The sequence below is a fragment of the Apiospora phragmitis genome (assembly GCF_038363925.1).
Source record: "Apiospora phragmitis strain CBS 135458 chromosome Unknown utg000016l:1.0-887042.0:1.0-888152.0, whole genome shotgun sequence".
NCBI lineage: Eukaryota > Fungi > Ascomycota > Sordariomycetes > Amphisphaeriales > Apiosporaceae > Apiospora > Apiospora phragmitis.
In genome coordinates this window covers 535,182-741,802 of record NW_027117416.1, presented here as the reverse complement: position 1 = coordinate 741,802, position 206,621 = coordinate 535,182, and the positions used below count along the sequence as shown (strand labels likewise).

The following is a 206,621-nucleotide window of genomic DNA, read 5'->3' as shown; positions in this document are numbered from 1 at the left end:
CTGCTTGCCAGTCACCGACACAATCACAATTATCCGGGTATCTTCCACTTAAAGGATCTGTTAGCTGAGAGCTTCTTCTTAACGACATTCTCCAGTTTCGCCGCAGGCTGGATTCCCAAAGTTCCTGCGGCGAAAGTGTGACATTTTGCTCCGTATCTTCGGCTTTACTTCTACGACTAAGAATAACCTTCCATTCGACGTTATATCGGATATAATTGGATCCGCTTCGTTAAGTAGATATATTTCTTATCCCATCGTTAGACGGCGCAAATCTAAGGGTTCCTTGCTAAGAAAGCGTCGCACTCCGCGTTAATCGGTCGCTAGTTTAGGTCTGGATCACGCTGGGTAAATCGGGTAATAGGCTTTAGGTGTCAAAAAAGTCTTACACTTGCGAATCGGCTAATTGTGATGATAACCAGTCGTCATTTTGGCCATCAGAAGTGCTCTATAAGTCTACGGGAAGCATGGTTAATCGACAGCCTGCTTCGACCGTAGAGGTGTTAAGGAAGGAAGGAAGGGAAAGAAGCAAAGGAACTCAAGGAGTCATTTTGTCGAGGAATCTATGTATCTTTGAAAGAGCCCTGTAGCAGCCACTTGTGGCCGACCAGTCAAGGGGCCTTAGCGCTGCTTGGCACCTCCGCTTGGCACCTCTCCTTTAAATCCGACAGAGGTCGGCAGCCTGCTAGCTTAGAAATGAAGAGCCCTATATTATAGACGCTATCCACCGTTGCAGTGACTGGATCGGCCTCGACGGATCGCACCGAGCCAAGTATATTCAAGTCGTTCACATTATAATGCTTTCAATGGAGCATTCAGTAAGGGTTTAAAGGCAATGCCAAAAGACAGCAGTCGTCAAACATGCCGCAGTAGCCTCGCTCAACTAGATCCAGGCCATGCTAAAGAGGCGTAAGAACTCCAGTCTGGGCAGAGAATAACTGCTGTGTGCACCTCGTTTGCGCTACAGTAATAGGAGTGACCTGTACGGGATGATCGGTCGTATTCTGCATCTTGTCGCTGGTGAGTATGGTCCAGAGGAAAAACCCATGAGATCGAACGAATGGAAGGTGAGAGTGATTTCGATAAGGGACCTCGCTCCTATTGTAACAACAGGGAGTGAAATGCGCGCCGAAGACGACGCTGACCGGATTCGTATCCAACGCTCTGTTTGCGGACGCTAACAAGGACGCATTGTCAAGGAGAATATAAAATGTCAGTAGCTTCTGGCTCTTAGCTTCGTTATGCATAAAGTAATACAAGGGTACTGTCATCGAGTTATGTATACATAAGGGCAGGATAAGCAAAGCCAGAAATAGCTCTGTACATGTGAGAATGAACAGGTACATGGTGTCAGCAACTACCCCTGCAAAGTGGAGCCAGAATGGCAACTATCAAAGAGTGTAGAGAGGACGCTGGTTTCGCTAGCGACTGTAGTGGCAGCAAAAGATTGATGTGAAGTAAAGAAGGGCAGAGAAAAGAGAGAAGCGGAACGAGGGGAAGTGGGAGGAGAGGGAACGAGATAGGGAACGAGAGAGGGAACGAGAGAGGGCGAGGGAAGAGAGAGGGCGGTGGAATGGGCGAGAGGGGGACGGGAGCGAGAAAGGGAGCGAGAGCGAAGCAAGGGAGCGAGAGGGAAGTAAGGAGGAAGTAAGGGAGGAAGTGAAGGTAACGAAAGGTGTGAAAGAGGGAAGAGAGGGACAAACATGGCCCAGGAAGGCGAAGAAGAGGCATAGATGCAGGAATAGATCCTGGACCGGAAGCAGGCGAAAGGGCAGCTTTGGCTACCCACGCCCAAATGCGGTCAAGGGAGGCGAGAAAGATCCCAACGGCCGCCCGCGCTGAAACGGTCGAACCTGATCACCCGGATAACCAGGAGGGCACCGTTTGCGCCGTATGGCGGCTGGGCTTCCCTGGACCCCCCGGCCCCCCGACAAGCAGCACCAGAATCGGTCCAAAGCCAGCGCATGGATAGTAGCTCGTGACGGACAGGGCCACCGACCCGTGGGTCTTGGCGGCGCGCTGCGGGTATATAAGGGTGACCTGCCTCCCACCATTGTCAGTAGTTTTCTCTTCCTTCTTCGCGCCTCCGCCCGGAGCGCCGGCCACCCTTGCAGCTTGAACAGACTCCTCTTGGCGCCCTGCGGCTTGAACAGACTCCTGCTTGCAGCTTGTCTGACTCCCGCCTGTGTTGTCCAAGAGCTTGAACTGACTCCCGCTCGTGTCGATCAGGAGCTTGAACTGACTCCCGCTCGTGTCGATCAGGGGCTTGAACTGACTCCTGCTTGTGTTGTCCAGAAGCTTGAACTGACTCCTGTCGGGCTGGTTGATGGTCTTTTTGCTCGGTCTCCCTCATGCGGTCGAGTTATCTCCTGCAGAGGGGCATCGGGCTTGGCTCTGGCGTCCGCAGTTCGAGTCATCTCCTGCCGCCTTTGCCACCCGGGTTTTCCTCCTACATTCGAGCATCTCATGTACCGAGGTTTTCCCTGCACCTGCTAGTGGCAGTGCGGCCAGCGAAGCCGGCCTCTGCGCCTGTACGTGGTGCTGGCTACGAACCTGTTCGCGCGGATCGGGCAGTCCCGACCCCGCGAGCAGAGGATGTGCTCGAGAAGTTGGCACGACAAGACAGCGCAGAAAGGGCATCGCTGATAGCCGTGTGCCTCCATGCGGTGTAAGTCGAAAGCACTGGTGGCCAAGACGGCATCACAGTCCGGGCATCGCTGAGGGTTGTGGTTTTCCCTGGACGTGGAGGTCCAGTCGTTGATTATTCTGCTCTAAGTAGTCGCAATAGCCACAGAGCACCCAGTCGTGCCTGTCGATGCGGTGCTGGTTATAGCTGCTGGGCGTTTGGAGCTCATGGCAGACTGAACACGGTACCTTTGTAAGACATTCGCTGGTATGCTCTCGGAGGTACCCAAGGGAACCCCATACGCCACAGAACGGGCACTTTCCGTAGCTGTGCTCCGTCTCATAATGCCGAGCCAGATCCAATGTTGCCTCCTCGCATTCCGGGCACTCTTCGAGATGGTGCTCCCAAACCAAGTGTTCCATCAGCAACGTTTGCGTGCTTCCAACATAGGTGCAAGAATCGCATTTCTTCCATTGGTGTATCCGAACAAGATGGTTGTCAAGACCTCTGCTCTCGAGTATGCGCTCGCAGTGATCTTCTTTGCATGCTTCCCATGAGTGCTGGGCCGCGAGATGCTCGACGTCGCCAGTGCAGATTCCGTCACATCGTTGCAGCTCATGGAGGTCCCATACGTGCTGCCATAAATACGCTGGATCCAGAAGGAGCTTGCAAGCAGGACATTTGCAATACTGATGTTGTGCCTCAAGATGTCCGTCAAGGTCCGTGCACCAAATGTTACAGATCGGGCACTGACCACGCCGAGTGGAGCATTCAAGATGATGGACATAGACGTGGCATCCAATCTTTTCTCTACCGCAGTCCTCACAAGGACTTAGCCCGTGGTCCAGTTCCAAGTGGTGCCACACATCGGGGATTGGATCGGTCGAGTCTTCAGGGCAAATGGGGCAGGTATGGGTGATTCCATGATGGGACAGTTCATTTGCTGATGTTCGCTTTCCACAGCAATTGCAACGGATCAGATGGTGTCTTTCCAAGTAATGGTCTTCTCGGTTCTCCGTAGTCAATGCGCAATCGCATTCGGAACATTTGTCGTGCTCGTCGAAATGAGCATCTACGTTGGTGCTCCGTAGAACCATATGACACTCGCGGCATACCGAGAAAAGACCCGGCAGTGGATTCGGAACCTGCCACGGATAAGTGGACTGGTTGGAGTCATGCCCCTGGAAGCTGACTGGGAAATGCCGGAAGTATCGTGCGGCTTGTGCAAGACCCTCACACGTCTCATCTTCTAAAAGACCAACAAGAAAGTCTCTAGATACGTTCAAGTGCGTCTGCCTAGGCCACCGAAAATCCGTCTTTGCGACTTTATCCGGATGGCGGACGAGACCGAGCTGCCTCCAGTTTCTGGTGATAGTAGCCCTCTGCATAAAAGAAGGGTCGTGGAGGGATATTCCTAATGCATCAAATGGGCTGTACGAAAATTGCTTATAACTGTTCAGGAGTGACATTTCGGATGTAATATAAAACGACTAGAGAAAGGCGAGAATGGACGAGGGGGAAGTGGAGGAATGTGGGGAGTCTAGATAGAGAGTGGATAAACGATAAATAAATAGATGCCATAAGGATTAGTTTAATCCTTAAGGTCCGTGCGCGATTAGCGGGAACATTTGGATTAGCATTAATCCGTATAGGGTGGGACTTATCGGCCAATGGGCATTAAGAATCATGATGCGATGCGAATGCCACCCATGGAAAGGTGCGAGTACATCGGAGGTTTTGAATAAGGATATCCGGGCCAGCCCCTCAAGTGGGGATTTGTACCACGTCGAACACGGTGGAGCATAGCCCTGTAAATTGAATAATACATCCAGTCCTACGTCGAACAATTACAAGCATAACTTGATAGCTGTGAACATTCGGTCAGCATAGTAGGTCCTAAAGGGCGGGTGTTCAAAGCCTTGGTTTTCAGTAGCCGGCGTTCAGCGCTCGCCGCGTTATCCACCCATAAAGTTCGGGCCTGAACCCTCTATGCCTTCTAGTGGTGTTTTACGAATAGCCCCGGTCACGACGAGTTCGCTTGAAATGATCCAAATCCAAATCCAACTCCACGTAGCCCTCATCCCCCGGAGCGAGGCTCTCGCGGCTGTCCGGGGTGCGCTTTCTCTTTTCTCCTACCGTGGCCGCTGGACGATTTTCTTCCCGAGAAGCCAGCGTCGCGACAATCACGGTCAAGCCCAGATAAACCTTTGCACCCGTCTCCCCTTCCTCCTCCATGCCCGGTCCCATCTCCACCATCACCCGCTGCCATGCGAACACGTAATGGCCGAGACCGAGAACGCATACGCGCTTACGCCCATGAACAGACATGAGCTAGACCCTAATGGCGATCGTCTCCGTGGGGATGGTCGTGCGCACATGCGATGGTTGAGGAGGCTACTGAGAGGCTTTCGGCCAGGGTCTTCTTTTCGTTCATGGAGGATTCTCTTGAGGTCTGCCAGTCCCCCCTCTCTATCTGGATTCTCAACCGAAGTGGCCTTATACACCCAGAGCCGAGTCGAATTCCGACCACGCGGGTGACGACATATGCGACCCGCCAGGCAGGCATCCTGGCTCCAGTCTTGCCTAATAGTCTGTTTTCTGGCGTCTTCTTGTCGTGAACTTGACCACAACGAAAAGTAAGTCTACCTTCGCCCTCGTACGGCATAGCTCTCCTACTCACGCACGCCCACATCTTGCCAGATTCACGACTTTGTAGGTCTCCACCGGCGTCGCAACGAGGTATACGTCTGACCACAGGTGCCCGAACAGCACACAGAAAGTCGAACAGCTGCAAGTCACCGTGTGTTCAGTCCGGCGCAGACCATCAACTGACATCGAGTACAGGTTCCTGCAACAGACTCAGCGGGTCACGGGTTGGTTGTCGCAGGTGAAAGCCCTGTTTGAGCGATTCGTCTCCGTGGCCGACGCCAATACCTTGGGCGACACCTTTTTCGATCAGGTATAAGGCTTGAGACAGGGAGTGTTGGGGCGAATTGGGCCATTCGCAAACACGATGACACCTTGGCGCGGAACCGTGTTGCCTCCTGGCATTGTGTGCCGACTGCTGGTGCTCCACTCCTCTGCCAATGCGCTGGCCTTTTGTTGTCTCGTTGGCTCGGGTCTCTATGAATCACGTAGTGGTGCTCGGCTGTCGGGTGGCACTCGTCGGTGGAATGCGTCTATCGCGCGATGCATGCAGGTCGGTCGTGGCAATGTCTATCACGCTGGTCTCGTGGGCACTGGGTAGCCCCGTTGGCCTCAAGGAGTCACTCTGTGCCGGCGTGCTTCGGGCTCGATGGTCATTCGAAACAGTGAATAAGAACCGTGGCCGCTATGCTATCGTCTCTTAATTGTCGTCATGCTGCCTTGCTCAAGTCGCGAGCTTGTCCCCGCTCCTGTTGTGCTCGCCGCCATGCTGTGTCGGATTTCGACTCATGTTGTCGGTCGTCGGTCGTCGGCGTACACTATGCGGCGCGTTGCCAGCGCGATAGAAGAATTGTCTTTTTCTTGCGTCCTAAAAGTTGAGTATGGCATTTATTGCTGTTTCGAGCATTGACTGCAATTGAACCGGAAGCCCGCCCCACGTAGCATAGCCACTTCTCCCGTGGCTGACACCAGCCACCCCCTTAACCCGCTTCTTCTATCGCCCAATATTCATGCTCTTTTGGCACATGAGCCGAATAGCTTCCATGCAATGGTCACAATCGCAACAATCCTTCAATCCAGTAGTCAACTTTCATTTTCGATCTTCTACCAATAATTCTACGGCAGGTCCTAAGGTTTCTTCCCATACTATGTAGGGCGTCTCCGCACTAGGCTAGCACTGCTAGCTTGTCGATATCTCCTTGCTGCAGTGGTCATGCATATCTCTGCCGTTTGTCCTCTCCATACAAAGCCTGGCTTGCCTCTCGCTTGCCATGAATTCCCTCACGGCTTTCCATCGCGGCCGACTCCGCCAACACCATCAGCGGACTGATCCGGGGAACAACGGGAATCGACTGCTGTGCGTGCACCGACGAGCATCTGTGGGCTGAATTGGTACCGTCGTAGGGTGGCAATTCATATGTTACCGGCAGTGGTGCAACCCGGCCTGCAACAGTCGTCTGCTTCCCGAGAGCGCTAATGCGCTCTTGTTGTGTGTGTAGCACCTGGGACTGTAGTGCATACATCGTCTGCATGTTGGTAAGGCGCACCGAAAGCTCTGCCACAATGGCACGAAGCATACGGATCTCTTCGCTCAACTCCATGGCGCATGCACAGAACTGACGTCGCGTCTTTGCATCGTGTGCCGAAGTTATGGAGACACCGAAAGGGGCAGTAGAAAGAAGGGAGAGGGCGTGGTCATCCATCATTGTGGCAAATATTGTTTCGCGGCTTTGAAGGTAGAACGGAGATCAGGCGGTAAGAGTCTGTGAATGACTACTGCGAGCTGGAAAAGGATGGATGATGGGTTTGGATGGAAAGATCTTTAATAGATGACTCACCTGCGTCACGTGTCTGTCACGCACCAGTTGTACGGCTGCTATCACACGGTCGCATTCTGCGGCGACCGCATTACCGACAGCCAGTTGTGAAGCGGCCCCATAAGCACGGAAGCGGTCGATCTCGTCCTTTTGCTTCGGTTGTGCAGGCATAGACTATGCCGCAGAAGCCGTACATTCAGCGTCAACTTTGTACCTCTCGGTGGGAGTCCAAGGAGGTGGGCGACTACTGTAAAGTAAAACAGTACCGGCGCCTGATGGTGTCTCTGGCTGGAAATCCGCCGCTGTTCGCTAGCTTTCGTTAATTTTGAGCGACGGTTCAGCAACTCTGCCTCCTGAGATCCACATCTACCTTACCGTAGCCTGTGCATCTGACAATTCTGTGTGCCAGCCAGTGGCACTCGTAAAGTGGACGTAGTAGGATCAAGATGCTTTTGAATCAGCTACAGAGAAGCACTTCCTATCTGCAGAAAGTATTAGCGTCACAGAATGGCCTTACATAGTTGGCAGCAACGAGTACCACGCCGATATTTGCTTAATGAATGTATCTTGAGGTACAAAGAAAATCGAGTCAGAGTAGCTTCAGGTAGCACGGTCAGAAATGGACCCAAAAAGTGTAGTTCATTGCATAGAGAGACGGGTTGGTACGAACCAGAAGAGCAAGATTGGATGTAAAGAGCTGGACTTCTGCTCTGTGAGTAGCTAAGAATTTCGGCGTTATTCCCCGTCCAGGTCTGGATTTTTACTGCCAGTGACTCTGATTCAGTCACATCGGCGACAAGCCTCATTCAGCTGCTCCGTGGCGCGAGATGGTGAATGGCCTCTGCATCAATGCTGGGTTCATGTCAGTCAGTACGTCATCTTACTGTAGCCCAGTTCAGAAGCCTTCAGATTCGGATCCGTAACCCTGTGGTTTAAGGCCCGGAACCGGAGTCTTCAAGTTCGTGAAGGATGGAACAAAGGGTCAATATTGTCACTGGATTCTTCGAGTCCACATCAGTATCTAGGCAACTCACAGTGAGACAACGTACATCACATCAGGCGAATATTATTCTCTATCGGCTATTGCGCTCCAAGAAGGCGCATGTACTGCTTCTGGGCCAACCTTGGGCGACTTGAGGAGGGAGCACTCACTCATCGTCTCGACGAAATAAAGGTATTGGATGAAGCCAGCGGCGCCCCTATAACTATATCATCAATTTGTTCAACCTTCCTCAAACGAAGGACATGAGTTCATCCCTTGTGTAAGGCCCTGAGGGAGATGACTGGAACTCGAGCGGCGCTGGGCAACCCTGATCCAACGCAGTCAACTTAGCAACCGCCGAATCGTTTTTGTTGGCTTGCTGAACGGCATACTGATCAAAGCCGACGGCGTTCTTGTGCTTCTTCCGCGAGCTCCTCGAACGCGCTCTCCCGCTGCCTGTAAAATCCGCCATCCAGTGTATCGACTCCCAGTTCAAGTCGATTACCCAGAGCCATGGCAGAGTTGGACACCATCACGGGTTCCACACCCATGAGCTATGATGTGTTTTGTTCAGAAAAGCTCAATGGATACTTTCCTGTTGATGTGGAATCTAGATATTCTTCTCCGATGGTTTGCGATAAAGATTTCGACTTCACCCATGGGCTTGGAGGCCCTGTACACCTGCTCTCCGCCCATCTCGAACCTAGAGGCCCCGATAATTTGCAACAATACCTATTGCCTGGTCCCGTGGTCCAGTTATCGCCTATTTCAACACTATCACCTACCGTGGTAACCCACGGCTATGAGAAACTTTCACTGTGGCCGGAAATGGCCGAGAATGAGCCATCGGTCGTGCATGTCCATAGGGAAATGAGGGCGGATTCACCGGCGTCGGTCATACAAAGCAATATGGAGGAGGTAGCGTACATGGATGACGCTCAAATCTCTGTGGCCAAAATCCCGAAATCAGTCCATGTGTGTAGCTTTCCGGGATGCAATAATAAGACGGGTTTTAAGAGACGCGAGCACCTTCGGAGGCACCAGAACACGTACGTCCTTGTCCAGCTTTCTCTCGTCCCCTTGAAAATGCCCATCGCTGAAAGTCTACTGCAGGAAACACGGCCTTGGATCAGAGGTGGGATGTGACTTCTGCGATAAGAAGTTCAGTCGGAAAGACAATTGGAGGCAGCACCTGAGGCTCCACACGGAGCCTAACCGCCCATGGCGCGGACGGACTTCCATTTTGGGGCGGTCTTGAAGTACAACGAAGAGAGGGGCAAAATCAAGCCCCGGAGACGTCCATTGAAATAGCAACAGTCGTGAATGGCATAGTTCAATAGCGACAAAGAGCCCAGAAGGGGGTATAAGAATCAATACGGTATTTACAACGGTCAGGAGTTTCGGAGGAAAAACGGGTACTGGAGCAGGGGACCATGCCTAATCTACCGCGGCCATGATTCTTTATAAATTGTATCTGGAAGCTTTCCCTAGGGCCAATGGGAATACGGGCGATGGCCATTGCGAGTGCCAGTCTTTATATGAAGTGTCACTTGGATTAATATACTTAGAACGGCTATAGATAGTATGCGACACCATCAATGCATCTCCAGCCTTTGACCCCAACAATATATATATGACAACATCATTACAATGAGGGCTTGATCACGCGCTCCAAAGATAGCGCTGTTTACATTGGCGCACTGAGAGTAGTAGGTAATAGTGCTGACGAGCGACAGGCGCAACCCCTTCGACTCGGCCTACATGCCCGGCCGGTCTCTCCATCTCTCCATCTCTCCATCTCTCTATCTCTCCATCTCCCTATCTCTCCATCTCTCTATCTCTCTATCTCATCTAGTCATCTAGTCATCCAGTCATTCGGCCTACATGCTCGGCCGGTCTCTAGCCGATAGGATAACAGCTCCTGCGGGACGCTCGCGCTCGTTGTCGCCCAACCGCTACTCGAACAGGGATCGCGACGTCGACCGTTATGTGCCTGCTGGACGATCCGGCGGCCGATCGCGAAGCCCCATGCGCCGCAACCGCCGCGAAGGAGAAGGCCGTGGTGGTGCCGACAGGGGAAGACGCCCCGGTGCGCGTCGTGAAGCCCGAGAGAAGGAAGACCGGGATGGCGGCGAGCGCAAGGCTCGCGGAGGCCGGCTTAAGAAGACGGCTGAGGAGTTGGACGCCGAGATGGCCGACTACTTTGGCCCTGGCGAGGCACCACACGCAACGAGCGCCCCGGCTGATGTTGCACCTGCCCACGACGCGCCGGCTCTGGACGACATCGACATGATCGAGGAAAGACGAATGTTGATGTGCTATATTGTGGATAAGATTGTACGAACAGTTCGTCATAACGAAATAGGGCGTGTTGTTTCACGGCATCATTTGCGGTCTCAGCGTCCATATTGGAATGGTAGTGAAATGAACATGGCAGTTATCACCTCCTCTTGCTCAAGTATAGCCATTGTCGTGTCCTGTTTCGCCTAGATGTAGTTGTATGTTTTAACACGTATCAGCAAGCGATGGATGAATTCAGCGTCGAGGCCTGGAAACGAACCCGTTAAACGTAAATTGTATGACTTTATACTAATAACTATAAGTGGTATCTCAATACACGGCTAACAAATGTGTCGTGGCAGAAGGAAGTTTTTTTCTCGTCCAAAGTAGTATAGGATGAAGTGTGTTTGTGTTCATTTATATAATCATGGCGATTCGATGATCATACCCGGTCGTTTCGTTGGTCGCCTTCCTTCTCTCGTAGCGGAGAGACGAAAGAAATTACTATCTTCTGCCTTCTCCCCCTTGGTCGCTCGCTCGCTCGCTTCTCATTCTATCAACAGCAACGACGAGGATAACAATAAAGCAGGCGAATAATGCCAAGGAGGTCTTCCTTCTTCATTCCCGCCTTCCTCCATACATAGAGCGTCCCGTCCATTTCCGATCTTGACGGGGCACATCTGTCCCTTGCTAATTGCTGCATCATAATAACCTCATCACTTGCTCGTCTCGAATCATTACTTCTCCGTGTCAGAATCAACATCCATCTTGTCTCCCCCGGCGCTGCTAGCCGTCGCGGTCGTTCTCCCCTGTTCTGTAGGATCTAGAGCAAGACTGACCTTGTCGCCATCCCCATGGGGGCTTCGCTCGTCCGAATCATCAGTAGCCACACGGATCGTCTTCTCGTCCGACTTTCCAGGCGTCGAGGCGTCGACGCTTTCTTTGGGAGGCGGGTTTGGCGTGGTGGGTACGATTACATTCAAGACACAGTCGTCAAGATGTTCGTAGAACTCTTGTGCCGTGGCGAAGCGCGTCTGGCAAATCGAGCACTTGGCGTCTCCGCCGCCCCGAGAACTGTTGCCCGTGATGATCATCTTGCGGCTATTGGGCGGGGTCTGTTTGACGTTGTGGACGGCAGTGAGATGGCGTTTGAAGACATCGCCCTGTTGAAGGCCTTCTCATACGGCGTGCCGGGGCCTGGGCAAAACGGGCATACCATGGTTCCCTTATGATGCGTCAGGGCATGCCGATTCTTGTCGTACTTCCTGGCGAACCCCTTGATATGGTACTCGCACGTTTCGATGGGGCATTTCTCTGGCCGTTCCTCCTGATGCGTCAACATGTGTGCCGTCAGATCCTTGAATACGCGGCCGCAGTCGGGATGCGGGCACTGGTTCCTGTTGTCCTCAATCTTGGGTGCTATAGGGCTACTGCTGTGTATCGCACCGTCGAGCGTAGGCGCTATCGACGGTGCAAGCAGAGGCCCCTGAGGGGGCGGAGGGGCCGGGGCAAGCCGCGGCGCTTCCAAGTACGACGGTTGCCCCGGAAGTGCGAATGTCTCTTCGACCATCCTCGCATCGCTTTCCTCGTCTCCGCTGTCGCTGTCGTTTTCGTTGCTCACATCGATGGATTGCCGTACTTCTCGCATCCAGTCCTTCAAGATGGTCATGTGAGGCCAGTCGCCGCTTGCCTTGCCACCCCGATGCGGATTGAAATGCGCCCGTCGCAAGTGGGCGGCGGCATTGTAGTATGCGCCATACCGTTTTTGCGTGAGACATGCTTTGCATTTGGCAAGCGGTATGACAGGCTGAGGCGAGCTCGGACTATGACTCTGTGGCTCAGTGCATACCCATCTTTTGACAAGGGCAGCGTGCTTTGCATCTGTATGCCTCCTCAACTCGTGCTCCCCACGAAACCCTTCCGGATACTCGTTGCATTTGGAGCAGTATACGCGGCGTGAGGGTGGCCGGTGATAGGGTGTTCGGAGTTTACTGGGAGTGACCAGACCTCTAGCTATGGCCCTCGTGAACGCTGGGCTTTCTCCGACCGTGTGTCTCCGGGCAGGCTCTAAGCCGAACGAGGGTCCGCCGCCTCCTCCCTCTGCTTCCGCCCTTTGCCCCCAGGCCTCGATCGGTCGCCACTCCGGCAAGGGCTTCCGCGGCTCGTTAACATGTGTGGCCACGCTCGGGGTTTGGTACGATACGGTCCGGTAGATCGGCGTACGTTGCCTGAAAAAGCCATTGAAGCCCATATTGTCGGCCAGGTACCCGCTGCCCAGGACAAGCAAGAAGTCCTTCGATGAGCGTATTCCCCACTGAGACCATTCGTCTTTGCGGATGGCGCCTGATGTGGCCGCAAACAAGAACTTGTCGCTGTCATCCATTTCCACCCCTGCATCGTCCAGTACCATGGGAGTCGACCATGCAAAGACACTGACGAGAGTCTTGTAGACGCTGTGCATCGCGGTGGCGCCCGTGGGCATAGGCATCGCCGACGGAGCATGCGCAGAATCCCCACGTGAGGGGGTAGAGATCAGGTCCGCCAGAATCGTTCGCACGATACTGAAGATGCACAAAGACAGGAACACCGCCAGCCAACTCTTAGGCTCTGTAAGCACCCTGCGTATCGTGCTGCTTTCGAAAGACTGCAGAAACTGCGTCATGCAGTTATATATCAGTCGGTTCCGTCCCGTGGTAGTCGATATCCTCAGGAAGAAGCTGCGCGTTGGCCATGTTGACATCTGTTCTGATGGAAGGTTCGGTCTGTTGCAAATCGTAGAACAGGACCTCTCGGAGCAGCAATTTTGCCCGATAGAGAACGGGGTAAATCTGCTTTTCTAGCTCTCGGTTGGGCGATAGATACCCGCTCAGCTTGAACAGCTCCCAGAATCGAGATGGTATGCCTTCGGCGTTCCAGCTCACAGCGAGAACTTTGAGGAACGGGGAAGCCCGGTCGATGGGGTCCTTTGAGTAGGCTGCGGTGGTAGGATTCGCTATCGGCAAAGCCAAGTCCTCCGTCCACCAAAATCCATCATCAAAGTCGAGATGCGACTTGACCAAGTCCGACATGGCAGGGCTAACAATGTAAGTTCTTTCCAGATACTCGTTCATATTGCGTCGTCGCGCCATGGGAGAAGTGACTGGGGTTTGAACTTGTCTTGGTGACAGAATCTCTATAGCATAAATCAGCAATCTGCTTTTTGCTCGGGTGCGCAAATCAAGCTTACCTGGCAGCATGTAGTCGGCCAGGGCAATCAGGGGCCCCCGTTGACAGCCCAATACGCTCCAAAACTCATCGCCGGCGGATGATGGAGGCTCTGCGCAGAATGCACAATCATCCTGCGAATCGCACTACCCAGATGTTAGTGAATACCCCTGAGCAGCATAGCAGAACGTATCAATATAAGTCATACCGGCTTGGCTTGGACCTTGCATCGCAGACATGGTCCAGCATCTCGGGGCAGTCGTAGCTCGCCAATATATTCCAGTCGCCCGTGGCTGACTCTGCTTCGTTTGAGTGGCGGTAGATCAATCTCGGAATCTATCGAGCCTCGGTGTTGTAATGGCATGTCATTACCAAAGGTGTACGTGACTGAGAGTCTCGTCTCTTTCTGCCCTGAGAGACGGGGGCCAAAGGGGCCAGGTTCGAAGGAACTGAAAGCCGCGGTAAGGGGACCATGGAATTCGCCTTGAGCCGGTCTGCACTGAAAAGCCGGGCCGTGGCCTGTTCTGGAAAGACGACATGTGGCACACTGTTCACCGAGAGCCGGAGTCCCTCTTGGAAGAAAGTGCATGTTCTCGCATATGTTGGTCGCGGTCCTCGAAGTTGGCGAAGCCATATATGTAATAGAGGCATCGTTCGTCCCAGCACTTGAAAGGGGCCTGGCTCCTGGAGACCACGGGTAGGGCCTCCCTCATCCTCCAGCTGCGGAAAATGGGGTCATAGAAGGACACATTCTTCTCAAGCCAGGTACTATACTCGGGCGGAGCATCGCTCTGGGCAGGATGCCTCAGTGTCTCGAGGAAATTAGGGTCTAGTAAATCCAGACCTGTTCGCGCCAATAAACGTTTTAGATGATGATATCTCACAGAGGCGGTGTTCCAATATAGAACTGCCGAGGTAAGCAGTTCCAGTGCGAGAGCTCCCCCGACTAATCTAGAGAAGTACCAGTCAGCATACAAGACACGAATGACTTGCATCTGTAATAACAACTTACGGGCGATGTCATCGTCGATGACGTCAATCGTGCATGTTTCATCAAATGGGCTTTCCGCCGCTGGAGAAGTCGCAGTCGCAGTCTCTGGGATGATGAAGGCCGTTCGGGCTCTTCGGGGCTTGCCCATCCCGTCCAATTCTCGGATGCGCGCTTGAAGCTCTCCGTCTTTAGAGACAGGGACGGCATGTGGTGCTGGAGAATGGCTTTCATGTACATGGAGCGCTCCACCGGCGACTTCAACCAGTCGGCCTGTGCGGCGCTCGCCCGGTCGGGAACGGCCGTGGTGCTGTACTCGAAATGCCGGCGCAGGTCTCTGCATCGTCGACAGGGCATGCTGTCTTCACACTTCTCCTTCAACCGTCGACACTCTGCGCGGGCTCGGACGGCCCGTTGCCTTTCGAGCGGGCCTACATCGCGTCTTTTGGTGATTCTTGATGTGCGATCGGCTATGGTCATGCCGTCGGGCTGGGGACATTACTTGAAAGTGCGATGCACGAGGGCTTTTGGGGGCGTATTTCTATCCAGCTGGATTGCGGGAGAGTGGATCGATCGCAATGCTCCAATGCTCCCCAGATTTGGAAGTGGAGGGGTCATGCCATGTGGATAGGTCGTCATGCCCGACACGGCAATTACGAAAGACAAAGTAACAGTCCATGTAATAGTATTCTTGTATATAGCTCGCATAAAAAAGACAATCCTTCCAAAACGCGCCAACCTCACGCTGCATAGCAGCCGCCTATCAAGCAGCAAACTAAGCGTCAACCCTCCAGTCTAGTCCAGCAGAGGTACGTAGAACCATACTACAGCACTTAGAGATCTTTACAAGTTAGCACGGAGACTCCAAAATCGCATGACGTAAGGAAGGTTCTCGTCTCCTCTACCATGGCTCGTGGAATCTGTCGACTCAGGCCACGGCCACGGCCGCTATCAGCTGATGGCGTCAGGGCTATCGGTACCGGAATCTAAGCGATTGCTCTCGCGTAGTCTGGCTCTGATAGGGGCTATGCCTTGAGGTCGCCGATCATCGAGATCGCGGACTATTCGAAAGGCTGACAGGGGCAGGCACGAACTCGACAGGGATAAATTAATATAAATAGAGCTTCCCACCCTTTCTTGCCTCACTGACTTTTCTCTTCATCAATACACCTCAGTCGAACTCTTCTGCTCCACCTATCCTGCTTCTGTGCTCTCTTCAGTGGCTACACTTGTAACCCCTACTCGATAGCTAGTAGTCGAGTAAAATATATCTTCCGTCTCTTGTCACTATCAACTGATCTAGCTTTGCCCTCATCAGCCAGTATATATTGCTCCTTTACGGACAACTCACACCGTCGAGCAACAGGTTTCCATATCCCAATCTGCAGTCGAAGACCCACAAAGCCCCCCACATCGTCAAGACAGCTGGCCCTGAGATGGAGACTACGGCGAGCTATACCCCTGAGCCCGTCAGGCCGCGGCACTCTTCCAACAATCAAACTACAGCCAAGCTTCCTATCTTTTGTGGTGACGAACTGGTTACGAGACATGCGAAGGATATGCTCATGAACAACTTCGGCAACAACCATGCGACTCATGCAATCCCCAGGCCCGGTAGAGCAACTCTGCGCGATCTTCAATCCTCTGTCAACCCCGGTCTATCGGTGATTGACACCTCAAGCTCAGCCTCTTTCATGGAAACGCCCCCCGCCGAGGCATGTCCTTTCTCAAAACGTTCTGGAGATTGGAACAATATGCCTGAGAAGCCAGCACAGATCACATCCGGTGATCCCCAGGACAACGAAGCAGGTGGTCATGACCGCCAGGTTCTTGACTTCCAGCAACATCCCAACAGACTACCATTTGTCAATGACAAGACTGGGAAGGCAGTGGACTCTGCCAGAGGCCCAAATATCAAGCCTTGTGGTACCCTAATTATCTGTCCGAAGCGCAAAGCCTGACTGCAAGAGGATCCACCTGCGCCCAACAGTTATCATGCAGTAGCTGAGGCGAGTCTCAAAAATGAGGCTGCCAAGGATGAAGGGGCCCTTCCCTCCGCCCAAGCGCCAAAGACGGAATGCCTCCCCTCAGTGCCATACGGTGGTGGCCCAGGACAGCCCCACAGCCGGAAGCCTGTCGCCTCCGCTAGAAGCTTCCACGCTCACTGTGATTTCGGAGGTTGAGTCCTACGAGGTAATGCGTATCCCCAACGCTACCTCGCACTTTACAGGAGGAGAGCTGAGCTTCCACGATGCCGGATTGTCCTGCGTGCTTCCGCGGGACTTCCCCTACCTGCTCGCCGAGATTAACAAGCCGGTCGAGAAAGAAGGTATGCTCAAGTTCGAGGTTACATGGAAACCAGTCTTGGTCTCTTTCGCTCAAATCAGAGGCAAGAGAGCGGTAATTGAGAATCTAGCCGGCAATATCCCCACCTTTGCAGCACCCAAGTCATGCTCCGATACATGTAGGGATACTATTGTTTCCAAGGCAGCCACAACTTTTGGCATCGAAACATTCAAACGTTGGGAGATGGTACTGCACAACGGTGAAAGAACCCTGCTTCTTGAAGTTTACTTTCCCAATTCTCAGGTAGAATTCAAGGACCTAAACGGTGCGGGGACCATGAACAAAGCAAGGGAGCTTGTGATGGAAACATTCGGCAGGACCGAGGGGAAACGGCTCTTGAGAATCCAGCCGAGTCGTTAGCGCACTGCACTCGGGGGCTCAGGGGCTTGGCTGTAGTTATATATGTGTTTCTTTATCGCCTTTGGCATCCAAACCTTCGTTTCTTCAGTCACTTCTAGCTACTATGGGAAATATATAATTCAGCCCTACGCGGCTTCACCGTCTCGTGGCTGCTTGGCTCCCCGCCATATTGTGCCAAGAGTGACACATCTTCCACAGCCATGTCGCACAAGGTAGGCTCTGTCATGCACGCCGTAGTTGACGGGTTAGACTCGAGCATCGGCGATAGTGTTTGGGGCTGATAGGCCGTAGGTGACTGAAGAAGCGGGCTAAGACGGCGCCGTTCACTCTCTAAAGCACTGATGAGATCCGTTTGGGTTTCCATCAACTGCTCCTGAAGATTGCGAGACGCCTGCATCTCAGCTCTTTGCTTCAAAAGCTCCGCTAACTTGATCTGCAGCTGAACATTCTCCGCGGCTAGCCTTTGGGCCTGAGCCTGGCCATTATGGAGGTGGACTGCGAACTCGTGCATGGCTCCATTGAAAACTCCCAACGGCGCCCATGGCGTCGCTTCTCGAGGGGTCTGACTTGATGCCATCATTATATCTTTTAAATCTTGGTTCTCGACTTATCGATGAGCTAGGTTACATAATGTATAAAAATATATATGGGCATGACGAAGGCCAATTCCCGCCGTTAGTATTGTACTAGCTAGATCCAATTATCCTTCATTGTAATAGCATTAATGACGTAAGCATAACCCAAAACCATGAATGCTCTAAGACAACAATACGATTGTACATACCATAGGATGTATCGTGATCCCCCACGTCCGTGGTTTCTATTAATTTCGTTGCCAGTGGCACTCATGTTTCGTTATGGCCATCTCCAGAGTCACATGCAGGTCGTGGTCCATTTCAGACCGAGACTCATCTGTCCGCTCGCAAAGAAATACATTTGGGTTCCTTCCCCATGTCTATTCTGGTTAGCATGCCCATAAGAGCCCAAAATTCTCAAACGGCCGATTCACATCGGAACCAGGGATATTCAGTATTATTTCTCTGCTGCATCCGATAAGAGCTCGCAGATTCTCAGGGCTCGCTTCGGCCCTGGTTCTCCGTTAAGAGTCCCGCACCTGAAGCTTGTCCCATACGTATCGCACGAATTTTAGGTGCACGATCACATCACACTCTCACGACTGAGCAAAGTTAGATGCGAAACTGGCAACAACATTAGATGAAGGAGCGCCTCAGGTGAAGCGCAAAGAATTGTGAGACCTAGTCCGAAGCTGGTTGAATCTGGCCCGAGTCAGAATGTCTGTGGCTACCACAGGAGTACTTTCTTTCCCCGTGGTCCACTGGATTGGTCCTGTAATGGTCCTATGGTGTGCCATCTCACGCGAATACCTACCTAGAGCGGTTAATGGCGTAATAGTAAAAGACCCTTAAATGTTACCCTGTTGTTTGTTTATATACAGTACAGTAGGACAGTAAGTAACGCTAATTGAGTTGGACCATCCATGGACTTTCGGGATCTATACTACGCGGGATCAAAACAGCTAGTGGATGAAGCCTCATTGTTTTCGGGTCAAAGCTACTACCAGTGGCACTGTGTTCCGTTAGAGCTCTTCAGAGCCGCTTCGCCTCCATATAGATCCTGACTCGTGCTGTTCCATCGCCAGGGCCCGAGGCAACATCGGTCCGCTATCGTCCAGCGTGAAAACCATTATGCGCACAAAATTGCGCTAGGTCACAGTATATATACCAGAACCAATGGTTTGTAAGATGATATGGCAGCTTTCGCTGTTGCCGGCTTCGGTTCCGTCTCGTTGACCGTGAGTCGGGGGACATAGCAATCACCAAATCCATAAAAGAAATGAGAACAAAGGCTTACAGTTTAGTATGAAACCGAATTCTTTACTGTTAATATGATTTTGTTTTTGGCATTCCCTTCCCCATAAGCACAGCTCCTACCAACGGTAAATGGTTTGCTCAGGAACGAATGGAAAACGTCTCAAGAAAGAACCCAGGCCCTGTGCTGCCCACGCGTAAAAGAAGGGATAGAAGCAACGAAAACATAGCGAAAAACTGGAAGACATGGGTGAAAAGCAGTCGAAGGCTTCAGCGTCGATACGGAGCAGAGGTTTACATCTATATCAAAGTGCCCCGTAGGCGCAAACAGTATCTCTTCGTATCTCACAGGGGTATGTCACCGTTAACACTAAACGACGTTGTGAGCACCCCTCCCCCCCCCCGCGCGACTCACGTGGCCACCGAATAGGTTGACTTCCACTAAACACTAAATAAATAACCTAGGAAAAGCAGTATCCGCCACCTACTGTAGTTGTTGGGAGCGAGGTAGATGGGCCGGACCAAGGCAAAGACGCAGCACCGGAAACTGTTGATCGCGTGTTTTAGACTAAGAAGGCAGGAGTTCAAGGTATGTCCCAATGGGGCAGCCCGAACCAAGCATCTTACGGAACAGCAAATGCAGATGGAAACGATTGGATTCCCTGAGTAGACAAGGTACAACGTCTTCGTAAAGAATTCAATGGATATTTTATAGCCTGCCATGGCTACTGTCACCGTCCAATCCTACACTTGCCCACAAGCCTGGGAGTATATGATCCTTATAGCTCCAACCAGGAGGATGGTCGAATTTCATGCCATCCAAATCGAAGTCTGCGGGGGAAGCCCCCCACGTTATTGATTCGAACTTGGGTTTCGGCATCAAGTATAACATTTGAGCTAATGTATAACGCTTGAGCGTTTGAAGTAGGCGCTCGAGTGGCTCCTGCCGCGAACATGTGTAGCGGTATTTCAGAACTTGGGAGGTGAGGGGCCTCACACTGATAAAATACATCAAACTCTCCCCCAGCTGATACCATGTCGTCTCAAGCGAGGCCGTCGGCTGTTGGATTCCAAAACTGGAATATTCAAGAACCGCAGTTGGTATTCCGGGCTGGGTCACGCGTAGTGTGTCCAGGTCCATTTTCCAGGTCCTGGAGTCTCCAATTCGTCGATGAGTCCGGCTTAGTTCCTGGTGCGGGCTTGCATTCACCCTTAAACACCAGCCAAATTCACCACACCTTGCGATTTCGGCTCGGACATCCTTGTCCGCCCCTTTCAAAGGAAGCACCTCGTGGTCGAGAAAGGTCGTCTTGGGAAACACCGAGTAAGCCTTTGTTCCAGGCGATGAAGTTCATCGCCTGCGTGGTCGGCGTGCGACTGAGAATAGCTTGGATGGGTATGAGTCGTGTTTTCCTCAATATGATGAACAACTCGCCACGTCGTAACCGTGTAACCGACCCTAACCGGACCCGTTCTTCCCCAACCAGTAGGTATCCTTGCGTTTGAAGGTACGCCTGGACCGGATCCGCCTTAGCAGCCTTTGCCATAATTGCCAATGTTTTCGACGTCGTGCGAGAGAAGAACTCGGTAGCAAAGTCGCCATAGATCAAGGCCTCGCTTGCACCGAGGATACTGCGGAAGGCCTGAGGGTCGTGAACGAAGGGCATCAGTTTAGTGTTGATGTTCCATACACAGGATTGCACTTGGGATCGCAGCCCCCTGCAAGTTTGGCATAAAGATACGAGTGACTTGGTGTCGAGCGCACCCATCAGGCTCTTCAAAACGGGGTAATAAATGGAGAGAATTACTACAATGGATAGACGTGGTCGGTGTGGTAGACGCCTTCCAGCGTGACCACGCTGAACTGCCACAGTTACCGTCATTGAAGAGATGATGTCGATGACTGGGAGCGTACGTAGTGTTAGGTGTTTATTTATGTTGTAAACAAAAAGAGTTGAGCTGCATCTAGCGGAGAAGCCATTCATTTATATAGTTGAGCTCGCGTCTGGCTTACTGTAGGTGTCATTGGCACTGTTGACTGATGCCTACTCTCTCGCCACTGTGTACAATTACCCCTATCTGAGCTACACTAGGCATTCAACTCCAGCCCAACGACGTCACCTATGATTATACCGCAAGCAACCCCCATCCAGCCTTCCGCAGCTAAACATGCCCTCGAGATACTTCACTACCAGGACCGCATCTCTCCACACAGATCAGGCAGTCTGGTGGGCCTTTGCGTGCAGAATTGTAGTCCCATCATTGTCCAATGAGTCTAGCAGTGATGTTGCATTCCCTCTTCCACCTCCGGCACCTCTCTTGACTGATACACCTCTGCGAAGACCGTGCCTGTCTCCTTCGTACCGAATACACTCCAACCTTACTAGTGCTTCGCGCGCAGCTGTGCGAACAACACCCTGCAAGCAAGCAGAAGACTTTGACTTGTGGAAGAAGGGATGCTTTGAGACGTCAGTCGGCGACGTTCACATGGCATGCTGTGGTCTCTTACAATCATCGGCGGCAGCTGTCCGGAGTATAGCATGTCCAGGAAATCCGCAGCGTCGTAGGACCAGTAAAACCCCTTGCGGACTAAGCCCGTCATGATCTGTTCCACATACGAGACCATAAACCGATGCATTTCTCCTCGGCGACTGAGGTCTGTCGATAGTCTTCCACTCAGGTCGAGGGCTATTGTTCCATCGTTAGATCAACTCATCGATGTGGGTATACTAGTCTGTTACTTAGTTTCACCGTCCCATTAGACGCAATACGTACATCCGCTGCGCGGACGTCCGTAGGCAGAGACAGAAGATACATGGTGGCAGATACGATCTGTTGCCACCGGGTCAGTATCTAGACGTCTCGCTCAACCCCAGCACACATACCTGCATCATAACAGTCGCAACCTCTACCTCGGATTGCAGTGGTGCGATGGCAAAGAGGTCCAAATCTAAGTGTTCATGGACCACCGATGTGGTACGACCGCTGCAGTAAATCCCTAGGAGCTGTGCAATACTGGGATGGCTGATCTCGGAGAGGACCCCCAGCTCCGAGACCATGAACTGGGGGGTCTGTCGGACTTGAACGACGTGCCCGCTACCCGACCGGTGCATTCCAAGCCAACCGCTGCCGTTGGTGCCTAGGTGGCGATAATGGGTATGCGCAGTTTGGTCGATATAGAGCGGGGGCCTTGCCCGGACCGTCACGAGGTTGCGATCACGGCAGAAGTCTGGCATGCGCTTGAGAGACATGATTGCCGTCAGGCACCATTTCTTTGGGCTTTACACTATGGAGCTTATATACATTGCTCAGATGGGTGCTGGGACTAAGTGCCATTTGGATACAGCTGGCGCCGCAAATGTCGCCTGAGGTAAAGGCAACATGCGACGCGAACCGTTCTGTGAAGTCTGGAAACATCGTAGTGGTGTTTTGAGACGAAATAGTACAATACGGTACTCCAGCCTGTCAATAACGAGTTGGCTTTTGCGAAGCTAGCGGAAAGTGCTTCTTCGTAGCCCGGTCAAACAAATCTTGCTGTGAGTAGGCCTTTCTGGCACGGGAAGGTACGATACATAAGCTACGGTAGGATAGATGTGGTCCTAGGGATAGAGAGAGTTGCTGACGCCGCCGCCACTCAACAGGGTGAAAGTCAGCGAACAGCAGCAGACTCGGAAAGTATGGACACTATAGAGGCGCTGGTGCTTTCACGTGGCAAGTCACTCGTTCCCGTGAGTTTCGTCACGCTACGTACTATATCATAGAAACCAGAAGCGTTCGTAGTCCCTCACATCAGCCCCAAATGCTTCGCTTCCGCTCCTTGTATCTTCTTTCGCACCCTACTTCATCTACCTCCTCAGTCCCAGTAGGCTACATATCCTCATTCTATCCTCTTCGAAGTGCACAGAGCGGGCATTGCGTCAGTCACCACAGGTTCGACACTCAACAAGCCAGGTTCCCACTTCCACTCACCCCTACGCCAGGTATCCATCAACATACCGAGGCTCAGAGCTCGACTCCAATGATTAACGGTGCGATTGCTGTGGTCGATCTCACAGTCGACGTACTTAACTGTCGCCAATGTCGCAACGTTATCTCGAGCCATGCTGAGACGGCCGAGTTCTGCTATGTTTTGGAGCATTGCCGATGTGTACGTCTTGTTTCTCCCACATTGAACTGCGCTGACGAGCGACAGGTGTTTGCTCCGCGTGTCAAGTGTACCATTGTCCGCAGGCCTCCCATGATCAGTTCTATGGGCCACAAGCCCTCCTTAAGACTTTCCGCCTCGGGACATGTGAGATATGTTGGCAGTGGATGAAGGTTCCGGATAGGTTGCCATGTGGTAAGTGAAATGGTCTCATGTTGGACTGGGCTAACTTTCGGAAGGGCACACGTTTTGCTCCAGATGCGTGAGACTGCATCGTATTTGCTCAGTTGCGTGCCCAACATGCCGGACGGAGTGGCGCGATCTGCAACTTCGACGGTCTGATCGCACTTGTCGCATGTGGAATATCGGAATGGAGACAACGGCGGAACAAAAGGTCAGGACTAGAGAAAAGCCGACAAACCGCTAGGGTTTATACCTAGGAGGCCACTCTCGTTCGGACGGCAACGAAGGCTCAATAACAACATGGCTGGTGTCGTGGTTGGGGTCGGCGGCCGTGAATAGGTCGTACGCGATGTCGGCGCGCACGTTGTTGCCCGTGTACGTCCACGATGCCGCCGTCTGGATCGACCCTAGCGAGCTCACGATGGGCTTGCTGCTCAGGGTGCGCCCGACGTCTGGGAAGGCCTTGACGTTGTTCTCGCCGCCCGCCCACTCCCAGTCCGCGTGGAACACGACGTGCGAGTCGTCGGTCCAGTCCACGTAGGTGCAGATGTAGCCCGTGCCCGCGTCCTTGCCCCATGCGTTGTTATTGAAGTAATAACCGTGGGAAGCGAAGTAGCCGTACTGATTGCAGAGCTGCGTCGACGCGGCGATGGCCACGGACACCAGAGCGCCGCCGAGTACAAGTATCGATTTCATGATAAAGGGGTTGCGAAGCAATAGATCAACCTAAAAAATGGCGCTTTGGAAGCTGTGATGTGTACGGTTCTGCTGGGCGCCAAGGTCGACTTATATAGATATCCCGTGCCGTTGCTCGTCATGCCCTTGTTTTGATTCGATACATTGAAGCTGAACTACGTCCTATCGGGCCGTAAGTCCGCGGAAACTTAGTACACCCAGCTTACTGTTCAGATGGATCCGCGATGTCAGCCCTCATGCATCCTATCTTCAGCAGAACCTGGTGGACGGTCCGTAAACCCTTCCTGTCCTCTATCCTTGATTGCATTCCGCCCATCACGGAAGATAGTCCGTTCCCGGTGGTGATAAACTCAGAGGAAAGCAGGTTGAGCAAATGTCTCCATCGTATCCTGGGCTAGTGTTGTTTCGTTGTCCTTGCTGTCGGCCCCACTCCGCACACTGCGATGATTTACAGGCGCATCGCAGCGAGCTCGGCTGGGTTGTAGTTTTTAGCTTGACGCTTTGCGGGGAACACTGGGGCCAAGTGCTACACGTGGTACCCCCTACAGAACTGTCATGCAATACCAAATGGACGGTGTAATGCATATAATTTCCGCGAATCACATATCGGCAGCCTAGCTCAAGTTGGTTCTTACTACAGTCATCCCCGAATGATCCCTTCGCAATGAAGCCTCCGAGGTGTATTCTGCACCTCACCCTCTAGCGACATGGCATTTAGTGCCGGACAAAACTAATGTCTAGGTACTTAACCATCGGCTTAGATTTGACCACGAATGAAGTCAACTTCCGGTCCGTCGGTCCTTCCACGGGGGTTCGAGTTCACGACATCGAACGGGTCCTACATTTCCCCTTAGGTGTGAGGCGACCTACGGAAAGAGCCCACAGAGCCTGGCATTGCACGAAGTATCCGGAGAATGACGGAAATCCAGCCACTGGATTAGCCTCTGGTGAGAGACGGCTGTGCCACCGAGAAAGCCGGAACGGCGATGATGGACTCATATGTTCTCTGTCATATGCGCATGATCTCTCGTTAGCACCGTTGCCGGCCTGTCCCGCGCCGGCCACGCCATGCTGAGCTCGCGCCTCCTCCGTCTGGCCGTGATTCGCCGCTGGGTCAGTCACAGCGCCAAGACGTCGAGCCTGCGGAACGGCGTCGGGCGACCTGGGAGATTTACTGCGCCCCCAGCAGCCATGGCGGTGTGCCCGTTGTCGAAGTCTGCACCAAGAACGGCGCACTTAGGGTGGTTCGGTCTTTATCGACAGCATTGCAGATGAGTTCAGATACGTCATGGAGAATTCGGCACCCTACCGCGTCCGTAGCCAACGAGTTTCAACACCTGCCAACGTGTACCCCTCCGCGGGCCAGTAACCTGCTCACTTCCTATCCCGAAACCATCACCCCGACGTTTGGGTCCTCCAACATCCTAGCCATCTCACCACAAGTTACACGCACCCATTTTCGATTCATGGCATTATACCCGCTGAACCTTTGCGCCTTCCTCGTCCCAAACAAGCGGCACGGGGAACCCATAGCCGCCCGGCCGCACAACCAACGACAGGAAAGGCAGACCTGCCAACACATAGGGCGAAAGGTCCTCACTGCTCCATGATTATTGCCCAAGGACATCGTCCCACAATGCACATCGTCGCTTCCAACAGTAGTGTTGGGCCACTGGCGTAATCCTGGAGACGACCTCGACGAGGCGCCAGGTAGAGCCAGCCGGACGGCCTCTTGAACGCTTGCATGGCCTTGATTCATCTGCTTGCCTTGCCTTCCGTTTCCGGCAAGGGGTACCTAAAAATTCCGCCTCAGCTACCTGTGAGATGTCCTCTTCCATCGACATTGATATAGCAGGATCTGGGTGGGACCATGCGTAGTGCTCTAGCGGAAGCGATGCTGCTGGGGGGATTGAATCCTCCAGGTCGTCCTGCACGAGGACCGAACGATTCACCTGGCCGACTCCGCCGAAGGATTGGCTGGCAAAGGGCGCAGTGGAAATCCCAATCTGATGGAAACTCGGCAACACAAATAGACGTGCGAGCTTAGACTCCGTATGAGACGAAGATATCGGGACAGCTACAGTATAGTGCCAAAAGCTTCCAGCCTGGGCTATGTATTATGGCTGGGGAGATTGATAGTGAACTCGCCTCCTAGATGCGCTGGTCCGTCATATCTACTCTTCTGACTCTGCACCGTTACTGTACATACAATGAGTGCTTGGTGCGTTCTCCTTCATTTTATGGGGCTGCGACTGCCTGTATTGCTGTTCATACAGCATAGTATGCAGCAAGCTGGTGGCTTGCGGGTGAAGCTCGAGCTGGGCGAACGTCGCTAGGGATGCTGCTAGACCGGCTCCTAAATCTTTGTTGGCAGGATGGATTTCGGGCCCTGCTTCTCTTCGGCCTGTCTTGACGACGATACATACTGTAACTTCTTGCGCCCAAAGGGACATTGGGCAGGTTGCCCTAATGGCACAGGGTCGCGAACCGGCTCGCTAACAATGGGACCTGGCCCGCTAGTACATTCCTACTCTTCCGACTCTGCACCCCGACAGTAGGGCCAACAGCTGCGCGGGTAACTATGGAGGCCAGGACCGAAAACAGCCCATGAGAGTCTTGGAGCTCTCGATGTATGCAGGAAAAAAAGAATAGGCGTTCAGGCTCCGAGGTGACCGGGCCTCTAGGCCGGAACAGTACAAGCGGAGCGGTGGGAACATTAGGCTCTGGTATCGGCTGCATCATAGGATGTATGTCCGGCATCCAATCCCGTCTCTCGGTGCCACTTGAGCGGCGGTTCAGATTATGCATCATAATAAGGGCCAGCAGAACTCAGGGCCAAAAACAGCCCGTGAGACTCTTCGAGCTTAAGCAGCAAAAAGACAGTACTGCATGTTACTGGATGATTCTGGCTCCCTTCGGAATCGGCGCACTTCGAAAAGGTACAATGAGAGACTCCGGTCGTGCCGACCAGAATGGTTATTTGACCTCTCGGTACAGTATGTATACAGCAGGTAACGAAATCGGCTTCCTTGATAGTGGGCCGAGAATCTCTTTCCGCTCGGACCACTTTCCCTTTTGGGACAGGTGCACAGTGACGCTTACTCGCTGACCAGGTGCCTGAATTTGTACTCTTCCAAGGCTTGGCATGTACCTGTAATCCCATATAGGCTCTTAGGTAATCAATCACGAGGACAGTTAACCCTAATGGCGCGGGGTCGCGAACTAGCTCCACGCTGCTTTCTACATAACCACATCAAGGCATTACCTTAAAAGCATACGTACATAACACCTTTTCGAGGAATGTTCCAGTATCCCAAATTGAGCACCATGAAGAAGCCGGCATGGCTCTTTTCAATTCTATCGATTGATTAAGGGCTGGCGCCACTAAATAGATTTAGCATATACCCCTCCTGCTTTACGGTGGCAACAAATATTACTCATTTCGGACCTGTGTCTAGAATCTTCCTGGTCCCCAACGAAGGCGAAGCGGTCTATAAATTGACGGCGCTCCCTGGAACCCTCCATTTTCAAAGGTAGTAGAAAAAAGAAGACAAAGAGTAGAAGCCCTGAAATAGAAATTGCACAAGAATCACTGCTTCCCAACCACTTCCATGTCGCATTCTATGAAAACCACCCTCCCCGAAGCACAGCCGATCGTAATCAAAGAACCGGCAACAGCGGAAGATACTGGCCGGAAATCAGGCGGTAACCATAACAGATAATTTCCATACCAAGTTATCCAGCTGCGATCCTCGCTGATACCATAGCAGAGGCGTGCAATCTTGCGCGGTGGAGGTGATGGCTTGCTAGGTTGGCTACCAACGGGAATAGCACCAACATCGGTAAGAATAGATGAAGAGTCCGGGCTAAATAATAATGTAAAGGAAGTAGTGCCTATGTGGGTGGTCTGCTTCTCTTGGCCCGTCTGCGCGTCCCAGACCTTGACCGTCTGGTTCAAGACGCCGACGCCACCAGCTTGCTGTCGGGCGAGAACGCCACCGAGGTGACCGTAGAACTGTGGCCCGCGAGCGTCTGCTCTCTTTGGCCCGTCTGCGCGTCCCAGACCTTGACCGTCTGGTCGCGCGACGCCGACGCCACCAGCTTGCTGTCGGGCGAGAACGCCACCGAGGTGACCGTAGAACTGTGGCCCGCGAGCGTCTGCTCTCTTTTGCCCGTCTGCGCGTCCCAGACCTTGACCGTCTGGTCGTGCGACGCCGACGCCACCAGCTTGCTGTCGGGCGAGAACGCCACCGAGGTGACCGGACCGCTGTGGCCCTCGAGCGTCTGGCGGCAATTATTCCACTTGTCGTCTACTACTGGCTGGCGCAAGATCCATTGTGGGATAAGATCTTGAAATGTAGCGCGGACTACGCTCTGTTTCGGGGCGAAGAGGAGGCCAGATGAATAGACTTGAAGAGGGGCAACTTGGATAGTAGAAACGTTGGCCAGAATAAAGCGGTTCGCGTCGTCGAAGAAAGCGTCGAGTTGTTTAGTAGGACTTGACTTCAACGGATATTAGCTACCTAACGAAACGAATTGATTCATAACTTACAGTGAGGCCTTTTATCGTAGCTAGAATTTCTAAGCTTTCCGAAACTCTGTTCATTAAGCTGAGCGCTTCTAGCCAGTGGAGGAAGTGACGGGTTAAGAATTTGTATACCTCGTCACTATCGGAGAGCTGTGTGCCTGAATGTTCTAGGTGGTAAACCCAGTAGCGGCAGGCATACTGTATCTCTGGCCGCAGGTGCTCCCTGATTCGCTGGGGGTCGATATCGGAGAGTGTCGTCCCTGGTGCTTGTACTTGGCAGATATCCGTCCGCAGCGAGCTATTCATAACTCGCAGACATTCCGTGGCTAGCCGACGATGGACCTCTTTCTCGTCAATCCAGAACTGGTTGCTCTCTCGCTTCTCCGGGTCGAGAAGGAAGTCGCGGAAGGATAGATGCAGTAATCGGATCGGTTGTTCAGATGAATCGGGGATACTGAGAACGGAGTGAAGTAGGTCCAAAGTGTTGGCAATCGTCGCCGGAGGTGTACCTAGTAGCCGTGCCAGGGAAGCTAGGGCAAGGGGTTCAGCGAGAATAATAATTGGCCCAACAATTGATCGAAACCGTTTAACGATGTGCTTTCTCTGCTTGCCTAACGTATCGCTGAGGAGCCTATTCAATACAGGCATATATGTTGCCTCGAGCTGAGAGTCTTGAGCCGTCGCCCGGTAGCTTATAATCTCTTGTAATTGGTCTGCAGGGTCCCCGAGTCTTCGGTCAGCGACAAACCGACAGACGGTAGTGGCAAAGATGAACAGCGGTACCGCCATCTTAACCAAGATCCGCATGTCGTCTTCGCTTGGCCATATGGCGGATGATATATGTCGGTCTTCTGCTACGGAAGCGTTATAGTCATTCTTTACTCGCGTGAGCTCACTGTTGAAGAAGGCCTGGATGTCGTGCTCAATTACGGATGTAGCGACCTCGTGAAGGATAAGGTCTTGGTATGCTCCTTCGATCGCGGTAAAACCGAGACGGATAGGAAGCTCGGGTCTGCTTGTAAGAAAGATCTTAAGTCGTGGCGATTGTATCGTTTTCGAGCTCGAAAACAGGTCGATTAAGAGTTTAATATCCTTTTCGTCTTCACATTCATCCAAGGCATCGACGACAATTAAAAGAGTGCGGTCTTTGTGTGTATTTCCTGAAATCTTCAATAGCGGTTGAAATAAAAGCTTCTCGATTTGTTCTCGCATCGCTTTTCCGAAGATAGCAGAGTCAGAATCGATGGCTGCCTGGATTTGCGGTATGACAGCCGGTTCCTGTGAGCATAGTTGCGCCGCTAGGGTAGAGAAGAACTTGGACACGCCGCCGCGATCTCCTTCACCCCGTTTGAAGAAGAAGCTAGCGCCGAGGAACCGGCCTTTGAACGCAATCTTCGCTAGGGTACGCGAGATAGTCGACTTGCCCGTTCCTGCCATGCCGTTAAGCCAGAATATCGCTTTGGCGTTCGGGTCTTGAATCCATTCGTCGATTTCGCGCAAGAGATCGACTCGAGTGTCTGGAAGGCAGGTCGGATTGTGTTCTTCGGCGTGGGAGTCGAAGGCAGCTCCTTGTGCGATAGGGAGTTTTTCGAGGATTGCTTTTCGATTGTGCTGTCTGACGTCTTGTTGGATCTCGATGGCCCTGTCGTGTGTTTCGAGTACGAACCCTCTAAGAAAACATTATAATCAGCGTTATATTATAGAAAATAAAACATCCTACTCACATCTGATCAACCTGCAAAGCCAAAGAAACTGTTTGCGAGCATCTTTGGAAAACATCGATTTTCTTCTGAACATCTTCACTCCGAAATGGCCATTTCAGAGCGCGAATGCCGATTCGTCTCATCGCTTTCCTGCCCTTCCCGGGAGTAAGGTCCTCTTGCAGCCTCTGAAGTTCTCTTTGCCCATCTTGTAATGCGGTGTATAGATTCCGGGATGTGCGGAGCTTTGCCTCTTGAGGGCCGCCTAGGAGTTGGCGGATGCTCTCGGTGACAGTCTTCAGATTCGTCACTTCCGTACTGATTCGTCCGATATCGTCTCTCGCGTTCGAAACATCTTTCCCGTACTGCACACAGAGCTTGGTGACCTTTGCTGCCAACTCGATGACGGCGAGAGCGCTGGCCGCGGTGCCGAATACTTCAGCCATCGGATCTCGACTGGCGCTTCGTATGGCATCGACTGGGATGGAGGATTCGTCGGGAGGATGCGAAATTGGCGAGGCCACGTAGGCTGGGCCGTCCCTGCTGAACAGGAGTCCAGCACAAGGCACGCATTGCGGCCATGGTCGGGGTTGTCACCATGAGGCTGATTCAGTCACGGGATCTGCACGTCGTGCCAATCATATTTTGGAGTCGTAAGGAAAACGCCCGTCGGATGGTGATGCATGTTGATGGTAGCACATTGCGGGCGGGCTACGAAAAGGTCGTCTTCCTGCCTGACCTACGGGCGCCTCCCAGAGCGGGGTTGTAGGCTACAGTTGGCCCAAGCGGGTTGTCCACCACTATCCGCAAGAATGGACCATTCAATAGCTGCATACGTTATGCGATTACAACGTGCTTCAAAAATGGTGTTTGCTTGCTCGATACGTACTCTTGATGATCCGATGTAGCGCACTTATCTCACAAAGTACCTGTCAGCGCCAAGACAAGGGTGGGTCCGACTTAAATAAATAATTCAACTTCAGAAAGCGGAAACCGATTTCGAATTCGACTGTACTCTAGGTTCATCAAAACTACGTACACAACCCATCGCAACTGGCTGACGGAAAGCAACCCGTGGAAACCCAGCCCTAGAAACTGATTGTCTATATATCATGTAGTGCGATGCAGGCCGTACGGCTAACAGGAACTCATACTTAATGATCACAATATACAGTATTATACTCGCGTCAACATGCATGATTTCGACGGCCTTTCACCAATCGCAAGATGGAATAGGGAGAATAACAGGATGGAGATCACTGCTTCTTCATCAAATTTTCATGATCTTCACAGCTCTTCACAACCGAAAGACCAGACAGGCCCAGATACGGTAACTATCAATACACACAAGGAGAGAGATGACGCATCTAGCGTGTCAACCTTCTACTTGGATCCAAACCTGATCAGATTTGAGGAACTTCTTAAGCGGTTAGAGAAGTTGGTTGACTGTTGGGAGGAGCAACTGAATGGATAGTACGGCATCGTAGAGATCGAGTACTTGTATGTGTTAGAAGTATGTTCTCAAGTTATTTTATTAATAGTATTGTATCTTCTGCCTACAGAGGGGTAAGATTCCATTCGTCACAGCCTGTGAGCCGGAACGAAGACAGTGGGTGACTATCGAGCTATCGGGCACAAAGTCTTACACCGAGCCTTCTTTAAAGGCTGTGGAGGTCCCACGTTCAAAGTTATTATTATATCGTTAGAAACCGTACTATTGGCCACAGTTAGTGTGGACTCGTTGCCCTGAAAACTTCAGTCGATTATAGGCCACCCAAACCACGACAACTGAGAAATACTGAAATCCACCTGATCTATATTGTAAAGCCATCTTAGCATTGTACTATATGAGATTATGGGGATAATGACCTATATCGACCCAGACTTGTCCAAATGACACCGCGAAGTCGGGTTTCAGGCCGCCCGCCCCTGTTGCAGCAATCTGGACGGATGAAGCGAATCGACAGATCATCTCATCGACCGCAAATGGCTCTGGTGGGGAGGCCTATCAGAAGTGAATATCTCATGGTAGCTACTGTAGATATATGCATTGAGGGATCAATCCACAGATCGGTGCGCATGTCTGCTTCTCAGTCCCTGATTCACCGTCATTGTCCAACACCAACCTTCAGTTTTCTCTGGCAGGCTCGAGGTTACCCCCGACAACACTTCCATTCCATCAGGGGCAGAAGTCTTCCCTCTCCACCAGGGACTCTGAAAGACCTAGATGGCTCCGTTGACCTGCAGCGCGGCATTGTCAGTTGGGGTGAGGGTATGAACCTTCTTTTCCATCTCTTTCAGGCGCTTGGTGAAGGCCTTTAGAACCGTCGATTTTCCGCATCCAGCAGATCCCGTGTAAAAGACATTACGTCCAGCGCAGACAAGGTCCACCAAAGCGGCCTGCTCAGGACAAAGGATCGATTCCGTAGCGGCTTAATAGTGATAGGGATAATGAGATCTCTGCAATGCCACACACCAGGACTTCAGACTTCATGCAGCCTTTGACTTCTTACCTAAGCTTCTTTCTTTCTAACCTCCATCCCTTCCTTTCTCTTCTCCACATCCATTTCCCAACCACACCTACTACATCTTTATCTTTCATCGTCTCGACCCGCCATTCCCCCCACCCCCGGCCCTTTACAGAAGACAAAAGTGAGGGTTTTTCGCCTGTCGCAAATGCTCCTGTTGCTTCTGCCCCGTCTCCGTCTCTGGATTCCTGGCGTAGGTGCTCCGGCTCTATAATGTTGCCGGTGTAGGATTGGGAGTACGCTGGAACTCGTCTCGACGTCGCTGGAGGGTTCGCCCTCCTCAGTCACGGACAGAATTGTCACCCACGTACCCAGTCATTCTACTACCCCTGCGCAGCTTGCGATACAGCACCTTCGCTCCGAGTACTAGAGACGGAACGAGAAGGGACGAGATCGGCATTGCATTTGAATCATCATTATCGCACGTATGCATCCCCCTCCCTTTTGGAAACGACTGACCACTAGCCCTGGCGAAACGCAGAGCGGAGACAAGAGACGAGAATGCCGGCCAACGGCGACGATGGCCCAGACCTAGACCCAGGGTCCTAGGCGACGACGACACGCTTCACACACCTAGTCGTCGCTGTCTGCGAAGATATGCACGGCACAGCCATCGCCACCAAAAACACCCTCGAGATTGGATGCTCGGTCAGTTCCACGCCGAATACCTGCCACCCGCGGCCCTCGCGACAGATACTCCCATAGCGGCCAAGTCCATACAGACGGTGTGCCGAATATCGAATCCACCAAGTCCCGCTTCCTAGCCAGCGCCCTATATTTCCGGAACAGCGTGCGGAGGCTGGGCAACGACCCCAAGTACAGCACACCAACCCATGGACTCAGTTCCATGTAGACCGACCTGTTCCTGGGGCTCTTCGGGTCAGATCCGGGCCGCCCTACCGATTGGCCGCCTGCATGGAGTTGTGCTGGACAGAGATGAGAGTAATGCGGAGTCGAGTACGTTTCTGGGTCCACGACTAATTGGAGTTTTGTGCACTTTCATCGAAACGGACGGCATCTTTATCGGCTAGGGTACGCAGCGGTATTTGCTCGGCTGGATCACTTTCCTCCTGGTCACGGGGTTTGGACACGTGCATGACGGAGCTACACGCAGCTGCGATCGTTTGGGGAGACGCGAAACCGGAGAATGTGCTTGTCGACAAGAATGAAAATATCTGGATGATTGGCTTCGGAGGAAGCTACACCCCTGGTTGGGTCGACAAAGAGGAGTGCGAAACAGAGGGGGACTTGCAGGGACTGGAGAGAATCAAGAGATTCATGGTTAAGAAGTCGGCTCCTGTTTAGGTGAAGGTGAATAGCGCATAATTGGCAAGTTTCTTCCAGGCAGGCCGTAATCGCGAACAAGGTAGGCTCGGACCTAGTGCTCGTGACCTTTAATTCGACTTGAACAGTTGGAGAGCAAGATGGATCTGTAGGTGGCGTAGATTGATCGTGTCGTCTAGTATCCAACAAGAGTGCATCAGCGGGTTCTACTGCCGTGTCGCCTGTGGATCCATCAGATGTGTAGCTGTTTTGTGGCTTCAGACTGTCATCGTTCTTACAGTAATAATAGAGCTGCCGCAGCTCTGAACATAGCTTGAGTGGAAGTACGATGTAGGTAGCGGCGCAGTTAGACCATTCGAGATGCCACCTAGCGTATTTAAATTGGCGGGGTGTAACAGAATCTGTTTACATCCGCCCAAGGTGCTGTAGGCACGTAGCTCTGAGATATTATTCGGAACTTTGCTTTAATGATGGCCCCATCTATAGAATGGATTAATGATCGGGTTACTGTAAAACGCCAGCTATTACGGTGATGATGATGATGGTCAATTTTTCGTCCGACCCGAGGCCTGAGCTTCATGCAGACGTTGTGGCTATGCTAGCTACTATAGTGCACTGTTGCGGCGCTTCAGCGCCCCCGTTCAGTGCTCGTCGCGGCGGCACCCACTAAAGCACGGCCTCATCCTTCTACCCGCCCCCACCGCCCTGAAATTGCCGCATATAGGCCCTGTACCTGCCAACGCACCTCCGTCAAGCCTGGTATCTGTCAACTACCTGGCTATGTACGCTACGGACGTCCAGTTTCCATGACAAAAAAAAAACGGAGGGGGAAGGTAAGTCGAGGGTGTGTGTGGTGGTATAGGGTGATGGGACCCTATTAATTGCCAATAATATTCCCCTTCTTTACCTTCCGTAAAGGTCTTCTTAACTCGCACACGGTTTTCTGGTCTATAAGCGAGAGGAGCGACGTGACGACGTCGGTTGGGCGACACTGCCTCGATAGGATGGATCCTCTTTTTTGTTGTCGTCCTCCCTGTTGTCTTCCTTATCGTCGCCGTCGTTGCTTTGATCAGAGCCAGGTGTTGATCGGCTGGTCTCGTTGATGCTACGGGCAAGCCTGGCTTTCGAAAAGCGCTGTAATGTCTCGGGCTTGTTGCGGCGAAGGTGGTACTCGATGGCCTCGTCGACCGCTTGAACGATTTGACCATACCGCAACTCGATAGGCTCTCGTGGAAGGTCCTCATGCAGATCCGATAAGAAGAACTCGATCGTATCGGCCGGGTTCTGTTGGCGGATATCCTTGCAGGAAAAGTCATGTACCGTCTGCCATGTATCTTCTGTTTCCACGATGCGCATGATTTCGAGACCGATGGCATTGGCGGTTGACGGAACAGGGTTCTGGCTGTCATATTTGAGATTGATGTGAAATGCAATTGCCGGTCGGCCCCGTCGTTCGTCCATAGCAGCGATGGTCTTCTCAATGGGAGTCGGGCTAGACCATCCAACTTCTAACTAAAAAGCTGGGATGACCTCGCCGGGCTTATCGAATACAATTTCGCCATCGGGAAGTTTGTACGATTTGGTTCTGATACCGTCTTGTTTGACGAGAATTTCACTCGTACCGAACCCCAATTCAAGCCGGGCGTTAGCAAGAGAGGCGGGGAATGTTGATTGTTGGAGAGCATTAGTTGAAGCCGAGTGTATTAGTTGCATAAGGTTATGAACTGCTTTATCGTGTACGGGTCGGGGTGGTGTCATGATAAGAGTGAACCGATAAAGCAGAGGGATGTAATCGTAGCTGTGAGCTTTCGTATTTAGCAATTGTTGGCAGAAGTCATTGGCTTCTAGGATGTTGAATTCGGCCGGGTGGAGGGTAAAGACCTTGGATTCCTCTAGGCTAGAGTGCGCATTGAAGTGGAAGAGGAAATTGGCAATGAGTTGGGCGTTTGGTGGGAGATCCTGATACGCAAGGTGCAATTCGGGAGAGGTGGTAGAATTTTCAGCATCATGAAGCCCGACAACCTTGGACTGGCCTTTGGGCTGCTGGTGTTGCGGCTCGACCTGCGGCTCGTGGTGGTGGGGGTGGTGCGGCTGATGAGGTTCGTGAAGTACTTCATTGTGACACACGTTTGGCAGTTGGCCTTGAGGCTGGAGAGGTCCTGTCGGCGCCATGCTGTGATTAACCTTGTTGGTGGTGCGCCGAACGGGCGACGGCGAGTTTTGTGAGTCTCGGCGATGATGAAATCACAGGGTCGGCGATTTGGCTGCTAAGAATAATAATTTTAGCCATGGTACAAGCGGGGTCGGCGAGTCGGGTAATCTAGCGCCTGCCTGCTTAGTTGGGATATTCCCTGTGCTATTGTTCACACTGTCTAGGTACCCCGCTCTCCCCACGGCGCAAAGTTTTGGTATTATAGGACAGTCGCTAAACCTGGATTTTACTGTACCGTTTGTATCGCTTATACATACTGATGAGATTTCACAATACATCCAGTATATATGTTGTTGGAGGTATTCCACAGCGCATGTGGCTAGTGGTGTAGCTTGACCCCACATAGGCCTTGTTCAATTAGTTAGGGTGCTTCCCGCCAACACATCAACATCACCATAGATCATGAATGGATACATGTGATCTCCCAAGGTCATCCAGGCCAACGGTATCCATAGTGCATTCCGAGAAGAAAGATACGCCTCTTGTCAGCATCAAGCTATACAGCTAGTTACTGATGCCGAGTTGATTGGGCGTTCGTACATGGTACAGTAGTGCCGAGACGTTTCCCTGTCTGGCCCCCTCGTGGTATCGAGGTGGGATTCGAAGATTGCCTGTATCGCTTATCAGGCGACTGGTCAATATTGTGACTTGCTATAAAGCTTGTTGCAAAGCTTGTGGATATATAGATACATCGCCGTCATAGGCTGCGACTGTTACTTGGCTCAAACCAGCTGCGCATTCTCACAGTCCACGAATTCATTTAGACTGGCCAAATCTTCATGCTCCGCATGAGGGATGTTCTCATCTTCTTGAGCCTAGGCATCCACCACACGGGCACCAGCTCTGGTATTGGCTTCTTGGATTAGTCCGTCTATATTAGCATGGCCTGAACTCTCTCTAGGTCCCATTGGCCATATTCTGCTTCACCTCCGGGTTGTGGAACACCTTCAGAGACGTGTGGCTACAAGCCGAAGGTTTTCAAGTGCCGTTTGATTTGCAATTTCCATATTTTACGATTATTCTCCCCTTTCAGCGTAACAACTGGCGCCAGGGTGAATCTCTTCGTGTTGTCGGCCATGATCTCGTCAGAATCAAGGTGAAGTCAAGGTGAAATTGAATGAAATTAAGGTAGTACGTAACTGTAGAGCACCGCCAAAATCGCGTTTCAACGCCCTAAATCAGCAGGGAACGAGAAAACGAATTGGTTCAAATTTGATAAAAGAACATTGAATATATCGTAATATGCAATAGAAGCTTGCCGCAGGCGAGCAATGAGGGCTCATAACCTGTTTGGACCAAAGGCCCGACAATGCATTGTTGCTTTTCTATCTCTGCTTTGCTAGCTAATCTCATGGGGCGGCAACAGCCTCAGGTGGCTAGCTGGTGAGCTGGAGCCACAATACATACTTTATTAGTAAGGTATTGGATAAATGTCAGAGGTTACCGCTATAGAACTGAACCCAGTTACGTATTGGGGCGACATCTGCAGCAGAGCACGGCTAGCAAACAGATAAGCTTCCCAGCTGTGATCGATCATACTCTATGTATGTAAATGCAAACCCTCGGCTCTTGGAGCCCCGGCTGTTCTTGGTAAGTAGCCTAATCGGATACGGTTAGTCTAGATCAGTACACGAATTACAAACCTATCCGACTTAGTACGTAGTGACCTTTGTACTCCGTACTTGGATTTACTATGTATCTTCCGCCCTGCCATCCCCTTTTTTTGCGGATGAATTTTAGAGCCGTACCTGGGCTCCGTCAGGAGGCCCCAACCACTTTAATTCATCCCTTTGCGAACGCGGCGCTATTTCCCTGACTCTTCTATCATTATCTCAACACCATCCTAAACACGATGCCTGTTGCGTATAGACTCGACGACTCGGTGGATTCTTTTTTCGAATCTAAAACGGATGCCACGAGGCAACAATGCGACAACATGGCTGTCTCTCATATGGGGGAGGTGAAGCTATCCCTGTTCCAATCCAAGGCATGTTCAGCTACACGATAACAGCGGGTCTGGCGGATCCCAAGAAGCTGTTCCAATTCCGATGCGAAGACTCTACCCTAGACATGGAGATGATTGGCCTTGCAACAACTGCCCACCCGGGCTTCGCGCCTCCTGTCAAGATCACGGAACAATCGGCCAATCTCGACCTGTCCACGTTTACGAGATGAACAACCTTGACGGGAAGCCTTACATACTTGCGCGCGACACCTCTTCTGTACTGCTACCGGATGCCGTGGCCCATCAAAAAACCACAATTAAGGACCTGGCAAGGTACAACATATTCCATTGCGCTGTAAACCGTGGAAGCACTAACAATCAGTAGGTTCTTCGCTCAATCATGGAACCACGGTCAAAGTCTAAGTCCAGAGGTTGTGAGCGCCCTTAAGGTCGAATTCAGCTCAAAATTTGACAGTCTGGCCCATGACCTGCCCTACCGGTTTACATCGAATGTGAACCTAGTTCGTGATGACCTGCCGACTCTATTCTCAGGTCTATTGCCATTTGTCATCAGCCATGGGGACCTCTGCGAAATGAATATACTCGTCAACCATACAACCGGCAACATCACGGGAATTCTCGATTGGGCCGAGGCCAGAGTCCTTCCTTTTGGATTCGCACTTTAGGGCCTAAAGAACTTCCTTGGCTGGATGGACTCTGGCGGGTGGCACTATTACGACTGCCAGCATGAGTTGGAAGAGCTCTTCTGGAAAACCTTTCAAGAGGAAGCTCGTGGTCTCACCGGCACGATGCTGGAGTTGGTCAAAAAGGCAAGGATAGCCGGGCTGCTCTGCCGATACGGTTTTGCCGAGGGTAAAGAAGGCCTTGAGGTTGTGGAAATATCCGATGCTCCATTACAATCTTACTTGGATGCTTTTTGTTGCACCGAGTATAGTGTCTAGTTAGGACGTTGCTAGTTACCGATAGACAACGTGGAGTGTTAATACAAAATTAAGAAGGAAAGATTGCCTAATAGATGGAAGTAGTGGTTGGGCGTAGGTGCCGTCTGGGCTCAGTAAAAATGATCTAGGGATCTAGAATAGCTATATTCAGCTTGATAATGACAGTTCTAATGAAATATTAACCATGAGCACTGTACAAATCAAATCACTGAACAATCAGTCCTGCCTTTGTCCCATCCATCCATCCATCCATCCATCCATCCATCCATCCATCCATCCAGCATCTCCCGTTCATTCTGTTCTAGTTTATCGCTGGTAAAATGTCTTCGGTCCGAAGTAAGTCCATGAGGCACTCCTCTCTTCCAATCTTGTCGTTGGTGAAAACTTGATGTGTTCCCCTTACCGTTTTTGCGTGGGTTTCACCCTCCCTCGGTTGGGTAGCACCTTGCTGATTGGACATGAAGCCAGTGACGCGATGTGGAGTCCAGTTTTTCAATCCCTTCGAGTCCAACATGACCGTGCCATTATTCTGAATAATGAATTCGCACATCGATCTGCATTAGCTTGCTTCCCCCACCCATTGATAACCCAGTCCTTGGGCTTGCGAGTTACTATCGTTCCTAAAGATGGTGTTTCGTACCAAGAAGGTTGTCGCCAAAATCACCCCAATACCGGACTTTATACCACGTGTAAGTAGGTTGACTTAGATATAACTGGTGATCGCGAATCTAATAAAGTAGAAACTCGCTATCGACTAGCGAGACTGGCGAATCGCAGCCTACTCTTGCAGGGTCGGATTCCGGTTCGGCTTGATGCGTTATTGACCTGACCGGAGACGATGCAGTACAGCCAGGTGAAGAGCAGCAGCATGAACAGGAAGAGATTGAGGATGAAGACGTCCACACTATGCACGCCGCGATGGACCAGGTCGACCAGAGCTCCTGGAGGCGCTGCCGTCGTCTCTTCGGGCACGATACCGGAAACACTAGCATTACTGAAGAACACAGATAACACTTCCGTAGTACCAGATTATCACTGCATCCCTACCGGCTATACGCGGTGTATTGGATTCCAACGCAGCCGTTGCGACAGGTAGCCGGTGCCATCCTGGCAGATGAGATGGGCTTGGGCAAGTCCTTCGTGGCCATTGGGCTAATCGTGACGCGATCTCGGCTGCTTGATGCCATAGAAGATGTTAAGACTCATCCGAAGCGTCACGCGAGCCAGGACGGTAGACGGCCATGCTCGCATCCTTACGCCTATGGATCAGGTGCCCGTGTGAGAGAGGGGGAAGACTAGACGACTGGCCCTTGACTACGTCACCGTGGGCCCACAGGTCATTTCACCCCCAAGTCTATCGTCCAAGACTGGGTTGACAAGCTGGAACAGACCCTAGGAGATCTGACCGGAGAGGGCGAGTTTCGGCTCCACGTGACTCCCGCAATCCAAATCTTCGGCAAAGCTCGAGACCTACCGTCTAACTCAGACCAGAATAACCATCCTACAGGCAGGCATAGAAGGGCACCAACCCAAAAACCAACTACAACGTACAGTATAGGGGCGGAGGAAATGGACCGCTCCAGACCTGCGCATCTCGCCTTGCAAGGGGCGCGAAGCAGGGGTGCAGCCACCATGGCTGCGAAGCATCCGTTCCGAAGTGCATCCCTTGCTGAGAACCATACGAGTCGTTTAGCCGACACTGCCCGAAGCTGTACTCATAAACTTGACTCAGCTGCGCCGCCTTATCGACTGTGGAAGGTGTACATGTTTAATCCAAGCACAATGATCAAGACGGCCCCAGGAGACGGTCGGATAGCAACGTAACGTAATCAAGGCAACGCTTCTCATTGTTATTGATAGCTAAGACCATTTATGAAGGGAGGCAGGAGCATTTCGAAAGCCCCGCGGCCGCTTGGTCATGGAGTCCATTCCACCCGCAAATGGATCAACGGTGCGGGAATTGGCAGCTGAGTGAGGCACCGGGTACAGCGGGACGACAGGCAGGCAGGCTTTGCTATGACTGGCAAAAACCGGAAGCTACAGTGCTTAGGGCCTGGGTTTGGGCAGTCGTTCCGCCAAGCAGACCCAGGCAGACACTAGGAGCCGTAGGCAACCAATCATTTTCTCCTAGCGTTGTCACTGTTTGAATGCATGTCATTCAACCCCATTGGTAGGTCGGGTAGGGCTAGTAGTACACGGAAGCACGGAGCTGAGGTGTACAACTCCATCCGTGTGCTCTCGTACTTCTTTGGTGCTTTCTTTACTCAACTAACTGTACGGAGTACTAGGAAAAAAGGGATCCCCCACCGGTGGTCGTCGTGGGAGACGAGATGGAGCTGGGGCGGTAAATGCGGGGTTATTATGGTTGGCAGTGGGTTCGAGCACTCCAGCATTGCGTAGAGTCAGGCTTAGCTAAGGACTGGGGAGATAACCCCACCTACTCACCTACCTACCTCTAGATCAATCAACTCATCGCTGCGATGGACGCCAACGACAACGTGACATATCTGGGCACCATGGCCAGAACGCCAATGGCCAGAACGTGTCAAGAGGCACTGGCACCCTCGCCCTCTCCCTAGAAGCAGACGGCAACGGGAGTCTCGACTTCATCCCAAGCCGCGGCCAGCCCCATCCAAGCCACCCCGACGAGCCCGGAGCGGCAACCAACACGGACACACACAAGGACTCGTACCTGCTGAAGCGACATCTAAATTGGTAGAGGTCGGGCATTTCAAGGACTCCACCGGCATTCGGCAAAAATTGTACGCCTACATCAGTCGACGCAGTCGATTCTGCCACCAAATCGGCCGACTTCTTGGGGACTGCGTGCTGCATGTACAGTATAGTACATACCACGTAGCCAGCCGTTATTTTGCTGGGTCATACGGTAATACATTTAATAACACAGCTTCGCAGAAGAAAATGGTCCATGGAGTTCATTGTCGAGAGGCTGTCCCGGGATGGACCACTTTCAGGCCACTACTGCCTGCGCGGCTAAGATATTTAACAGGCAATATTAAACTGAAGTGGGTAGACCCGCATTGAGCAAATAGCTAACACCTAGACTACGTAACCTTTCCGAATCTTCGAATTCGATAATCACGAGCTGGGCAGAACTTGCACGGCGCCATCTAGACAGGGGACCTCGACGGTGCACCACGGCAAGCGCCCCGACACCTCAAATACAGTATTTGCCAGTCTGGGGCTACGGTGACAGGATTGTGTCCAGGTTGGTGCAACCGGTTTTTGGACGGGTTGTCATGTTCTGTAGAAGCTGTTGGCAATTAGCTCGTATATATACAGTGCCAACCCTGTCTTATATGTATGTACTGTATATCAATATTAACTATCTGTCGTTCCCTCCTGATCCTTCCGAGCCTGCCGAAGGACTTCTTTCATCGAGTCATACAGACCCTCGTTCTCTTTCTTCCATCTCCCACCTGCTGGAAATACCACCTTCCGCAGCCGACCGACCCAGGGGATCATCGGCTTGTAGTATTCGGTAAAAAAGTCCACTGTGGTCCTCCGGAAGATGTCCTCGTCAGACACTGTGCCCAGTTTCAACTTCGCTAATTCCTCCATGTCGACGAAGTTCCAGGTGTCAAAAGCTGTAATAACTCTCGCGCGCGTTGGCCCGTCGTAGTGGATGCATACCCATAGTAAGACCCAGAAGAATGATTCGAGGTCGTGCATGAAAGAGTGCTGTTCGCCCAGGAGCGCCCCGATTGCCATGAACGCCCGCGTACCTGTCTTGCCCCTTGCCCCCGAGGCAACAACCCGTTGCTTTTTGATGGCTAGATCCAGGTCAATCACGAAGGCAGGCCATGAGGAGTCGTCATTAGCCTCGTTAATCATCAGGTTGTTGATCGAAATGTCCCGGTGGAGGATGCCCGCCTTATGTAAGGACTCGTGGCCATCAATACATCCTTCCAAGGCGCCAAGCAGGGCGGCTGGAGAGCTCGCTTCATAGATAGGCTTCCCATAGTCACTAACAATGAGCCGCCGATGTATACGATTTGGTAAGGCATTCCTATCAATCTTGATTGGGGAGGTAGAGCATGACCGTTTGCTCGGAGGGAGCGAAGACCCGGTCTGGCTGGACGACCGCTTCACGCCTGCTGTGATGCTCCGGCCTTCTCTGGAGATAACTGTCCCGCTCATGTGCACTGGTGCTGAACGTCGCTGTCCGTAGTTTTCCGCCTTCGTAATGTCCAAATCCTTGCGGACATTGCGTCGAATATCGTCGTCCATACCAAGCACTTGGACAGTTTCGTGATGGTAGTACCGGGCCACATTGACAACACCCTTCACAGTCGCCTCGCAGACCAGTTCACCTTCTTCCGGGCGCTCCGTGTATTGCCATGAATCTTTGATCACAAGGGGCTTCTGCGGATTACCCTCGCAGTGCGCCTTCCAGCAGGTAGTCGCCCGGCCAGCTATACATCGAGCTCGCTGCATCACTCCGTCGATGATGATGCGCTCCGTGAAGCCGTCTCGTTCGATCTCGATAAACCGCTGGCCATCTACTGTCTTAATTGAGGGATCGAATCCAAGTTGCTCCTCATCCATCCACAAGAAACAAAGTAACGTGGATACAAACTGTTGGCCATCCTTGTTAATGTCAAAATGTTCTGATGCGATCCCGCCGAGTCGGTCGAATACCCAAACCCTCATAAGTGATCCGCAGATGGTAAAGCCTAGAACAAACCGACGAGTGTCCTGAGCCGCAAGAACTTCCCTCGCATATCTTCCAAGATCAAGCCATGCGTCCGATGGCTTGTCTGCTGCCGGGTTGCTCTTAAGTTCCCCAGGCACCAGTATCTGGGACCAGTGACATCTCGAGTCTTGCGTCGCATTCGGGTCGCTCACATAACCGACGTCCAGCTTGCGCTTCCCCACAGACCCGTCAATCGGTTGGTTCGGTATGGCTAAGGGTCTTCGCTGCTTTCGTTGATCGGGGCGGTACTCCCCCCGCAAACTCCGCCAGCTTGTCGCTCACTCCTGCAAACCAGTGCAGTACGTCTTTCTCGTTGGCGTCCGCTGGCCAGCCCTGCCATCCTTTATCGAAAAGTGGAGTTTCACCGTTCATGCATGTTTTAAAGATTGCCTCGGACGCAGTGTCCAGGTCTGCGATACCTCGGAAGAATACAGTCTGAAGGTCCCGGATCCCAACATACAGAGGGCCCAGCTCTTCTTTCAGCACGCCATCGACGTATTTCCTGTGTTCTGAGGAGTTCACAAAGCTGCTAGTATTCCGGAGCCATGGGGTCTGTTGGAGAGACGAGGCTATTGGTTGTGGAGGTGGAGTGGATGCCGTGAGGGTCTTGTAGATTTGATTCCATATGAGAAAATCATCTGGGTCGTCGGTAAGTACTAATTGTAAGAGGGGTCGGACGCTATCGAAGTCGAAGTCGTCGGAGGCGGCGGCAGAGACAAGTCGGAGGAGATCGCTTCGGAGGGTGCCACGATTTGACTTCGAATGCAATAGGCGTGTTATTGGGAGGATTTGCAGCGATGATAGTAGACTAGAAACAAGATCCTGGATATCTGGAAGGGTTTTAGAGAGCAGCCTGAGTGAAGAAAGGTTATGTAGTTTTACCTTCTCGATCAAGATTAACCAGCGCGTCGGGTGAGCAAGTGATATTCTTGCTTTCACAAATGAGGTTGAAAGAGGCGCGGAAGGCAACAAGTCCTTTTCCGATAGGATATTCCTCTATGATTGATCGAAACTGTTCTGCCATGGCGATGAGCTCAGGTCCCAAGTCGTAGTCTTACGAGACTGATTTGCATAATCAGAAAGCGCGCTGTACTAGCAACGCGTCGGTCCTTACAGTGTCCGGTCGCTGCCGGATTTACCTCGGCACTATTCTACGCTCCCCTGATTGGTTTACGTCTACTGCTGCCTGCTGAGAACTCACTAGCCTTTGGACTAGTCTGACCAGCCGCATGTTCGCCAGTTTTCTCGTCTCTTATCCAGGCCCCACGTCCAGTTCCCTCTCCTTCTATCGAATCGCCTCTTACCCACACATCACGAGACGTTATCTGTCGTTTAAGCGACTTTTTAATATCTGTGACGACACGTTTTTGGCTCTTGTCTGTTACGTGCTAAGAGAAGGCTTCCCGGAGGGGATAGGGCGGGGTGAAAAAGTGGCTCGTCGCTTGCCTTGGTCAACGGCAAATGCGCAAAGACGTGAAGGCACTCAGGGTGATACCTATGTACGTACAGTACATCTAGTATGCTCGCGACAGATATATATTTTCTGTCGAATTATAGCTTGCGTACCACAGTATGGCGGGGATAGATGTATTTTTACAACCATAGGCAGGTGCTTCTATTGACGAAAATAAGGAAGATGGAGAGGAAAGAAAAGGATTTAGTCTACGGCTTCGAAGCGAGCAGTCTTGTAGTACGTTCAGGGACCACTAGCCCGTGGTCCCCTGGTTATCCGGTGTAAGAACCATGATCCTTGCTAGGTAATAGATCTGGCCGTCACACCTCACCCCTACAAACGCCTTTAGAATAACATCGTTGAACTCGTAATTCCTTACCTCCTTAACTCTTATATAGCGGGCACGCCCATTGCTTCAGAACTCGACGCATAGGAAACTTGTCGATAGATGACGGCGCGGGGATGGAAAGGCGCCACTTTTTCTAATAAACGTGAAAATCGGTCTTTTGGGTCGGAGGTGACCACATGTTGTTGACCCTGATGGTTGAAATCCCGCACGGTCGTCTAGATCGGCAAGAAGAGGCTTGCGTTCTTTTGGACGAATTGGAATGGTTTGATCTTGAAGTCCGGTCTGCCACACGAACCTAGATAAAATCTCCTGTAGCAGCTTGCGTCGACTTCGCAGCTGACAATGCTCCTTCTGGCGAAGTTTTCTGGAGTTCATTACATCGTGCGAAGGTGATCCGCTCTTCAGGCCTATATAACGAGCGGGGCGTGTGGACCTTGGTAATGGGCGGCACGAAGGCAAGTCTGAACGCTTACGCCGGGCGCTTCGAGGTGTGGGATAATGAGGCTCCCAATCCATTGCGTCCATAGTGAGCTGCCTCTACTGTATAAAGGCTCTTGCGAATAGAAGCGCCGGTTTAGGTAGCCAGGCGATAGTATATAAATATCAATTGCAATCGAGGCTCCTCTCCTTAAGCTGCGCAACTGAATCTGAATTAAGCGGCAATCCTGAAAATAAACAGACTCACCACTAGCTTTTAGTTTTTGACATTTAGCATACAAGTTCCGGAATCCGGGAAACGGGGGCCTCCTGAGACCGGGATTTAACCCCGTGGTTTTTATTTAGCTACGTCAAAATATGCGTCACGGCTATATAGTTCAAACATAAGCCGGAACAGCGGACTTCTTCCACATTATTATATCTCCGTTTTAACCAGTATATAGGGGCGCGGTACGAGATAGAACGGCCTATGCAGACCAAGGAAAGAGCCCCAAAACTCCCAGGCTCCCATGAAGCACTATTGAAAACACACAATCCGTACTGCTACAGACTGCGGTCGGCACTCGCAGGGCCAGCCACTTCTTGGGCTGCCTGCACGCGGCCTTCTTTCTAGGGGGGAAACTTCCACCGGTTCATGCGAGGACTGCGAGGGAGTGGTAATACAAGATCACTAGACGAGGAGACTTTACATGCTAGTTGAGAGGGCGAATAAGCCTTTTGCAGTGGTCCTCCGGAAGCAGGTCGGCAGTTCCGAGAGAAGAAAGGCAGAAAGCTAGGGCTGCTTCTGGTAGATCTTGGAGGGGTAGAAAACAGCGAGAGCGAGTGTACATATTGGCTGCCAATCCGTGGGCATGTATTTTTGCTTTCAGATGCCATAGATGCTCTTCTCAACCGTGTGTGCAGAGCGAGGAATGTGCCAGCGATGAGCTCCCAATATGGAAAGTACAACAAGAACCCGATACCAACGCCTAATACTTACTTGTATTTTCGAAGGTGTTAATAAACACCTGAATATAAAACAGATCCTTAGTATAAATCGGTAAAGATTCGTCGCGCAAGGTCATTTCCTGTTGCGATTGTGAGAAACCGGATCGTATGGTCGGCGTTAGTTGGTTTAAAGATCATTAAATCGAGGTTCCGACACCATAAACAAGGACCAGAGTTAACAATACGGTGGGGCGTGGGGCCTGGAGCTTAGGGAGCACACGCCTTCCCCCCCTGTTCCGCCCCCAAGCCCCTTCCCCCAGATACTACGGTACTTAAACCTGAACAGCTTCTCCACTACTCTAGCTTCCAGACCACGGGATTCATGACTATTAAATATGGACCAGCGCTAAATCCACTAATCGCCGTAATCAGGATGCCTTGTCTCTGCTATAGACTTCTGAACAGGCAGTTCCACAACATCACCCAGGACGAAGTAAGTTGTCGCTCTGGTTTTACGAGCAGAAGTGAAGTGAGACTTATACAACTTCATATCCGGCGTTTGGAAGAGGTTTGGGCAGAAGCAAAACAACATTTTCCTCAGACCCAACGGCCAACACCTCGGAACAAGAGGCCCGCCCCCAAGCCGTTACCTCCACGACCTCTACGACCGAGCCCACAGTTGCCGACAAGCTCGCCAAGCAGCCTAGTCCCTGCTTTCCCCACAGAACAGTCGTCGCAGTCTAGTCCGACACTACCCGGCTCTCACGTTATCAATCTCGCAAAGACATACTCGGCTGGGGGGATTGTTAGAATCGACTGCTGTCTCGATATATATCCGAGTGGCTCCAAAGCTGCGTCTCTCTTTCTCGCTATCGAGCGAAGCGACCGAAACATCCAGACACAAAAGTTATTTCGGAGAATCTGTTGCTACACATTCGCGCAGCTACACGAAAAGCATACCTCTATTTCTTCGATAGCCCAGGAGATCCAGAAGGAATGCCCAGATGATAAGGTTACGACTACGAAAATTGAGCAAATTCTCCGTATCGGGAGAAAATGGGTGGAGATTGTTCAGAGTTTTAGGTCCATTGCCAAGCGCAACGCACAGGAGCTTACGGGGCTCCTTTATCTGCTGGAGTCTGCCTCGAAGTAAGCCCAGCCTGTGACTAAGTCCGCTTGCTTCTTTACCCACTAGTCTTCAGCTGGGAGAGCCAGAAGTGAGGACTGTCAATCTGCCCTCACCTATCTCTTCACGACTACATACATCTTCCAGAGAACCCTAGATTTTACCCATATTGTGGACAAAGCACTAAAACAGCTACTGGTAGAACACTCCTTCGTCGACGAGACACACAGGCTTCTACCGTTCTCTAATAGTAATCTTGTCCCAATGCCAAAGACTCAATCCAACCGAAGCAGCCGTGGGTTAGGCAGCGTATCCGCACCTCGAGCTTGGCATACAGTTGCTAGCACTGAACCTACCTAGAAAGCCTCCTTGGTAGCTGTGTCTTCAGCTATCCTCGGGACAAGCAAGACCTATTCAGAGGATGCTAGCATTCTACTGGTACTCCTAACATTCTTCTCGGCGTCCGCCAACATCCCATTTGATCTTCTGCTTCGTGGAGCTTCGCCGCGAAAACGGTGGGATCATAGAGGCGAAATCCAAGAGGTGGATAGCGGATTAGCCTTAAGATCCGGCGTTTTCCATTCTAGCAACACAAGATTAAGCCATGCTTTTCACGAACTGACATCGTTGTCGGCTGTATCGAAAGGTTTCGATGGGACCTACACCTTGACCGGAGATATTGCAAAGCGCGTACATGAAAGCCTTCCTGCAGAAAATATTGCTTTCTGGAAATCTCAAGCCCTTATTATTGCTTATAGGGCAATCCCATGGAAGGACTTGGAAGCTACGTAGTTGAGCTTCAATTTTTTTTATATCCGTACTGACTCGCAGGTAGCGGTTGTGAGTCGCGAGAGGACTACTGCCCAGCAGCCGTCCCAAGTGCTCCGCCAGCCCCAGCATTGGGAATGCCGCAGCTTTCTAGTGTTTAATGGTAAACCCGATATTACGTGGATCACGGTATAGTCTAGATCACGGAACATAGCTGGGAGCGCCTAAGACACTGTCGCCGTGTAGACGGAGAGTGTGTCTCGCCAGTGGCACTCGTTCTCTTGCGTGTAGGTCGCAACCGCCCGTATCTCCGTCTCCGCCTCCTTTACTCCGGCCTATTGCGCCAGCGCGATCATCACGACCAAAATGTAGGGATCCTCGTCGGCATTCTGGAGGTATGAGGGGTGGGGACGAGGCAGCTGTATCGCCGCTTATTTATTTCGCGAACGGGTTCACTGGCTGGTGCTCCGTGCACCTGGAGCGAATTGGCCCTCTGGTAGTCGATGTGCTTCAAGTTGACAAAGGGCAAGAGGTATAGCTGCGGTGGCCGAGTTCCGGGGCAGAAACGTCTGGCACGCAACACGTTTATACGGTTGGGTACCGACATGGAGCTTGCGTGTCTCGGTCTTCGTGAAAGGGAACAAGCTAGCAACAAGACGCTGCGCGGCGCAAGCGATCTGCGTTTGGGTCGAGACGCTGTCAAACAACGTATTGAGGTCAGCGAAGTTCGGCTGCTCGTCCGGCGTCGGGGTCGTGGGCAGATTCGCGGAGGCCTTAGTTGCGGAGACTTGCGTCGACATACATTTTGCAAAGCGGCAATGCAGAGACCGTAGATGTTGCTTGGTCTAGAAGGAAGGTCGAACGAATAGCCATGTGTCTCGCCGTAGAATAGTCTGGAGGGATGCGGCTGCTGGTTCTGCGGCAGTCTTTGTGGGCATGACTAGTGCGCTCGTCTAGACAGGCATCTGCATTGGCCGCTCGGCAGCATTTCCGAAGCGCGCAACAGGCAGCTAGGACGAGACAACCGGTCTTCGAACCGCAGGCCCGAAGAAACAGAGCGTGCACTTGTGCTCGATGAGTTCCAAGAGGGGATGGTGCAGGTGGGTAACCAGTTGATGCGTCGGCGACTTGGCAGGATGGAGTGCGCATCGAGACGCGCATCGTGAGACGCGCGCACGTGCTGTCGACTCCACCTAGCCGCGCTTCCGACCACGAAGACACCCAGCCAGCGCCCGCGACAGACACCGAGGCGACGCGACGCGAGGAAGGACGTGCCTCCGCTGCGCAGACGACGCTACCCCGATCACGAGCCACCGACTTCTCCCCCGACCCTCCGCTTTGTGCACGCCTCGTCGGCCGATTTCTTGAAACCTAAAACCGCTTGCACCTACGGGTTCTATATGCTAGCCTACCCGACGATGGGCCGATGCCTTGACGAGTCGGATCCTACCAGATCGTCGACCTGCTCGGAGTGTATGCCCCCCAAACGATCTTGAACTATGGCCGTCTTCGGACCCGGAGGGTGACTTGCCCGATCCACCCGCGTGGACGACGCCGCACTTCTCCGTCCGAGCCTCGGCGATCGGCTGCCCGCGCTGCGCGACTTCGAGGTTGCGCCATCCCGCCGTTCTAGAGCCTCGGCTGGTCTACAACCAACGAGACTTCCTACGGCCTCCTGTCAGGTCGCCCCTCGAACCACCTAGCGCCCGTCGCCCACACTGCCCTCCCCCGTGCGCTGGGCTTCGTCCTCGCCGGGCACCAGCGCGGCATGGCCGTCATGGCCTAGACCGGCTCCATGGTATACCCTCACCTCGTCGAGACCCTTGGGCACGTCGACGTACGCGCCGAGGTGACCGCGTCTTCCGCCAGCCGTGGCGGCGCCGTGCTGCTCGTCAACGTCAGCCAGGGCATCCCGCCCCGCCAGCCGCCAACTTCTATGCGCCTTCGCTGAGCGCTTCGAGATCCTGCCCGTCATCCACGAGATCGACCTGGGCGTCGCCGATGTCCTATGTGTCCTCGACCGGCTCGAGGCTATTTCCGAGCCCGGTTCTGCCACCGCCATCGGCGTGGGCCCCAAGACGGGCCTCAACGTCCAGTCGCTCGTGCCCCTCGTCGAGAACGTGCCCGCGCTCGAGGGCGACCACATGAAACCCCTGCGCATGCTGCTGGTGGACTCGTGGTGTGACGAACTCCGCGGCGTCATCTGTCTAGTGCGCGTCTTCGACGGCACCGTCTGCGCAGTCGGTCTTGCGGCAGCGCAGGTCGGCTACATCTCCCACCGGGCATAATGAAGACTCAGACCGCCAAGATCGGCCACGCCTTCACCACCGTGGGCTCCGAGAACATGGTGGCCCCCTTCCCCGGCTTGGAGGAGCTCAAACTCATGGTCTTCGCCACTGCCTTTCCCACCGACAGCGACGACTACCACACCGCTTGGCTGGCTTGGCTGGCTTGTGCTCGCCGACAGGTGCGTGATTCTACCCAAGAATACTCGGAAGCTCGGGGGCCGGCTGGCGGCTAGGCTTCCTCGGTAGTCTGCTCCAGCATATTCCCGGACCGCCTGTGTCAAGAGCACGGGGCCAGTATCATCACCGAGCCCGTCATCTAGACGAAGGTGGTCTGGAGGGACGGTACCGCGTAAGTCATGCAGATCCGGCCGAGTTCCCGGCAAGAACCACCGCACGCAGGCGCCGTGCTTTACAAGCCGTACGTGGTCGCGACGGTGACGGTGCCGAGGAGTACCTGGGCCGGGTTACCGAACGCTGCGAGGCGAACCGCGATGAGCAGGAGAGCATCAAGTGCTTCCCCGGGATGTCCGGTCATCAAGTACCGGCTGCCGACGGCGCAGCTGGTCGACTTGTTCGGTAAGCTCAAGGGCGCGGCCAGGGAACGCGATGCTCGACGACGAGGCCGCTGGGCGGAAGCGGTCGGGCCTGGTCAAGTTGCCGCTGCTTGCCAACAAGGAGCCCGTCAACGCCATCCGCCGCGTCGTGTACAAGTCGCAGGCCGAGCGGCTGGGGCGGCAGGAGACAGTCAGCTGAGGAGAGAACCTTGGGCCGATACACTCGCGGCCCCGGAGGGCTTCGACGATCGCATCCTCGACGTTCGTCGCAGGAGTCGAAGACCCACCGTACGCTGAGGTTCTGGCAGCAGTCCTGGTTGCGCGTGCCGGCCGTGGCGGCGAGCTGGATGTCGCAGCTGCCGACGCTGGGGCGGCCGCCCCCGACGAGAAAGACCTTCTTGCCGTCCTTGTCCTTGTTCTGGGCTGCAGACGGGGCAGTGGGCAGGAGCAGCGCCATGGCGTGCGTCTGGAACATGGCGATGGCGACGGTGCTGAGTCCCAGCGGCAAGACGGCCGCCTGGGCGAAGGACAGAGGGTCGAGGGTCTTGGCGAGGAGGCCAGCGTCGGCCCTGGTGGAGAGTTCAAAGGCGCCGCTATGACAGCTTCTAAGCATCGAGGTCGCGGCTGGTAGCGCTCCCTTCACGTGAGTGCCATCCGCGGTTGGGAGTTAAACGCGCCGCTATCTTCTGATGCGAGACATTGCGCCTGTCACCGTGGGCATCGTATCGAGTCGGCCGCCTCCAGACTCTCAAGTCCCATTATACCAGCATATTTTGTTTACGTTATATAGTTATATGATCCTGTCTATAAAAGCTTACCATAGTAGATGTGTATAGTGGTGTATAAGTCTGATCGTGACCGCAGTAATGGTCCGGATAACGGGAACGAGAAGGCAAACGGTATCGGGGTGATAGCAGCGCCAGAGGCTAAAGAGCTTAACGAGCTTACTAACGGCGAACATCCAGATAAGCTCACGATGTCTACGTTTTAGGCTGCCTATAGACAAGGAGGATAGAGCGCAAGCCTTGAAGAGAAATAATATAACCAAGCCCTGGCCTTTTCATTACTCTAATAAGCCGTCCTAGCCATTTTCCCAGAAACGAAGAAAGAAGGGTAAGCACCAGCTTTCAACTAATCGAGTATTATCACTCCGATTCTGTACATCCTTGGACTAGTGAAATGAAAGAGATCTTGATCCTGAGTCTGATTGTAAATCATGAAGTCGTTGTATGACCCAGCCCGGTCGCTTCCAAGAGGGATCAACTAATCATTCATGAGTCCTGGGCGTTTATAGAACGGCTGACGCCGACCGGGCATACGACCAGCACCATATCAACGTCCATTGAGCCGCCTCAGCACCGACTAATGGTGACCAGGTTGAGGCGCCATGCGCAGGTTGTCGTGGGCGTCACCATCAGGTCGGCTGCCCCACGACGTCTAGTTGATCGTGTTAGTGCATCTGGCTGCGGTACCTAACGGTAGACCGTAATGAAACTTACTACATGGAGAGTAAACAAGGCATAAATCTTAATCAAACCATGGAAATAGCCAAAGATGACGGAAACGAAGTAGAATGGGAGGTCCCAGGATGGCGACGCCAGAGACCAACAAGCTTGATTGTCTTGGTGAAGAAGAACATCCAGGCGACCTCGGCCAACAGGATGTGCCAGCGGGTCTCGGGATCCCAACCGGCCGTGCCCCACCACAGGGACAGCAGAATTAGGGGGTCTCCAGTAAAAGCCAGGGAGGTGAAGGTTGCCAGGTGAAGAGCGTAAGTACACCAAGGCTGCTGACTACAATTCCAAAAACAACAAATATTAGTCTCACTAATCAAGGAAATCAATTCCGGTCTTGAGAAAGCTCGGCGTACTCACGTCCACACCTTTCTCTCCTTGACCAAGCTCGTCCAATTGCTGCGCCAGTTGCTGCGTGCCCATCGGGAGCATTGGTAGAGAAACTTCATGCCGTACTCGAGCGTCGTCTCGATCTCGCACTCCTTGTCGTACTGGATCCACGTCTTCCACTGGTGGTTGACGAGCCAGCGGGTGACGAAGTTGTCGTCGTCGGCCTTGAGGATACGCTTGCCCCACCGCTCGCGCTGGAAGCCGTCGAGAAAGTCGTCGCTCGACAGGATCTCGGATCGGTAGGCGCCTGTGCGGCCCGACATGCAAGAAGTGCCGCCGTCCATGTTGTGCGTCGCCGAGGTCTCGAAATTGCGCCGCTCGATGTAGGCCGCGCCCAGCCAGTTCCAGATGTTGTCACACCACGAGGCGGTGCGTTCTCGGCGTACTCGTTGGCAAGTGCCGACTCCTCCGATCTTGGGGTCCTCGAACGGGGCCAGGATCCAGGGCAGCAGTTTCTCTGGCCACCGGACGTCGTCATCGGCCAAGATGGTGATCTTGGTGGTGACTTTGGGCAGGGCCTTGCAGACCTGGATGCGCTTGTTGGCGATGTCGGTGCAGAGGACGTGGATGTTGGAAGACGACCGCAGTGTCGAGACAAACTTCCGCAGGGCCTCGTACTTGTCGCTAGTGGTGACCATGATCATCTCGTAAGGTTTACAGCCTAGGATGCTCTGCAGCTGGGTACGCAGCGCCTCGGGCGCATTGTGGATGGTGGGGATCACTACGGTCACGTCCAAGGGGGTGTATTTGGGCTTCTGCGGGATCGGCTTCGATTTGTACGTCCAATGACTAACTGTATGAACAATGGTACGAGTGTAGCGCCATAGCCTGTATAGATCAGTTACCTATCGTATATGAAAAAGGGATATGTATTAACGTAAAACTAAATCGTAATGCACCGTGGCTTACCAAAGACCACTGTGGAATCTGAGCCACGAGGGTGTCAAGAGGAACACCCAGAGCGCTCCGAAGGAATCTAACTCGAACATGATGCTCAGATCAGGTGTCGAGCCCCTGTGTGCCGAGCGTGAAACGTTGTGGAAAGTGACTCAACGGCTCCAAGAGCTCAAACAGGTTGAGATTGGGACTCGGGCTGGTCGAATGCCTCCTAGCTATAGTTAGGGACGGAATTTAGAGGAATTCAAGGAAGCGAGGAGCAAGGAGCCTGGGTTTCCCTCGAGGACAGATGAGGTTTGAGGAAAAGTATCCTTGAGCTCTCATAAGTGAGTGAGCGTAAGCATGTATAAAGAGGTACTATATAATGTACACTACGACCTACACACCTCAATGATGCAAGAACCTCAGGGGGAGCCCATGGATCTGCATCAAGGGGAAATGGCTGTCCTCGCCTTCCATCTATCGAGTTCTCCTCTGGTTTCTGGATTGGATGATCTGACCTGAACACATGCGGGCTCTACGCCTGCAAGCCGGGGCCATTATCACAACAGACACTGAGGAGTCGCTATACTTGCCCGACGTGGCAATCCCTGCTTGCCTCTCAAGTCATGCAAGCACTACGTAGATGCATCGTCTAGGCGTGGGATGTCTGGCTGCCGGAATCACACAGCAGCCATTGGCTCAACCAGTCACAGCAAGCTTGAGAGGAACCCAGTTGCTTGTAACATCTAACGGCGAGCGATAGCAAGGGCTTGAGAGACTCTAAATTCCAATATCTGGTAGAACAAAGAAACAGTTTACTTGGCCATATGGGCTTGACTGGCTTGCTGACCAGGACAAAGCCAGCTTATAGGCGACTACTTTGACCAGTTGTGTATGACCACAGCACTACTCCAGATGTACTCCCACACCCCAAGGGGCGTAGTCCAGGGACCGAGAGGAGACTACTTGCAGACCATGCTTGCCATGTTTGAGGTATATGGTCGGTCAATATGCAGCCACAGTTGCCCCCTGGCCGACAGGACTAGCTTCGGCCCAGTCACTCATTGAACATCGCGTACCGCCACGGCATGCGCTGCAACTATGCAGAGTGCTCGTTCTGGTACCGATTTATGCATGTCTCGTCATGCCTGCCCACAATGCACCCCGGTACGCATGCATTGAAGTATGCTATCACTGGCCTGTGTCCGCCACCTCTCCCACCTCATAATAGCACCATGCCCATCTCGGCCCCTGCACACTGGCCGGGGCAGTGGTTTGTCATGGTGTCGACTCGGTTTTTTGCTCGCCGGGGGATCATGTCAATACTTCTGTACATTATCCTTACGTTGGTTCAGGGTTATCAACCGGCGGGATGCCATGCAAGCCATCGTACCACCATTTGGCCGGCAGTGCCAAGAGTCCTGCGTCTGCTTGATGCATATCCCCTGAATGCTGGAAAGTCAAGATAACACAATGGGTCTGGCAGGCCCGTTGCTCTTCCTGGCACGAAAAGGTCGAGGCGGGTCATCGCTTTCACTCGATCCTTAGCGTACTGGACCACCCAATGCCCAGCGGGTGGTGGCCTTGCCGTGCAGATGTGACGTCCGATTAGGCCTGTTGGTCTTGGCGAGCAACAACGGCATGTTTGATCAAGCATCAAAGTGAGAACTGGGCAGGTTAGGTGGAGCATTCGATATTCAGATCTCAACTAGTGTTAGCCCATATCCTAAGGGCCTATGCAGTTAGGGACTGGCTGCCCGGGGCTACCATAGCCAGTGAAAGCAGTACACCTTAGCAGGCGATCAATCAATATGTTGTCCTGGGCCAGCGCCCTCGATGCCCATGCATATACCCAATCAATAACAATGTCTCCACAGCTAGTTGCTTGTCGTCGACCATTCGAGCCAAGGGTTGCAGTTGCCCGAGGGTCATCGTGCCCATGGCAACGTCTGCCTGCGCAGTCGAGCGCTGCCCTAGTCCTCGTGGCACTCTCATCGATGTCTTCGCGGCCGCATCCGTGTTCGTGGGCCCGAAGACCATGAGCTAGGTCGGTCTTGCCCAATATACGTGCCCATCGCGCCCATGTCTAACACAGCACAATACCGCATCCGCCTGTGACTCGCAAGTCAACCACGGGCTTGGCAGCGTCGCCCGCGGCGAGCATGTGCAGGCAGATATATAATAACGAGCCCGCTCTCCTACCCAGACATTTATGTGAATACCGCAAAGCCGTACTTTCACATTTGTCCTCTTTTTGCTCCTCCCTATCAAGTGTTGCGCCGGCCGATCCTCATAACCATTTTATGTACGAGTCCTGGCTAGTATTTTGGGGTCGCCCGTTTGGGTCGCAGCTTTTGGTCGGTAAACTGATGGCTAGGCGGGCAGCACGTTGGAAGCCAACCAGCTCCTCCAGGGCTTGATACGCCGCTGATGGAATGCCAATGTATTTGGGATGCGGTGGATTCCCGAATAACGTGCGCCGTCCGCCTGATTATGAGTGATCGCCAGAACGGAGCTTAAGTGTCGGTCGGCTCGAGGAGCTTGAAACAAAGGTAGCCGGGGCCACCGCCACAAGGAGCAGCTGGGCTCACGTGGACGTCCCTCGATCGGGTGCAGTAGTAGTGTTCGCTACGCCTCCGCGCACATGCTGGGGCATGACGGGACAAGAGACGAGGTTCCAGAGAGCCAATAGACAAGAGGGTCTTTTAGTACGAAGGATTGGGCTCCGTAGAAACGGGTATTGTACGTGGTGGTGGCGGGAGGTGGTTCAAGTCGTTGGCGGCAATGTCCATCCAGTGTGAAGTTGGCGTACGTCGACAAGACAGAAAAGCGACGAGGCGCTGGTGATGGTGTCTCGAGTTGGTCTGTGCGGCAGGGTACCCAAGTTCTGCCACACCCCACTATGGGGATTATTCTGGGACCAAAATTAAGGATAGTACACCAAAAGCTACTAACAACTATACCGTAGTTCATCATATACTCGGCTTCATCAAATTAGCAGCAGACGCGTAAAGGAGGAGCTTCCTGCTCGACCGACCTGGCTTGCTCGTTATTCATGCCAGACTATTGAAACTGCATGAATTGCTGGAGATAAGCAGCAAGGTACAGTTGGATTCCACTTCCATGGCGATACACTTGTAGTAATCGCACTTGCACGCCGAATGGGACTGTGCTTAAAGACGAAGGAATCTACTTTATTCGAACAGATGCTTGACACAATATACTTGAATATATTCTATTCTGGTAAAAGTATGACTTGGTGGACGGTTGATGGCGGCCTAGAAGCGTGCGCGTCGTTACGCTCCACCGCATTGCTCTGCCATTTGCTGTTCCAAACTATATGCCATTGCGCCGACCTCCTATAGTGTTATCGCTACTCAGTGCCTCGGCCGCTTGTCATTCTCGGCTGTTTTGCGTTGTTTGGAGCATGGCAGGCGATAGCGTGCAGGGTAGATAGGGAAAGTTTGAATTGCTCTAGTAGACGGCAAGTGGCATTGTAACCGCATTAATTTGCTGACAGTGCTGCAATATCGCAGACTCCCCGGAGCGTTCTCGTCACTCATACTGTGCCTCCAGTCTCTCGATCCCTTTGTAAACACCAGTTGCCCACTGCATGTAAGCTTTCAAAATAAAGCCGTCCGGATTAGTGCATTGCCCGCGGATATGGCTACCCTCGGATGAACTGATCCTGCTGGCAGACCTGCATGGTGGTGTGTCCAAAGGTGTATACACTATATTGGACGCATTCCGCTCTGAATATCGAGTTATTCGACCGCGGTTTGCGTCAATTGCCGCAACACCTACACCTGCAGACCTTAAGCACCTCCAACAGATCGGAAAAGCTGCATGGGCATAATACTAATGCGTGCGATAACCCGCTTATACTGCCCGCTAGTCCGGAGTTGTCAAAGTGACTTGACGGTAGTATGAAATGTCTTAAGCACTTGAAGCAAACAATAGTCTCTTGTTTAACCGTGATGCTAAAGCATTGCCAAGCCGTTTTGCGTAACTTGAATCATACTTACCAGACCACAGGGTCTAGCTTATACCCAACATGGTGGTGTTAGACCATTATACTCAGTAGGCACTTATTGTGATGCGCAGCTTGATATGAGAGGTGAATCTAGGCGTTGTTCAGTAGTCCTAGGTGCGCATTGGTGAAAAGTACGTGTGCAAGACAAGAAGACGTCCAACACGCTAGATAGGCGCGCGGGCGCACATGATTTAGAGAACGAAGGCACAAGTATGTATAGGTGGTACAGTAATGGAAGTGTGGACAAGGTGGTCAAGAACCCAGGCTTGCATTTCTATCTGTAGATTAAAAAAAACCTTGTCTGAAGTTCTGGCCAATCAGGGAGTGGGTGCGTCCCGCTTGGCTAAGCTTTGGCTGAATGTGAGAGCCCCACCCAGTTTCGAGTCTTGATTCGCTTCAGATGTGCCGTGACATGGTAAACACTCGCTGAAAAAGGCCATCTCTAAAAAGGTTCCTCCATAGAAAGGTTCCTCCACCCACGCAACTTCCCCCCAAAAGCCGAACCTAGCACAGCCAACGGGCACTGTAGCTCAGTGAGCCATTAATCTGGGGGCTTTGGAAGGCAACTATCCTCTCCAACAAAGGGCCATCACTAGGAAGCAAATGCTAGAAATCACGCATGCCACTTCCGACTCACAGTCAATTGTCAAAAGCTAGCGTCCAGTCAATCTCCATAGCTCTTTTTATTGTATGCAACTCACAGCCTAAATCTTCTGCGGATTTCCATCGTTGGACTTCGTATGGATGCCCAACTTACCCTTGCGCAATTTTTTATCGAAGCGCTTGCGACCATCTGGATTCGAACCCATCTACCAAAATCAACCATCTCCCATCTCCCATCTAAGAAACGCAAATCGCCAAACGAAACATAAGATTCATTTGTGCTCTCGAAACTTCGATCGCGCTCTTTCCAGGTAGCTATATTCTGATGGTAAGTGCTTTGACTTCGCACACCTTACAACGACGTTCTGACAGGCGACCTAGACGATCACCGTCGAAGAACTCGACAAGCCGGAAACGTTTTTCAATGACGCCCGAACTCGCGAAACAATTATCGAAGGGAAGGATCAAACACTGCGGTGGCTTAATGCTCATATTGACGAATATGATGCAACGAAAGACCCGCCCAGCCTAGTCGGACGAATCAAAGAGACGGAGGGAAAAGCGTTGGTTTCCAAAGGCACCAATCTACTGATCAAATCCGGCGGCCGATACAAAGAAGAGCAATAAATAACAATCTTCTAGACTGTTGGTATCTATTCTTCGAAGAAGTTACTATGGAGAGACACAGCTTCGTACTCGCGTAGCAATAAGCTGAGCTTGATATTGGCCCTTGGCGATACCGTTACCCATAAACAGCGTGAAACCGACCGAGACTCTGCCTCCTCCTCTTTATACAACGGATGCGCGTAAGCAGTCCTGTAAAGGACTCCAAGTAGTTCTGGCATGGCTTTCCGGTTGGCATTGCGAATTACAGTATTCGGGCCCGGGACACATTCGGAGTAGAGTGTAGGGAAATACATGGATCGTACTCCATCCTTAAGAACAACCTGGAAGCCAAACAGTTGCGATGTGTAGTGCGATGCCATTTCATCTGAAATGTCAAGTTCCATGTACCACGTTAGGTTTTCTGCTTTTGGAGCAAAGATACCGATGCTTGGCACTTTGATGTTCGGGTTCGTTGGATGATTTCGGTATACGATCGCATGGCGTAGCATCTCGGAAAAAAATCGCGTAATACTCATCATTGGAGTACCTGCTTTTTTCGTATATTCAGAGTCAGGACTAAGCGCCAAAATCTCCAGTTTTGGTGCAGTCTGGTTGGGAGTAACCTGCCGCGGGGTAGATTCTGGGTTCGGAGGAATTGTAGCTCGGGGATCATCGTCGTTGCCGTCGTTGACGAAACCACGATTCGCGCCATTTTCGTCAGCGTCATCGCTGTTGCTACCGTCGTCAACAACGTCATCTTCATCTTCGGTGCCGTTTTCATCGTTATCTGTCCTGCCTTTCTATAACATTAGAAAAATCATCCATATGAACACATACACTTACGACGCTTCCTACGGCTCTGCCACGTTTCCACCAATCCCTTGGCTTCGGGGTCCATCAAAGCGGCAACATTTTGTGCAAGTTGCACTTTGTCTTCTGGCGAAAATGCTGCCAGTCTTGGATAGAGTTCTTTCCAGTCCGCTTTACCTCTGAAATGCTTTCCCTTGGATGACTTGTGCTGAAGAACATGTAACGTGCACCATGCAGCAAATCCTTCGTTAGCAAATACTTTCTCTAAGCTGTCGGAATTGTTGGCATGTTTGATTTTGTCCCAACTGCTGCTAAGACCGTGCGGTTTCTGAAGGAGTCCGCTAAAGATCTCGAGAACAACTTTCGCCGGAGGTAATGGACTGCGAGACATCTAAATGAGGAATATGGAAAATCTGAATGTCGACGTGAAGACAGATACGTTGAGGCGAAGGACCTTTTCTTTTTTGGGGCGAAGGACCTTTTTCTTTTTGGGGCGAAGGACCTTTTTCTTTTCGGGGCGAAGGACCTTTTTCTTTTGGGGCGAAGGACCTTTTTCTTTTGGGGCGAAGGACCTTTTTCTTTTGGGGCGAAGGACCTTTTTCTTTTTGGGGCGAAGGACCTTTTCCTTTTTGGGGCGAAGGACCTTTTTCTTTTGGGGCGAAGGACCTTTTTCTTTTTGGGGCGAAGGACCTTTTCCTTTTTGGGGCGAAGGACCTTTTTCTTTTTGGGGCGAAGGACCTTTTCCTTTTTGGGGCGAAGGACCTTTTTCTTTTGGGGCGAAGGACCAGTAGGCGAGAAGCAATTAACAGAGCAGATAAAATTCTCGGACACGCTCTAACCCATATTCTTGATTAGGTTCTTTTTCGGCCATTGTGATTGCGGGAGGAATGCTGGGGTTACGATTCCGGATCCGTACATCACGCTCCCCGAGGATCCCCGGGTGTATTAGGTTCCAGCTAGCAGCTCACGAAGGCCGAATGTAGGAAACAGTACAATTCTCTCCGTAACATGCTGTCGAGCTGCTTGTTGGGTTCCCGGCTGATACACAGACCTGCCGACTGGACCTGACCGTGAAACTGACCCTATCTCCTATCCTGGCCTGTCTCTGCCAGCTTCGGCTGGGTGACGGCATGTAACAACCGTCAGTGGGCGACCATGTTTAGCGAAGCCATCCACCCAGCCAAATTCTTCGAGCCGCACTCAAGCCGTCCAGCATGACCCCTGATTGTAGCGGTGCCCCTTCACACGTCTGCATGCTATCATGGTATCGTTAGCCTGCGTCGACAGTGACCCCTGATCCAAAGACACCGTCAGATCGTCACTGCGTGCTGGACCGGTTTAAGACACAAGTATCATGGGTCGTGTAGTGTTGTGTGCCAATGGCCGACCTTGGAGCCAACCGCAAGATATGAGTATGTATCCACAAGTCACTCAAGTCTTGCCTATCTGACCAATCCTGCAGGAGGTCGTTCCCAGAACAGACCGGACAAGGTACTCTGGCAAGCTCCCCGGTCAAGATGTCTCCGGCCAGGTTGTAATGTGAATACCCCCTTTACCATGCTGTTGTCTTGCGGAGAAAGCAAAAAGACACCCGGGTTCTGGCAGCCTTTGGCTTGCATAACCACCCAATGGGAACCCTAACCTATCCCCTCATCTGGGGAAGTCGTCGAGGCCCCTGACCATGACGGGCCCCTTTGTGTGGCCTCTTCTCGAGGCATCCATCGTAGGGGTACTTGCTCCGGGCTATAAAGCGACCCGGTCGTTTTTGGGCACCGTGCTGGCGGCTCCTGCAAGACTGGCCAGTAAACTGGCCTTCATCGTGTCGTTGCTCCCACCTCGCTTACTGCCATCCCAGTGATATCCAGCCAAGGTATATTCACTTCATGTATATGCAAACTATCGTGCCATAATTAGCCGTCACCGATAGTGACCCTTTATCCAGAGCATCATGAGATCGATACTGCTTGGATGCAACGAAGCACACACGTACCTTGGTCGTGTAGGGTATTGCAAGTCGATGGCCCGCTCAGCCGTCCTTGAAAGCAACTGCAGGAATATGCGTATGCATACGCAAGTCACTGCTTATCCCAATGTATCATAGGTATCCTCCGTCAGGTAAATCACCTTCTTGATCTGGGCAGCCCCGAACCAGTCTCCAGTGAAGACAACGCGGCGAGAACGCCATTGTAAGATATGAATCCCTATTGCAACAAATAAGACACTCGAAATGCTGGCAACTCTCGGCTTGCATGAGCACCCAATTGTAATCCAAACCTGTCCCGCCTTCTAGGTACATGTGGATACCCCTGGCCACGACGGAGCCCTTGGTGTGACCTATGCCGAAGGCCAGGTCAGGACTGTGCTCTCAAGGGCATGTTAATAGTTGTCGATTATGGCCCTGGCCGTGATGCTGTCCCTTTACGTCTCCCAACCGTTAGTAGCTATGATAGCTGCGACCTGATCGGTCGGCCCTCGTATCGTGGCTGCTGAGGGGCCATGCAAGCCATCGCATCATACTTACACGGCATATAGACGGTGCCCATCTTTGAAGTTAAAATGATCAGTCGGTTGTATAGCACAGCACGACATTGTAGGCTAGGATTGCTGCTCCGAGCTTCCTTTGTCCCTGGTCTATGCGATGCAAGACGTATCGCTATGTGTACTTGGACTGATAGACGCCGTGAGCTCGCTTATTTTGGGAGACATATGACTTGATCTTGTAATATATAAGTTCGGGATCATAGGCTGAGATTCACAACCCAGATGCGATCATTCGTCTAATGCGAACTGTCAACTGAGATCAAGCCTTACCAATCCGTTTAACACCCAATCCACCTACCGCTATGTAAAACTGCCCCCCCGGCCCCCCCTTTGAAAGGCGAGGAACAGCCCGGATAATGCTGACCATTATCTTGTACAGAAAACCCAACGATCATGGACGGTTGCGAGGTTTCCCAAAGCTTGCTTGTTGGACCAAGCGCCTCGGAAGCCGAAGAAGATACAGGATGTGCTGCTGGAGAAAGCACGAAGGGAGGGCCATCAGGCACATCTAAAAGGCAGCTTTCTAGGATGAGTTGAAGTTACAAAAACATTGCCAGACTCATGATCGAGTTGTATGTAGTGGTTTCGACAAAGAATCTAGGCTATCGTTTTCTCAATGAAAACATGTCCACCGAAGCAAAGCTGTGTGTATTTTACAGGTTGTTTAGGTGTTTGATTTGCCATTGATTGTGCAGACTTTACCCTTCCGTTTCAAGCGGGAAGAACGATACCATATAGAAGATTAGACTATTCTCTGTCTTCCTCATCCGAGCGCCTTGAGGGAGAATAATTAAAGTGGGTCGGTGTTGAGATGCGAATTCTGTCCCCTTCTCCCACATATCACACTGAATACGTTGGTTCTCACCCGATCCGCCCCAACCTATGATAACAATCCAGATGCAAAGCGCCTTAATCGGTGGTGCTATTGCTCCGGACTGATGTTCGACAAGCATTCCAGTCCAGCATGACGGCTCTGGATATAACTTCTTTGTTTGGGGAATCTTCTGATGTCAGCTCTACTACCCAGTGCTAGAAGAACTGGAGACGTACTAGTTCTTTCTTCATAGCTTCATCAAATTTCTGAGAGAGGTGCTGCGGAAATTCCAGCTCCTTGGCTTTGAAGCTTGATTTGGGGTGTTCCCTGAGACTTAGTTCTTTACCTCCTCTGATTATAGCATCGAGAGCCAGCGGCGCTCGAGACAGTTTGGCAAAGTCGAGGTTCTTTGTCTCAGCAACCAGGTTCTCGATGTATTCAGCAATACGAGGGAAGTGATGGCGATGATCCGAGCGAATGTAATCTGGATCCCACTCGACTAGATCAGAGTAGTTATCGTCACCATGGCCATCGTTGCTTGCTCGTAGGTGTGTTGTTGCAGTCATCGTACTGAGAATTGCAGGGTCTTTGGCAAGACTGCCACCGTCGGCCGCATGTTTGGGTGTAGTCTCCAGCCATTTGGTACGCCAAGTATCCCAAGTTGAAGAATCGTCCAGCCCAATGGTAGGTTCGCGTCCATTCCTCCTGCGCTTCCTCTTCCGGTCGCATGGAATAGTGACAGGCTCGAGTTGAATAAAGACATGCTCGAATGCGTACTTTTTCACTTCAACATAGAGGAATCTCAGTAGAACCTTGGCAACGTCAGTGAAGCTCTCGGCTGCGTCACGAATGCCTCGTTTTTCTAAGGCTTCGACGACCTCTACTGGTGTGTCCAGTAGCGGCCAGGATTTCCACCTACGAGCCGATTAGGTACAAAGTGCGGGCCGAATGGAAAGAAAATACTTGCTTGGCTATTGGCAAATCTTGGTAGGACACTCCCAGCACTACGCCAAGGGTTTTGAGGTCGGCTATGACGCGGCAGCAACGTTTACCGTAGGTAGCAAACTTCTTGTAATCAAATTCGTCGGGGAAAATTGAGGCCATTTTCGGATCATCGTAGTTGCATATGGAGTGGAACATCCATACGCCTATCATTTGGAACCTTTTCTGTATTGAAGCGATTTCTTTTTGTTGCTCTGGCAGTTCAGGCGCCTTTTCTTGATCTCCCAAGAGGAAGGAGGGCACCGAGAAGGAATGTGAAGTTGGCGGATTCGGCACTGGACGAAAGAACTGTGCTGGATCTGCACACCATACTGGGATAAGCTCCGAAATGTGAGCGGGTTCGATAGAAGATGTTTTTGTCACAAGGACGTTTAGTTCCTTGGGGATACGCGTGGTGCCAGGCTGGATGGCAGGCTGGGTGTCACACAGCGTGATTCGATCGGTAAGCTTGTTATGCTCACGGATAGGCCGAGTGGCCTGTGTGGACTCTTCAAGGTTGGTCAGCACGTTCTGTAGACAGCTACTCAAGGTTTGGAGAATTTCAATCCAATCCTGCAAATTCATTAATTTCTGTAGACAGCCTTAGAATGCAATGGCTCACCTCCCGGCGCAATAATTCGCTTTTCTCACTGCAAGCATCGTAAACAATACACGATTGAGCTAGCAGATCGCGAAGCTTACGAAGCGTTACTGTTGACATTTCGCATTTGTTCGTTGTATTGTCGACTCTCAATGATGTCGAATTTGGAACACGCGTTTATCCAATAATAAGTATATTCCAAGTGGAGCATATCTCTCTGCACAGCCACAGGATCTGACAAACTCTTGTATATGTGGCACCGGTCCTTTCAATCTATTTACAAGTTTTGAACTTCAATCTTTGAGAACATCCTCAACACCTTACCACGCAAACATAAGATAGCTGGTGCGCCATTTACCAATCTAGTTCAAGTAGCCCAATTACGTTCTTTCGGAATTTCTCTATTAAACTTCCACTAGCAACACTCCCCACTCGCAGCTTCAAGCCAGCTGCTCTACCAGCTCTCATCGTCGAAGTTGCCCCGTTTCCAATTTACCCATTGCTAGGTGCGTCGACCTCTCAACTCTGTCACCCGCTCAAAGCGTCGGGATCTGGTCGGTCCCCGGAAATCGACTTACGTGGAAGCTTATTCTTGGGATTCAGAACTATAGGATACTCATTCGGAGCTTACTTAATCCCTGAGGAAGTGGGGTAGACTAAGACCGCTATACCTGTTTGGGCGATTATCCTCAGATTCTTGGTCAAATCTGAGGATAACCACCCAAAGGGCGTGAGGGGCCGCTAAGGCAAGATCCCTTGGTTCCAGCCAATAAACACTTGTTTCAATGCATTCAAACATGACATCTTAGGATAAGACTTGTACCCGTGTCAGCGGAAATTTGGCAGTGTTGACTGGATCAGGTTGCCATAGAGCATTGCAAGGCGCTGTCATGATCACACAATGATTTCTCCAATGGTGTCTCTAATAGCTAATCAGTAGGACCTTATCCGTCTGATGAGATATTACCGGCTCACCCACCCATTCACTCATGCAACTCTTCCCCTTGACCAAACCCTCATCAACAACTAACATCATTCGCAAGTGGAGACAAGCTCGGGAGAATAGCTCAAATGGGAAAGGGAGAGCATAATGGCGGTCGGATAATCATTCGGGACCCCTGTACATGGGACATGAACTTGGAACACCCTCAGGACGACAGTGGCAAACCCTCTCCTTGTGATATCTGGGTACTTTCGTGTTGCGCCAACTTTGGCTTGCAGGGTTAGGAACGAACCATGCCGCCGCCTGTCTTCGCGTCTGCCTCTATCACACTCGACTAGTGATATCTGTAGGGGTGGTTTTATCTCCACACTTCCTCCTTCCCCCCTGGTACTTCTGACCATGCATGCTGTCCTCGTCCCGGATGGCCCGCGGTGGTCTGGTGCCACTATGGCGAGGGGCAGACATGATCTTCTATTGCTCTTGTTCATATATTACATCCGCAGGTCTCTTCTGGTTGCCTCGTTCGCCCGTGCAATGTGACAGTCTCCTCTGTTTGTCTTACAATGGCGTCCACTGATGAGTGGGAAGTGTCGCTACTTGTATCCGAGATTGTCATGGCTTTCACCCTTCTTTCTGCTGTCTTCACTTTTCTGTCCGTTGCCTGTGCTTTCCTTGTCACGGAAGTGGCGGTCCCTCGAGGGATGGCAGTCTTTGCTGCATATCCCAAAACCTTCAATTCCTTATGTTTTATCGAAGCACTGGCTACTTGTGTAGCCAGCATTGTTCTGTTTATCTTTGGGCTCAACCGACAAGCCTACTGGCTGGTGTTTTTGCCGACGATATGGCAAAGTCTCGCTTTTGCGGTGCGTTGCCTAGTACCTATAACAACGGATGCTTGCTAACTTTTGTAGCGGAGTATATGTCTCCGTATGATGCACGCTCCCTTGGGTTGGCTTCTTATACCCGCCGCTTGTGTCATTGACATGGCTACTGCGGGCTTCTTCGTTGGAGCTGTCGTGTGTGCATATCAATCCTCCGAAACCAGTGCTAAGGTCTTGACTCTAATACCCTCAATCCTGAGTGGGATATGCGTCGCTATATGGACCAGCTACTACATTCTCCAAATTAACAAGATGCCACCAGAGACCAAATCAAAGAGCAGGGGATTACGAAACTTGTTTATTGTGATCACTGTCCAGCAAGCCTGCTCGGTCTTGTCATTTGCATCCTTTCGGGTGAGCTGGCAACCGCTCCTTGGAGTAAGATGACATTCCCCCGTGGTCTAGATCAAGTCTAATCTTCCAGATCATCGTCTTGCCGCATCTCCCCCTCGCGGTTTTACAAGTGCTGGCGTTCCCCCACAGGGTGAAGCTGTGGGTGCGGAAATCGTGTACTGAGATGCGGGCGCGACTACGAGATCCTGATTTAGCAAATGGCGCAGGCCTCCAACACATCTCGAGTGACACTAGTGGGCGGTATTTCCCCCGAAGGAGCCGACGGTTCGGAGAGAACAGCATTTGGCAACGATGTTCCTGAAACAACCGCCAAGGATATCCATATTGGCATCATAGATTGTCATAAACTGCGAGAGTTCTTTCCGAAGCAGGTAAGTTGCTCACTCGCGTTAGTTCGACATAAACATATCTAACAATTCACAGCCACACATCGCCGCGCTGGGCTACAAATTCATGATCACATTTGTCGACCAAGTGGAGGCTAAAGGACAGGATATCCTCGTTCGTTGGAAAGACGGTGGCCCCGTAGCATCCTTAAACAAGGAAACGGGGAGTTCACAAATCACTGTGGGTGGCCAGGTCCAGAATACTGTGGATTATGTTCAGAGTGTCTTATGTTCAGTGTGCCTTATGTAAGCGTGTTGCAATCGCCAAAAGACCAAAAGGCACTTTCTTGTATATAGATTTCTGTTCTCATAGCACGGTTGTAATCGGGGAAGCTGTCTCGCGAATTAAGTCCCACGATCGGGAGTTGTATTGCATAGACGACCCACCCAAAATCGAGACCCCTGGCGACCCACCGTTCCCCGGTCGTGCATGCCCCCACACAGTTCCCTCACGGATCTGGCAGGTACCTGACCACTTAGGGGCCGAGTGTGTCGATGCACCCCACGCTACGTCCCGAGTGTGTGTGGGGTGCCACTAGCGCCGATTTTCAACGTCCTTCCTTGGCGCACCAACCCAGGGGACGATCGCGATGTCCGGCCGCTCCCAGGAGAGCTGAGCCGTGCCCCTTGGTTCCGTTCTCCTTGCTGCGTGGCTACTTATACGGGCCGATCGCCTTTCAGGTAACCACAGCCTCTTCCCATGCAGCACCCTTTGGCTGCCTGACTCTCACATCTCGCGTATCAGATCGATCTCGTCCCTGCCCGTCATGTGCGACTACACCCAGGTAGGACGGAAGCCTTGCTAGGTGATCTGGACCTGATCGTTTCCAGGTCGAGTACTCATGCGGCCATTTCCGCTTTCGCGTGCAACGTTGGTGCGCCCATTACGAGCGCACTCACCGCGTGTGCCCACCCAACATCACCACCGGAGAGCTGAGGTGAGTGGCTGACTTGCGCTACTACAGTGCGACGCTGACCACGACACAGGGGTGATGAGCTGTGCACAGACTGTCGGCCTCACAAGCCAGCGCCTTGGGAGCATATGATTCGGCGAACGGTGCGCGCGGGACAGTACGTCTAGTGGAGGCCTTATACGTAGTGTCACATACTATTGCCGTTGTGGGCTGTCTACAGCTTGCCTGAATTGATTGTCCCTCCACGCTACTTCCCATGGTACCTCCCGGCTGATCCCTATTTGACCCGTACTGAGTCGAGACGTGATGCGAGAACGCTAAGGAGGATCTAGCCGACCTGGCGTTGGACCTAAATGGAGCTACTTTCCGCTTCCTGCCCTCGAAACCTCCCTGTACATAGATTTGCGAGTAATATCTAGAGGGTCCGCTTCCTGGAAAGGAAGCTCATCACGAACCCCAGCGCCGCACCGCTAACCCCTTCCCATTTCTTTCAAACCGTACTATTCAATGTTGGCATCCTCGAACCACTCGTCTTCTGAGCCAGTCTCTTGTCTCCGACACGAGCTTACCGTTACAAGAGCTGCGTAACATGGATGTTCATCTAAAACCAGCATCCCCTCGCCCTCGTCGCCGCTCGGCCCGGCCCCACAGCCATCAGCCGGTATCCTAGACGAATCCAGTCGCTTCAGTGAGCTTCTAAATGCTGAGCTCGAATCTACAGAACGTTCGCTTGCTATATGCTACAGGCTGAAAGATCCAAAGGACTTGACCATCAAACAGCCTGGTCAAGTTAGGCAGATGAACTTACCAGAACGTCCTACCTATGTGCCGCGGCGGTTATGTCGGATATAGGGAGTCCTGGTTGATCGCCTAGGGTTATTACATAAGCTCAGCTCGGTCAAGGTGTATAGAGATATCGTCTAGTCGTATGCTACAATATCAAAGGTGGCCGCGCTTCGAACGTCTTGAGTCCAACGCTGATATCCGCGGCCACGAGATGGGCGGTCACGGGCAAGCTCCACACCAACGGTAATACACCTGTCTGTTCATTCTCGGAAGCGCGTTGAGTGAATTCTAGCGTCCTTTATACGAGGCAACGTGCGCACTGCGGCATCTCAGCACTCTTATCATAAGCTATGCCATAATTCCGGGAGGTGTGGAGCTTGCAGGTAGGAAAGTATGCCGTCGGCCATTTGTGGCAAGGATTTAGCCAACACGGCTCGACTGCAGTAGCCACTTGGGAGCACCTACTTGGGAGCACCTTAAGTGATCGCGACTAAAACCGACAGGTCATGCAGCTTCCTTTGGCTGTTCCTCTGCATTGACGTATAGGATCCCATCCGGTGCCATGGGTGTGGAGCTAAGTGGCATGATAGGCTCCCTTACACGGAGGGTATACCATGGCAGGGGCTTATTGCAGTAGAAAATGCCCCTCCCAACGCCTCAGGCTTGCATGGGCATCATATGATGGCACTGTAGAGCACCGATCTGATCCTATTTCCAGTCGGACGTAGCTATCACTGAAAGAAGCGCGCAGACGGCCCTGGCGATTGCGAAAGCGTACCGGCTTTCGTCTTCCGGCGCAACCCCTGTCGACGCTCCTAGACTTGCATGCACGATACCACCTAGGAAGTGACCCAAATACCTCAGGTCACTGCAACTTCACACGGTAAACGCCCACTTAGGGGCACCCTTGTCCTGCGAACCCTTCCTTTCCTTCCGATCTCCCTCACATCATGGATGCCCGAACCATCGTTCCCAGACTCCTAGCAAAACGTACGTCAGTATCGACAGGACCTGCGCGTCTCGCCATGGCACTATACCTGCACTAGACTGCCCACATTTCCACACATTGGACGCACCGTTCTACACCTTTGACGCTCTACAACTCTTTGGCTCTTAACATTCCATTGGCCAATTGATATTTACTTGCCGGGACTATTTGCGACCTTCCCGCTGCACTTATACTTCACCCACGAATTCTTTCGCTGGGAAGCATCCAGCGTCATCATGCCTGGTAGACCTGAAGGATTGGTCCTGACCGTCGACCCTAACGTCGTCCACAAGGTCGACACTGCTAATGCTCAGAACCTCTTCAACATGTGGACAGGTACGTTGGCCCACTCAGGACTGTTACAACCCAGCTTGGCACTAATACCCCTCGGTAGTTTTTTCTAGATGCGCCGACTCCGTTGAGCAAGACCGGAGGTTAGAAAACCTCGGCTGGAGACTCTGGAACCGCGAGACCTTTTGCTGCGACGCCACTGAGAGCAACCTTCGACAGGCAACATCCACCCCCATCGCCACCACAGCACCCAAGGACATCCCGGAATTGCGGATACCAGAAGTTCCTCAATTGTCCGGCAGCGTGGACTCTATTACTGAATACGAAGAGGCCATTGAGTTCAGCTCCGAATCTGAGCCCATGGAGATTTCCCGACCCAGAATTCTTCGACAAGACTCGAGCGCAAGCAACCGCAGTCGCGGCCGCGAGCGCCACATCACATCTGACCACTTGGAGAAGATGGTTGTCTCTATTATCCAAGATAAGGAACCCAACCTGGCACCTCTAGCTGAGATGTCCTCGCCGTCCCTCGAGCCTGAGTCGGACGACTCGCAGACAGCCTATTCATCCCCGGACGTTCAACAGACACCCGACACACCAACAACACCCGCCACTGAGCCCATGTGCCATTCATCTGTGGAAGCACAATCCGTCATGTCTGCTTCAGTATCATCGTCAGGCGTTACTTCCAGCACTAGCGAGCGTACCTCGAGCCGCACCACTGTCGTCCGTGGCTTCTCTCCTTCTCAAGTCTCCATCCCCACCCTGCAGCTTCGCAGTCAGGATTCGATGAAGCAACTCGCCCTCAACGCGATCCCCGAACCCCAAGCTGCCCCAGCCTACCGCCCGGTTCAGCTTAAGAAGCAACCCGCCAAGTTTGCCCTTGGTGGCTCTTCGGGTGACGAGTCATCTCCGCAAAGCCTGATGCAACATAAGTCGCTTGCTCCTCAAGGGAAGGCTAAGATGTTCCAGCTTGGCGCATCATCTGGGTCTGCCGAGGACCCAAGCCCATACTTGAAGAGCGCTATGCACTCTGCTCGGCCCAACTCTCTTCTGAATGCCCAGAAGAAGCAAACCTCGTTTAGCAACCAGGTTAGCATGCGCACGATTCAAACACAAGATAGCGATGAGCAGTCGGATAGCTACATTGACGAGAGTGCTATCGACGATGACGAGGATGATTCGGAGTGGGAGGACTCCATTGAGGAGGCCGGCAAGGAGAGCATGGATGACCCCGTCACTTTCAAGCGCGTCCCGTCCAAACCCAACCTGACCTCTCATCGATCGAACCTCAGCTTAATGTTTGCTGGAGGCCAGGAGCAGCGCCCCCGTGGTGGCTTGGGTGCCGCCATTGCTTCGCAATCGACTTCGGCTCTGCAACGGGCGCGCACTATGCAGAACATTCCCACAGTGAAGGCTACTTCGCCGAATGATTCCGATGATAGCGGCCTTGAGATGGGTGGCATGCGCCGGACCCCGTTGAGGCCTATTAAGGAGATTCCTCGCAGCACGGCCCAGCCTATCGTGACCAGTGCCACTGCCAGCCAACGCCAGTCGGCACTTTCGCCGCGAACTACGAGACGCAACATGCTACACCACGAGCTGACAGAGTCGCTCCGCCGACAGCTGCTCTGGGAGCGTCAGCAAAAGACCTCCACGGCGAACGCTGTGCTCAAGAGGCGGCACACTTCCCACGATGTGGCCAACCTCAAGCAATATCCTGAGAAGGTTTACATGAACAAGACCGAGGAGACCCAGGAGGAGCCCAACGCCACAAGTTGGAACCAATACCTGGAGCGTGATGCCGTTGGTGGCTACCACGCCCAGGGATGGTGAGCGTTCTACACGCAGCCAGACTTGAGGGTTTTGTATTCACTGCATTGCGAGGCGGGCGGTTCCGAATGGGGTTGAATCATAACAGACGGCGTTTGTCGGCGCGGGTACATCGTTGCATGTCCGTAATTAATTACGCAAGAAACCATATATCCCTGGCGACAATAGAGAAAGTAATGGCTTCGCTTTACCGCGACGTACTTACAATGTCTGCCACGAATGGGAGACGTGAATTCCAAAAGCACTTCATTTTTTTGTTCCACGTACTCGTAAATCACCTCACCTGCCTGCATTCGGAGATGCGTGGTTCATTTAGTGATAGTCTTGATGGATGCAGAGCATACGCCCTCCCTTATGGCGTCCATTGCTTAGAGCCGCTGGTGAAACAAAGAGACCACCACATCCTTCCATTTTACCTCGCAGCTTCCACAATGGAAGCCGTTGGGAACAGTACATACAAGCCACGGTAAATCTGATAGGTCCATTTCAAGGGAAATGTGACAAGTAAAGATGATCCAAGAATGTCCATAAGCTATATGCAAGCTGCTGCAGGTATATGAGGGACCATGGTCGTTCCATGTAGCCAGAAAGAGAAAACGAGGTACTACGTACAGCTGTAGCCCATGAGCAAGATACGCGAGCTTCCCAGCTGAAAACCCTGGCAGATTGCCGTTCCGCCGCCGAAACAGTGAGGAACATGAACCAATAGTGACGCCTAGGATCTTCGGTACAGTGGACAAAGGGGTCACATATTTCAGCGCTGTAAGACTGGCCACCAATGTCCAGCTTCTCTACCGCTTGTAGCTCTTCCAACCTCTAAAACCAGACAAATGTGATGGAGATGGCATTTATGGCTTTTCTTTTTCTTCTGTGTTTCGTTTTACCACAATATATAAAGGCCATACCCTCTCTATATATTGCAAACCGGATGCTAGAAGGCAAGTTCTAGACTTGAAAGTTAATTGAACTACGGCATAATCCTCGAGCATTCTGAGAATTCTTTTTATCTTATCTCTTTTAACGAAATCTTTCAATGAAATTCCGTCATATCAGACCCGCACTTATACAGCCCCCTAGAGGCGAGCAGCGTAGGCAAAAAAGTCGTAAACTTGTCAACAAAGCCTGTGAACGCTGTCGCGAACGAAAGACTAAGGTGAATAAATGCATTACAATCGTCATACCATATTGTGGCACGAACTGAGTTACGCCTAGTGTTCTGGAAACCGACCAACGTGTAACAATTGCCGATCAAAGATACTAAAGTGCGTATACAACGATGATAAGGAAGAGAAAGAAAAGAATCTGGAAACACTGAAGACATTCACGGAAAAACTGAGGAATCTACCTCAAAAAGAGGCTGAACGACTCCTGCACGCATGGCGAAGTAGCGACGGCAAGATTGAATCGCTCTCAGAGATACTTCACGCTCAGACAGAACCAGAGTGCGTTCCTGTATCTGTTTCTGGACCTCAGGCTTTGGCTTCGCGTAAACAAACAGCCTGCTTCGTGGACGCTTTCTTCAGTAGCAGCGACCAACTAGTCAACGTTTTCAGCAAGGAAAGAATTGAAAAACATATCCACCAATGCTATGACGAAGATAGCTGGAAGCAAACGGCTGACGCTTGCTGCTTGTTGGCCGTAGCTGCTGTTGGCTCCCAGTACCGACACGAGGTTGTCGACAAACAACTGCAGCCCCAAAGGAAATTCTACGATCTCGCCCGAGATCATTTCGAATCGGTCCGAGACATCCAGCCCTCAGACGGCATCAAAGTCTTCGCGATGCTATGTTTGTATAACATGACGAGTAACCCATATGAGGCTGCTAGATATGCTGGTAAGCTAACATTTTCCCAGGGGATGGCCCAATTTACTTAACTAACTGCATGCTACGTTTTGAACACCCCCAGAGAAAGGCCTTGAATTATACAGGAAGCATACAACAGCACTAGCCCATGAAAGCCCCGAGATGGCTGAGCTTCGCAGGCCTTGGCGTGCATTAGTATTTATGTCGAGGTAATGAGCAGCAGGTTTAGCATTGGGATTACCTGCTGACAAAAAGTAGTTGGTTATATACCTGGCTTAGCGATAAAAGGGGAACAGCACTGTGGAAGTGGCTGAGCGACACAGAGCCTAGGCAGCTCGAAAATAATCTATCGACAAATTTAGAAGACAGTAAGTTGCGCTCTTAGATGGTAAATTAACTAATGTGAACACCTCACAGGAGTGCAGAATAAAATGGCCACGGTTTCCTTGCTTAATGCACGAGCACGGCACACACTACGAGCATCCAAGGAGCTCTCAGCACACTCTTTGCAAACGATCCAAGATGAGCTGATTGCTTGGTATGATTCGCTACCTTTGGAGGTGAGGTTTGACACCATGTTCAAACACGATGTGAGCACTAGGCTTTCTATATGGCGTACTTACCTGCTTTATCTCGGTGGTATGATGTTATGCTACCGCCAAATAGCTGCCCGGACCACTCAAGGCTCTCCAGAGCAAGAGACTTTATTACTCAAGTTTAAACAAGATGCTGTGACTGCAGCAGAGGCTTCTGCCAGAACACTCCGTCTCCAACTGGATAACGGAGAAGTGCCCGAGCGCTGTTGGCTAAGCAGGTATAAGACCCCTCTTTATCAGTGATACAATTGGCGCTAATTATAGATTATTGAAGCACTCATGCCTCCATGTCATGCTCTATCCTATTGCACCATCGTATTCAGGAACTTTCCCACGGAAACGATGTCGGGGTAAAACAGAGAATGGGTGCCACGGATTGCATCAGAGTGCTCAAGTCATGCAGTGAGCTCGACCCGCTAGCGGCCCAAGCATACACCCAACTGTTGTCGGCCTCGCGCATCCTTGACATATTACGAACGAAAAGAAACCTGATGTCTTTTTCAGCGGCGGAGGCGCTGATACGATCAATCAGTGCTGCTATGCTCAGTATGCTGGAGGTTCCCAATCCGCCTGCCTCAAATTATCTTCGCGATTTGATTGATCTTCTCGGCTCGGCATACGACGCGTAAGTCAAAACATGACTTGCAGAGAACAGGCAAAGCGAAAGAACCCATAGACCGCGTTTGCCACAGGCACTAGCATTCGGAGTCCGAGTCGTCATCTGCCAGACCCAGCAAAGTCTTATCCACGTCGTCGAGTTCTTCATCGTCGTCATCGTCCTTACCGCCATCGCCCTCCTCGGCGCCACTAGCTAGGCCGAGAAGTTCCTTATCCATGTCGTCAAGATCCTCGGCATCTTCCATAGTGACATCGAAATTGGCCGTGCCATTCGTGCGCGACTTTCCTCCTTTCTCGCCGAATTCTGCCCTCTCGCTGCCTTCGGGGTAGTCTCCGTTCATGTCCGGCGTGGAGCCGTTGTGCGCGCGCTGCACCCGGAAGGGGCGCACGGCACCCCGGGTGGAGTACTCGGGGGCCTCCCAGCGCGAAAGACGCCGTCCTGAGCGCTGGAAAGCCGAAACGTGGGCCACGAACTCCTCACCAAAGTCATCCGTCTCCGATGTCAGCTGGCAAAGACTTCCGAACCCCCGGCCACGGGAGGGTATGGATTTGTCCAGAGCATATCTGAACTCTTCCTCATCGTTATCAACAAAAGGATCCTGCATGGTATCGAGGCGGTGTATTGCGCGAATGATAGCACCCTCCTACCGCCGCGATTTACGGGCCTTGTGTTGGGCCTTCCGTAGTCCTCGGTCTAGGATGTACTCGACACGCTTGTTCCGATTGTGCTCCACGGCAAGCTGGTGGGCAGTAGGCAGCCGGGGCTTGCGGGGCACTACACTGTCGAGTGCTCCAGATCCAGGCCCGGCGGGAGAGGAAGCTTCGAAAATCTGGTAATTAAGAGATCCCACTCCTCGCCTGCTGGCGCCGGCCAGACGAGCGAGGGCCCTGGGGAGCGGAGCCGATCTCGTACTATCAAGGTCGGATTCGTGATTTGGGTCTGATCCGTGGTAGTATCGCGGCAGAAGTCCCATCATCGCCAAGCAGCTTGCCTCTTGCTACAGCAAGTTTGCTTGGTTGGTGATCTTGGGCATACTGAGCATCGGCGGCGATGATATTGGCTCGATGGGCTTGTTTCTCGCGGCCAAAGTCGATCTCTGTTTGAGGGTCAATGTTCTCCTGGTCTTCCTCTTCAGGTGCCATGGGATGCAACTTAGGGACCCCTTGGTTTAATAGATCTGAGTCGTAAATCACACCAGCACCAAAGGGGTTCTCGTCACATCCATCTTTCTATAAAATCCGATTCCAGGTAGAACTGTTGAATAGGCTTTCGTACGTACGTACTGGTTCCGGGTTTAATCGGGGTTATATTGCTGTATTCATGTTGTTCATGTCTATCTTCTCTGCTAGCTGCGAGGGGCATCGTATGCCCCTCTTAATGAAACAGAAAGGGGTTCGTGCGTGCAGGCACGTGGCACCCCTTTTGGAGTATTATAGAAAACCTTAGTTCCTGCTGTTCCAACAAGAACCATATGAGCCACAGGAAAGCGTTAGCACGAGATGTACTAATAAATGTATTCTTCATAACTAGGTCGCGGAACTGGCCATTATTCGGGAAGTGCAGTTCGGCAATGTGTAGTGCCTATTAATAAATGAGAAAGATCAAGTTAACCGGGTTCGTTCGCGGAAGACTAAGATCTTTAAAGTTATGGAGATTGCGAGGCTCGAGTCGGTCTTCAGCAGCGCCCTTCAGGATTTTTTTCAGGCGAGGGGAATCTTGCAGCTGTTTGGATGCCGTGACGTCTTGATAGGCTTGGAGAGAGGGGATGGCATGGTAGGTACGAAACTGGGCTTGCATCTCAGGGGAGACTAGTCGCAGATAGAGGTTAGTATAAGAAGTCGACGGTATGGGACAAGTAGAATACAAAAGGCGGTAAGCAACTTATAGTTCAATATGGTATTCACACGATCAACGTTGACCAACAGACAGACCATAGCGTTACTCTTCGCAGCCTCCCGATCACTACGCAGGTAGTCGTAAAGGAATTTGGTCGTCTTGCTGCTCCTAGCAATTGTGTCGATGTACAAGTCGGCAAAAGTCTGCTTCTCGGTCAAGGGAAATTTTCCTTGGATACCTTTCTTGGGTGGCTGTAAAATCAGGCCCAACAGTCAGCAGCCAGCCAAAGTAGAAGGACTAAAAGCTGATGGAGGGTTCGGTTTCGAGGCCCCTGAAAGCCAACTCAGGGCAAGGGTAGATCACAGGACATGTACCCTCGCCTACTTGCATATAGTGAGCGAATCGGGGACACTTCCAGACTTGATACAGGGGCATTGGGCTCTGCGCTATTTACCACCCGTGGGTCAGGGGCCTGCAAGGCCTTAGCGAGGTTGCTGGATCCATGGGCCCAGACCGGTGTGCTACCTGTACGCCCTGGGAATCACATTCCTAACCCTACTTGGGTGGAGAGGGGGCGGTCGCATGAACATAACTTGCCTAGGAAGCGTTGTTCTTTTCGCAATAAAGGTAGTCAACGTATACATACGACCTTTACACTCCTGCCAGCACATGTACCTCCTTATTTGATTGCAGGCCGCAGTCATTATCATTCTTCTCCCATCTTTCAGCTTGGAGAACCCATCCACATCAACATCGTGCGACGAGCTATCACAACCATCCCTCTCACCTCTTCCTACCTTCCTATTTCCCGCTAAATCACCCAGGCAATCACTTGTGCATTGACCTCCTCGGCCCAGCATCATGGCGCCCTCTATACCTTCCCAGGAGGCGGTTGTGCATGATGTTCCGATCCGGAACAAAAGCGAACAACCTGTAGACCGGATTACGGACCACCTGGAGACGCCATCACTCGATGATCGCAGTTACCGCGTTGTTCGTCTGGCTAACCAGTTGGAATGCCTCTTGGTTCACGACCCGGAGACGGACAAGGCAAGCGCAGCCTTGGATGTGAATGCGGGCAATTTCAGCGATGAGGCGGATATGCCGGGCATGGCTCACGCCGTGGAACACGTAAGTATTTCTGTTTGGTCGAGATGTCGTCATTAAAGGTTGCTGACTGACGCTGCTTAGCTCTTGTTCATGGGGACGAAGAAGTACCCTGTGGAGAATGCATACAACCAGTATCTCTCGGCGCATTCAGGCCATTCAAATGCCTATACTGGTGCAACGTCCACAAACTACTTCTTCGAGGTAGGCGCAAAGCCTAGTGAGGGCGAGGAAGCATCCGAGTCTCCCTTGTATGGCGCTCTGGACCGATTCGCACAATTCTTCATTGAGCCGCTGTTCCTCTCATCGACTCTGGACCGTGAGCTGCAAGCGGTTGACTCGGAGAACAAGAAGAACTTACAGAGCGATCAATGGCGGTTGCATCAGCTCGAGAAGAGCTTGTCAAACCCGAAGCACCCCTACTGCCACTTCTCCACAGGAAACTTTGACGTCCTCAAGACTGAGCCTGAAGCACGCGGTATCGACGTGCGCGCCAAGTTCATGGAATTCCATGGAAAGCATTACTCGGCAAACAGAATGAAGCTATGTGTGCTCGGCCGTGAACCTCTTGATGTTCTGGAGCGCTGGTCAGCAGAGCTTTTCTCAGCTGTGCCTAACAAGAATCTGCCCCAAAACCGGTGGGAAGAGGAGGTACCTTTTGCGAAAGACCAGCTGAAGTGGCAATGTTTTGCGAAGCCAGTTATGGACTCGAGAGAGCTCAACCTCTTCTTCCCCTTCATGGACGAGGAGAAGCTTTATGAATCACAGCCAAGCCGGTACATCAGTCACTTGATTGGACACGAGGGACCTGGTAGCGTTTTCTCCTACATCAAATCGAAAGGCTGGGCCAATTCGTTGAGCGCTGGTGTGTATGCGATCTGCCCTGGCACTCCTGGTGTGTTTGACTGCCAGGTTAGACTCACCAAAGATGTAAGTGCCCCTCTCCCCTGACATTATTGGTTAAACTCATAGGCTGACTCCGGAAATACAGGGCTTGATGAATTACAAGGAAATCGTCAAGGTCTTCTTTCAGTACGTTGCTCTGCTTCGAGAAACGCCACCGCAGGAATGGATTTTCGAGGAGCAGAAGGGTATGGCCGACGTGGACTTCAAGTTCAAGCAGAAAACACCTGCCAGCCGTTTTACGAGCAAGATTGCCGCCGTCATGCAGAAGCCATTGCCGAGAGAGTGGCTGCTTAGTGGGCAGAGCCGACTCCGGAAGTTTGACGCGGATCTCATTACAAAGGGACTGGACTGTCTTCGTCCGGACAACTTCAGAATGACTCTGGTCTCCAGAGACTACCCTGGTGATTGGGACCAGAAGGAGAAGTGGTACGGAACCGAGTACAAGGCCGAGAAGATCCCTGAAGAGTTTCTTGCGGAGATAGCAAAGGCCGCCGATGCTGATGCCAAAACGCGTCTGCCTCAACTGCATCTGCCGCACAAGAACCAATTTATCCCAACTAAGCTGGAAGTCGAGAAGAAGGAAGTCAAGGAACCATCCTTGGTGCCGCGCTTACTGCGAAACGACAACGTAGCCAGAACATGGTTCAAGAAAGACGACACTTTCTGGGTGCCGAAGGCGAACCTCGTGGTTAGCTGCAAGAACCCCATTATCTTTGCCACCGCAGAGAACTCGGTCAAGGCGAAACTGTACACCGACCTCGTACGGGATGCCCTGGAGGAGTATTCCTATGACGCAGACCTGGCAGGCTTGCAATACAACGTTACTCTGGACTCTCGGGGCATGTTTGTTGAGGTGTCAGGCTACAACGACAAACTCCCAGTCCTTCTGGAGCAAGTTCTGATCACCATGCGCGACCTGGAGATCCGCGATGAGCGCTTTGACATTGTCAAAGAGCGTCTGTCGCGTGGTTACAAGAACTGGGAGCTTCAGCAACCATTCACCCAGATCGGTGATTACATTTCATGGCTCACATCTGAGCACGACTACGTTGTTGACCAACTCGAGGCGGAGCTGCCCGGTATTACGGTTGAAGCGACCAGGGCCTTCCACAAACAACTCATCTCCCAAATACATATCGAAGCCTACGTACACGGCAACTTGTATAAGGAGGACGCCCTGAAGCTGACCACGATGATTGAGAACACACTGAAGCCCCGAGTACTACCCAAGGACCAGCTCCCAATCCTGCGATCCCTGTTATTCCCCGCCGGTGCCAACTATCTTTACAAGAAGCCACTCAAGGATTCTGCAAACATCAATCACTGCATTGAATACTACCTCCACATCGGCAGTAAGGGTGACCGCATGGTGCGAGCGAAGACGCAGCTGCTTGACCAGATGATCCACGAACCTGCCTTCGACCAGCTGCGCACCAAGGAGCAGCTTGGCTATGTTGTTTTCAGTGGCCTGCGAGGCTGCTCAACAACATATGGCTTCCGGTTTATCATCCAGAGCGAGAGAACTTCCGAGTACTTGGAGTCACGTATCGATTCCTTCCTGAACGCCCAAGCTACCGCTTTGAACGACATGAGCGATTCCGAGTTTGAAAGCCACAAGAGAGCCGTGGTAGTCAAACGTCTTGAGAAGGTGAAGAATCTCGACCAGGAGACCGGACGACACTGGGCCCAAATCGCCAACGAATACTATGACTTTGAAGCTGGTATGTCTCCCATTCCCCGATACCGAGAATATTGACTTGATAACTAATACCCCTGATTAGCGCAAGAAGATGCCACTCATGTGAAGCAGCTTACGAAGTCTGACATGATCGACTTCTACTCATGCCATATCCTACCGTCCTCGCCTACTAGGGCCAAGTTGGTGGTGTATCTGGAGGCCCAGGGCACAAGTACCAAGACCCAAGAGGCGGCCTCTTCCGAGAAGGAATCAGAGGTTGTACCCAACAATGGGACTGTTCCCTACTTGATCGAAGACGTCAGAGAGTACAAGTCTCGACTGGTTGCCAGCTCCGGAGCCCGTCCGATACGAGAGCTTGTCGAGTTCGAGGATTTTGATGCCAAACTGTGAGCTCCATGTCGAGGGAATGCACATGGTTAGCTACCAATGGGCGTTCGTAGCGGTCCCATGCGGCATACAGCAGACGTGCTGCTAGGAAACGATAGTTAATTCTGGTTGGCAATGGATGCTATAAACAATGCTCTTGGTGTGCGTCTCCCGTTCGCGACTCTCTTCTGATGGTGGCAGGCGCTCTACCACCGACTCCGTCCACCCAATTCGTTCCACAGGTTATAGGTTGCATTCGAATGAAGCTCTGTGATGCCAATGAACTAGATCTATGTTACTGAGGCGAGTGACATAGATGTGAAAAGAGAAGTCGGGTAGCCTGTTGGAATTCCCTGGAGCAGTGAGCACCCCAGGAGGCCGGCAGTAGTGGGCCTGGGACCTATTCCAGGCATCAGTCCACCAGCCATAGTGGTGCGATAGGCATGGGCGATGTCCTGTCTGCGGAAGTAAGAGACGCAGTTCCGAGCTGAACCCCCTGTAAATCCCGAATTAGGTATTGCGCCCTCGTATTTCCCACTAAGTCCTGTAAGAACAGCAATATCTTCGCTTGCTACCTGCAGCTATGGCACCAGGCCTGGGGCTCGCTAACAGGCCCATGCGCCGCGACTACTGCCTCGACGTCACCTTGACCTGTGCCAGATTCGCTTGAACTGCCGTGACCCAGGAATTGACAGATGCATCGGACGAATCGGAAACAACCCATCGAGCCGAGGGGACACGATACTGTATCAGTAAATGCATGCAATATACGGGCCTAATGACGATGGCCTACCGCCACCGCTTTCGTCCCTGACTGCCCGATCACACGCCACCTGTCAGTCCGCATCGCTTCTTATTTGCTATCACGAACCTTAGACTGCTTCTCCTACTATTACCCTCCTAGATCTAGCCCGTCACGGTCCGGACTACTTACTCCAAGAGCCGCCATGCTCTGCCACGGCGCTTTACACACGGCAGATACCTCTTAGTACATCAAGCCACGCTTTATCAACGGTCGCATCGCGCCAAATACAGGAAGCCATCGCGTCACTGCACTAACCTATCATACGCACCCACTTGCCCACTTTGGCATGCGCTTCGTGGTGTAAGCACCGGACATGCCCTAGATAAACTTTTTAGATGACTGGTTCACATCCAGGGAAGACCTGCTCAACAGCAGAGCTATATAAAGCCGTGGGGCACTACGAGACGCTTCTTGCCACTTGTTCTTGATACCTCATCCTCTCTCCTCTACATAGCAGCTGCTGCTCATTTCCAACGACGAACGCCATGGCCGTCGCGAACAACTGCGCCCACTCTTTTAAGATGATTAAATCCGACAGCACACTGATCCAATGGACCTGTAACCTGTGCCATGCAGGTCCCTCTTGGTGGATTTTCGAGTGCCGGTACTGCAAGGTCCATGCATGTCGTGCCTGCATCCACAACGTCTAGTCGACGGGTGGTGGCTCTGGTGCGTGAAGCAATCTGTGACGACGCTCTACGGATGGCTGACCACGGCTCAGGCTCTGCGTCCCATGTAATCAAGGGGGCTGAAAGTGAACGGCGTGTGGGGAGGTTTGGGCTCATACGTGGCAGAATTGAGCGCGGCAGGTGGCGAGCCGATGCGCCGGGCCTTGTCTCGTGTGTGTGTAGCTCATATTGAATCTACCATAATGCGGGCTTTCCTTGCTCGTCAACACCGCGCTTCTATCGCGAGATGAATATGTTCCCGCACTGTCCATACTGTATCATGTTGTCCCTCGCACTCGTAGTGCTCCTGGTCTCGATGCCGACGTAGCTACATTGCGAGAGAGTTACTCGTACCGAGGCCGGCAGACTTTGGTAAGAATTAAAATAGTTGGTGGTACGTCTTTTGGAGTTCCATATGTCAGGCAAAAGATCCCATGCACGCGAAGGAAGCCCTTGCCTGACACCCTCGCCCACTTCGTCGCGGCTCGGGTTGCCCGTGCATGTCGGACTCCGGTGGCATGTCCCCTGCCGCTCTCTCTCTCCCGCCTATCCATTTGCACTGTCCCTTGCGCCTTTATGAGCTGCGGACGATGTCAACAAAGATGCAGGATACTCCACATTTCCTGTACCCAAAAGTTTCACCGCCAGGTCTAATCCCAGCTCGATTCGGAGCTGTAAAAGGAGCTGGTGCCGCGACATGTGCCACGTGGTTGTCAAATGCGGCAAACGGATGTGCCTCTCCATCGTGCTCCGCCTCCTCAACACCGTCGTCGCCCCCGATACCGAATGAGTTGACTCGGACTTACAGGCAGGGGAGGTGCGGGTACCTGGCCTTTTGAACTCTGGCCCAGGCACTACGGCCTCCAGGATAAACAAAGGTGCCAGGCTCTGTTGCTTCGCTTGAAGCGCCAGCACATAAGGGGGCCATGTCAATGATTCCCGACGAAACCCCCGGGATAACACCCCTGCCGGCTCCGTCGTGGTGCAGGCTGGGCATGTTTTCCTCGTGACTTGCAGGAGAGGGTAAGTTTTGACAGAGTTTCCCCTCACGCCTATTTCCATACCCTTTTTCACACTTTGTTGGTTCTTCCTGGGCTTCGGGTGACGCCGCCGTTTAGAAAGGAAGCCCCCACCCACTGTACCTACGAGCTTCGCTGCAGGGTTGAAGCACAACAAGACCAGGACCTGTAGGGAACCGGCATTGCCCCCAGTGGCGTGGATAATTGACCGCTCGTCGCTAGTCGTGGATAACCGCCCTCCCGTCTTTCGACTCCATATCCGCTTTGAGAAGGACTCCTGACGAGTAACATGCCCGTAATTTCAATTTTGCAAATGCATAGTCCCCAAGCATACGTGGTTATTCCAAGCACCCGTGGCTTCTTAATGTGCTTCGCTTCACCATGTTACTCTCCGATCCGAACACCACACAACTTAACTTAAACATATTGCCTGATGAGGTGCGAGTACATGGCTATTTCAGTCCTGGCCCATACGCTGGAGCCTTCCGTGAAAATAAACGTATCAGGTAGTGACGTTTCGCTTGAAGCTCCGGTGCTTAAGGGGCATATGTCGAAGACGCTCGATGGAATTGCATTATGATCCAGGGCTTTCCCGTGGTCTCCAGGAGCGGGCAGAGCTTGGCGGTATGCTTCCTCCCGCCCTCCTGCATGCCTGTTTGTAATGCCTTCTATGTTCTCGTGGGCTTCGGGCGTAGTTACCAAAGGGAGTGGGCCCCCGTTCCAGGTGTCCGGTAGCTTTGCCGCTGGGTCGAATGAAAGCCAGACAAGGGCCTTTAGGGATGTACCAGCTCCCCCAGTGGCATAGACAATTGATCGCTCGTCATTTATCGCATCAATATTCCCCCTGATGATCCTTGGGGTTCATAATGCGGGATATCCGTCCCAAGGCTGGATCAAAACAGGGGGGTTCCAGTTCCCTGGCCACATGAGAACGCGGTTGTATTCTTTCTCTGCCATCTCATTTTCCATGGCAATTTGGATGTTTGAGCTTGTCGAAGCTGCCGGAAGCTCTAAACATTTTGCAATCATCTTTTTGCCAGTCCGTATGCGAAGTCGCTGCGAACATGGCGCTGTTAGGGAAGGGTCGTCTACCAAATCAAGGAACGTCCCACAACAATAAAAGTAAGAGCGAAGATGTGTTTTGCTCAGGCCGAATATTGTATCATCGTCCCCAACATGAACACCGCGCGGCGACCGTTGCGTCGGAAGCATGTAGCTTGGGTTGCTACTCCACGCCTGCCTCCTCCTAGGAAGTCGCGAGATGTCGCCAGCCAAACTCGACTGTGCAACTGCTGTTTGCGCCCCGAAGGCGATGTTTCGAATTGCTAGGTGGATGGAGGCGGACGAGAGCACGGGAACAAGAAAGGTTACCGGCCCAAACTCCCCAGCAAGTTACAGCCTTGTCGTGACGTCGACCGTTTCAGTGGAGCCGGTCATGCCATTCTCTGGGGTTCTCCGCGAACTGATAACAGCCGGTACAGGAGCTGTGGGTCGGGTACACCACACCCACAGGGGTTGCGATTAGCATCAGAACTTGGGCAGGGATAGGCCTCGGGCACTGCTTTTAGCGGCTAGGCGAAATAGCCAATCTGCTTACATCGTTGGCTCCTATACTCCACATTGTTCACCGGGGCAGGACCGCGCGGAGCTTTTCTAAGCACTCCCTCTAACTGCGCGCGAGAAGCAAATAAAGCCGAGTTTAGCTTGACCAGTGCCCGGGCGTCACTCTCGCTTGGCTTATTGAAAATGACACGGTCGCCGCGAGGTTGGAGAATGCATTACGAGTGTACTCGGACGAAAGACGATCAGGGCCAGGCTGGCTCCGGGGATGTGTACGGGGCTGCTCGACGCAGGACAACACAATCCATGTAGCCAATAGTTTGGGCCGAGGCGCCTCGCGAACACTGCCCGCCCCTCTCGGGCGACCGTTACGCAGTGCTATCACCACAATATTCCTCCAATACTAATCGCTTCCAGGTAGGTTCAGCGAAGAGACCTTGACACCCAGGAATCGGGCCATGCCAGGATGGAGCCACGGTGACTAGGGGAAGGGGCTGTCGCTATCCAAGCAATGAGAATGAATACCTGATGCGACTGCCAAGAAATTCCGGTATTCGTCCTGCTAACGAGGTATCTGCGCTCAATCGTCCAGTTCTTACGGGCTTCTGGCGCAAGTTGCACATCGTTGCTCATTAGAGGGAAGTCGGTGAGCGCCCAGGGCCCTCGTTCATTCACTTGAGGCCTCCCAAGCCTATACCATTGACATCACCATCATTGCGTATCTCCTAATTATGCTCATTCTATTCGTCTTGCCCAAAAGTCAACAGGGCCATCTAAACCTAACTTCTTAGTTGGAATCATCTCCTTCATTCTCTAGTCCGTGTTGTCTTCGCTGTCCACATTGTCTTTGCCTCCTTACTTGCCGGTTTCCATTTCCCTGTATCATTCTTTGGCGGACATGAGCCCCCACAATGCGGTACCCAGTAGACTCAGAAGTGCAACGACCCAAAAGATAACGTTAAGAGTCAAACACAATGCAACCCAAATCTCGCGCATGTCGCCTTTGATCTCCGCAGAAGCCGACAAGTATAGACCGAGAAGCACAAAAAGCGCAGCCAAGCCACATAAGCGACGTCGACCTGATAGTAGATTGTAAATTAGAGCCAAGTTACCAAAGGGTAATATCCCATTGCCAATCAAAATCTTACTTTGGGGTTCCATCAATGCCTTTTGTTCATGTTAAGATACAAATTGCTCGTGAAAGGTTAAGGGGACTTACCATAATGATATCCTCACAACGGGATAGTAGTGGTTCAGGGAATGTAGGTAAGTGTTTAGTTTTAGATGTGATAAAATGTGTAAAAGAAGAACTATGAACGATAAGAGAGGAGCTTTATTTATTCAATTTCACGCCATTGGACCTACGCGCCCGGCAACACGCCCGGCAACAGGCTGGTTAATGCCGTCACCGCCGTGTGCATTGGTCTGCGTGTTCCCACACCCGCGGTCGATTACCAAGGGTAGAGTTGGGCTAATAAACCCGTTCAACTGTGCCTACTGCGCGCCTCCTGGGGATAGCAACACCGTTTGATGCGGCTGCGCAGGCTAACTTGAACTAGCACTGTGCAATCCCTAGTTATGTTCGTAGGAGGGAACCTGCACGAACTCGAACCTACGCCTTTTATACACGTCCGGAACTGGCGCCACCAAAATCTACCTCATTCATTCGACTACCATTCGCAACGCATTGTAGGTACCTCAAGCATCTCAGAAAATGACCAGCAACAGAGAGAAACCATTATCTTGGACGTATAACAGGGCCGCCCAAGGAGTTCTACAATGCTTCAGCATGTACAAGCTGCTGTTGCCTGTTGGGACGGGAGACACAGAAACTGCCAGGCTGGCTCAGGGGTGAATGGGGCCTGGTCGATGCAGGACAATGTAACCGACGCACCCAGCGGTCAGGCGGAGGCTCTTTGCAAGCACTATTTCAGCTATCGGGCGAGTATTACGCACTGCTATCTCAATACATCTCCTGCGGGGCGTGATTCATTGCTGTTGCTCTCTTTCTGGGCCCTGGTTTGCATTATCACACGGCAGTGCGCTGCAACCGACTCCCCAAAGCAAGCGCTTCCAAGTAGGCCCAATGCTTTGAACCTAGGCTCCACGCTTTGGTGACGGAGAAACGTAAAGAAACAACCAGGCTGGCTCCAATGATGCGCACGGGGCTTCTCGATGCAGGACAGCTCAATCCATGTAGCCAACGGCCGGGACATGATAACAACAAACTCTACTACTGGCGCTGAGAGAAAAGTAAACAACCTAGGCTTTGGTACTCCCAGCGCGCACGCGCACATCTGCGCCCAGGGGTTCCGATTAGCGTAATGACGGGAGCAGGGATTGGTCGTGGAGCACTTTGCGCGTAGTAAGTGGAAAGAGTAGCCAATCAGCTTACATCGTTTGCTCTTGCACCCCACATTGTACGCGGGGTTTTGTGAGCAGTCTCTAGCAGAGCTCGAAATAAATGAGCCGAGTTTTGATTCACCGGTGCTGGAGCGTCCTCTCGTTCGGCTTGCAGACGAAGACACGGTGGCCGCGAGGGCTAGGCATGCCTCACGAGTGCACTAGGACGAAAGACAGGCAGCGCCAGGCTAGCGCCAGGGATGTGTGTAGGGCTACTCAATGCAGGACAACCAAACCCATGCAGCCAACAGTCAGGGCAGGGGCCCTTCGCGAACACTGCCCGCCGCTCTCGGGCGACTGTCATGCAGTGCTATCACCATAATTTGCCTCCAGAACCAATCGCTTCCAAACAGGCTGAGCGAGGTGGCCATCCAGGCTTCGTGCCGTCGATTACCAAGATCGGCTTGAACCAGTACCGTCCATGCCTGCTATTCTTAGTCGGAGGATAAGCACCGGCGATAAATACGGCTATCCAGGCTTACTTGAAGTAGTACTGTGCAGTCCCTGTATCTGCGTCGCCAACGAGACTGGAAATCCTCTACCAACCTCGGAGCCTCCTTTCCGGGGTCTCAGTGCGTTCCCTGCAGGGCGTGGGTGGTTGGTGTCGCTGCCTTTCTGAACCTTGGTCTGCATGGTCACACGGTCGTGCACCGCCAGGTAGCCCTCAGCCAGGACTTGACAACAACAAACTCTACTACTACTGGCGGTGAGACAACAGTAAACAACCGAGGTTTCGATACTCCCAGCGCGCCCGCGTGGAGGGCGGCGAACCACAAGACAATAAGGTTTCGCCAGGTGCGCTACAAAATTTACGCACCCGTTTGGCGTGATGTCTCATTAAGCTTCTTTGGTGGGGACTCAATGAGAGGCCCTTTCCGAGCGTCAATATTGGTGGCGTTCCTACACCCCTTGCATGACCGTTGAAGGCTGCCGATACATATTGCCGGTCGTGTAGCACTTCCATGGCCAGCTCACCTTGTGAAGTGCAACATGGCCACTACAGGTATCAGCATGCACAAGACGCGACTGGGACGATTCGGCACAATGACCAGACTGACAGGCTTGTCTGCGGGCAGGGGCAGGGCCCTCTGTATACCATGCAAAGTGTTAAATCCGATGCTCGTTGAGATTATTGCCCACTGCTGTCGGGCGGCTTTCCCTCATTGTACGGGCGTAGGTGATCAACACCGTCATCCAATCGCTTGTGGAAAGTCTCAACAAGGTCATTCGCCCGGGACTGTGATAGCAACAGCTCCCAGCAGCCGAGATGCATACCGAAGGAAGCACACCGCGAAATCCACGATGAACTACATAATGGCATACGAGCCTTTCCACCAAGGCTTGTGGGCTAAAGTCAGGGAAGTCAACTCACATACTTTCCTGAATGGCCTGGCTAACTTCAAGCAACTTACTTCACATATATTGATTCGAATATGGAGTCTGGGCCGCCCGAGGCCAAGCGACGTCGTCTCACAGCTGTCGTTCCGGCGCACATGCAGTATCTTCCTCCAAATCAGCCACCCAACCCACCAGCACCCGCACTCTGCTGGCCCTCACCATCCCCAATTACCGCCACCGAAGCAGTACCTACTGACGCCTCCTCATCACCGTCCGTTCTCTCGTCCGGACGAGCTGCTTCTCAACCCAGTGCAAGCCCAGCTTGGCGAACGCCGTCAACATGAGCCAGACCAATTTGCGCAATTTCAAATAGACGAACACCATCAACATTCTCTAGAATGCTTGATTCTCCCTCCGCTGCGCCGACTGAACTCGGCCGGCAATGCGCCAGATGGTCTACCGATCACACCATACGGGATGTCTCATCCGAATCACCAACAAGAAGACCACCGAAGGCCCCGGAGTTTCGATGACGGCCCGCAATATCCTCAGCCGCCTGCTACGTACCGGCCGCCTGGAGCCTACACGCCTCCCTCTCCAATACCAGTCCAGCTCCCTGGCCACTATGAGCTTCAAAACAACGGTGGCTATGGACATCATGCGCCGAGTCCAGAGGTGCCATATCCTGCCCCGGTTTTCATTGCGACAGCTAAGAGAAAGGCGCAACGCGCCTCGAAGGTAAGCATCCAAGCCATAATGTCTAAGCCATAATATCTATGCATACCACTAACAACTCATGATGTAGGCTTGTAATAGCTGCCGACGACTAAAAGCTAAATGCGACGAGCTAAAGCCGTGCAAGAATTGCAAGGAGAAAGGTATTCAATGCAATTATCGAGAGCCTCCTGTAAAGCAGTAAGTTCCCAATACCTAGACCGGTCAGTATAATTATTGCTGACATAATAACAGGCTCGATAAAGTGAGCGCAGACATATTCGAGGGATTACAAAGCCTCAAGGCGCAAATAACTTCGATGAATACACACCTTACAACGATGGAGAGCCGAGTAACCATCAGCTTAAAGCAGATGGACAACATGATCGACAAGGTATTGACGAATGGAGGTTGACTCGAGAACGTCAAAATGGAATCGGTCGAGGACAATGATAACTTGGCGCAATCATATAGAGACCAGGAGGGAGGCGGGACGAAATAAATTCCGACAGAAAAATAATGGGAGAGCCAGGAATAATCAAAATCCCCGCAGGTCTTCAACGCGACCAGTTCCATAACACAGAACGGCGGAGCATCCAACGCCACCTTGCCAAAGTCAAGTAGGAAGCGGAAGCACCCTCAAAGGGGACATTTAGGAGCCTCTGAGCGGTGGATCAGGCTGCGGGTTACGAAGGAGGTGCGAGTGTCGGAAGTTGCGTGGATGGTGCAGTATCGATACCCATGAAACCGAGCTTTCCAAGACTGTAGCCTCGTGCCGGTATCAAATCTTTCGGAGCAGCCGTCTTCCATGTGTCTATGGTGGTTTTGTTAGCATGCGCTGCCAATCAAGGTCTACCGAAACTGCAGAGACGCTTTGGTGGTACCGGGAAAGATTGGGTTTCCGCACGAACCTCTTAGTGCAGCCTTCCAACTAGTAGGGAAACGGGTACTCTCGCTTCTCATCGTGAGTCTCGAGGTGCGCCTTGAAGTTGTAGTGGAGGAGTCTACGATTGGCCATCATGAGCAGCCCTTCAGTGACGGTACCCGCCGCCGCCGTCGTCGTCGTCGGGCAAGTTAACGTTCGATTGGATCTGGACCCTAAGGTTCAGCGGCGAGCCTTTACCTCGGCCTTCATCAAACGTGTCGAGGCCGTCAAGTCGGAGATTAATCGTCTGTTGGGTCTCGAGAAAAGGTTTGCCGTGGTCTTTTGCGGTGGAAGTTTCATGAACGACGAGGTCCGCAAGGAGATCAAGGACTATATGGACATGCACGTCAAGTCTGAGGCCGCGCGCCAGACGTGCAAAGTTACATACGACTTCCTTGGCGAGTATGACGAGACGTGGTCGTCAAGGGACGTGGCAAGCTGTTCAGCCGCAGTTACATTCCCATCTGGACCAACTACCTGTCCCACAGCTACCCTGGACCTCTCTTACTAGGAGGATCGTGTTCCGAGATTGTGGATGATTAATGGTGATGGTCTTTGTCAGCCATTCTTCCACCTGCCGATTGGTGTATCATTTGCGCCGGACTGCTTGTCTTGAATGGTTTTATACTTGTTGATTCTCCATTGCCCAAGATGATAGATGTACTGTCGACGGCTTTGGGTTGGGCCAGACCCTGATTAGCCGGTCGACTTGTGAGTTCCAGATGGAGACAGCCTACCTTGCTTTGAATCCAATTCCCGCCATTTTCTCGACAACTTCGTTCAGTGTATGATTCCGGAAGAGGTCAACTATTTGGCTCTTCTTCTCCTTCCAGCCTGCAGGAGTGATAGGCAGCTGCAGCGCACAACATCATATGCGGCTGCATAGTTCTCAACACGTAACTCGTCGTCAGACCCAGTCATGCCAACAACTTTGCCGTTTCAGGAGATTGGAAATAACAACGGCGCAAAAAGGAAAACCACTGAAGCTGGGAAGCCTTCGCTTGTCACTGCTAGGTAATGCCGAAGGACCGTCAAAGGCAATTGGAAATGCAAGCAGAGTTGGCTCATGCGCTGCTACATGCGAAATATATTGCGGCAGGACAGTGTAGGGCCCTTCGCTCTACACAAAATGTAGTCAGGTATGTTACTCGGCGAGACACGTACGACAGTGGTTTATATAATAGTACTAGTAATACGTAATTGACTAGGGGCCATTATCCCTTTAGCGGTTGGAAATATAATTTAGCATTAAATCAGCACTAATTCGAAACCGAATAAAGCTATTATAATATCCCTATTACCCTGTTCTCGCCTCTTCATCGACCTAAGCCCTCGGTCGCTCATCGCCATCAGCAGTGACAACATCCGGCCGCCCTTTTCCCTCCCCATCTTTTACCGCGCCTCTCTCTCAGCCGCCACCGTAAGCCCGACAAGATAGCTATATTTGCCTTGGAGCCTAATAAAAGACTGACCAAGACGACTTCCGGGGCCTCAGCTCTGCAATGCTGCAGGTGGCGGCTTTAGGGGCTGAGATATCATAGGATTCATGGCCGAATACTGTAGGCAGGTAACTCCATCGGCGTACTTTACTTCGGTGAAGGTTCTGGTCGATAACTCGCTGAATAGCAGAAGAAGGGACGATAAAGTTTGCCGCAATACCTGCATGTACTCTTACAGCTAAGATTGAAAAGCGAAAACTCTATGGTTCAGCCAGTTGGTTCCTGACTTGCGGGCTGACTTACCTGACCGTGTCAATCGTGCCAGCCTTCTTACCCCACTGTGTAAACAACTTGCGAACAACACAGCCTGGCTAGATGTGACTGTAACCCTACGCGATAAGCCAGGGCCTGGGAAAGTGCTACTGTGCGTATCATCAGACTACCGTTCAATCACATTGTTCGTTGTTCGAGACAGTGCATCGGCCAATTAGTTACATAGAACGCACACAAGATAGCTTGTTCCGTGTCGATAGAATGAAGTGGAGACGCACATATTCAGGTTGCCTGATACTGGCCAGGTTGGCCAGGTATTGAACTGTTTTGTTCCGGAAAGCCCCGCATCGCCTAGGCAGTGGTGTGGCAATAGCACAACTTCATGTCGCCAAGGTTCAACAGCTGAAATAGCTCGTTTAGCCCTGTACGGGGATAGCGATACACGCCCCATTTACAGAGGCAGTGAAGGCGAAGTGCAGGAAAGGGGTTGTGCGAAGCCAGCCCATGCCCAATCTGGTGTTCCCTCACGCAAACCAAGCCTCTGACCAGAGGCCATCTGGTTGCCATTGGTGACCCGTTTAAGTCATGCATTTATGGATGTGATACTATGCGATAATTTAATGTGTTCTCATCGTGAGCCGCAAGGAACCGATTGGACCGAGGCGGACTCCACGCCTATCTCCTCATAGGAAGTCGCCGAGATGTCGCCAACCAAATTTAATTGTGCAGCTGCTGTTTGCGCCCTGAAGGTGCTCTTTGAGTTGCCAAATGGATGGAGGCGGAAGGCGGGAAGACAGGAACAAAAATGGTTATCGGCCAGCTCTCTGTCAAGACCCAGCCTTATTGTGACGTCGGCCATTTCCGTGCCCGTGCCTCTTCTAGAGCACTTGGCTGGTAGCGGCTAGGTAAAAGGAGCCAATCCGCTTACATAGTTTACTCTTGCACCCCACATGGTACGCGGGGTTAGGACCGCGCGGAGCTTTTCTAAGCACTTCCTCGAGCGGAGGGCGAGAAGCAACAGAGCCGAGTCTGGCTTCACCGGTGCTGGAGCGTCCCTCTCGCTAGGCTCGCTGAAGAAGACACGTTCACCGCGAGGGCTGGGCATGCATCGCGAGTGCACGGGGACGAAAGACAGGCAGCGTCAGGCTGGCGCCAGGGATGTGTGTGGGGCTGCTTGATACAGGGCAACCAAACGCATGCAGGAAACAGTCAGTGCATAGGCCCCTCGCAAACACTGTCCACCGCTCTGGGGCGACTGTCACGCAGTACCATCACCATAATATACCTCCGGAACTAATCACTTCCAGGCGGGTTCAGCGGGGCGGTTTTAACACCCAGGTTTCGCGGCTTGCCGAAATGGAACTGGCGTTAAGGACCTCGAGGTGATTGCATTACTCCTATCAATGGGAAACCAGCCCATCCCTTCCAGGCTTTTGCACTGCGCTCCGCCGGTGGGACTCCAAACAGAATGACTAGCAACGTTGAGCAAAACCTATCTTGGAGCCCAAGGAGTCTACAAAACTTAGCATGTACAAGCTGCTGCCGGCTGTGGGGACGGTGACACAGAAACGCCCAGGCTGGCTCCTTACGACACGACTTCCTCTTCGGCGGTGGCCTCGGGCGCGGCGGTGTCCGCCCTGCCATCGAATCTGCTCCTCCCTATGAGTCTCTTTCGGTCCTCCGCCGTGGCTGTATAGCGGATCACGACCAACCGAGCCGGAGAGATCACGTATGCCGGCAAGTGCTCGCCCATGTTGCTAGCCGCAGTACGTTTCCCCAAGCCGAGACTGGGTTATAACTAATGCGTGATCGCTAGGGTTTCGGACAGGAACCCATTTTGAAAGCCGGATCTAGCTGTCGGTGTGGTTGACAAGATGCTCCTGGAAGAGTTACTCTCTTCCCTTTCTTCTTCTCTTCGTCTGTCTCTTTTGGTGGCTTTCAGATACCGCACGACGCTGTTTGATCCTCTTCACCGGGGGTCTCCGACGCTTGATATTATTCCTTTCCTCCTCGTACTTGTGGACCGCCTCTTTGTGGTAGCCCGTTCGCGTCATAGCGCGGTCAGGTTCCGTATGTAACCTCAGATGCTGCCGCCAGTTGTCCCGTCGGTTGAACTTCTTGGGACAGAACTCGCACATCACTTGAACCCCCAAGCCGTGCTTTCTATAGATACATTGTTGGTGAGAAGAAAGTGGATAGCTTTTTGGATAGAAGAGATGCCTACGTATTCTGATGGCGCCGCAGGTGCTCGCGTCGCTTGAACGCCGTTTGCTTCTCGCACCCGGGGAAGTCGCACACGTGCATCGCCTTGGGGATCTTGGACACGGGAATCTGCTCCTCGCTGATGTCCTTCTTGGCCTCGCCGCGGCCATGGAACCTCTGGAGCGGCGTGCCCCGCCGTTGGGCGTTGCCTGTGTAGAAGTTTCGTTTGACATTATTGCCCAGTACGGACGAGTGAGCGTTGTCCCGTGAATAGTCTATGTGAAGATGCATCGCTTATGGCTCAGGTATGCTGTAGTAGTTGCAGTGCAGGGGGTGGCTCTCCGTCATCTGCGGCAGCCACGGCGGGTATTCCTTGTAGTCCTCTTGGCTGAATGTATATGAGGGCTTTGGGTTCAAGGGGGGCGACAGTGCCATAGGAGGCGATCCTGCGGTGATGGAGTCATGCAGTGGGTGGTGCTGTTATAATGCATGCAGGTTAAAGGACTCAAATGAGGTGCCGGGCGGCGGGATGGAGGTCCCCAAGACATGATTGAAGTTGAAGTTGTTCTCAGAGGACATTGAAGGGGGACATTCAGAGTTGAAATCGACAAGATAGTATCCACCCAGGTTAGAGGTTGGAAGACTAAGATGTAGATACTGTGGCAATGCCTGCGGATCGGTAGACTCGAGCGCGAGGCCGGACGAAGGTAAGGATGACATTTCGTCAGGAGAATTGGAATAATATATTTTCGGCACCGACGGCGCGATGATCTCTGAGATCGAACGGAGGAGACTTGTGGAAAGATGGAAGGAAGCAGACGGGTTCGTGGCCTACTTATATACACTAGATCACCAGATAGGCTATGCTACATATGGGTAACGTTGCCCTTCGCTGCCGATTACGTACATCATCCACTCCACTGATGAGGAGCTTTCATGGGCACCCTGTCTGAGCAATACCACGGCATTTTACCATGAAGGGCCACAAGTAGGTTCGAGGTGAATCCTTGCTCGTGCATAGTAACAACCAGGCATGGGACCAGTCCGTACCAAGTAGCTCGGCACTAGAACATCAGGCAAGGTTGACGCGCCATAAAGTAGACGGAAAAAGGAAAGATCTATGCTACGATGTATGCCTCCTAAAACTAATCGACTTCAAATAGGTATCCATTTCCTTATGGCAACTAGGGGCCCATGTTATTGCTTGGAGTGATATGCTGCGCAGCAGAATATATGGGCAAAAGGGGTTCCGGCACGTTCGGCCGATCACTTACTCTTCCCTTCTAATATGCACCCCCAGACCGCGAATAATAACGGTTAGGAATTCAGTGTGTAGGCGGAGCATACAAGGCTTGCGAAGACCCTTTTCTCGCCAGAAAAAGACGTTACCACGCCTCGACAAAGAAACGGAAAGATGCAATGGAATGCTGAACGAGCACATGGCACTTGACGACGCCGAGAATTGGGATTAGAAGCATCGAATAGGAGGATTCTTTACATTTGTCAACTTATATTTTGAAAGAGCAGTAATATACCCCTAGGCACCAGAAGAACAAATGCACGAGGCATCACGGCTTTGTATGTGCTGTTTATCCAAGTACATCGTACCAAGCTAACCATCTATTTCAGTAGACCAAAGAAGCCAAGGTCATAATATAATCAAAGAAAAAGCCATTATCAATGGAACTTACGTCGAAAAGGTCGACAGGGACGAATATTCCTGCTATACGGCAATAAAGTGACATGGCAATGAAGCATTTCAGCAGCGAATGCCGTATATTAAACAATAGAAGCCACAATCTGCGAGTTTACACTGCACTACTATTCAGACACCATTTCCTTCAATGCGTCTCCAATTTCAGCGATCCGGGACCACGGAGAGGCTGTGGGCCAATATCAATGCACCCCGGTTGCTCTCAACGGAGGGCCGGAGCTATAACAGACATCAACTGCTCCAGAGAGTTATATGAGCCTCCCAGCTTCTGTTAGAGCGATCATAACAGTATATATTCGGTGCCAGTTCGGGGTTCACAGAAGAGCAGTAATTAGGAGCGCCGATATCGCGTGCAGTGAACCGCAGAATTCCGGGTGCTACTCTTCGTATTGTGTTGAAACGGATCGATATTAAACCTTCTAAATATCAAACGAGGGGAATCAAGACAGACTTTCGAAAGAATATCCCATTTCAGACCTGCATTGTCTCTTGCTTTGAAAAGCAGTGTGGCCACCCTCCCACATTCGACAGGACTCAGCGAAGGCTGTTCGCGCCAGATGGGAAACGAAAAGTCTAAAAGACACGGTCCGTGGGTATCCGCTTCGATCAGCAGGTGGAACCAAACCGTACAACTGTCCCCTAAGTCTTCCGCCACCGACCCGGCAAGACTCGCCGGAGCCAAGGGCATCGCCTTCGCTGACCGCCGCGCTCAGTTAAGAGGCCGGCCGCCGAGCTGGCCATACAGTGCCGGCAACGAGGGCAGCTCGAGGTAATACCAGTACATCGTCCCCTGGGGCACCCTCGCGTCGTCGATATCGAGCGTTCGGTCGGCCCACCACCCGTGCAGGCCGGAGCCGAAGAAGCGACCCAACCGATAGACGGAGCGTTCGGCCTTGCCCACGATTATTGCGACGGCGCTGCGGTCATGGCCATGGCCTAGGCGAACAGCACCTGGTTGGTGATGAGGCGCGCCTCTTTGTGTCGGCATGGCGGTACCGGTCCAGCACATCGGCGTTGACGTGAAGGAATTGGCCTTGCTAGACATGGCAGACGCGCTTCTCTGCATTGGCTAGCCGTACTCGTGGTTGTGGCGTCTTTGTCTTCTTCGTCTCACTTCCTTTTTCTGTATCTGGTAATGACGGTGGTGGGGAAGGTATCGGTCGTTCATTACGATGCTATGGGTCCTCGTCTTGTAGGTAGTTGCCCTTTCTATCCTCCTCTTGTTTTCCTATGGGCGATTAGTAAAGGAACTATATATCGCTCCACCAGAGATAGTACGCTTCCTATGGCAGCGCCCCGCTCAAAAGCTAGGCAATATGGGGGAAGGCAAGCCGAGAGAAATGTTTATTATGGGATAAGGTTTGTTGGAGCCAGACATGAAGCGCTGTGGTTTCGTACGTCCGTTCGGTGGTGTCTGATGTGCTCGGAAATGATTTCTTCGGTGGATAGCAATTTTTGGTAAGATGTATCGGAGCGATCGGGATCGATAGAAACAGCCATACGTCGACAGCCCATTCCAGGGTTCATTGATCCGAGTCATACTAGCATCTTGGACCGGGTCAGTTGAAAGAATTGCTAAATATACTGGCCTTGGACTTTTCGAGCAGGGAGCTACGCCATGGTGAGCGTCCAGGCCAAGGAGGGCTCCGAGTAGATTGGAGGTCGACGTAATAGATGGGTATCTTGGTTAAACTATAGTAGATTGGGGGTAGCGGAAAGGCAAGCCCGAATGAATGAGTGGGCGGAGGAAAACTGATGTGAAGAGGCGTCAACAGATGATCCCAAAACAAGATGATGGGCAAAAGAAGTCAGGCCGTTAGTGCGTTAGGGCAGGAATAGGCCAACAATGCTCCAAAAGGCAATAGGGGGTTAACCCGTGGTACCTTCAGGCTTGCTGACAGAGGCAAGACCACAGGCCCCAGGCAAACTAGGATGTGGCAGGGCAGTGCTTGCCCAGCTGCGAGGCCTGAACAATAACCGCTGCAGAGGCCTTGTATGACATACCGAGGACGCCATGCATGTTGGTAGGTAATGGACCGCAGAAGTGGGCAAGCAAAAGACCTCCCACGGCTAGGTCAACCTTCTAATCCCAGGCCACTGGCGTAGCAGTGACGGATAGCGCGGCATATTTCCTATTGGCTCCCCCGATGAAAGCAGCATGGGAAAGGTCGTCAGGAACAAAGTAGTCCCTTCCATATAGAGTATTCTTCACTTCTACATCCCTTTTCTAATTCAGTCGAAAGCCAGATGCTGTGGCATCGCGCCCCAGGGATCATCAATCTTCACGCCCCAACCGCCTCGTGCAAGCGCCTGATCCATTGGAAGCATACGACACGTCAGACTCAGAGCTTACGACTTGCCAACATTTGCTTCAGAGAACCGACTCTTGGTGATCCTGTCAGCTACCTTTGCCGTCCTCTTCTGAAGGGCAGGGCAGAGGGACGTTATCCTTGTCCACCGTACTATGTTAGCCACGCGTTGGCACTTTTCAGTTGTACGTCTCCTATTTTAGTCATACCATTCGACACTTGCAGCCTCCTTTTTGGATGCTGTAAGATGCTGGCTAAAAAGTAAGGTCGAATCCCAATAGCCCCCTCATGACGGCTGTTCATCCGAAATTCGACCTCTCGCCTTCATCTCCGCCTATAATACCGCCACCTAAAGCCAGTCTTCCTTCTAACCCCGGTCGCCAGTCTCCTAATTGTCGGCAAAGATACCTCCTTCCCAGGTCGATACCGTGTTAATACAATACCTGGACGGCGGAAAGCGGCCGGATACTGCCTTTGAGGCGGGAAGTCGGCCATTGGCCTCATCGATAGGCGAGGGCGGAGAAGAGGAGGGAGAAGAAGGAGACGAAGAGGAGGCGGGCTGCAGCTCAAGTTCAGCCGCCTCGAGCGACCTAGAGATATACGAGCAAACGCACAGCCCGGCCATGCCTCCCAAATCGTGCCCGACCATACTACCGGCCATAGATTTCAAGTCTCTCGCCGCCAGCGCTTTGTCAGCAGTGAGGCCCCGGCCCCGTACGGGCCGCGCGATGTCGACGGAAAGGGAACTTGTGCCTCAAGGGACGTTCTCGCCAACAAATGGCGACCGCACCACGAATCAGCGCCGGCAACAAAAGCCGCCCAATATTAGCCTACCGCCGATTGGTTCTCCTCAGTCCGAGATCGATGGCCACTCTTCATTGCCACCCATTAGATCCCAACTTGGGGAACAATTCAGCGACCATCGTGGCATGACGGAAAATAATGATATTAGGTATGAGGTATAAACCTCCTCCTACTCCGTCCTCATTCAATCCTCCGCCCGCCGCGTCCCGCATGCCAGCAACGGGCAGCTCGCATGCCCCGCAGACGGTATCATCCACCAATGCCCACGGTTATGGTATGTCATCGTCGGCATTCCCCCGCCAATTTCCAGGTTGCATGCGTTTCCGGCGGGTAGTTGTCAAGGTCGTACAGATAGAGTGAAGAGATGCCCGTGGTGGGGGGGGGGGGTGGTGTGCATTCACTGAACTCTGGTCCTCCCACCTTCTGGAAGGACCACGGCTCTATATACCTAGCAGCGGCCTCGGCACGCCTCAGCCGAGTGTCAGACTCGTGTCAGATGAGACCCTGACAGTAGTACTGGCAACAGGCTCCGGTCTGGCCCCGAAATCAGCAGCAGCAGTGGTGACAGGCCGAACATTTCGGGTCAGCAGATCACCACGCTCGCGGGTGTTAATACGAATCGAATCAGCATCGACAACGTAACGAACCCGACAGACACCTTTATCTGCAAGTTCGTTGGCTGCAACGCGGCGCCGTTCCGGACCCAGTACTTGCTCGACTCTCACGCCAACGTCCATTCCTCGGCTTGGCCCCATTACTGCCCGGTCAAGGGTTGTCCGCGGAGCGAGGGCGGGAAGGGTTTCAAGCGGAAGAATGAGATGATCCGGCATGGCTTAGTCCATGAGACGCCGGGCTATGTGTGTTCGTTCTGCCCGAGTTGTGCACGCAAATTTCCCAGGCCAGACAATCTCCAGAGGTAGGTGTGGTAACAGACTATGCCAGAAATTCCACACAAAGCTTTCTGCAGGGCTGTACTGTTTATTTGTTTAGGCACGTTCAGAGGATCCACATCGACAAGAACAAAGACGACCCCCTTCTCCGCGATGTCCTTTCGCGAAGACCAGACGGACCGAACCGTGGACGAAGGCGGCGAGGTGCACCGTGACAACGCCACGCTCCGTAAGGAGACACCAGCCTACACCGCTCGCAGTTTTACCAAGTCGAGCCTCGAAGCACAGGCCTCGAATCCGCCCGCGGTTCATTATACACACCGCATGGTTTTGGATTATGCTAAATAGGTGTGCTACGATCCCGTTTTGCTAGGTCTTACCTTTGTAGTTTTTGTACTATAATTATCGAAGTTCGAAACATGGAATACCCGATGGAACGAAAAGGGCTTGCCACCTTGAGCTGGGCCATAGAGTCTCACATGTTCACTATGTTTCTGGTCAGCAATTGTATTCACGCTCTCCAACTTGCATGGGCATATCACATGGCTGAGTAATAAGGTCTTTTGTTTGGATCGCCATGGAAAAATCCCCGCAGCACCCGGAGGCTGCGCAAAGTCCTGACGTGTTCCCGTGATATCCTTTACGGGCACTTCCAACGCCTTGCGCGACGCCTTGGCTGCTAGCCACTATTGATCCAGGGCAAAGTAGGAGCCAGACTCCACGCAACATGACGAGCTGGAAATCAGAAAATAAACCGCTCTTACAGATAACTCTACATACTTAGTGTTGAGGGTGCAATAGATCTGTATTGACATCCTCGGGCTTGATGATGATGAAGGATGAAGCCTTGCCCTAATTAGTGGCTGGCTTGTAACTATCTACAGTAGTGGGTGGGGGGCACTGGCCACCACGTAACACTTAGAAAACTCACATATTCTGTATTAGCAAACATTATATACATTGGGTCCCAACCCCCAGGTAGCCAGGGCTTTTAGGTAGGTAAATAGATGATTGATAACACGATGTCTTCAGCCGCCTTATTCATCGTCAAATCACCCAATGCCTTTGTAGCTACTTGATCCAACCTCCCTTCAACCTTGTGCCATCGTTCTCCCACATGGATTGCATTGCTTGACGTTGTGGCTCCAGGCCACCAGCCCACCTGGGACTGCCTGTTTTCCCCATATGAGCTTAGCTAACAAGCCAGAACGGCTGTAGATAGAACAACCACATCAATGCATCTCCAGCCTTTGGTCCCAACACTTGACAATTTCTCCGCTTCCCAATAACCACGTGCCAAGTTGTATCTGATGAGTAGGATACTATACCGATGCCTGACGCTGACGACATGACCACCGACTAGCTCTGGTTGCCATGTTGCCGCGCTTCGGTAGCGGGCGAGTTCTGCAGCAGTGCACTGCATGATGAGGGTATGGATCATCGGCACAAGCTGAAAGCAGCTCGACATGGCGTGATACCAGACGCCTCAAGACTTTTGGTAGCCCAGAATACCGAACAGAGACGTGCGGTGTTGGCGCACGCACAGGCAAGGTGTGTCAACGTAATCATTGGTTCACTGCCGAATAATAGGCTGTTCTGTCATGAAATCATCCATGTCAGGCATATCCTCATCTTTCTCCGCCTCGCCAATAGCTTTGTCACCAGAGGAGGACAGAGCTAGCGTAGAAGCTCGCGATAGCGTGTCTGCTCCCTGAAAGGTTGCCATCTTGGTATCAACTTTCATGTCGATATCGACCTCCTGCTCGAATCGAGAAGGAACTGAGAACTGGTGGAACTTGGCGTCGTAGATTAACCATTTTCCTTTCCCTTGCCGAGCAATACGGACAGCCAACCAAAGGATTCGCTCTTTTCGCTCGTCTGTCATGGACGCGACTTCGAAGTATTTCTCATCATCGTCAATCTTATCGTTGGAAAACCAGCCCGATGGGAAATACTTCTCGGTCCACAGTAGGCCTCTAAGAGCAAAATCTTCCGGAAGGGGCCGGGGTAGCTGTTCAACTTGCCGCGGGAACTCGCTACTCTGGATCCGCTCGAAGTCCCGACAAGATAGGAGAAGGGAGTTCAGAAGCATCGAGACCATCTTCCAGGGAACGTCGCCTCCAGAAATTCCATAGCCGAGGGATATGAAATCATAAACCGGTAAAATACTAAAGTTGAATGTAGGAAAGGTAAAATGTTGGGATCAGCAAACCGAGGGAAAACTTTGCTGTAAGTCCCCTCGGCAAGATGGCGTGCTTTCTCCAGTGCTTTCGCATTCTCGTGGGCGTTCGGGTCGGGAATTGTCCTGTTCTTATATTCTTCCACTGTCTCTTTATTGCCTACAGCTCTGGGCCGAATAGTCTGGTAAATGAAGCTGTTATTACCCCAAGAGAGCAGGGCCCAGCAGTTCGAGATTGCAATGAAGTACCTATATGGTCAGCGCTGAGGACATTCTCGGGGGGTCTAGATAACCAACCCGCATTCCATCCATCTCCGAGTTGTCCTGCTGATATGGTTATCGAGATTGTTGACAAACTCGGCCACTGCTGTTTCGTATTCACTGCCAGTCTTGCCGGTAAACAGTAGGCCATGAGCTTTGACGTAAGCGGAGTCGATGGGTAACAAACGAGAGTGTTGGCTGGTAGAGCCCAGCAATGGATCGAAAAGAGTCATGATGGATTCCCTAACGGCATAAAACGGATCCGGGGCAGAAAGAGCTTTCGAGTAGAAGCAGAGTTGCTGGAGTACGTTCGGGCGTGCCAGAATAGCCAGATGGTGATACAAGCGTCCAGTTCTCGGGACGACATCAGAGGCTTTCGAGTACCAACGTCTTGAAACAGCAGTCCAGACTTCTCGATCGCGGATGTCGTCGTCTTCGATCGCCATTCTGTATCGGCCAAGATCGCCTAAGCATTCCATCCAAGTTGCTTCAAATGCAGGCACTGTCTCATACAACAGTGCCATCATAGAGTAGGCGAGGTAGATGAAAGTCAACATGTGCTCTAGGGAGGCGGGTAAACGATGCCTCAGCAACTCCAGGAAGGCGTGAATACCGTGCTTCCACATCCTGCCAGGCATGTAGTACTTTGCCCCGAGTCTCCGCAAAGAAGAACTGGCAGTCGGATGCTGAGAGGCCAAGAAGAAGTCGTGGTGCTCATGAAGTAAGGTCCGATGCAAAGCTATGAGGGCCTGCCATTGCTCGTTATTCAGCCTAGCAACCTTCTGAGCGTTTTGCGCTTTGTAAACCTCTATACACTTCGATTCTACCATGACCAAGCCAGCGTAGATACCCTTCACTTCAGCAACCAGTTGGAGGTAATCGATCGGACGGGTCTCATAACATATAATGTAGTTTTTTTTTCACATCCCAAACAGCATTTGGAAGCTGTTGCTCGGAGACCCCATCCTCCAATTTCACTGCTCTTGATCGATGAGTCGGACCAGAATCTTGGCTGGTACAGGGGTCATCTGGGGGTTGTCGCTTCCGGACTGGACCAGGCTCGAGCCAATTTTCCAGGTAAGTAGACGTGTCGTAATCGGACATATTGGGCTTACTGAACTTTGGATGGATAATGGAGATAAAAGAGCACTAGTGGGGAGGAAAAGACCAACAATTGTGCATACAATATGGTGCGCAATAGCTGTTATATGAAGTAACCGTGCAGAATGATTGAACAACCGTCGTGATGGGGTGACTTTCCGCGTGATGCTGTGACGCTTCCCGGGGTTGGTATCGAAGATCAAGACAGAACGACTAACCTTCTGATGGAAGGGAGAAGGAAGACCTTTGAGGAGGTGGGATGCGGCTCTTGCGGTCGATGAGGTTCGCCTCCCGGGGGCGACTGGGCTAAGTAGGCAACCACAAGGCAAATGCAAAGGGCGCCAGAGTGGGGGTGGTTTGCAGGGCCGCTAAGAGCATTCCCTGCCGTTTGTGCTATTTAGGCCAGATCCGCGGTCACACTGCGATGACATTCTTCATGATGGCCATCAAGCCATACATGCATGCACACTAACAAAACCGAAAGCAAGTTCAAATCGGGAGCGAGCGCAGCAGCTTGCGACAGCATTGGGTCCCGCCACGATCTGTGCTTGGCTGTTGGCCCTTCTCTAGCCACAACGTGGCGGGGAATGCGCCCCGGAGACGTACACTAGGCAAAACGGTCGCATACCGTCTGGAAGTCCCGCCCCTCGATTCGGTCAGGCCCCACGGCGGAGCGAAGTACCCAACACAACATCGTGTTCGGTGTGCACGCGCAGATACCTGGACAGGGCTGACAGGCCCAAGCTCGGCCCATTCCAGAGATGGCGAGTGGCGGCGCGAGGGAGGCGCGTCTGCATCCTCGACTGGATCCAGCCATCTAGCGTCCCGTGTCCCTGCGCCAGATGCATATCTACCACGCAGTTGGCCGACCGAGGCGCCATCCCATACAGCCGTTACTTCGGCGAAACAGGCAACTACCCCTGCACAAGACCGCATGTATCTCAGCCTGGAGATTCTCTGGGTGCGCATTCTCACGTTGCTGGCTGTCCGCGATTACAGGCCACATATTTCTCCTCCCTCAGTGACAAACGCATAGGCTAGCCTTGCCTTGACGCCTATCGTCAGGTGCGAAACAGAGTGCACTATCGTGGTATATAATTTGGAAGTTGAATCGGACAGGATGAATGGGCTGTATAACATGCAGTACTAATCTACCTAAAGTGATTGGGCTATTAGATACATGCCTTTGCCGCCGCTAAGCTAAACCACCACAACTGTAAGCACACGCCCGTTACGATAAACGAATGATTACCCACTGGACGATTTGTTTATACCAAGGGCGTACGTCACTATATCGTGCTATAACACGGACATAGTTATTTACATCATTGGAGCTCCAAAGATTAACATCCAATCTTTGAAGTTCTCCTGGAGTCTGCATTATAGACTCTCTCTGGCGGTCGATGTCGTCCTTATACTTACGCTCCAAGTCTTGCACCTCAACATCAATACCGAGGCGTTTAGAAACCTCTAAATATGGTTAGCATGTGTCTATCTTCAAGGCGCATCTATTTACCTTTGATTTCTTTCTCCCATGTTTCTTTTGGCCAAATAACATAGAGTAACATTTCCTTTGAGGCTGTGGTAGCCTTCATTGTACCAATAGGGAACACCTTGTTAAAATCCGCCTTTGTCGCCATCTGGGGATGAAGGAAAGGTTTGTTAGGAAGTGTTGAGCTAAAGGTCGAAGGGTGCTGTGTGAAGAGTGAGATTTGGAATAGGCACAGCACCAGGCCGGGAAAGCCAACATCCTCTTTCACATTATTGGTCCGTGGCATAACGACTTGGCTGATGTCACCCTTCAAGATATATATGGACGCTTGTTCACTTGTACCCGCATGCCATCTAATGAAGGGAAGAAGATGGAATCACGATCGGCAGCCTGGAGACCATAAGGGGTAGGGATACGTCTCGCTTGGAGCGAATCGGTGGGTGACGCCGCATCAAGCAGGGTCGGATTCCAGGGCGAGCGGCATCGCCAGTATCTCACTGGAACACGTTGAAAATGCCAAGTGCGTTAGCCGGGTTAGAAACCAAAAGCGCCCGGGTGGATTTAGAGACGTTGGTCAACCCTACGGCGAATCGAATCCGGCCTCGTCACGCTCAGGGGTTTTGACAGGTTCCCCGGGGAAGGTATGTTCAACTGCCCGCTCATTGCTGTACCAAAAACCCTTTCCAGAATAATAGTCTCCAAGACGCATCACCTTGCACTACTGTAACCTCGCTAAGACTCTCCGGTGCGCTATCGGTTCAAGAAACAAGTCACACTGCATAGCAGCGTGTGTCTGGCGCCTATAGAAAACATGTTTATTTTTTGATTAGTACGTGACACTATCCTGAGACCGCTCGGGGGAAAACGGAGACCCCCGGGTCTATTCAGCGGCACCGAAGGTAGATTGATCCTACATGTGTCCCTTCCTTACCCCCGCTGACCGAGCAGCCAGTTGTCCTTGTTATAACGTGTATTATATCATATGCACCTCCATGCATGTCTGGCTTAAATTACCACATGCCCAGGGCTTCGTTCAAAGTCAGTCATGTAACGTGAGATAACCCCTAGTGTCCTTCTAAAGAGTTGGTGCCATCCACCTCTAGCCCCGGTCCGAGACTTGAACCATGATCTCCCTCCAGAGGAATGCCATCCAGAATTACGTGATATCGAGGATTAACCGGCCACGGATACAGGGCTCGCAGCAGTAGCCTGTTCGCAATGACCAGAGTTAATAAGCCATTCTTGGGTCACTAGGGTATTATCAGCAAAACTAGAAGACGAGATACACTTGCCAGCGCTTATCATGGAGCGCCCAGATGCGCAGGACCTTCGGTATCAGCCAAAAGGTATCAATGGAGTGCTCACTTATCAACACCAATCGGACAGCTCGGATGCGACCATTGAGGGAGCGTTTGCCGGTGTAATGTTCATGGCTGGTGATTTCGTAATCACCTCCGTATTTACGATGGCATTGTTGTGCTAGCTGCGTGAAAGCCACATTCCACTTATCCTGCGAGCTGTCCAAACAATAGACACCAATGATCCGTTTATGCTGCGGCGGCGATTCCATAAAGATTATTTGCTATGCAATAACTATCGTACTTCGAAGAGGGGGAAGTTGCCACTGCTTATGGAAAATTCTGCGCCGACCAGAGCATTATAATATACGTACTCAGGCCACAGGAGCCAGGGGTGCAGGGCCTACACTCATCTAGGCTCTGCCGCTTGGGCTGGGCTTGCGCCATCCATGCCATGAAGGAAGCTGCTATGGACCGTCTGTACGGCCTGCAGAGAGCCCCGGAAATGACGATGGCCTAGCCGTAGTTGCGAAATTAGCAAGAGCACGTTTGTTTCTTGATCACTGGCGACGCGAAGCTTTTCCTTGACATGCTTGGAGCGGAGAGATATCGCGTCCTGTCTGAGTCGCCTTTTTCAAGTTTCCCAGGCACGTATTCGGGCAATACATTGCTGCACAGCACTGGCCGTGTGAGCCGACCCTCCACTGCCCCTGAAGGACGATGCCTAGAGCTGGTGTGAACTAAAGCCACGGTGGGTTTCGAGCAGCACCGCTTAAGCAACAAGACGTAGCGTGGGAGGCTTTGCTCCTACCCTGAACCATATTAGTGCTCAAAATGTGCCCTCTCGGTGGTACGATACGGCCTAGGCTACATAAAGCAGGGCCGATGCAGCAACACTCACCCCATGCGGACGATTGCTGGTGCACCCCTTTGACATGTAATCTCGTATTTCGATGGGATGTTATTTCATTCTACGCATATGGTTGTTGTTATGAAAAGTTGCCTGTCCGCTTCCCGTTTAGCCGACTGCGCGTGGAAAGAGAAGGTGCTCCGGATTGCCGATGGGCTGCTTCCTGCAGCGAGCAGAGATGAGACTTGATCACAACTGAAGATGCGGATCCAGCTATAGCGCACGGCTGTGGCACGCTTGTACGACAGTTCAGGCGACCCTGAATTGACCATTGCTGCTGGAGGGTAATGTGTGCCGTATAGAAGGCCAGTTCGCCGCTGCCCTACCGCTCTTGACCAGCTGCGTGCACCAACCTTTTTACCGCTTTGGCAGAGGCAGCAGAGGGCCAAACAAGAAACAGGACGCTGAAATTCGATCGGGTAAACATCGCGATCGCCATTCCCATCTTGGAGCACGTAGCCGGCGATCTAGACTCGACCTCTGCTGCAGGGCAACGCGCCCTTGTGGCCTCCAAGCGCCATCATGCATCGCCAGGCTACACAACCATGATTATTGCATACGCCGCATACGAATTGGAGACGTGCCGGGATGATCCTGCACACGCCTCCTTGCTGAAGGCCAAGGCCAGACATTTGTTTGCGGCCGCAGGCCACCAATACTACTTCCCTTCCCTCCCAACCATTTGGCCTGACATTGTCGGTGGTTGGCTCGAAGCGCCGGATAGGGAGCGGTTATTCGCTGATCAGATCACGCAGGACCAGCGGCTGTCATGGTGTCAGGGTCACATCTGACACGAGTCTGACACTCGGCTGAGGAGCGCCGAGGCCGCTGCTAGGTAAATAGAGCCTTGGTCCTCCCAGAGGGTTGGAGGACTAGATTTCGGTGAATGCACACCCATACCCCTAGGGGCATCTCTTTACTCTATCTTGTACGACCTTGACACATGGTCCCCTATAGGTAGCGCCCGAATCGGACACGGAAGACTAGAGGCTTCCCATCGTGACGTAGGCAGAGGTTGGCCACCATTCGTGTATGCATAACGCCCTTCACGCATCCGGCTTGTACTAGAATAGGATGTGTTGGCTGGATTTAGAGCGTCCTATACCGGAACCCTTCTGATTTGAACCGAGACCAGGGTATCCATGGTTTAGCCAGTAGGAACTCTTCGCGGGTATTGTGTTACCAGCCAAGACGTAGTTTTCTAACCCTGCGTACAACGAACACCTAGACCGTTATATCTCAGTCCTATAGGCTGGAGCCAACCTACTTCAACCACTCCTAGGCGGATTTCGCGTCGAATTTCGCGCCACATTTCTTGGCGGCCAAGCCCCCGAAGAAGTACAGCATGGGGGTCATAGGTAACATGACACGGCTTATTCTATAAGCGTGCGCCTGTCCCCTACTCGATGGGAAATATGTCGTCTAGAGAGTTATCTGCTTTGGCCTATGTTCGTACTTCATTCGCTCGTTACATTATAGTGTTGAAGATATTCGAGGATACAGATCAGCCAGTCAAATAACTTCCCCAGGCTCTTCTACACATCGTTATACCATGTCGAGTGGAGGGGACCGGCCCATAGCTGTTGGAGGCCAAGGGGACTATATTCGCTTGTCAGATGGTCGGCAGATCTTGGACGCTTGTGGTGGTGCGGCTGTAACATGCCTCGGACATGGCAACCAAGAAGTACTCGATGCCATGGCCACCCAAGCTAGCCAGTTGTCATACGCCGCACATGGGTTCTTCGACAACAACAGCAGGCTGGACCTCGCCGAATGGTTCAAGTCTACATCGCAAGGCCACTTCCGAAAAGCCTGGATGATCAATTCGGGTCAGTGGACCTTCCTTTCTCGTTTAGGTACAATTCACTGACGTTGCTCTTCTACTACAAGGCTCGGAAGCGATGGAGGGTGCCATGAAACTTGCTCACGAGTACTTCGTGTGGAAAGGAGAGCCATGTCGTGTCAACTACATCTCACGTGAGGTGTCTTATCACGGCATTACTCTTGGATCCCTAGCTCTGGGAGGACACCTGACACGACGAGCCCCCTTCGAGCCTCTGCTACTGGCTAGCGTGCACCGTATATCCCCGTGTAATGAGTATCGACAGCGTCTCCAAGATGAAAGCGACGATGATTTTGTTTCGCGAAAAGCATCGGAGCTGGAAGAAGCCTTCCTTTCACTTGGGCCTGAAACCGTGACAGCCTTCATTGCCGAGCCTGTCGTCGGTGCGGCTTCTGGCTGTGTACCCGCTGTACCTGGCTACTTCAAAGCCATGAAAGCCGTTTGCGACAAGTACGGCGCATTGCTGATCCTGGACGAAGTCATGTCTGGAATGGGCCGAACAGGAACTCTACACGCCTGGGAGCAAGAGGGAATCGTGCCCGACATCCAAACAGTAGGCAAAGGGCTGGCAGCAGGTTACCAGCCAGTCTCGGCCATCCTCGCCGGCGACAAGGTTTCCGACCTGATGGATTCTCAGGGTGTTGCCTTCACCCATGGCCACACCTACCAAAACCACCCTCTGGGGTGCGCCACAGCCCTGAAGGTCCAACAGGTTATCCAGCGGGACGGTCTTCTCGCCAACGTCCGAACTCAGGGGGCTTATCTGGGAAAGCTTCTCAAGGGAAAACTGAGCAGCCATTCCCACGTGGGAAACATCCGTGGTCGTGGGCTGTTTTGGGGCATTGAGTTGGTGAAGGACAAGGTCAGCAAGGAACCTTTCAACCCGCGACTGCAAATCGCGCAGCAGGTTCACTCGGCGGCGCTGGCTGCCCCGTACAACGTGGCCATCTACTACGGACAGGGCTGCGCGGGAGACAAAAGGGGTGATCACGTCATGATCATGCCGGCATACAACTCGGCACCCGAGACCATCGTCTTGATGGTTGATAAACTGGTCTCTGTTGTGGAAAAGGTTTTTGCCGACTCCAGCGCGTGGTCGAAATCATAAAGTGGGGTTTAAACTACGATAGGGGATGTGAGCTTCGATGGTTTTCTATTTGACTTATACATTGCTTGGTCGATTACGCCGTCTTCGTGAGCTGGATATCTACTTGCTTAAATATCCGATGGCATTTCCTTGTCGGTTTGTCTTTGGGAGTATAGCAGTACGCTACGTAGCGGGCAAGCCCGCTCTGAGTATGAGTCCACGTGCCATGAATACCTACAGGTCTGCATATTCAAGAGACCACCGCTGGCACACCCAAACCATCGCTGTGATTGCTTGATCTGCCGTCCTCGTCCGCTGTGGCGTCGACTGCTGCGTCTACCGGGCCGACTTCTTGTCGGGCTTTACGGGAGTAATGAACCTGGTGCTATTCACATCCACGAAGCCGTCTGTGAGGAAGCTCGAGTTGCTGTCTCTAACGTCCTCGGGGGTCAGCAGGCTCACGTGCTCTAAATCCCAGGGCTAAAGACAGGCGGATATTCTTCCTCCACGAGCGGAAGTCCTCCCCGAAGTGCTTGCTATAATCGGTCAACAGAGCGTCCTGGGCCTGGAATGCGAGAGAGACTGCCGCGATCGAGGTCCTTCAAGGAGCCGTCCTGCACCGACAGCGTGTCGCGGGGGCGCAGCATCCAGTCAATCCCGGGTTTCGTCCAGCAACAGCTGACGAGTTCGAATGCCGCCGGCCGCATCAAAGAAAACGGCGAGGTCGTCGACGACGACGGCAACGCCAAAGACTTCGTCGGCTTCTTCGGAGCTGAGTAACTACACAACCCGCTCTAAGGGAGCCACCCACGACGCCGCCAAGCTTACGGCGCTCTGTTTGCTAGCGTTCCCAATAAATTCCATGCCGCTCTATGCATCATTCGCTTGACTGAGCAGGGAGTTTTACCAACACGACCGGATTAGAATCTGGTAACTAGACCTTGAGAGGAATAGTCACACTATACGCCACGTGTCACTTGGAGAACTTGTGGGATAGTCCTGATTTCTAGGAAGTGTTGCTTCGCCAGAGCTTAGTTGAGTTTTACTCGATAGAATTTCTACCTGCAGATCATTCATTTCAGCCGCGGGACGCTGCTCATGAGCACCCCGGAAACCTTCATCCCGAGCAACATAACAAACTGTGGTGGCGGCCGTTTGTCGCCGGCTACGAGTCCTCACTTCAGCACGAGGCGGGCTCGACGCTCTTTAGTTCGAGCACATCGCACACAGTATACGCACAGCAACCCGAGGATAGGGGATCGTTCTGTTCCGATCGGGGCGTTATCCGTTAATCCACCATTGCCTCCAAGTCCGCTTGGTAATGCAGGGCTTGGCTGTAGCAGCACCCGCCAGCGCCAACTAGACAGCCCTGTGGAAATCTTGCTACGTGCTCGTGGCCAGTCTCTGCCGCATCACTCGCGCAGCGTGGGAGGCCGCGCAGCATGTACGTACCTCTAACCAATTTGACTGTGCTGTGGTGTAAATGTTCAAATTATCCTACACTCTCAAGATAGCTGAAGGGATATCACTTGTCGGTCGCTCCTCTCGGTACCTGTACTCTCATGTATCATTTGTGCAACATGAATATCGTGATAAGCCGTCGCCCTCGGAGGTTGGCCGAAGTCGTGGCAAATACGGAGGAGTACCGAATCTAGTAACTGGAGGCCCAAGTCATCCTTGCTGCGATATGGCCGTGCCTCATGCACCACCCCATTGTGGCTGTCGATAGCTAATGCGTGGCGTACGCCTGGCCTGCCACCTTTTTGCGACGCTCGAAGCCAGGATTGGGATCATGTTTTGACGACCCCAAAGTTTAGGATAGCTTTCTGCCTCAGCGAACTGACCGACGCGACCAAGAATTATCCCACGTAGACGCATCTTGGAGATCATACCATTAACAGCTTTAATACGACCGTATGCAGTATTTAAAAGGTCCTGGTGTCCGAATCTATCCTCGGGGCCTTCACCGTTCTTAGGGTCCCATCGGTCAACCTTGCCAATGGACGACAATAGGAGCGCGGCAACCCGGTTCGCGGCTAGGACAGCAAAGTCTGCCGGCTTGCGCACGACATGGACATGAGGCTCAAATGATTCGAGTAGCATGTCGAAGTTCACAAGCTCAGCGTTGAGAAGAACGCGATCGGTTTGGCGCAGCATGTCCTATTACACATGGGTCTCAAGTCCGAAGTTGGTAGGAGCTTGCATTTTCCAACGAAACACAGGCAGAGATCACGGTCTTTCATATCCTGAAGCTGTTTACGGAAGCCGCCGTTATCTGACCTGTCGAGACAGATCACCGTCGGGACGCGTGGACTTCGGACCACGCATTCCAGGAGGTAGGAACCGAGCATGCCGGTCGAGCCTCTACAAGTGCCTGGGTATATCGCTCGTACAGCTGCCACCCGATTCCTTGTTGGCTGTCATCCAAGCTGATTTGTTGGCAGTGATGCAGCAGGATATAGGGGCTGAAACGACTTGGGGTGGCGTTATCATACAGGCACTTGATCTTTCTCCCGTCTGTCTCGGGATATACAGCTATTCGGCATAGGCTGGAACGAAGCGATCGCGACTTCTCGATAGCCTGTAGCGAGTTCAGGCCACGTGAAAGCTAGTGCCGTCTCTTGAGACAATCTGTGCATGGGGAAATTACCGGCAGAGGATCAGAAGTTTCTCTCAGGTACGCCCCCTGAGTTTGGACATTGGCGAGCAGGTTATCCGGGCGGGTAGTATGATGGGCATTCAGAGCCGCGGCGCACTCTATTGGGTGGTTTTGGTAGGCGTGACCATGAACAAAATTCACCTTGGGAGCCTATCAGGCCGGAAACCATGTTGCCGGCAAGGTTGGCCGAGGCTGGTTGGTACCTTGCCGCCATGCCCTTTTCCATAGTGGGAGCGCCCTCGAGGCAGACACTCCTGAGACAAGCCCTGGTTTTATCGAAAAGGGGGTCATGGTTGGCAGACTAGTACACCGCCAACACCCCTTTCCCTTGGCACTCAGGTCTAAGCCACTTATACGAGACGGTGCCCGCAATATATAACAGACTTCTTGCCTTTCCTGTCTCCCGTTCTCTTCCTTCCCATTTATCTATTTTTCTCTTTTGAATCCCATACTCGAACTTCTTCCTCCGCCAGGTCTACTTAAGCAACACGGAAGCCCATATGGTTTGCTTGCCACTACTACCAACAGAGCTTTTGCTTATGGTTTTAAGCGAAATCAGCACAGACGACTTATGGAGTTTGTGTCGCTGTAGCCACAATTACTACCACCTCCTCCTTGAATCTTTCTATAAGCGAAGCGTGGAGGACGACCCGGAGCTCTGCATGAGAATTGTCTGTATCCCCTGGGCATACGAAAGCGGAATCGTCTTCTCGCTTTCAATGGCAAAGAGAGCTGGCGCAAGCTTCCGCCTTTGGGAAGAGCTGTATATTTTCAACCCCGGCCCTGCTTTCAGGCGGCATACACCTACCGACGAGGCCGGTGTGACCTGATAGGGCACGCGACATCCTATGGATATAAGGATCTTGTATCTTTCCTGCACCGTGAAGGCATCTCTGTTAATGCAGTCGCGGATATGGAACGCAAAACACTACCACCGTTGTTCATTGCACTTGCTCGGGACGGGGTGAATTAGCAACGCGCCTGCTTGAACTAGGGGCGTCGCCAGCGCCTTACACAGGAGCCAGGACGGCCCTTCATATTGCGGCGGCTATGGCGTTGCCCGAAATTGCCCAGCACCTCGTGCATAAAGGCATACATGTCGATACCAGAGATGAGAACGGCGATACCCCTTTAGTATATGCCGTGGCGTCACGCCGAGCGACGAAGGAAACCATTGCACTGCTCGCCAGCCTTGATGCGGATGTCAACCAGATGACTTCGTACAAGGGAGGGTATATAAATATTCTGGGTCTAGCTTGTGCACTGAGACAATGGCATCTGGCCTCCCAGCTTCTCGATTGCTAAGCGGATGCAAACAGCAGGAGCGGTATCCGTGAGGGACAGAGCTTGCCTTTGGAGTTGGCATGCAGATCACAGGAGCCACGCGAGCCAAGCGAGGTGTTCGAGGCATGACGTGAGCTAGTCGCCAAGCTCCTCCACCACGGGGCCAATCCCTTTGTGCAGATGGGACACAGCCGTCCTGGGAAACCGTTGCTCGCTTGGCTTATAGAGAATGGACACGAGTGGGAGGCCGAGTGTCTGATTCATCGCCCACGGATCAACATCGAGCAGGCACAGTAGATGCTTTAGGCCAGACGGCGATTGGATGTGCTCTTTCGACGCGGTATGGTAGCCCGGCCCTCGCTAAGCTGCTACTCGAGAGGGGAGCGCAGCCGTCAAATACCCATATCGAGGATATTCGCCGCGTCGCTCAAAGGGTCCGCAAATCTAACAAGAGGAAGCATCTGCAGGGTGGGTGTTGGATTACGGCTTGAGCTTGGCTGAAAGTGCTAGAATTACGACGTGGCAGCAGCGGATCTTGTGGGACAGTGCCACGGGGCGCGCTTAGTATAAGTTTGGTAGTACTCTGGGAAATACAGTACATGATGAGATAGAGAAGTGCATGTTCAGACGACTCATCGGTGAAGACTAACACCACCCTGATTTGGAAAATGGAAGCTGCTGACAAGAGCATCAGCGCGCGTCCGATTTAACGCTCCGAGGGCTCTTCTAGTATCTTGTTCAACGACCAGGTCTGGCTAGATCTTGCCATTAGTGATATTTCTTCTAGCAATTGCCCGGTTCCTGGGGCCCGGCGCATGTTCACTGCTTCATTGCTGTCATCCGGTGGAAGCATGAGATACCGCTCATCGCCGGAGCTATAGAAACCCAACTAGCCACCGGGCTTCTCTCTTTTAAAAGGCTACAAGTTGGCCTTTTCGAATCAGCCGACGGAATGTAGGCTTATAATGGGCCAGATAGTGGCTAAAACCCGATAATAGAACGTCAGCCTCGAAACTAAGGCACCGCATAACCTAACAAGAAGTACATAAGTCACACTACGTTCTTTACTGCTCAAAACATGTACAGAAATTAATAGCTTGGTGACCTGTTCATATAAACTAATACTAAGTTAGCTGTTAACAAAGTTTTTCCGATCTATTAGAGTCATTAGGTATAATGGCTTTATTTCAAGTTTATATATTTTAGGTAACTTGCTCTCGGCGAGTCTTTTATTTCTGCTAGTTGGCTGGTATCGAACCGAAATTTATAACAGAAGTAAAAAGAACCGCAGTTTATAGCATGAAAAGAGAATGTAAACTAATGCTTCAAGGAAGAATTTAAACAGGCCGACGGAGGTCGTGCTAAAAGGAACATCCAATAAACACTAGCAACCGAACATATATAAACAAATATAGTGGTAGGTTCGCATCACCTCTTTTCAAGGCAAAGGCCTAGTTTTGACTCTCGCTTGCTACCTGACTTGCTTTATTCCTACTATCTCCAACAGTGACACCTTGCGACAGGTCTCCAAGCGGGTATTCGGTAGTCAGTCGGTCATTCGCAAAGTATTGGCTGGCCCTTGCAAACACTATAAGACGATCCATCGCCAGCTCACCAATATATATAATAACGATGGCAACATAAGTGATGATACGATTTGGAATAAGGTGTGTCTGTAGTTTTTGACCTGTCGATCGGCGTAAGCCAGCAAATATAGTCGACAATAGAATAGTGATAAACACTATATTTGAAACAAAATCAAAAATCATTTTGTGAGCTTAGGATAGATTTCTAAAATAGAGCGCAGGTACAACCACTATAAAAATAGAAATAGAAATACAAGCCATTTAGTTCAAGAGTACTATGTAGAAATATAATGGACAGTTTATATTGGCAATGGCCCATAAGCTATTCGCTTTTGATATGTAAGTGCTGACATATTTTCGTCAATCCTCTCAGGGTTTCATTATGTACTGTATGGGTGCGTCTGCGCTGTGCGTAAGCGATGTGGGGGAAGTACTGGTCATCGCTAAGCAAGACTTTCGTAGGGCTGCAGGCGCTGACACGTACCGCTACCGCTAAGCCCTGAACTCCAACTGATTTGGAGCCAATAGTGGAGCAGTGAATTACACCCTGGGTAGAAGAAGGACAAATTTGCGCTGACTGTACTGCATGTACTGTGCCTTGAAAGTGACTTTATCCACAAATTCGTAAAAGAAACGAGACAGCTTTACGCCAAGCTAGAAGTGCATTTAATGTTGAGAATGATACAGAACTTATAGAAGATGGAAACCCGGTCCGAAAAAATCCAAACTTGATGTTATTGGTGACTGCCGGAAACTCGCTATGAACGGCGATTCCTGCGAAGGCCTACAGCGAGGCCAGAACGCGTCTAGGAAGAATGTGACCGAGACACTTCAGTCACATATTTCCACCAGTCGTGCCTCTAAACCTCAGAAAAAAAGAGACAGACGCTTAGAGAATCTATCAAAGAGGGTGAAAACGATAGAAAAGATTCTTAGTCATCTCCACGACAGCTTTGGGGCTGACTACTATGTCTGGGCCTACATACCGAAAGTACAAAGGCACTACATACTCCAGTCTGCAGAAGGGGTTTCACCGCTATTACCAGGCGATATGGTACGTTTTCAAATCACTTTAGTATCACCATAGCTAACTGTCAGAAGGGGAAAAGATATCCCCCACCTGTCCATCGTGTAGGTGGGAGCAAACCGTAAAATGAATTGGCTCTTCACAGTGGATCGTAGTAGTGTGCGGTATATAGGATATAGGATATAGGATATAGGATATTTTTTTCTTTTTTTTTTTTTTCTTCTTTAGAATAAGAAGGAACTTATCCGCAGGAGTCATGCGAAAGCTTATTCTACCTGGTATTGTAAACGCAAGGCAGAAACCTCAACTGTGTCATCGCACTTTCTTTAGATGCCATTGGTTGAAGATACATTCACAACACAATTTCTTCGAAACTTGAAAGGTCTATTGAAAAATCCTTCCCGCAAAGATGCAGCCTTCGGCTCGAATTTCATTGGCTTGCTTGGGACATTGTGCAAAACTTTCATAGGGTCATATAAGCTCTAGAAATATTGTTAAGAAAAAAAGGGGGAATCTTCATTTACGATAAAGTTACAGATCGCCTAGATACCTCTACTGACGCTGCGCTATTATCTATAGTAATAGTACCAAACGTGCAGAAAAGTTTCGATAACGTGACTCAATTTGGTGCCAAGTCCATTTGGAGCCGCAGCTATCCGATCGTAGCCAGCGTGGGAGGGCTCCCTAGCGAGGGAAACGAGCGATAGGAGTAGATGCTGGCTTCGATGTAGGAAAGGGGCTGGCGTTGATGGGATGGGTGTTGGCGTACACAGCCCTACCCCTCTTTCTCGCTGCGATTTATTGGTAGATCGTAGGCGCGAAGCGCCGGAGTGTTGCTAGTAGTCTATGTAAGAAATCTAGAGAGGAGTAACGTTAATTCTGTGCTTTTCGCAACAGTGTGCCACTAGGAGTTCATTTCACATGAGCAATGGAATGGGCACAAGCAGCTCGCGGGTCGCACATCTCGGCGTTAGCCAGATGGGCGGCGACCCGGGCCTAGGTGTTGCGGCCTCGGGGATCTCGGGGGTCTCGTCCTGGATGCGGTCCTCGACGGTGCCCTCGGGCGCCAGGTCGGCCTGATCCAGGACAGCATTGCCCTTGCCCAGCAGCACGCCCTTCTCGTTGAAGGCCTTAATCTCCTTGCCGATTAAGTCCTGGCTCCCGGCCAGCTTGTCAAGGATGTTGCCGTTCTGGTCCTTGCGGAGACGGTGAAGGGGCCTTCGAACAGGTCGACGACCTTAACCGTAACGGAGAGGGCAAACACAGGGATCCCGAAGGGAGCCTGCTCGCCAAGCCCTTCGGCTTCGTCTTCAGCACCCTTTACCGCACTTTCGGCTCCGTCCTTGACATCTTCAGCACCCTCGGCAGTCTTGTCGGGCTCGCCGATGGTCTCGCCAACCTTGCGGGTGGCGCCACCAAGAGCATCGTCAACGTGTCGATGGTACCCTTGACGGTGCCTGTGGCATTGCCGACAGCCTTGTCGACAGCCCCTAGGGCGCGTTCGAGGCCACTGCCTTCTTTAGACCCACCACCTTCTTGTCTCCTGGGCAAGCTTGGTGATCTCCTCAGTGGCCTTGAGCGGCTCGTGTAGTCCAGCTCCTAGGCGACGTCCTCGAGGGGCTCGGCCTTGCCGTCGAGGACGCTGCCCTCTTGGGTGGCGAGGTAGCTGTCGAAGTCCTCCGCGTTGCTATCTTCATGATGACCTCGCCCGTCTGGTTAATGCGGCCGGCAGCACCTCGCCCTCGTCGCCTTCAGGAGTCGAGGGGCCCAGGTCGTTATATCAACCTCGTCGTCAATTGGTTATATGGGGTCTTTGACTTTGTCGTTATCTTTGGTAGGTGCCGTGTCGGGCATGCTGCGCGGCTCGCCGGTTGGTTTCGTCCTTGGCGTCGCCGGTAGTCTTCCGTGTTCGCTTGGTGGCCTTCTCGGCGCTGTCGCTGGCTTGGTTGTAACCGATGTTGTATAACTAGATATTATAGTAGGAGTAGGATTATTATCAATAGCGGAATGGGTGTCTTGTTCCATAGGAAATACTGACGACGGGGGTGAGGCTGTCTCAGGAACCTCCGTCAGTTAGTAGATGATGCCGGCCTGGAGCCGGGCACCCCTTCACGCGGACATGGTGGTTGGGTTGCGGGGGATGGGCGACCCGTGGCCCAGGGAAAATAGTCGCTTCTCGCTGCGCCGCTAGGAGAGAATGAGTTGCGGCCGCATTCTTCGTCGCGTCACGTCGGTTTGGTGTTATGCTGGGCCTTCGTGACGCGATCGGGAGCACGGCTATGTAGAGTCGACAGCACTTATGCGCGTTTCGATGCACGCTGGGTTCTGTACACAGAGGGTACAACGCAGCGGCTAGGCGTTATCCAAGCCAGCAGACAGAGGTGCTGGCATTACCTGCCGGTGCACCAGGCCCTGCGGTGGGGTCCTCGTTCACCGTTGCACGGACCAACTTGAGAGCGTCGCCAGCCTCGCCCTCTGTCCTTGACAAAGTTGTTCAGGCTTCTTTTGGTCACCCAGCCGCCCGTCACGCGCCTCGGGCATGCGGCCGCTTTTAACGGGTCTCGAGCCCGTCTCGCCCACTATTTCATTGTGCACGCCGATGTGAACAAGTGCATTAGCGATGCCCGCGGAGACTCGTACGAAACCGGAAGCTGCCTCCATCCAGGATATCATTCGCCAAAACAAAACGCTGTACGATCCTCCTGCCTACTGAACCAAGGAACATCTACACGCCCTGCGCTGCCGCTTTGTGGAAGGTCCGCCTGCGCAGGCCTCCCAAGCTAGGACCTCGTCGAAGTTGTCCGCCATACCGTCGCCGCTCGAGCAGCAGATACTCGATGACCTCAATGCCTTGTTTCCAGGCGCAGATCCGGCGGCCCGAAATCTGAGCGGTCGCAATCCCGCTCAGCCTCTTCTCACCCGCTTGTCCCCTACCTAGCCAACCAAGACCCCCGAGTTCCATTTCGACAAACACTCGTCCCAGACGCCTATCTCCGCCGCGGCCAACGTACGTCCTAGCTTCGTCCACCTGAAGCACATCAACTACCAGAGGGCCAACCGGCGCAGAGCATCATTCAACGGACCCGTTCGCGCATCGAACAAGCTACGACACAAGCCCCCCGCCCCCCAGAATGCCGACGAAGATCCCTACATCTTGGCCGTGATGATTGCGCTGGCGCAGTAGGCCGGGGTGGCCGGGGCGGCCGGGGCGAAGATAAGGTACCGGTCGTCACGACATCCACGCAGGAGAACGGGGACGAGACGTTCTACATCTACAAGGCCACAGTACCTGGTACACTCCTCGCTATGTTTCGTAATCCTGACGAGCCCTATGATTTAGGCGACGCTGGGTTTATCATCAAATACGATAAGGTTGTGGCATGGCCATTTCTAGACCTGGCGGAGCGCTTGGGGCCACTGCTGGGTGTGGCCCCTGTTGCGCCTCATACGCCATCTCCTGCCGCACCTCTTGCCACGCCGAAGCGCAAAGCACCATGGCAGGGAGATTGGTCCAACCTTGAGGAAGCAGAGGGTCGATTAGAAAGGGCTGGGCGCGCAGCGCGAGAGTGCGGGCAGTGGCCATATCGCACATTATGGAAGGGTAGTCAAGAATACAGTCGGCGCGATGCCTATAAACTCCTTAGTTGCGCATCGAACGGCGGGCGGCAATGGCGCGAACGGGCAGTGGAGGAGCGGACTGGGTGCACGTTGGATTGCGGCCGGGACGGGGTGCGATGCAGGTGTTACGACAATTATGATGCAATGGCGCGGGCGACTACGGACTCCATGGAATCAGGCGCGTACGACCCCCGTCTTGCACGACACAATGACCTGGGCCGGAAGCGTGGACTGGCAGCGACTCCCCTCGACCACAGCCGGCGGGGCCAACAGCACGGCGTGCGCTGGCGGATAACGAGCCACGTCAGGATCGTTGCTAGCGGTGACATCGATCCGACGAGCATGTTGTGGCAGCGGCAGCCACGAAGCCGAGGTAGTGGAACGGACTTGGCAGATGTTTAATTTCGCTGTTTGACGGCTTATTGTAGAGCATATTCAACAATGGGACAACTCGGGCAGCTACCACATGACGAATGCGAAAGTGTCCAGGATTCTATCCTTAGGAGATCGAGCGCCAACATGATGAGCTCGAGCAGTCACTTCTCTGTGTACGCTACGGGGTGCGCTATGGGGTAAGCTAGTCCCCTATCACTCTTCTGTGGGGCTCGCCGCCAGCGCCAGCCACACGTGCGACACGGTCAAAGACACGACCAGCATCCAGGTCCACAAACGCTTCTCCGTCGACTACACGAACGCGCTCCAGCCCTTGTGCATCCCTTCTCCGAACGAGGCCCGGCTCTGGTTTCCATCCTGTGCGGCAACACCGAGACCTTAGCAAGCCCGGCAGGCAAAATTAGGCAACAGAGCGTACGCGCCAGGCCCGGCAACCGCTGGAAGGACCTCGCCAAGAACCTCGACAGGACGGGTTTCTCCGCTGTGGCCGGCGTACCGGTGATGGTGGCGTCTGTGGTCGTCTCCTGAGAGGTGAGTCACCATGGTTGACTGCGGTGCAGTGCGGAGCCATGTTGTTCACTGCGTGCGCCATCATGGGTGGCCTCAGCTTCGTGAACACTGACTACGGTTGGGCCGCCGATAGTGTGTGCGCACGCGTACGAGTTGGTGCTAGGCAACCCGACCATGATCACGGGCACGGCCGAAAGCCACCTGGACATTCACAAGGCGCAGCAGGGGAGCGGAAACGCCTTTGACATCGTCGTGGCGTACGCGCCCAAGGCCTACCCGCAGGGCGAGGTCTGGGGCGGCAACTACAACTTCAACGCCACTGAGCAAAACAACAAGAAACCGATTGCCGTTGTCCGCGACTTCGCCGAGTACTACCCGGAGTACGACTGGATCCCCTTGAATTTGGACAAGATCGACCGCGCCATGCAGGACACATAAATGGCCTCGCGGGGCGCATCGCCGACCTCCAGACTCTGGAAAGCGGTGTGCTCGAGCGTGTATTTGCCCTTTATGAACGACGGCTACTTCCCACAAGGCGACTTCGGCCGCCTCAAACTCGAGAATGCCGCCAGGGCCCGGTAGGGGCGCAACAATGGATTCCCAGGGCCTGGGGCTAAGCAGGACTGGTGACTTCGAATATAAAGAAGAAAAACATAGGGGAAGTAAGCTCGAGATCGTTTTACCCAGTAGCTAAGTATAGAGTACAAACTAACGAATGCCCAGTCGTATTCACTCTCGGATGAGTTGTGTTGCTTGCATGCATCACTTTAGGTCCATCTCTAGCCTACCACAAGCGTGTCTCACGGCACGGGACGGCGATCTATCCCATTGCGTATCGTCCGTTCTTAGTAGTTGGTCCAACCTCCGACATTACAGATGCACGCCGGTATATAAGTCGAATGCTTAGGGGTGGCTGCAGTCCAACGAACGATAACCAGTCATTTTGTTTTCGGCAACGAGACATCGGCAAAAGCTCGTATAGTGACGTTGGGCATCCTTCGCGATGCAGGTGGTAACCGCAAGGCAGATGATTAACGGCATGCTGCTTTTGTATATCCCTATAAAAGCTGCTGTCACTGTACCGGAGCTGTGGATCTATTGAGACTATCAAGAGGAGCGCGCTTATTAAGTCCTAGAGGCTATATGCTACTAGTGGAGCATTTGTGTCTAGTATAATCTATGAGCTAATCGTCTTCTACCGCAACGATTTTGTACTTTGCCCGTCGTGCCCGCTAAGCTGATGCACAACATCTCTGTCGAGGATGGAAGCAAAACTTCCTAAAGAAATGATCCGTGGTCCGGTCGATGATGGTGAAGAGATCGAGCAGGCTCAGGCGCTCCCCTGCCAAGTACCCAATGGCGCTTCCGCGTCAATCATGACCAACCAAATACTCACAGAGGCTACTCAGCAGCTCTAAATCAGAATTACCAATGGTAATTCTTAAATAACTTTCAATTCCTAACTTGCTCATTCTTCCAACTAAGTAAAGCCTATCCTAAACCTATAATCAAGATCGTAACTTCTTCCGTCTTCCAGGTAGAATGGAGAAAATGCAGGGCTACTCATGCCAGTAGCAGGCTTCAACGATCGCGCTGTCATTAGACACACAACTTTCCACTAGGAGAACACATTACCTCTTCCAACTGTTCATCTTAATGGCAAGGCAATCTTCTATACGATGCCTTTAATCGAAATCTGCCTATTAATAGAGAGACAGGGATTATATCTATGCCACTCCTTCAGCGTGAATCCCAAGTGGCAGCTTTATTTCATTAATGCTGCCAGCTCAAGAAGCAGATTCGAAAGGACCCAACCACCTTCCCCCACGGCCCTAGAAATTGCAATTAGGTAAGGAATTTGTATGAACCTAGGCAGGGAAGGGCAGTACGTGGTATCAATTCACTCATCCATCTAATCCAATCGCTCTTCAGCAATAAGCAAGCAATACACTCTACACTGCCTTTTGGAAAACCCCCATCGTCCTCGTCTTCATAAACAGCTGCTATGTCATAAACAGCTGCTATGAAAACCCCTTTTTCCGGTTGAGTTTCTTTTTTCCTTTTGAAGTGATGTGTCGCACTAAAAGAGCCTTTTCTTTTAGAGCCTTGCACAATCCCTATCTTGCATATACTTCCATTCTAGACATATACACTCATGTAGTGCGCCATACCCACCTATCTACCCTCTCGCTCGTCTCCCTCACTCACTAAAGTACTACTCAAGGTCCCGCTCCACATGTGAGCCGTAAATTGCCCTATATATACTTAGGAACGTGAAAACACTCGACTGTAACGCGTACAGCTGTCGCAGTGACAGGGGTAAGCCCCTTATTTTTATTAGCGTGCTTAGCTAGCTGTTCCTTTTGTGCATATATAGTAGCTCGGCGGCGCTATTCTCTTTTGTACATTCACTTCTTTTTTAGGAAGCACTTTATTTACCATCATTCGCTCTTTCTCGTGCATGAAACATCAGCGCACTCACTCTAAGCTAGAACAGAAGCCTCGTGCTCACCTTCCCTGGGTCCGCCGAAAGCAGCCTCAACCTTCTGGGGTTCCGACATACGGGCACAACCACACCAGAAGACGTTTTTGATGGACCAAGAACCCTTCCAAAGTCTCAGTGATCACACCGTACTTGGTCTGATCTTGGTACTTGAATTTACTTGCATCTTAGCCCCCACAGGGAATAAGAGCCCTCGAGTGAAAGAAAGTGGACGATCCCACCCTCACTCGCGCAGAACAGGTGGCAACCGTTCTCCAATTCCTTCCAAGTACCTTGCGAAGTGTTTGTGCCTTACGCCAGAGAATCCTGCGCGTTACCTATGCTCTCGATCCAACAGAGCTCAGAGCTCCTTGATGCGAATGTGACACGGCTGGTTTTCGCTGTGCGTGGAGTAGCTGCGCAGTTTCCACCCACTATCCTCTAGTTTCATCCGGTGGATAGCTTGTGAGAAGAAGAGAGAAAATCTTACACATCAGTATGCTGGACAGGGCCACCGCGGAGATCAGAAAATACCACATACGAGCCGACGAACAACTATTTGTTGTATACATGAGTCCCGTCAGCGTCTAACCAGGAAATCACCCGCATACCCTTATCCTCTCCTCCGTTATAGGCAGAACTTATCTCCCTCTGTCGACCTGCTCGCTAGGTCAAGGTCTCAGGTCTGATTCAAGGTCGGGCACACGAACAAAGATCAATAAAACGGCCTGGCATACATCTTTCTCCGCAATTTTAGCCTACGTTTCACGTCACTACTTTAATTTCAGAGGCTCGTTACTGTCACAAACGAAACGCCTCTTGCTCAGCCATCATGTCGGATAGAGTGGCGGGAGGAGCGATGGCGGTGGACCGCCATCACCACACATCGGTTGGGGTTACACTGAAGCCATCATTTTTTGGCTACATCAACTCGACGATGGACGCCCTCATTCTGTTTGAGGCGTGTCTGACTAGCCACATATCCCACGTACCTCGTCGACCACGTGACCAAGAGCGAGCCAGCCTGATCCGCAGTGGCAACGTCTTTATCTATCAGGAGCACTCGAGCGGCATCAAGCGGTGGACCGATGGCGTTCCATGGAGCCCTAGCCGCTTATTAGGCAATTTTCTGCTGTACCGCGAACTCGACAAGCCTTTCCAACCGGGCGAGAAGAAGAAGGCTATGAAAAAGGACAGCAAGGGCACCAATAGAGTATCAAAACCCGCCACCGACTCAAGGGCGAACTCGGTTGGCTTTAGTAGTATAAACATGGGCGCCTTGGCTTCCCAGTATTCAGATGTCTCGAGCAACAACAAGGACGCCGAGAGAGCCTTGGTAGGATCTCTCGTGGACAGCTACAAATTTAAATCGGACGGTCTAGTGAAGAAGACGATCAGTGTGAAGTACAACGAAATGCAGTATCACCTCATCTCGTACTACAACATTGAAGACGTGGTTCAAGAGAAACTACGCACTCCCTTGGAGTCCCCCGGGTTGCATCGTATCACGCCACGCGCTGCCTTGATCTCGGATGGAAGCTTCCGCGCCCCGGTCGAGCCAATCATGGACGACCGGGTGGGAGTGCTCATCGCCCAGGGCCATATTCCGCCCGACATGGCGTACGGTAGTTCTCAAGCCATGTTCGTGCCCAACGTACATCACGGCCACCAAACAGGATGGGCTACAGGCTACCCTATGCAAGTCAACTTGTATGCGGTAAATCCTCACACTTTACCGCCGCTGCCGGTTGCTTTCTCTCACCCACCCTCAGGCTATAGCTACGAAGCCTCTCGCCTGCCAGCAAAGCCACCGAACTTCCCGTCGATGCAAATACACTCGCGGCAGCATAGTACAATAGCTAACAACGGTTATGAGAGCGGACACAACAGCTATGGGCCTATGTCATCTCTTAGCATGAGCCACATGAATAGCACGCCGGTCGTCCCGAGTAGCGTGATGACCAGCAGTGGTTTGCTCGATAGCCACGAGATGAGCCACGGCCCTTTCAGCGCGCAATCAATTTACGGTTCCCCGGCGGCATCAGTGGCATCGTCTCAGTATTGGGTTATGTGTGACAGCAGCGCCAGACATGTGCCATCTTACAACAACAGCACTTTTCAGCTTCAAACCCCATCTTATAATACACAAGCGAATCCTATGTTCGACTCGGCTAATAGAGCTCAGGTTGCGGGGGATTACAAATCGACCTTGCAGTCGCAATAGGGCTTTACAATTTATTCTTGGGACACGGCACGGGATACACAACCCGCGGACCACACCAACAGTCCATTCTTTAGGGGCGTAAGCGACGAGGACGAAGCCAACATGATCTGGGGGTGAAAAGGAGGCAGGGTACGAGATTTCTCCCGGAAGGGTTCCAAGATCCAACATTTTGGTTTCACATTATAGTTTGGCTGGTGTTTTTGGTTCACTCTTGTGTCGTTATGCAATCGTTGGGAAGATAAAATACACTCTATAGAATAGAATGCAGCAGTGCTATACTATAAATTCTTTCGCTACCAACTGCTCAATTATCTGTACAGTGCCATCCCCCACCACCCCACCGGACACACCACCACTCCGGACTAGTAGAACAACAATAAGTCCTTTAACTTCTGTATAAATTAATCAACTAACTAACCTAGTAATTAATATATTATTTACACAGTTTTAATCAGAATCTCTTGCTCTATAAGTGACATGCAGTTTTTTGAGATGTAGTGGCTTGGCATTGGCGTTTCGGCTCTTAGAAGTCCGCGCCGATGCAAAGTTTTCTGTGTATTGAGATGTGTGCTCCCCCCTGATTAGAGAATCTTGTTCCCAATGCACGAGACATCAGAACCAGCCAAAATGCCTCCCCACAGCTATACCGAGGACGAACTAGTCGATGCTATATTCGACGTAACAGACAATGGGCTCTCCCTATCGAAATCGGCCCAGAAGCATGGAATTCCCAAGCAAACCCTCTCTGACCGGATGAAGGGGAAAGGAAGCAGGGAGGAGTGTACCCCTGACCAGAGACTATCGCAGAACGCATAGCAGAGACTAGTTGAGTGGATTCTGGGCCAAGATAGCCTCGGATACGCTCCCTCCCACTCTCAAATCCGGGCCTACGTAGTCTCGATTTTGAGCCGGAATGGAGAGGACCTCGAGCAGCACCCTTTGGGGGTTAATTGGGTGGCGAGGTTCTTGAAACGTAACGAGAGTATATCGACGAAGATAGGCCGGCGTCATGTGGCAGTTTGGTTTAATAATTTCACCCCAAAGGCCGTTAAATGGTACTTCGATATACGAGAGAAGTAATATGGCTGAATTAAGCCACAGAACACTGTCAATGTTGATAAGGGCGGCATTATGGCTGGGTTTGGTATGCCCCTGGATTCTCCTGCCAATTCTGAACCTATACTGACTCTCTCGAAGGACTGGACAGATTGGTAGTTGGCTCTTCTGATCTGAAACAGAAGGCGTTGCTGAAAGGGGCTCAAACCAGGGCCTGGACCTCGTTCATGGGGGCAGTAACAGCAGATGGTCGAGCTTTAAAGCCAGGAATTATTTTCAAGGGCAAGGACCTCCAGAAGCAGTGGTTCGTTGAGCAATTCCGGAGTATAGTAGACTGGTACTATATTACCAGCCCCAATGGATGGACAGATCACCATATAGCCATCGAGTGGCTGAAGCAGGTATACCTGCCACAGACCAAGCCGGCCGATGAAGGGGAAGGTCGATTGATCATTCTAGATAGTCATGAGAGTCACACACAGGTGAGTCCCTATTTTCCCGAATTTTCTACGGCTAAATTCTGCGAGGTGATATTGCTGACCCCTTTTCCAGGATGAATGGATGGCCATCTGCTTCCTGAACAATGTATACTGTTGCTATCTGCCGGAACATACTAGCCATGGCCTTCAGCCCCTGGATAATGGGCCATTCAACGCCCTGAAGGCTGCGTATAGGCGAGAGCTCCAGAAGCTGGCTATGTTGACCGATTCCGCACCAGTTGACAAGGTCAACTTCATCAGGGCCTATTCGGCGGCCAGGTCAGCTATTCTGACCGAGAAGAATATAAAGTCGGGGTGGAGGGTGACTGGGAACTGGCCAATCTCTCGAACTAAGGCCTTGAGCCACCCAGAAATACAGCCGGACCAGATAGAAAGACCCCTAACCGAAGAGGACTTGGATGCAGCCCCAGACTCCCCTCGCACGCCGAAAAGCGACCGCCAGATCAGAGATCTGGGTATAGGGAAGTCCCCCCTGACTCGCCGGCTCTTCGTAAAGGTGGCGACTAGTTACGAGAATCAACAGGCCGAGATAGCAGTTAAAGATACTACTATATCTAGACTAGAGGAAGAACTGGCTCGGGCGAAGCGCGAAAGGACTAGACGGGCTATACCAAACCCCAACAAGCGGTTTATAGAGCTGGCAGAAGCGCTGGGAGCCCCTGAGCAAGAGGAGCCTCCTCGAAGAAGAAGAAGGGCTAGGGAGGTTACGGTGGTGGAGGAGGACGAAGATGACGAAGATGAGGAGATTGAACCACCTCAGATCATGACTAGGTCTGGCCGCATGGTAGAGCGGCGCCAACTATCTTAAGGAGCTTGAAATTCTAATTAAAACGAGCTATAAAACATTTTAATTAACCAACTATTTACTTATTTTCGTGTAAATGAATATGTGGTGTTTTACTTCTTTTGCTAGTCCGGAGTGGTGGTGTGTCCGGTGAGTTCTTATATTGGAAATTAACACTTTTTAAGAACCTGGCGGGAATTTATTAGTACTCTATCACCATGTGTTGGAGGGGTGAAGGAGTGTATTGTCTAAGTGCCTTGGCCTTCCCCTCCTGAAGCCTGGTTGAAGGCTTGGTCTTTATAGACCTAGTCAGAAGTGGCCAGCGTGTCTATAGATGAATCTTGATGCATCTGGAGTGTAGTAGACTTGTATGGAAGTGGAGTTTATCTCCAACACCATGTGACTCTATATTGTCTTTTGAATATACCGTACTGCCTCGTTTTGCTTAGCTTCTATTATGAATGCTGTATACAAAGTGCTTAAAGCGGTTGAGCTATCAGGCTCTATATACCGAAGGTTTGGTAAGGTCTTTGTCGCAACGCAGGGTGGCTTAGCTGACTCGGTAGGGGTGTAGCTAGATCAGACGACTCGATTCAGTCGAAACAACCGCTTGGATGGCGACATTCCAGCCATGGCTCGCTGTGCGCCGTGCGCACAGCGTGGACCAGTGTATATAGACAGGACCCTGGTACCTGGACAGATTCTTTGGGCCTTGATCAAGAGGTAGCTCTAATCTCATTGCCATTATCCCCATCCGTGGTTGCGATAGTCTTATTATAATCGTGGTACTTTTTTCCAAGTACCTCCTCCGGCTGTTAATATATATCTTTTACTGGTTTCCCTTTCACGGGTTAAAGATATTCTTATTTAATAATATATTATATATGGTCTTATTACCATATGTCAGATGTCGCGTGTATTAACTATTCGTATAGACCTTGTTCGATTCAACGTCTTGACTCTCTTCTGTCTGTCTGTCTTGATCAAAGATATACGCCTTCCATCCTGATGCCAGCCACGCTTATTTCGGACTTCCGGTTGTAAGGTTCATCTAGTCCGAACATGTGCTCCTGCATGACTCAGTGCGTATGCTTAACCATCTAGTGTATCTGACACCATAATCGAGATAATTCAACTTTAGTATAAAATTTACATTTTATAAAAAGACCTTATAGCTATTTAATTTACCATTTATTGTCCCGCACGCTTATAAGCTTCGATAATCGATTTAATAACGAGATGTTATAAGTACGTCTTCTGTTTAGTTTTGTCCTAACTGAACTCTAGCGATGCAAATCGGTCGAGATGAGGTATCACGTCTTCGTATCTACCCATCCATCCCTAAGTATCCCTGTTTCCACAATTCCGAGCTGGCATAATAGACGCACAATCCAGCCTTCCATGATACCCCACCATGTGTACCGATCGCTTTCGTATGGGCAGTTAGAACCCATAACGCTTGCAAGTTTCAGATACTGAACTCTTTTCCGCGCCGTCCACCGTTCCAGCCAGACAAAACCTGCGGAACATATCACTAAAACATGAGGGCCCAATGGCACTTTTGTATCATGCATAGCTAACAGCGCGCTAAGTAATACCGAAATCGTATGGATATTTCCGTGTGATATCATGCGCCCAATAAAAAGTCTTCGGGCCACATACGTAATAAGTCTTGGGTAAACGAAACTTAAGTTAATTATTATACTTGCTTTGTATAATAATGGTTGCGCATAAATGTAGGCAAAGACCGAAAATAAGAGTCGTATAATTGCTTGTGAGTGGTATACCGGTCTGAGCACAGGCCTATAGCCCAAAAATACTCGATCCCGCGTTAGTTGAAATGATGTCACCGTTTGAAGGATTGCCAGTGTTATATCGATGATATTGGATTGGAATCCCTTCGGGTTTAACGAAAGAGCTAGTCGTGCATAATATCTTAGTACCTCAACAGTACTCGTTGCAATGTGTAAAAGAAGAACAACGCTGCTACGCCGTTTTAGAGACTTAAGACAGCGATAAATCAGAGCTCTAGTATAGTTTGCAACAATAACACTACTAAAGATGAAAAAATAAAGAGCTTCGAGCGGGAGGTTTATCATTTTAAGTTAAGGGGGAAAAGCATATATGCAAAATAACAGGGAGTGGGATACGCGCCGAAGACGACGCTGGCCGGATCTGTATTAAAAGCTCTGTTTGCAGACGCTGACAGGGACAACTGCATTTCCAAGGAGAATATAAACTGTCAGCAGCTTCTGGCTCATGGTTTGGTCGAGTATAAAGTAATCCAGGAGTATAGTAATCGATATATGGATGCACAAGGTCAGGATAAGCAAAGCCCGAAATGGATACGGTTTGTACTGTACAGTAAAATCCAAGTTCAGCGTCCGCAATGGATATATAAAAAATATCCGTCTAGTGTACTGTGGGGCTTCTTGCCCAGTGTATCCTCGTGAGTCATAGGTACCTGTCAGCGTCCCATCCAAGCGCTGGAAAGATACATTTTTGGCACGTCCATGTACCGCTACCACCAGAGACGTACCAAGATACCGGCCTTAGCGGTAGTGGTACGTGTCAGCGTCAACTATGCCTATGCAGCCCTACAGGAGTCTTGCTTGGCGATGACTGGTACTTCCCCCACATCGCTTACGCACGGCGATGGCGCCCCACAGTACTTCGGATTCTTAATTTTCACATTAGAGAGGCGGACGCTGAACTTGGATTTTACTGTACTGTACTTACTTGCGAGCATGGAGGGATACATGGTGTCAGCAACCACCCCTGCAGAGTGGATCCAGAATGGAAACTACATATGAAAGAGTAGAGAGAGGACGCAGGTTTCGCTAGCGACTGTAGACAACCGTAACACATTTGCATAAAAGGCCTAATGCAAGCGCCCTGCACCTTTCGACAAGCCACTCTCAGAGCTGAACCAGCCAACATCGCAGCCGTCACGCAAATGGCTCTGCTCACCTGCCAAGTGTGCGACGCTCAGGAGAAGCCAGTCGCTGGGCTTCACGTGGTTTTAGAATGTTTCAACAACAACATTATACTTACGTACGAAGGATTTTCCCTGCCGAACGGAACGATCAATGTCTGGATACCTGTGTGCGACTTGAATGACTCCGAAAAGGAACCCCTGCCACCTGTTGCAGTAGATTGCAACGACTTCCTTTCCTGCCGTCTGACCTACTACCTCTCTCTGCACTTCAACTCCATCTGCGGTTGGCCCTCGGTTCAGGTCAATGTGCGCATCCTCAAGGATCATCACCATGCAGTCTGTGTCGTGTTTGGTGACCTGGGCTATCAAGTGACGACTGCCACACAGCGCTGCGAGCAATCACCGGAAATGAGACGATCTCAAGCAGGAAAGGCTCCCCTAACATCTCACATGGCCAAGGATGGAAGCGAGCAAACAGACCATGACCCGCTCCCGCAGACACCGGTCGCAAACTGCAGTTGTAGTGTTGATGGCTTGACCAATATGCCTAGAAGGCGCGGGCGACCCAGGAAGCCGAAGTTCAAACTCGTATCCGAGAACCCTAGGCCGAGAGGAAGACCACGTAAGTCAAATATCCCACTGTGACCCAATTGCCCGTACTCGATATATGTCATGTTATCACGATGCGGTTCAGGGGAAATCTGCACCGAGGCGCTCGCGGGGCACATCCGGCAGGGTTTTTTTTTCGGACCTCAACACAGATGGGGATGTTTAGCGAGCCATACGCAATATTTCCATAGCCTCTAGCATACTTTTCGTATCGAGTGAATATTTATATCGACCACAGTAGTTGTCCGATGGCTTTAGTGGCCGGAACGGAGCTTTAATTTCATTTTCCCATCACCTACTCACTGTCAAAGACGATTCTAAAACTTCTAATTGTGATGGAAATCGTAGCAAATCTGTATTATGCCTACGAGAGACATGGTCGTGTCGCGATCTATGTGGTTTCTATGAACCACCATATGAACATAAAGGAGGGCTGCGAGCACCTGATCGACCCCTATACCCCTAGTACGGTTAATCGAGACTGCAAGTTTGGTCTAGAGTGGCGGATCGATCCGAGCCTTGTTGACAAACGTTACGACGCAGTTCTGTACTGTCTGTCCATTTTGAGTGAGCTCGCGGCAGATATCAATTGCCCAAAATGGTCAACGACCGAGCGGGACAAACTTGCAGGTCGTTTTGATACCTTGTACTGTAAGACATATGCTTTACGAACCGAGTGCTGCATGTACTGACCATGTGGAAGAATCTATGAGAGAATCGGTAACGTGATCGGCGAATACATGGATCCCTCTGCGACCATGGAGGATCGCGAGAGGTTGGAAGGCGAACTCTATGTCATTTTGAATCCATTTAAAGTGGACATGAAAGAGATGTTGCCTATCGATGGTATAACTAATTATTTTACTTATGTCGTATCAATGCGCATAGATGCTGCCGATTTAGCTATCTACTTTAACCGCTGTAAAGGTATTATGCTTATGAAGTCTCGGCAGACGGTAAATGGCTTTACAGATAGTTGAGTGTACCCTTTTGGGTTCCCTTTAGTTGTCCTCCGCCGTCTACATATCCCGGATCACGCCGCCGTGCCAACGAGCCCGAGCTCCCGGATGAGAATAGCTGCCGCCTTCTCACCAATCATAAGCGCCGTGTTATTGGTATTGGCGCCCACGTTCTCTGGCACGATACTGAGGTCGGCGAGCTTCAGGCCTTCGACGCCATAGACACTGAGGTACTGGTCCACCACGCCGTTACTCTCCCACGGCGCCATCTTGCACGTGCCCAGCGAGTGCCAGGTCGTGTTGACGTTCTCACGCAGGTGCTGCTCGATGGCCGTATCGTCCTCGGCTGCGTACTCGATGTTCTTCACGTCCGTGGCGGGAGCCTCCTCGGTCTCGACGCACGCCGCCTTGGACCCGGCCGGAAACTTCGGGTGGCCGGCCGCCAGCTCGCCGCGGTACATCTTGGTGCGCCGCATGATCTCACGCTGCTTTTTGTACGCCCACATCTGCTTTTTGAGGTCTATATCGTGGGCGTCGGTGAAGAAGCCGACGTCGAAGTCGATCGGGTCCTCCAACTTGGGGCCAGTGATGTGTAGGTGGCCGCGCGAATATGGGTACGCCGTGTAGGTTCCTACCGTAACGTACTGTCCTACTGGGACTGTGCTAGGGTCGCCTAGGAAACTGTGCGAGTGTATGTTATTAGAATACCGGAATGTAAAAGACAACAGAGTGGGTGAGCGCATGGATGCAACTTACCACATAATGGTAGCCATCAACATGAGTGGCCTGCTGGGGGCGTTCTTGAAGTCTCTATCCCAAGCCTTCTGGAAATCGGGCCCCAGCGCCGCCGTCTCAAACTCGGACGGCCGAATCTTGGATCCAAAGTCGATGGTATTCCAGCCCAGGGTCTTGTCCTTCTTCTCCGGCATCGTCTCGAAGTCGTCGGCACGGCCTCCGAGCATCGCATCAATGGTCTCGTCGGGCCGGCACCCGGTCCGGTACGGGTAGAGAAGCAAGTGGTGATCCTGGTAGTCGTGGCCCACGCCGGGTACCTCCATAACCAGTGGCACGCCGGCGCGCTCCAGGACGGCGGCGGCACCTACGCCCGACCGCTCCAGCACCGATGGCGTCCCACAGGCACCGCAGGAAAGGACGACCATCTTGCGGGCCCGCACGGTGCGCGCAGGCGCTGCCGTCAGCGCGACAGTAGCCTGGAACGCCGGATTAGCACGGTATTCGACGCCCACGGCCTTTTTGTCGTCGTTGAACAGCACCCGGACCACCTGCGCCTCGACAACCACGTGCAGGTTGGGGTATTTGTTGCTATCCTTGAGCTTCGGATGCAGGTACATATGCGCAGAGTCCTGTCGCTTGCCCTCCTCGGACACCGTCCGCAGCCACGATGAGATGCCGTTGTTAGAATCGAGGTCTTGCAGATCTTGGATCTCGCGCATCCCCAGGCTCTTTGCGGCTGTCATAAAGTCGGCTTCGGACTCTTTGCCGCGGTAGCCTCCATTCGTGACGTGGACAGGGCCCTCGTAGCCATGAACGGCCTTGTCACTCGCGCCGTGGTATGTTTCTAACTGTGCTTATCGTGTCAGGTGAGAATGGTCTTATAGGTGTAATCAAGACAGATTTCCCATGCCGACTTCCCACTCACCTTCTTCAAGTATGGCAGCACCTCGTCGGTTGACCACCCGGGCGTCTTCCACGAGTCGAAGTCGGGCCGCTGCGCTCGCGCGTATATCATGAAGTTAATGGACGAGCCACCGCCCAAGATCCCTCCCAACGGCACAATGGGCGCGCGGCCGGCCAGCTGCGGCGCCTTGTTGCCTTGATAGAAGATGGCAGCTTTGTTCGATGGCTGAAGAAGTGACAAAAATGATGCCGGGTTTACCACGAGGGGGTCATTGTAGTTGTCGCGCCCACCCTCGATGACGAGGATGGATAGTTTCGGGTCGGCCTCGGCCAGCCGGGCGGCGACAACGCAGCCGGCAGTACCGCCTGTACGATTGGTAATAGTCAGTCAAGGGAAGGTTGTGGTGGTACGTAAGTATTGAGTAGAGTGCGGAATTACCTCCTGCAATAATGACATCGACCTCGTTAATATCATCCGCGCTCTTGATGTGAATACCCATGGTAATCAAGGTAAAAATAAATATAATCTTTTATTATATGTAGCAGCATCAGACTAGGCTTGCTAGGATAGGGGATATTTAAACATGAAGTAGATATCCAGCCTCGACTTCTCGGGGATAATGGGCTTTCATACGCAACGTCAACTAGAAATTCATCCCCAGTCCCATGTCACGGTTAGCGGAATATCTTCAAGGTATGTATGTAACCGAAACGGTTCCCTTTTTTAGCTTGCTGGTAGCTGTCATCGTTTGCTAGCAATATTTCCGTAGGGCTGCATACCAAGCGCTGAAAGTTCGGTATGTTCAGTACGTAAATATATCCTACTGTACAGTACAGTAAAATCCAGGTTCAGCGTCCGCGAAGGATATGTAAAAATGTCCGACTAAAGTACCGTGGGACTTCCTGCACCGTGCATCCTAGTGAGTCATAGGTACCTGTCAGCGTCCACAGAATCGCTGGGAGGATACATTTCTAGCGCTTACTTGTACCGCTACGATGAAGTAAGTACTAAGATGACTTGAAGGTTGTAGTAACGGCTGTAGTCCACTGATCCACTGTTGGCTCCAAGTCCGCCGGAGTACAGGGCTTAGCAGTAGCAGTAGCGATACATGTCAGCGCCAAATATGCAGCCCTACGAAGTCTTGCTTGGCGATGACCGGTACTTCTCCCAAATTGCTTACGCACGGGGCAGGGACCCACAGTACTTCGGGTTCTTATTTTTAACATCAGAGAGGCGGATGCTGAACCTGGATTTTACTGTACTGTACTGAGCCTTGGATAAGCGTAGAATGACCCTCAAGACATCCAGCTCAAAGCTGCCCTTCTATCCAGGATGTAATCCACCGATCCACTATTGGCTCCAAGGCAGCTAGAGTACAAGGCCTAGCGGTAGCGGTACGTGTCAGCGCCAAATATGCAGCCCTACGAAAGTCTGGCTTGGCGATGACCGGTACTTCTGCCATATTACTTACGCACCGTGCACGCGCCCCACAGTACCTGACGCTTATTCTTTTCATATCTGAAAGGTGAACGCTGAACCTGGATTTTACTGTACAGTACAGTAATTACAGTACAGTAAAACCCAAGTTCAGCGTCCGCCTCTCTAATGTCAAAAATAAGAACCTGAAGTACCCGTAAGCGATGTGGGGGAAGTACTGGTCATCGCCAAGCAAGACTTTCGTAGGGCTGCATAGTTGACGCTAACACGTACCACTACCGCTAAGGCCAGTATCTTGGTACGTCTCTGGTGGTAGCGGTACATGGAAGTGCCAAAAATGTATCTTTCCAGCACTTTGGTGGGACGCTGACAGGTACCTATGACTCACTAGGATACACTGGGCAAGAAGCCCCACAGTACACTAGACGGATATTTTTCATATATCCATTGCGGACGCTGAACTTGGATTTTACTGTACAGTAAGACGTATGCTATTACATTGTACTAGGCGGTGACACCACAGCAGGCAATGTTAACCCCCCGCAGAGTTGTCCTAGCAATCACGAAGGCGAACGTTGATACAAGCCCCACTCTCTTCACGACATACGACTCGTCTACGACTTTCCAACACTGTACGATCTAGCAAGTTTCCCGTGCGACCTCCGCCGCGACGACTTGATCCAAATCCATCGAGCTTGGCCGAGACATGGCCGAATTCATCGACGCCGGATTCGGATATAACAACCCATGCGAGGTTTGTATCAGTGAGGCCAAGAAGCCGTTTCTCGACCACAGCCAGTTACAAATCTTGAGTATCGGCGCCGGGCATGGGGACGTTGTCGAGATCCAGGACTCCCGACTGTTCATTCTGAAGGCGCTGAGATGGGTGACGTTAAGTTCGACAGCGACGGCAAACAGAGTTGGCAGCCAATATGGTGATGGAGGACAGTACCATCGATTTAACGTTGAGCGCGGATTGGTCGATGTTGCTTTCCCTAATTAGCAACAAATGAGCAAGATATCGGGCTATACATACAACTACTTGCGGGAGAACGAACGGCCAATTCGGAAATTCGTGGACGCCTTTATGTCAGTCGGTCGGTTCTAGCAACGTACACTGGGGAAGTATTAATACTAAAGTCGTCAAAAGTCGTCATTATCAAACAGCCCACAAGAAACCTTCATCTTCAACAGTCGAATTTCCATGGCGAAATCCTCGCCCGTCTGTTTTCCTCGTTTCATCAAGGCTGGTGCTACTACTACACAGACAAATTGCCCGGGTTGCGGTTTTTTCTCCCTCACCTCTACTTCCATAGATTCTAGGTCAAATAAGACCCCTTGTTCGAAGGGTGGGAAAAACCAACTATAGCGTGCCCCAAGCCTGCAGAAATCCTGATCCAGTTTGATGGAAAGTTGGATGATGGACTGGAGACCATCCAATAGATCCTCATCTGGACCCTGTAGGTAAGGCTTGATGACATCGAGAACTTTTCTGGCAAAGCTGAGAGCGGTCTTGCTAATTTCCTCTTGGTACACTTGTTCATGGACAAGTCCCAAATGCTTGAAAATGAGATTTGAGGTCATCGCCTTCCACATTTGGAGTTGCCGCTCCGCCTCGGGCGCCTCTTTGACTGAAATGACATGTTAGAAATAAAAATAGCAAGATAAGAATCTATAATATGTTAAGTAGCTCCTACCTGGCCGTAAGGTTTCGTATATTCTGCTCAAAGACTCCTGTAAGCTTGGTACCCAACGAAACTTCCCAAAGATCTCGCCAACGAGCAGCCTCCAAAGGAACGACTGAATCAGATGTTCGCCTCTAGTCGTAGAGCTTAAATGGTCGCGATAGTCGTGGGAACCGGGTGTGGCTTCTACCATATACTTCCAGAAACTATTGTTTGGAGTATTAACAGTATGTTCTGACGGTGTGATGGTAAAGTACTGCGCTATAGTATTCTCAATTTCATAGCGCAGCTGATACACTGCCCGGGTTAAATCACTATCAGGAAGCTTGTACTGTCCACAAGATCGAGACTGGTCAAGTTGAGAGACTGCCTTGGCCCATTTCTTGCGGTAGACCTCAGTGTTTGCGACTTGGGCCTCGTTCAAGTTCAGTCTCCTTTGAATTTCAGAGTTGACGTCCCTTTGCTTATTCAATTCCTCCTGCGTTGTTCCTAAAAGCTGTCGGAGGGTCTTATTCACGTACTTTAGCCCGTTTAATTCCCTTTCGAATTTCGAACTGATGTCCTTTTCCTCGTGCAACTCCTCCTGCGTTATTCCTAATTGCTCGCGGAGGGCGTCGTTGACGTACTTTACTCGTCCCAATCTCCTTCGGATTTTCAAATTGTCGTCCCTTTCCTTTTGCAAATTCTCCTGCGTTATTGCTAAAGATTCTTGAGCAATAGATAGGGTGGATCTTCCACGGTGTTGTTCTTGAATATTGAACGATCTCGACATCTTTGAGATCTATTATTACTATGTCGTAATGATATAGCGTAGGACGGGTGGAAAGACTAGGGTTCTTTCAGAAGGCTTACCAAGATCTATGAACGAATATATACCTATCTGCTTATGGGAATGGGATATTATAAATAACCTCGAGACTAACTTCGGTACATACTATACAGTACAGTAAAATCCAAGTTCAGCGTCCGCCTCTCTAATGTGAAAATTAAGAATCCGAAGTACTGTGGGGCGCCATCGCCGTGCGTAAGCGATGTGGGGGAAGTACCAGTCATCGCCAAGCAAGACTCCTGTAGGGCTGCATAGGCATAGTTGACGCTGACACGTACCACTACCGCTAAGGCCGGTATCTTGGTACGTCTCTAGTGGTAGCGGTACATGGACGTGCCAAAAATGTATCTTTCCAGCGCTTGGATGGGACGCTGACAGGTACCTATGACTCACGAGGATACACTGGGCAAGAAGCCCCACAGTACACTAGACGGATATTTTTCATATATCTATTGCGGACGCTGAACTTGGATTTTACTGTATCATCTCTTATATAGAATTATACATAGCGTAAAGCTACTATAACAATGGCTCTATTTCCTAGCCCTACCGCTACTGACATAGAACATTTTATTCAATAGACTATAAAAGAACAAGTCCGAAATTTTAAAGAGGAGGTGTTTAATAACCGGTCTGATATTAAACGGTTAAAAGAAGAGGTCCGCGCTCTCTCGAAAAACAACACCGCTCTTCACAGAAAAGAATTAGGTTCAACACAGCGAAAGGGGTCCTTTTCAAAATCCAAGCCGCAGCTTCACCTAAGCACCAATATATAGAAAGGATCAGGTCACCTTCCTACACGAATTGTCACTGCGTGACCTGTCTTAGCGACAACCTTGGACATAATAGGATAATATTATGCCTTAAGAAATATTATAATACTTATAAGACATTTATTTAATTTTAGTTTCTTTAAACCTTTAAAACTACACTACTGTATATGTTGAATGGGCTTTTGTACGTACGTACAGGTTCCGGGTTTAATCGGGGTTTAATCGTTATATTCTGTTCTTTATGTCTATCTTCTCTGCTAGCTGCGAGGGGCATCGTATGCCCCTCTTTATAAAACAGGAAAGGGGCTTCGTGCGCGCAGGCACGTGGCACCCCTTTTGAAGTAATATGGAAAACCTCAGTTCCTGCTATTCTAATAATATACTTAAACGTTTTATTTACTTAAGTTAATCGAGAACAGGGTTAAAATCCTTTTTAGATTTCTTATTAATTAGTACCTAATTATATATCGTCCTTATAAGTCTATTATATTTAAAGACTTAACGTGGTTTATCAGCGAGCGGCGCACTTTTATCACTTTATATTACTTTCAAAAGAAATACCTCAACCATAACGCTTGAAATTCATTAAAATTAATCGCTTTCTAACTCACTACCTAATTCTATAATGATTCCACAAGTTCGCGCATTATGACCTGTTTCGCCGCAGATACCACAGCGCCTACCGCCCGTCGCGCGCCGCTTCGACGAACCACCACTTTCGCCTTCATCGGTCGCTAGACGCTTCCCTTTTGCCTTCTCATCCTGTAGCTTTTGAGATTCCTCAATAGTAAGGGCTCCTCCAAGCTGGACTCGTGACCTTTTAGCCCTCCGGCGCTTTGAAAGGGCTAAATTGGCCTCTTCTAGAGTCCGTACCCGATCGCGCATAAGGGTCATTTCATGGGCCATTCTAGTCATACCCTTCGCCATCTGGTCCACCGCATCCAAAATTGGCGTCGGAGAGCTTCCTTGATGAGCAGACACCTTACTTTTAATAAAAGAAGAGTGCTTAGTCGTCTGTTGGGGGTTAGACGGCGTCTGGGGGACGTAGGTACTAGCCGTCCCCGGACGCGACGAGATAGGTGTAAGCGTCCGAAGACGCACATCCAGCTTACTGATTACTTCGTCCGGATTGTGAGGGATTAAGCCGGATGCGCTGAATCCAGATTTGATATTATTTTCCGTGAAAATAGCGAAATGAGCGGCTTTAAAGGCAATAAAGAACTCGAGCTTTGTAATGTGGTTTATCGAGGCTTTGATAAACAGCTCGATTTCCTTTGAATACGCACGCTTTAGCGGCGAATAAAGTGCCACATCTAATGGCTGGAGTAGGTGAGATGAATGGGGAGGCATACTGAGTGTAATAATGCCGTTATCCTTGCAGTATACCTCGAATTCGGCCGAAATATGGCTTTCGTGGCCATCTAGGATCAAGAGGCGATATGGGCCCTTCGTTCGCGACTTGGTATGCTTATCGAAGTGCTTGATCCAGTCTAGGCCTGTTTCGTTATTAGTCCAGCCGTTCGAAGTCGGTTTAATCACCTAATCGCGTGGTAGGTCGCATTCGCGCGCCCAGCTCGAGAGGTGATATTGGCCCTGAACTATCAAGAACGGCGGGATGCACCAGCCTTGCGAATTGATGCATTCAATTGCCGTTGACCATTCCCGATTACCAGGCTGGACCGATTTGGCCTTCCCACGCCGATCGGCGCGTGTTACGACGAGTGTTGACCCGATAATACCCATCATGAAGCCGGTCTCGTCGAAATTATACATGTCTTCGTCGACGATACCGTATTTGGCCTTGATATTCGCAACCAGCCCAAACCAGCCGGAAATAACGCCTGGATCTTCACAAAGTGCCCTTTGGTAATCGTATTTCTGATTCATTCGAGTCTTAAGGTCCGGGTTGCGGTCGATAAAGCGCCTGACCCAGTGCTTGCCGACGCGCTCGCCGCCGCGCGACGCGGTGAGGAGATTGGCCATATCTTCCACGCTAGAGATATTAGGAGGCATTCCTCGGGTATCCAGATCAATTATATACTTTTGAAGCACCTCCTCTTCAAATGTAGTTAATTTGTGCGCTGGGTTTCGGATTTCGCGTCGTGGGATTCGGCCGTTAATTCGATAGCGTAATGTTGATTCGGGTACGTTATATGCCTTCGCTATTGATCTTAGGCTATTTTTTTCGATGAATCTCGTGTCGCTTTAATCGCTAAAACGATCCGTTCCTCTTGAGAAGGATTAGGCATTGTGGTTGCGGAATAATTACGCGTTGAAGTTTAATTAGAAGAGGAAGTTAAGGACGTGCGCCGCTCGCTGATATGCGCCGCTCGCTGATAAACCACGTTACACTATATAATATTGTTGGGACCAAAGGCTGGAGATGCATTGATGATGATGTCTCTATCTACAGACGTTCTGGCTTGCTAGCTAAGCTCCTATGGGGAAATAGGCAGCCCCCAGGTGGGCTGGTGGCCTGGAGCCACAACAAATATTAAAGGGGTGAAGGAGTGTATTTATTAAAAGCCGCACGGTTTAAGTCCTTGGAATTGCGATGCTTCTTACTTGCTTGCTTTCTATCTTTCAATTTATCTGTAATCCCTCTAATAAATACTCTTTCCCTGCTATCCAGGTAGCCATGAGGGCAGCTCTTATCTGCTCTTATTTGCTCGTTCGGTACTCGGATGGGTAAGTGCGTCGGTTTACGTACGTGCCGACTAATGTTCTCACTATTGGCGCACCAGCCAGGTTCCTAACAATCTTACCTAACTGATTCGCCTTCCAACAGTATTATTTAAATGCCTTAGCCTTTCACTCCTAAAGCCTAGTAAAAGGCTGGGTCTTTATAGACCTAGTTAGAAGTGGACAGCGTGTTTATAGAAGATTCTAGATACATATAGAGTCTAGTAGACTTATAGAGAAGTAAGGAGAGATACATATCTCTTAACATATAAAGTTTTCTTTATTATAGCTTTAAGCTGTAGTATAATTTATTGCTTTTTGTTGGCAGGGGTCGGAGGTCCCTAACCAAGGCTTCCAGTAGCCGGAAGCAAGTACGCTATAGAGAGCGCCTGCCACGGCAGTTACAGGGCTTATATACCTGTAAGTATACACTGGAGAGCACGCTACAGGGTAGGCAAAGGTAGCTACAAGGTAGCTAGCCCTAGGCTATCTGTATAAAGGGTAAAAACGTGCTACAAGATAGGCGGAGGTGGTTATAGTGTAACCATCCTAAGCTACCTGTATTCTAGCCAAGGTGTATATATATGCGGCTGTAGCTACAAGGTAGCTACAGGGTAACTAAGGAGGAATAAGTTTAAAGAGGCCGCTTTAGGCGGTCCTAAAGGACGAATAACGATCTTAGAAACCAGTGCATTGTGTTGTGATGTTGCTTGCTTCTACTTAACTATTTACTTAACGAGAGGGAGAGAATAGCCGTATTTATAGATAAGAATACGGCTATCTAAGCTGTAGTAATAGATAGAAAGAGAAGGAATCGGTATACGTGGCATTACGTATACCAGTGGGTAATAGAATGTTACCGAACGGGGAAGAATAGCTAGTGGAGTAAGCCCTTAGCTATAACACTGTTAATACAGTAGTACTAGCACTGTTAGTACAGTAGTATTAGTACTGTAATATACTGTGTAACACTTTTTATAATAGCTTTTTAATGTATAATAAAGCTATTTATAGCTATATAAAAGCGGACTACCTTATATTTTAAGGTTAATTCTTATTTAAAAATAGATTTCCTAGCCTAAGGCTATTTATAGATTCTATTTATAAGCATTAACATTAAAAAGTATATATTAAGCTTTTATCGTTAACTATCGGGCTAATACCTTTACACAACAAGCCTTAGTTTTTAGGGGTTTTAATGCTTGAAATTATACTCGATGCTTCGAAAACTAACACTACGTTATCGTCAGAGACATCTACTTCAAGGTTATTCAAAGGACGAGAACATGGGCAAAGCTGTAATTTATCTCCAAGCTCGCACTGTGGTTTTGAAAAAGGTACATGGAGGAATCAAATTGATTCAAATCACGAGTCCACGACAAAACACAAAGTGCAAGGAAATTAAGGAACGCACTAACGCACCATGACCAGCTTTTCCGTTCTGGTACTTATACAATCGACTAACATTCCTTTTGTCAGATATGCTAAGATGGATAAGCATACACGCTAGGTCCTACCGAAGCATATGTGCAGACTGGATGAACCTTACTACCGGACGTCCGAAATGGACGTCGCCGACGTTAAGAAGAAGGGCAAATCTCTGATCAAGACAGACAGAAAAAAAGACCAATCAATTGAACCATCATACCCCTCAATGTACCACATCTGACACCTTTCGCGTTGGTCATTCTAGATAAGGGGCCTAATAGGTCTTTATTATTGTATTGTAGCAGGGCTAGTGTGACAGAGTTAAGGACCTGTTGAACCATGCACTCCCGAGGTACTAATAAGGCTTCGGCCAAGGCTAGAAAAGGAGGAAAGAAGCAATCCCAATAATCATCATCATAAATCAATTATCCATACACACACTCTCACTTTTGTCACATATAGAAACATACATTCATTTTTATATATTCATTACCAGACAGACAGTCACAACAGCATGAAAGAAGAGCAATAAGTTATTACAGAAGAGCAAAGCAGCAACATGCACTTATGATCAGAACTTTGCACCTCATATTGTCAAGTTAATATGGCTCCCCCAACAACAGATAGACATCACACTGGTTGAGAAGCGAATCCTTCCAGGTGTTGTCGCACCAGTCCACATCTTTTACATACCGGGCTGTGTGTTTTCAGTATATGTGTTAGATATCACTTGTGTCAATTGGATGTAGAATTGGTGTTGTTGAGTGTGATGTATTCTCTTCTCCCTTCTTTCTCTAGGAGAGATTTTTCTTGGCCATTTATACCCATATTAATTAAGTTTCTAGGGCATTGACCTGAACTCCGTGTACTGGAGTTACCATGGTATGTGACTTGTTAAGGTTTTCCATATTCTCTCAGAACCAGCCTTTTGGAGAACCCTTTTTTCCAACAATATGAAAGCTTACTGTTGGAGGTATTCCACAGCACATATGGCTAGTGGGGTGGTTTGACCCCATACAGGCCTTGTTCAGCATGTTAGTTAGGGTGCTTCCCACCACCAACACATCATCATCACCATAGATCATGAATGGACACATGTGATCTCCCAACACTTACTTTTTCTTCTATGCTTTTTTATTTGAATTCTGTAAGTATATATACAATAAGATATCACAGCTGGGTTTCACTTCAATGCAACTCAGGACAAAACTCCCTGCTTAAGCCACTCCTTGTGTGACAAAGCTCACAGTGCTATCTATGAATTAATAAACTGTCCATGTCATCAAATCCTTAGCGCGCGCTATATTCCTAGCGTTTCAGCGCACTTCCGTCATTGTCATCGGCCAAGTTGGAATTAACCTATTGATATCCTGTATGTAATATGATTTAGTGCAGTACAGCGTCGCCACCAATTATTCTTAGCGAATTTCCCCGTAGGCAGGCCATTTGCTTACTTATAACGTATATACTTGTACATACTGTGTTCTACGTACGCATTACAGTACCTTTATTATTCTACTAAATACTTAAATGACTAATCAAGATTCTGGCTGGAAGTATGGCAATGCTTATTAATTGATTTACAGTAAGCCAACTATTATCTCTCCCAATATTTATACATCGCACAGCACCATCCCCCCTAATTAAGATGGGCTCGCCTTTCACCACTGCCCCGGCCGAAATCCGACGGCTTATCTATAGTCACCTATTCAACCACCCAATAGAGACCGCCATCAAGATTCGCAACGCCGACGAGAACCAGCTACCACGGACTCCAATGCGGATCAGGAGTCGATATCATGTGATAGGGAAGGCCTCAATGCTACAGCGCCGGGGCAGCTACGAGACCACCTACTACTATCATGACTCCCAGAAGCAGTCTCTGACTAGTTCACTTCATCAACAATACTGCTACGTTCCAGAGACGAGCAAGGCAAAAGACCAAGATAATATGTTCTGCGCACTATCCTCCTTCCAAGACAAGAACAGCGGCAGCACTAGTGAATACATCATCTACGCGGCTCTAATGCGCGTGAGCCGCCTCGTCTACACTGAAACGTCGAGCTTGGTGTACGGACAACATACTTTCGACTTTGGAGCCGACATGGAAGCTGTGGAGCCATTCCTGTCAGACTTGACGGCCCCGTCAAGAAGAATGATCCACGCAATTTCCCTCTATAAGCGTGGCCCATTTCCCTACTATGGCCTCCATAGCGATATCGACTTATGGCGCTCTGTGTGCCGCTATCTATCCAAACTATCACCACCATCAGCGTCATCATCACTGAGCAGTGGCAATCGCGATGATGAAAATAATAGTAGTATTACTGATGGCAGTAATGAGACCCAAGAACAAAATCGTCTCCAAATTCCTCATGGCTGTCATCACGGGATCCGCAAGTTACGCCTTGTGGTAGAGTGCGGGAAGCCCACTTATTATTCCCATTTGTCGACGGCCGACACCATCTCCGACGAGCCTCGCGAGATGTCTGCGGCTGACTTCCAGTTGCTTATTGACATCAAGCATGAAAGCCTCGACTGGGTCACCGAGCTCGCCCAGGTCGGCGGCATTGAAGAACTTGAACTACTGTCCCGTATCATCCACTGCCCCCCTCCCTCGAGCACTTCGATGATTCTCTTCGCCGCGCTCTCCACGAGTATCCATAAAGGGTTTGCTGAGTGTTTGAGGAAACAGTGGAGAGTGGTATATTAATTGCTTTTATTTATTTTGCTTTCTGAAACAGTTAATTATGGACGGTAAAGCGCCAAGTGTGTCAAGGTCGTACGGATAGAGTGAAGAGATGCCCGGGGGGGAGGGGGGGGGGGGTAGGGTGTGCATTCACTGAACTCTGGTCCTCCAACTGTCTAGGAGGACCTCTAGACTTATATACCTAGCGGCGACCTCGGCGCTCTGCAGCCGGTTATCAGACCCTTGTCAGGTACAAGCCTGACAAAGTGTAAGCAGCAAAGGGAAAATACAAATCTTTTCCCTGCTGGTTACATAGCACTGTTGTATTGAGTAAAGTATCAACTGAAGGCTGCAAAACGCGAGAAGAATTAGCTGTTGAATGGGCTTTCGTACGTACGTACAGGTTGGGGTTCCGGGTTCAATCGGGGTTGTATTGCTTTTGTTCTTGTTCATGTCTATCTTCAGTGCTAGCTGCGAGGGGCATCGTATGCCCCTCTTCATGAAACAGAAAAGGGGGTTCGTGCGCGCAGGCACGTGGCACCCCTTTTGGAGTAATATGGAAAAACCTCAGTTCCTGCTGTTCCAACATTAGCTCTCTTAGTTTGGATGCCCAGGCTAGAGTTAAATATCGAGGACAGTAGTAAAACCAGAAGGAGCTTTATATAGACATTAATATAGATACTACGATAATAATGCTTTAGCATAAGCTGTTCCTGGCTTCTATATTGAGTTGGATTTCCGGGACCTTCTAGTCACGTGATTACCGCAGGGACACATCCCCACCAGAGAACTCTCTAGAAGCACTGTACGCGTAATGCCTATTCAGGAACATTCTCTCACTTCGTGTATATAGACTACAGAAGGTAACGAAATCGGCTTCCTCGCTGGGGGGCCGAGAAATTCATCTCCGCTTGGACCACTTTCTATTTTAGGAATGGTGCACAGTGACGCTTACCCGCTGACCAGATGGCTGGTTTTGTACTCTACCAAGGCTTGGCATGTACCTGTCATCCCATGTAGGCGCTTAGGTAATCAATCACGAGGAGTTGACCCTAATGGTGCGGGGTCGCGAACCAGCTCCACGCTGCTTTCTACATACAGTAACCACATGAAGGCATTACCTCAAAAGCATACGTACATGACCAGTTTCGAGGAATGTTCTAGCACCCCATATAGAGCATCACAAATAGAGCACTACGAAGAAGCCTGCATGCCCTTTCAATTCTATCGATTGATTGAAGGCTGGCGCCACTAGATAGACTTGGCATATACCCCTCCTGCTTTACGGTGGCAACAAATATTACTCATTTAGGACCTGTGTCTAGAATCTTCCTGGTCCCCAACGAAGGCGAAGCGGTCTATAAATTGACGACGCTCCCTGAAACCCTCCATTTTCAAAGGTAGTAAAAAAAGAGGATAAAGAGTAGAAGCCTTAAAATAGAAATTGCGCAAGAATCACTGCTTCCCAACCCCTTCCATGTCGCATTCTATGAAAACCACCCTCCCCGAAGCACAGACGATCGTAATCAAAGAGCCGGCAACAGCGGATGATACTGGCCGGAAATCAGGCGGTAACCATAACAGATAATTTCCATGCCAAGTTATCCAGCTGCGATCCTCGCTAATGCCATAGCCAAGGCGTGAAACCTCGCGCTGTGGAGGTGATGACTGACTAGGTTGGGTACCAATAGCAATAGCTCCAATATCAGTAAGAAGATGTGAAGAATTCGGGCTAAATGACAATATAGAGGAAGTGGTGCCTATGTGGGTGGTCTGTAGCTCTTGGCCCGTCTGCGCGTCCCAGACCTTGACCGTCTTGTCGTCCGACGCCGACGCCACCAGCTTGCTGTCGGGCGAGAACGCCACCGAGATGACGTCGCCGCTGTGGCCCTCGAGCGTCTGCTTTTCTTGGCCCGTCTGCGCGTCCCAGACCTTGACCGTCCGGTCGCTCGACGCCGACGCCACCAGCTTGCTGTCGGGCGAGAACGCCACCGAGCTGACCCAAATTCTGTGGCCCTCGAGCGTCTGCTTTTCTGCGCCCGTCTGCGCGTCCCAGACCTTGACCGTCCGGTCGCTCGACGCCGACGCCACCAGCTGGCTGTCGGGGCGAGAACGCCACCGAGCTGACCCAACCGCTGTGGCCCTCGAGCGTCTGCTTCTCTTGGCCCGTCTGCGCGTCCCAGACCTTGACCGTCTTGTCGTCCGACGCCGACGCCACCAGCTTGCTGTCGGGCGAGAACGCCACCGAGCTGACCGGACCGCTGTGGCCCTCGAGCGTCTGCTTTTCTGCGCCCGTCTGCGCGTCCCAGACCTTGACCGTCCGGTCGTCCGACGCCGACGCCACCAGCTGGCTGTCGGGCGAGAACGCCACCGAGATGACCCAAGCGCTGTGGCCCTCGAGCGTCTGCTTTTCTGCGCCCGTCTGCGCGTCCCAGACCTTGACCGTCCGGTCGCTCGACGCCGACGCCACCAGCTGGCTGTTGGGCGAGAACGCCACCGAGGTGACGTCGACGCTGTGGCCCTCGAGCGTCTGCTTCTCTTGGCCCGTCTGCGCGTCCCAGACCTTGACCGTCTTGTCGTGCGACGCCGACGCCACCAGCTTGCTGTCGGGCGAGAACGCCACCGAGCTGACCCAACCGCTGTGGCCCTCGAGCGTCTGCTTCTCTTGGCCCGTCTGCGCGTCCCAGACCTTGACCGTCCGGTCGCTCGACGCCGACGCCACCAGCTTGCTGTCGGGCGAGAACGCCACCGAGCTGACCGGACCGCTGTGGCCCTCGAGCGTCTGCTTTTCTGCGCCCGTCTGCGCGTCCCAGACCTTGACCGTCCGGTCGCTCGACGCCGACGCCACCAGCTTGCTGTCGGGCGAGAACGCCACCGAGCTGACCGGACCGCTGTGGCCCTCGAGCGTCTGCTTTTCTGCGCCCGTCTGCGCGTCCCAGACCTTGACCGTCCGGTCGTGCGACGCCGACGCCACCAGCTGGCTGTCGGGCGAGAACGCCACCGAGATGACCCAAGCGCTGTGGCCCTCGAGCGTCTGCTTTTTCTGCGCCCGTCTGCGCGTCCCAGACCTTGACCGTCCGGTCGCTCGACGCCGACGCCACCAGCTTGCTGTCGGGCGAGAACGCCACCGAGGTGACGCCGGCGCTGTGGCCCTCGAGCGTCTGGCGGCAATTATTCCACTTGTCGTCTACTACTGGCTGGTACAAGATCCATTGTGGGATAAGATCTTGAAATGTAGTACGGATTACGCTCTGTTTCGGGGCCAAAGAGGAGGCCAGATGAATAGACTTGAAGAGGGGCAACTTGAATAGTAGAAACGTTGGCCAGAATAAAGCGGTTTGCGTCGCTAAGGAAATCGATTAGTGGTTTACTGGTACTGGGCTTAACAGTTGGTTAGTAACTTAACGGAACGGGTCGGGGGGTAGCGTACTATAAGACTACTTAATGTGGTTAAAACCCGCAAGCTTTCTGAAGCTCTGTTCATTAGACTGAGCGCTTCTAGCCAATGTAGGAGATGGCTTTTCAAGAAGTTGTACACCTCACAATCGTCGGTGATCATTGTACCTGACTGTTCCAAGTGGTATACCCAGTAGCGGCAGGCATACTGTATCTCTGGCTGCAGGCGCTCGTTGATTCGCTGTGAATCGATCTCAGAGAGTGTCGTTCCTGGGGCTTGGACTTGGCAGATATCCGTCCGCAGCGAGCTATTCATGACTCGCAGACATTCCGTGGCTAGCCGAGGATGGACCTCTTTCTCATTAATCCAGAACCGGTTGCGCTCTCGCTTCTCCGGGTCGAGAAGGAAGTCGCGGAAGGATAGATGCAGTAATCGGATCGGTTGTTCAGATGAATCGGGGATACTGAGAACGGAATAAAGTAAGTCTAGATTATTCAGCACGTCGTCCAAAGTAGTGTCAAGCAACTGAGCCAGAGCCGAAGCAGAAAGGGGACTAGCAAGCACCACGATCGAACCGACGACATTGCGGAACGATCTCAACGCATCTTTTTGCTCCTGTTCTGAAAGACCGGAGACCAGCTGTTCCAAAACAGGCAAATACGTAGCATTAAGTTTGGATTCCAGACCTGTAGTGTGTTGTTCTAAAACCCTTCGAAGCTTTTTATCCGGGCTGCCAAGTCTGCGATCACCGATAAAGCGACAGACGGTAGCGGCGAAGATGAACAGTGGCACCGCCATCTTGACCAGAGTTTGAATGTCAGCTTCGCGCGGCCATGTGGCGGGTACGTGTCGATTGTCTGGCACGGAAGCATTATACGTATTCCTGACCTGTGTGAGCTCACTTTCGACGAAAGCGCGGATATCCCGCTCAATAACAGGCCCAGCAACCTCGTGAAGAACAAGATCTTGGTATGCTCCTTTGATCGCAGTAAAGCCAAGACGGATAGGAAGCTCGGGTCTGCTGGTAAGAAAGATCTTGAGTCGTGGCGATTTTAGTCTTTTCGAGCCCGAGAACAGGTGAATAAGGTGTCTAATATCCTCCTCGCGCTCGCACTCGTCAAGGGCGTCGACGACAATTAGAAGAGCACGGTCCTTATAAGCAGCTCCGGAAATTTTCGATAGCGGTTGAAATAGAAGCTTCTCGATTTGTTCTCGCATCGCTTTTCCGAAGATCGCAGAGTCGGAATCGATAGCAGCTTGGATGTGCGGTATAACAGCCGGTTCCCGTGAGCACAGCTGCGCTGCCAGAGTGGAGATGAACTTAGAGACGCCGCCACGATCCCCTTCACCACGTTTGAAGAAGAAGCTAGCACCAAGAAACCCGCCCGTGGAGGCAGTATGCGCTAGGGTACGCGAGATGGTGGACTTGCCCGTTCCTGCCATGCCATTGAGCCAAAATATCGCTTTGGCGTTCGAATCCTGAATCCATTCGTCGATTTCGTGTAAGAGCTCGACTCGAGTATCTTGGAGGCAGGTTGAATTGTGTTCTTCAGCGTGGGAGTCGAAGGAAGCGCCTTCTGCAATAGGTAAATTCGCGAGCACCTTCACCAGGGAGTCCTGAGTTCTGGATATCTCCCTGCGCAAACGTGACCACGCACTCTGCGCCCCTTCGCCGTATATAAGAGGTACGAAAACGCCAAATATCCCAAAAGAGATATGCCGTATCTTCTTCGCGCGTCGTCGTTCGGCCTTTTGCCCATGACATACGTTCGTCGATACTGAACTGTGAAAGGGGACTTCCTCGGAGGGCGGATTCGGGGATCTTCGTGATTTCGATGAGTAATGGTTCGAGGATGTTTTATCGCCTAAGCGCTGGCCTTCTCCTGAGAAAAATTCCACCGACGCCGGCGCAATCAGCTCTTGGAGTGTCCAGCCGCGGGTAAACCACCTGCTCCGTCGGAAAGAGGGCTTCCACACCGATCGCGATAGTTCGTCGGTCTTGAAATCGGTGCCTTTCGAAACATCGGCGAGGTATACATAGCATTTGGTCGACTGCTGATACCAGCGGAACATGGAATTGATCGCCTCGGAGAGTTCGGAGCTATTGGATTTGTCGATGCAACAGCTGTCTATCCAGAAGTGTTCAATGTTGTCATCGGCAGCCTGCCTTGCACAGAACTGAAGCTTCTGGTAGCCTTTCTTGCCGGGTCCTCTGTTTTGCGTGACGTCTTCGAACGTGACCTCCTCACCTTTTTCCCAGGTATGCGAAAGTATCGCATACGAGGGAATGTTCTGCGACACCTCGGTAAGGCTGAACTTGCCATCTTCTTGTCGCTGTAGAAGTCGCATAGTGGTCGGAAGGCTGGCTTTGAGGATTAGGACCGACGTTTGGAGAGGGCGCGATCACCTTCGTCCATAGGGATGGCCTGGATGTAGGGGAGTAGGCTGAGCCGTCCCTGCTGAACAGGAGTCCAGCACAAGGCACACATTGTCGAGCATTGTCGGGGTAATTATGATGAGGCTGAGCCAGTCACGGGGTCTGCATGTCCTGCCAATCGAGTTGTCTTTCCTGTGTCTGGCGTTGGCGTATGGCGATGTAATTGGTACATGCACAGGGAGATTTGCCTGTTGTAATGTCCAGTGAATAGTCGCAATGCAGCAGCCTTTTCAGGCAGGTATTGGGGGGTTGTCGTCCCGTGGTGGGGCTTTTAGGCGGCGGGTGGCCTAAGCGTGTCTTTGTTCTTGTCTTGAAACACCTAGAACAAAGACACTAACCGCCATCCACGCATCCGCTATTAAGGTAATATCAATAGCCCCAAACCTAGCAGAGGCTACACACGAGCTCGTTTAAGGCATGATCGAGAGCTATCGGTTTAAGAATAAGGAGATTGCCGCGACCGCTCTGTGCAGCCCCCGATCGGTCCGTACGATCCGAGCGAACTTGCGATGCTTTGGCACCACCAGAGCGCCTCGGAACACCGTCGGACGACCTCGAACCATCACGCCGCCGATGCTTGACGCTCTATGTGATCGTTTGATCGAGAGACCCGAAATGTACCAGGACGAGATGGTCGAATTTCTCGCAGCCGAGTTCGACGTTGAGGTGACGAAAATGAGCGTAAGCAGAGCCCTCGCGTCCATCGAACGGTCCAAGAAAACTACACGACGCGTCGCAGAAGAACGAAATGCCGAGCTACGCGACTTTTATAGCTACGCCCTATCCGAGTTCCGCTCTTACCACCTAGTGTATATTGACGAATTAGGTTGTGACAAGCGTGCGCGCTTTCGACGAACCGGATGGTCGCCTCAAGGCGTAGCACCCGTACAAACCGCACGGTTCCATCGTGGTCGTAGGTACCAGATCCTGCTGGCCTATATACAAGACGGCATTATACTTTCGCGTATCTTCCAGGGGTTTACGGATAGTGAAGAATTTGAAGACTTTATCTAAGAGCTTCTGCATTTATGTGGGAGATGGCCGGAACCGAAGTCTGTCCTGATCATGGACAATGCACCGTTTCATCAACCCGATAGAATCCAACAGCTATGTACCGATGCCGGAGTCAAGCTCCTGTTCCTGCCGCCGTACTCACCCGACTTGAATCCGATTGAAGAGTTCTTGGCCGAGCTTAAGGCCTTTATCAAGCGACATGGTCACCTGTACAACACACAGCAGGATTTTGCTGTCTTTCTACAGCGGTGTGTAGACGTCGTAGGATCAAGACGGTCAAGTGCGGAGGGCCATTTTCGGCATGCAGGACTATCTATTAAAGAGCCGTAAAAGTTTATAAATATAATAGACGCAAATGGAAACAATGCCTCATCACTCATAGCTCATCACTCATACCTCATCACTCTTTACTCGTTACTTGAAAGACTAGCCCAGACCTTCACATCGCGAACGAAACGTCGGGCGATACCACGCTTTACACCCTTGTCTAGCAGGAACTGGTAATCCTGATCCTCATGCAACTACTCAAGGTCTAACCCTTCAGCTAGAGTCAAATCTCGAGCCTTCCGGAACTCGAACTTCAGTACTACATCGTCCACTTTCGTGCACTGCCATTCGCAGTATCTCTTAACCGCTCGGTTTCTTAAACCGCAGATAGTAATGAGGGCTAGAACAGGCAACTGAATGCTCCTCTAAGGCTTGTTTATTCGACTGGCCAGGCAAGACATTGGTGATTTGGATAGACGGAAGATTTCGGGGAGAGGTATCGCGCTTGCGCTTCTGCTTGCGCTCTGTATCCTGCTGTTCTTCGGCATGGAGCTGGGTGCGAAGGAAATCAGGCACATCGTCGTGACAATTGATAGGGTGACCTTCTTCGATGTGCCGAATTAGGCTTCGGAAGTGATAGGTACGCAGCCTATAGTGTTTGCTGTTCGCACTATCACGCCAACAATATGGACCGAGATGGCAGGGAGGCCCCGGGCATCGCATTCGTTCGTAAGAGCTCGTTCCAGGTAGTTTGCTGGCCCGTCGTTGCTTCAACGTGTAGCTGCGTTGTTTGGGTGGCAGACAATCTCCCGCGAGTGGTGGCCCCCGTTGATGCGTCGCAGGGTCTGTCGGTATCTATATAGGTGAAGGCGATCGCGAGTCGTAGTGGCTTCCCTTCTCGAAAGAGAGGCGCCCAGGTTCGAAGCTGCTTCTCGATAAGCCTCCAGTCAATATCAAACCCGCTGAAATATTTAACGAGATCGCGTGCGGGACCGATCTCGCACGGAGACTGTGATAGTAGTATCATCAATTTGCACCAAGTCCTTAGCTCTTCGGAGCTTCGTCTTGACCAATCTCTCCAGCTTTGGTTGCAAGAATTTGAGCCAGTAGGCGCCCGGCGCCAGCACAAGGTCGGGCTCTGTGTCCCTTCAGAAGGACTCTGTTGTTATACATCACCTTGAACTCAATCGAATAGTGGATGCAGCGAGGAGGTTCATCATTGTAGGCTTCGTCCTCTTTCCAGTCAGCAAGCTGCAGCAAGGGAAGCGTTGCTCGCTCGATGCTCAACTGCCTACGATCAGCGCACTGAAGCGATTCTTCTAACGCGAAACCCTCAGAAGGCGCAAGCGACGCTCGCCAGCTCTGCTAAGTATTAACTAAAGCCTGAGGAGATAGACTAGGAAAGCCAAAAGCAGCATCACCATCGTCGCCGAACGAATCGTAGGGATACGAATCAAACTCATCATCCATTTTCGCGGCTATGCACTAGGGAAGACAGCGCCAGACTTGACGAAGACGGTGGCGAAATCAATTTGGCGGGGGGCAGGGAGGTCCATTGTCGGACTCGAACGAAATGAGTCACAGATGGCCCCAAAAGCATCAAGCCGCCAAATATGGCGGACGTCAGGAACTGCATCCAGTATTGGACTTGGATTGTATTGTTGTTGGTTTGGAGCAGACAGAAGAGCCAGGGACGATGTTGAACGCTAAGCTACATTCGGCTTTGGCCCTGTGCTACGCTGCCATTTGGCGGGCAGCCGCCAGCACTTGTTCTCACTTATTCGGCGGTCGCATCGCCGAGGGATCTCCAATAACCAGGAGCTTCTCTCTTGCATGAAATCGTAGAGTAGAAGAGGTATTGCATAGACATAATTTTGTAGGATTTCTTGAATAGCAGGATCGATGACACGCTGGAACCTTGTTTACCACCGTAAGCCCGGTATGCAGCACCATTATTATTGATAGCGGGTCTACTTATCGTCTGTTGTTTGTTGGAGCCGCATCTGGATTACTTGAAGTGGGGTGCATAATTGGATGACAGGTCCAGTACTTATTGATATACCTGCGGAGACAGTTGGTGAGCTAAGATCCCGCACTGTGCGCCTTCCTAAAGTGGAAAGTGGTCTGAGCGGAGAACTCGTTTCGTTGTCATCGAAGAGGAAGCCGATTTCGTTACCTGCTGTATATTATTATACGACGTTTAAGAAAGTGGGAAATTGGATCGTGGGGTACGTTACTGTACTTTACTCTTTTTGCTGCATCAGCTCGAAGAGTTTCATGGGCTGTTTCCGGTCCTGAGTGCTTCGTTGGACCGCAGCGTCGAAAGAGTAGCTATGGCGCACTAGCACGATTAGTGGGCCAGGTCCCCGAGAAAGCAGCGTGGAGCCGGTCCGCGACCCCGCGGTATTTAGGGCCTATAATGGCGTTCCGCCGTGGGAGCTTTGCGTTGTATTGGGCGCATTTGACGAGCGTGCAGGGAGAGTTCTAGGGCCGATAGAGAAGCCCACCGAGCTCATAGACTTGGGCAGTGCATGGTGGCTGTCATTTTTATATCAGCTTCACATCTCATGAATTCCTATCTAAACTGGGCTGTGGTCCTGTAGTTCCCGCAATGGCTGTCTGCTCCCACAAAGTCTCTATCCCTACATTATCTACACTATCGCCTACCACGTCGATAACAAGACAGCTATATCCTGTTGCACCCGCATCATCCCAAATATCTTCAACTCCGGATGAAATCGTCACGGTTAGGCCCACAGTCGTCGTCACCACAAGAGGCCCTGACGTTACATCAACAAAGGAGGTGGTGGTCTACCCACAGCAACCGGAGCGGAACCATGCTGTATTCGTCGTTTTCAAATATTCGGTGGAAGACCCTTCTCGAAGCCATGTGATTAAAAGGTCTTGGGTGGTCTTTGAACAAGAACGTGTTCCTTCAGGCCAGAATTACAGCCAGATTTGTTCATGGGACCCGGCAGCAAGTATCGAGGCTAGTGAAGTCAGTCTTGATGATGTGCCATGGCCACCTGATATCGATATTGGAGAACATGATTTAGGGGGGCTGCATGGTTGTCAGTATCATGGAAGTAATGCGGGTGCAGGCAGTATCTCATGCAACGATGTGGCAGCGGGGCTATGTGAAGTAGATCAGAACATATTGAACTCTGACCGTATGCCTGACGTTCACAAGGAGATTCATTGTCAGGAGGCCGGTTATGTAGGGTATACTCTTTTCCCTAAGGTTAGGTGTTATATTTAATCAGATAGGCATCTATTCAACGGGCAATTGAAAAGATCACCAGTTTTACCAACCAGTTAACCAACCAACCACGTCGGCTCTAAGAGTCTTACAGGATTGGCCGTTATCTACAAGGGAGTTAGCTGTGAGAGTCACCGAAACAATCATGGCGTCCGCTGTCTTTGGTTGCCTCGGGCATTCCCTTCTCCTTTCCTCCCCTTTTCTTTTCTCTTTAGCAGATTATTCTTCTCTCGGTTCTTATCAACACACGCACAGCAGAAATCATGAGGCAGCGCAATCGGTTGAACGAAACCTTCTCTCAAGATGAACTTGCCGAGCAGTTCCTAGAGCTTGAGGAATTCGCTGCTGCACCTTCCAACCAACCAAACCAAAGAGTCAGATGTGATTTGGTTGATGCTGACTAATGAAAGTCCTGGTTTGATGGGTTGAATTAGCTGAAATCGTTGGTTTGATGTGATTTGGTTGAATATGGTTTGGTTATTTGCACCCTTGTCATAGCCTTTATATTAAATCCTTTTTGTTCCAAAAATCTAACCAAGCAACAAGAGTGTCTATGGTGATCTGACGTTCTCCCGTGAGCCCGAAGTGGCCATGTCCGACAATGCAACCCTCTTCTTGTTTTGCTCCATACGCCCGCCTATTGGCTGGAAACCTATAGTTGACATAGCTGAAAGCCAATCACTGACCATATCAGTATCGCCCGATGACGGCTCTGTGGAGGCTTCTTTCGTAGAGTCGCTCCACACCCCAAAGGCGTGGTCAGAGCAGAAGTCGGCCCGAGTAGTCCAGGGGACTCTAATGCAACTTCCATTCCTCAGCCTTACCACGAATGTGACGGAAGCCCAACGAAAACAAACCCTGGTGATGAACAATCGCGCACGGGGCGATGACGCTTGCAACCGCCCCGTCGGGTTTCGCCTCTTATAGTGTAGTGCCAGTGCCACCATACCCGCAGCAGCGATGATTGACCGTCACTAAATGCAGGCATAACCGTAATGGCCGCTGATTGGGTCTCGACCAACTGGGTCGCAATTTCGTCCAGCATTGGCATGCGACGAGCATTCCAGCTGGCTCGACGTGGCAGCATGCCAGCTTACCTTGGCGCGATGGAACGATGGCCGTTTCTAGCGTTGGTTGGTTATGCCTTATATTCAGGAAGAATGCAACCCCTGTCATCCAAACCATGCCAGGTTTCAGTCGGGACCATACTCTGGAGTGAGCAGGGTCACCATAACCAGTGGCAGCCGTCGAACATTCCGACCTGGTGCCAACATTGGCCCGCCAGATGATCCTTTCCAATCGTACGATATCTCTTCGCCCCCCCCCCCCATCCTGGATCTTGCGGTTACTTTGGTGTCTTTCACGTCAACCTGTGCTGATAGAACTCACAGGGACTTTGAAGATATATTCAGTCACGGACCGTCTGTCCCCCTCCCCCAACCGTCCAAACCCACGCTTGGATGTCCAAGAAGGATTCGGCGGTCCGAGGTTCCCGGGTGGTAGTGAAGATACTCGTGACAATTACCATGCAATTAGTTACACCTAGACTCTACTAGTCATACTAGAGTACATGAACGGGCGCTACCAACAAGCAAGTGCCAAGCCATATCGGTTAGTGGACGCAGCAGTAGCGGCTAAGGATGCTTCGAAAATGATGCCAAACACGCTGATCCTGGTCGTCGGCGAAGGGGTCACCAACATTTTTATCACATCTTTGCTGCTCTACAAGAGCCGCCGTACGGCCCCGCCGAAGTATTCTCACGGCATCGTAAAATGCGGCCTCGACGTTTATACCATACTTTGCCGAAGTCTCGACAAATCCGCAGCCCAGCTCGAGCGCAAGAGCATGGCCCTCTTGGGTCGAGACCGCTCGCTCCGATTCGACATCGCACTTGTTCCCAATAAGCAGTATGGGGCCGAGGTGATGTGGATCTAGTGATTCCTTCGTCTGTCGAATATTCGCGTAGAGATCTCGTACGTTCGAGAAAGACGATCTGGAAGTAATGCTATATACCAGAAAGAAGCTTTGGCCGTGTTGTATCCATTGATCACGCAGTATAGAATAATCTTTCTGGCCGGCAGTATCTAGGACTTGGACTGCGCATGCCCGTCCATCGACAACGACTTGTTTCTGGTATGAATCTTCGATGGTGGGATCATACTGCGGGACAGCAAAGTATTGATTAGTATGAGATGCAGGTGGGATTCGGGAGCAACTTACCGTTGGGACAAAGTGGTGTATGTAGAACTGGATTGCAAGTGCGGTTTTCCCGACACCTTCTTCTCCTAATAAAACCAGCCTATGGAGTGGTAATGCGGAAGACATCGCGAAACCGTAGCTTAGCTAACGACGAGAGTCGGCATCGACGAAATTGCTACGAATCACGGTATAGATAGGACACCATACACGCATCGGTCCTGACGTGTGTCATTGTTGTTCGTCGTCCACTTGCAGATTGATACTCATCCGTCCGCCGAGTCTAAAACCCCAACCGCTCCCCCTTGTACCATTTTCGACGTAGAGGGCCGATTCACAACGGAGTCAGAATCATCCAGCATGACTCTATTTCTGCAGCATCTATGCCAAGCTCGAAGATTCGCATGCGCTTTTCCGGTGCTTAAGCTCGAAGAGTCTCGCGGGCTATTTTCAATCCCAAGTTTTGTTGGCCTGATTGTGATTCAGAATCGGAACCGTCGCGCAAGTGGCACTGAGAGACGGAATGGACGCCGGACGGACAGCTTGTGATGCTGCCCATGTTCTGGTGCGCAGGACAGAGCCTGATGTTACCACCGCTCCGCTGGTACCGTTCTGGTAGAGATCGGTCGCCTCGGAGCCTGAACCGTCCAGCAGCGTATTCTGCATCCGTTGAGAGCTCGAAGATCCTCCCGCGCTGTTTGCGGCCCTGGCTTCATAGCCTGCAGGCATGTTGGCCCTACTGTTGGAGTGCAGAGTCGGAAGAGTAGCAATGGCGCACTAGAGCAGTAGCGCAACCAGCGGGCCAGGTCTAGAACCCACCGCAGTTAGCGTAGATGGGTCGATGCTCACTTTCGGGTCCCTCCAATTCTTAAGTGATGGTGGGGGGCCGAAACAACCATTCTGGTCCGCACGACCGTAGTCTCCCATTTCACCCTTTTCGACGTGGTGCGCCGATTCGAATGGAGCGAGAATCATCCAGTAACATACTGTACAGTACTGCTTTCTGCTGCATCAGCTCGAATACACCCACGGGTTGTTTCCGGTCTTGACTACTGTTGGTCCCTGCTGCTATAGGGTCGCAGGGTCGGAAGAGTAGCAATGGCGCACTAGTGCAATAGGGGGCAACATAAGCACAGAATCAATTCGCGACCCCGCGCCATGAATCCAAATCCTTGTATTATCCCGCGTGATATGTACCTGCCGCCTGAGAGGATGATCTGCCTTGTTATTTGGCCACGTCTCATTCCCTACCAGCCGAGCCGGGCTGTGTCCTGCTTTTCCGACTTGCTGCAGAGTACCAGTCACAAATTTCCATCCTTCGGGTGTCCTGCAGCTGCCTCACAATAGTACACAACGGCTGGACCGGTGAAGCCAAGTATTGATCCATTACTTTCGAATTGGCTAGAAACACGGCTCGAGATACCATCAAGTAGGCATAAATCTAGACCATGTATAGGCCTCGAAGTATTCGTATTCACCAGCATCATCTGTTCTCTCGTCCTGGAGAGCTGCCTCCAATACAAGACCACAAAGAAGGCGTGAGACTCGCTCCGTTGCATCTACCGAGCTTGACCGTCCGTGTCTTCCAAGAAGGAAGGGGCCATCAGGTTCCGAGCGCGGAGGCTGGTTGCATTGACTCTATGGACGAAGGCCCCGATTGGAGGTACAAGGCCAAATCCAATAGCCTGCCGATGCCTACGGCACAGGCGGAGTGGTTAGATTAGGGGTGATCAATGCCCAAACGTGCGCTGGGAAACAAACGGTCGAAACAGAGCCCTGCGTATGTGGTGGGCAGAGGCAGCTGCTATGAATTAACCCAGTCTATATTACTTTCGTATCAAACTAATTCTCACTGTAAACTGACAGGCTTGTACTACCCCAACGACTCCCTCGCCGAGTTCCAACATCTACATTCCATAAGATTTGGAAGGGGAAGAGAGTGTCAGCTATTGGGGCTCGCAGATTCTGGGGCGATGGAGATTGTCTTGCATCGAAATTTGCCATAGGGCGTGTTAACAAATCCCTGAACGCTTGGCGATGCGCAGCCGCGAGGTTGACTTTGAAAAATTTGATGTGACTGACTTGCCGCGACTTTAAAATTCACCGGGGAGGTACGTCCATGCGATGCATCGCCTAGATTGGTCCCGCATTCTTACATCCACCAGAAGTTGCACCAGGAAATTGTGTCACTGTCCCAGAAGAAGCGAAACGATAAGATGCAGGAGCTTAAGCAGAAATTGGCCAAGTATGAGGCTCTGCAAGCTTCATGTAATAGCTTAGAGCACGACCAAGAGGAGGTGGGAAGCGACTACCATGGCTGGGAGATGAAATGCCGTTCCTCTTGCCAGAAATGTTCTTTGCAAAGCTAGATGGATAAAATGAGCATCACAGTTCATGAATGGCCGCTTCCGGATGATGAGCACAAAGCCCACAGTGTTGTCTTTGAATTGCGAGTCCCCGCCGTCATCAGCGACTGACGTCGGGTGACCATGACTCTGCTGATCGACTTGTTCCGAGATAGTCACCGAGTTTTTGGCAGCTCTGGTAGGCTCTATTCGCCTTGTGACTACGCCGACCTCACCACAGTAGTCGGGAAGGGACAGTCGGGACGGTTGGGCCTTAGATCGTCTGACAAACCTTTCGTTAATTCCCACTATCGCGAGCAATTGGTTTCGGAAGCGTCGACGGCGACGATATGCAAGAAACATGGGTGCCAATATTCTTACTACGATACCAACCATGTTTTCCCAGTGTCGGAGATAATCGGGGGCTCGAAGATTCCCTCAAATTGTTCCTTCGCAGTTGCGTCAAAGCTCCCGTTGCCAGACTGGATTCGTGGGTACTCTCACACATCCAACGAGGTCATTGCTAAACAATCGTCATGCCCTCCAAACTGTAAGTATACAGATCAAACTTGTCTTTACATAGTTATTAACGTTTCTCGCAGTGGACCTGGGTGAATTCAGAGCAATCGGACATATGCGCTCGGGAGCGCGCATCCAATGGCAGAATATCTTGGTACAACTCTACGCGCCCACGGTCGATTTCAACAACATCGAGACCGCTCTGGTAGTTTTGCAAGCGATTGGGGAGAGTGGCCCGTGTCATGACAACCCAGAATCCCACCTACGCGATTCCCATGCTATTGTCCAAGATGAGGACTTTGCTCGCAAGCTTCTTGGCGGTCTTGAAGCTACCCTCCTACGTTTCAAGGAAAACTGGGAATGTGACATTGCTCTGTTCACTCTCACGAGTCTCTGCAACAGAGTGATGTCCCTCGCAAACAGCAAGACAGTCTGGTTGGCTTGTTGCGACTTCACCCGCCAAGTCAGGTCAGTCGCACGTGACTGGGCCGGCAAGCTATTAATGAAGCGAGCCGATTCTGATTCGGAAGTCGAGAGGAAAGATCTCCATAATCGTATCTTGGCCATGGCCCTTGTCAGTAGCAGCACGTTCAATACCGATGTACAGCATACAGCCCGGGTGCTCAACGATAATCAGTCGGTAACCGAGTTCCTTGAAGCATCGATCCTGATTCACGATCATCACCCCACACACGCGTGCACCTTGTCACCGGTGGCCTTGGTTTCGCTCCAGGCATGGCGAAAGCTTTGCTACCGATACGAAGCGGCTATTCTTGTCTATATCGCCATCGATCGGAGTTGCCTTGATCGAGCTGTTATCATGGTTATTGCCATTTTCATGGCATTGGTTCTGGGTTGCCTCCGTTCCCCCTATCCCAGCGAGCCTATCGTCAGAGATGGGTGATGTTTCCTGATCGCCATAGGATGACGCCTTATCCTGGCGGGGAAGTGCATCATTCTTGTCTCCGTCGTCTCTGTGCCGATCTTGTCCCTCTTGCGTAAGTGAACGAGGACCCACTGGTCGGAGAGAATGATTGCAGAACTGCAGTGACTCTGCTCAGATATTGAGGAAGGTTGTTTTGTATATAATGGGTTATGGCCAGCTAAAGCGAGCCTCTCATCTTGGCTGGGCTCCACCATTACCGAAGGTAATTGATTTGTCGACGCGAGTTTATCCACCTAAATCCATTCCTTGCCGCCGATGCCAGAGCCTCAAGAGAAAGGTTAGTCGACGAATGATGTATCATCGCAAAGGCTGACAGATGGAACAGTGCCGGTATGCTGAAGGGCTCGGGTGTCCACGCTGTGAAGCTCAATCTATCAAATGCTTGCCGGTGTATGATGTCATAAGACCGTTCGATAAGTGTATATACCATTCATTTTCATATCCTGTTTTCGTTATAGCCTAAGCTTACTGGTCCTTTAGGGAAGAACAATGAGTATGAATTGGCCTTTCTCTTGCCTCGAGTTGACGCATCAAGCCGGGTGCGAATCGCGCAAGTGTGTCATTTCATGGATGGGCCACGTCTCGAGCTCCCCTGCGTGAGGTTTATTCCGAGCGACAAGAACCAGATCCAAGTCTTCTTAAAGAATCAGTCTGGCTGGTTTTTTACCCATACTAGCGCCTATGGTATAGAGGGTTATAGTGTGGACATTACCGAATACATTTCGGTATGTAGCTATTACACCTTATACCTGGGCAAGAATCAACCGTCGCCAGTCTCGTTCTTCTTTCATTTAGCAGAGCACTACCTTTATGTAAGCAGCTCGTCCCATGCGAGTGGAGGTGATACTGAGCTTGAAAGGTACCGATAGTCAAAGACTGCCACCAGTTATACACGTCAGTACGCCTCATGCTCGAGCCCCCCAAGTTCAGTGGACAGGACGTTTTAGATATGGAAATCGTCACAGAACCGACATCGCCCTGGTTCAATCAACGGATTGTACCCCGTATGATAAAGAGTCAGCTTGTTCATTTTTGTGAATTGAACGTGATTCGATTAGATCGATCTATTAATTACCAGAGACGACAAGGCTTCCAAGACCCTGTTGTACAAGTTCTGGTCTACTTCTTCTTGCTACATACACGAGAACTGGACGCTGGTCGCAATATTTACTGGAGTCGTTATATCGATAATGTACCACATCCTGTTCTAGTGCCAAGACAAGTAACTAACTGTTTTCAGGAGCACTTTTGGCAGCATCCTTCCACGCCTAGGTATCTGCTGGACGAAGCAACCGCTTCCTGTAAGCAGTTACTGTCGGAATGGAAACAGGCTGGAGGCAACTAGGCAATTGAAACGTATTCGAAAGCCAACCAGCTTATGTCTATCCTGTGGGCAAAGGTCTCAGCCTGGAGTCAGTTGGCATAAGCCCCAAGCTGTACATTTGTGGTTAACTAATCAAATTCCAGAATCGCAAAATCTTATAGGACAGACGCCTATTTCTCAGTATGTTGATGGTCAGGCGCAATCGATCATGTTTATAATCAGCTCCTTAATGTTTCTTGACGATGCGGATGACTTTGTTCGGGAGCTATCTATACTTTAACAGTGCGATTCGGGTTGCTGCTGATTGGCTGGTTTGTTTCCTTCATCCGCTGACGCCTTGCTGTCATTAAACCCGCCCACAATTGTCTCAAACAAACCTTTTATGCATTTGTACCCTTCCGAACGTGATTGCCCGCTAATTGAGACATTATTGAATTCACCACAGTGCTGTCTCAGATAGTCTTCCAGCTTCATATCGCGAGCCTCCCAAAAGTCGACGTTGCCAGCAACTGGCCGAGGTTGTCTCGGGGACGAAGCTTGGCCTTCGCCGTTGAGAAGCAGGATGTGATTCGGTTTTTGGACCTGCTATGATAAGCATTTATCAGCTTATGGGAAACGTCACTAACCAGTCGCTCAAACCAGAGAAGCTGCTCTGTGTTCTCTGGGAAGCCCCGCACTACGACCCACTGCCCATCTTTGATCTCATCGAGCTTCTTCTTCAGTAGGTCAACAACCGCATGTGCTGCAACTTCGATATTCTCCCTGAAGCACTGTTGAAGGTACTGGGCAAGATGAAATCCCTGGTCCGCCAAGGACTCATGTAGAATGTCGTTGAGGGACATAGTTTGGCACTCGAAGTCCTCAGCCAAGCAGGCAGACATATTCTTGCACAATGTGTCGTCGCCTAGGTACATGGGTCAGAAGATAGAGGAACGTATGAATACAGGAGCGCTTACCAGAGGAGAAAGACGATAGGGTAGCGCTGCGCCTCTTTCAATCGCTGTGCCTGCCGTTCCTTCCGCAAGAGTTCCAGTAGTCGTTGTCCTTCTACGGATATGATTTTTGTCGATAGTCCTTGAAATTCATCAAAGTCTCCTGAACGATAGACCTGTTCATACTCTTGCGCCTGCATAATGCATTCCAGCTTATCGACTTCTTTAACCCATCGCCCTTCGGGCGTATTGCCGTTTTCGTAGTCATCCCAAGCTTCAACTATCTCCTCTGCATACTTTTGATCATGGCGACCGAGCAGAGCTTCAAGATACTGGAAGGCAGAAGTCTCCAGTAATTTCTTTTTCTCTAATATCGGTTAGCACTCGTCGTTAAAACATCTGATATCTCACCTTTCGGAACGTCGGCGTATGTTGGAATATCTCCAACTATCGACTCGCCCAAATCATGGACCAAGCCGATGAAGATGCATCTTGATCGATTTAAGCCAGGCTACAACAGGTGAGCATGAAACGTGAAGTGAAAGTATTATGGAACTGACTGGCGTGCACCCAGCAAGTAAAGCTACTCGAAAAGAATGGCTTGCGACGCTTTCGGGATGCTTCACGTTTCTCAACCACCCAGTCCGGGGCAGATGCTTGACTACCTCCAAGATATGATAGAAATCTAGGAGCGCTCCGTTTTTCCATACGACTCCAAAAGGGGTGCCACGTGCCTGCGCGCACGAACCCCTTTTTCTGTTTCATTAAGAGGGGCATACGATGCCCCTCACAGCTAGCATTGGAGATAGAGAAGATAATGAACAACAAGAATACAGCAGAATAACCCCCCGATTGAAACCGGAACCCATTTGTACGTACGTACGAGAAGCCCATTCAACATCTAGCGTTGACGCAAACTCCATCCGCCGCTTTACCAATTGGCTTGTGTCCACACCTTGGTCTCCCGCCAGCATAAATAGGAGTCTCCTTTCTCTTGTCATAATCTTGTACCTGCGACCTGGAGCTGCCTCCTTTTCAACCTTCGTCCTTTCCGACACAGAGCGCCAGCGGATCCTCATCGTCATCTCGCCTAGCATCTCTGGCTTTGCTTCTCTCTCTCGCTCCCTCTTTGACTCCTTGTCTCAGGTCGCATCGAGCCATGCATTTGACTTCCCCTATTGGCTCCTGCCGCTGGCCGGCCAGACTTACCATTCCCGTCTGCACCTATTATAATTTCAACTCAACAGTATTCGTCAGTATACTCTGTGCTGAGTGACTGCCATGGTTCCCAGGCTATACCAAATGTTGCTTTACCATCCCCCTACGCCTGCACGCTCCCATGAGCGAAAGGTTCTCCTTCGTGTCCTCTGAGGCGCAAGGGGTGTGCCTGGCAGATCGCAGCGCAGTCCACATATATTGCCAGTCTCGACCAGTCACGAAACTGCCGCATGTGTCGATGAGCCATCGGGAGAGGAGGCATATCACACGGCAGCCTCTTTCCTGCATATCTTTGCCTAAGGCGTCTTAGTTATTGACTGGGCCTTGACTGGAGACAGGCTGTCCGCTATGTTGGCAGCAGCCGGTCCGAATGACGATGTCAGTTGCGTCAAGCTATGCAGGGGGCATCACATGGAAGATATGGTACTACCTGATACAACTCTTGTGTGGCAGTGTTCTAGGCAGCAGGCACCGGGGACAGCGACATGGAGGCGGGGAGGAAGCCGCGGCGACATAGTGGAATTGGGACGTGCCCCTGAGAGCCAAGGGGCGAGCTTGGCTCCAGTGAGGGCAGTAGAGGCAGGCAACCGGACAGAGCGAGCCCAGGCTGACGTGGCCTGGGCCCTTCCAGCTGTCTTGGCTAACATGGCAGACAGTCATCGCGGTTCTGACATTAATCCGACCGAAACAATATCGCAAGAACTCGGCGCAACCAAGATCCTTGGAGCTCCCAGCGCGCTTCCTGTCTGCTTCCGATGACCTCGTCCCTTCCTCTCAGCCCCATCACCCTAGCCCGCTGCCCAACGAGCTCCCCGTCCCCGTCCTGATGCCTGGCCAGGCGAAGAGCGCAGCCTTGGAAGCGTTAGAAGAGCTTCTCCGAGCGCACACCCAGCCTCTACACGATGAGAAAACTAAGGCCAAAGCAGCCGTGGCGGAGGCCCAAGAATACGCGAGCAGACTAGCGACCGAAATAGGAGTGGAACAAGAGTGCGTTCGCAAAGTAGAAAAAGAAAAGGAAGAACAAGTTCGGCAGCTCGATCAAGCTCGGGACACGGCAATACTCGTGGTGGAAGCACACAGGAAAGCCGAACAAGACAAACTAGAAACAGAGCAGATACTCGCAGAGGAACGACAACATGCCGAGACACTGGTGCTAGAGAAGGCCGAAGCGCACGAGGAGGTTCGGAGGTTGACCCATCGTATTAAAAAGCTGGAGCAAGAGATTCAGGAGAAGACAGAGCAGGCCGAGCAGGCCATAGAAGCAAAGAACGAGGCGATGAGTCGCGCGGAAAGAGCAGAGAGTGATAGGAGCTCCGCAGACGAGAAAGCCCTCCTAGCGCTTGGCTCGGCCAATGATTGAAAGAGAGCGTGCTGAAGAGGCAGAAAGGGACCTTGAGCACGCTCTGCACAGGCAGAATGAACAGGAGAAGGAAATTGAGCGCCTGAGAGCAGAAAAGGCCAGAGGAAACGGCAGAGTGGGAAGGGGGTGCGTCCGCACTCATTCACTTCAATATTCAGGTCTCCATCCACCCCTACGGCAGACGTACACGATGTTCGGCCAGGATCTTGCTCTATAAAGTGTGTCCGGTATGAGGAGCAGAATGTGATATCGAATCACGAGATCGCGATTGTGCTGGAGATGATTTACAGAAAGACTTTCAACCAAGAAGAATTGTCTATTATTGGACAAAATTTTAGGAAGCATACATTTCGAACCATTACCGCGAGCGAATACAACAGCCTGTTCGAAGCAGAAGTGGACGGGCCGATAGTACTGGTCCTGTGGCAGAAGTTCCACGAATTCATTACGGAGGTTACCGCTGGGATCCGCGGTATTTCAGAGTAAAACAAAGGGGGGCTGGGTCAGTTCCTATGTATTCTAGTTCTCACGTACTAGCAGTAATAATTTATTATTGAGCATTTATTTCTAGTTCGAAAGCTTCTGTTTTGAAGTATTTGTTCTCCTTGACACCTCTGGGACTGAAATTTAGAATTACAGCGGGACACCTATGTATGTCTGCCTGATTCCATGGTTGATCCGCCCGAGGCGGAGATATTGAACATGGCATGTTGGCTGGGCCAGCCGGTTCCGAAGCAGTAGTTGTGTCTTCGGCAGCGAATTCAGGCAGGGTAGATACATCGGAAATGGGCTCAACCGCAGGAGTAGATTCATCGGGTGCTTCGACAAAAGGATTGGCTTCAGGCTCCGGGGTTGGTCCCGTAATGGGCTCAGTGGGTGTAGTCGCAGGAAGGACGTCAGCTCCTAGGTGATGTTTTAGCGCATGATCCGTCACATGATAAGTGATTAACCAGGGGTCAGCTAGTCCGGTCAAAGTATGGGCCCTATCTTGAGTCAACGAGTCGGCTGCTTTTTGGGCTTCATCTTCATTCCAGACCGCAAACGGCGCATTCGGGCTGCGAAGGGTGAGAACAACGTCTCCGTTGGGGTCAAACTCGTAACATTCTCCCTCCATACTAAGGACATATGGGGGAAAATACACCTCTTCAAATAATGCTTCGTAATTACTACGCTCCGAGTTTGAATAGACGGACAGGATGGAAATCTTGCTAGGTAAATTCTCTAAACTGTAAGGGAAGGCCAGCTCTGGAAGAGGTTCTGGAAGAGCAGACTTCCTCGTGGCGGCTCCCGACCCTTGGAATGGTGGGGTATGATAACCCCCATTCACAAATGCGGGTAGGACATTAAGTACCGGGGTGTAGGCCGCTCGTCGAGTAGCTGCGCAACGGACCTCTACTTATAGCCAAATGTGTAGCATATTGATTATGATGCGGCCCGAAGTGAGTCTCTGACATCTCATGTTTCTCATGCTAGACCAGCCAGCGTGAGTGGTGGTTGAAGGGCCCGTGGCTGTCTCGGCGAGCAGAGTCATGGACGACTCTCAATGGCTGAGTACCAATGCGTAGTCCCTTTACATTTACGGATCTGAATGTTGTAACACAGTGGATAAGTAGTAAAGAGGCTAGGCTACGCAGATGTGATGCAAGCACTGATATAGCAATTAGTGGACGTCATACGCCTGACTATGTTAGACGAGCGGCCGCGTGATACTAAACGAACCCGCGATTACGTTTCTCGCTGTGCGTTCCAGCAAGCAGCTTAGGAAAGTTGGAATGCTAACTCATCATATTAGCAACAATTCGAAGCACCTTACGGCAGACGTGGAATAAGCTGGGGGCCGAGCAGCAAGTCACCGATCCCAGCTTACAGTATCAGTGGCACGGTTCATATTTTTCATATCATATGATTAATAGTACGAAAGTATCACTGCCTCTGGGGCACCGCTTTCCGACTGATGATTGACAAAAGAGCGAGGGCAGAGCTTATGAAACGAATTAAAACCAGCAGCAGAACAGGATCTAGCTAGGCCCTAATCTTCGCCTTTTCGACGGCCTGCTTGGGCCTTGGAGAAGTTCCATTTGGTCATCCCACTCTTTCTCTGAGTACGTCTTGAGAAATATTTCACGGACCTCTGGTAGAGCGGTTCGTGGCAGGTCCTGTAGCGAGACACTCGAAGGTCTCCAGTGAACCTTGACCGTTGCCAGCGCGCCTTTTTTGCCCACGTGCGCATCAGTGGTCTTCTCGTACTCGTAGAAGCCAAAACTTGCCCCTGCTCGATGAACAAAAAGAGTTTCGAGCTTCATACCGTTGCCGTAGTTATTGTCATTTCCATGGCGTTGGTTCTGGGTTGCCTCCGTTCCCCCCTTTCCCAGTGAGCCTATCGTCAGAGAGGGGTGATGTTTCCTGATCGCCATAGGATGGTGCCTTATCCTGGCGAGGAAGTGAATCACCCTTGCCTCCGTCGTCTCTGTGCCGATCTGGCCCCTTTTGCATAAGTGAACGAGGGCCTGGTTGCTCTACTCCCATCGTGAGTGGCTGGTCCAAGAGAATGGTCGGCGAACTGCGGTAAATTTGCTCACGTGCTGAAGATGGTCGTTCTGCATACGAATGGTCATGGTCAGCTAAGGCGAGCCTGCTGTCCCCGATACCCGCGGAGTGGCGCGTATTGGTGGTGGTGGGCTTTTGGGTCTCTGTATTGACGAATGGAACCGCCACCTCTGAGGACAAACAAGCTTTCCCGAGTTGGCTCATAGCAAGGTTCTGGCCGTATCCAAGCCAGTGGCCATTGAGATTTTGGAGGTCGACCTTGGAGTCCATAAATGATACCAGAAAGCAATCTTTGGTGCATCCATCAACCTCGACTACCTCTGACTGCAAGACCCTGACCGGGAAAATCCCCGCATTCTCTGTTTCACCCAGCTTGAGGTGACGTGACCATCTCGTGTCCTTCTGGAAGCCACCACATAGGTGCAAAGCTTCGTAGAGGTACGGGACACCTTCCCCCATAATTTCGTGTGCATCTACCCACACTGGCTTCCAGGTGATGTCGAAAATGATGGCACCATTTATCAAGGTGGGATTGGTAATGGTGTTGATCAAGTGGTCACGCTCCTTGATGGGACCGTAAAACAGTCCCTCGATTTTGTTATATCCCACATCGACGGACTGAGGAGTCGAAACTGTCCCATTGGAGGTTGGCATGGTATTTGGTACCGAGAAATTGGAGTAGACGTACGTCCTCAGGTTATATGTGTGAACGGAAATAGATGGAATGGAGAGGATGGTGTGGTAAGATGGGAGGAATAGGAAGAAGGAAAGTTGGGGAGAGGATATGAATGGGGGTATTTATATTCTGTGCGATTCCTTGCCCAGGCGGCCTGGTATGGAACAGCCCTGGAGGCCTGAAAACACCGGCGCTGATGGTGTAGCATCGTAGCTGCATCATCCATTGAATGACACACGATATCGAGGGAGGCCTCAATACGAGAAAGATCAAGGTTGCAACCAGAGACAGGCTTCCAAGTCGGCCAACAGAAAACGACTTCACGGCCAGATGTGAAATTCCGCAGTCCTCTGCAACACTCTATGATCGACCAGCCCAGCGACCAGGTACTATATAAACCCGTACTTCCTTCATCAGATAGAATCCCTCTTTCCTTTCTTTCTTCACTTTCTTCACTTTTCTCAACAACAAGACCTCCACGACGATGTGCACCTCCGAAAACATCACCATCAACTCTGCTCATGAAGCATAGAGGATCAGGTGCTGAACTCTTTCTTCAGCACGGCCGCTGCCCCTAAAACACCATTACCACTTGAATGCCTCGATGGAAGTAACTCGGAAGGTACGATATTGGACGACATGCTACGTTTCCTTGAAAATAATCCCGTAGAATGTGATGAGGAGCTGAGGAGGGCATTAGATGAGCTTTACAAGGTTGGGTTGGGCATGACGGAACGACGAATGACGATCCAACACGAGCACGTTCCCTTAGCCCTGAACCACTATGCAGCTCATCCTTGGGCGGAACCGGCCAGGCGAAGGGCTATCTTCCCGCGCAGTACGATCGGGAGGGTTCAACGTTCCTCGAAGCATTCCTTCCGCGAGAGCACTGCGCATGGTCTCGCCCCAGCCCTGCTGTAGCAGTGCCGATGGAGCAGGCCGCCTCAGAAGTACCTGGGGCGAAGCTTTCAGGAACCCCACGTCGAAAGCGGAAGGGAAGACAGACAGATAGCCCAAGGCCACCCAAACGTGCAAGTGGCTGTCCGGCTGGATCTATCTGGCAATAACGAGTCTGTGCGCCTAGTCGAGGTCGTCTCCAGGATTACGCCGGATGCCCAAAGCTTCTGTGGAATCGACGACGTGCATTGTGGTATGATGGCCTGGGCAAGAATCGTGGAGCAGCGAGGACCTTTCGTCCTATGTGTTGGCAGGTCTGCCTTTCCTGTCGTTTGTTGTGCGGCCGGGCCGCTATGGGTTCCCAGTACCGCTTGTTTGGGACGAATGGTCGCAGAGGTTCAGCGGGCATAATTCCATGAATCGAAAATGGGTGCGTATAACATGTGACGAAATGGCTAGGATGTTGGAGAACCCAGAGGTCGGGGTGATGATCCGCAATAGGAAGTGAGTAGCGTACTGGCCTGCGGGGTGTGCGTTGGCAGGAGTTGAAACTCGAAGCCTCACGCCCTTGGCGGTAAAGTTGCTGGTAGAATATAGAAAACGAAGCTTTACTACTTGTATTTAAGGTTGACTGTTCAGGAACCCTATCCTCTTCCGAGACAAGGGTCCTCAGGGAAGCGGCTTGTACAGCTGCATCTCCCACCCGTCGTTCCGACCGCTCGTACCACAAGAGTCCCCAGATCTCTCCAGCATACAGACTAGCCCTAGGGTCATGACTTACGTCCGAAAGTCCTTTCCCTTTGAAGTGAACCCCAGGTTCGACCTCGTTTCCGATCCCTACATGCAGGTCCTGGAGGTCATCACGCCCATAGAGAACTTCTACGTCGTGAACATCTACAACCAGACAGATGAGAAGGGATCCTTTACCGTGCAGAGATTTCTCGACCTCAACCCGCCAATCACGCCTGCACTAATCGTAGGCGATCTCAACCTCCACCACCCGTGGTGGAATCCTTTGGCTCGGAGCTCACCTCTCTCTGAGCGTCTTACAGGCTACCTCCACGCGGCCCAGGCCACGCTACTCATCGATCATGCTACTATAGAGTCTCAGGGTGGGACATTTCATCGGCCCAACTCCAGGAAAACGTCGGTAATAGACCTGGCCTTCTCCATCGGCTTCCGGAGCCTCCATTGGCAGGACTGGTCGTACCTCCCAGGGACAGGATCCGACCACGAGGCTGTCAGTCTCCGAGCGTTCCTCCCAGCATACCAGGCAGCAAGACCGCTTCTGCCCCAGTTCTGCACCAAAAGGGCCGACTGGGAAAAGTTTCGAAAACGACTCGAGGAGGTTGCTGTCTCCCTAGAGACCACTATAGACGCTGCGGCCACTCGAGGAGACTTCGAGTGCGTTGCTGGATCGCTCCAACAAGCCATTGACGGCGATTGGATAAACGAACCTGGCCTGGATGTATGGATTTGATATCAGCCCAACGCATGCGGTATCTACTCAAAGCTTCTGTCCATTCGGCAGCTGATTTCTGCTCCCTTTCCACTTGTGCGAGACGAAGTCTCTCACGAGCGCTCTCCCGCGCTTTCCGTATTTCCTCCGCCACTTTTCGTCTTGCCTCCTCCGCCGCCCTTCGTTGCTCTTCATCTTTTTGCGCCTTCTCTCGAATATGTTGATTGTCAGGTGTGTAATTTCCTGGACACTTCCGTTCCGCCTTGTCTTCAGGCATCCATTTTCCGTTATCTGGCGTAGAATAACAGCTCCAATATTGTTTGGCCTTGGGACTGGCCTGCGCCTGTCTCCCCCAAGGCTAACTTCCATCGTCGTACCGTGTCATCTATTTGTCCCTGGTGTAGGTGACACAGCGTGTGAATAGCTGCCGACTTTAAGCTGCGCGACGATGCAGCGGCTGCTGGCTTGATGTTGGTGAGGGTGCAGAGGATGTCGAAACCGTGCTTGAAGGACCCCAGGGAATTCATGCATCTAGGGTTTCCACGAGATTTATTATAGCCTGTGCAACTGTGCACACCTTTCTTCGGATGCTTTAACTCCAGTATTGTATCGGGATCCCATATTCTGGATCGAGACTGGGATCGGGACTGATACCTCATAGTGGCGGTGGAAGAAACGGAAGACCTGGAGAACTAACAGTGAAGAACGGCATGAAAGAGAGTATTTATAGTGCGCTGAGCCCCTTACGAGTCACCCTCGCGAGCCACCTTTCTTACCTACCAATGGCTCTGATGTAGCGCAGGTGTGTGTATAGCGCTTAGCCAGGTATCTGTAACGTACATGCGGTACGAACTGGCTTCTAAAAATGATAAGGGCGAGGTTATCCAGAGGCGGTAAATGGGAGACATCCAAGAGTCATAGAGAACACTGAACGACAAGCATTGGCGCTGACAACCTCGATTCGAACGCCTTCGACTCCGCCCTGATCAAATCTGCATTTACATGCAGGAGGGCGAGACTTCGACACAGCGCACAATGCTGTACATCAACGAGTACAAAGCGCCTCACAAGATCACTACCCAGCATCTCCGCGTAGGGCTTCGCTCGATGGATATATACAAAGAGGTCGTGAATCGGGCCACGATCCCAACCGCAGCGGACCCCGAGGCTCTGTTCCAATACCATTCGGAACGGCTCGTCGCGGCTGCCATAACGCAGACGCTCCACTACATGACTGAGGGTGGATTGGAGTACGGCCTGGTCACCACGGGGGAGGCGATTGTTTTTTTTTGAAAGTGGACTGGTCCGACCCTACGACCCTATTGTACCATCTCGCCGAACCGCGGGCGGAGGTGGTCGCGCACCCGCGTGATGCGCGTTATTGTACGGAGGTCAGCCAGATGCTTACTTTCAGTTTTGGGTAGCATGATCGGAAACAGGTGCAAATAACTGAGTTATGATACTGGTGAGTACGGACCAGAAGGGCTGTATTGAGACTTCAGGGTACAATGAGCACATGCTACTATTTGAGTACCTGGGAGAACAGTCAGATGCGATTCGGCTAATTGCTCAGATATGTTACTGCCGCATACGCAGCTCTACGCATTCGCGGATTATAACATCGTCACCGAGCTCAAACAGTTGGCGCTGTTCAGACTCCACTCCACGCTGTGCGTCTTTCGCTTAACTGAGCAAGGAGCACACGGCATTGCGAGCCTTATAGATTACAGCTTTGCAAACACGTCTGCATCAGAAGTTGGAGACCGGACCTTGAGAGAAGTAATTACACTATATGCTACCTGTCACTTGGAGAATTTGTGGGATTGCTTTGAATTTCAGGAAGTAATTCTCCGCCAGAATGAGTTTCGAGAGACCTCGTTGGACAAGTACGGGATCGGCTCGACTAAGCTGACAAGTGATGGGGGCGACGAGCGGGTATAGTATACAGCTATCCCAAATTTGAACTCGAAGTGCAGTTTTTGGCTCGTTTGCCCAGTAAAGTGCCTCCGAATAGCTATCAACATAGGCCGCCTAAATCAATGAGCAGGAATGTCACCCAGTCAAGCCCCTGTATAGCTTCGAGCAGAATTTCGAGAATGATGAGCTTCAGAAGCATTAGCGGGATGTGGATGAACTTGCAGAATCGATTCAAGGTCAGATCCAACACAGTTTCTACGAAGAATCGAATCAAAATATGGGTGCAAAACTGCAAATTATTGGGAAACGCAACGCAGCCGCCGCAAACCTCACCGGTCCGCACGGATCCGTTAACGGGAACGCAAAACTGGGATATACTATCTTGTACGACGATCGAAACGAATAGGAAAGGGGAGAATAGAAACACACAATTAATTTGGTAGTCACCTCAAATACTATTGCTGTCCGAGGGTGCACACACTATATTAGATGCACTCCGCTCTGAATATCAAGTTATTCGACCCCGGCTTGCGTCAATTGACTCCAATACTTGTAGGTAGTTTGGTGTTGGTGCTCGGTTAGAGTTGAAGGGGACATTGTTGTGTGATTAGGTGACGAGCGCAACACTTGCACTTGCAGGCCTTGGGCATGGGCCGAAGTAATGGAAAATTTGTGTGATTGGATGCTGGATACGGAACACCGCACCTACAACTTGATAATCTCCAAATGGACAAGTAGACTGTGACCCAAGGATGTGTCATAGACTGTCCCTGGACCGATGTGGCCTGCTGGTCCGGATAATCAAGGTAACGGAAGCGCTGAACGAAGACGTGGTGTTTGACGCGCTAGGATGCGCGGCAAAGGGCTTGCGCTCTTATCCATGGGCATGAATGTGACTCTCCTGAGGTGTCGACGATTCCTCCCAACTTGGTAACGCTATCTGCTATAGCACGCGTTCTTCCAACATCACCACTGATTCCAGTCCATTCCGCCCTACTATTAGTTCAACGCCGATGAGATTGACTCTAGTGATCGAACTGACCAGCTGCAGGACTTTAACACGCAATAATAGCGCCAATCGCGAATAGATGACGATCGTGGAGTGTATCAGTACAGTCGGCCGATCTTTACGACCGTTAATCGTCTTCAAGGGGGCCTCAGCCCAGCACCAATTGTTTCCCGACGAAGAAGCTGAGGTAAACTACCCCTATAAGGTTTGGACTCTCCGTGAAAACACAGCCCTTCGCCCGGTGCTTTTTCTGGGAATATACCATACATTCGCACGCCACCCATAACCGAAACGCGGCGGCTGACACGAGCATGAAGGTGCTTCCGTGGTAGGTATGGACTTCCCAGAAGCCTAGAGGGCCACTAGCAGAAAAACGCCAGTCGTTCGTCATGGCGGCCTAGTCGGATCGAACTGGGTAGAGTCGCCATGGCCGATTGCAGCAAGGCAAATGCAATGTCCCACCTATCAATGTGTTTCCAAGCACCATGGCTAATCCATAGCGCATGCGTCAACCTAACTGGCCGTCAGGATCTTAAGTCTGGTCCAATATAAGTACGGCAGCCCGGATCTCTTATCCATTCTTTTACTTCCTTCCTGTACCGCCTCTTCAAGAACTGGCCAGCTATAAACAGCTCCTAGGCTACGGTGAGCCTACTCTACGACCTGCGCTTTGTTCCTGCCGGACTGAGTGTGCTGGCCACGCTGCTCCATGCGTTCGGTGTACTTTATAACCATCGACGAGTAGCACAGCCGCTGAAGGCTTGCCAGCTGCTCTGTGTAAAGTTCCACCTCGAGCTTCTATTTCTTTCAGTCATCCAGATCGTTCTGTCATTCGCGGTCGTGGTTGTGTTCGCTACGCTCGCAGTTTTTGTCGAAACCAACATTTGGACGGTATACCTGCTTGGTTCCATCGTAGCAGTAAGCATGATAAGTCAGGTACATTGGCCGACGGGTAGAGTTTACCATCGATGCTGACGTCTCTAGTGCTTCTGGATGAGCAGGATGTGGCCATCAGTGCATGGATCATTAAATCTGCTCCGGCTCGCTGTGTGTTTGCCGATAATCATGGGTTCATTTTTGGCGGGCGTCATCATAGCTGGTGTCCATGCCTACCACGGAAGCATCGTCATGCTCGTGTCTGCAGCCACATTTCGGTTATGGGTAGCGTGGGAATGGATGGTGTATTCTCCGAAAAAGCACCGGACGAAGGGCTGCGTCTTCATGGAGGCGTTTCTTTTTTCGATAATGGCCATAGCCGGTGCTATGGGTATAACGTGTGCCAAAGACTGGCGTCTTCTTCCTGTACTTAGGCTCTACATGCTACTGGTGAGTGGTGCTCTATCCCATATGAAAATGAATACTCTGACAAATTAGGTCATCTCTGTTGGCTATGGACTAGAAGACCTCTTGGTCGCGATTTGGGCAATCCGGTGTCAGAATGGCAGCGATGAATAATCGGACAATCTGGGACCTAATTGATCCCTGGTCCCCGGTGACGGACTGAGATACTCTATTGGGAGAGCAGCCATGGAGCTTTGGAAGTTCATCAAGATACTCTGTTCCCCAGACCCAGTTATCGAGTCGTAGTTTCCGAGCCTCTACTGCTGCATTCTAAAATATATAACGCCAGTTAAGCAACAGCCGTCATTTGATATGGCCTCAGGAGCACGGCCACAGATGTGCACTTGGTATCCCGGCTAGAATCGAGCTTATCCATCTTCCAATCGTTGGTGACTTTATCTGTACAGTCCAATGTTAAGTTGATAGAACCGTGGGTCTGCAGAGATGAGGACCCCCAGTGGCCGTAAGTGGCCTTCGAATATCGATGAAGCTCCATTCTTACGTTGGCACAGTGTACGATTCTATGCTTACGTTTGATTGATATTGAGCGTACGACTGAGACTGTTGAAGTCGAAGGTCGTCTGCGTGGTAGTATCCTCTGTTCCATCGGCGCACGTACAGAGAATGGTACCATAGAAGCCGCCGAACGGCTGGCTATCCGTTGCACTACATTGAGATGCGTGCAACAACGCGGGATTCGACAGGTCGAAGCTGACATTTCCTCGTGCATTCAATCCCTGGTGGTCGAAGTTCCTGATCTCCCAAGCAAATTTGCTGAGGGTCGCAGCCTGGCAGCCTGTCGCATTCGTCCGGCTGCGCATTGGCGAAACAGCTGCCGATAGTGTAGTCAAGACGGCGATGGCGTGCTGCATGGTGGTCAAGTGACCGGGTCAAGCAAAGTTTGGGCGAATGTCCGCAGCTGAAGCACAGCTTGAGAATCACGTCGCGGAGGGCTAAGGCTACCGCTCCCTAGATATCCAGCCAGCCAGCCGCTTTTACGCGAATTAATATCAGAAGATCATATATTTGCTCGGCTAAATGTGCGCGTACTTTGGTGTCCTTAGAACGCTTATGGACCAAAGCTGGTTGCAGCTAGAAGTGCTTTCGCCTCTGAGTACTTCATCCCCCTATCCCAGAAAAAAGATCGTTCAATCGAATCAGTTTTGATGCTGCAAAGTAGCCCAGTAATGGTCCATGAATCCAGCATACTGGTCTAGATTCGGCTCCAACTCCCAAGTTGGGCATTCGTATCCAATCCCCTTTACAGAGTAGTATAGGAATCTACTTCTGGTGTTATAGTGCCCTATCACAGCATCCATATTATGATCTGATTTGCCCCCCCTAATTGCGGGCCGCTGCTGGCCCTCCAGCCAAACAGCCACAGAACCATCTCGTTCGCACACCCAGAGCAAGTCCACGTCCGGCCCGTCCCCCAGCAAGCGCTCCTTGTTCTCAGCTAACACGCCATGGAATACAGCATTAGGCGTTTGCAGAGTGTAGAGAACCCGCGCTACGACTAGATTCAATGACCAATGTGTTCGGATCCCCAAGCCTTCCAAAGCTGATGTAAGACCTTGCGTTGCCATGTTTTATGCTTCCTTTCGTCATATATAATCTATCCTGACTAAAAGCTGCGATGTGCGACTATAGTTCAGTACAGTAAAATCCAAGTTCAGCGTCCGCAATGGATATATAATAAGTATCCGTCTAGTGTACTGTGGGGCTTCTTGCCCAGTGTATCCTAATGAGTCATAGGTACCTGTCAGCGTCCCACTAAAGCGCTGGAAAGATGCATTTTTGACGCTTCCATGTACCGCTACCACCAGAGACGTACCAAGATACTGGCCTTAGCAGTAGCGGTACGTGTCAGCGCCAAATATGCAGCCCTATAGGAGTCTTGCTTGGCGATGACTGGTACTTCCCCCACATCGCTTACGCACGGCGATGGCGCCTCAAAGTACTTCGGGTTCTTATTTTTGATATTAGAGAGGCGGACGCTGAACTTGGATTTTACTGTACGGTATGTACTAGTGCAAAGTTTGTGTAGAACCGTGTCTGGAAGGCGCTTTTATATGGATTCCGCTCCCCTGGTCCGGTTATGGCGTAACAGCACCGGCTGGATAGCGGCATTATTGACGACGTAGCCCTGAATAGGCTTTTGCCGTGTACACTATAACTATCCGATTCGGGTCACAGTAGGCGCATCTAGCACTAAAAGTCGACCTAGGTAAAAGTTGGCTCCTGTCTCAAAATTTCCAAAAAGCGCCATAGTATAGTTGCAGTTTTCCAACTCATATAGATGGGCATCTCGTCATAACTGCGTCCTTAGGGCTTAGGTGGGTGAGGAAAGTCGCAGTGTAAGAAGCATGGCAACTGGGTTGGATCCCTCATGTGAGTCAGGTACCAAACGAGCCATGGATACGACCGCGCTTGCACGACTAAGCCTAGACAGCGAAGCCATGACGTCCCTTTTAGCACGTACTACCCATGATCTCCTCTCACACATAACATCATCGGATGCAGTTGGGATTCATCAAGCCTCCAGGTGTTGCCGAGGATGGGCTGGAGGCGCCTCCGATGGTTCAGTGGACAGTGAGGCATTATTGCTTCAAGGTTTCATTTCCTATCTGGTGAAGGCCTCTAACACTAGTTCGCTTACATTGCTGGCTACCTTGGTGTATTTACACCGCTTGAAAGGGAAGCTCGCGTTGGCGACACGCAAATATAAATGTACAATGTACCGTATCTTCCTAGCTGCGCTTATAGTAGCGACGAAGTATCTACATGACTGGTCGCCGAGGAACAAGAAGTGGGCTAAATATAGTCGTTGGTCTTGTGGGCCCGTTAGTTTCCGGTTCACTCTACCGGATGTCAACCTGATGGAGGTCGAGATGTTGTCCTTGCTCGAATGGCGGCTAGGCGTCACTGAAGATGACTTCGTCCACGTTCAGGTGCTATATGTGGGCCCCGTAGGCAGGCGAGAATAAGCCACCAGGTTCGGCACACCGGCGTCCACACCTTGGATGATAGACATAGCTAGCGACGTAGCTGAAACACGGGAAAGAATGGTAGACCCAGTAGAACTGCGAGTACGCCGATCCTCGGCTTGGGAACAGATGGAATCAAGACCAATGTGAGGCTGAGCCGAGCGTGCCTCAAGACCGTAATCTAGCATCATGCTCTTTGACTCTATTCAATAGAATGACTCTCCTGTATTTGAATAGCCTACCTTGCACCAAGACCTACCATTTATCTTGCCTATCAGTATAATTCAATACCGCCAAGAACTATACGAAGCGGCCTACCTCACGCAGCCCACGCCCGGGTCCCTGCGCCAATGCATGCATATGGACTAAGGGAACTTTACCATCCATGACTGACTTCTGTCCTGGAGTGCCGAATGAAGCTGCTATTGGGACAACAAACAGACACACGTAGCGTAATGTGGCACGATCATATTGAGGTGGTGTTTTATTCGGCGCAAATGCTTGCTCGATTGGTAGACAGCTCTTGAGGATCTATTCGACGAGCTATTACGGGTACACGGAACAAAGATTAGATTGTGGCTTTCAGTTACCGTCACCCTTCCATCTCATCCTCTTCCACAAGCCTTCAAGCAATGGCCGGGGTAAATGGAGCATAGAGAAGCCCCGAGGCATTGTCCCAACATCCTGAATTATTATTGCGTAGGGTACTGTAGCTACTAAAGCCTCTCAAACTCGTTAGGCAATCTCTCTCTATTAACCCAAGCCGATACCCCTTGAGCAAAGAGCTCTGGAAATTGCATATCCCACCCATGTGTAGCCTCCCTTAACACAATTGCTCCAGACCCATCCTCAGGCCAGGCCTCGCCCTGGTTAGTCCGCCTGCTCCTCAACGCTTGGGCGGTCCTCTCTGCTATAGGCACGTCGTCCCCTTTCGCCCCCGCGATAGATAGAGTCCGTACCTTCAGCTGCCGCACGTCATCCAAAGTAAACGATAAGATCCACGGGAACATATCTTGGACCAGCTCCCAGGTGATGTTGTCCCTCATCTCCGCTACCAATTCGTCACTGAGCTGTAGGCCAAGCAATGAAGCCTGATACCGGTATACCCAGCCAGGGAGCCAATGCAGCATAAGCCTCATAGTATAATAGGTTACTCTTGTCCATTGCGCCATGAATAAGCGTTTCCCAACTAGTGGAGCAGCACCTGTGACAAACAGCGAGAGTACAAGGTCAGGCTGGTCCAATGCGAGGCATTGGCCTATGTAGCCGCCCATGGAGACACCAACGACATGCGCTTTCCCGCCGTGGGCGTGCGATTGAATAAGCTGTGCGACATGCCAGGCTGAGTTGTCGGTTGTGGCCGGTTTAATGCAACGGGACGCGGAATGCAACGGGAGGTCGGGGAGAAGGACGTGGAAGTCAGAGAAGTACGGAAGGACGAGCGCAAATTCGAGACGACACGTAAAGCCTCCGTGGAGAAGGACGATAGTTATAAGTTTATCGTCATTCCATGAGGTAAATGACAATGACTTGGCCGGTGCGTCTGCTGAGGAAGGCAAGGCCATGGTGAGAAATGTGGAGGCGAAGAGTCTTTGAGGTGGAATCAGTAAGCGTAAAGATTAGGTATTCTTATACGTGTCGACTCTGGGCTCTAATCGCATGTTCTCAAACAAGAGAGCCCGAGTAACGAGGGAAGTTTGTCATCAGTTCGGGCCAATCTCGAGGCCGAGCAACTGAGCGGCTCCGGGCTGGCTTTGGTATCCGAGAAGGAACCCGAATTACGGTGGCATATTAGATAATGGGTTGGATCTCGCTGCTGAAGCTGATGAGTCGGTCAGTAGGGATTGTGGAGGCGGTATTTTCGGTGCTTAGTTGGTTCGCGCGGGCACTAGCTTATTTATGTTTATGGTGTGGTGTTAAACCTCAACACCCCACATAAGTGTTCTTAGCTCGTGCGTTATGGCGCTCCCTAGAACATTTTTTAGGTGGAATCAGGAAGATGCAAAGTGAGCATTGACCAATAACAAGGATGCCGATACATCTATTATGAGAGCATTGACAGAATTGGATTGATCATTCTTAAGACACGAAAGTGTTCTCTTGAGCACTGGATAACATGGCCCGATCAACTCAATCAATTACACGAACGGAGGTTATGGAGTGGAAGTGAGGTTCATGGATTTAAAGACGTGGAGTGTAGTAGATTGATCCATGCAGGGGTCGAATGCAATGCTATTCCGAGATTGCGATGCCGAGTGGATGCCCAGAACTATTTATCTTCTGGATATCACAACCATTCGCTGGTCTGACCACTCGCATTACCAGTATCCTCGCCCGAGCGGTCCCTGACTTCGTGAGTCTCCACCTTTCCGTTTGCCGGTACGAACAACGGGTCTAGCTCCTCAATCAGCCCTGCTGCCAGCCAACTAACTTCACAACATTTCGCTCATCGAAATGGTAGGGCATCATCTCCCCGGAAACAACATAAAGTGGGCCACTTAACCTTCAACTGTATCAGCGAATGAACCAACACCTTCCCTTTTACATACTATCGCTGTTCAACCATGGTGACCAAGGAAGTCTATGGATGAATGAATATCAACATGGAAAATGACGCATTATTGAAACGTTTGAAGGAGCTCGAACGTCGCGTCGAAGAAGCAGAGCAGCAACGCTAGCTAGAGCGACAACGCGCCGAAGAAGCAGACCAACGCACCGAAGAAGCAGAAAAGCTTAACCGCCTAACGACCCTCTCCGAATATCTCGAGGCCTGCCACGAGTTTGTCTACGCAAAGTTCCAGGTCGAGCCAGATAAAAGTCTTACATCGAAGGGTCCAACCACGAACCCCCAAAACAAATACTGCCCGACGCGCCTCGTCCCTTGGCCAGACTTCATCGACCATCAAAGGAAGATGTTCGGCGACCTTTATTCACTATGCCCAACCGAAACTAGAGCTTCCGAGAGTCTGGCGTTTTTGCAAGGCCTTGGAGAAAGGATAGTACGAAAACGGATTGCCAATGAAAAAGATCTTGAATACTTTCAGCACATCAGTGTGGAGGATCCCGTACGATCGATTGACGAGCATCTCGTATCTGTCGCCGAGGTCAGGGAATGCCGCCCTACTGCACACCAATGGTGACGTTCTTTGGGTCAGTTCCATTCAAAACTTGTAACATTCATGCACGGCCACGCCGACCTGAGTTGATCCGAGGGAAGAGGGACAAGAAAAGGGGAGGAGGAGGGAGGGGGTTTGTGGTTCGGTCAGACTATAAAAGGCCGTCGTCCCCCCAATGATATATGTCTGCCTTTCTCCTTTCATTCCACCCCTTCTAAAATCTGCTCTGCTACAAGCATACCAAAGTGTCCTCATCTATCTATCATCCACAAAGCTACGATTACAAAGCATATGAACTGCCGTTAGCTATGAACCCACGACAATACAGCAGTGCGCTCGCGAATCTATGGACGAATTCCTTGTGTTATGGCCTCTTCGACCCCAAACTCTCTATCGACTTCGGAAGCGAAGCTGATGCCGAAAACCCAGCCGTTGCATTACAGTCACCGGAAGACGGGGTGGCAGGCTTCGACGGTTGCAAGTCGTTTGACACTGCGTTTTGTTTTGCTCGTATCTACGAAGGGTTTTACGAAGGTTTTACTGAAGCAAACTCGGTCGAGGACTTACTTTGGGACGAACTACTCAACTCTTTCCAGCTTCCCCAAGTTCCAGGAGCACCCAGTACAGCGCTGGAAGCAAGTCTCGATGAAGTATTCACGGCCAGTGACGCACAGCCCTTCGTCTCTACGAACAAAAATTTAACGACAGCCTCCCCTGGCCCGCCAACACCAGGCTCCCCTTCTCCACTGGCTTGGAAAAGTCGACAGACTCATCGCGTCTGGTTGGAGAGGGAAACCATTATAGGACAGCCACCCAGAGGCCCCCTGTCGCAGAGTCATCCACAGCTTCACCAACAAACTATGCCAACCATCGAATAGACAGTGCCACGCCACTGGATACCGACGAGGAGAGGCAGCCCAACCCTCTGACAGAGGTGGCGAGAGATCCTTGCCCGAAGAGGAAATCAACACAGTCATACTCAGAAAACTCGCCCAAACGAGCGAAACAACGCACACAGGAAAGCACTGCTAGGGGCGGATTCAATCTTCGCCTTGAACAAGTGACTGTTTATGCTGAAGGCGGAATGAAGCAGCTGAAGTGGAACCGGCGTCGCGGTGTATGGATCGACACGTCAAAGGCTTGTAAATGGAAGGGTGAACCTCTTAAATGCCATGTACTGGGAAATTTGTCTTGTTCCTCGTTACGGTTGCGGCCAAATGGTCTCTGGTTTCCGATTGATGTCTCTTGGGATGATGCTGCAAAGCGTTTCATCGGATCGGGTTCTATGAACAAAAAACGGGTCAGTTTTGGGAAGGATGAGTTACGAAGCATGGCAATTGCGCTGCCGGCGCTCAAAGCGGCTCAACTGATTTTAGGATGGAGTCGATTATGAGTTGGCATGTGTGCCGGCAATGCCCTCCTGCACTGGGTCTACTTTGCGCAGATTATAAAGCCCAAACGCAGGGCCTTGTCCGATTCCAAGGCGATCAGACCATCGCCCTGTTGGACACACCCGACATCGCCCTCCAGAAAGCGAGTAGATGCACAACATGGCAGTCTACGGCATGACCGACAGCAGTTACGAATACGATGCTAGCGAGGAAGAGGGGTCTCACAGTCCCGAGCCTCGGACGCCACGGCCGCGACTTGCGCCCCATAAGGAAGCCCAATGCGTTGTCGACGCCACCGAGGAAATCAGCGCGATCTTGATACAAAAGCTCGAGCGCTTTCAAGGAGGCTTGAGGCTATACCAGCGGGAGAAGAGCCGGAGCCGGGACGAGCTGGAGAAGACGAAGAACGAGATGATGCAGGAACTGTGCATGGCCAAGGAGCGGCTGCTGGAAGAGCTCGCGTCGGCCACGATGGCGAGGATGGAGGGAGTCGAGCCGTGCCCGCCGCTGCCACGATCGGAATCTCGACCTCGACCGCCATCTCCGCAAAAGCCAGGATCTCACGCGGCACAGGAAAACGGGGTCGGAGAAGTAGCCGATGCTTCACCAGAGACGCAACCGCTGCAGGTGGAGCTGCCAAACGCCAAGTTAGCGTCCCAAATCGCGCCGAGCCGACCTTACATGCACGACAAGCGGGAGAAGGATAAAATCCGCAAGTCCGGAGAGTCTCTGCAGCGAAAGGCGCTGGCGCTCGGAGAGATGTGCAATGTATTCAGCTTGACAATGTACTAGAACATTGTCCATGGCCGGATGGACGTGGCCATGTACGTTCCCGAAGGCCAGAAAATTCCTGATCTCGGCCAAGTGGTGAGTGCGCCCGCTCCTTGCGGTGTGTTCCTGCCCCGACTGACGAGCATACTAGATCCGGAGCCTGCGCGGCCGGCAGGCTCGCGTAACGCAACGGGCCCGGGTCTTTCAGACGTCGAGGCGAGTGCAGAAGCCGTCTTCCAATCTCAGCCGTGCGAGAGATACGGGGTAAGGCTCGGCAGTCCGACCGCTGCGATCCCAGCGGCGGCACAGTGCTGGAACAGGCCATCTAAGCCCGCAGCCGATGTCAGGTTTGACGGGATGCCTGTCGTCTGCAAAGGATGCTGATGGTGCGACCTTTGCCGTGCAACAGGGAGCGCCGACCACCCGCCAGCCCAGCGATCAAGGTGGCCAAGGATCGCCGAGAGAATTGGTGACAGGGTCTGCTGTGAATTATGACCCTTCGAGGTACGACACGCTGGCTGGTAACACGCGGGCTGGTAGCGGGCTGGCTGTTGTCGCCAGTGGCTTGGAAGGCGCAGACGCCGCGATCGGAAATGGCGCGGTAGCAACGCCAGGCGGCTCGCAGCCCACGCCGCTGGAACCCGGACACTGCCAGCCACTTGATGGGGAGCAAGATATGTGCGACGGCAGTCTGGGCTTTTTCCCAAATGCTGAGTTCGAGATGCCTGGCTCAAGTTATGTGGAGGACGTTGGCTGGCAGGAAATGGAAGGGCTGCATGACCAATACGGGGACGCTGGGCACCCCTCAAAAGAGATGTCCGATATGCTCTCCGCAACAGTTGTGGCACAGGAGGTTGCAGGCGGCCCCGCTACAGAAGGCTCTCAGCGTGCTCAGCCTCGGTCTAGGAGCCCCTCCGCTGGATATCCTGCTCAGATCGCGTCACCTGCTCTAAGCTTTTCCCAAGGGCTGGCCATGGATTCAGCCAAGGATCGGGGGCAGCATGGGGTATCAATGGATGCATGCTGGCCACAACGTCAGGCAAAGGGGAGTTTGGATTACATCTTGCTGTAGGGATGCTGGGGCCGATGCGGAGATTAGGACTGTAAGGATCGATGAATCCAGCTCACACCTTGCATCTAGGTTCATCGCAAGGTCATGATAGGAGGAATTACTCCTGAAAGCAAACTAGTAGACTTCGAGTCAGTGTAGATATTGAGGATGCTATCTGAAGTATGGTTTGACATAAGCACGGACAAGCTGCCGCTTGTGATATCTTCCGCATCAACATCCACGTCTTCACCCAAACGGCATACCGCTGAGACTCGTTTGAAGGTCCTCCAGCATTCCTACCATCTTCTTTGCCAAGGTGTCCCGCTGCAATTTGCGTCTGTCGTCCTTGTAGTAGTCTGGCGAGCGCCTCGCCGCATTCCTGCACAGACCCTCTTGGACGGCCTGCCTGTGACAGCTGTACACCGTTTCCCACCATTCTGGGAGGGCATTGCCGTGGTTGAGTCGACATGATCGGCGCCAAGGGTCTTCTGGCCGTCACCCGGCTATTCCAACGTACCGCTCTCTGCAGCGACGCATCCATCGCGCCATGGTCGGGGTATATTTTGGGTGCTGGCCGGGCGCCTGCATTCGTCGCGGCGGTTGGTGCAGTGTTCGTCGTGGAGCTGGGCTCGGTCCGGCCGGGCTGCCGCTCCACCGTCGGTTGGGAACCTGGAGTGCCTGCTGTATGATGAGCGTCAACGGTCAGTCGAATATGTAGTCAATAGACGAGAATCATGCTTACCTTGCGGCCTTCGCGGCGAAGCCAGCTGCCTCGGACCCTTCTGTCTCATGGGACAGTTGGGAATGACAGTCCCGCCATCCTCGTCAGAGATGACGTCGTAGACAGACAGAAGCTCCGCCGCGGCAGCGGGAACTGCTGCAATATACTCGGGATCGGTTTCGTACTCGGCATCCGCGTCGCTGTCTATGCCAGCAACGGCATTCGCGTCGTCGCTGGCGTCCGCCTGGGCCTCGAAATGGATGGCTTCGACTTGACCGCTCGATCGCGTCGCCCGGCCGTGGCTCGATCTCGCATGGCACGTGGCTGATCGTCGAAACTGCGGCTGTCAGTAACAGAGCTGGGTTCACTCGACGGAACGGTAACCGGGACATGAGGACGGACAATCCTGTTGAGGTCCGGCACGCGCTGCCCGCGTGGGACGTGCATCGCCGTCTCCATCCGCTCGTGTGTCGGGTTCCAGTACGCAAGCGCGCTGAAGACGTCGCAGTACCGTCCGAGGTCTGCAGCGACAAGCCGCTCTTTCGAACCTTGTCTTTCTGCGCCTTGGTGTGGGCCATGGCGGAGGCCTAGCTACCTACTCTGGTTCGGCCACTTGCTGGACCTTCTTGGGGTATATTCGTGGCGTGTCCATAGAGCTACAATAGCGTCCCGCTGAACGGTAGATATAGCAAGTGCTGGCTTGCGGATGTCAAATGGGATGGCATGATGAGCTCGAGTTGGGCGAGCGTCGCCAGGGGAGCTGCTATTCCGGTTCCGAACCCATGTTGGCGAGAGGATCCCGAGCCAACTTCTCTTCGGCGTGTCTTGAGAAGTTCTTGCGCAGCAGGAAGATTGGGCAGTTGGCCCTGAAGGCGCGGGGTCGCGAAACGGCGCCACGCTAACGATGGTGTGTTCAAGGGACCTGACCCGCTAGTCGCACTAATGCGCCATTGCAACTCTTCCGGCTCTGCACTCCAATAGTACGCCACAGTGCAGGCAACGATGGAAGCCAGGGCCGGAAACAGCCCAGGAGAGTATTCGAATCTCGACGGAACGCAGCAGAAAGAAAGCAGCAGAAAGAGAGCAGCCACTGGATGACACTGGCTCCAAGGTCACCTGCCTCCCTGCGCCGGAACAGTACAAGCGGAGCGGGGGACATCAGGCTCTGGTTCCATTTGAAATCGGCGCACTTCGGGAAGGTTCAATAAGCGACTACGGTCCCGCGGACCAGAATGGTAGTTTTGGCCTTCTCCCAGTATCATTTCTGCATACTACTCGGTGGGGATTGGAGGACCCCCAGAGTGCCTCGTGTGAGCCAGCAAGTGCGACACGGCCAACAATGGAACACAACAATATCGGCGCTGCTGTCCCCTGGCTTTGCTCATTTGGACCGGCGGCGCCATCAGCAGCTCTGCATCCTGAGGTCGACATCTGCCTAGCGCCGCTTAACGACGCAGAGCTGGAGAGACAACTTTGAACCGACTACGAAAAAGCATTTCCTGATCGAGAGTCTAGCTTCGCAAGATGAACTGCAGATAAGTCACACCGTCCGTACTGTACCGGCCTCTTTTGACGACCGTACCTTGAGGTGCGAACCCAATAGGACTGGAAGTAGCTTCAGGTAGCATGGCCAGAAACAGGTGCAGATAGCTGAGCTATGATACTGGTAAGTACGAACCAGAAGAGCTGTATTGAGGATTTGGGGTATAATGAGCGCATACTAGTATTGGAGTACCTGGGAGAACTAGATGCGTTTCGGCTGCCTGTCGTGAACAGGACCGGTCTAGCCCAAACCGCAGAGTCATAGAAGCACTTCGGCAACTACGAGGGGCCCATACGGGACCATAGCCACGCCGGCATGGAATTTGACGCAACATGGTGAGACCGGCTGCCAAGAAGCACTTCCTAATTGAGAAATCGGTAGCTTCGCAAGATGATCAACCCATAAATGGTAGGTTGGATACTGTACTGTATCGTGCTGGTCACTTCTGGTTACTGGACCTCGAGGTACGAAGCCTGGAATATCAGAGTAGCTTTCGGTAGTATCGTCAGGAAACGACGCCAAATGGGTGTGCCTTACCCAGAGATACGGGAAAGTACGGACCAGAACAGCAGCACGGGAGGTTGGGTGTACAGTGACCTCGTACTACTCCAGAACGACATACGAGTACGACCAGATGCATTTCGGCTGCCCTTGAACGCCGGGATTACGTCATAAGGACTGGACTAGCCCAAGCAAGAGAAAAAGAGCTTTTCCACATCCATGCGACAGCAAGGGCCAACAGATCTTAGGACTGGAAACAACCCGTGGGCCTCTTCGCGCTGATGCAGCAAAAAGAGAGTACGGTTTGCCACTGAGTAATTCTGGTTCCATTGCGAATACGTCAAAAATTGGATACTTGGAGACTACGGTGACAAGGCCCCTTTTGTCATGGCTCTGAATCATCGCAACTCCTAGTTCTCTCGTACTGTCGGCTCCCGTTCAACTTCTCTGGTCGGGCGGATGCGAATTCGCTCCTTAGCCTCTCCGCAAGTTGGCCGGGTCACTTCCAGCCGCCACGGTAGACGCTGGCTTCCAGGAAACCCCGCTATTCCTGGCTGGCAGGTACAGGCGACACTGACGCTGAGAAGATACGAAGCAGTGAGTAGTCCAAGCTCGGTACGGTACAGTAATCTTGAAGCGGCTTGCGTTTTTGCTCATGGTGGCTCGATCACAACTGCGAGCCAACCAAGCGACTACAGCGACTACGGCGACAGTTGTCGTCGCCCAAGTCTGACCTCCGCCAAGCTCATTGGGTTCAGATAGACCGCTCCGGACGACTTCGAGTGTGACGGTCCTCTGACAGTGGCAGTCAATCGACTGGATTATGGGTATGACAATCAAAGGCGGTCTCGCGCACTGGCACGATTCCCAAAGCAGCTACGACCGCTTGCTTGGCAGGGATAGACCGAACACCCATTGGCCCATCGGGTGAGGCTAGCACCAGCTGACTTCGAAGTAGCACCATGCTCCGCCCATTTCGTTGGACCTTTCCTGCTGTTATAGAGGCCACTTTGCTTCCCTTGCCGGGCGACCCAATCTGTCGGGACACATTCCTCCCTTCGGGATCCCGAGCAACCGACAAGCACCCGACAATCGAGCAGTAGCAACATGCATCGCCGAGACGAGACGCAGCGACTTGACCACCGACGGAGTTAAGGGTTGTGATACGGTTCATAGCTGACCGATTATATGGAAGGGACCACTTCATCGACGACAGTTCAGTGCGACGAATGGGTGTCCTATGGTAGGCATATCTATCGCAGCCCTCGAAGCCGGTTTCGCACAGGCCTGCACGTTCGAATGTCTCGTCGGGAGGCACGGAACCTCGCGCTGGTTGCCAACGCTCGTAGGGCGGCTTGACGAGGATGGCTATGGCGAAATGCTGGTCCAGGGTATGCGGCGAGTCAACTCCTGCTCGGTCCCGAACGAAGGCGCCTCGACGGGTCTGGGTTACCCTTCCTACCGATTATGGTGTGATTTTCAATGGTGTGTCAGCGCTTATGTCGCGCTAGCAGAGATTACGCTTATGTTGGGAAGGGATTGGGAAGTTGGCTCGCGAAAACCAAGGATAGGACGCACAACAATCGGTGGGATCGCCGCTGATGTGCGGTCTTCATGGAGGGCTCGTATCTGGTCTTGCCCAGGGTGTGGGGTGCTGATGCTAGACGCGGTGCTTCGGGACTTTTCGAGACGTAGGCGCGTAGGCGCGTTGCAGATGTTCAATTGGATGCTTATTCGCTTACCTGTGCTTTCGTCCGTAATCTGACCACTGTGTCATGAGAGGTGTGGTCTTGGTCTGCATTCGCTTGAATTGGTGTTCCAAGCACGGGCTTGGCCCTATTGCTTGGTTGCCCTCTTACGCTGGATCTGCCTTCTATGCGGTACCCGTGCCCCAGTCACCTACCTGAACCTTGAGCGGGGAAGCTCCCTGTACTTAGATGCTGTGCACATTCAAGATGACCGACCTAGCTTGTTTGTTGGCCAAGTTCGTGCCCTACCTTTACCACCTTACCGTATCTTGTCGGGTATCCGTGCCCTCACTTGTCGAGATACGGAGTCCCGAGGTTGACTGGACTGAAAACGGAAAAAGACCATATGCTAATGTCGGGTCTGGCACACCCACAGCTGTGGTAGCCTGGGGCGTTGTACCGTAGTGCTGCCGGTGAATTACTAGGCCGTATCGGTAAGCAAGCGTTGGGTACGTAGGACATGCAGCAGCGGCATTCCGGTTATCTCTTTCGCACGACTCGTGCCGAGTATTGTTTTCTCCCGTATGGTCATGGTTTCATCGTGCCAAGGTAAGCTGGAATCCTTCCAGGCCGAGCCAGCCGGAAATAGTGGCACGCTGATGCTGGCCGCAAAATTGCGTTCCACGTAGCCGGAACCCAATCAGCGGCCGTCACGGTTATGCCTGCATCCAGTGACGATCAATCATTGGGTCGATCATCGTGTTGCGGTATGGCGCTGTACGAGTAGAACACTAACGAAGCGGCTTGGAGCTTCACCCTCAGCAGCTGCTCGACTGTTCATCATCCGGGCTGTCATTGTTGTTATTTCGTCACTATGTTGGAGGTAAGAGAATGGAAGTTGCATTAGAGTTAACTGGACTACTCGGGCCGGCTTCTGCTCTGACCGACCCATTTGGGTGCGGGGCGACTTTGCCGGCAGGGCTATCTTATGGGTCGCGACAAGTCCCACTAGCAAGCCATGGCCGGGGTAAATGGAGCATACAGAAGCCCCATTGTACCCATCGCCACTAGTCAATCAGTGCAGGCGCGTGGATACTCTAGGAAACAAATCGCAGAGAAATCGGCCGTCAAGGTGCATTAGTTAGGAATCAGAACGAGCCAACATCGGAGCCAGTCACCCCAGTCCGTTCAGGCAGCCATTGGTCTGCTTGCCGTCACTATGGCAGAAGAGCCGAGCAAAATGGGTAGGACGCCATGCGACATCTTCGAAGGGCGCTAGTAGAGGGATAGCAGAGTAACATGCGAACTCCGGCGTAGCTGGCCAAATCTCCTGCATTGCTACTTAGACATTGGGTCACTCGCCCTGGTATGTGAGCAGCCGGACCATGGTGGCTGTGGCCTTGCGGCCTCCGATCAAATCCCCCGCGTAGAATGTATTCTGTTCCGTTGCGGCCGAGAAATGGCGGCCGTCGCGCCTCGAGATTGTAGGGATTGCGGCCGGATACTGTTAGGGAATTCGAGTCACGCAGCCGGCGTTAAGCGTATCGTGCGACGGCGGGCCTATTTCGCTGGCTGGTAATGTGATGGTGGAGTAGCCTAATGGTGGAATACGAGAGTGAGGTGTATCAGACACTGAGCGTAAAGTAGGTAAGCGTAGTGGCAGCAAAAAATTGATGTGAAGCAAAGAAGGTCAGAGAAAAGAGAGAGGCGGAACGAGGGGAAGTGGGAGGAGAGGGAACGAGAGAGGGAACGAGGGAGGGAACAAAAGAGGGCGAGAGAGGGCGAGGGCACGAGACAGACGGGGAACGAGAGAGACGAGGGAACGGGAGAGACGAGGGAACGAGAAAGACGGGGAACGAGAGAGACGGGGAACGAGAGAGGGCGAGGGAATGGGCGAGAGGGGGCGGGAGCGAGAAAGGGAGCGAGAGCGAAGCAAGGGAGCGAGAGGAAGTAAGGAGGAAGTAAGGGAGGAAGTGAAGGTGTGAAAGAGGGAAGAGAGGGACAAACATGGCCCAGGAAGGCGAAGAAGAGGCATAGATGCAGGAATAGATCCTGGACCGGAAGCAGGCGAAAGGGCAGCTTTGGCTACCCACGCCCAAATGCGGTCAAGGGGAGGCGAGAAAGAGTCCCAACGGCCGCCCGCGCTGAAACGGTCGAACCTGATCACCAGGAGGGCACCGTTTGCGCCGTATGGGGGCTGGGCTTCCCTGGACCCCCGGCCCCCCACAGCAGGACCAGGATCGGTCCAAAGCCAGCGCATGGATAGTAGCTCGTGACGGACAGGGCCACCGACCCGTGGGTCTTGGCGGCGCGCTGCGGGTATATAAGGGTGACCTGCCTCCCACCATTGTCAGTAGTTTTCTCTTCCTTCTTCGCGCCTCCGCCCGGAGCGCCGGCCACCCTTGCAGCTTGAACAGACTCCTCTTGGCGCCCTGCGGCTTGAACAGACTCCCCCTGGAGGCCTTGCGGCTTGAACAGACTCCTCCTTGGCGCCTTGCGGCTTGAACAGACTCCTGCTTGCAGCTTGTCTGACTCCCGCCTGTGTTGTCCAAGAGCTTGAACTGACTCCCGCTCGTGTCGATCAGGAGCTTGAACTGACTCCCGCTTGTGTTGTCCAAGAGCTTGAACTGACTCCTGCTCGGTGGTCTTTGGGATTCTTCTTCTTCCCACTCTGGCAGCTCGACAGACTCCTGCTTGACGATCCTGCGGCTTGAACAGACTCCTGCCGGCGCCCTGCAGCTTGAACAGACTCCCCCTGGAGGCCTTGCGGCTTGAACAGACTCCTCTCGGCGCCCTGCGGCTTGAACAGACTCCCCCTGGAGGCCTTGCGGCTTGAACAGACTCCTCTTGGCGCCTTGCGGCTTGAACAGACTCCTGCTTGCAGCTTGTCTGACTCCCGCCTGTGTTGTCCAAGAGCTTGAACTGACTCCCGCTCGTGTCGATCAGGGGCTTGAACTGACTCCCGCTTGTGTTGTCCAAGAGCTTGAACTGACTCCCGCTTGTGTTGTCCAGAAGCTTGAACTGACTCCTGTCGGGCTGGTTGATGGTCTTTTGCTCGGTCTCCCTCCTGCGGTCGAGTCATCTCCTGCGGAGGGGTATCGGGCCTGGCTCTGGCGTCCGCAGTTCGAGTCATCTCCTGCCCGCCTTTGCCACCCGGATTTTCCTCCTACATTCGAGCATCTCATGTACCGAGGTTTTCCCTGCATCTGCTAGTGGCAGTGCGGCCAGCGAAGCCGGCCTCTGCGCCTGTACGTGGTGCTGGCTACGAACCTGTTGGCGCGGATCGGGCAGTCCCGACCCCGTGAGCAGAGCCAATGCAGAGACGCGACTAGGATAGATGAATATACTACATTGGCGGATACTTACGTACATACATAGCACTCCGCGCCCTCCTTCGTGCTTCTTGAATGGCAGCTCGTCGCCGCCGCCCGTAGCTTTTCTAATCCTGCGCCTTGGTCCTGCGCCTATGCGGCCACTCGCTCTCGTAGTGTAGCATTGACTGCATAGATCCATGAGGTTTGGCAACACGTACTTGTCAAGGCGTAATGCGGTGGACATGCCGCCGCCAAAACCGCTCATGCTCATTCGCCAGTGCAATTAATATGTACCTGCGTGCATCTGGGGTCAAAATGACTGCGGTTGGTGTTGAGCAGGCCGAAAAGTCGTATTGGCGAGCCCAGAATGGACGTGCAACAGGATGGACGTACGCCAGAATGGATCGCCAGAATGGATTCGCCAGAATGGAGCACCCCAGAACGAGGATGCGAAATCTTGCTGCGTCGCCCTTCAAGGCCTTGAACTCTCTCACGCGCTGTTTCCGGCCCTTGGCCACAATGTCGCCCAGTCTGCAGCACCGAGACTGGCTCAGGAGCGGGACTGTCAGTGGCACGCCGAAACCATCCAGCGTCTAAATGGGCGGGCCAGAAGCAGCACCGAAAGGGCTGTTCACGCGGGGGCGGAAGCGCTGCTGGAGCAGTTCAGGGGGGAGCAGCCAATCCAGAACTTGATCCTAGCCCCGGCCGACCTCGTTCTGCTGATCTGGCTCTCGAATGGAGGACCGTAGGACGCCGAATTGCCCTGAGCCAGAATCCACGCCAAAACACGGTCGTACGTCCCCATACATAGGGTCCGGGACTGACGGCAGCTGCACATTAGCTGCTTGCTCACAAGTATGCCAAGGATCCGAAATAACATACTGCTGGCCGCTTTCGGTGCAACTCACTTTCGACCTTCGCCACGTCTGCTGGGTTGAATGCTGCCAATCGGCTCTCGCATGGTTATGCTTCACAAGTCGTGCTTCGTCCAGAAATTCGCTCTGACCGGAAACAGCGCGCGAGGGTCTTCGAGCTCTCAGCTGACGCAGCGAAAGGAGAATACGCTGCTGGATGATTTAGGTCTAATGCCAACGGCCTCTAGGTCGGAATGGTATAAGCGGAGCGGTGGGAACATCAGGCTCTGTCCTGCGCACCAGAACATGGTCTGCATCACAAACTGTCTGTCCGGCGTCCATTCCGTCTCTCAGTGCCACTTGAGGACGGTTCCGATTCTGCACCACAATCAGGCCAACAAAACCCAGGACCGAAAACAGCCCGCGAGACTCTTCGAGCTTAAGCAGAAAAAACACAGTACTGTATGTTACTGGACGATTCTGGTTCCATTCGGAATCGGCGTACCACGTCGATAAGGGTACAATTGGATACTACGGTCGGGCGGACCAGAATGGTAGTTTGGCCTCTGAGTACCATTTCTGCATACTACTCGGTGGGAATTGAAGAGACCTGAAAGTGCCTCGTGTGAGCCAGCAAGCGCGCCACGGCTAACAATGGAACACAACAATATCGGCACTGCTGTTCGCTGGCTTTGCTCCCTTGGACCGGCGGCGCCATCAGCAGCTCTGCATCCTGAGGTCTGCATCTGCCTACGGCAGCTTGACCAGTCTAGACTCTGTACGTCAGAAAAAGAGTACACATGATGCCCATGGTCCAAATGCAGAGCTTGCTGATACCCAAGAACCTTTTAGACTCGGCGGACGGATGAGTATCAATTTGCAAGTGGACGACGGCCAACAATAGCACACGTCAGGACCGATGCGCATATGGAGTCCTATCTATACCGTGATTCGTAACAATTTTGTCGGTGCCGACTCTCGTCGTTAGCTAAGCTACGGTTTCGCGATGTCTTCCGCATTACCACTCCATAGGCTGGTTTTATTAGGAGAAAGAAGGTGTCGGGAAAACCGCGCTTGCAATCCAGTTCTACATACACCACTTTGTCCCAACGGTAAGTTGCTCCCGAATCCCACCTGCATTCCATGCTAATCAATATTTTACTGCCCTGCAGTATGATCCCACTATCGAAGATTCATACCAGAAACAAGTCCTTGTCGATGGACGGGCATGCGCAGTCCAAGTCCTGAATACTGCCGGCCAGAAAGACTATTCCATACTGCATGACCAATGGATACAACACGGCCAAACCTTCTTTCTGGTATATAGTATTACTTCCAGATCGTCTTTCTCGAACGTACGAGATCTCTACGCGAATATTCGACAGACGAAGGAACCACTAGATCCACATCACCTCGGCCCCATACTGCTTATTAGGAACAAGTGCGATGTCGAATCGGAGCGAGTGGTATCGGCTCGAGAGGGCCATGCTCTGGCGCTCGAGCTGGGCTGCGGATTTGTCGAGCCTTCGGCAAAGTACGGTATAAACGTCGAGGCGGCATTTTACGATGCCGTGAGAATATCCCGGCGGGGGCGTACGGCGGCTCTTGTAGAGCAGCAAATATGTGCTAAAAAGGTTGATGACCCCTTCGCCGACGACCAGGATCAGTGTGTTTGGCATCATTTTCGAAGCATCCTTGGCCGCTACTGCTGCGTCCACTAATCGATATAGAATCCAGGTGTAACTAAATGCATGGTGATTGTCACGAGTATCTTTACTACCCCCATGGCTGATACGTTTCCCATCCTTGTGCTTGCAGTGAGTTACATATTCGACGACAAATTGTGGCAAATCTTGGTTGACTGGCAAAGAATCTCAGCAAGATGGTCCAATATATCAGTGGCGACAAAGAGTCTCAGCGCCAAGGAGTTTGTCGTTATAGGCACTTTGATCAAGAATGCCGCAGCAAGCCTTTATGAGCTGTGTATATATATGGAAGACAGGGAAAGGCGCTGGTGGTGCGTTATTTGTGGATCTTTGAGCTTCTTGTCACATCAGATAAAAACACTCAAGAGGGGGTCGGTGGTAGAAATTGTATAGTAATAATTGCTGATCTAGGTCAACCACCAAACGGCAAAAGTAGTTGATCTGCTTCGTTTTCTTCATGTCTGCCTCTGGGTGTACTTGCGAATACCAGAATCGACGGGTTGCACCAGATAAGCCGTAAGTATGTTTTGCGTCTCCAGTCCACTTTCTAAAGACCCTGGGCCTGTATAGTCTCCCCATCCGCCCCTGTACTGTTGCTGCCACTAACTTTCGTTGTTTTGAGCGGCTGTTCAGCAACTATGTACGCCCCAATATCTACTTCTGTAGGTTAGTTAGAGTTAGTCAAAATGGATGCTAAGGCTTTAATGCTGACTGACCACGCTATTATAGCGAGCACTTCGTAAAGTTGGCGACAGGCCCGGTGCTTTTAGAGTACAGTGTACCTCTAAATAATTGTCAGCATGCCAAGTTCATTGTGCTCATATTTATTATCAGATCTTTATAGCATTATGGAGTGACATGGTATGCAATCGTGTTATTATACATAGCTCGCATATACGAGATATAGAACTTACGCGCAGGTGTTAATCCTGAGCTGTCGAGGCCTACCTGAGACCTTCCTGCATCGTAAGGGCTTTTTTGACATGGCAGCCGGTGCTTCTCACCTGCTCAGCCCAGATACCCTACGGTGGCAAATAATAGGGGCTGGGGGGCTTGGGGAATTTATGTACGCCGCTTTCGCTTGGTAGAGAGACTACCTGGCTTTGCTTTATTCTAGTCCTTTTTTGGCCTAACTTTGATTTCTTGTTCTCCTTGCGAAATTTGCCTAGGTCAACTTTCAGAACACTTCTTCCGCAAACTTCGCTTTTATACCCTGAGGCTGGTTAACTATTTTTATTTATTCTGTTGATTATCCGTTCCCTGCAAAACTTAGCAAAACAAGGGACCAAATTATTGGTAACAGGATGGGAGGAAAGAAACCACAACAACGCCCGGAATCTAGTCTAGATACACGTGAGACCTGGGGATCTAGAGCCGAGAGCAGAGCCATCGTGCCTGGAAGCAAAGAAGCTGAGCCAGTCTTGCCAAAACAACCACCACCCTGGAATGGCTTCAGGGAACCCGTTGACAGACTTAGAGATCGCACAATGCAAGTCCCCCGTAACGAAAGCCAAATTGAGCGAGTTGGACATTGACAGGATCCCCAACAACCATAGACTACGCCATGACCTCAATTTCGACCGGGACCTGCAATTCCGACCGAACTGGGATGGCGAGAAGGGCAGGAAGAAGCAGGCCAAGGCGGATGAATTCTGGGCCAATCTTGGTGATCAATTGCACGAGTTCATTACAGCTCCGGCATCATCCCAGCAACGCCTCGGAATGGACCGCGACTGGTGTCTTCCAGTCTTGTTGAAGGAAGTGAAGGAGATTCTCCCCACTCTTGTTCCCTCTCAGGATCGAGCCTACCTTGATGAGGGGTTCAATGTGGATCTGATCATGCAGCAGTTCTACAAAGGGACCGTTGACTTGGAGAAACTAGCATCGTGGCTTTCAAGCGTGCTCAAAACCTACTGTGCTCCTGGGAGGGATATGTTGGTGGACGAAATGTACAACAAGCTGGCAAACGGTAACCGAAGGAAAGACATGGGAGATTTGGTTCAGGGACTGCGTAGTCTCTTGAGCCTATTGGAAGGGATGAAGCTCGACCTTGCAAATCATTCTATTCGCTGTTGGAAATTCGCTCTAATCGAGGACACTGTAAATTTCGAAAGGCGTTTCTTCTATAAGAAGATCCAGAGCGGCAGGCTCGACCCTCATCCAGCAAATCAATGGTACGTCACAGCTACCAGGGATATTGTCCTCTGTCCCGGGTCCGTGTCTGCTTTCGGCGATATGGCAGTGCTTTTCGAGGCTTTATCCAGGTTGATCCTTCCTTCAAGCTCCCAGCAACTCCCGAATACGTTCGCCTTTGACGAGAAGCAAATAACAAAGCTGCGCAGCGACGTACTCAATGGCATCCACCCTGGAAATATGCATGCGCCTGTCCAGCAAGCTCGAGAGTATGTACCGAGGTTCGAGAGGAGCAAGTACCCTCATCCCTACCTCTGTCCTGCCCCAACCCTAATCACATCGAGTCCAGTCACTCCTGGCTCCATCTACGCTAGGAGCCACGGGCAAGCTACTGGTTTCGCCTCCATTACGAGTTCATCGGGTTCACTCTCCGTGGCGGCACCCGAGACGATAAGGTCGCCTTGCCGCTCATCAAACCATATGTTACGCCAAGATAAGTTATACGCGCAAGACACGGAAAGGAGCTACTATAACCTCTACAACGCCCTCACAGACCTGCTGCCGACAGCCCCAGCTAGCGCCGGGTCTGCTAGCGAAAGGAAGCTGATGAGGGAGTCTTTCGCAGTTGAGATCTTCCGCTCCACGAATGCGCCTACAGAGGCGCTTCGTCAAGTCGAGGAAGAGCTTGGCCAACATCTCTACCAGCCTAATTCGCAGCTCTTCCAAGACGTTGAATCGCACTTCTGGATCCGTCTCATCGCGGAGCTTCAAGAACGTGTCGGGATGCTCAAACCCCTTGGCAGTCTCGGTCTCTTCTCGGCAGCTGTAGGTCGCCGTAACCATGGACGATGGGGAGGGCCAAGCGCTCATCCTATGTCCAGTAATGCAATAGGTATCTCAACCCAAGAAACCCGCGAGAAAAGAGGAATAGAAGACATAGCCGCCAGGCTGGCGCATCTTGGCCTTATTCACTGGAGAGTGTGGTCGCCGCTGATCTATCTTGGCGGTTACAATGGCATGGAGTTGAGCCACGTTTTGGGTATCTGAGGCGTGCACAGCTTTTTACTGGGACAAAGTAAAGAGCCCGTCCAGACATTGAAGGCTTCGGGGGTAAAATGCTCGCGGAGGCTGGCCTTATGAGTCAACAGAGGCGAAGCCGTTCACGCCGTCCTGCACACAGGATGAAGCGCGATCAGCTTCGCCTCTGAATATTCGTGGCTCTTTACTAGTTCCGATATCAAGCTTCATTCACTATTTATCAGAAAGAACAACTGGGCGTTACTGGATAAAATTTCCTTTTTCGTACAAGTATTAATTATCCTTGGAAGAATTAGTTGGAATTAGTCCTAGTGTACATTCTTGTCCTCGTTCGGATTATTCTCACCCAAAAACGTCTCCCATTATGTATGCCTGACTTTTTACTGCCATATAAATCCTGAATCTGCCATGATGTTGTCCAAACGCCAAGAGCGGCTCTCCTTCACTGAAGTTCTATGAACTCAAGATCTTCTTGCGTCCCCGTACGGACTAGTTTGCCCACCAACGGGCTCATGCAAGCAAGGATCTCAGTGATGGTGTACGTGCCTGAGAGAACCTTATCGGTCAGTGTGTAGATTCGTGAAGGGGATTGCTGGAAGAAAGTACGTGGAGCTGTGCCCATCTCGAACTTGACTGGTACCCCAGTATACAAACTCCAAACGCTGCCACGCGGATAAGGAGATTCCAAATAATAGGTTGTCGGATTGGTTCCTGAATAGTGCCACGAAGAATCCCAGCCCATTCCCGGACCAACCAGAATCGGTAGAGGAGCGCCCCTGAAGTCGACAGCACGCGGCCCTCGAGCGGATACCAGCTGCCCAAGATGGCCCCTACGATATGGCATAGTGAAGCGGCCAAGAACAAGGGCAGCAGAATCTTGGGAAAAAGGCAGGTATCCCCGTAGCGGAATATTTGATTGCGTATAGCACCTGACGGTGGTCAGTCATTGCTCATGTACCCATGCCTTGGTATTACCTCTTGTAACATCGTGCAGATAATAATGAATACCAGCAGATAGATCCCCCTAGAGCCCTCTGTACATCATGTAGAGGACAAGAAAGACTGTCGAAACACCTATCGATAGGACATATTGGACTATGATCACTACGACCAAGAGCTTTCCGCGTCTTAAAACATGGGACCGCAAGACTGTGGGATACTGTCCTAGTATAATGAACGACACGATCCTGTATAAGCTCACGGCGATGAAAAGCGAAAAAATGGTCGCAGTTATGACAGTCTGTCGTTGCTTTCCATGTTGCTCGAAGAGGGCTTGATCAGCGTGGCGATGCGGGCTTTCCCACAGGGGGTCTGAGTGTTGTTGGCCTAGCAGGGCAATGGAAAGAAGGGAGCTCCCAACGCAGAACATCCAAAGCTGCTTCGGAGTCAGCTGATTTATACTAGTCCGGAGGGCCTACGTGAAACAATGATGTCTTCCGGGTGCAGCGCAACACGCCACAGCAAGCTACGCCATGACCATGGTACACATACCCACGCTGCACCAGGGCCATCCTTCGTACTCCGAGAATACACTACGCGTAAGGCTTCGATGTGTCAAATAAGAGCCACATCATGTTTCGTCTGTTACTTCCAGTATCGAATGCATTCGCCGTGACACCTCGGATCTAACTCTACGAGACAAGGCTCATCGTTAGTAAAACCATAACCTTGGCGCGGGTGAAGACATCTAATACTACAGTGGTTCGTCTCGCTCTGACTCTCATAAATGCGCGGCTGTGAACTAGCGAGTGATATCATGCCACGCCCCATTGTAGCAAAGCCAAGTACGAAGAAGCAAGCTCGTATATAACGCCAAGCTCCAATCCCAGAGGTTCCGAGAAATTCGCGAGAATATAAGCCAGTGATTTCTTCCTGGACAAATCTTAATTCTTTTTTTTCTTTCGTTCTTTCATCATTTTATCCACTGGCACAATAAATTGAACACGAACAACTTTTCACCTCACAACGCCACTACGCTGCAGTGTCAAGGAACTGGTCTATTAGCCTAGAAAGCAATCATCCGAAATGTCATCCCACAGTGAGTTACTTGCCTGATCATGGGTGTATAGTGGTTGACTTTTTACAAGGCATCTTCGACGTCCTAACAAAGTTCGAAGCACTATTACGCCAGTTTGAGGATGAAGACCTACAGCACGAGGACACGGCTATGGAGTTCAGCGATTTGTACCTAATGGCACAGGAGTACTACAGCTCTCTTGATTATCCGCACCAGCTGAATTTGATGGACATGTTCGCGAGGAGTTCTTGCTTTATCAGGTTCTAGTCACAACACTACGGGCAAGCCGAAGCGGCTAGTCACCAGAACCAGGGGTTATCTGCCCGAACATGGCTCTGGACACTGGGTTACGCTCTGGATAACTGAAGGCGGCACCGCGGGTGGCAGTCCACTGAACACATTGGCATGCTTCTGGCCCCGGAGCGATCACTTCATCTTAGGAGTCACCATGGTAGCCTACCTAGCACCAATACAAGCGGAAATTGTCATAAGCAGCGGTTATAAGCAGCAGATATATGTTACTGATCCCGCCCAAATAGTCAATGAGCAAGTGAGAAAGGAAGGACGTCAAATAGATGGGGCTTTTGCAGATCAGTTGCTCCACAATCGGGGGGATCTCTGCCAAACCGGGTTTGGGTTTCCGACCGTATATCCACATTTGACATGGTCAAAGATTTGGACTCCCCTATTATAACCAGAGCAAACGAAAGAGGCCCAGGAAGATACTCCGGGCACTGCAAGGATACGAGAAGACACGGAGCCCAGATAATTTGTCTACCCCTAGAGTGGATACCGAGACGGGCCGAGCCGTCCTCGGAGTCGAGGTGCGCCGCTTTCGAATGGAACCAGAATTATCCAGTAACATACAGTGGTGCCTTTTGCTGCTTAAGCTTGAACACTCTCGTGGGCGGTTTCCGGTCCTGGCTTCCATAGTTGCCCGCAGAGTCGGAAGAGCAGCAATGGCGCACTAGCGCGACTAGCGGGCCAGGTCCCCTGGAAAGCAGCGTGGTGACCCCGCGTCATTCGGGTCAACTGCCCAATCTCGAGAACTTCTCCTCTGTAAGAGAAGCTGGGCCAGAAATCTTTTTCGAATCCTTTTCGCCAACATGGCTCCTGGGACCAGACCAGCAAGTGCCCTGGCGAGATCACTTCCACCCAACTCGAGCTCATCATGTCAGCTACATTTCACACCCGCAAGCTAGCACTTGCTATATCTACCGTTCCGCGAGACGCTATTGTAGCTCAATGGACATTCAGAAACACGCCTCAAGAAGGCCCAGAAATTTGACGGAGCCGCTTTGAATAGCTAGATGTCCATGGCCGACGCGCGACCTCGGGCGGTACTGCGACATCTTCAGCGCGCTCGCGTACTAGAACCCGACGCACGAGCGGTGGGACACGGCCGCGAGGCGGGATCGAGCTGCAAGTTGTTTTACAAGCACCGTGCGAAAAGTGCGACTGTGAAAGCAGAACTAGGATCTCGTATTGTTTGGAGTAGAGATAGGAACACTGAAGGGGGTAGTGTCGGAGTAGCAGCACAGTAGTAGCTCCTTGTCTCGTGGTTTCTGCTCTAATGCAGGTGTGGGAAGTATGCGACGGAATAGGATGGCACATACGCCTGCTGGTATTGTACATATAGCCTCACATTGTACCGACGAAGGAAGCTGGAGGGCTTTGTCAGTATTACGAACCGCAGACAACTATTATAAAGAGGGAACATAATTAAAGAAATATCTTGGCCATACTGAATAAGCCTTAGCCTATACATCTTTGAGTAATTGATGTTCTTCCCTTTTTCTCTCACCTTCCTCTACTAACCAGTAAACCTCGAAACCCTGTTCTTCGTAACTTCAAGGACGGCCAAGACGATGGAAGACCAGCTGCTTCCCAGCACTGTGCCCGCTGCACAGTCCACAGGTCCCGAAAGAAGACGCCAGACGAATCGCGATGCAGCTAGGGCTACTCGTGCACGAAAGGCAGAAGATATTTCACAGATGAAGGCGACAATAGAGGTACTGCGTGATGAGATACGGAAGATGAGAACGGAAATCAGCGATCTGACTCTGCTCATCATCAAGACCCCTAATCTGCATTTCGCTGGTTCGGGTCGATTGACCCTGCTTTACTTGCGCCTGCAGGATTTCCAAATACGTACAATATGGGCGACCTATCCGACCTCTGTCCGCCATGGCCCCGTACGATGAATTCAGCACTTTTCGGAGATGGCGCGGAGTGTAGTGTACGATGGCCTGAGGAGATCATCAGCGATAGAGCGAACTCTGCGGACAGTAATGCTGTGGCCTCTATGAAACAGTCGGTTGACACGCCATCTTTGCTGCCCGACAGCAGTGTCGAGAGGCTGGCCTAGCCTTGTATGGAGATGACAAACGGTGGAGGTGCGCATGGCAATGCTTCCGTGTTGTAAAGTTGCATGCAACACTGCAGTAGATGGAGGTTTCGGCAATCTGGCACTGAGACATCCTATAGAGTACGGGAAAGAAACCTTACGGCCTCGGCGGCAAAATAGCTGTTAGAATATAGAAATGAAGGTTTACTACCTGTATTGAAGGTTGATTGTTGTGACTGTAACCATTGTATGAAAGCTATTGTTGTTCGGCTCACGTGCTAAAAGAGCATGAATATTGAACGGTGGAAGAAGCGAGTTAAGGGGTGGCTCCTACGTCAGCCACAGGAGAAAGTGGCTGTGCTACATGGGGCCGGGCTTCTAGTTCAATTGCAGGCAGAGCTCCAAACCGCCTGGACGACAAATCGACTTTTCCCCTGCTTTCGTGTTTACCCATAATCAGTTGATTGACTGCCACTGTCAGAGGGCCGTCACACTCGAAGTCATCCGGAACGGTCTATCTGAGTCTAATGACCTTGGCGGAGGTCAGACGACAACTGTCTCTGTAGTCTATAGTCGCTTGGCTTCTCGTTCAATTATAGGCAGAGAACAAATGGAATGGCTAAGTTCTAAGTATCCGATTATATGAAACTGCCACAAAAAGGACGGTTCTTCCTAACGCGCCGGCACCGCTTGACGACCGATACTATGAGTCGAAGCTCCGACAGCATGGAAGAAGCGAGCACAGCAGTTGCGGGGATAAGCTCTCGATTTAGTCATGGCAGGATGAAGACCTATTCCGACAACTGTACAAGTGCTACTTCTTTAGGCAAACTGGATACCGTTGAGACTCGTCCGTAGGTCCTCCAGCATTCCCACCATCTTCTTCGCCAGGGTGCCCCGCTGCAATTTGCGTCTGGTCATTGGAGTAGTCTGGCGCGCGCCTCGCCGCATTATGTACAGACCTTCCTTGGCGGACGATCTGTGACAGCTTTCCACCGGTTTCCCCCGGTCTGGGAGGGCATTGCCGTGGTTGTGCCAACATGATCGGCGCCAAGGGTCTTCTGGCCGCCACCCGGCTATTCCAACGTACCGCTCTCTGCAGCGACGCATCCATCGTGCCGTGGTCGAGGTATCTTGTAGGTGCTGCCCGGACGCCGGCAATCGTCGCGGCGGTTGGTGCAGTGTTCGTCGTGGAGCTGGGCTCGGTACGGCCGGGCTGCCGCTCCACCGTCGGTTGCGAACCTGGAGTGCCTGCTGTATGACGAGCGTCAACGGTCAGTCGACCATGCAGTCAATAGACGAGAATCATGCTTACCTTGCGGCCTTCGCGGCGAAGGCAGCTGCCTCGGACCCTTCTGTCTATCGGACTGTTGGGAATGACAGTCCCGCCATCCTCATC

General features: G+C 51.7%; 51 protein-coding genes across 51 annotated transcripts; 26 read left to right on the top strand and 25 right to left on the bottom strand.

Annotated features, from left to right (window-relative positions):
- Positions 1-15,976: 15,976 nt before the first annotated feature.
- On the top strand, positions 15,977-16,501 carry PG994_015371 (uncharacterized protein; the record flags this gene model as incomplete). Its single annotated transcript, XM_066866778.1, has 1 exon — positions 15,977-16,501. The coding sequence occupies one exon, from the start codon at positions 15,977-15,979 to the stop codon at positions 16,499-16,501; it is 525 nt and encodes a 174-aa protein (XP_066707692.1).
- A 76-nt stretch (positions 16,502-16,577) lies between these two features.
- Positions 16,578-17,246, top strand: PG994_015370 (uncharacterized protein; the record flags this gene model as incomplete). The annotated part of the gene is made up of 1 exon (XM_066866777.1): positions 16,578-17,246. The coding sequence occupies one exon, from the start codon at positions 16,578-16,580 to the stop codon at positions 17,244-17,246; it is 669 nt and encodes a 222-aa protein (XP_066707691.1).
- Positions 17,247-17,340: 94 nt separating this feature from the next.
- On the bottom strand, positions 17,341-17,826 carry PG994_015369 (uncharacterized protein; the record flags this gene model as incomplete). The annotated part of the gene is made up of 1 exon (XM_066866776.1): positions 17,341-17,826. The coding sequence occupies one exon, from the start codon at positions 17,824-17,826 to the stop codon at positions 17,341-17,343; it is 486 nt and encodes a 161-aa protein (XP_066707690.1).
- Positions 17,827-30,346: 12,520 nt separating this feature from the next.
- PG994_015368 (uncharacterized protein) lies at positions 30,347-30,772 on the bottom strand (the record flags this gene model as incomplete). Its single annotated transcript, XM_066866775.1, has 1 exon — positions 30,347-30,772. One exon carries the CDS (start codon positions 30,770-30,772, stop codon positions 30,347-30,349), a length of 426 nt encoding a protein of 141 aa, XP_066707689.1.
- A 4,314-nt stretch (positions 30,773-35,086) lies between these two features.
- On the bottom strand, positions 35,087-35,599 carry PG994_015367 (uncharacterized protein; the record flags this gene model as incomplete). Its single annotated transcript, XM_066866774.1, has 1 exon — positions 35,087-35,599. The coding sequence occupies one exon, from the start codon at positions 35,597-35,599 to the stop codon at positions 35,087-35,089; it is 513 nt and encodes a 170-aa protein (XP_066707688.1).
- A 51-nt stretch (positions 35,600-35,650) lies between these two features.
- Positions 35,651-36,310, bottom strand: PG994_015366 (uncharacterized protein; the record flags this gene model as incomplete). Its single annotated transcript, XM_066866773.1, has 1 exon — positions 35,651-36,310. One exon carries the CDS (start codon positions 36,308-36,310, stop codon positions 35,651-35,653), a length of 660 nt encoding a protein of 219 aa, XP_066707687.1.
- A 1,966-nt stretch (positions 36,311-38,276) lies between these two features.
- PG994_015365 (uncharacterized protein) lies at positions 38,277-38,981 on the top strand (the record flags this gene model as incomplete). Its single annotated transcript, XM_066866772.1, has 2 exons — positions 38,277-38,512; positions 38,681-38,981. The coding sequence occupies 2 exons, from the start codon at positions 38,277-38,279 to the stop codon at positions 38,979-38,981; spliced, it is 537 nt and encodes a 178-aa protein (XP_066707686.1).
- A 1,023-nt stretch (positions 38,982-40,004) lies between these two features.
- PG994_015364 (uncharacterized protein) lies at positions 40,005-40,363 on the bottom strand (the record flags this gene model as incomplete). The annotated part of the gene is made up of 2 exons (XM_066866771.1): positions 40,005-40,251; positions 40,305-40,363. 2 exons carry the CDS (start codon positions 40,361-40,363, stop codon positions 40,005-40,007), a joined length of 306 nt encoding a protein of 101 aa, XP_066707685.1.
- A 1,374-nt stretch (positions 40,364-41,737) lies between these two features.
- On the top strand, positions 41,738-41,976 carry PG994_015363 (uncharacterized protein; the record flags this gene model as incomplete). Its single annotated transcript, XM_066866770.1, has 2 exons — positions 41,738-41,755; positions 41,782-41,976. 2 exons carry the CDS (start codon positions 41,738-41,740, stop codon positions 41,974-41,976), a joined length of 213 nt encoding a protein of 70 aa, XP_066707684.1.
- A 623-nt stretch (positions 41,977-42,599) lies between these two features.
- Positions 42,600-44,998, bottom strand: PG994_015362 (uncharacterized protein; the record flags this gene model as incomplete). The annotated part of the gene is made up of 3 exons (XM_066866769.1): positions 42,600-44,198; positions 44,224-44,804; positions 44,857-44,998. The coding sequence occupies 3 exons, from the start codon at positions 44,996-44,998 to the stop codon at positions 42,600-42,602; spliced, it is 2,322 nt and encodes a 773-aa protein (XP_066707683.1).
- Positions 44,999-49,370: 4,372 nt separating this feature from the next.
- On the bottom strand, positions 49,371-49,835 carry PG994_015361 (uncharacterized protein; the record flags this gene model as incomplete). Its single annotated transcript, XM_066866768.1, has 3 exons — positions 49,371-49,424; positions 49,484-49,573; positions 49,641-49,835. 3 exons carry the CDS (start codon positions 49,833-49,835, stop codon positions 49,371-49,373), a joined length of 339 nt encoding a protein of 112 aa, XP_066707682.1.
- Positions 49,836-50,830: 995 nt separating this feature from the next.
- PG994_015360 (Translation factor guf1 mitochondrial) lies at positions 50,831-51,643 on the top strand (the record flags this gene model as incomplete). The annotated part of the gene is made up of 4 exons (XM_066866767.1): positions 50,831-50,932; positions 50,997-51,296; positions 51,344-51,502; positions 51,557-51,643. 4 exons carry the CDS (start codon positions 50,831-50,833, stop codon positions 51,641-51,643), a joined length of 648 nt encoding a protein of 215 aa, XP_066707681.1.
- A 262-nt stretch (positions 51,644-51,905) lies between these two features.
- On the bottom strand, positions 51,906-52,490 carry PG994_015359 (uncharacterized protein; the record flags this gene model as incomplete). Its single annotated transcript, XM_066866766.1, has 1 exon — positions 51,906-52,490. One exon carries the CDS (start codon positions 52,488-52,490, stop codon positions 51,906-51,908), a length of 585 nt encoding a protein of 194 aa, XP_066707680.1.
- A 749-nt stretch (positions 52,491-53,239) lies between these two features.
- On the bottom strand, positions 53,240-54,770 carry PG994_015358 (uncharacterized protein; the record flags this gene model as incomplete). Its single annotated transcript, XM_066866765.1, has 4 exons — positions 53,240-53,314; positions 53,415-53,670; positions 53,752-54,609; positions 54,691-54,770. 4 exons carry the CDS (start codon positions 54,768-54,770, stop codon positions 53,240-53,242), a joined length of 1,269 nt encoding a protein of 422 aa, XP_066707679.1.
- Positions 54,771-59,949: 5,179 nt separating this feature from the next.
- On the bottom strand, positions 59,950-61,103 carry PG994_015357 (uncharacterized protein; the record flags this gene model as incomplete). The annotated part of the gene is made up of 2 exons (XM_066866764.1): positions 59,950-60,689; positions 60,746-61,103. The coding sequence occupies 2 exons, from the start codon at positions 61,101-61,103 to the stop codon at positions 59,950-59,952; spliced, it is 1,098 nt and encodes a 365-aa protein (XP_066707678.1).
- Positions 61,104-64,282: 3,179 nt separating this feature from the next.
- PG994_015356 (uncharacterized protein) lies at positions 64,283-65,776 on the bottom strand (the record flags this gene model as incomplete). Its single annotated transcript, XM_066866763.1, has 4 exons — positions 64,283-64,947; positions 65,120-65,621; positions 65,671-65,698; positions 65,751-65,776. 4 exons carry the CDS (start codon positions 65,774-65,776, stop codon positions 64,283-64,285), a joined length of 1,221 nt encoding a protein of 406 aa, XP_066707677.1.
- A 1,379-nt stretch (positions 65,777-67,155) lies between these two features.
- Positions 67,156-68,463, top strand: PG994_015355 (uncharacterized protein; the record flags this gene model as incomplete). Its single annotated transcript, XM_066866762.1, has 5 exons — positions 67,156-67,455; positions 67,504-67,827; positions 67,879-67,965; positions 68,022-68,198; positions 68,251-68,463. 5 exons carry the CDS (start codon positions 67,156-67,158, stop codon positions 68,461-68,463), a joined length of 1,101 nt encoding a protein of 366 aa, XP_066707676.1.
- Positions 68,464-68,980: 517 nt separating this feature from the next.
- Positions 68,981-69,294, top strand: PG994_015354 (uncharacterized protein; the record flags this gene model as incomplete). Its single annotated transcript, XM_066866761.1, has 3 exons — positions 68,981-68,998; positions 69,045-69,151; positions 69,201-69,294. 3 exons carry the CDS (start codon positions 68,981-68,983, stop codon positions 69,292-69,294), a joined length of 219 nt encoding a protein of 72 aa, XP_066707675.1.
- Positions 69,295-71,137: 1,843 nt separating this feature from the next.
- Positions 71,138-73,028, top strand: PG994_015353 (uncharacterized protein; the record flags this gene model as incomplete). The annotated part of the gene is made up of 2 exons (XM_066866760.1): positions 71,138-71,237; positions 71,296-73,028. The coding sequence occupies 2 exons, from the start codon at positions 71,138-71,140 to the stop codon at positions 73,026-73,028; spliced, it is 1,833 nt and encodes a 610-aa protein (XP_066707674.1).
- A 3,092-nt stretch (positions 73,029-76,120) lies between these two features.
- Positions 76,121-76,648, bottom strand: PG994_015352 (uncharacterized protein; the record flags this gene model as incomplete). Its single annotated transcript, XM_066866759.1, has 1 exon — positions 76,121-76,648. The coding sequence occupies one exon, from the start codon at positions 76,646-76,648 to the stop codon at positions 76,121-76,123; it is 528 nt and encodes a 175-aa protein (XP_066707673.1).
- Positions 76,649-76,687: 39 nt separating this feature from the next.
- Positions 76,688-77,186, bottom strand: PG994_015351 (ino80 chromatin remodeling complex; the record flags this gene model as incomplete). Its single annotated transcript, XM_066866758.1, has 2 exons — positions 76,688-76,955; positions 77,080-77,186. 2 exons carry the CDS (start codon positions 77,184-77,186, stop codon positions 76,688-76,690), a joined length of 375 nt encoding a protein of 124 aa, XP_066707672.1.
- Positions 77,187-78,741: 1,555 nt separating this feature from the next.
- PG994_015350 (peptidase M16 inactive domain-containing protein) lies at positions 78,742-81,982 on the top strand (the record flags this gene model as incomplete). Its single annotated transcript, XM_066866757.1, has 4 exons — positions 78,742-79,011; positions 79,072-79,917; positions 79,979-81,614; positions 81,675-81,982. The coding sequence occupies 4 exons, from the start codon at positions 78,742-78,744 to the stop codon at positions 81,980-81,982; spliced, it is 3,060 nt and encodes a 1,019-aa protein (XP_066707671.1).
- A 7,745-nt stretch (positions 81,983-89,727) lies between these two features.
- On the top strand, positions 89,728-90,880 carry PG994_015349 (uncharacterized protein; the record flags this gene model as incomplete). The annotated part of the gene is made up of 3 exons (XM_066866756.1): positions 89,728-90,489; positions 90,557-90,666; positions 90,721-90,880. The coding sequence occupies 3 exons, from the start codon at positions 89,728-89,730 to the stop codon at positions 90,878-90,880; spliced, it is 1,032 nt and encodes a 343-aa protein (XP_066707670.1).
- Positions 90,881-91,484: 604 nt separating this feature from the next.
- PG994_015348 (uncharacterized protein) lies at positions 91,485-91,901 on the top strand (the record flags this gene model as incomplete). The annotated part of the gene is made up of 1 exon (XM_066866755.1): positions 91,485-91,901. One exon carries the CDS (start codon positions 91,485-91,487, stop codon positions 91,899-91,901), a length of 417 nt encoding a protein of 138 aa, XP_066707669.1.
- Positions 91,902-97,727: 5,826 nt separating this feature from the next.
- PG994_015347 (uncharacterized protein) lies at positions 97,728-98,063 on the bottom strand (the record flags this gene model as incomplete). The annotated part of the gene is made up of 1 exon (XM_066866754.1): positions 97,728-98,063. One exon carries the CDS (start codon positions 98,061-98,063, stop codon positions 97,728-97,730), a length of 336 nt encoding a protein of 111 aa, XP_066707668.1.
- Positions 98,064-99,482: 1,419 nt separating this feature from the next.
- PG994_015346 (uncharacterized protein) lies at positions 99,483-100,292 on the top strand (the record flags this gene model as incomplete). Its single annotated transcript, XM_066866753.1, has 2 exons — positions 99,483-99,512; positions 99,732-100,292. 2 exons carry the CDS (start codon positions 99,483-99,485, stop codon positions 100,290-100,292), a joined length of 591 nt encoding a protein of 196 aa, XP_066707667.1.
- A 203-nt stretch (positions 100,293-100,495) lies between these two features.
- On the top strand, positions 100,496-101,051 carry PG994_015345 (krueppel-like factor 11; the record flags this gene model as incomplete). Its single annotated transcript, XM_066866752.1, has 3 exons — positions 100,496-100,611; positions 100,658-100,988; positions 101,046-101,051. 3 exons carry the CDS (start codon positions 100,496-100,498, stop codon positions 101,049-101,051), a joined length of 453 nt encoding a protein of 150 aa, XP_066707666.1.
- Positions 101,052-101,174: 123 nt separating this feature from the next.
- Positions 101,175-101,369, top strand: PG994_015344 (uncharacterized protein; the record flags this gene model as incomplete). The annotated part of the gene is made up of 1 exon (XM_066866751.1): positions 101,175-101,369. The coding sequence occupies one exon, from the start codon at positions 101,175-101,177 to the stop codon at positions 101,367-101,369; it is 195 nt and encodes a 64-aa protein (XP_066707665.1).
- A 1,225-nt stretch (positions 101,370-102,594) lies between these two features.
- PG994_015343 (uncharacterized protein) lies at positions 102,595-106,340 on the bottom strand (the record flags this gene model as incomplete). Its single annotated transcript, XM_066866750.1, has 7 exons — positions 102,595-103,189; positions 103,234-103,449; positions 103,498-104,088; positions 104,781-104,863; positions 105,169-105,482; positions 105,985-106,032; positions 106,079-106,340. The coding sequence occupies 7 exons, from the start codon at positions 106,338-106,340 to the stop codon at positions 102,595-102,597; spliced, it is 2,109 nt and encodes a 702-aa protein (XP_066707664.1).
- A 1,846-nt stretch (positions 106,341-108,186) lies between these two features.
- On the top strand, positions 108,187-109,053 carry PG994_015342 (uncharacterized protein; the record flags this gene model as incomplete). Its single annotated transcript, XM_066866749.1, has 2 exons — positions 108,187-108,202; positions 108,602-109,053. The coding sequence occupies 2 exons, from the start codon at positions 108,187-108,189 to the stop codon at positions 109,051-109,053; spliced, it is 468 nt and encodes a 155-aa protein (XP_066707663.1).
- A 761-nt stretch (positions 109,054-109,814) lies between these two features.
- PG994_015341 (aminotransferase class III family protein) lies at positions 109,815-111,972 on the top strand (the record flags this gene model as incomplete). The annotated part of the gene is made up of 4 exons (XM_066866748.1): positions 109,815-110,091; positions 110,153-111,177; positions 111,433-111,640; positions 111,746-111,972. The coding sequence occupies 4 exons, from the start codon at positions 109,815-109,817 to the stop codon at positions 111,970-111,972; spliced, it is 1,737 nt and encodes a 578-aa protein (XP_066707662.1).
- A 918-nt stretch (positions 111,973-112,890) lies between these two features.
- On the bottom strand, positions 112,891-113,349 carry PG994_015340 (nonribosomal peptide synthetase; the record flags this gene model as incomplete). The annotated part of the gene is made up of 1 exon (XM_066866747.1): positions 112,891-113,349. One exon carries the CDS (start codon positions 113,347-113,349, stop codon positions 112,891-112,893), a length of 459 nt encoding a protein of 152 aa, XP_066707661.1.
- Positions 113,350-118,665: 5,316 nt separating this feature from the next.
- Positions 118,666-119,445, bottom strand: PG994_015339 (uncharacterized protein; the record flags this gene model as incomplete). The annotated part of the gene is given in 4 exon segments (XM_066866746.1): positions 118,666-118,944; positions 118,956-119,147; positions 119,165-119,291; positions 119,357-119,445. 4 exon segments carry the CDS (start codon positions 119,443-119,445, stop codon positions 118,666-118,668), a joined length of 687 nt encoding a protein of 228 aa, XP_066707660.1.
- A 923-nt stretch (positions 119,446-120,368) lies between these two features.
- On the top strand, positions 120,369-121,768 carry PG994_015338 (uncharacterized protein; the record flags this gene model as incomplete). Its single annotated transcript, XM_066866745.1, has 3 exons — positions 120,369-120,439; positions 120,616-120,755; positions 120,933-121,768. The coding sequence occupies 3 exons, from the start codon at positions 120,369-120,371 to the stop codon at positions 121,766-121,768; spliced, it is 1,047 nt and encodes a 348-aa protein (XP_066707659.1).
- A 39-nt stretch (positions 121,769-121,807) lies between these two features.
- On the top strand, positions 121,808-122,707 carry PG994_015337 (uncharacterized protein; the record flags this gene model as incomplete). The annotated part of the gene is made up of 4 exons (XM_066866744.1): positions 121,808-121,938; positions 122,011-122,257; positions 122,320-122,386; positions 122,433-122,707. 4 exons carry the CDS (start codon positions 121,808-121,810, stop codon positions 122,705-122,707), a joined length of 720 nt encoding a protein of 239 aa, XP_066707658.1.
- Positions 122,708-125,583: 2,876 nt separating this feature from the next.
- PG994_015336 (uncharacterized protein) lies at positions 125,584-126,975 on the top strand (the record flags this gene model as incomplete). Its single annotated transcript, XM_066866743.1, has 1 exon — positions 125,584-126,975. The coding sequence occupies one exon, from the start codon at positions 125,584-125,586 to the stop codon at positions 126,973-126,975; it is 1,392 nt and encodes a 463-aa protein (XP_066707657.1).
- A 627-nt stretch (positions 126,976-127,602) lies between these two features.
- Positions 127,603-129,339, top strand: PG994_015335 (transposase; the record flags this gene model as incomplete). The annotated part of the gene is made up of 5 exons (XM_066866742.1): positions 127,603-127,756; positions 127,802-127,920; positions 128,077-128,119; positions 128,173-128,513; positions 128,584-129,339. The coding sequence occupies 5 exons, from the start codon at positions 127,603-127,605 to the stop codon at positions 129,337-129,339; spliced, it is 1,413 nt and encodes a 470-aa protein (XP_066707656.1).
- Positions 129,340-133,895: 4,556 nt separating this feature from the next.
- On the bottom strand, positions 133,896-135,959 carry PG994_015334 (GMC oxidoreductase; the record flags this gene model as incomplete). Its single annotated transcript, XM_066866741.1, has 4 exons — positions 133,896-134,502; positions 134,578-135,404; positions 135,482-135,825; positions 135,899-135,959. The coding sequence occupies 4 exons, from the start codon at positions 135,957-135,959 to the stop codon at positions 133,896-133,898; spliced, it is 1,839 nt and encodes a 612-aa protein (XP_066707655.1).
- A 1,644-nt stretch (positions 135,960-137,603) lies between these two features.
- PG994_015333 (uncharacterized protein) lies at positions 137,604-137,900 on the top strand (the record flags this gene model as incomplete). The annotated part of the gene is made up of 1 exon (XM_066866740.1): positions 137,604-137,900. The coding sequence occupies one exon, from the start codon at positions 137,604-137,606 to the stop codon at positions 137,898-137,900; it is 297 nt and encodes a 98-aa protein (XP_066707654.1).
- Positions 137,901-138,040: 140 nt separating this feature from the next.
- PG994_015332 (uncharacterized protein) lies at positions 138,041-139,354 on the bottom strand (the record flags this gene model as incomplete). Its single annotated transcript, XM_066866739.1, has 2 exons — positions 138,041-138,528; positions 138,595-139,354. The coding sequence occupies 2 exons, from the start codon at positions 139,352-139,354 to the stop codon at positions 138,041-138,043; spliced, it is 1,248 nt and encodes a 415-aa protein (XP_066707653.1).
- Positions 139,355-145,942: 6,588 nt separating this feature from the next.
- PG994_015331 (uncharacterized protein) lies at positions 145,943-147,007 on the top strand (the record flags this gene model as incomplete). The annotated part of the gene is made up of 1 exon (XM_066866738.1): positions 145,943-147,007. The coding sequence occupies one exon, from the start codon at positions 145,943-145,945 to the stop codon at positions 147,005-147,007; it is 1,065 nt and encodes a 354-aa protein (XP_066707652.1).
- An 11,962-nt stretch (positions 147,008-158,969) lies between these two features.
- On the bottom strand, positions 158,970-159,683 carry PG994_015330 (Ras-2; the record flags this gene model as incomplete). The annotated part of the gene is made up of 2 exons (XM_066866737.1): positions 158,970-159,518; positions 159,579-159,683. The coding sequence occupies 2 exons, from the start codon at positions 159,681-159,683 to the stop codon at positions 158,970-158,972; spliced, it is 654 nt and encodes a 217-aa protein (XP_066707651.1).
- A 2,360-nt stretch (positions 159,684-162,043) lies between these two features.
- On the top strand, positions 162,044-163,322 carry PG994_015329 (uncharacterized protein; the record flags this gene model as incomplete). The annotated part of the gene is made up of 3 exons (XM_066866736.1): positions 162,044-162,098; positions 162,357-162,449; positions 162,502-163,322. 3 exons carry the CDS (start codon positions 162,044-162,046, stop codon positions 163,320-163,322), a joined length of 969 nt encoding a protein of 322 aa, XP_066707650.1.
- Positions 163,323-164,964: 1,642 nt separating this feature from the next.
- PG994_015328 (uncharacterized protein) lies at positions 164,965-166,717 on the bottom strand (the record flags this gene model as incomplete). Its single annotated transcript, XM_066866735.1, has 6 exons — positions 164,965-165,065; positions 165,129-165,270; positions 165,315-165,450; positions 165,645-165,987; positions 166,032-166,111; positions 166,632-166,717. 6 exons carry the CDS (start codon positions 166,715-166,717, stop codon positions 164,965-164,967), a joined length of 888 nt encoding a protein of 295 aa, XP_066707649.1.
- A 469-nt stretch (positions 166,718-167,186) lies between these two features.
- On the top strand, positions 167,187-168,198 carry PG994_015327 (uncharacterized protein; the record flags this gene model as incomplete). Its single annotated transcript, XM_066866734.1, has 2 exons — positions 167,187-167,216; positions 167,491-168,198. 2 exons carry the CDS (start codon positions 167,187-167,189, stop codon positions 168,196-168,198), a joined length of 738 nt encoding a protein of 245 aa, XP_066707648.1.
- A 550-nt stretch (positions 168,199-168,748) lies between these two features.
- Positions 168,749-169,312, bottom strand: PG994_015326 (uncharacterized protein; the record flags this gene model as incomplete). The annotated part of the gene is made up of 1 exon (XM_066866733.1): positions 168,749-169,312. The coding sequence occupies one exon, from the start codon at positions 169,310-169,312 to the stop codon at positions 168,749-168,751; it is 564 nt and encodes a 187-aa protein (XP_066707647.1).
- Positions 169,313-170,220: 908 nt separating this feature from the next.
- Positions 170,221-170,501, bottom strand: PG994_015325 (uncharacterized protein; the record flags this gene model as incomplete). The annotated part of the gene is made up of 2 exons (XM_066866732.1): positions 170,221-170,260; positions 170,305-170,501. 2 exons carry the CDS (start codon positions 170,499-170,501, stop codon positions 170,221-170,223), a joined length of 237 nt encoding a protein of 78 aa, XP_066707646.1.
- Positions 170,502-170,520: 19 nt separating this feature from the next.
- On the bottom strand, positions 170,521-171,399 carry PG994_015324 (uncharacterized protein; the record flags this gene model as incomplete). Its single annotated transcript, XM_066866731.1, has 1 exon — positions 170,521-171,399. One exon carries the CDS (start codon positions 171,397-171,399, stop codon positions 170,521-170,523), a length of 879 nt encoding a protein of 292 aa, XP_066707645.1.
- A 1,691-nt stretch (positions 171,400-173,090) lies between these two features.
- PG994_015323 (uncharacterized protein) lies at positions 173,091-173,798 on the top strand (the record flags this gene model as incomplete). The annotated part of the gene is made up of 1 exon (XM_066866730.1): positions 173,091-173,798. The coding sequence occupies one exon, from the start codon at positions 173,091-173,093 to the stop codon at positions 173,796-173,798; it is 708 nt and encodes a 235-aa protein (XP_066707644.1).
- Positions 173,799-174,779: 981 nt separating this feature from the next.
- PG994_015322 (uncharacterized protein) lies at positions 174,780-175,070 on the top strand (the record flags this gene model as incomplete). The annotated part of the gene is made up of 1 exon (XM_066866729.1): positions 174,780-175,070. One exon carries the CDS (start codon positions 174,780-174,782, stop codon positions 175,068-175,070), a length of 291 nt encoding a protein of 96 aa, XP_066707643.1.
- Positions 175,071-197,378: 22,308 nt separating this feature from the next.
- PG994_015321 (uncharacterized protein) lies at positions 197,379-197,663 on the bottom strand (the record flags this gene model as incomplete). The annotated part of the gene is made up of 1 exon (XM_066866728.1): positions 197,379-197,663. The coding sequence occupies one exon, from the start codon at positions 197,661-197,663 to the stop codon at positions 197,379-197,381; it is 285 nt and encodes a 94-aa protein (XP_066707642.1).
- Positions 197,664-206,621: the final 8,958 nt, after the last annotated feature.